We start from the raw sequence: 258,193 nt of genomic DNA on the forward strand, positions 1-258,193 counted from the left end.
GAAGAGAAGGAGCAGCAGCAGCAGGAGGATGAACAGAGGGAGCAGCATGAGGGGGAGGAGGGGGAGGATGAAGAGAGGGAGCAGCAGCTGGAGGAGAAGGAGGGGGAGGAGGAAGAGATGAAGCATGATGACGAGAATGAGGAGAAGCAGCATCAGGTGATGAAGAGGATCAGGAGGTGAAGCAGAAGGCGGGGGATGAAGAGCAGGAGTAGCAGAAGGAGGATGATCAGAAGCAGCAGCAGGGTAATGAAGATGATCAGGAGAAGCAGCAGCAGTCAGAGGATGAAGCAAAGGAGCTGCTGGATGATGATGAGGAGGAGAATTATATAAACATATTTGCTGTAAGCTCCAAATCTCTTTAAACAGCCTGCTGATAGCAAGCTTACATTGTGTGAAGACATCACTTTAGACCCACCAACTGAGATGGCCGCAGCATCTATCTGATGGATGAGTTTGTCCCAGATATTGTCTTTTGTCCTAGTCCTGACCAAAGCTGTGGTTGTCTCCAGTGGGTCCAGAGGTAAAGCGTGGAACTTGTTTTGCTGGCTGGGGAGGAGCGAGGAGGCGGCGGTCGCTTGGCTCCCGCGTTTTGCGACAGGCCAGGCGGTGCGAGCTGTGAGGGCCGCGCGATGCCGCTTGCGGCTTTAATTGTTATTGATGCTGTAGTATCTAACTGTTCAGCTGTTGAGGCCAGGAGAGGGACGGCAAGAAAGGCTCCTCCTTCACTGAGAGCTGACTTGCTTTCAGTGAAGGAGGAGCCTTTTTCTCTGTGTCCTGCAGCCTCCCTTGTCTTACCTGCTTCAGCTCTGGGTCTCTCTTCTTTTGGAGCCTTTTTTTACTTTTCTTTTTGAAACTTCCAAAAGTGAATTATGGATCTGCTGAGCTGGTCTCTCAATACAATTGATTAATGTTTAACCCTATAGGAAGACATGGTAAGGGGGACCCTCCTGTCCAGACAGGACATTTTTCTTCAGATACATAAAGGATTACTAGCTTTCAAGGTTGGCAGAAAAATCAGCCGCCCACCAGACCTGAACAATCTGTTGCATCTGAAATCAGGCTCCTCATTGGCCTTCAGAGGCCTGATCTACTCAACTCTCCCTGGATGAAATGTAAACATGACGCTCTGCCCCCCTCCCTTCCCTGAGGACATCTGAGAACCTTCTACATATGTGGCTGGTTTGATGAACATTATACTACATCGTACTATCATGGACAATGGACCCAGGAAATGTACTCACAGACTAACTTGGACACACAAGCAGAAACACTGAAGCTCAGATATAATATATGCTCTCCTCATCCCCTCCATCATTCCTCCTGCTAGATGTGGAGGTTGTGTGCATTCTCCAACTGAATCCTGCAAAGAATAAACTGGGACATGTTTTTTTCCTCCCTTTACCAATTGTGATCCATTTTCTTTCGGGTTTTTTTCTCCCTAACTGTAAGGCCAGTGCCTTTAATGGCAGCAAGGCCTCTGAATTTTTTATGATCAGTCTATGCAATCCTTTACTAGCTCAGTGATTAACCTTCACACTGATATTTGCACTGTAATGTTATTAGAATAAACAAATAAATTACATCTTACGTCAATGTCTGTAGTGTGCAGAGGGGAGACTGGAGAAACCCACAGAGCTCCTTCATTCTAGGGTCCAGATTGGTTTGGACCAGGTTCAGTTCTGTCAGGATGGATGGATTAGACTCCAGAGCTGAGCCCAGAGAAGCCCAGCCAATCTCTGACAAATTGCTGTTCCACAACCTGAATAAAGAATCAAAGATTTGTGATGAATTCAACATGATGCAGATTAAAACTTTCCATTAAAACATTCCAGCACAATGTCGCCGGTGACCTGGTGGACCTTAAGTGGGGGTAATAATTGAGAATGCATAAAATTCCACCGGCAAAATTTTTAGCAGCAGGTGGAGCCATTGCACGCAGCTCCAAGCTGACACCAAAAGTTCAAAGCCCCATAGCTCTGGAACTGTTATAGCTAGAGGTCTGAAATTTTCTGCATGTGTGTTTGACATGATGTAGAACAAATATAATACAGTAAAACCTGCTTTTTCTCAAGAATGTCTTTATTACTGCTGTTCAAAAAGACCTATCATTTCCAAGAATAAAACAAAAACAACTTTGAGTCATGTTTGAAGTGATGCAGGTTGGTCTGTGTTGTACTCACCTAAGTTTAATTTATTTATTCAGAAACTAGAGGCTGTTAGCTTTCAAATAATGTATTGCACATGTAATTTGGGCTTACAGTACCCAGTAGTTATTTGCTTTTTCATTTCAGTATGCAAAATAGGTGAGGATTACCCAAAATGAGGTGGATGTTATGAGGTTAATGATTCTTCAAATGTTTTTTTTTTTTTTTTTTTTTTTTTGCTGAGAAAAAAATACTATTTTTGGTCCTTTTCTCGCTGTGTTGGTAGAGAGAACATAAAATCCTGACTGGGTCTAGTTTGGTTCTAGATTCTAACTTCAGACAGGATGATATAGACTGAAGTCAACAGAAGTCCTTCATCAGCAGCTGAATCCTTTTAGAGCTCTGCTATTCACAGCAAAGCTGCAAACAGAATCAACATGGACATTTCCTCCCTAATAAAGGGAGAATAGACAGGGAACGTCTGCTTCTCACAATCTGATCCATCAATGTCTCCAGCCTCCTGTCTTCATCCATGTCTCTATCAGTGTTTTTCTACAAACTAACTGGGCTCCAACTGGACAGATTCTCTTCCTGGTTTTCCCTGTTTTGTTGCAGCTCTTATGTCATGTCCTTATCAATATGGAGAGAAGAAATGAGCCAGTTTGGAGAAAGAAAGGAGTAGAAAGTTCAGATATTTGGCTTAAAATGTAGGAAGGAAAAAGGATTCTGAAAAATAAACACTGAAGTAAATAATAATTAAATGAGTCAGAAACGAAAAGCTGCTTAAGTTCAGTAATAAGTATTTGTGACTCCAAGTGACTCTGACAGCTGACAGATTGTCCTTGTCTTTTCTTCGTTTTTATATCTTCTTATTTTATTCTAGTTATTCTAACATGTTTGTCATTCTGGTTCTACTCTAGAGGAACCAAATGTCATTCTGGATGGAAAGATGTGATTTAGAAATGAGAAATAAAGCCATCTTATCTTGTCTCCTCATCTGAATCTTTCCCAAATCAAACTGAAACATTTCCATCTCCATTACTTAACATAATTTGATGGTTTTCATAGCTTTTGTCCATCAGTTTAAAACATTTGGAAAATAAAGTTCAATATTTAGAACATCTGGAACAGGGAAATAATAAATTTACAAGGTAAAAGGTCTGAGAAATGTTATTCTGACATTTGGACAGCAGCTGTTTTTAAAGAAAATATATAAAAATAAAATGATGAATTAAAATCAGTATTAAAGTATCAGTGAATTATTTGGTTTGAATAAACAGAGAAAACCCACCTCAGTGTCTTCACTTTGCATTTTGAACTCTTCAGTACCTCACACACATGCTTTATTTCAGAGTCTCCAAAGATTTCCCTGTGTCCACCGATTGTCTCTATTTCCACTTCAGTCAGATGAGGGTTGGACTTCAGAGCTGAGGCCAAAACTTCACATTCCAACCTATAGAGCTCACAGCCACCAAGCCTGTTATTAGAGGAGAAATAAAGTCAGTTCTAATTAAATCAGACAATCTGGATGATAAACACATACTAAAACATGATGAGCTAACAGTGATGTCATCATCTGCTCTCCACATCAATGTACTGTGTTTGACACCACAGATAATCTCTTCAGTCTCTTCAGGTCCTGGTTCAGCTGCAGTCCTGCTGTGTCTCTGCTTTGGTTAGAAGCTCCATTGAACCACAGTAATGGAGAAAAACAGAGAAGCTAAGCAACAGGTTCAAACAGCTCAGGCTTCATGTTCACATAAGAACACAGAAGGTTTTAGCAGCAGCCATCTTAGCTGCCTGTTAGCAAACCTCCCATTTTCTTCATGCTGAGCTCTAACTGCTGTCTGCTGCAGGAACAATATGGATCCACAGAAGATCTTCATCAAGACCAACATTATTTCCATGGAAGAGGAAGGAATGATTTAATCCATCCATCCATCCATCCATTTTCTTTACACACTTGTCCCAAAGTGGGGTCGCGAGGGGTGCTGGTGCCTATCTCCAGCAGTCAATGGGCGAGAGGCAGGGTACACCCTGGACAGGTTGCCAGTCTATCGCAGGGCAACACAGAGGCACACAGGACAAACAACCATTCATGCAGAATGATTTAATCAATGAAGCTAATATCCTAACATTAGCATGTTGGATATTGAGGATCAAAAATCAACCAAGCAGCATCCAAGATTTTCTATTCATCTATTTTCTCTTTAACCTTCAGCATCTTTTCGGATCATGGTTCCTCTCTGTCTTTAACAGCCAATGGCTGAGAGGCAGGATCCACTCTGGACAGGAGAATTCATCTGTGCAAGAAATGATTGGATTAAAGCACATTTTGAAGTCCTTCTAGTAAAACAACAGAAGTGACTAAATCTATTTAGATGTCTATGTTAGGATATGGCTATCTTCTGGATAGGACCAGAATCAAAGCAGTTTCATTTGTAACCAGCCCTCCAACATCCAGATGACCTCCTGACTGAACAGTCAACTGGCTCTCCTTCCTAGGAAACCTTGGACATTCATCTGCAGTCAGATACTGCAGATCTTCTATCAGTCTGAAGGAAATTTAAGTTTTCTCTGCAGCATCTGATGGAGCGGCAGCGTCAGACTCAAAGGAGCTGATGCAACTGATGAAGAGGCTGACTGAGCTGGATGAAGGACACTACTGGTGATTCTAGAGAGAAGAATGAACTGCTCAGAGGTCTGACTCAGGTCAGACTCCAGTCACTCATTTCATGACTTTATTCATGAACCTGATGGAGGTGACAGAGCCTGAACTGGCCTATGATTTCACATCTTCTACAGGTCAGATGTTCCCGGTCCCCTCTTTGAGATTTGCCGTGGCGGCTGGAAGACAGTTTTTGTGTACGTAATTCAAACTGTAGGCACCAGAATAATAAAATCTAACATATTTTGCCAACAGGTCTCAACATTTTAAGTTAATTTAGGCATTAATAAACTGTTTCAGAGGAATGATCATTGTGATCTGCATCAAAAGCGATGTGTCTGTCTCACTGCCAGCTCCTAGATCAGCTTCTTTGATTGGCGCGTCGAGCAGCAAAATTTCAATTTTTCCATCTCAAGCAGCAGCTGCAATGCTTAAACGCTCCCGACGCGGAGCTCCGGCTGCTCAAAACACGCTGCGGGACCTTTTGCTGTGACTTGACATGCGTCAACCATTGACTTTGCATGGAAACTAGCTGCTCCTGTTGCCTCTGCTGCTTTTGGTGAGAACGCAGCATAACTTTTGGACCTCCATGGTCAGTGGTGGTTAAAACCGTTATTAGGTGAAATCAGATCTCCGCAACCAGCTTCAGGGGGAACACCTCGCTGCATGCTTGAGGATCTCAATTAATGGACCCAGTCATGGAGACTTTAATTATGTCAGATCTCTGAAGCTTTTTTTAAAAAGCCCAGAAAAATTTAATGCTCAGCACCTGGGTGCAGATTATGTGAATAGTTTCTAAATATAGCCTGTCCAAAAATGTTTGTTCATTCGATTGTATTGTTTAAAAGATTGCTTCTTCGAGTTAGTGAGTGAGTGAGTTTTTGTATTGTTTTATTCCATCTATACACCCATCCATCCAACCAACTGGTTGGGCAAACTCCCATGCACCCTCCAGAATCCTGCTGAGGGTATAGAGCTGATCCAGTGTTCCAAGGCAAGGACGAAAACCACACTGCTCCTCCTGAATCCGAGATTCGACTATCTGACATACCCTCCTTTCCAGAACCCCGGCATAGACCTTACCAGGGAGGCTTAATAGTGTGATTACTCTGTAGTTGGAACACACCCTCTGGTCCCTGTTTTTAAATAGATGGACCACAACCCCAGTCTGCCAATCCGGGGGAACTACCCCTGATGTCCACGCAATGTTGCAGAGCCGCGTTAGTCAACAGCCCCAAAAAATCCGGAGCCCAAAGATACTCAGGGCGAATCTCATCCACCCCTGGAGCCCTGCCTTCGAGGAGCTTTTTAACCACCTCAGTAACTTCCGCAACAGAGATGGGAGGACCCAAACCAGGAGCCCCCAGGCTCTGCTTAATCAATGGAAGATGTGTTGGTGGGATTAAAGAGGTCTTCGAAGTACTTCGCCAACCGACATATGAAGTCCTGAGTCAAGGTCAGCAGCACACCACTCCCACTATAAATAGTGTCGGTACTGCACTGCTTCCCCCTCCATAGAAGCCGGATCATGGACCAGAATCGATTCAAAGCCGTATGGAAGTCTTTCTCCATGACCTCTCCGAACTCTTCCCACGCCCAAGTTTTTGTCTCAGCGACCAGCCGAGCCACCTGCTGCTTTGACTGCCGGTACATTTCAGCTGCTTCTGGAGTCCCACAGGTCAATAGAGCCCGATAGGACTCCTTCTTCAGCTTGACATGTTCCTTCGCTGCTGGTGTCCACCAGCGTGTTTGAGGGTTGCCGCCGCAACTGACAACCTTGCAGCCACAGCTCCGACTAACCGCCTCAAAAATAGAGGCATGGAACATGGTCCGCTCAGACTCAATGTCCCCCACCTCAATGGGAACGTGTTCAAAGCTCTGCCGGAGATGGGAGTTAAGGCTCCTTCTCACAGGGGACTCTGCCAGATGTTCCCAACAGACCCTCACAATACTTTTGGGCCTACCAGGTCTGACCGGCATCCTCCCCCACCATCGGAGCCAACTAACCACCAGGTTATGGTTGGTGGAGAGCTCTGTCCCTCTCTTCACCAAGTGTCCAAGACATGCTGCCGCAGGTCAGATGAAACAACAACAAAGTCGATCATTAAACTATGGCCGAGGGTGTCCTGGTGCCAAGAGCACATTTGGACACCCTTATGCCTAAACATGGTGTTCTTTATGGACAATCCATGACGAGCACAGAAGTCCAATAACAGAACACCACTCGTGTTTAGGTCAGGTGGGCCATTCTTTCCAAACAAGCCTCACCAGATGTCACTGTCATTGCCCACATGAGCATTGAAGTCCCCCAGAATAACAAGGGAGTCCCCAGGAAGGGCACTCTCCAGTACACCTTCTAAAGACTCCAAAAAGTGTGGGTAATCTGAACTTCTGTTTGGCGAATAAGCACAAACAACAGTCAGAACCTGTCCCCCTACACGTATGAGGTGGGACGCAGCCCTCTCGTTCACCGAGGTGAACCTCAACGTACAGGCACCATGATGAGGGGCAACAAGAATACTGAGTCCTGCTTGGTGCCTCTCACCAGGGGGAACTCCAGAGTGGAAGAATGTCCGGCCCCTCTCAAGGAGACTGGTTCCAAGCCAGAGCAATGCATCGAGGTAAGTCCAACTATCAAAACAACAAAACCCTAAAACAGAGGCTAGTGCATCCTAAAGATAAACCCCCCAGACCGAATATGAGCTGTGTGGTATATGCTGTTCAGTGCAGCAAGGAATGCTCTGATTTTTATGTTGGAGAAACCAAACAACCTCTTCACAAACGCATGGCCCAACACAAAAGAGCGACCTCCTCTGGACAAGACTGCAGTACATCTACACCTTGTGGACAAAGGACATTCTTTTGAGGACCAGAATGTTCACATTTTGCATAAAGAAGATAGGTGATTTGAGAGGGGCGTGAAGGAAGCCATCTATGTTAAAGGTACACTATGCAACCGGTGTTGATTTTCCAGTGAGGCTCCCCCCAGAGGGCGAAAGTAAAAGTGCACTCTCGTAAATATGCACAATCTGTTCTCCTGGTTTCTCCGTCAAGCCAGGCGCGGTTGTTTTGAGCTTAGCAGACAGGCGAACGCAACGAATGACTAAGCATCTGACGCGCCGCAAATGCGCTGCTGCTCGAGATGGAAAAATTGAACTTTTGCTGCTCGACGCACCGCGTCAACCAATCAGAGAAGCTGATCTGGGAGCTGGCAGGGAGAGAGACACAGCGCTGATGATCACTCCTCTTAAACAGTTTATTGACGCCTAAATTAACTTAAAATGCAGAAATCTGCCAGCAGAATATGTTCGCTTTTATTATCCTGCTGCCTGCAGTTTGGATTATTTAGATGAAAAACACCTACCAGCTGCCGTGGTGAACCGCGAGGAGGCGACCTGGCCAGAGGCTGCCGATGAATGGATTCCTACTGTCGGCGCACCGCTGGTATGTGGGGGTCTGAGCGGCTCCGACAGAAAAAATATTGTTAGGCAGGAGGATAATCTGAATGAACTGACTGCACTGATTACGTTTTCAGGTGTATTTTCTCACTTAAAAACATATTAAAACTACTTTATTCCCACTGATCACAGCAAATATAGCTGCAAGGCAGAGAAAGGATAGTGAAGCTCCGCCCAACGCGCGTCAGACACACTTTTGCACCGCGCAGCCAGAGCAGCAAAGCTGCTTCAGCCGCGCGTCAGAACTAACTGGTACAAGCAGTAAAAATGAAGCAGCAGACGTGATTTTGCTGCGTCCGGTGTGAAAGCAGCACTGCACAAAGATCCCCACTGTGCTAGCAACGAGCATGCTTTTAACTGGGGGGTGTAGCAGTTCTCGCCGTAAAGCAAGACCGACTCTCGCGAGACTTCTGAGCCTGTGGGTGCGGGTCGGTGCTCCTGCAATTGCAAGTGCGGTATTTCCCCCACAGACCACCAGGGCGGCCGAAAATACCTTTGTTCAACCTGAAATGACTCATTTAATCATCCAAAACGTTATGGAACACATTAATTAACTGAAAAATGTTGCATAGTGTGCCTTTAAGAGAGAAAAACAACTTTAAACAGAGGTGGTGGACTCAGATTCCAGCTTCTAAACACCTACAATTCAGTTCATCCCTTCCAGGTATCATCACAACCCCCACTTCATCACAAAGGAAGAAAGTACCACCTCTCTTCAGCCAGGTGAACCATCCCTCCTTTAATGACCAACAATCATAGACAGGTTTCAGATATTACAGGCCAACAATGGAACCAAACGACTCGCTCGTTGGGTTTCAATTTGCATGTTTCCAAGCAATACAAGGCCTTGTCTATATAAAGCCTCAAACTCACTGCAGGACCCAGACATTTCAATTGAGAAAGCTTCCTGGAGTGGAAGCAAAACACCTTCAAACCTTGGAAACCAAGTCAAGTGGATCGTTTTTTCTAAACCTTTACCGAATGACTATGACCTGGATGACTTAGAATCTTCATTAGCTTATCTATAGTTGGAACTTTTCAACTTCGCTCACTAACTCAGGCTCCTTCCCCACCAGAGAGGTGACATTCCATGTCCCAAGAGCCAGCTTCTTCAGCCGAGGATCAGAACGCCAGTGTTTTTTATAAAATTTAAATTACTTCTGATATGCCTTTGTAAGTTCTTATTTATCAAAGTATGTTTATATAAAACAATTTACATCCGTGGCCTCAAATATGCACTTAAGTGGGATACACCATGCTTAAAAATGTGCACACATGAAAACCCCCAAGGGTCAGATACTCTGCCACCACAGAGTCCTAAAATCCTGTGGGAAACACTGAATAATTATCAGTTCCTAACTTCTCCTCTCTCCACAGCCCCACAGACATGTCCAACATTGGAGATGAGAAGCTGCAGAGCAGTGAGATCAGCAGAGAGTGCAGCCTTGTTCCCTCCTTTAACTCAATCAAGGTTACTGATGTCAAACCTGTGATGGTTCCTAACAAGCTTCTCCTGTAAGGCTGGAAGAGGGAAGGATGTGATGATGATGAGGAGGATGAAGACCATCTAATCTGGGAGGATGAGTGCAAAAAAATCCCAGCAGGTAGGGCTGGAAGACTAAAGTACCAGTGGAGGAGAAAATCTTACTGATTTTATTTCCAGACCAGTCTGAAAGTCTCACTGGGAAAACTAGCAGTAGTTCTGTCAAAGCTTTAAACTCAGTTTCCCAGTGAGTCATTGCTGTGCCAACTCTCACCTTAATAAGGTCCTAAAGAAAATGGAGCTGTGTAGTGTTATAATGCATAAAGCTGTGTGCTATGTGCATGTGATCATAGCCACCTTTTCTAAAGTATACTGTGATTTGTGGACTTGCTTTTGGGGAGGTTGTAGTTGATTTACGAGCAGCATTACCCCTGCTGCACTTTGGTCAACAGCTACAACTACTTAAATTATGACTGAACCTCAACTGAAATCCTTATCTTGATTCTCCCCCCCTTAGTGCAGTCTCAGCTGTTGTATGAGAGAAAACCCTGAATAAATTGCGAGGATGATGCTGAGACCGGCAGAGTGGGTTGGAGATCTGTAGCTGGCAGTCTCTTCCTACTCTCCTTGTGATTAAAACTAAATTACTGTAAATTCCGGACTATAGAGCGCACCTGATTACAAGCCGCACGCACTAATTTTAGAAAGAAAATAAATTTTGTACTTTTATAAGCCACACCGGATTTTAATCCGCAGGTTGTCTCCAACGTTGTATGAGATATTTACAAATAAAGATAAAGATATTACACGTGAGCATTTTTTAATGTTTCATTTAATCCGTATGATAAAACAATCAAATACGGTACATTTTATGAATGCTTTTTTTTTCAAACTACCTGTAACACATTTAAATATACATATGTGTCGGTAACACGCAAATAACGCTGCATATACTTTTAATTGAACAATGCACAGAACATTGCAGCCGACCAGGAAAAGTCATTAATCACTTTCTTCTTCTTCCTGCGCACTTAAACCCTCAACGTCCTCTTCCTCGGTGTCTGAATGGAACAGCTTCAGGATGCTGTCACTGACTTCAGTTTCATCCTTGTCCCTCTCACTTGAGCACTCGTGGTCCTCTTCATCCCGCAGCACCATGAAAAAAAACATGTATCAGCCGCACTGTATTATAGGCCGCAGTGTTCAAACAGCGCGAAAAAAGTAGCGGCTTATAGTCCGGAATTTATGGTAATTGTCTCTGTGCCTTTTTCTTTCCCTGTATGAATGTATGATGTTTTAGGTGCTTAGACCTGAAATTAAATTGGTCCTTCGAGCCGGATCCCAACCTACCTGATGATACCTGAGGACGTGGGTGAAATCCAGGAAGACTACAGCCACAGCAGGACTGATAGGTCCTAACAGACTATGAAGGTAAATATGTGCCAAAATGAACGAACTTGTGAATTTAATGTGAAAACTTGAGAATGCAATGTGAGAATTTGTACCACAAAAATCTGAACTTGTATGCCAAAATGTTCTGCTGTAAAGGAAAACCGCACACACACAAACTGAATTTGAAGTTGCACTAAAAGAAATATCAGGCAAGACCATGTAAAAAATTACACTTGTCAGTCCAATCTTCACCTGAAGAGGATTTTCACTCAAATCTGATTTAAATGTGAATGCACAAAAAAACTATTTACTGGTGTGTTCATATAGTTTTACACAAATAAAATTACAGCTGACAAATGATTATTGATAGTTTATTTGTAATTATTATTTTTTTGCATATGTTAATCTTGCATTACAACCTCAATTTAGCCATTACAGCTTCTTGAATCTGCTGCTTCAAGAACACAAACGCGCTCTCGCGAGACACAGCACGTTGACACCGCGCTTTGACTTTTGTCACATTCCTTGCGAGATATTTGTGCCAAAACGAACTTGTGTTTGAAGATGTGAGAGCAAATGTGTGTGTAGGGGGTGGGGGGGTGTTCTATAGGCCAACCAATCACAGGCTGCGTACTTGGGAGGACGCCTTTGGAGCACTTCCTGGCTTCTTTTTTTTTTTTTTTAGTAGTTGAAGAAAAAGAAGAAGAAAGTCGGATTTTCTTGAAGTTACGGACAACCGAAAGCAGCAGCAGCGCCGGCAGTAGAGCGGAGAACACCTTTAAATGTAAGTACGGTAGTTTGTTTTTGCTTTTTTTAAATGAACATCTATTAAAATACTTGACGGTAACAGAGCCACCGGGATGTGTAGGACCAGCTAAAGCTAAAGCTTAAAGCTAACCTGTTGATACGTGATGTTCATCAACAATTAAAAGCCTTCATACAAATGTCACTATTTTTTATTTTAACCTACATCTTACTGTACTGATAGCCGTATCCCTCTCTAATCAGATCTATTTATTCTCAAACAGTTTATTACAAAGTATTAGAACTTTTAAAGCTTAATGCAGCTGAAGAAATAACATTAGTCCAGCTGTACTGGGCTGTTAATACTGCAAACGTTTTGTTTTAATACTCAATAATGTATAGTTAATTTACAGTACAGTATAATAAGGTTTAAAGTATAATTCGCTTGAAGAACAATACCAGTGTAATTATACAGAACAGTCATTTAGCCTGTTGACTTAACAGAAATATGCTTTACATGTCATTTTGTTCCAGGGAGCAGACAGAGGAGTGGATAAAATGACCACTTCATCATCGGGGCCAAAGATACTGCTGCAGTCGGATGGAGGGAAGAGTTGAGGCAGAATTCCATCTACATGTTGCATTTCTATGTAAAAGTCACACAAGTTAAAATAAGTCCTGTTCAAACACCAACGTACAAATATATAATAATTTGATCACATCAAATGATGCCCAGATGCCACTTTTTGTAAATCTCATATTTGTGATAGAAGTGATCCTTGTGTGGGACAACTTAAAAAAAAAAAGTATGTTCAGGTTTGGATAATGTACACACATACATATATATATATATATATGTGTGTGTGTGTGTGTGTGTGTAGGGAAATTACATCTTACATTTATTATATTCATGTTAATTTTGAGTAAGCTTAAAAAAGTAATCTCCAGGTTACCATTCCAAAGTCTTTTTCTGTAGAATTTCATTAATCCATCCAAATCATGAAACCTTCCTTTTTTGTAGCTTTAAAGAAACACTACAGAAAACAGGGGGTCAGTGGGAAGCCTACTGCTGCCACCTGGTCCTGGTTTGTCCTCATGGATGAGGTATTAGGACAGAGGCCCCCTAATGCCCCACCTGTTTTAATTGCCTCCATCCCTGAGGACACAGCAGGGCCAGGTGCTACAGAGGCTGAGCAGCACCAGGTTGACAATGAGGAAGAGAATGAGGATGAGAGGCCAGGAGAGAGGAGGGAAAGGAGCAAGAGAAGAAGGAGAGACGAGTTGGTGGATTTAATCAGGGAGGATATCAGATGGCAGAGGGAAGCGGGATAGGATGGACAGATTATTTCATTTATTGGAGAGGATGGTGGACAGACATTATTATTTTTGGTGTTTTTTTTTTTAACAAGTTCAGGTTATGTGTTGCTGTTATTAAATTAAATTATTAAATTGTTTATAAAAGTTATTGTTGTCGGTGTGTTCTTAAAGTCTTTTATCTGTTTCATCACTTCTTTATAATTTAAGTAAACTTAGAACAACTTCTCAGTGACATCAGTTTATTTTTAGAGAAGCAAGTATTTACAATAAACTATTAAAAACATTTTTAAGTATTGAAATTAGCCTTTAAAATTAACTACTACAACTATTTACAGAAGATATACAGTAAATATTACTAGAGAACATATATATATATATATATATATATACAATTGTGACTGAGCAGGAGTCCCTGGTGGTGCTGCTGGACTGGATGCGATGCCACACAGATGACCTTGGAGTCTTCTGACTGTGAGTGGGACATCATCTGGGGGGTGGGGGGTGCCTCTCTCCACTGTTCACCACATCATCCATCAGGGTTTGCAGGGCTGACCCAATCGACAGCTGCCCCAATTGACGGCTGCCATGTTACTAAAAAAGTTTAAAATGACGAAGAAAATAATGACTTTACTAAAACTGTTTTCATTACCCTGAAATAACAGCTAAAATGTGATTAAAATGTGCTAAAATGTGACAATCTAAATGTAATGGTGGTCGGGTAGACCCTCCTCCAGGGGCAGACACCTTGGCAGACAGCTGGTCCCTCCATGGAGCACCACTGACTGCCTCCAACACGTTCTCCCCTCCTCATCCTCTGGGGCCGTGATATCACCAGCTCCCAGGCAGATGTTGTGCATGTCAGCACATGCCGTTTTGACCTGTAGAAAAAAATAGACAAAAATATTTATTTTTATTCAGTCATCTATCTTTATTACATGATTTATTAGAAATTAAAATTTACTTAATCTAGATCCACTATTTAACTTATTTTTTCGTTTTTATATTTTTATTTTTTTCCTGTATTATGTTTATATATATATATATATATATATATATATATATATATATATATACAGTAATCGCAAATAAAATCAGGCAGTAAGGGGATAACAATTTAGACAAAAAATGATTTATTTCTCAACAGTTTGGCTTCTCAACAAAACATTAGTAATGGTGAAAGTAGTTATTCAAGTCAGTTATTTACAGGGTTTGTACACATTTAAGTATTCAATTCAAATTACTAAAGTTACAAACAAATAAATTACAAACTTAAAAATAAATATAAAATTTGATATTCAAACATATTCATCAATCTGCTGACAAGCGTTTATTTAATAACTGGTATATTCTGATCATTAGCAGGCCCCTGTGGGTTAGAATAGCAGGTAGATCTTACCTCTCCACTGCGCTCTGCCAGCCTGAGAAAAATCCGTCGCAGGTTTTGCTGCCGCCGAAGCCGTCAAAGCGACTCTCCTCCTCCAATAACAAGAAAAAAAAAAAAAAATTCCATATATATTTCTTTGTTTTTGTTGTTTCTTTCCGTATTTCTCGAACTGTCGGATTTTGTTTGGCGCTGTTTTTGGGGTAAACGTGATGACGTCGTGTCGTAACCAGGAAGTGCACCAGGAAGTACGCAGCCTGCGAATTGAGACGCAGCCTGTGATTGGTTGGCCTATAGAACACCCCCCCCCCCCCTTCCCCCCCACATTTGCTCTCACATCTTCAAACACAAGTTCGTTTTGGCACAAATATCTCGCAAGAAATGTGACAAAAGTCAAAGCGCGGTGTCAACGTGCTGTGTCTCGCGAGAGCGCGTTTGTGTTCTTGAAGCAGCAGATTCAAGAAGCTGTAATGGCTAAATTGAGGTTGTAATGCAAGATTAACATATGCAAAAAAATAATAATTACAAATAAACTATCAATAATCATTTGTCAGCTGTAATTTTATTTGTGTAAAACTATATGAACACACCAGTAAATAGTTTTTTTGTGCATTCAAATTTAAATCAGATTTGAGTGAAAATCCTCTTCAGGTGAAGATTGGACTGACAAGTGTAATTTTTTTTTACATGTTCTTGCCTGATATTTCTTTTAGTGCAACTTCAAATTCAGTTTGTGTGTGTGCGGTTTTTCTTTACAGCAGAACATTTTGGCATACAAGTTCAGATTTTTGTGGTACAAATTCTCACATTGCATTCTCAAGTTTTCACATTAAATTCACAAGTTCGTTCATTTTGGCACATATTTACCTTCATACTAATATCCTAACAGTAGTATGTTAGATGTTAGGATCAAAAATCAACCAAGAAGCATCAAAGATTTTCTATTCATCTATTTTCTCTTTAACCTTCAGCATATTTTCGGATCATGGTTCCTCTCTGTCTTTAACAGCCAATGGCTGAGAGGAGGACAATAGAGCTGAATCAGCATCACACAATGAAGACATCTGGACTCACCGAGCCTTTTTGCAGTTACTCAAAGCTGGAAACAGTCTCCAACGTCCATTCTCTGTTGTGTTGTACTTCTCCAGGTCTAACTCATCCATGACCTCCCATGACATCTGCAGTATGTTGGCCAGAGCTGAGCACAGGATCTCTGGGACATACTTCTCTGATTTCAGGAAGTCCTGGATCTTCCGATAATCTAAGAGGTCCCCCATTTCCTGATGACAGTGGAAGATGTTGATGGTTTTAACAACAGATAATCTACCATTGTTAATCTTCTTCAGATTGTTGATGACTCTCTGGATGGTTTCTGGACTGTTCTCGATCTGACCCAGCAGGCCTCCTAAGAGGCTGTGGTTGGAATCCACAGACAGGCCATGAAGGAAGCGAGCAAACAGGTCCAGGTGGCCATTTTTATTCCTGAGGGATTTCTCCATGACTTTCTTCATAAAGTCCTCTAGAGATGTTTCTGTGTATTTTTCTCCCAGGAAGTTCTCCACCACCTCTGTGTTCCTGTTGGTGAAGCAGTGGAGCAAGTAGAGTGCAGCCAAAAACTCCTGGAAGCTCAGATGAACAAAGCAGTAGACTGAGGTGTTGTCCATCTTTTTCTCCTCTTTAAAGATCTCAGTGAACACTCCTGAGAACCACGAAGCCTTTTTGATGTTGATGCCACACTTTTCCAGGTCTGACTGATAGAAGATCACTTTTACTTCCAGCAGCCCTTCAAAGGCCAGTTTTCCCAGAGACTGAACCATCTTGATGTTCTCTGGAGTCCATTGGAACTCTGTCTTATGTCCATCATATTTGATCATTTTCTGTTTGATCTGAAGCTGCAGGAAGTGGATGTATATCCCAGTCAGGGTCGTTGGCAGCTCTCCTCCATCTCTGGTCTCCAAGAAACCCTCCAGAACATCAGCAATGATCCAGCAGAAGTCGGGAATGTGACACATAATGAAGAGACTTTTTAATCTTTTAATGTGGGAGATGGACCTGTTGGCCAGCTCCTCATCTCTGAATCTCTTCCTGAAGTATTCCTCCTTCTGTGGGTCATTGAAACCTCTGACCTCTGTCACCATCCCAACGCACTCAGAAGGGATCTGATTGGCTGCTGCAGGACGTGTGGTTATCCAGAGGAGAGCAGAGGGAAGCAGTTTTCCCCTGATAAGGTTAGTCAGCAGAACATCCACTGAGGTGGACTCTGCAACATCAGTCAGGATCTTATTGCGATGGAAGTCCAAAGAAAGTTGACTCTCATCCAGACCATCAAAGATGAACAGAACCTGGAAGTGATCAAAGCTGCAGATTCCTTTTCAGTAAAGAAGTGATGAACAAGTTCCACCAAACTGAACTTTTCCTCTTTCAGAACATTCAGCTCTCTGAATGTGAATGGAAATATGAACTGGATGTTCTGGTTGGTTCTGCCTTCAGCCCAGTCCAGAGTGAACTTCTGTGTTAAAACTGTTTTCCCAATGCCAGCCACGCCCATCGTCATCACGGTTCTGATCCGATCCCTTCCTCCAGGTGGATTGAAGATGTCTTCTGGTCTGATTGTTTTTCCTGGTCTGTTTTGTTCACAGATTGATGCTTCAATCCTTCTGACCTCATGTTCTTCATTGACCGCTCTAGTCTTTCCCTCTGTGATGTGGAGCTCTGTGTAGACGTCATCCAGAAAGGTTTTCTCTTCAGCTTTAGCAATGCCTCCAGAAATCCATTCAAACTTCTCTTTAAGAGAAACTTTAAGGTCATGTTGACATTGACCATCAACATCTGAATGAAGAAACAAAGAAATGAGATGAAACATTTCAGCCAAACAAAGAATAAAACATGTTTCTGATATTCTGTGATGGAAACATTTATTATTTACAGAAAACTAATATTTTTTTATACCAAGAAATCTAAGCTAGGAGGTCATTGCATCATCCAAGCAGGAAATCCTAAAACTTGCAACAAACAAAATCTAAAAATGTCTAAATTCTTGTATCCCAGTTTTCCTGCACATTATACCTACACCCTAATCAGTGGTGAACTGGGCAGAGCTGCAGGAACTGCTTGGAGCCGCCTAGCCACTCAGTTATGGCATTATGCTAATCATTAAAATCAGATGCATCCTAGTATTTGTTTATAATAATCTGCATCAATGGTCCTAGTTGATCCTTTTTTTATTTATTTATTTATTTTTTACAGTGTCCTGTCTGGCATTGTGGCAATAAGAATAATTGTCTTGATGCCAAAAGGAGCCCAACTGATTTTACTTTCACAAGTGTAGCAGTATGGCAATTGCCATACTGCTCCACTTGTTTCATGCATATAAATTGATTTATTATAATTATGCAGGGAGTTTTACAGTTTATATGGACACTGCAATGTAAGTAAAACAGAAAAACAGAAGAAGGAAAAAAAAGAAAAAAAGAAGAAAAGATGAAAGAAAGAGGAGATAGGAAGGAGACAATGACAAAACATTTTCAGTCTGCTTCATCACCTGTAACGAGAGGTAAAAAGAACAGCACAACCAAAAGACATGGTACGAGATATACAATAAAGCAACACCTTGAAACTATCGCTAAAGTAATATTAAGTCTGACATGTACTCTGTGTTACCTGAAGATATGAATGTGGGGTTTCTCTTTGGAAGTGAATCTCTAAGTACCTGAAGCCTAGCACCTGTAGTTGTTTGTGAGGGTGAACTTGTGCATGTAAAGTTTTAACCATAGAAAAAATGCTCAATAGTGGTTGTGGAGAGCCCCACCCCACCAAGACCGATGCCAACAGCGCGCAATGAACACACCGCGCACAGAATCAACCCAAGAGCAGAAAAGCCGCCCAGCGCAAAAACCGCAAGAGAGCAGACCGCAGCCATCGCTAACCCCCCCCCCCATCAGCCCGAGGGGCAGCACAAAGCCAGAGCGGAGCGAACCATGCCGCTCCCCCACCGTACGAAGCCAAAGCAGCAGAGCCACGTCCGCCGCTACCCCAAACCCCCCTCAATAATATCGACTATCGGTTGACCCAATAAGTGAACCTAAAATCCGGATGTGGGGGGAGGGCAGCGGCAACACCCCACCAACCCATCTTATTCCTGCTTCAAGCCCGGCCCCCCACCCCGCACACGGACCGGACCACCCCCAGCAAGAGCCCCCCCCAGGACCGGGGCCCACCCATCCCGCGCAGGCCACCCAACCAGAAACGCCCCCCAAGAAAAAACAAAACAAAAAACACTTCAACCAGGCACTTCATGCCCCTCCTTCTAACCTTTTTTGGGGAGAGCAGAGGTGACAGCCCTGCCACCGGCAGGCCACCTAGGCCCCGCAGCCGGCCCCAGCCAAAACCACGGACCAGGTGGCTCGTTCTTCCTCCATTCCCCAGACTCCGGGCGGCAGCCGGAGAACAGGGGTGTAAGAAGACCCAGATCCTCCCTGCGCCTGCTCGAATGTGGTGTTGTTGCGTGTTGCTCTCAGATGTAATTAAAACTGGGAGTACCAAGAGGGGGTGTCCGGCACAGTCCACCCCCCCTCCAGGAGATAGACGGTGCCAGCACACCCCCCCCTTCGACAACCCTGAACCCTCAGTGTCTAGATGCGAGAGGGGATGGAGGAGGCCGACCGTGGTGAGGCCCATAAAATAAGCCCTCCCCAGGTGGCCCTGACCCCCACCCCCAAAAATGCCCTACATAGATGTGTGTTGTGAAAATGATGTAGATGGAAGTGTCTTAAAGCAAAATAAAATTGGGGTGGGGGACGTCATCAGAAGGTGTGGCCCTCCAGTAACGACCCCCTCCCCAAAAACCTACATGTGTGGCAGAGTGATGGAGCAGGCAGAGGGAGGATTTCAGGGATGGGGAGCAAAGGACTGGGGTGCTTGCTGCACTCCCAGGGAGCCAGCTCCCCCGCTGACTCCAATAGGCACCGAGAGCCCCTCCAGAGAGGGGGGCCCCACCAGTTTCACCACCGTAGCCCGGGGGCACGGGACCGGCAGCAGGACCCACCAGCCAGCCGGGCACGGAGCCAAAAAATAAATAAATAAATAACAAAATAAATAAAAATAAATAAAAAATGAATACAATAAATAATAATTAAAATAAATAAATAAATGAAAGGAAAAAAAAAAAATAATAATTATAAAAAGAAAAAAAAATAATAATCATAAATAAATAAATAAGGGGGGGACAACCCCAGCCGGCCAGCCCACGCGCAATACGCAGAGCCCCCACCCCGGACGAAGCCCCACCAGGGGGCAGCATGGACCAGGAACAAGACAGGGAGCCAGACCCGAAGCCGTTCCAAGATCTTCTTCCCACTATCACCCCCCCTCCGCCCACCCCCTCCAGAGATCTAATCCCTCCACTACAATAACAATCAAGCTACTCACCACACAAGCGACAGAAGACATCCAGGCCGAGATCATTCCTACTCCCCCTCCCTCCCCTTCCCCCACTTACAGAGTGCAAACCCGTGAGGGGGTAAGCATTTGCCATAGGTGTTAATGTCCATGCCCCCCCCAGCCCAACAGGCCCCGAGACACCCCGGCACACGAGAGGCCGTGGCAGCAGGGGCAGACAGCCGGGCGTACACCGGCCCAGACCCCAAGCAGCACTCCCCACAGAACCCGAACCCCCAAAACCCCACCGGGGTCCCTGCCCAAGGGCAACACGCCCCAGGGATCCCAGACCCCAGGACCCAACCCAGACCCACCCAGCAATAAGGCCGGGCAATGCCCAAAAACCACCGGCGCCGGCACCAGCACCCCTACCCCGACACCGGCCCCCGAACGACTCCCCCCCGACACCGGTCCCACAACACGAATCCGAAGAAGAAGAAAGCCACACAACACAGTAAAGCGCAAATCCCGAGCCCCACTCGAAGCTCCGATTCCCCTGCTCACACCCCCCCACACACAAAAAAAACTCCCCCTCCCAGCCCACAACAAGCCAGTGTCCAACACCCACAGCCACACCGCAAGGACCCCTCCACCCAGATGCTCCTCCCCAGAAAAGTCAACATGCCTGCCCTCCAGGAGACAAGCAAGCCCGCCGAACAGGAATCCCTCCGACAGCGCACCGCCGGCATGCGGGGGCCCGAGCGGCCCCAACAGAAACAACACCGGAAGGCTGATATGGACAAACCGACGGCACCAACCAAGACCCCAGGCGGATTCTCCCACCCAAAAACACTACGAAACCACTCCGCCCCCACCGACCACAGCAAACACAGCTGCAAGGCAAAACAAAGGATAGAGCAGCCCCGCCCGGCGCACGCCAGAGAGCCAGAGCAGCAAGGCCGCCCCAGCTGCCAGAAGCCGGCACAAGCAGCAAAAAGAAAGCAGCAGACGCGACCCCGCCGCGAAAGCAGCATGACCCAACCCGCTCCGGCCTTGCACCGCCCACGGGCCGCCGAGAGGAGGATGGCCGCGCTGGCCACGGCCTGCCCCCCCCGCTGCCAAACACCGAGCAACCCTCCACTCCCAAACCGCGCACCCGCCCCAACAGAGCGAAGCCACACCCCCGACCCGGGGGCACTCCAAAGGGACCCCCCGACGCCCTCAACCAGCCCACAACAGACACACACGAACCCCGGCCACAGGCGCGACCACCCATGCACCCCTCCGGACGACAAAAGTTTTTTAATTGTGATTTAAAGAAGGTGATAGTTTCAGCACTTTTACAGTTTTTGGGAGTTTGCTCATATTCCTGGATAGGTATATGGTAATAGAAGTAAAAGCTGCTTCTGCTGATTAATTCATTAATGAACACACTAACAGAGGTATTTTAAAGTCTATTCTCTGAGATATGGGAGTCAGTGGAAACACTTTAGAACTGGGCTGATGTTCTCCACTTTCTTAGTTCTATTGAGGATGCAAGCGGCAGCGTCTGGATCAGCTGCTGCTGTATGACAGAAACAACATATTCTTAGAATGATTCCATGTTGTAAATCCTGTAATCAGTGATCTGTTGTCAGGGTTCAACAGAGACAATAGAAGGAAGCTCTGATTGGAGATGTTCAGTCTTACCTGCTGCACAGCTGCTGTTATTGGCCATCAGCTGTCCAGCTCTGGTTCCATCTCTTTCTCCACGCTGAAGTTTGCTGCTCTTCCTCCGTCTGTGGAGACATTTCTTCATCACTGAAATAGTTCACTACCAACAGGGTGGGTCTGTCCTACTAAAACTGAGGATGTTCATGGAGGTCCATCACAAACACAGGATCAGAAGTTGGGTCAGAACCATCTCTTTGCTGTCTAACTAGTTTCTGTCTCTCACTGATCCAAACTGGGATGAATATTGATTCTTCTCTTTTCAAATCAGATGGACACAACACCCAAAACTCCAAAAAGAGGAAATCCATCATCAGGCAGAGGGATACCTGATGCAGTAGGGAGTCCTTTGACTGCTAGGCACAGACCATCCTCAGATGACAGGAGTCCAAATTGTCCCTCCAAGAAATCATGTGCAAGATTTGAAATGGAAAAATAAAATGCTTAACTTTTGACTTAGTGTTGGATCATAGCACTGCAACGTCTTCAAAGGTTACGCTTTTTATTTTTCAATATATTTATTTTTTTTTATAGAGCAACCTTTTACCTGGTTTTGTTTGCAGACAAATGAAGGATGAACAACAAAACATAAGGAAACCGACCAAAACCACATAAGCAAAAGGAATATTATATAATAGATTCTACGAACCATCAGACCATGATATTGTTCAGTTAATCACCCAGTTACACTTTGAAGGAATCTTCTTCTTCTATAGTGACTATTTTTGTTGCTAGTGCCTAAACCCGTATTCTATCATTACTTACAGAACTTTCTTCAGGTAATCCTGCAGCTTCTCCCCTGAATCTTGGAGGTTGTTGTTCTCCAGGTCAACCTCTCTCAGACAGCAGGACTCAGAGCTAAGAACTGATAACAGAACTTGACAAGTTCTCTTTGAGAGGTTACAGGATCTAAGTCTGAGAAACAAGTTAAAGAAGAAAAAACAGATGTTATTTGGATAAAAAAAACTTTTCTCCATCCACAAACAGTCAGGATGATCAAAGTTTGTTTTGATAAAAATTTAAACTCTATATTGGGTCAGTAATTACTTTATGTTCCACTGAACCCTGTAAGAACCTTTTCTTAGGGAATTTACCTTTTATATCCAGCACTGATAACTGTTATAATAAAGGTGATTAGGCACTAAAAATGTATGAACCTGAGAGTTTCCAGTTTGCAGTTTGGACTCTTCAGTCCAGAAGACAGCAGCTCCACTCCAGAATCCTGCAGCTTGTTGTTACTCAGATCCATCTCTCTTACAGTAGAGGACTGGCTGCTGAGAACTGAGGCCAGAACTTCACAGCTTCTCTCTGAGAGGTTACAGTCATTCAGTCTGAGGAGACAGAGAGAGAAATGAAGAACTACGATTGAATAAAACAAACACAAAAATGTATATTAAACTGAACGGATGAATCAGTTGTATAAAATAAAGAAAAACTAAGAAACTTTTAGGATAATTATCATTGAATTATCACACCCTGGTATGGGCTGCCTGTTGTGCATCAGAAGTTATGTTTTAATCTAATTAGGACAACTGCTGTGTGGATATACAGTTATAATCTTCATTTTGTACGTGGCAAAGATTTGGAAATGGAATGAGAGCGGTGTCCTATTTTCATAAGGCTGGAGCCATGGATGTCTAATCATCTGCTAATGTGTCTCATGTAAAATATCATGATGTTGCAGACTGGAGATGTATAAAATGCCTTTTAAACTGTTAATCAGGGCCACTTCCTAAGAGGTGAGCCCAGAGGTGAGCAGCTGCCATTCTGCATATTTTAAGCCATTTCTATGATCTGAGTAAGATTACATTTTATATCAAATTCCGTTGTTCTGTCTCCTGGTTATTTCATACATAAAAGTTATGAAGTGTTATTTAAAGTTTGTCCCAAGTGATCTCTTTATCTATAACACAACTCTGAAGCAAAGCAATACATTTCAAAACCCTGAGGCAGATCAGTGTGTGAAGGAGACACCAGGTAATTACTGGACCTTACTGGAAGAGGTGTCACATCACACAAAATATGTAAATCATCACCTACATACACATGATAACCATGGGCAGATGATCAATATTTAATAAGGTATTTTTTTTATAGAGCAACCTTTTACCTGGATTTGTTTGCAGACACATAAAGGGGTTAAAACAAAATATAAGCTAAGTGACAGAAAACAGACAAGAAAAAGAATGATTATATAATAGACTCTAAGAACCATCAGACCATGATATTGTTCAGTTAATCACAGTTACACTTTGAAGGAATCATCTTCTTCTATAGTGACTATGTTTGTTCCTAGTGCTAAGCCCATATTCTATCAGTACTTACAGAACTTTATCTGAAGCTTTGACCACTGGCAGCAGTGGGAGAAGAGCCTTCTCTGGAGCAGAGGATTTCTTCAGGTAATTACGCAACTTCTCCCCTGAATCTTGGAGGTTGTTGTTCTCCAGGTCAACCTCTCTCAGACAGCAGGACTCAGAGCTAAGAACTGATAACAGAACTTCACAAGTTCTCTCTGAGAGGCTACAGGATCTAAGTCTGAGAAACAAAATAAAGAAGAAAAAACTGATGTTATTTGGATAAAACACCTTTCCTCCATCCACAAACAGTCAAGATGATCAAAGTTTGTTTTGATGAAAATTTAAACTCTATATTGGGTCAGTAATTACTGTATGTTCCACTGAACCCTGACAGAACTTTTTCTTAGGGAATTTACCTTTAATATCCAGCACTGATTACTGTTATAATAAAGGTGATTAGGCACTAAAAATGTATAAAGCAATATTTGAAACATGTTTAAAAATGAATGTATGAAAGTGGGATAAGCTGTGAAACATTGTGTTCTTCTAAGCTTGTTTGAAGTCAAGTGCAAAATAACAACCTAGCCATAATTCTCCTCTGTTGTTGGAAGCTCTTGGTCTGTCTACGTTTAGACATGATGAAGTCATGACTTTGTAGGTTAACTCTAAAACTCAGAATTTAATAGAAGCACATCTGTGGGTGTCTTTTATTTAGCTCTCAAATAGATTGCTTTCCTGTTTGTCATCACATTTCATGGCATGGAAGGAAAATGACTGCCTTCCCTGCCACTATAGGGTGCTACTGCTGCTTTTAGTGAGACGTATCATGTTCACTTCCTGTTTGGACTACAGAACAGTGTTGTTGTTGTTCAGACTATCTGCTTCTGAATTAAGTTCTTTTTTCTGTGATATCTCTGTATCTAATTACTTCTAATTGTCCAGAACCACTTTAAAACATAGCGCCTTTTGTTGAACTTCTCCAGTGAGCACTTTTCATAGTTTCACATGGTTTTATTTCTGTTAGTAAGGAGTAGCTAGCCTAGGCTGGCACTAGCTTAGCATCGCTATGGCTTCTCTCCCTCCCTCCCTTGACTCTTCCAACTCTTACTTCTTCCTCTCCTCTCTCCTGCTCTCTATGTCAGATATTCAGTTATTCCTATGCCTCCTTTAGTGATAATGGTATGTGTAATAAGCTGGTGAAGGTTCTCAGTCTTCCAGGTCATTGTCATTCCAATTGGTATGTGTAATAAGTGTAGCATTGTTTAGCTTTAGAGGCAAGGGTATCAGAGTTAGAATCCAGGCCTCAGGCTGTTGTACATCCAGAAGTCAAAGGGAAACTAAACTGTTCAGAATTTACTCTTTATGGTACGCCAGCATTTATAACATGTAGGCGAATCACTGCCCCCCAGACATCCGCAGGTATATTTTTTATATTTATATATTTTAAAAACAAAGCAGCACGTGTAGGACGTCATCCACGCATCCGGACTCGAGTCGTAACAGGAAGCCCTGGCCACAGGCGGCTACGCTCTAGTCCTTCTATTCATTCGGCTAGCTTCTATTCAATTCCATTTCGGGAGCAAGATCATCTGAAGTAGTAGCACTAGACATCTTTCAGGCATGTGAGTAAAACTAGCAGCAGTTCAGTGGACAGGATGAATAAATGGTAGCCGGAGTGAATATAATATAAATATAGAAAATATAACCACGGATGTCTGGGGTACAGTGATTCGCCTACATGTTATAAATGCTGGCGTACCATAAAGAATGAATGATGAACAGTTTAGTTTGTGCTTTAAAGTCGTTTGCCCATAGGAAGATGTTACTTGGATATAACCTAACCGACAACGGCGCCAAATGACACAAAACTTATATGGGTGAGTAGAACATGATGTAATAAAGTAAAATCAAGGGCCCAATTAAAAAAAATCGAAGTTCCCCTTTAAAGTAGGCCCCCCACATGGCTTTCGTCCAAAGTACATGAGCAGCCAGGCGATTGGGTAACCATACTCCGAAAGCATAGTCGTGGATCTCTGCCCACTGGTCACCATCCAACCCATTCACGTTTCTAACTGATTTCCCCCACTCAGTGACACACCCACTGAGAAGCCCACTCTGGTAATTGGCAGCTCCATAGTCAGAAACGTGGCATTAGAGACACCAGGGACCATAGTCAAATGTTTGCCGGGGGCCAGAACAGGCGACATCAAATCCTACCTGAAACAGCTGGCTAAGGATAAGGTTAAATACATTAAGATTGCTATTCATGCTTGCGGTAATGACACCCGGTTTTGCCGATCGGAGGTCACTAAAATTAGTGTTGCTTCGGAGTGTAAGTTTGCCAAAACAATGTTGGACTCCGTAATTTTCTCTGCTCCCCTCTCTGATCTGACCAGTGATGACATGTTTAGCCACATGTCGTCAATCAACCGCTGGTTGTCTAGGAGGTGTCCTGAAAACAAGGTGGGCTACATTAATAATTGCCAATCCTTTTGGGGAAAGCCTGGTCTTATTGGGAGAGACGGCATACATCCCACTTTGGATGCTGCAGCTCTTCTTTCTAGGAATCTGGCCACATTTATTAGTCCTCAAAAACCCTGACCACCCAGGGTGCAGACCAGGAAGCAGAGTCATAGTTTAACACACATCTCTGTAGCTTCTATACTGTTACCCACTCTTTACTCAAGGAGGAGTGTAGCAAAAATTTTTCAGTCTGACTTACTTATTAATCCATAGGCAGTTAATACTTACAACTCTTTTAAACATTTAACCTTTAGTTTCCGTCAACCAAAGTGCAAAGCAAGAAAACCTCTTATTTTTGTAACTTTGTATCGTCCAAAAGTACTTACTCTGAATTTTTAGTTCCTATCTGATTTGGTATTAAATACTGACAGGGTCATCATAGTGGGGGATTTTAACATTCATGCTGACATTCAAGGTGATAGCTTAAGAGCAAACTTTAATAATATCTTAGGCGCTATTGGCTTTTTTCAAAATGTGAGTAGTCTCACACATTCTCATCTTCATACTTTGGATCTTATGCTGACATGTGGCATAGAATGTGAGGTAATAACGATATTTCCTCACAACCCTGCCCTCTCTGACCACTTTTTAATAACCTTCAGGATTACTTTAACAGAGTTATCCTCCCCCAAAAGAAGGTTTCAACTTAGCAGATCATTATCTGATAGTGCAGTTATAAATTTTCAAGAATCTGTTTTACTTTCTCTCTCTTTTGTTTCACTGAGCAGTGCTGCAGAGTGCAAAAGCTTAGTTAATTCCCTTTGACAGGTTCATGATTGCATTGATGGGGTTGCTAGTTCTCTGTGTACTGCCTTAGAAAATGCAGCCCCTCATCAATAGAGGAAATAAAGAATAATCCTAGATACCTTTTTAATACAGTTGCCAATCTCACCCAGAGCCATGGCTCTGTTGAACCGTCCATTCCACCTGCTCTTAGTAGTAAAGATTTTATGGGAATCTTTATAAATAAGATTGAAATTATTAAATATAAGAGCATTAGCACTCCTCTATCTACTATTGGTTTACCTCTGGAAGGTGAGGAAGCGTCTGAGGTAGTAATGGAGTCTGAACCGGATTTAGACTTCTTTGATCAAGTTGATCTTTCAGAGTTAGCAAAACTATTGTCTTCATCTAACTTGTATGTTAGATCCTGTTCCAACCAGGTTATTTAAGGAGGTATTCACTTTGATCTCCTCCTTCATTTTAGATGTGATTAATCTATCTCTGTTGCAGAGATATGTACCAACGGCTTTTAGGGTTGCGGTAATTAAACCTTTGCTTAAGAAACCGTCTCTTGACCCAGATCACATGGTCAATTATAGACCTATATCCAATCATCCTTTCTTATCTAAAATTCTTGAGAAAGTAGTTGCCAAACAAGTGTGCAATCACTTACACCATAATGTACTTTTTGAAAAGTTTCATTCTTGCTTTACAGCTCCTCATAGCAATGAAACAGCTCTGGTGAAGGTTGCTAATGATTTTTTCATGGACTCAAATAATGGACTTGTATTTTTGCTTGTCCTGTTATATCTCAGTGCTGCATTTGATACAATTATACATAACATTCTTAAGAAAGACTTGAATATTTTGTTGGAATTAAAGGAACAGCTCTAGAGTGGTTTAAATCTCATCTAATCTATTTCAATTTGTTCACGTTAATGACAAATCTTCCTCATGCTGAAAGCTTACCTGTGGAATACCACAGGGATCAGTGCTAGGACCAATTCTCTTTATTATATATATGTTCCCGATCGGTAGAGTTATTAGACAGCATGGGATTAATTTTCACTGTTATGCTGATGATACAACAGCTATATCTGTCTATAAATCCAGATGAAAGTAACCCATTACATAGATTACAGGCATGTCTTGAAAACGAAAAAACCTGGAGACTCTTAACTTTCTGCTTTTGAATGCAGACAAAACAAAAGTTATAGTCTTTGGACCAGTCTCTTTGAAAAATAAGCTGATTGGTCTGTCACTTCATTTGGATGGGATTAAACTGATTTCAGCTAAAAAATCTTGGTGTTGTTTTTGATCAGGACCTGTCATTTAAATCCCATATCAAAGAGGTTTCTAGAAATTCCTTCTTTCAACTGTGGAATACTGCAGAAATTAGAAATATCCTGTCCAGGGGTGATGCTGAGAAACTAGTCTATGCTTTTCTTACTTCAAGGCTGGACTATTGTAATTCTTTACTATCAGGAAGTCCACAAACTGCAGTAAAAAGCCTTCAGTTGATCCAAAATACTGCAGCTAGAGTTCTGATGAAAATTAAAAAGACAGATCATATCTCTCCTATACTAGCTTCTCTTCATTGGCTTCCTGTTAAATCCAGAATAGAATTTAAAATCCTCCTTCTCACATATAAAGCCTTAAATGGCCAAGCTCCATCTTATATCAGAGATCTGATTGTTCCTTATGTTCCTAACAGAGCACTTCGCTCTAAATCTGCAGGTTTACTAGTGGTTCCTAGAATTTCTAAGTAGAATGGGAGGCAGATATTTTAGTTATCAGGCTCCTCTCCTGTGGAACCAACTACCAGTTTTAGTCAGTGAGGCAGACACCCTGTCTACTTTTAAGGCTAGGCTTAAAACTTTCCTTTTTGATGTAGCTTATAGTTAGAGTGGCTCAGGTTATCCTGAGCTATCTCTATAGTTATGCTGCTATAGGCTTAGACTTCTGGAGGACATAGGGACCCCTTTTTCAACATTCTGCTTCATTCTATCTGTATTCTCCCACTCTGCAGAATCTGTTAGTTCAATCTCTAACGTTCTGCTCTCTCTGCTTTTTCTCATAATAGCTTTGCCTCGTCTGTTCCTGTTTAGCTTTGACACCATCCTGGAGAGAAATATCAGCTGTGCTGCTGCCATCAACAACCTTGTTTGTAGATGTTAAAGATCGGCCTCTTTTCCAGTGTAGCCCTGTTTCTCTGACTGTGGCTGGCTGGATGTGCTCTCTTCATCCTCTGACATGGGAGTTGACTTGGAGCTTGTCTGCCTGGCTGGGTGTTTCCTGGACAGGGCCGCCTTTTACAGTTGCTTTTGTCTTTGAACCCAAGTAGGCCTCGGCAGAGGGCCGCTCACACTGACCCTGGTTCTGCTTGAGGTTTCTTCCTGTTAAAAGAGAGTTTTTCCTCTCCACTGTCGCTACAAGCATGCTTAGTGTGAGGGATTGCATTCGAGTCAATGAGTTGATGCAATCAACTGGTTTACCTTATATAAAATACTTTAAATTAATTTGATTGTATGATCTAGGAAACTGTAAAGTGTCTTGAGATAATATGTGTTGTGAATTGGCGCTATACAAATAAACTTAATTGAATTGAAGGTGTTTAGATTAACTGGATCTTACAAGTAGCCATTTGGATCCCAGCAGGTCTTTAACCAGGACCAACGATGTTTTTGACTTGACATTGTTTTAGGAGAGGAATTCAGTCAAATGCAGAGCTAAATTACTCATTTCTATTATAAGATCTAAATATAAACATCAAGTTCAGCTTCAGTCCACCTTTCCCTTCATCTAAAAGTGAACTAGCAGAGTTTAGTGATGACTGGGAGTCCAATATGTTTTGGGGTAATCTTTAAAAGTCTCAGTAATTATTGCTCCAAGGCTCACTAAGTTAATAAAATAAGCATTCAGCATACATTGTGTTATAAAACAAGGCTTCAAGTGTGTTCTGGATTCATGTTCAGACCTGAGAGATTCCAGTTTGCAGTTTGGACTCTTCAGTCCAGAAGACAGCAGCTCCACTCCAGAATCCTGCAGCTTGTTGTTACTCAGATCCATTTCTCTAAGATTGGAGGACTGGGAGCTGAGAACTGAGGCCAGAGCTTCACAGCTTCTCTCTGAGAGGTTACAGTCATTCAGTCTGGGGAGATAGAGAGAGCAATGAAGAACTGTGATCGAATAAAATAAAATAAAAAGTTACATATTAAACAGTACAGATGAAACAGAAATGTCTATGTTGTGTGGCTGTTTTAAACTTGAAATTTTCCTTCAATCTATATAGACGGAACTGCAATATGGAATGGTTTACTGGTGCAAGGCCTCTGCAGCAGCCATTTAAAATCTGCTCTGAAAAGCTGTTTGTCTTTTGCTGAGAAGCAAAGTATTTTCTTGAAGGGTCATTTTAATTTTTCTCCTAAAAAAAGAAATGGTGGTGGATCAGTAGAGTGATTCTTAACAAGCCAGGTGTGAAGATTCATAATGTTGACTAGCCATAGAAATTCATAAAAGTTACTAATATGTGAAGGCTGCATAATCAGTGGAAGGATAGCAGCTTTGGCTCTGCTGGAGAACATCACTAATGGAAGAATGAGGACAGAGTCTATGCTCTGAGATACCCTGTTAATTTAATTTAAACTGATTGGATCCTACAGGTAGTATTTAGATCTCAGCAGATTTTCTTCAGAATGGGCAATGTTTTCATTCAGCCTGGCATTGTTTTGGATGAATATTTGAGTGAAACGCACAGCTATGTAACGTATTTCTCTTTAAAAAATCAGGAAGTAAGACTAAGCTGTGGTTCAGTTCACATTTCCTTCATCTGAAGCTGCATTAGCAGAGTTTACTGATGGATGGGAGGGTTGTGTTTGGTGTAACTGTTTAAAGTAAAAATCTTCCGGTGCTCACTAAATTTATCACATAAAAATTCAACATAAATGTATTTAAAAAAGAATGATATCAGACCTGAGAGATTCCAGTTTGCAGTTTGGACTCTTCAGTCCAGAAGACAGCAGCTCCACTCCAGAATCCTGCAGCTTGTTGTTACTCAGATCCATTTCTCTAAGATTGGAGGACTGGGAGCTGAGAACTGAGGCCAGAGCTTCACAGCTTCTCTCTGAGAGGTTACAGTCATTCAGTCTGGGGAGATAGAGAGAGCAATGAAGAACTGTGATCGAATAAAATAAAATAAAAAGTTACATATTAAACAGTACAGATGAAACAGAAATGTCTATGTTGTGTGACTTTTTTAAACTTGAAATTTTCCTTCAATCTATATAGACGGAACTGCAATATGGAATGGTTTACTGGTGCAAGGCCTCTGCAGCAGCCATTTAAAATCTGCTCTGAAAAGCTGTTTGTCTTTTGCTGAGAAGCAAAGTATTTTCTTGAAGGGTCATTTTAATTTTTCTCCTAAAAAAAGAAATGGTGGTGGATCAGTAGAGTGATTCTTAACAAGCCAGGTGTGAAGATTCATAATGTTGACTAGCCATAGAAATTCATAAAAGTTACTAATATGTGAAGGCTGCATAATCAGTGGAAGGATAGCAGCTTTGGCTCTGCTGGAGAACATCACTAATGGAAGAATGAGGACAGAGTCTATGCTCTGAGATACCCTGTTAATTTAATTTAAACTGATTGGATCCTACAGGTAGTATTTAGATCTCAGCAGATTTTCTTCAGAATGGGCAATGTTTTCATTCAGCCTGGCATTGTTTTGGATGAATATTTGAGTGAAACGCACAGCTATGTAACGTATTTCTCTTTAAAAAATCAGGAAGTAAGACTAAGCTGTGGTTCAGTTCACATTTCCTTCATCTGAAGCTGCATTAGCAGAGTTTACTGATGGATGGGAGGGTTGTGTTTGGTGTAACTGTTTAAAGTAAAAATCTTCCGGTGCTCACTAAATTTATCACATAAAAATTCAACATAAATGTATTTAAAAAAGAATGATATCAGACCTGAGAGATTCCAGTTTGCAGTTTGGACTCTTCAGTCCAGAAGACAGCAGCTCCACTCCAGAATCCTGCAGCTTGTTGTTACTCAGATCCATTTCTCTAAGATTGGAGGACTGGGAGCTGAGAACTGAGGCCAGAGCTTCACAGCTTCTCTCTGAGAGGTTACAGTCATTCAGTCTGGGGAGATAGAGAGAGCAATGAAGAACTGTGATCGAATAAAATAAAATAAAAAGTTACATATTAAACAGTACAGATGAAACAGAAATGTCTATGTTGTGTGACTTTTTTAAACTTGAAATTTTCCTTCAATCTATATAGACGGAACTGCAATATGGAATGCTTTACTGGTGCAAGGCCTCTGCAGCAGCCATTTAAAATCTGCTCTGAAAAGCTGTTTGTCTTTTGCTGAGAAGCAAAGTATTTTCTTGAAGGGTCATTTTAATTTTCTCCTAAAAAAAGAAATGGTGGAGGATCAGTAGAGTGATTCTTAACAAGCCAGGTGTGAAGATTCATAATGTTGACTAGCCATAGAAATTCATAAAAGTTACTAATATGTGAAGGCTGCATAATCAGTGGAAGGATAGCAGCTTTGGCTCTGCTGGAGAACATCACTAATGGAAGAATGAGGACAGAGTCTATGCTCTGAGATACCCTGTTAATTTAATTTAAACTGATTGGATCCTACAGGTAGTATTTAGATCTCAGCAGATTTTCTTCAGAATGGGCAATGTTTTCATTCAGCCTGGCATTGTTTTGGATGAACATTTGAGTGAAACGCACAGCTATGTAACGTATTTCTCTTTAAAAAATCAGGAAGTAAGACTAAGCTGTGGTTCAGTTCACGTTTCCTTCATCTGAAGCTGCATTAGCAGAGTTTACTGATGGATGGGAGGGTTGTGTTTGGTGTAACTTTTTAAAGTAAAAATCTTCCGGTGCTCACTAAATTTATCACATAAAAATTCAACATAAATGTATTTAAAAAAAGAATGATATCAGACCTGAGAGATTCCAGTTTGCAGTTTGGACTCTTCAGTCCAGAAGACAGCAGCTCCACTCCAGAATCCTGCAGCTTGTTGTTACTCAGATCCATTTCTCTAAGATTGGAGGACTGGGAGCTGAGAACTGAGGCCAGAACTTCACAGCTTCTCTCTGAGAGGTTACAGTCATTCAGTCTGGGGAGACATGACGAAAAAATCTTTTTCAGCTGCCCTTAAAAGTCAAACCAATGCCATACATGCCAAAGCCCCAAATAAGTACATGGCTTTAACATATATTTCTGTATATTCTGTATTCTGTGTGTCTGTAATGTGGTTAAACTCTGAATATATGTTTTAATCTGCTCAGACTGAGCTGTAAATATTTTTATTTTATTTTGTATGTATTTAGTTGTATGTTTTTTATTTAAGATGAAAAGCATAAATTCATAAAAATTAAATGCTCAAATTAAAATATTAAGTAAAGCAGTCTTTATTTAATTTCTTGTAAGTTCCACTTTTGGACAGTCATCAATACTTTTGACTGATAGGGGGACCTATGGTACGATAAACTGCCCAAAGGGGAACACAAATCAAAAAAGTTTGGGAAACACTGATCTATAGGACCTACTCTAATTTCTAGGGTTGGAATATACAGTAATCTTATTGCTGTAATCGTGATAGTACTGAGATAATAAAGATTTTACATAATGAGTAGTGCCAATGTTAGAGCTATACATAGTCATATCATGTCATATCATGCCTAAATGGCAAATCAAAATACTGAGAAATAGTAATGAACCCCAACCTACATTAAATCCAAGGTTTGATGCAGAAACATTCATGTTTAAACTGGGATACGTAACTGCAAGTCAGCATCAGACAGAATAAATCTGTAACTTTTCTGAAATTGGCCACGTCTTTTCCTTTTAACTCGTTCAAGGAGCAAGACCATAGCTTCTTATCCTTACTCGCACTGCTTCCTAGCTGACCATTGCTTCTTATTCTTACTCGCACTGCTTTCTAGCTGACCATTGCTTCTTATTCTTACTCGCACTGCTTTCTAGCTGACCATTGCTTCTTATTCTTACTCGCACTGCTTTCTAGCTGACCATTGCTTCTTATTCTTACTCGCACTGCTTTCTAGCTGACCATTGCTTCTTATTCTTACTCGCACTGCCTTCTAGCTGACCATTGCTTCTTATTCTTACTCGCACTGCCTTCTAGCTGACCATTGCTTCTTATTCTTACTCGCACTGCCTTCTAGCTGACCATTGCTTCTTATTCTTACTCGCACTGCCTTCTAGCTGACCATTGCTTCTTATTCTTACTCGCACTGCTTTCTAGCTGACCATTGCTTCTTATTCTTACTCGCACTGCCTTCTAGCTGACCATTGCTTCTTATTCTTACTCGCACTGCTTTCTAGCTGACCATTGCTTCTTATTCTTACTCGCACTGCTTTCTAGCTGACCATTGCTTCTTATTCTTACTCGCACTGCCTTCTAGCTGACCATTGCTTCTTATTCTTACTCGCACTGCTTTCTAGCTGACCATTGCTTCTTATTCTTACTTGCACTGCCTTCTAGCTGACCATTGCTTCTTATTCTTACTCGCACTGCCTTCTAGCTGACCATTGCTTCTTATTCTTACTCGCACTGCTTTCTAGCTGACCATTGCTTCTTATTCTTACTCGCACTGCTTTCTAGCTGACCATTGCTTCTTATTCTTACTTGCACTGCTTTCTAGCTGACCATTGCTTATCCTTACTCGCACTGCTTTCTTGCTACACACCAAAGCAGAAGTCGGTACCAGACAAACATCACACACCCCTTCCTCCACATGCTGCTGTATGTGTGGTTAATACCAACTGTTGGGGTGGGTTTAAATTAAAATACACTAATTGTCTTTCCCTCCTCATATGCTACTGTCTTAAGTGGCCTGGCCTAGCTTAGCATCGCTATGGCTTCTCCCTCTCCCTCGACTCTTTTTCCAACTCTTCCTTCTTCCTCTCCTCTCTCCTGCTCTCTATGTCAGATATTCAGTTATTCCTATGCCTCCTTCAGAGATAATGGTATGTGTAATAAGCTGGTGAAGGTTCTCAGTCATCCAGGTCATAGTCATTTCAATTGCTATGTGTAATAAGGGTAGTATTTTTGCAGCTTCGGGGGCAAGGATGTCAGAGTTAGAATCCCGGCTTCGGGCAATTGAACATCCAGGAGTAGAATCTTGTTGTACCCAGAGCCAACAAGACCATGGAAACCCCCATGTAGTGTCCTCCAAATTTACCTAAGCAGCCAGGTGATTGGGTAACGGTACGCAAACAGTGTAGTCATGGATCTCTAACCACAGATCACCACAAAACCATCAATATTTCTGACTGATTTTCCCTGCTCAGTGAAGCACTCACTGAATAGCCCACTCTGGTCATTTGTAGCTACAGAGTCAGAAACGTGGCATTCGGATCAGGAACCATACAATAGGGACCATAGTCAAATGTTTGCAGGGAGCCAGAACGGGAGACATAAAATCCTACCTGAAACTGCTGGCTAAGGATAAAGTTAAATACAGTAAGACTGTTATTCACACTGTTGTAATGACACACAGTTCTGCCAATTGGAGGTCACTTAAATTAGTGTTGCTTCCGTGTGTAACTTTGCCAAAACAATGTTGGACTCTACTACTATCATTTTCTCCCTGATCTGACCAGTAATGACATGTTTAGCTGCATGTCGTCATTCAACCAGTGGTTGTCTAGATGGTGTCCTGATAGCAACGTGGGCTACATTAATAATTGGCAATCCTTTTGCTGAAAACCTGGTCTGATTTAGAGAGATGACATCCATCCCACTTTGGATGGAGCAGCTCTTCTTTCTAGGAACCTGGTCAAATTTATTAGTCCTCAAAAATCCTGAAAACCCAGGGTGCAGACCAGGAAGCAGAGTCAACAAACAACAAACCTCTTTGCAGCTTCTCTACTGTTACCCACTCATTACTCTATCCAGGCAGAGTCTTGCCCATGACCAAAATCAAATTAATTACAAAAGAATCTCAAATTAGTAAATAAAATCTAAATAAAAGTATCTCCAATTCTGGAAAAAGTAAAAATAATTAAATGTGGTTTATTTAACATACAATGCCTTTATTATAAAAGTTGGTTAGTTAATGACTTGATTTGTGATAATCATATTTATGTTGCCTTACACAAACGAGGCAATTCTCTCTAGTTATTTAAATTTTCACATATCCAGAAATTCTTGAAAAGGAGGAGGAGTAGAAACTGTATTTCTGTCTGACTTACAGATTATTCCAAAGGCAGTTAATAATTACAACTCTTTTGAACATTTAACCGTCAGTTTCCTTCATCCAAATTGCAAAGCCACAAAACCTCTTCTTTGTGTAACTTTGTATCGTCCACCAGGTTCTTACTCTGAATTTTAGATGAGTTTTCAGAATTCCTATCTAATTTAGTGTTGAATACTGACAGGGTCATCATAGTGTGGAACCACTATGCTTACCTCAAACATCCACGCTGACATTGAAGGTGATAGCTTAGTGTGGCCTTTAGTGCTATTGACTTTGTTCAAAATGTGAATAGACCCACACATACTCTTCTTAATACTTTGGACCTTGAACTTGTGGTATTGAATGTAAAGAAATAACAGTATTTCCTCACAACCCGTTCCTTTCTGACCATGTTTTCAACACCTTCAGGATTACTTTAACAGGGTTCTCCTCCCCCAAAAGAAGGTTTCACTTTAGCAGATCAATGTTGTATAATGCAGTTATACATTTTTAAGCATCTATTTCCCCTTCTCTCTCCTTTGTGTCATTGAGCAGTGCTGCAAGGTCAGATGTTTAGTTTATTCCCCCTCACAGGTTTATGATTTTGGCCATGTGGTTGCTAGAGTTCTCTGTGCACTGCTTTACATAATGCAGCCCCTTTGAAATAAAACATTTTTTTAAATAGAAAGCTGGCTCCCCAGGTTAATGCAAAGCTGTGCACTCTGAAGAAAAATGCTAGGAAACTGGAGAGAAAATGGTACTGTACATGCCTATGGGGATCCTACCTAGTCTGGAAAATTGTTTCTTACTGTATAAGAGGACCCTTCGTAAAGCAAGAGGATATCCTAGATATACTTTAATACAGTTGTCAAACTCACCCAGAGCCATAGCTCTGTTGAATCGTCCACCACTCTGCTCTTGGCATTAATGATTTTAAGGCATTCTTTATAAATAAGATTGATTCTATTAAAAATAAGATTATTAGGACCCCTATAACTATGATTGGTTTATCTTTGAAAGGTGAGGCAGCACCTGAGATAGGCATAGAGTTTGAACTAGGTTGAGACTGCTTTGATCTATTTGAACTTTCAGAGTTATCAAAACTATTGTCTACATTTAAAGCCGGACGTACACGTTACGATTTTTTTCCCTTTTCAGGGCGATTTTTCAGTCGTGCAAAAATTTTCTATCGGGCCGATCTTCAGCCTGATCCTCGTTGGCATTGTGTAGTGTACATGGGGTAATAAGGGGAAATCAGCCTCTCATGACCACCTCCAGATCAGGAATCATGGGCAAATTGCTTAGTGGGCATTCAGAAACAAGGATTCTTCTTTTTCTTCTTCATCTCAGATGTAAACACAGAAGCATGTGGGTGTGGGTGAAATGGAGTTCTTTCTGTAAAATTGACAGACCGTAGTAGCCACGTTTGCTCAGCCACATCTTTGTCCTAATACTTGGTTGCCTTTTCTTTTTAGGGCTTTCAGTACAAAATTACACAAATTGCAGAGACAGCACGGTTAACTCTAATGAGCTTTATATTCCCCTTCTATATGTTCGGCTTCAAGATAGATGAGTCCGTGTAGCTCCATCTCACTGCGGAGCTGAGTCCGGTAGGTAGATCAGGTCGATCACATCAGAGCATCGGTCTGAACATGCATAGTGAGCTGTGAACTCACACTGCATGAAGAAACAGCAGGTTTGCAACAATTGACAAAAATCTCATCCGTCAGGATGGAGATGTGGTCGGAGAGTCCGAGGTGGGGGTGGGGGAAGGCCCTGTACGCGTCTCTCATGTTGGTGTAAACATGGTCAAGCGTATTGTTTCCACGTGTTGGTAAAACCTCGGCAAAGTGTCCGTCAGTTTTACGTGGTTAAAGTCACCCGCCACCACGTAAAACGCCGCCGGGTGCTTGTTCTGGAGCGAGCTGATGTGTTCATAAAGCTCCTCCAGTGCGTTGTTAGCGTTAGCATCCGGTGCTATGTAAACAGCAGTGACGAACACAGCCGTGAACTCCCGCGGCAGATAGTGTGGCCGACACTTTACAGTCACATATTCCGCCGCTTCAGAGCAGTGGCTGTTTTCCAACACGCAGTTTGTACACCAACCTTTGTTTACGTAGACACACAAGCCGCCCCCCCACGCTTTCCCGGATCGCTGGTCAGAGGCGTGCACAGACATTTTGGGGGGCAGGTGCTCAGGGGGGGGGGGAGGGCACTTTTTAGCGCACGTGTAACACTTAATTATAAAAAAAAATAAACGCATGTTGAATGAAATTTGACTTTTATTTGTAACATTCTCTAAACGTGAGTTTTCAATGGAAAAAAGTCACATCACCAACAGAACAGACTAAAGCATACTTCTTTCATCTGGCTCATCTCCCTGTTCTCCCTCACCCATCTGTTCTCCCTCATCCATCTGCTCTCCCTCACCCATCTGCTCTCCCTCATCCTGGTCTTTTTCTGTCTCTGTGTCTTCCCTGAACTCTTCTTCATCTCCTGTCCTGTTATATGTTGATGGTATAGAGCTTCCCTGCTGTGACTGGCTACAATATATTAATAATAACCATCATGACAATAATAATAATAATAATGATAATAATAATAATAATAATAGCTTTAACAAATATGCCACATTAGTTTAAATAATGGGCTATTAGGGCATCATGACTGGAAGTCTTGTCACGTGGATATGACTTAGCCTACAAAATAATAGCTATTTTAATACCTGCTGCACAAACCACTTAAAAATAAAATGTGAACAGCTTTTAAGATTTTTCAATATGATTAACCCTCCTTTCTTGGTATTGTGCTGCAATTACTAAATCAATATACAATTAAGACAATAAAGAGACCAAAATGTGTTAATTTATGTTGCCTAACAAAACCTATACAACAGAAAACGTTTGTCTTAACACATAGATTTGTACAGAAGAGGATTAGGGCCACTGAAAAAAAAAAAAGTTAACTGATTTTTAAATTTTATTTCAGTTTAACATGGGAAAAATGTCAGAATTCTGACTTTTTTATTGTCAGAATTCTGAGATTAAAGTCAGAATACTGAGCAAAAAGTCAGAATTCTCAGCAAAAACTCAGAATTATGAGAAAAAAGTTAGAATTATGAGATTAAAGTCAGCATTCTGACTTTTTTCCCATACTAAACTGAAATAAAATTTAAAAATCAGTTAACTTATTATTTTTTTTCAGTGGCCCTAATCCTCTTCCGTAGATTTGCAATTGCAAACTCTACCAAAATTATTTGTAGCCTATGTGGTCGTCCTCACATTATCTGTCATTGACTTGGGCTACAGTGTAAAACTTTCAGAATCAGAATCAGGTTTATTGCCATTGTTAGTGAAGGAGTTCACAAACTAGGAATTTTTTATGGTACAATCGTGCAACATGAAACATATAATATGGAATAGGTAAATAAAATTATAAAAATATCTAAAAACTGTGGGTATACGTCATGCAATAAAATAGACTAATGTATACACTTAAGATAAAAAAATATGGATACAAAATATAAAAAGTAAAATAGCATCTTACAAGGAGACAACTAGTTTATCTGGTGACCAGTCGGCAAAATGCTTGTTTGGTGCTGCTGAATGAGACATTTTAATGCACAACAAAATGATTCTGCTTGATCTGTATATTACCTGGCTAATGGGGCACGGGAGAAGCAGCCTGTCAGCGACCGTTCCTGCTATCTGAAAACTGCTATGATGCTGCGCATCTGGCATGCCCTGTGGGCGACCGAGTGAGTTCACGTGACAAAGGAAGAGAGAGAGGCTGGTCGTTTGTGCGCAAGTAGGTCGGTCATTTCGGGGCATTGTTTCAGTCGTTTTTAATGGCTCAGGTTTTCAAAAGATCATTTCAAAACCGACCTCAGTAAAATCTTATTAATTTTAATAATAATAATAAAAAAAAAAAAACGAGTTTCAAAAGGGCATTTTCTTTGATAGAGGGCAAACTTCCTAGTGCTTTAGCACCACCTAGTGTCTATGTGTGCACGCCCCTGTCGCTGGTTGCGGTCCGCTCGGAAGAGAAGCCGGCCGGCAAGATGGAAGGCTGAGTCCGGCATGTTATTGTTTAGCCAGGTTTCCGTGAGACAGATCACCGCACAGTTCCTCATCTCCTCAGAAACACTCATCCTCAGCCGCAGAAGGTCCAGCTTGTTGTCCAGAGAGCGGACATTAGACAGGAAAACAGATGGAATCGGGGGTCTGTTAGCATTAGCCTTTAGCCTGGCCAGCAGTCCCCCGCACTTCCCCCTCTTCTACCTCGGCTCGCACCTCCTCCTCCGGCTCTTTGTTTGGGGAGATCTGCTCCCCTACGCCGGTGTCCTGAGGAGCCGTAGTTTGCAGAGAGCAGTTTGGAGATTGTTGTCAATACGAGTAGATCTTGTGGCCAAACTGTCCTTTATCAGAAAAAGTTCAGTTCTGCTATAACTCACACGCTTGAGGTGCGTGAAGTTAATTGGATTTTCGCTGAGGGCGTGAGAAGTCGCTGCACTACTGCGCGCCGCCATGAGACGATGTATATATGTATATATATATATATATATATATATTTTTTTTTTTTTTTTTTTTTTTTTTTTTCCCTATTTATATAGTTATTAGACTATTATGATGATGATACCCAGCTGTATTTGTCTATAAATCCAGATGAAGTTAACCTTTATATAAATTACAGGCATGTCTTGAAGAGAAAAAAACCTGGATGACTCTTAACTTTCTGCTACTGAATAAAGACAAAACAGAAGTTATAATCTTTGAACCAGAGTCTTTGAAAAAGAAACTGATTAATCAGTCACTTCATTTGAATGAGATTAAATTGATCTCAGATAATGAAGTAAAAAATGTTGGTGTTATTTTTGATCAGCAACTGTCATTTAAATCCCATATCAAAGACATTTCTGGAATTTACTTCTTTCATCTATTACAATTCTTTAATATCAAGTAGCAAGTCAACAAATTGTAGTTAAAAGCCTTCAGCTGATCCAAAATGCTGCAGCGAGAGTTCTGATGAAAATTAAGAAGAGAAATCATATGTCTCCTATCCTGGCTTCTCTTCATTGGCTTCCTGTTGAACCAGAATAGAATTTAAAATCCTCTTTCTCACATATAAAGGCTTAAATGGCCAAGCTTGGTCTGATATCAGAGATCTGATTGTTCCTAATTTTCCTAATAGAGCACTTCTCTCTTAAGCTGCAGGTTTACCAGTGGTTCCTATAATTTTTAAAAGAAGAATGAGAGGCAGATCTTTAACTTATCAGTCTCCTTACCTTTGGAACCAACTACCAGTTTTAGTCCGTGAGGCAGACACCCTGTCTACTGTTAAGGCTAGGCTTAAAACTTTCCTTTTTGATAAAGCTTATAGTTAGAGTGGCTCAGGTTATCCTGAGCTATCTATATAGTTATGGTACTATAGGCTTAGACTGCTGGAGGACCTAGGGACCCCTTTTTTTATCCTATCTCTATTCTCCCATTCTGCAGCATTTGTTAGTTAACTCTCAAATGTTTTGGTCTCTCTGCTTTTTTTCATAGTATCTACATCTAGTCTGGTCATGTTTGGATGTGAAAAAATCCTGGAGAGAAATATCAGCTTTGCTGCTGCCATCAACACCTATGTTGACAGATGATGGAGCTTGGCCTCTCTTTCACTGTAGTCTTGTTTCACTTGTTAAAAGTTTTTTTCTCCAATGTCGCTACAATCATGCTTGATGTGAGTGAGTCGACGCAATCGACTGGATTTCCTTAGAAAACTTTGGATCAATTCGACTTGATGATCTAGTTGAATTGTAAAGTGCATTGAGATGACATGTTGTGAATTGGTGCGATGTAAATAAAGAGAATTGAAGTGAATTTCCAACAGTTCTTTATATTCGATGGCTCACTAATTTAAATTGCAAGATATTTCACCAATGAATAACAATAATGTGTCATTTATTATTTTCTTCTGTATTTTTTGAAATATTGATTCTCCATACTGCATTAACAGTATGCAGTAATACACACTGTAATACATTCTTTAATACACTCTATTGTATCACAATAGCAACCATTTAGACCATAAGGCTTTATACTGAAAAATAAATAAATTTAAAAAAAGCCTCTTCCTTCTTTCAGGGCCGAACACTTTAAAAATAATTAGTCTCTCATCAACCATCAGCCTGAGACCAGAAATATTTCATGGGTGCTGCACACCTGCCCATTGCTCTATGAGAAGCTGGTTAGAAAATGGGGGGACACATTTTTTGTGATTAGGTAATAAATATTATAACAGTTAGCAAGGGGGAAATTTATTTAGTTACTGGAGAAACAGGGAGTTGGTTTACTATATTAGAGTAAAACAAGAACTTCAATGTGCAAAGTTAACAAATTTGGATTATATTTATGCTGGGCTCCAAAAAACCCAGTTTTCCTCTATAGTAAGCTGGATAGAACAAGCAAGCTAATGTAATAATCAACTGTTTTTAAAAGTAACTAAAAGTAACCGTATTGATAAACAGGACATTGTGTCACAGTCTTGGTTTTCCATTTGTTGTCCTCTGCTGCCCTCTTGTGTCCTCTTTCCCTAGCTCTGTTTTCTGCTCTTTCCTCACCTGTTTTCAATCCTCTCGTTAGCCCTCTCTTTGTCTCTGTCCCCTTTAAAAGCCTCCCTCTTCAGTTCCTGTTTGCTGGATCCTCGTCTAACGTCTGTCTGCTTACCTCGTCTCTCCCTGAGTTTGGTTTTCCCCTAATGTCTCCTTGGTTGTGGTTCGTTTGTTATTTCTGTTGGATTTTTTGATTCCTGCCTCAGTTCCTGTGAACCTCATTAAACCCACCTAAATTCACCTCTGCCTATTTGCCTCTGCATTTGGGTCCTCGATCAAACACCAAATCCTGACACATTGTCTCTTGCCAAGAAATGATGATGTGACAATATTCTGGGACTTTAAACTTCAGCACACTGCGTCCCATTTCAAAGTGAAAAGCATGACCACATAGCAAAGGTTCATAAATAGTGGATTTTTATGTCTTCTTTCACCCGTCTCCTTATTCATTACTATTTGAATTTTATGAATGTTTTTTTTGCAGTTACGTCGCCATGGTAAATCCAATCGCTTATCAAAGTAATAGCTGCTGGGACCAAGCCGGACATTTTGATACATATATTGTGTTGGTGCGTCCTATGGTACGGGCCTTATTAAATTAGACGGAAGAAGAATAAACTTAATAAATAAATAAAGAGTCAGTTTTTCAGCAACAATAATAGGTTCCTCCATGCATTACTTGGGGCATAGAATCACATTACTTTGCAATGCTTCTGTGAGCTGCATATTTGACTGCTTCTTGCATTGCAATGGCAGACACCAATAATCCAATCATACTTCATGTAGAGTATTGGGAATTCCTTTGAGCTCACTTAGCTGAGGGCCTCTATTATAGTATGTCCATCATTATTCTCATCTAGGCATATCTCACTTCTGGCCCAACAGCAAGCACCTTGGAGGTTGTTTTTTTTTTTTTTAGAACATTTGGAAAACTGATTTTATGCTGTTCAGGTTCTTAGATTCAATAACCTAAACACACAACCAATTTACATCTTTACAAACAGGATTTAAATGGAAAGATATCAGGCTCAGAAGGAAATAATTCAAAATCAAACACATTTGCTGAATTAGTGTGTCATTAATGTCAGTGTGACAATCATGATTAAATTTGTTAGTGATGAATAAGTAACAGAAAATCTCCGGATTCACAATACACATTACATTTTATATAGAAGTTCAGCTCTATATCAGCACAGAAATATAAAACTGTCAGTACTTACAGAACTTTGTTTGAAGCTTTGACCACTGGCAGCAGCCTGAGAAGAGTCTCATCTGAAGCAGAGTATTTCTTCAGGTCAAACACATCCAGATCTTCTCCTGATGTCACTAAGATGAAGACCAGAGCTGACCACTGAGCAGGAGACAGTTTATCTGTGGAGAGACTTCCTGATCTCAGAGACTGTTGGATCTCCTGGACCAGAGAACGATCATTCAGTTCATTCAGACAGTGGAACAGGTTGATGCTTTTCTCTGCAGATAGATTCTCATTGATCTTCTCCTTGATGTGCTGAACTGTTTCCTGATTGGTCAGTGAGCTACTTCCTGTCTTTGTCATCAGACCTTGTAGGAGTCTCTGATTGGTCTGCAGTGAAAGACCCAGGAGGAAGCGGAGGAACAGGTCCAGATGTCCATTTGGACTCTGTAAGGCCTTGTCCACAGCACTGTGATGGAGGTATTTTAGATTTGGGTTGTTAAATATTAATTTAATTAATTTAGACCAAATAGAAATGTGTTGTTGTTCTTTCATTAGATTGACTCCATCCTTGATGAAGGTCAGATGGACATGAAGAGCAGCCAGAAACTCCTGAACACTCAGATGGACGAAGCAGAACACCTTTTCTTGGTTCTGGTACAGCCCTCTCTCCTCTTTAAAGATCTGTGTGAACACTCCTGAGTAAACTGAGGCTGCTCTGATATCGATGCCACACTCTGTCAGGTCTGATTCATAGAAGATCAGGTTTCCTTTCTGCAGCTGATCAAAAGCCAGTTTTCCCAGAGACTCGATCATCTTCCTGCTCTCTGGACTCCAGTGTGGATCCGTCTCAGCTCCTCCATCATACTTGATCTTCTTCACTTTGGTCTGAACCACCAGGAAGTGGATGTACATCTCTGTCAGGGTGTTGGGCAGCTCTCCTTCCTCTCTGGTCTCCAACACTCCCTCCAGAACCGTAGCAGTGATCCAGCAGAAGACTGGAACGTGGCACATTATCTGAATGCTTCTAGATCTATTGATGTGGGAGATGATCCTGCTGGCCTTCTCCTCATCTGTTAATCTCTTCTTGAAGTACTCCTCCTTCTGTGGGTCACTGAACCCTCTGACCTCTGTCACCATGCCAACACAGTCAGGAGGGATCTGATTGGCTGCTGCAGGTCGTGTCGTTATCCAGAGGAGAGCAGAGGGAAGCAGTTTCCCCCTGATGAGGTTTATCAGCAGAACATCCACTGAGGTGGACTCTGTAACATCAGTCAGGATCTCCTTGTTGTGGAAGTCCAGAGGAAGTCGACTCTCATCCAGACCATCAAAGATGAACAGAACCTGTAAGTCCTCAAAGCTGCTGATTCCTTTGGTTTCAGTGAAGAAGTGATGAACAAGTTCCACCAAGCTGAACTTTTTGTCTTTCAACACATTCAGCTCTCTGAAGGTGAATGGAAATATGAACTGGATGTTCTGGTGGGCTTTGCCTTCAGCCCAGTCCAGAGTGAACTTCTGTGTTAAGACTGTTTTCCCAATGCCAGCCACTCCCTTTGTCATCATTGTTCTGATTGGCTGATCTCCTCCAGGAGGAACTTTAAAGATGTCTTCTTGTCTGATTGTTGTTTCTGGTCTGTGTGGATTCCTGAATGCTGTTTCAATCTGTCTGACCTCATGTTCATCATTGATCCCCCCAGTCCCTCCTTCTGCGATGTAGAGCTCTGTGTAGATCTGGTTCAGAAGGGTTGGACTTCCTGCTTTAGCGATCCCCTCAAACACAGACTGGAACCTCTTCTTCAGACTGGATTTAAGGTTATGTTGACAAACTGAGGAAAAATGCTCTGAAATATGAAACAGTATAATTAGCACTAAAACTATTTCTACCAATAAATCATCTGTTCTCTCTTGTCTCATGATTGGAATAAATTTATTATTTATCCATCGAATTAAATTTTTATAGAAATCCTCTTACTGCTCTGCAGATCTTCAGCCAGCTCCTCCTGCTTCATCCTCCTCAGGAAGTTCAGGGTGATCTTCACCAAGGCCTCTCTGCTGCTCCTCTGCTCTTCATCCTCACATTCAAACACATCCTCATCCTCCCACTGACTCTTTAATTTATCTGGGTCATCTGAACTCAGAACCTTCTGGATTTTCTTCAGCTCCTTCTTCACAAATCTAACAAGGTTTTCCTCTAGCAGCTGAACAGACAAATGAATTAAGAACACATTAGACTGAGATCATTGAGCCAAATATCAGATCCATGTTAGACAGTCCTCTGGTCTACAAAGTGCAGCACTGAGATAACTGTGAACAGAACCCATGGGTAAGTAGTTGTAGTACATGTACAGACCATAAATATGGAGTCCAGTTGGGTTTGATGCTGCTGGGCAGATGGAACACCGGGAAGCTCTGAGTTCTGTTGATCGACTCTGTGGAGGAACCAGGAAGCATTAACTCTGACCCTCTCGTGTCCTGCTCGGAAACTATATGTCCTTTCCCTTTTCTCAGAAACAACTGCCCAAAGCAAAGAGGCTCCTACCTGATTAGAGTTTGAGTTTCTGATAATCAGAATAGCATTATGCAGAAGGGAATATTTTGAAATTAAATTCAATATGATTGGCATAAGATTTTGTTAGGTTTATTATTTTATACATCATGTGTATTGCTACTTTGTTAGCCAGATTAAAGACAAAGAAGGCCTTCCTTCACATTGTGGATGTCAATGTGTGTAAGGAAGTTATGTAAATAGGACAGCCTTCTTGTCTTTTAAAGATAAAAAGGATATGGGCACATCTTGGAGCCGGTCTGATAAAGGGAAGCTATCTGTAATTCTTGGGCATAGAGGCAAAATGCATACAGGTGAGGGTATGGATGGTGTGATAGTTTCTGATACGGAAAGCTAAACATCCACATGATGCAACACATAGACTCATGAGGTATAAGAAGCAGGAGATGACGTTGTTGGGGGCTCAATCTTTGCCGGACTCTTGCGGACATGAATTTGGGGCCCACAGCTGTGCAAGCTCCAAGTATTTTCTCTGTCCTGTAACGACCTGATCTGGAATAAACTCTGTTACTTTTTTACTCCTGTTTTTATAGTCCTTTTTATATGGTTTTACCCAGTTTGAGTTAAAAGTAGTAAATAACTTGCTCCCAGGAAAAGAACCGGAAGGGAAGTCCCAAGCTGCAACTGCCTTCAAGGGGACATAACTTCCTTATTTAACAACTTCATAAAAATAATTTAATTAGTAACGTCAAAGATAGAACATATATGGTAAAACACTAAAATCATGAACAGATATCAGTAATATTCTATTTTATTTAAAATGTTTCTAAAATCTTTCAGTTTCATTAAGCTGCACAGCTCCACCTCCTGTTGAAGTTTGTTAAATAAATATCTTCTTGAACTTTACTGAAGGGTCAGTCAATCTAATCCTAGTCTATTTTTGCTCTATTTGAGAGCAGCTGCTTTTTTCAATGACAAACAGGAAGCTGGAGACATTTATTAGGCCAATAACTGGTTAGTTCATGAAAATGCTGATTAGTCCTTGTTGCTATAAGCTTAGACTGCTGGAGGACATAGGGACCCCTTTTTCATTATTCTGCTTCCTTCTATCACTATTCTGCTGGTTTGCAGAATTTGTCATTTCAATCTGTAACTCCTCTCTCTGCTTTTTTTCATCATAGTAGCTTCCTATCAGCTGTGCTGCCATCTACACCTCTGTTTATAAATGTTTGGGCTCTGCCTATTTTTCAGTGTGTTCCTGTTTCTCTGACTGTAACTGGCTGGATGTGGTCTCTGTCCTCTGATGTGGGGGTTGGCTCCGAGCTTGTCTGCCTTGCTGTGCGTTTCCTGGACAGCCACCTTTGTAGCTGATTGACAAATTCCCTTTGTATCTCTGCTTATTTCTCCTTGATCCCCAGTCAGCCTCACCAGAGGGCCGCTCACACTGAGCCTGGTTGTGCTGGAGGTTTCTTCCTGTTAAAAGGGAGTTTTTCCTCTCTACTGTCACTACAAGCATGCTTGGTGCATCGACTCATTGCCTTCGAGTCAATGAGTTGATGCAACTGGTTTTCCTTAGATAGAAAACTTTGAATCTATTTGACTCTATGATATGAAACCTTGGTGTGAACCTTGGTGTGCCTTGAGGTAATGTGTGTTGTGAATTGGCACTATTTAAATAAACTGAATTACAAAATATTGATAAAGGCAAGTTAATCAGAAAGAAGAAAGTCCAGGTAAGATTAGAGGTTGACATCCTAAGATAAATCTGTTTGCTTCATGATAAACATGGTCCAAGATATGCAGAGAGCTAACAGGAGGAGTTATGGACAGAAATAACTTTGATGTTCAGGAATTTCTTTACTTTAAATGAAAAACAGTTTTAATATCTATGAAAAAATATCCCAGTTTTAATCTGAGACCTTAGATTCAGATCCAAGCAAAAATTAATACATTTTCAAAATAAACAACACTTAATTATTTCCACAGGTTAATTATTTTGTCTTGGCTCCATATCTTCACCACCGTTAAAAACTTGCCTTCAAAATTCGTACATTGCTATTTATTCACTATGTCAATTATAACGGATGGAGAATAACAAAAATCTCAAATTTAGGAAGAAAACAATACAACAGAGTCTGAACTGAGAACAACTTATTCTGTTTTTCATTATTTCTGTAAAATATTTCACCTCAATTATGACCTCTGTTGGACCAACAGGTGAAAACAGAGACTTAGAAACATCTCCAACAATGCTTAGCCTGAACTCATTGGAGACTGAATTAGTTAATTAGCAAAAACAAACAGTTTCATTAAAAGGAATGATAAATATCACATAAAAACATTCCGAATCCAATCAGTTTAGTTTTAGACAGTTAAACATTCAGACAGAGCTCACCTCTTTGCAGCTGAAGGTAGGTCTGATTTAAAATCGATAAGGTGACCCATTGACTTGTCACTCTTTAAGGAAATACAGCTGGGTTCTGGTTTGAGGTTCTGTTGGATCCTGAAGGAAAAACCCTGAATTCAATCTTAGTCTAATAATGCATTTAAAGGTAACCTGAATTATGACCCCTGCTGGACCAACAGGTGAAAACAGAGACTTAGAAACACCTCCAACAATGCTTACCCTGAACTCACCGGAGACTGAATTAGTGCAAAAACATCCAGCAAAAACAAAGTTTCATTAAAAGGAATGAAAAATATCACATAAAAACATTTCAAATCCAATCAGTTTAGTTTCAGACAGTTAAACATTTAGACAGAGCTCACCTCTTTGCAGCTGAAGGTAGGTCTGATTTAAAATTGATAAGGTGACCCATTGACTTGTCACTCTTTAAGGAAATACAGCTGGGTTCTGGTTTGAGGTTCTGTTGGATCCTGAAGGAAAAACCCTGAATTCAATCTTAGTCTAATAATGTATTTAAACTTAACCTCGGAGCTCGAGGAGAGCATTCGCTATATTATTATTAAATATAGGAGCAAAACATGCGGAAATTAATACTTTATTCAATATGACATTTAAAAATTCCCCATCAGCATCCAGCATATGTTGAGTTTTTGCCCAAATATTTTCTTTTTGTTGTAGATTTTTGTAACAGGGATAACTAGGATCATATAAAATTGGCTTGTATGAACTATGTTTGTTCTCTACTTCCAAACTCAGCATCTCTTCATCCATGAGATGCTGAGGAATGCCTGCGATAAGAAGTTTCTTTTGAAGTTGTCGGATGCAGAAGTTTTGACTGGATTTGATTAAACTTTTAAAATAAATATTTTGATTGAGATTTGAAATCTGTTTACTGGTCTGTTGAAGTACCAATAGTTTGCATCCAATAATCAAATTAAACGGTCTTAGTTTTTGGGAATATATTAGAATTATGCTCTAATTTTTAGTTACCGATCCATCATTACCATATTTTAATTTCACAAACTGAATCTTCTCAACATTCTTTTTCCTGTTTGATGCAATTGCAATTACAGATCTTGATCTGGCCAGATGGCAGCAAAAAATTACTCGGCTCTTTATTTTGAAGGTGACAGACGGAGAAAACGTATGTGGACTGTGACGTGCAGAGGAGTAGCGGTGGATGTGGAACAGTTCTCATTAAATAACATGACAGACAAGTACTCTGCACAATGTACGTGAGTGGGGCGGAGTGGAGCACTGATACAGTGTGGGAAATCTGGTGGTCTGAACTGCTGATGGAGAAACAAGTTCATTTATCTTCTTGTTGTTTGTTTAACTTGTTCTATTCTTAAACTGTTGATCCAACTGTAATGATCTTGGCATTGATATCTGGTCTGATTACTCATTTCAATCACTTGTGTTTCTGCGCCTAGTTCTCATTACCTCTCATCTGATCCACCTGCTTAAATCTCTACTTTAACCGCCTTCAGATCTGTCATTAGTGCTAGATTATTCGGGCCTGTAGTGAGACTTCACTAGCATACCTGTATTTTTGATTCTGATCCTGGACCTCTGAGCTTGCCTTAGTTTGGATGATTTAGTTTCCATCTAATAGTTGAATCAGCATCATGACATGACTACATGTGCATCACCTTAAGCTCTGCAGAAGCACCAACTCTGGTTCACTAATGTGACACAAGGTGATCCAGAAAGATTCAACTGGATGGAAGAACAACTAATTTTAGCTCCAATATCATCTTACAAGTTCATTTCATATCATCACAAAACAATCTTTTGATTATTTCCATTATTTAGCCTCCATCACTCACTGCTTCACATTTGAACACAGACATGTGAGAGAAAGAGTTGTGTTCACATTAATATGTTGGAATGAAGTTAGTTTAAACTAATTAGTGGAACATTTAGAAACAGCTCACCTGTTTGCTGATGAAGGTTGATCTGATTTAAAATTAATGATGACATCCTTTGAATGGTTGCCCTTTAAAGACACACAGCTGGGTTCTGGTCCAGGTTCTGTTTGTTTCCTGTGAATAAATATAAATTGTTGATGTTCATGCTGAGCTCTGACATGGAGAAGAGTCCTGGACAGTTAGAGATGGCGATCTGACCTCTGAGCTTTGCTCTGGTCCTCATGTTCTCCACACAGAGTGGTTGTAGAGGGAGGGACTCTGTCCTCTCTGTCCTCAACCTGATCCATGCTGCTCACTTCACATCAGCTCACAGACCTGGAGCTGCAGCTAAGAAAACACAGGATGAAGATACATTTACATTCAGTGATTCATGCCTGCAGGATACAGTCGCTGTTTTCAATTCAATTCAGATAATATATAGTATATTCCAAACACATGTAACCACAAGGCAGTTTACAGAGACAATTCAATCAGATCTCTCTCTATTACAGAAATAAAGTTGTGATACTAAACTATAACTAAGATTAGAAACAAGGAGAAGAGGTTACTGGATGCTTGAAATGAAGAGATTGGTAAAATGATTAACGTGTTTGCAGTTTGATTAAGAGTAAAGTGAAGGACCAGAGTGCGAAATACGGGGGAGGTCCGGAGGGGGTTCGACCCTCCCGATTAACCCATGAGCCCCCCTGAAAGCCTCAGAAGCAAAATTTAAGGGGGGTCTTAAATTGTGTCAAAAAAATTTTAATAAAATGTTCTGGCTCCTTAGGGAGCCATTGCTCATATTTGCATATTGTTTCTAAGTTATATACTATAAGCTTTCTTATGTATAATCTTTGATATAGTCTTATTTTGAAAGCACCGGAAGTTGAGCAGTTGGTGTCTTCCTGTTTAATGAGTAAACGCTGCATAGCTAAATCTGTTCTCTATGTGCTGCGTTTTTGGCCAGTACAGCATGTAATTTGATGTGTATTTCGTTTATTTACATATAGTACTGTTTCATGTTGTGTTTGGAGGTTTATTGCAAGAAAGGTCACCGAGAAGAGAAGTTTAAAAAGACGCTAGCATACGCGCTAACTAGCCATTAGCATACGCGCTAACTAACCGTTAGCGATACCGCTAGCTAGCAGCTAAATGTTAACATGTTGTTTGTGTCATTATGTGTTTCTGTACATATTCAGGGAATATGTTGAGTTTATTATTTGGGAGAATTGTGCCTGTTTATTTGGAATTGTGCCTGTTTACACAAAGACTTATGCACATTATTTCTTTGTTGCAGTTTTACCATTCAGTCATCCATTCATACCAGCCAATAAATCCAAAGAAAAGGCTTACAGTGTGGTTATTGGAAATTATGGTAATCTACCTGTTAAGCTAAGAGTGAGGGCAGGACATAAATTATTTTTTTGTCGCTAATGGTCACTAAAATGTTCTTAAGCTCAACATGTCCAGTATTAAAATTCAAAACCTTTATTCACAAACATGCTGTTTTTTGCGAAGTGGAGCCAGCCAATCCTGTTCGCGTATGCAAATTAGCCATGTGCTTTTCCGCAGCACAGGGGCAATGCGGAACAGATTGCGTGAAGACAGCAGGTCTTCACTCCTGTTTATGGACCATAACAGACCTCCTCTGGACAAATTGGACCCATTTCCATTCGTCAGAAACTGAATTAAAGCAGGACATGTGCGTGCATGAAAGAGAGAGACGGACAGACAGACAGTCTTTGTGCCTGTGTGTGTTTTCATAGACTGACTGTCTATTCAGGCTCTTGCCCACTCAGATTCACAAAAAACTTCATCCATCAAGCTGTCAGGAAGCTGACCCCCCCCTAAAAAAAAAAAATCACTCCGGACAAACTGTCTCCTGCACTACTATTATTACTATATTTCTTTTGCACTGTTACTGTTACAAATGTATATCTTACATAATTGGTAATAATAATAATATTTTTTCTGCTGCCATTACCATCTGCCTTTTTTCACTAGCATAAGTATTGCATATTTTATATTATTGTACATTTTATATTTTATAGTGAATTGAATGTTTAAATTTTAGTATTAGGAACTGATCTTATCTGTTGTGCCTGTGCACTTTATCGGTTTCACTGTTGGTGAATGAGAAATGAACGTCCTCTCTAGTCCTTGTGTGTCTGGTGAATCTGAAGAATTGACATTAAAGCTGACTTTGACTTTGAAATGTTATAGGCCTACTGCATATTGAGAAAATTTAGATTGGTATTGCGCAACAATCGCGAGATGGGGACCCCCCCAAATATTGACAGGTATTTCGCACACTGCGAAGGACCTTTAGAATAACTGTATAAATGAAGATATTATCCAGTCAAACTTCTTCCTGCGGAACATCTAAGCCTGCTGTCTAGATGTTCTGAGCCTTAAAACTATACAGGTGGATTATATGTTCAATTAAAGCTTGAAACAGTTTTTTAAATAAAAAAAAAACAAAAAAAACAATATAACAACCATCCATTTGTTTTCCGTCACGCTTATCCCTGCTGGGGTTGCGAGGGGTACTGGTGATCAATAGTGAGAGGTGGGGTACATCCTGGGCAGGTCGCCAGGGCAACACAGAGACAAGCAGGACAACCATTCACTCTCACACCTAAGGATTATAGCAGACATCCCAAGTCTCCTGGAAGGTCCGGGAGACTCCCTGATATCGATAGTTGTTCACCAATGTCCGCGAGTCAGATAAAAATCCACTCCCGTCTGAGACGGGAGTGGATTTTCACTCCTGTCCCGTCCCACTCCCACGGAAAAAAATTGTGTCCCGTCCAGATCCTGGTGTTATGCCCAAAAGTGCATGCCTGCCGAAATATGCATCCCCAGTCGCGGGAGCGCGCCTCGCTCTGTTGAACTGCATATCGACGAGGAAAACGGATTAAAATATGTTCAATGGAGCTTAGGTTCTTCTATTAATGATATAAAAACGTTTAAAAATACCTCTTGTGGGAAAAAAAGTTGTGGTTATTTGGCAGATTCATTTACAAAAGTACGGATTTTTTGAACAACATTAAATCCAAAGATTTTGACCATGGTACGGCTGATTTATTTGTTGTGGTCTCTTGCTATTTACACACAACACTAAACCGTGATAGCCGACGTGAGTTTTGAGTTTGCAAAGCTTTCTCTAAAGTGGAAAATCAAACGCGCATCTACACAGCACAGCGTTCACAGACCAGTGAGATGTGTTCGCTGCGCGTCAGAAAGCTATGGTGCATTCAGGAGCATTGGAACATTTTAAACTTACAAGAATGAGGCATAAAACAGAACTGTATTTTACTGAACTGTATTGTATTTTTTGTTTGTTTGTTTGTTTATGCACATCTGCTAGCTTTTTATTCTAAAAAATCTATAATATTACAGCAGCAATTTATCAAAGTTTTTCAAAATCCTGTTTAAAAGCTCCAAATGGGGCTTCAGATCATATGAAGCGACAATTGCACTGTCATTGTTTTACAGGGCAGAATTTGCATTTGCTGATCCTTGTACTTACTTACTGACGAATAATCAGGAATACAGACGTACAAGTGTCAACTCCTCTGAGATAGCAGGGGATGCAGTTTTTGGCAAGGACCTGCCACAAAATGCATCCCCCTTGTTTTTAACCTAAGAATTGTCCTACACACATGAAATTCATACTGGTACCTCAGCACACACGTGGAAGCATGTAGTAATTGTTACATCAGCTACAAGTCTATATTTCTGTAAAAAAGCAGGGGATGATTTATCAATATCGTAGTTACAGGTTAAGAAAAAGCTCAAACCACCCAGTGTTGACAACAAGTGACATGGTATGACGTTCCAAATAGAGCTAGGGTTTTTAAAGAAGTGTTTCAGCCAGTTTATTTTGTAAAGCAAGAAGGCAGTACAATAATTTGAGCATCATGTGTGGATTAGAACTACTGCGATCTGTATCTGTCCACGCTCTGTTTAACAAGCGTTGTAGGGGACTGGTTGTCAGAGAGCGCGCTGATTGGATTAGTTTGAAAAATAAGGGGGTTCAAAAGTTTGGGGTCACCCAAAACAATTTTGTGTTTTCCTGAAAAGTCACACTTATTCACCACCATACCTTGTGAAATGAATAGAAAGTAGTCAAGACAAGATTAGAAATAATGATTTGTATTTGAAATAAGAGTTTTTTACATCAAACTTTGCTTTCTCCAAAGAATCCTCCATATGCAGCAATTCCAGCATTGCAGACCTTTGGCATTCTAACTGTTAATTTGTTTAGGTAATCTGGAGAAATTGCGCCCCAAGCTTCCAGAAGCAGCTCCCACAGTTGGATTGGTTGGATGGGCACTTCTTGCGTAACATACGGTCAAGCTGCTCCCAAAACAGCTCAATGGGGTTCGGATCTGGTGACTGCGCTGGCCACTCCATTACCGATAGAATACCAGCTGCCTGCTTCTGCTCTAAATGGTTCTTACACAATTTGGAGGTGTGTTTAGGGTCATTGTCCTGTTGTAGGCTGAAATTGGCTCCAATCAAGCGCTGTCCACTGGGTATGGCATGGCGTTGCAAAATGGAGTGATAGCCTTCCTTATTCAGAATCCCTTTTACCCTGTACAAATCTCCCACCTTACCAGCAACAAAGCAAACCCAGACCATCACATTACCTCCACCATGCTTAACAGATGGTGTCAGGCATTCTTCCAGCATCTTTTCATTTGTTCTGCGTCTCACAAACGTTCTTCTTTGTGATCCAAACACCTCAAACTTGGATTCATCCGTCCACAACACTTTTTTCCAGTCTTCCTCTGTCCAATGTCTGTGTTCTTTTGCCCATCTTAATCTTTTTCTTTTATTGGCCAGTCTCAGATATGGCTTTTTCTTTGCCACTCTGCCCTGAAGCCCAGAATCCTGCAGCCACCTCTTCACTGTAGATGTTGATACTGGTGTTTTGCGGGTACTATGTAATGAAGATGCCAGTTGGGGACCTGTGAGGCGTCTGTTTTTTCAAACTAGAGACTCTAATGTACTTATCTTCTTGCACACTTGTGCAACGCGGCCTCCCACTTCTTTTTCTACTCTGGTTAGAGCCTCTTTGTGCTGTCCTCTGAAGGGAGCAGTACACACCGTTGTAGGAAATCTTTAATTTCTTAGCAATTTCTCGCATGGCATAGCCTTCATTTCTAAGAACAAGAATAGACTGTCAAGTTTCAGATGAAAGTTCTCTTTTTCTGGGCATTTTGAGCGTTTAATTGACTCCACAAATGTGATGCTCCAGAAACTCAATCTGCTCAAAGGAAGGTCAGTTTTGTAGCTTCTGTAACGAGCTAAACTGTTTTCAGATGTGTGAACATGATTGCACAAGAGTTTTCTAATAATCAATTAGCCTTCTGAGCCAAAGAGCAAACACATTGTACCATTAGAACACTGGAGTGATAGTTGCTGGAAAGGGGCCTCTATACACCTATGCAGATATTGCACCAAAAACCAGACATTTGCAGCTAGAATAGTTATTTACCAGATTAGCAATGTATAGAGTGTATTTCTTTAAAGTTAAGACTAGTTTAAAGTTATCTTCATTGAAAAGTACAGTGCTTTTCCTTAAAAAATGACATTTCAGTGTGACCCCAAACTTTTGAACAGTAGTGTTGATGAGCGAATTAACAGTCGTGATTTTGGACTGTGAGAAGAAGCCAGAGTACCCGGAGAGAACCCATGCATGCTCAGGGAGAACATGCAGCTCCATGCAGAAAGACCCTGGGCCAGGAATTAAATCCAGAACCTTCTTGCTGCAAGGTAACAGTGTTGCCCACTGCACCACTGTGCAGCCTTGATATAACAGCCATTAATTTCATTTCAATTTATAAAGGTAGAGACTGCTGTTCAATTGACATCAAAGGAGAAAATGAAAGTTAGATTTAAAGACCTGAAAACAAAGCCATTCGTTTAGTGAGTAACAAACATCAGCTGTTCCTCATGAAGACTGTTTCAGACAATAATCTGATAATCCTTGGAGATTTTCCTTCATAAAGAGAAAAACGAAAAATTTGTTTTGGAAAAAAAATAGCATTTTGTAAAAACCAATCAGAGCAGAAACAGACTGATACATCATGGAGGCTCAAATCAACTTTAATTATAAAAATAAAAGAAACTCACTGTGTATTTATGCAAAGCAGATAACAGAAGAAACATGACATGGAGGCAGCATTGAAGTAGATACGGAGAGGGACAGTAACCATGACAACATACCCACTGTTTTCCTCATGGACAGACAGGGAGGGGTTCTGACCCGGGGCAACAGAAACTAAAAAAAAAAAAAAAAAAAAAATTATATCAATTTATATTTCAGTTGTCGTTCAATGTTCCTACAAAACAATATTTTTTCTGACGCATTTATTATACAGTACCATCTAAACACTGTCCTCTCTAATTAAGCAGGACCTTGTCCATACTATTCTTATCTAATTAATTTAAACTTATTGGTTTTCATTGTGCTGTAAAAGGCACCTAATAAGTTTTCTTTATTCCGTTTATTTTCCTGATCACTCTCCAAACTTCAGATAGTTTAGTCTCTCCCATTATTACTATACTGCCTCCAATGAGTCATTTTAGCTCTCTAATAGTTCTCCTGAAAACAGTGTGTGCTCTTATTTTGTTAAACTCAGCATGAACAATAACAGACACCATTTTAGATTTATACATGTTCACATCAGAATTTTGGTATTAAAAGCTTGATTAATTTTTATATTGGGTCCTTACAAAGCAGGTCCCATCTCTATTTTATTTTACTACCTAAGAAAATATTTTCATGTATCCATTGTAATACCCTTGCAGACCAGTAGGAGGCCCCGGTTCACTAATTTCGCTTCACGTGGTCTTCACATTACCGTAAAGTGGGCACCCCTCTTTTGAAAATCCTGGATCTGCCTATGAATTGTGTGGGTAAAGAAAGGGAATATTCTCAGGGTTAGGATTAGGATTAATTTGGTGATAATCTACTGATCCTACTAGCAGGTAGTAGGCACAATCTGAAGCCTTTCTATGGCATTAACAACCGCTAATAATGGCCATTTAATGGGAGGATAACATCCATACTCAGTTCTTTCTGTTGCAGAAATCCTTCCCACAGCTTATTCTATGGAGCTAAAGATAAAAAAAACAATGTATTTGTTTACCTTTTAGTAGATTCTCCGGAGGTTTTCTATTCTGCGTCACTGAGGAGAAAAGCGAAACAAACTTTAGCGGAAGGAAGGAAGTGGGGGAGGGGGGACGTTAGTTAACAGCAGCAGGAGCAAATAAGCTGTTCCTCTCAGCGTCAAACCAACATAACTCACATTTCATGTGATTTTCGCTGATAACATGCAGGTTATCAGAATCAGAATCAGAATCAGAATCAAGTTTATTGCCAAGTAGGTTTGCACTTACAAGGAATTTGACTTGGTGCTGTTGGTGCAGACAAAAAAACAAAACAAAATAGCAAAATAAGATAGAATATATATAATATATATATATATATATATATATATATATATATATATATATACACAGAAGCTATATACAAACAGTAGACTGTGCGTTAATGTAACGCAGAAATCCTGAATGGGGGAGAGAAACATTGTCCAGTGTCACGGGCGGGTCTTGGCCTTGTTGATAAGGCCGATAGCAGATGGGAAAAAACTGTTTTTGTGACGTGAGGTTCTGGTCCTGATGGACCGCAGCCTCCTGCCAGAGGGTAATGGCTGAAATAGTCTGTGACTGGGGTGCTCTGCTACAGCCACTTTGTCTAAAAGCTGAAGTTTTCTATTTAACTACTTCTACTTTATACTTTTTAACTACTTTATTTACAGCCTATATTCTTTAAAAAAAACTGCCTTTTAAAATTTTACTTAGAATAAAATCCACATGTTTCAGTCACAGGGATTTACTGTGGTGTTTAAAAACAAAACAATTAACAGGATAAGAGATTCTTTTTGTTGTTCGAAATGAGGAAAATCCTTGATTACACATAAATGCATTAATCAGTTCCTGTGGCTGATACAGACGGTGTGATGGGGGGGCTGCGCACCCAACTTTTGGAGACCATAATAAATATTTGCTACATATTTTGCTGTACTAAAGTCGTAGGGAAGCAGTTCTTCCAACTGTTGCATTTCCAAATTCTCCCAAGTGGTGTCTGACTTTACACGAGTGAATAAAGTGAATATGATGGGTTGTTTATCAAGGGGGCGGGATTTTTTGGGTTGAAGGTTCGTAAGCCAGTTTGGTTGTGGATGGTATGTTGGCAGCATCTAAATTGGTGACTGATAAAGTCTGATATATACTCAGAAACCAGGTCATCTGTCTGTGTGCTGCAGTGAATGGAAATGTTTCCCTGCCACAGACACTCTGCTGCACCTCCCCAAAATTGTAGCTGACCGCAGACAGGAGGCCTCTGTTTGGTCAAATCTACATCCACTGTACACTATCCGCATTTCCTGTTTTGTACCTTACCGGCTTGTTTTGTTTCTATGACTGCCATTGTGGAAAACAACTTGTGAAGATGGACCAGCTAGAAGAGTGAGGTGCGCGAGAACATTGGGACCCTTTTTCCGCCTGGATCCTCGCTCTTTTTGGCCCTCTTGTTCCTCCATTGTCGCACAAATCTGCCCCCACTTCCTCACTGCCTCGGCCGTATCTCGACCCAAAATTGGCCATAAATCAAAAATACCTGTGACAAGCTCACTGCGACACACTGATGCGGGGAATAAAACCAGCCCTTTAGAAATTACACTATCAAGGAACACTATGGACAGCGGAAACATGCAAGAGTAGGAGAGTTTAGTGTCGGAGGTTGTGGATTAGTCTCCTCCGTCATACATTTTTCATTCAGAGGAGGAAAGCGGGGATGACGATTTTGTAGAAGAGGACGCCAGGGTGGCAGAAGCTCGGTTTGGTGTAGAAGGTTTACAGCCGTTCATGTTTGAGCCCTTGCCTCGCAACGCTGCCAGTTCTGTTAGCTCTACGCCTGCCGAAGACACAGACGTCCATCCCCGTGAACACTGGGACGCAACTCCATGGGAAAGGAAATTATTCTTATTTCTGATTTCAACCGTTGAGTATATTAGCTGCGACATATGAATCAAGATGCTATGACCGAAAAAATTAGATTGACAGATGACCGTTGATATATGATTGGATGAATTTAGGTGTACAAGCTGATGTATAACTAACTGGCCTGCATAAGATAACAAAAAAAAAAACAGACAGGATTTTTTTTTAAATAGAAATTTTCTAAATTTTGGGACAAAATGGTCTGATAAAGAGTACATTTATATATATCTTTAAGCCAGAATGATTTGTCATTTAAGTATGATTTCCCTACAACTTTAAGATTAACAGCCAGTAGCTGTCACCTACAATGTACTAACTATGCTGTTAAACCCGAGAGATTTTGGCTCAAAAATGCTTTTTCAGTAAAAAATTATGTAATCAGGCTAATTCCATTTATGTTCATTCAATAAAAACATTCATTAAAAAAAACTTAAGATGAATAGTTTGGGTTCTGTGAGAGAGTAAAGAAAGTATTTTATCATTTAGCTTGGTGTTTCCCCACCTTTTTTAACTTGTCTACCCCTTTGGTATTGAATATTGTCCAAAAAAGGAGTATAAAATAACTGATTATAAAATAAAGACTATTACTATATATTTTAATTTAAACATTCAGTTCTTATCATTGTATCCTTAACATCTCAAATAAACATTTAGTAAGGAATGAAAATAAATAACAAATAAAAGCCTATTATAAACCTTCATTTGTAAAACTGGAGCTCCTCTGAGTAATTCCCTTATAATCATATTTAAACTTGATGAATTGGAAAGAAAAATTATAGTCAGACTGACTTAATTAGTTTTACTTTGTTTTCTTCATAGCATCTGAGCTGCTTTGCTGAGCTCTGATAGCTCAGTGTAAAAAAGAGCTGGTCCCAGACTGTCCCTCTGCTTGGTTTGGATGTGTGTTAAAGTTGAACTCAAACATATTATGAAAACATAGTTTTTGGTTGATAAAAACAGATCCCATCCCTATTTTATTTTACTACCTAAGAAAATATTTTCATGTACCCCTTGCAATACCCCTGCAGACCAGTAGTGGTTCACTAATTTCGCTTCACGTGATCTTCACATTACAGTAAAGTGCGCACCCCCCTTTTGAAAATCCTGGATAGGCCTATGAATTAAAGAGAGGGAATATTCTTAGGGTTAGAATTAGGATTAATTTGGTGGTAATCTACTGATCCTATTAGCAGGTGGAAGGCACAATCTGAAGCCATTCTATGGTATTAACAACCGCTAATAATGGCCATTTAATGGGGTGATAACATCCATACTCAGTTCTTTCTGTTGAAGAAGACCTTCCCACAGCTTATTCTATGGAGCTAAAGATAAAAACAATGTATTTCTTTACCTTTTAGTAGATTCTACGGAGGTTTTCTATTCTGCGTCACTCTGAGGAAGTGAAACAAATTTTAGCAGAAGGAAGGAAGTGGGGGAGGGGGGACGTTAGTTTACAGAAGCAGGAGCAAGCAAGCTGTTTCTCTCAGCATCAAACTAACATAACTCACATTTCATGTGATTTTGTAGCCATGCTGAAGAGATACTGTGTTTTTAGTGAAATGCTAGTGCATCAAATAAATAAAGTGCAGAGGTCGAGATAAGTTAAAAAGGGTTTTAGGGATGATGAAGCTTTACTGTTCTGGTTATGTATTTTCCTTTGACATGAAATGCATCCAATTTATGAATCTTATCATAAGTGGCATTACAAGTGATTTTCATGGCTGAATATTTTCTGAAACAGATTAAAATAAAACTACTTTTAAACTTTTACAGTTGATTTAAGTATATCACATCGATATTTCTGGTCTATTTATCCCTTTAATACCCCACCCATGCTTTTTAAAGTGGAATTAAGCATTGAAGTCTGTTTTTCCCGCTAAACTGATGCACTATTACCCCTGCTATTATGTAAATAAAAATGCCTAATTATAAGATTCAATAGGGTTCCGAAATTTTCTATAACTAAAATAAAATCAAATCAATTCAATTCAGTTTATTTATATAGCGCCAATCCACAACACGTCATCTCAAGGCACTTTACAGTTCAACCAGATCAAACAGTCAAATTGATACAAAGTTTTCTATCTAAGGAAAACCAGTTGATTGCATTGACTCATTGACTCAAATGCAATCCCTTACACTAAGCATGCTTGTAGCGACAGTGGAGATGAAAAACTCCCTTTTAACAGGAAGCAACCTCCAGCAGAACCAGGCTCAGTGTGAGCGACCATCTGCTGAGGGCGACTGGGGTTCAAGGAGACAAAAGCAGAGATACAAAAAGCAGCTCCACAGGCGGCCCTGTCAGGAAACACCCAGCCAGGCAGACGAGCACCGAGCCAGCTCCCATGTAAGAGGATCAAGAGAGCACATCTAGCCAGTCACAGGCAGAGAAACAGGACTACACTGGAAAACAGGCTGATCTCCAGCATTTATAAACAAGGGTGTTGATGGAAGCAGCACAGCTGATATTTCTCTCCAGGATAGAGATTAAACTAACAAATTGTGCAGAGTGGGAGAATAGAGTCAGAATGAAGCAGAATGATGCAATGGGGGTCCCTATGTCCTCCAAAAGTCTAAGCCTTTAGCAGCATAACTATAGAGATAGCTCAGGATAACCTGAGCCACTAACTATAAGCTTTATCGAAAAGGAAAGTTTTAAGCCTAGCCTTAAAAGTAGACAGGGTGTCTGCCTCATGGACTAAAACTGGTAGTTGGTTCCACAGGAGAGGAGCCTGATAACTAAAAGATCTGCCTCTTATTCTATTTTTAGATATTCTAGGAACCACTAGTAAACCTGCAGATTGAGAGCGAAGTGCTCTGTTAGGAACATAAGGAACAATCAGATCTCTGATATAAGATGGAGCTTGGCCATTTAAGGCTTTATATGTGAGAAGGAGGATTTTTAATTCTATTCTGGATTTAACAGGAAGCCAATGAAGAGAAGCCAGGATAGGAGAGATATGATCTCTCTTTTTCATTTTCATCGCTGCAGCATTTTGGATCAGCTGAAGGCTTTTAATTACAGGTTGTGGACTTCCTGATAGTAAAGAATTACAATAGTCCAGCCTTGAAGTAACAAATGCATGGACAGCATAAACCCTGGACAGAATATTTCTTTTTTTTTTTTTCAATATTCCTCAGATGAAAGAAGGAAATTGTAGAAACCTCTTTGATATGGGATTTAAATGACAGGTCCTGATCAAAAACACCAATGTTTTTTTTTTCTCTGAAATCAGTTTAATCCCATCCAAATGAAGGGACTGGCTAATCAGCTTATTTCTCAAATACTCTGGTCCAAAGACTATAACTTCTGTTTCTTTATAGTTATTTGAACCTATACTGAACTGTTTAGTGGCAAGACAGAGGCCTTAATTACTTTTTGGTAACCATTAATTGCTCCTACATGCATTATTATTATGCCATCAGCTGTATTCTAGCATAAATTTAAAGGAGATGGTTCTAAACCGTGCCTTCAGAGGATAGCTCAGGGATAACACTTCTAATTAAACAAGACAATGGGCCAGATTTATCAAAGGTTTGCGTGTATAAAAACGTGAGCTATTTCACTGCACACGCTAAAAAATGTACAAACTGATCTATCAACAGCGTGCTAAAAGGATTTGGTCTTTAAAATGTGCTAAATAGCGCCTCTTATCCATTTAGTACTTTTTCTGCAATGAATATGAAATATGGGGCGTTTACACGCAAAAGTGCGTCTTGTGGGAGGAGAACATGTAAATATATTAATTTAGCACTCACAAAGTGATTTATTAAACCTGAAAGCAATTTTGCTAACGGTATCTGACTCTATATTTAACACGTTTCAAAAGAAGGTGCAAATGGTCTGTATGCGTAATTGCGCACACATGGCAGCGGTTATTGTCGCAAGAAGGAGACATGGAAATAAAGCAAGGAGACGCAGAGAACGAATTTTTTCACTAGTGTGAATATTTTTGCAATGAACGAGGAAACGATCATCAAAACATATCGTTTATCTAGCATTGCCATTTTGGAGCTGTTGGGGGAACTCCGAATGGATTTGGAGCCAGCCACAAGGAGGACCCACGCAATACCAGATATCACTAAACTCCTTGCAACATTGCACTTTTTTGCATCTGGGATCTCCCAATCTCGTTTTTCAGAAGTGCTGTCCGACGTTCTAAATGCCATGTCGCCCTGGCGCCCTAACAGAGAACCCCGACACCCTGCGCCTGTGGAGTAACATGCCAATGCAGTCATCTTATCCACAGTCACTTCTTGTGAGCCATTTAGTATGTGCATTTTTCTACAGGCCAATACAAAACACCTGTTTGTTTTTGTTTTTTTTGTTTTTTTCTTACTGCGGTGAAGTAGAAATTCAGCCACATACCACCTTAGGGAATAAAGGTTACCAAAGTTTATATATATATATATATTTAAATATATATATATTTCTTTTTTTGGAGGGGGTGGGGGTGTCACTGTAAGATTAAAATTTCTTAATGCACTAGTTTGCACAAACTACAAACTACTTTGCCGCAAACCACAAAACGCACAAAACCATCATTTAAATAGGGAGTCTCCAACAGTTTTGCACCTGCCACCAGTTACGCAATCGCTCTTGTTAAATCACCCGCAAACCACGGTTCAGCCCCTCGCGCAAAATTCCAGTTTGCGAGCGCAAATTACTGCACGCAAAATTGGATCTTGATAAATCCGGCCCAATGTAATTTTTACTCACTTCATATTTATGGTTTTTACACAGATTCTTCATTCTTAGGATTATTTTCTGTTTTCATATATGTGCTTGTTAAAACCTAATAATATCTGCCTGTTACTTGTTGATTTTTTCCCCAAAGAAGTTTATGTAAGTAGGATACATCTTCCTTCTGCATAAAAAGAAATGTCTTCTACAATATGTCATTCAGTTGCCTAAACTGAACTTTTTCAAGCATGGCCATGACCTGGATGAGTGAAAATCTCCACAGATAAATGTTTACAGATTGTTAAGGCAGGTTGTTATATTGAAAATGGTCTTCTTGTAGATCTTCTAAAGTCCTTTCTGATGGTGTAGTTGATCACTAAAACTTTAGATGTTGAGGAAAGCTTTGTGTCTCACCTAAAAGCAACCAGACTTTCAAAGCAGCTCTTTGTTCCAGTGATCAGGCTCCATTTAACCTGAAGCTGCTTAAGGTTGTGAGAACAGGGAGGGACTATGAACTATTCAACACCTCAGGTCACCTGAATGTGGTTTATGAACATTTTTTATATTTTTTTTTATGCAGTGAGCTGTGAAAATAACATGAATAAGAAGTAATACAAAAAACATTTTATACAAAATAAATACATTTTAAAATAAAGTGTTTTTAGTGGTAATTTGAGGTTTTATGGTGCTGTAGGCATTGGTTACAGTATTTTATCACTAATCTCAGATTAATCCTCTATTATTAATTAAGCAGCTGCATTGGTCCAAAAGAAGCTTCAATAAAATTTTTGCTACAGCTGCCTAACATCAGTGATAATAAATACCTTTATCATAACTAAAACTAGCTGGATATAGATGAAGGAATTCTGCATGTGTCATTTTAACATTGATGAAATGATCCAATCCTCAATCTATTATTGCATCATCTATTGGTGCTTTTATTGGTTTTATTAAACCATTACGTCCTTTAGAGCAGCTTCTTCTCAGATTCTCTCCTGGGTCTTAGTCCATATTTACTAAAGATGTTCTCATATTTCAAAAGCTCTTCCTGTATCTAATTTCTCCACACATACATCAAATAAAATAAAATATTTAAATCGGTCTTAAAGGCTAAAATGTACTTAGGCTCAAAGAATCGTTAATGAGCATAATCATGTTTTAGAACATTATTTTTATAGAGTATTATATGTTAAGTATCTCACAGTATAACAAATGTGAAGAGGCGCTTTATTTATGTTTAAGGATAAAAAAGTGTTAAACTATGAATGTGGAACATTCCTGCCCACGGCTTATTCTATGGAGATAAAAATGAAAAATGTATATATTTCTTTGCTTTTAGTAAATTTTCTAGTCTTCGTAACTCTGATGAGTAAACTTCAGCGGCAGGAAGGAAGTGGGGGAGGGGTTTTTTTAACCGCCGCAGCATGACACAACCTGTTCCACTCAGCATCAAACGGACATAACTCACATTTCAAATGATTTTGTAGCCACATTGACAAGATACAGCATTTTCAACTAAATGTTAGTGCTAAGAATAAATAAAGTGCAGAGGACGAGATAAGTTGAAAGAATTTTCAGGGGTGATGAGGCTTTACAGGTCTGGTGAAATGCATTTCATTTATTTATCTAATCATAAGTAAAGTGGAATTACAAATGATTTTCATGACTTTGAATAATTTCTGAAACAGATTAAAGTAAAGCTAGTTTTTATAATGCTGCTATTTTCTTGCCATAAAATTGAAATTCTCCTTTAATTGTATATTAAAGACTGCATGTTAAAAGTTAGAGTTCATTTAAGAAAACTGCATAGAGATTTCTGGTCTATTTATCCCTTTAATACCCTTTCCATGCCTTTTTAAGTTGGATATAAGTATTGAGATTGGCCTATTATATGTTTTCCCTGCCAAACTGATCAGGCTAATACCAATACCATAAGAAGTAATAGGGTCAAGAAATTTGTCTTAAACCTAAGATAAATGTTTATCTTCAGTTATTTGAACCTATAGTGAAATGTTTAGTGGCAAGAAATAGGCCTTCATTACTGTCTGGCAACCAAAACTGACTCTTACATGCCATTATTATGCTATTAGCTATATTCTTGCTTCAATTTAAAGGAGATGGTTTAAAAACTGTGCCTTAGGATGATAGCTGATGGATAACATTTATTACTAATAAGACTAAGTAATCTTTATTCTCTGCTACATTTATTTTTTAACAGAGATTCTTCACTTTTAGGATTATTTTCTGTTTTTCTGTGTGTGCTTGTTAAACCCTAATAATATCTGCCTGTTAGGTGTTAATGTTATCTAAATAGGACAGCTCTTATAGATGTAAGAGCTGTAAGTAATAAGTAATCATCTTCATTTTGTACTTTTAAGAGTAGGCTTAAAACTTCCCTGTTGAATAAAGTTTATAGTTAGACTGTCTCAACACTATCACAATAAATTATTAAACTGCTCTATAGCACCCTCTGGTGATACATAGAAATTATGGCAGGCCACATTGTCTCACCACAAAATGGACGCCAACAATCACCAAGCCTACTAAACAAGTTGACAACACATTTAACTTAGAACATTTTATTTAAAACAATTACCTTCAAATTAGTGTTTTAGAGAAGAAACAGAGCATTAGCTCCCCCTACTGGCTTAGATCTATAGAGTAAGACTGAATTTAGGTAGTATGGAATAAGCAACATATATAAAACAAGAACAGTGGGTTTATGAGCCCAACCAAGCTACATAACTGTACGTTTTATCAGAATATTTAAGTTAGCTTTTTAGAAACATTTTATGTTATTTTTCAGAGGAAAACCAGACTGAATGACTTGACAAAGCATGGAGCTGAACAGACTGTGGCAAGTTTATGGTTTCCCATCAGTTTTATAGCTCACCAGTAGAGAGCGCTAAAAACCACTCATGTCATGATTACTATAGCACATATTTTTGCAGGGAATTCAATACAAAAACATTACTGGTTTCTTCTACCCGTTACATATGTAAATATAGGAGCTACACCTTGATCTGTGATTCTAGAAATGTGTGAACTAGAAGCAGAACCAGGTCCTGTATGTGTTACAAAACACAACATTTTCAACTTTATCTGCATATGTATGAAACACACAAAGTCTGCAGAGATTGATCCAGATCATCCTCCTTCCCCGTGGCTACCTCTTAGTAAACTCAGGCTGGATCCAACACAGTGTGAGCATGTGTCTACTGAGGAGGAACACTTCCACCTCAGAAGCTTCACTGTCACAATGGACACAAGATGGAGGCAGAAACAGGAGAACATGCAGCTGACCAGGAGCAGCATCAGCTCCACAGACCAACAATGACATCCTCTTATTTTAGAGAAGTAGGTTTAGTGAGAGGAGAAACCTCTGCAGAGAGTCTCACCATGAGGATTCTCAGAGGGAGACAAACTGCAGCCATGAGAAGAGGGGCAGACATGGAGCTGGAGGCAGCTACAGAGGACTATATGGGAACTATAGGCCTTGTGGCCTCCTCATCCACCCAGACGCTCCCTGGTTTGGTTCATCACCTCATGCTTTCATTTCTCATCCATCTGCACAGCCAGTATCTGGACTGTTTGAGATAAAGAGCCCCAATGTTCAGTGTTCTGTGGACTGCAGGTCCCTTCAAATGCAGCATGGCTCTCTGTCTGTGCCTGAAAGTCCCGCCTACTATTGGCAGGTACAGGGTCAGCTGCTTTTAACTGGCCTTCAATGGTGGGACCTTGTTATTGAGTCCAGCAAGACATTCTGGTTCAGAGGATCTATGTGGATCCAAAGATAACCATCAGAGAGAAGGTGGATCAGTTTAACATTTACAGGCCAAATTACCTGTCTGTCTCCAGAATAACTTCATGTCTGTTCTTTGAACTTCTGGTTTTAAGGCAGCAGTTCAGCTTTCAGCATGTTTGTCACACAGCAGGCTTGATTTTATTTCCCCTCTTCATCAAATTAGTCATTAAAGGTGCAGTAGGAGATCTTTTCTGACAAATTTTTTAGCACATGGCTGGACAATGATAATGAACTAAATCAGATTAAGTATCATGAGCCGATTATCAGTGGATCCAAATCTAAATTCTAATCCGTAATAAATGCTTTCTTTCTGCCGTCTCTCTGCAGCAGAGCTGGAAGCAGAGAGTTCTGGATGAATGAAGGTGAAAGCAAACATCTGATCTTCTCCAGCATCACATGAGACACTCTGAAGGAACCTTTTCTGACCTTTAGACAGAAACAGAAACAGCTCTGATCTAAAAGTCATGTGTCAGAGCAGAGAGGCTGCAGCCAATCAGCTTTCAGCTTCAGCAGATGTTGGTTCCACCCCGAGGAGGGAGGAACATCAGGCTGTGATTCCAGGAAGAGGAGAGCTCTGAAAGTAACACTGGAAGTTTAACCGTCTGCACAACAGTTTTCTGATCTAAACTGACTGAGAGGCAAAAACCTGCAGTGCTTCACGCACAGGACCAGAAACAGAACCAGGAGCAGGACCAATGCCAGGAGCAGGAACACTAAACAGTGATAAAACCAAACTCCTCCTTGTTGCCACTAAATCCACCCTATCCAAAATCAAAAGTTTCTCACTACCCATTGACAACTCCTTAGTCTCCCCCTCCCCTCAGGTCAAGAGTCTGGGTGTCATCCTCGACTCCTCCCTCTCCTTTCAGTCTCACATAAATAAAATTACCAGGTCTCCGTTCCTCCCTCACCACTCATACTGCCTCTGTCCTTATCCACAGCCTCATCACCTCCCGTCTTGTTTATTGTAATTCTCTTCTTTTCGGCCTCCCTCATAAATCTCTCCATAAACTTCAACTTCTTCAGAACTCAGCTGCTCGTGTCATCACCAGAACCCCCTCCTTCCATCATATTTCCCTTTCCTTTACCAACTCTACTGGCTCCCAGTTCAATTCAGAATTCAATTTAAAATCCTTCTCTATACTTTCAAAGCCATCCATAACCTTGCTCCTCCATATCTGTCAGACCTCCTTCACATTGCCACCTCCTCCCGCTCCCTTAGATCCTCCTCCTCCATCCACCTCACTGTACCCCCAGCTCGACTTGTCACTGGGGAGCAGAGCCTTCAGCCGCTCTGCTCCCCAGCTCTGGAACTCACTTCCTCCCGACCGCCGCAGTATTGACTCTCTCCCCTTATTCAAAGCCAGACTCAAAACCCATCTGTTCCAGCTCGCTTATCTGTGAATATACTGCTCTTTTCCCGATCCATAACTGTTCTGATGTACCTGTATCTGTATTTTTTCATTTTCATCTTTCTTTTTATTTTCTGTAAAGTGACCTTGAGTGTCCAGAAAGGCGCTGTTAAATAAAATATATTATTATTATTATCATTATTATTATTATTAACCAGGACCAGAACCAGGACCACAGCCAGGAGCAGGACCAGGACCAGAACCAGAACCAGAACCAGGACGAGAACAAGAGCCAGTACTAGTACCAGAACCAGAACAAGAACCAGTTCCAGAACCAGGACCAGAACTGGGACCAGGAGACAGAACCAGGACCAACACAAGAACCAGCACCATGACCAGAACCAGAAATAAGATCAAGACCAGAACCAGAAAAGAAACAGCACCAGGACCAGGCCAGGACAAGGACCAGGACAGGAACCAGGACCTGTTCCAGAATCAGGACCAGGCCCAGGAAATGAACCAGTACTAGAACCAGGGCCAGAACCAAGACTAGGGCCAGAACCAGGACCAGGAGACAGAACCAGGACCAGAACCAGAACCAGGACGAGAACAAGAGCCAGTACTAGTACCAGAACCAGAACAAGAACCAGTTCCAGAACCAGGACCAGAACTGGGACCAGGAGACAGAACCAGGACCAACACAAGAACCAGCACCATGACCAGAACCAGAAATAAGATCAAGATAAGGACCAGAACCAGAAAAGAAACAGCACCAGGACCAGGCCAGGACAAGGACCAGGACAGGAACCAGGACCTGTTCCAGAATCAGGACCAGGCCCAGGAAATGAACCAGTACTAGAACCAGGGCCAGAACCAAGACTAGGGCCAGAACCAGGACCAGGAGACAGAACCAGGACCAGAACCAGAGAAAGAACCAGGACTAGGACCAGAACCAGAACCGGGAACAAGACCAAGACCAGGACCCGAACCAGTAATAGTACCAGAACCAGTACTGGAATCAGGGCCAGGACCAAAACCAGGACCAGAAACAGGACCAGAACCACAAACAGGACCAAAGCCGGGACCAGAACCAGGACCAGAAATTGGACCAGAACCAAAACCAGGGCCAGGAAAAGAACCAGGACCAGAGCAAGCACCAGAACCAGAGCCAGGACAAGGACAAGTACCAGGGCAAGAGCCAGGACCAGAACCAGAACCATGAACAGAACCAGTACTACTAGTACCAGAACCAGTACTAGTACCAGGGCGAGGACCAAGACCAGGACCAGAATCAGGACCAGGACAAGAACCAGAGCCAGTACTAATACCAGAACCAGAACTAGTACCAGGGCCTGGATCAGAACCAGGGCCAGGACTAGAACCAGGACCAGAGCCAGGACAAGGACAAGAACCAGGTCCAGGACCAGAACCAGAACCAGGAATGGAACCAGGACCAGAATGAGAACCAGAACGAGGACCAGAACCAGAACAAGAAATAGGACCAGAACCAGAAGCAGGACCACAACCATGAACAGGACCAAGACCAGAAACAGGACAAGGAGACAGAATCAGCACCTGGCGACAGATTCAAGACCAGAACCAGAGAAATAGGAATAGAACACAGACCAGGACCAGATTCAGGACAAGGACCAGGACCGGAACCAGGACCAGAACCAGGATTGGAACCAGAACCAGGACCAAAACCAGGACCAGAAACAGGACCAGAACCACAAACAGGACCAAAGCCGGGACCAGAACCAGGACCAGAAATTGGACCAGAACCAAAACCAGGGCCAGGACAAGAACCAGGACCAGAGCAAGCACCAGAACCAGAGCCAGGACAAGGACAAGTACCAGGGCAAGAGCCAGGACCAGAACCAGAACCATGAACAGAACCAATACTACTAGTACCAGAACCAGTACTAGTACCAGGGCGAGGACCAAGACCAGGACCAGAATCAGTACCAGGACAAGAACCAGAGCCAGTACTAATACCAGAACCAGAACTAGTACCAGGGCCTGGACCAGAACCAGGGCCAGGACCAGAGCCAGGACAAGGACAAGGACCAGGTCCAGGACCAGAACCAGAACCAGGAATGGAACCAGGACCAGAACCAGGAACAGAACCAGGACCAGAATGAGAACCAGAACAAGGACCAGAACCAGAACAAGAAATAGGACCAGAACCAGAAGCAGGACCACAACCATGAACAGAACCAGTACTAGTACCAGAACCAGTACTAGTACCAGGGCCAGGACCAAGACCAGAAACAGGACAAGGAGACAGAATCAGCACCTGGCGACAGATTCAAGACCAGAACCAGAGAAATAGGAATAGAACCAAGACCAGGACCAGATTCAGGACAAGGACCAGGACCGGAACCAGGACCAGAACCAGGATTGGAATCAGGACCAGAACCAGGAACAGAACCAGGACCAGAATGAGAACCAGAACAAGGACCAGAACCAGAACAAGAAATAGGACCAGAACCAGAAGCAGGACCACAACCATGAACAGAACCAGTACTAGTACCAGAACCAGTACTAGTACCAGGGCCAGGACCAAGACCAGAAACAGGACCAGGAGACAGAATCAGCACCTGGCGACAGAATCAAGACCAGAACCAGAGCCAGGAGCAGGACCAGGAAAAGAACCAGTACTAGTGTTAGGGTTTATTATTTATACATCATGTGCACTGTTAATTTGTTTGTCAGATTAGACAGAGCAGAAGGCCTTCCTTCACATTGTGGATATCACGGTGTGTGCGGAGGTCATCTAATCAAGACAGCCTTTGTGTCTCTAAGAGTACAAAGGATATGGGCACATCTTGGAGCCGGTCTGATAGGAGAGCTGCTGTATCTGTAACCCTGAGACAGAGAGGCAACCTGCATGGAGTTCAAGACATGGATGGCGTGTCAGTTTCTGATACGGACAGCTAAGCATCCACATGATGTGACACAGACTCAGAAGGTATAAGAAGCAGGTGATGACGTTGTTCGGGGCTCAAACTTTGCCGGACGCTTGCGGACGTGATTTTTGAGACCACAGCTGTGCATAGCTCTAAGCATTTTTCTCTGTCCTGTAACGACCTGATCTAGAATAAACTCTGTTACTTTTTTACTCCTGTTTTTATAGTCCTTTTTTATATGGTTTTAACGAGTTTGAGTTAAGAGTAGTAAATAACTTGCTCCCAGGAAAAGAACCGTGTGAGGAGGCCCCGGGGCGTTACAGCCTTTACTTTGAAGGGGACAAATCCTTCTCACTTTAACAAATTGGTGTTTCCGCCCGTGACCTGGAAGCAGGACAACAGAGCCACCGACGGAAAAAGCTCCACAGCCTGCGGCCGAAACAACTGATAAGGTGAGGAGATTCCTTATTACAAAATATCTCCAGTGTTTTTACTGTTAAAACACTTTGGCTGTGTTGTGATTTTCTGAAGTGAGCTGAAGCTTTTTATGCAAAAGAGGACAGAGAAATTGCTCAGAGTGATTTTAGTTTTTGTTTTTGCGGTTTTTGTTTTGTTGTATTTGTTGGTTTTTAGTTTTTTTTTACATTGCGAACGTGTACACATAAAAAAAAAAAAAAAAAAAAAAGAAAAAAAGGAGAGAGAGAGAGAGAAAGAAAGTCGTGCGTTCTGCTGTGGGTAGCGGTTGAAAGTCCGACTGAAGGCGACTGCGCAAACGTCTTCAAGAACTATACTGCTCACTAGGATAAGTTGGTTGGAAAGCCCAACGGTTTCTGCATGCAGAAAGGGACGGTGATTTTATTCCCGGTCTGCCTGCAGACACGAAAGATGCACCTCTGAAAACAGACGCACAGACAGAAACCAGTCACATAGCCGGCTAGAGTTTGCCAGTATACCTCCCATAAGGACATTTACGAAAAACCGAGACTGGAAATAAGCGAGCGGGTCAGGTTGAAACGGACCTTTGAGGTATTTTCTCTTTCCTTCTCTTCTCTTATAAAAGGAAAAGAGAGAGATGATAAAATGCTATTCCTCATAAAACTAGAAGAGACTGATGCCCGGATTAGGTAACTTGTTTGTCTAATCCTCAAAGTTGGTGGAGTGAACTAGGCGGAACTATATCTAAATCTTTTCTTTTCTCTAAATTTCCTTTCTTTTTTTTCCTTTTCACTGACGGACGTATTTCTTTGACGGACGCACTTCCTTAGCAGAGAAGCGGCTCACTGTAGTTTATAGGTAAAAAGTTTAAAGCACCGAGGGATCTCACGTAAGACGTCGAGGTCTGATTTTACACACTGTGTGAACGGAAGGTGTGAAAGATGGATGCATGTGGACTAGAAAATTGAATCCAGAAATACCTCGTTAAAAGCGAGTCTGGATAAAGGGAGAAATATGATCATGGCGAGTTATCCATTGAAGGATGCAGAACACCACATTAGAAAATTTGATGAATGGGTTGAAAAAATGAGAGAAGATGGAGTGTTTGGGGAATTAGAGGGGCCCCCTCCAAACACTTCACAACGTGGTTTTTATTTGGATACACTAAAAAATAGATTGTCACAAGCTCGTGAAAAAATGGCTGGTGCTGGTGTGTTCGGACGAGACAAACACCAGAAGGTAGAAACAAAACTTTTGGATCTGATTAGACAAACCCAGTTCAATTTTAGTAACTATTTTTCTGACAAGGACCATGAACAGGAACAGGTGGAGCAAAACGGGGCTCAGGGAGGTGAGCAGGCACTCGACACTTCAGAGGGTAAGAAAAACCTTTCATGAGTACATCTAATATTGCAGAAACAGAGCCTATTATGGACCCCAGTCCACACCAAGGTGTCAGAGAAATGTTTCGTAAGGCTGGTGATGCAATGATTCCATCAAACCCATGTGTGCAGATGCCTGTTATGGAGTTGCGTGACGGTCAGATAAATTGTGAAATAAGGCCTACAGAGGAAGAATTGGGACAAGAGGTACGAAAGGAGTTTCAGATGCAAGATTTAATAGAGGAGGCGGTAAATAAAGCATTTCAGCGAATGTCAACAATTGATAGCATGGGCACAGAACATGAAGGGCACAGTCTAGGGGCAGCTGACAGTCTGAGAGGGAGAGATGAGCAGAGGAAGCCACATACGGATAGCAATGAGGAAGATATGATACAAAGGGAAAGGAAAGCTTAAAATATAAGAGGTTGATATATTTACAATTTACGATGTCTTGAAATGAACATTTTAAAGGTAAGAAGATCAATTAGTACATTTTCAGTGCTGTAAACCCCGGCCCAACATTGAGCTCCAGAAGGTGGATCACACAGAGCAGCCGTTCACTTAGAGGCAGGAGAGAAAAGAAAAAGAAGACACAGAGAGACTGAGTGCGCACAGGGCCGATCACAGCAAAGGCAGGGCCCAGGAGTCTAGAAGCAGTTTTTACCTTAAAGACATCTACCAATTACTACACTAGAATGGTATTGTAATCTGCATTTAGAGTGACTGATTCAGGAGCTTATATTTGAAAATGTTAGACCACACAAGCTAAGTTTGTCAAACTGTAGCAAAGTGAATATAAATTAAACACTGATCACTGAGGATACTCTAAGGTGGATTAAATGGATCTTTAATCAGTCAACTGTTCAAAATAGAGTGGGTTACATCAAATAGATAAATTAGGAAGGTTGAGTTCGGTGGATAAAAAGAAGAGAGGCAGACAGCAGTAGATGAAATGGAGGGTGAGTTTGATAGAGAAGGGGAGAAATGGGCAAAGAAGATCGAAGTGCGGGTTCAGTAAGAATTAGAGATAGGAAGTCAATGCAGCAATACTAGGGAGGCCGGGATCCCACTATTTGTTTAGTTATGGAGGTAGTTATTGAGAAATTTCCAGCAGGAGTGATAGTTATTTTGATTGAGGGCAGCAACTGCCCTTTTATCGTTGATACGGGGGCCAGATACAGCACCCTGAATCTTTATGTGCCCCCTGCCAAAAAACTACACGGGTAATGGGATTTTCAGGAGAAAAACAAAACATACCACTTTTTCAGAACCCCTTAGAGGTGTTCTCATATTTGAAAATTCAAACATGTCATTTTTGGGGGACGCTTAGAATTAAAAATCATTGGGTGTGAAAACTTATTTTGGTGTCTAACGTGAGCAAACAAATCTTAGGTTTCCATAAATGTGCACATAGAGTTTAACAAGGATCCTAAAATGAGGCTGAAAAGCACTGGTGCAGAGGTCTTAAGACCGGACTGGTGAAAAGATTATGATTTTTGTTTAAATTGGGAAAAAAAAAATCCTCTAAGAAGATAAATCTAAATTGATACTGATGGATTAAACAAACTTTATGTGGCCAATGTCTGTCTGTCTGTCCTAAATGTGGAATGCATGTGAGGTAGAATGTGTGTGGTGAAGTTGGAAATGATTAAGAACATTTTTTGATGTGACATTAACATGATTTGCATTTTTACAGGATTGAGAAGGAGCACTGGGGGCATAACAGAAGGGCAATCGTATCAAACATGTTGCTCAGGGGCTCCACCTATGAGAGGCCGTGACAAGACCAGAGCAGGTTGCTGTTGTACGGTGTGAGGTAATTTTTGGGTGTGGAGTGCAGCTGAGATACTGTAGATTAATAGATTATAGATTAGAAAAATAATTAAATATTTAAGTAATTATCCAGAAAGAAGCAGAATGGGTGTTTTTACTTTTTGGGAAACTAAAATCTCAGACGAGGGCATTACATGATTTTAATTTAAAGGTAGTTTCATTTTCAATCATTAGAATTGCATTAGAGATTGATTAGTTTCATTTTTCTCTCATTAGGATTTTATTAGTGATTGATTAGGGACAGGATAAATCACACTTCGAGCTGGAACTGGACACAGCATATGGCCAAGATACCCGCAGGAGCTCAGCAGATTAGCGGGGTCAACTTTTATAAACAAGGCTGAAGAGTTAAGAACAATTTCGGTGTGACCTGACCCTGGGTTTTTTCAGCCTTCAGTTTTTATCCATGAGTATTTTATCTGTGTATAATGCCGCTTGGAAACTGCCTAAGCACAAACTGATTAATTTGCATCTCTAATCATTACTAACACTAACACTTTTCACTGTTCATCTGGGCCTTACCTTCTTTGCATGACTTGTTAAATTCCGCTAACTTTACAAATTTCTGTGAATGAAGTGATTAACTATTGACTAATTGATGTACTTTTTGATTGCTTTTTCCTGGTAACAAACCAGAGGGGTCATTTACTTTTTCCCTGCTTGTAGAGAGTGACAGTGCGGCTGTCAGGGAGCAGGCATGATTATTCAGAGGCCCATTTAAGGAGGATCAGGAGATCGTTTTGCTTAAACATGTTCCTTTTTTATTTTTTAGGCTGTGTTTGTAACAATCCTTAAATGTTAACAGTTTTCTTCCAGGACAGGCTGACAAATGTCTCATCCTTCTTTGTGTTTTTGTTTAAGATGTGCATTAACCCTTATTTTCCCAACAGCTGCAGAAGTTCTGGCATGTGAAATGGACAACTTGGCTGAGAGTGACTACAGCAAGAGAGAGAGAGGGGTTCAGATAGTTATAAATATTTTGATAGGAGGATTTGAATAGGTTCGAACTGACTGGACTGACTTGGTTAGTAACTGGACTGGATCGGAACATGGATCAGGACATGAGAGAGATGGTGTGAGAACGCAGCATGCCAGAGACAGGGTGTAGAGATTGTGGCTGCATGTTTTGTTCCCGGCTGAAGGCCATTCTGGTGAGCTCTGGGTTTGTTTTAATTCCTCTCTGGTTCTGATATGACCTATGAGGTACAGATGGATGTGGTGGTTTGAAGCTCACAGACTTTTGTTGGGGTGGAACATTAAGAGCAGTCATGCTGACAGAGGCATTTAACGAATGACAAGATGAACCAACAACTATTTGGAGAAGTCGGAGGCACCACTGGGGTTTTTGTTGTCCTACATGTTTGTCGTTGTTTGTGTCTGTATGTTTGTTTGTTTTCTGTTTTCTGTTTGTTTACTAACATCTTAGCCTTTATGAAAAAAAAAAAAGACGTGGCACGCATGTTAAATTTTTTTGAATAGTTTTGACTACACTACGGATGGGAATGTTTCAAAATGAACAATGGATCTTTTTTGTTTGGAGAGACATTGGACACTTTCTTTCTTGAGTCGCAGGATGGATTAACCTACAAGGGGCACAGAGACAAACTTTGCTCCTAAACTACAGAAAGAGGGATGGTTTGCAGCTGCTGAGATGCGAACATTAAGGAAATGACTGGATGCCCACTGCTTTGGACGAGAAAAGAACACTGGCAGTGATGGGTTGATGGAGGTCATGGGATCATCAGACAAGACGGATGAAAAAAAAAAAAGTTAAGTGAACTGACACACCAGATTTCTTATTCACAATGAAAAACTATGCTAAATTTTCTCTATATCATCAGGGGGTGGGGTATTCTTACATAGAGGAATAAAAAAGAGGATTTAGAGATGTTTTACTATGTGATAAATTAGACTGGGTTTTTTGATAAATAGTTTGGTCAGTTATTAATTAGCAGTATGTTAAAGGGACAACAAGTTGAAACTTTAACTTTTGGGAATGGTAAAGTTGCATCAACAGAATGCAATTTAGGGGAAATTATAACATTTCAGGAGCAAATGTTTAAAGCAAATGATGGTTTCAATAACGATGAAGACTTATAGTGTTAATGAGCTTATGGCGATTCAATATCAGGCCCAGGGACTAAAACTTCACCATTTATTTTTTTTTATTTTTTATTTTATTTTATTTGTTTTGATTGATTTATTTGTTTTTTGTTTTGGTTTTTGTTTTTTTTTTACTGCGAGCAGAGTTATAAATAGCATTTGAGGGGCTATATACAATTTGGGGGATGGGTAACCATACTTTTAATGCATGAAGCAATAAGAACACCTGACTTTACTTCACTACAGCTGCAATTAATACTTTAGAGGGGATGCACACTTTAGTGTTTAGTTTATTTGAGATAACACATATAAGAAGAGATTATGTTTCCTGCACATTTTTTGGATCTGGTCAGGGGTCCAGATATGACAACTATTGACTGGTTCTGGGGATGTTGGAACAGATTTTCTTTTTTCTTGTTTTTATTTTGTTCTTTGTTCTTTGTTTTTGTTTTGTTTTTTTTTCTCATCGGAGCACTGCTTTTTGGAGAATATTTTAAATGGACTATAGCTGGACACTTTGCATAGAGGGGGTGCAGTCGAATTCAACACCTTCAGGAACTGTGTACTGCTGAGTTTTGGGAACGCAGCAGCGAGTCAGAGTACAATCCTGTGCTCTGAGCAGATGAACATTTCAATATGACATTTCCTCTTGAAGGGAGGAACACCTTTGACGCACTGTTTCCTTCTACCTCTATGTGATACTGCTGATGACACAGGTAAAGACTTATCCTTCAGGGGGTGTGGGGACACATGGCCCCAAGACTCTTATGGTTCAAAGCTGCTGTGGTAGCAGAGGGAAACCTGATGGACTTGTCCGAACATCGAACTTTTTTTGCATGTTTGAGAGGATCACTGCTCCAAGAAACACTTTTTCTTCCAAACCAGTAGCGGGATGGCTCCTGACCAGTTTCCCACGTATAGATCCACTCACATAGACACACACACATACTGTCACGTAACAACACGCCCACACACGGTTAACGACTGGAAGAACACACAAGGGTCCACATGGGAATGAGGTTTTCTCTCATGCACTAACATTCACGGATACAAGGTCTGGTGGGGGAGTTTTTAATAGGGGGAATCTGCGCCAAGCTGGGTTTTTTCCTTAGAGATTAAAGAACTTCTAATAATTTTCTGGGGAGGGTGTAGCAGTAAACTAAAATGCAGTTACAAGTTGAGACGAGACTAAAACTTAATATGCTATGATGTAGAAATGGTTTTAAAATTCATTTATTTAATCCATGAATTGAGTGTTACAATGTGTAAAAAAGGGTTAAATGTTTTCTAAATATTTACAGGTTCCTTGAATTAGATTATATTAGTTGCAGTGATTTTGAGCTTATATGAACAAAAAATGATGAGCTGAAACATCCATAGGATGTTCAGGCTGAATACATACTGGTATAAATAACTTTCAACTGCCAGGCATTGAAAGCTAGGTTATGTTTAATGTTTAATGTTTTTGGGGATTTCTTTTTATTTATTTTTATTTTTTGTTTTTTTGAATAGACACTGAAATAATCTGCTGAAAAAACACAGAGTCCATGGAAAATTAATTTAAATGTAGGTTAATGGTGATTTAAGGGATAAAGGGAAAGTAATTGTGGATAAGAATATCTGGTTGTGACTTAGATTTTGAGTGAATAAAGATTTGCTCATTAAAGACACTGCTTATCGTGATAAGAACACTGACTGCACTCTCTGTGTGTCAAAGGATCCCGGAGGAAATGGATTGATGAACTGTGATGAGAACAGTCCATGAGAACCACCACATGGATTCAGCATCTATCGGCCGCTGGACTGCATGGCGAACAAAGTGGCCGTGGAGGAGGCCATACGAGACTCTGATTGATTAATTTGATTGATGTGTGATAGAGACACTGAAAGAATTCATCATCATCAGTGATATTCATAATTTGTTTTTAACTCGGACCAGGATAATTCTTGATTTAACCTAATTGTGATGTATATGTTTTGATTTATTTTGATTTGGTTTTGATGAAAATCATGGAGATATTTTGCTCCAGACCCACCAAGATCACGTTTTATGCCACTTTTTTCTTTGATGTAGAAAGACTCTGAACCTTACAGATTCTTTAAGTAGTTGGTAATGATAATTATCAGATTCAAAACGGGGTTTTCTTGCTCAAATTGGCCGAGAGTGGGATTTCCCCGGGGTCACCCCGGTTTTTACTACCTTTTAGAGAGGGTAGCGTTTTCCGGTGGAGAACGGCCCAACCTGTCCTGTGATGTCCCCTACTGTGACTGACTGATTGGTAAAGTTGGATAGATGGTTTATCCATGAGGAGCGGTCACATTTAGGAGGCCTCCAGGTGGGAGTGAGAGTAGATGAATTTGGCCTTATTAGATTTATAGGCTTAGGTTATCTAGGCTAAGGTAACTTAAAATAATGTGCGCATAGGAAACTAAAACAGCTTTCCTTTAATTAGATGACACCCAAATTGTAGTTAAATGCTGAAACTGTGGTCTTGAGTGAGAACATTTGGTCTGTGAAGCTTTGATTGTGATTACTTTTGATCCCTAATTAATGATACTTGACTAATTATAGATGCTCTCTGGGTCACCCGGTCCTTCGAAGATGTGCCGCTTCCTGTGTTTTTTAAGTTACGTGTAAAAACGGTAACTTATCAGGGGGAGTTGTTAGGGTTTATTATTTATGCATCATGTGCACTGTTAATTTGTTAGTCAGATTAGACAGAGCAGAAGGCCTTCCTTCACATTGTGGATATCACGGTGTGTGCGGAGGTCATCTAATCAAGACAGCCTTTGTGTCTCTAAGAGTACAAAGGATATGGGCACATCTTGGAGCCGGACTGATAGGAGAGCTGCTGTATCTGTAACCCTGAGACAGAGAGGCAACCTGCATGGAGTTCAAGACATGGATGGCGTGTCAGTTTCTGATACGGACAGCTAAGCATCCACATGATGTGACACAGACTCAGAAGGTATAAGAAGCAGGTGATGACGTTGTTCGGGGCTCAAACTTTGCCGGACGCTTGCGGACGTGATTTTTGAGACCACAGCTGTGCATAGCTCTAAGCATTTTTCTCTGTCCTGTAACGACCTGATCTAGAATAAACTAGGTTACTTTTTTACTCCTGTTTTTATAGTCCTTTTTTATATGGTTTTAACGAGTTTGAGTTAAGAGTAGTAAATAACTTGCTCCCAGGAAAAGAACCGTGTGAGGAGGCCCCGGGGCGTTACAGCCTTTACTTTGAAGGGGACAAATCCTTCTCACTTTAACACTAGTAACAGAACTACCGTATTTTCACGACTATAAGGCGCACTTAAATGTCTTTTTTTCCCCTCAAAATGTGCAGTGCGCACTTTGGTGCGGTGCGCCCTATGTGTGTTGTAACTGCGACTTTTGAGACCACCTCATTGAGGAGATGATGAAAGAGTGGCTGAATGTAAGGAGACCAGGTGTTTTTTTTCCACTCATCACCATCACCATTAATCTGTGACTCCATGCGTGCCCATCTCACAGCTGATGTGAAAAACATGGGGAAACAAATTAACGCTGTGCTCGCTGTTCAACCGCTCAACATCGGTGTGAACTGGACCCAGCAGGTGCAGCAGAAGCAGCGAGTTTACATGCAAAGTCAATGGTTGACGCGCGTATAGGTGCAGCAAAAGGTCCCGCAGCGCGTTTTGAGCCGCAGGCGCAGCACGTCGGGAGCGTTTAAGCATCTGACACACCGCCAACGTGCTGCTGCAGCTCGAGATGGAAAAATTGAAGTTTTGCTGCTGGACGCGCCGCATCAACCAATCAGAGAAGCTGATCTGGGAGCTGACAGCGAGACAGACACAGCGCTCTGATGACATATGATATTAAGGCAAATGAAAAAGGCTGGATGGATGAGGAGATGATGAAAGCGTGGCTGAGGGAGGTGTATGTGAGGAGACCAGGTGTTTTTTTCCACGCATCACCATCGCTGTTAATCTGTGACTCCATGCGTGCCCATCTCACAGCTGATGTGAAAAAAAAGGTGAATCAATGAACGCTGTGCTCGCCGTTATCCCGGGGGGTCTGACAAAGGAACTTCAACCGCCCGACATCGGTGTGAAGCGGCCCTTCAAAGTAAGGCTGCGAGCGGCGTGGGAGCGATGGATGACAGACAGAGACCACAGTTTCAGGATAAGTGGAAGGCAGCGCCGGGCAAGTTACGCCACCGTTTGCAGATGGATTGTTGATGCTTGGACAAACGTGTCTGCTGGCTCTGTTGTTCAAGCTTTTGCAAAAGCCGGCATTATTTCTGAGGAGCCGCGATGCACGGAAAGTGACTCTGACAGCGAAGAAGGGGAAATTGGCATGTCTGATTTAGCGCAGCTGTTTAATTCAGAAACAGAGGATGATGACTTTGATGGGTTTGATTAATACTTTGTAATAAATACATGAATAAAGCACAATCATACTCAGTTTTGCTCCTGCTCTATTTTTCTACTTGAAAACTTAATTCAACAGCAGCCTCTGGCCGGGTCTCCTCCTCTTCACCGCGGTGACTGGCAGGTGTTTTTTCATGTAAATAATCTAAATCTTGCAGCTATATTTGCTGTGATCAGTGGGAATAAAGTAGTTTTAATATGTTTTTAAGTGAGAAAGTCCACCTGAAAACTTCATAATTGCAGTCAGTTCATCCAGATTATCTATTTCTGTCGGAGGCGCTCAGACCCCCACATACCAGCGGTGCGCTGACAGCAGAAATCCCTTCAACAGCAGCCTCTAGGCTGGGCAGCCTCCAGGTTCACCGCGGCGGCTGGCAGGTGTTTTTCATCTAAATAATTTTAGCTGCAGGCACCAGGATACCGGTAATAAAAGCGAACATATTCCGTCGGCAGGTTTCAGGATTTTAAGTTAATTTAGGAGTGACCACAGCGCTGTGTCATCTGCGATGTGTTTTTCTCACGGCCAGCTGCCAGGTTTGATTAATACTTTGTAATAAATACATGAATAAAGCACAGTCATACTCAGTTTTGCCCCCGCTGTATTTTTAAATACGCAGTAGAGCTATTTAAAGGTAGTAGAGGACATGTACCTGTATATATAAAACACGCCCTATAGTCCGGTGCGCCTTATGTGTGCGTTAAATACAGAAATGTGACACATAACTGAGAGTGCGCCTTTTAGTACGGTGCGCCTTATGGTCGTGAAAATACGGTAGTACTAGTACCAGGGCCAGGACCAGAACCAGGACCAGGAGACAGAACCAGGACCAGAAAAAGAGAAAGTAGCAGGACAAGAACCAGAACTGGAACCAGGATCAGGACCAGAACCGGGACAAGGATCAGGACAAGGACCAAAACAGGAACAAGAACAAGGACCAGAACCAGGACTAGGACCAGAACCAGTACCAAAACCAGAACCGGGATCAAGACCAGGAACAGACCCAGTAATAGTACCAGAACAAGTACTAAAATCAGGGCCAGGACCAGAGCCAGGACCAAAACCAGTTCCAGAACCAGGAACAGGAGCAGAACCACAAACAGGACCAAAGCCGGGATCAGAACCAGAGCCAGGAGAAGGACCAGGACCAGAAATTGGACCAGAACCAAAACCAGGGCCAGGACAAGAAGGAGACAGAATCAGGACCTGGAGACAAAATCAAGACCAGAACAAGAGCCAGGAGCAGGACCAGGACAAGAGATGGGACCAGGAACAGAACCAGTACTAGAACCAGGGCAAGAACCAAGACCAGGACCAGAACCAGGACCAGGAGACAGAACCAGGACCAGAACCAGAGAAAGGAGCAGGAGAAGAAACATAACCAGAACCGGAACAAAGATCAGGACCAGAGCCAGAACCAGGACAAAGACCAAAACCAGAACCAGAACAAGGACCAGGACCAGTACTATGACCAGAACCAGAAATAGGACCAGAACCTGTAACAGGAAAGAACCAGGACCAGAACAAGCACCAAAACCAGAACCAGGACCGGGATCTACAGTAGACCAAGGCCAGACCAAGACCAAGACCAAGAACAGAACCAGTACTAGTATCAGGACCAGGACAGGGAGGAGAGCCATGACCAGAGCCAGGATCAAAACCAGGACCAGAACCACAACCGGGACCAGAGCCAGGACCAGAACCAGGGCCAGAACAAAAACCATGAACAGAACCAGTACTACTAGTACCAGAACCAGTACTAGTACCAGGGCGTGGACCAAGACAAGGACCGGGAACTAGAGCTAGGAGTGGGATCAGAGCAAGGAGCAGGACCAGGACCAAAACCAGAACCAATACTAGTATCAGGGCCAGGACCAAGGCCAGGACCAGGAACAGGACCTGAGCCAGGATCAGGACCAGGACTAATTCCAGGAGCAGGACCAGGACAAGAACCATAACCAGTACAAGGACGAGAACCAGAACAAGAACCAGGGCCAGGAGCAGGACCAGAACCAGGACCAGAGCCAGAACCAGGACCAGAGCCAGTAGCAGGACCAGAACCAGGTCCAGAATCAGGACCAGGACCATACCCAGGACGAGACTCAGGACCAGTACTAGTATCAGGGCCAGGACCAGAGCCAGGACCAAAACCAGGACCAGAACCAGGAGCAGAACCACAAACAGGACCAAAGCCGGGATCAGAACCAGAGCCAGGAGAAGGACCAGGACCAGAAATTGGACCAGAACCAAAACCAGGGCCAGGACAAGAACCAGGACCAGAGCAAGGACCAGAACCAGAGCCAGGACAAGGACCAGGGCAAGAACCAGAACCATGAACAGAACCAGTACTGCTAGTACCAGAACCAGTACTAGTACCAGGGTGAGGACCAAGAACAGGACCAGAATCAGGACCAGAACCAGAGCCAGAACTAGAACCAGTTCCTGGACCAGAACCGGGACCAGGAGACAGAACCAGGACCAGGAAAAGAACCTTTACCATGACCAGAACCAGAAATAAGATCAGGAAAAGAACCAGGAACGAAACAGGACCAGAAACAGGACCAGAACCAGGACAAGGACCAGGACCAGAAAAAGGACCAGAACCAGGAAAAGAAATAGGACTAGAATCAGGACCAGGACCAGATTCAGGACAAAGACCAGGACCGGAACCAGAACCAGGACCAGAACCAGGACAAGAAATAGGACCAGAACCAGAAGAAACACCAGAATCATTAACAGAACCAGTACCAGAACCTGTACTAGTACCAGGACCAAGACCAGAGACAGGACCAGGAGACAGAATCACGACCTGGAAACAGAACCAGGACCAAAACCAGAGCCAGGAGCAGGAACAGGAAAAGAACCAGTACTAGTAACAGAACCAGAATCAAAGAAAGGAGCAGGACAAAAGCCAGAACCGGAACCTGGATCAGGACCAGAACCGGGACCAGAAGCAGGACAAGGACCAGGACAAGGACCAAAAGAGGAACCAGAACAAGGACCAGAACCAGTACCCGGAAACAACCTGGACCAGAACTGGCACCAGAACCAGGACCAGTATCTAGACCAAGGCAAAGACCAAGACCAGGAACAAGAACAGAACCAGTACAAGTACCAGAACCAGTACTAGTATCAGGGCCAGGACCAGGAGTAGAGCCATGACCAGAGCCAGCACCAAAACCAGGACCAAAACCAGGACCAGAACCACAACCGGGACCAGGGGTAGGAACAGAACCAGAGCCAGGACAAGGACCAGGCCCAGAGCTAGGACCAGAACCAGGACCAAGACCAGAACCAAAACCAGGACCAGGACAAGAACCAGAGCAAGGACCAGAGCCAGGACAAGGACAATGACCAGGGCAACAGCCAGGACCAGAACCATTAACAGAACCAGTACTGTTAGTACCAGAACCAGTACTAGTACCAGGGCGAGGACCAAGACCAGGACCAGGAGACAGAGCCTGGAGCAGGACCAGAGCAATGAGCAGGACCAGGACAAGAACCAGAACCAGTCCTAGTATCAGGACAAGGACCATGACCAGGACCAAAACCAGAACCAGAAACAGGACCAGAGACAGGATCATGACCAGAGCCAGAACCAGAACCAGGACCAATTCCAGGAGCAGGACCAGAACCAGAACAAGAACCAGAGTGAGGAGCAGTAGCAGGACCAGAACCAGGACCAGAACCAGAACTAGAACCAGGACCAGAGCCAGTAGCAGCTGAGCTATCTCTATAGTTATGCTGCTATAGGCTTAGACTTTTGGAGGACATAGGGACCCCCATTTCATCATTCTGCTTCATTCTCTCTCTGTTCTCCTATTCTGCAGAATCTGTTAGTTCAATCTCTAACCTTCTGCTCTCTCTGCTTTTCCTCAGAGTAGCTTTGCCTCGTCTGTTCCTGTTTGGCTGTGACGTCATCCTGGAAAGAAACATCAGCTGTGCTGCTTCTATCAACACCCTTGTTTATAGATGTTGGAGATCGGCCTGTTTTCCAGTGTGGTCCTGTTTCTCTGACCGTGACTGAGTGGATGTGCTTTCTTCGTCCTCTGGCATGGGAGCTGCCTTGGAGCTCGTCTGCCTGGCTGTGTGTTTCCTGGACGGGGCCGCCTTTTACAGCTGCTTTTTGTATCTCTGCTTCTGTCTCCTTGAACCCCAGTCGGCCTCGGCAGATGGCCGCTCACACTGAGCCTGGTTCTGCTGGAGGTTTCTTCCTGTTAAAAGGGAGTTTTTCCTCTCCACTGTCGCTACAAGCATGCTTAGTGTGGGGGATTGTATTTGAGTCAATGAGTCAATGCAATCAACTGGTTTTCCTTAGATAGAAAACTTTGTATCAATTTGATCTGGTTGAACTGTAAAGTGCCTTGAGATGACATGTGTTGTGAATTTGGCGCTATATAAATAAACTGAATTGAATTGAATTGAATAGCAGGACCAGAACCAAGACCAGAACCAGGTCCAGAATAAGCACCAGGGCCAGAACCATTACGAGTACTAGGACCAGAACTGGAACCAGTACTAGTACCAGGAGACAGAACCAGGACCAAGACAAGAACCAGTACCATGACCGGAACCAGAAATAATATCAGGATCAGGAACAGAGCCAGTAAAGAAACAGGACTAGAACCAGAATCAAGACTAAGACCAGGACCAGAACAAGGAAAGAAACAGAACCAGGAACAGAACCAGTACCCCAACCAGAACCAGAAAGAGCACCAGGAACTGAACCAAGACAAGAACAAGGACCAGGAACCCCAACCAGTACCACAACCAATACAAGTATCAGGGCCAGGACCCGAACCAGGACACAGAAAAAGGACCAGAACCAGTAATAGTACCAGAACCAGCACTAATATCAGGGCCAGGACCAGAACCAGAGCCAGGAGAAGGGACAGAACCAGGAAAAGAACCAAGACCAGGACCACTACCAGAACCAGAAAAAGTACCAAGACCAGAACCAGGACCATAAACAGATCTAGGACCAGGACCAAAACCAGGAATAGGACAAGGACCAGGACCACAGCCAGGACCAGAGCCAGAACTAGGACCAGAACCAAGACAAGGACTAAAACCAGAACAAGGACCAGGACCAGAATCAGTACCATGACCAGAACCAGAAATAGGACCAGAATCAGAGACAGGAGCAGGACCAGAACCAGTAGCAGGACTAGGACCAGACCCAGGAAGAGAATCAGAACCAGAAGCAGTACTAGTACCAGAACCAGTACTAGTACCAGGACCAGAACCGGGACCAGGAAAGAAACAGGGCCAGAACCAGAATCAAGACCAGGACTATAACCAGGAATAGAACCAGCACTAGTATCAGGATCAGAATCGGGACCAGAGCCAGGACCAGGCCCCGGACCAGAACCAGGATCAAAACCAGTACTAGTACCAGAACCAATAATAGTATCAGGGCCAGGACACGAACCAGGACACAGAACTAGGACCAGAGCCAGTACTAGTACCAGAACCAGCACTGATATCAGGGCCAGGACCAGTAGCAGAACCAGGAACAGGACCAGGGACAGGACCAGGAAAAGAAACAAGACCAGGACCACTACCAGAACCAGAACCATAAACAGATCTAGGACCAGGACCAAAACCAGGAATAGGACAAGGACCAGGACCACAACCAGGACCACAACCAAAACCAAGACCATAACCAGAAATTGGACCACGGCCAGGAACAGGACCAGAGCCAGAACCAGGAACAGGACCTGAGCCAGGATCAGGACCAGGACAAATTCCAGGAGCAGGACCAGAACAAGAACCATAACCAGTACCAGGACCAGGACGAGAACCAGAAAAAAAACCAGAGCCAGGAGCAGGACCAGAACCACGACCAGAGCCAGAACCAGAACCAGATCCAGTAGCAGGACCAGAACCAGGTCCAGAATCAGCACCAGGACCAGGACGAGAATCAAGACCAGAACCAGTACTAGTACCAGAACAAGCACTAATATCAGGGCCAGGACCAGAACCAGGAAAAGGACCAGGGACAGAACCAGGAAAAAAAACCAAGACCAGGACCACTACCAGAACCATAAAAAGGACCAAGACCAGAACCAGAATCAAAACCAGGACCATAAACATATCTAGGACCAGGACCTAAACCAGGAATAGGACAAGGACCAGGACTACAACCAAAACCAAGACCATAACCAGAAATTGGACCAGGACACGAACCAGATCCAGAACCAGGAACTGAACCAGGACAAGGACCAGGACCAAAGCCAGAACCAGGACCTAAACTAAGACCAGAACAAGGACCAGAGCCTGGATCAGAACCAGGACACGAAATAGGACCAGAAGCAGGACCACAACCATGAACAGAACCAGTACTAGTACCAGGGCCAGGACAAGGACCATGACCAGGACCAAAACCAGAACCAGAAACAGGACCAGAGCCAGGATCATGACCAGAGCCAGAACCAGGACCAATTCCAGGAGCAGGACCAGAACCAGAACAAGAACCAGAGTGAGGAGCAGTAGCAGGACCAGAACCAGGACCAGAACCAGAACTAGAACCAGGACCAGAGCTAGTAGCAGGACCAGAACCAAGACCAGAACCAGGTCCAGAATAAGCACCAGGGCCAGAACCATTACGAGTACTAGGACCAGAACTGGAACCAGTACTAGTACCAGGAGACAGAACCAGGACCAGGACAAGAACCAGTACCATGACCGGAACCAGAAATAATATCAGGATCAGGAACAGAGCCAGTAAAGAAACAGGACTAGAACCAGAATCAAGACTAAGACCAGGACCAGAACAAGGAAAGAAACAGAACCAGGACCAGAACCAGTACCCCAACCAGAACCAGAAATAGCACCAGGAACTGAACCAAGACAAGAACAAGGACCAGGAACCCCAACCAGTACCACAAACAATACAAGTATCAGGGCCAGGACCCGAACCAGGACACAGAAAAAGGACCAGAACCAGTAATAGTACCAGAACCAGCACTAATATCAGGGCCAGGACCAGAACCAGAGCCAGGAGAAGGGACAGAACCAGGAAAAGAACCAAGACCAGGACCACTACCAGAACCAGAAAAAGTACCAAGACCAGAACCAGGACCATAAACAGATCTAGGACCAGGACCAAAACCAGGAATAGGACAAGGACCAGGACCACAGCCAGGACCAGAGCCAGAACTAGGACCAGAACCAAGACAAGGACTAAAACCAGAACAAGGACCAGGACCAGAATCAGTACCATGACCAGAACCAGAAATAGGACCAGAATCAGTGCCAGTACCAGGAAAGAACCAGCACCAAAACCATAACTGGGATGGGGATCTAGACCAAGACCAAGACCAGGAACTAGAACAGAATCAGTACTAGTACTAGAACCAGTACTAGTATCAGGACCAGGAGCACAGCCAGGACCAGAGCCAGGACCAAAACCAGGACCAGAACCACAACCGGGACCAGAGCCAGGACCAGAACCATTAACAGAACCAGTACTGCTAGTACCAGAACCAGTACTAGTACCAGGGCAAGGACAAAGACCAGGACCAGGAGACAGAACAAGGAGCAGGAACAGGGCAAGGAGCAGGACCAGGACAAGAACCAGAACCAGTACTAGTGTCAGGGCAAGGACCAGGACCAGAGCTAGGATCAGGACCACGACCAGGACCAAAACCAGAACCAGGAACAGGACCAGAGCGAGGATTAGGACCAGAGCCAGAACCTGGACCAGGACAAGAACCAGTACCAGGCCCAGGACGAGAACCAGAACAAGAACCAGAGACAGGAGCAGGACCAGAACCAGTAGCAGGACTAGGACCAGACCCAGGAAGAGAATCAGAACCAGAAGCAGTACTAGTACCAGAACCAGTACTAGTACCAGGACCAGAACCGGGACCAGGAAAGAAACAGGGCCAGAACCAGAATCAAGACCAGGACTATAACCAGGAATAGAACCAGCACTAGTATCAGGATCAGAATCGGGACCAGAGCCAGGACCAGGCCCCGGACCAGAACCAGGATCAAAACCAGTACTAGTACCAGAACCAATAATAGTATCAGGGCCAGGACACGAACCAGGACACAGAACTAGGACCAGAGCCAGTACTAGTACCAGAACCAGCACTGATATCAGGGCCAGGACCAGTAGCAGAACCAGGAACAGGACCAGGGACAGGACCAGGAAAAGAAACAAGACCAGGACCACTACCAGAACCAGAACCATAAACAGATCTAGGACCAGGACCAAAACCAGGAATAGGACAAGGACCAGGACCACAACCAGGACCACAACCAAAACCAAGACCATAACCAGAAATTGGACCACGGCCAGGAACAGGACCAGAGCCAGAACCAGGAACAGGACCTGAGCCAGGATCAGGACCAGGACAAATTCCAGGAGCAGGACCAGAACAAGAACCATAACCAGTACCAGGACCAGGACGAGAACCAGAAAAAAAACCAGAGCCAGGAGCAGGACCAGAACCACGACCAGAGCCAGAACCAGAACCAGTAGCAGGACCAGAACCAGGTCCAGAATCAGCACCAGGACCAGGACGAGAATCAAGACCAGAACCAGTACTAGTACCAGAACAAGCACTAATATCAGGGCCAGGACCAGAACCAGGAAAAGGACCAGGGACAGAACCAGGAAAAAAAACCAAGACCAGGACCACTACCAGAACCATAAAAAGGACCAAGACCAGAACCAGAATCAAAACCAGGACCATAAACAGATCTAGGACCAGGACCTAAACCAGGAATAGGACAAGGACCAGGACTACAACCAAAACCAAGACCATAACCAGAAATTGGACCAGGACACGAACCAGATCCAGAACCAGGAACTGAACCAGGACAAGGACCAGGACCAAAGCCAGAACCAGGACCTAAACTAAGACCAGAACAAGGACCAGAGCCTGGATCAGAACCAGGACACGAAATAGGACCAGAAGCAGGACCACAACCATGAACAGAACCAGTACTAGTACCAGGGCCAGGACAAGGACCATGACCAGGACCAAAACCAGAACCAGAAACAGGACCAGAGCCAGGATCATGACCAGAGCCAGAACCAGGACCAATTCCAGGAGCAGGACCAGAACCAGAACAAGAACCAGAGTGAGGAGCAGTAGCAGGACCAGAACCAGGACCAGAACCAGAACTAGAACCAGGACCAGAGCTAGTAGCAGGACCAGAACCAAGACCAGAACCAGGTCCAGAATAAGCACCAGGGCCAGAACCATTACGAGTACTAGGACCAGAACTGGAACCAGTACTAGTACCAGGAGACAGAACCAGGACCAGGACAAGAACCAGTACCATGACCGGAACCAGAAATAATATCAGGATCAGGAACAGAGCCAGTAAAGAAACAGGACTAGAACCAGAATCAAGACTAAGACCAGGACCAGAACAAGGAAAGAAACAGAACCAGGACCAGAACCAGTACCCCAACCAGAACCAGAAAGAGCACCAGGAACTGAACCAAGACAAGAACAAGGACCAGGAACCCCAACCAGTACCACAACCAATACAAGTATCAGGGCCAGGACCCGAACCAGGACACAGAAAAAGGACCAGAACCAGTAATAGTACCAGAACCAGCACTAATATCAGGGCCAGGACCAGAACCAGAGCCAGGAGAAGGGACAGAACCAGGAAAAGAACCAAGACCAGGACCACTACCAGAACCAGAAAAAGTACCAAGACCAGAACCAGGACCATAAACAGATCTAGGACCAGGACCAAAACCAGGAATAGGACAAGGACCAGGACCACAGCCAGGACCAGAGCCAGAACTAGGACCAGAACCAAGACAAGGACTAAAACCAGAACAAGGACCAGGACCAGAATCAGTACCATGACCAGAACCAGAAATAGGACCAGAATCAGTGCCAGTACCAGGAAAGAACCAGCACCAAAACCATAACTGGGATGGGGATCTAGACCAAGACCAGGAACTAGAACAGAATCAGTACTAGTACTAGAACCAGTACTAGTATCAGGACCAGGAGCACAGCCAGGACCAGAGCCAGGACCAAAACCAGGACCAGAACCACAACCGGGACCAGAGCCAGGACCAGAACCATTAACAGAACCAGTACTGCTAGTACCAGAACCAGTACTAGTACCAGGGCAAGGACAAAGACCAGGACCAGGAGACAGAACAAGGAGCAGGAACAGGGCAAGGAGCAGGACCAGGACAAGAACCAGAACCAGTACTAGTGTCAGGGCAAGGACCAGGACCAGAGCTAGGATCAGGACCACGACCAGGACCAAAACCAGAACCAGGAACAGGACCAGAGCGAGGATTAGGACCAGAGCCAGAACCTGGACCAGGACAAGAACCAGTACCAGGCCCAGGACGAGAACCAGAACAAGAACCAGAGACAGGAGCAGGACCAGAACCAGTAGCAGGACTAGGACCAGACCCAGGAAGAGAATCAGGACCAGAACCAGAAGCAGTACTAGTACCAGAACCAGTACTAGTACCAGGACCAGAACCGGGACCAGGAAAGAAACAGGGCCAGAACCAGAATCAAGACCAGGACTATAACCAGGAATAGAACCAGTACTAGTATCAGAACCAGGATCAGAATCGGGACCAGAGCCAGGACCAGGCCCCGGACCAGAACCAGGTTCAAAACCAGTACTAGTACCAGAACCAATAATAGTATCAGGGCCAGGACACGAACCAGGACACAGAACTAGGACCAGAGCCAGTACTAGTACCAGAACCAGCACTGATATCAGGGCCAGGACCAGTAGCAGAACCAGGAACAGGACCAGGGACAGGACCAGGAAAAGAAACAAGACCAGGACCACTACCAGAACCAGAACCATAAACAGATCTAGGACCAGGACCAAAACCAGGAATAGGACAAGGACCAGGACCACAACCAGGACCACAACCAAAACCAAGACCATAACCAGAAATTGGACCACGGCCAGGAACAGGACCAGAGCCAGAACCAGGAACAGGACCTGAGCCAGGATCAGGACCAGGACAAATTCCAGGAGCAGGACCAGAACAAGAACCATAACCAGTACCAGGACCAGGACGAGAACCAGAAAAAAAACCAGAGCCAGGAGCAGGACCAGAACCACGACCAGAGCCAGAACCAGGACCAGATCCAGTAGCAGGACCAGAACCAGGTCCAGAATCAGCACCAGGACCAGGACGAGAATCAAGACCAGAACCAGTACTAGTACCAGAACAAGCACTAATATCAGCGCCAGGACCAGGACCAGAACCAGGAACAGGACCAGGGACAGAACCAGGAAAAAAAACCAAGACCAGGACCACTACCAGAACCATAAAAAGGACCAAGACCAGAACCAGAATCCGAACCAGAACCATAAACATATCTAGGACCAGGACCAAAACCAGGAATAGGACAAGGACCAGGACCACAACCAGGACCACAACCAAAACCAAGACCATAACCAGAAATTGGACCACGGCCAGGAACAGGACCAGAGCCAGAACCAGGAACAGGACCTGAGCCAGGATCAGGACCAGGACAAATTACAGGAGCAGGACCAGAACAAGAACCATAACCAGTACCAGGACCAGGACGAGAACCAGAAAAAAACCCAGAGCCAGGAGCAGGACCAGAACCACGACCTCCTCTACATGGATGACATCAAGCTGTATGCCAGGAGTGAGCGAGACATCGACTCACTGCTCCACACTACCAGGATCTACAGCAACGACCTTGCGATGTCATTCGGACTGGACAATTGCGGTCGCATGGTCTCAAAGAGAGGAAGATGATCAGAACCGAGGGGGTTGAACTACCAGAAGGCCACATTACAGATGTTCAGGACAGCTACAAATACCTTGGGGTGCCACAGGCTAACTGAAACCACGAGGAGATAGCAAGAAAGGCTGCCACAGCTAAATACCTACAAAGAGTAAAGCAGGTCCTGAAAAGTCAGCTGAATGGGAAAAACAAGATCCAAGCCATCAACACATATGCCCTATCAGTCATCAGATACCCCACTGGTATAATAAACTGGCCAAAAGAGGAGATAGAGACTACTGACATCAAGACAAGAAAGCTCCTCACAATGCATGGAGAATTCCACCCCAAATCCAGCACACTGAGACTGTATACCATGCGTAGCGAGGGAGGCCGAGGGCTAGTGAGTGTCAAGACCACTGTCCAGGATGAAACAACTAAGATCCAGGAATACATCAGGAAGATGGCCCCCAAAGACAAATGGCTTGGCGAATACCTCAGACAGGAGAAAACCGAAAGTGAGGACAATAAAGGGGAAGGAGAACCAACATGGAGGGACAAGCCGCTGCACGGTGTATACCACAGACAAATAGAAGAAGTGGCTGATGTCAAAAAATCCTACCAGTGGCTGGAAAAGGCTGGACTGAAGGACAGCACAGAGGCACTAATCATGGCAGCACAAGAACAGGCACTCAGTACAAGATCAATAGAGGCCAGGGTCTACCACACCAGGCAGGACCCCCGATGCAGACTGTGCAAAGATGCCTCTGAAACAATACAGCACATAACAGCAGGGTGTAAAATGCAGGCAGGAAGTGCATACATGGAACACCACAACCAGGTAGCTGTCATAGTGTACAGGAACATCTGCCATGAGTATGGGCTGGAAGTCCCAAGGTCAAAATGGAAGACACCTCCTAAGGTAGTTGAGAATGACCGAGCTAAGATCCTATGGGACTTCAAGATCCAGACTGACAAACAGGTGATGGCTAAACAACCAGACAACGTGTTGATCGACAAACAGCAGAAGAAGGCAGTAGTAATAGATGTGGCAATCCCAAGCGACAGCAACATCAAGAAGAAAGAACACGAGAAGCTTGAGAAGTACCAAGGGCTGAAAGAGGAGCTAGAAAAGATGTGGAAAGTAAGAGCAGCAGTGGTGTCAGTGGTAAATGGAGCACTGGGGGCTGTGACCCAAAAACTGGGAGAGTGGCTACAGCAGATTCCAGGTAAAACATCAGAGGTCTCTGTCCAAAAGAGCACAATCCTAGGAACAGCTAAGATACTGCGCAGAACCCTCAAACTCCCAAGCCTCTGGTAGACGACCCGAGCTTGAGGATGACACATACCACCCCACGATGGGGTGAGAAAACTCTTTTTTTTTTTCTTTATATATTTGTTTACTTGTCAGGTTTAGGTCTGAACTGCTCCCTCTCCCAAGAACGTATCAAGTGTCCTCTAGGTCCATCGTGTGTCATGCCCCTTTCTGCTGGCTGGTACTTGGGCTCACCGGTGCACTGGTGGTACTCGGTGCTTATTCCTGACGGCTCCTTCTGGTCGGGGCTCCCGACCTCGGGTGCCCAGAGCTTGCGGACTCGCTCCCGCGGTTTCTAGGGGCTCTGGCATTTTGGTGGCTGGGGATTTTCCTCAGGCCGTCTCTCCTCCTCAGTGTTGGGCACGTCACTTTGAAAAAGTAATTAGTTATAGTTACATAGTTCCTTCTCCCAAAAAGTAACTGTGGTACTCCACAATAAAAGTAACTAGTTACCAGTAAAAGTAACTATTACATTACTTTTGTGTTTCTCGCCCCCTTAACCCTCACCACCCGGCCCCCACCTTCTTGCCGTGTGTTTCAAAAGCCAGCTGAATAGAGTAGATGACAAAGACAAGTCCCAGCAGAGAGTTTTGCATTTATTGCAACTCAATGTAAAGACATCGGGGGGACACTATCTGCTGGGCCTATAAACCCCGTTGGATAGCGTATCTATCTATCGATCTTTCCATCTATCTATCTTTCCATCCATCCATACATCCATCCGTCTATCCATAGATCCATCCATCTATCCATCTATCCATCCATCCATACATACATCCATCCATCCATACATACATACATACATACATCTATCCATCCATCCATCCATTCATCCATCCATCCATCCATCCATTCATCCATACATCTATCCATCCATCCATCCATCCATCCATCCATCCATCCATCCATCCATCCATCCATCCAACTTTACATCTATCTATCCATCCATCCATCCATCTATCCAACTTTACATCCATCCATCCATCCATCCATCCATCCATCTATCCAACTTTACATCCATCCATCCATCCATCCATCCATCCATCCATCCATCCATCCATCCATCCATCCATCCATCCATCCCAATTTCTCCCTTTCTCCATATAGGCTAACATTTGATCCTTCACGCTCAGTATTTGATGGGGAAACGCAGTTCGATGTAACACTGGTATTTCCATCTGGAAAACGCTGTTTTGCTGCTGGATCCTCCTCACTCTCCATCTCTCTGTGTGTGCTGTACATTAACACCCGCCAGCAGAAACACCCACCTACCCAACTGAAGGACAGAATCTCACTATACATCAGCAAATCTCATCCTCCCCTCTCTCATGACAAGGCGCGCATGAGTCCTATCATGAAAAAAAGGTTAATTGTGCGACCTGAATAACGTGCAGTAACGGCAATTGTAACTGCATTATAGTTACTGTCAAAGTAATTAGATAGATTACTAATTTCTAAAAAAAAAAAGGTACTTTCAATGCCCCTACTCCAATCACTGCTCCTCCTCCCTTGGTGTGGGGTCGGATTTTTACAGTTAGCCCCTCCTTGGCACCTTTGCTCTTGGGGTCCCTTTGGGCATCTGTGGCTTTGGGTCCCCCAGTGCTAGCCTCGGTGCTCTTTAGGAGCGCACCTTTGGCTGCTTACAATCATTACTGATCATTTTTCCTTTGGATAAACTTTACATGCACAAGTGCACTCTCACAAACCACTACAGGTGCTCGGCTCCAGGTACTTAGAGATTCACTTCCATACAGAAAGCCCATATTCTTATCTTCAGCCTCCACAGTATACATGTCAGATTAAATAATACTATATACTTATACTTTAGCGATAGTATTGCATCACTTATACTTTATCCGTTGGTTGTGCAGGTTGGTTGTACATGTATTATCGTTATCTCCCTTTTATATCCTCTCTCTCTCTCTTTTTGGCATAAAGACAATTATTGTTATTGCCACATTGCTAGACAGGACACTTTCTGAAAAATTCTTTTTAAATCATTTCCAGTTCCTCTTTAGGTCTTTTTCCTTTTCCAGATCCAATAAACAGCAGACGTTAAATTCTAATCAGCTTTAGTAGCTAAATTTCTTAGCTGGGTTGGGAGTTTAATGTGATCATTTTAGTCGGGAAAAATTATTTAACTGCAAAGTGAAATGAAAACCCAGATGACGTCTGAACTAGTGTTTCAATCAGTTTATATCTGATGTTCCAGGAATTAAAATCACATTTCCACTTAAATACAGAGACTGTAAAGAGACACAGAGAACACTTCTGAACAGAGAACTAATTGACAGGATCAACATTTATTATTTCAAATATTGGGATATGATAAAGTATAATACTTTATTACAAAGAAGCTTTTTAAATCACAATTTCATACAATAAAACAGTCGATAAAACAGATACAAATTGGTTAAAAACTCAAAATGTGAGCTTTTAATGTTTCTATTAAAACTGGTAAATTTATTTTCAAAATAAGACTCAGAAAACTAGCAGCAAATCATTTTATAGACTCAGATATTTCCATAATCTGCACTTCAGCAACAGATAGTCTGGAATGATTCTCCTTCTAGAAACAGTCTCATAAGAAGTCGTATTGGGAACTGATCTGGCTGATTAAAACATAGCAGAAACCCAGACCTTCACAGCCCACAGATCCTGAGGAGGCAGCCTGTTTATCTGTGACTAATGAACAAAACTGTCCAGATAAGAGGAAGAAAAACTACATTAGAGACACAAAGAAGAAACAGGACAGAAAAGATTGAAGAGAGAAATGTTCAAACTTCCTCTGATGGTGAGATTAAGAGCCAGGATCAAACATTTACTAGAAGAGATGGAAAGAACCAGAACAGAACCAGCTCCAGCAGGAGCAGCCTTGGTATAGCACTGGAAGCTCATTGGTGGAAAAACCCTAAATGAAGGTTTGAGTGGAAACAGAACCAAACCTTTGGATCCTGGAATAATCCCAGCTTCTTTCTTTAAGGACTGGAAGAGGACGAAGTTTACAAGGAATCTTTTCCAGGAGTTTAAGAAAGAAACCGACTAAGTGTGAAAATGTTTCTGAGTGAAAGAGACAGACATGGAGAGACTAAACAGTCTGTTGACTAGGAGAGAGTTGCTCTGACTGGAGGAGACTCTTTAGACTCAACACAGAAACACTAAGGAATCAGAACGGATGCAGAATCCAGGATAAAGAGGTTCAGTGAATGTGGTGTTGAAGGTGAAGAGGTGGATCAGTGAGTCAGATGAGACTCTGTAGAAGGACAGAATGCCAGCAGGATGGTCCACATACACTGCTACTCTGTTAGAGACAGAGGAGGAGGAGGAGGAGGAAGATGGTTTCTCCTTATTGTGCCAGACAGAGAAAGCTTTACCATCAGAGCAGCTCAGACTCCAGGAATGATCATTGTATCCAAACACACCGTCTCCACTGTTTCCTTTCCTCCTAATTCTTCTGTAACTCACTGATATATAAACTTCTCCTCTCCACTCAACCTCCCAGTAACAGCGACCAGTCAGACCATCACCACACAGCAGCTGAGGCCAGTAATCAAATCTGTCTGGATGATCAGGATACGACTGAAGCTCCTCCACATATGTCACATTCCTGTTGTCTTCAGACAGTTTCAATTTTCTGCTCACTGTATTTGTGTCGATTGTGAGCTGACAGGAATCTGATGGAGAGAACAAACACAATCCAGCTGCAATTATTGATCATTTATTGACACTTTGATGATGACTCCTGAACAGAGGTTTCAAGTAATGAAGTACAAATACTTCTAACACTTTTTAGGTATCTTTACCAGAGGTCACGGATTAGTGGAGCGCAGTCCAGATCCGGACCCACCTGCTGGCTAATCTGGACCCAACCTAATTTAAAGCATTTATAAATCACTCCATGTTGTCCGGTTACCCTGAAATACCACATCCTCCATCTCTGCCCAGCAGCATCTCCGTCCAGACTGCCTGTGCAAAGCAAAGCTTACAGCGTTCGCTGTTCCCCCCGTATTTCTGCGCTCCGACTCATCCTCGGAGCTTTAACACTAAATATTTAATTCGTAGGAGCAAAACATGCAGAAATTAACACTTTATTTAATATGACATATTAAAAAAAATCCCCATCAGCATCCAGCAGATGTGCAGTTTCTGGTGGAGATGAGAAATCTGCTTCCTGGTCTGTTGAAATACCAATATTTTGCATTTAATAATTTAAATAAATGGTGTTAGATTTTTGAAATGTATAAGAATTATGCTCTAATTTGTAGTTAATGATCTGTTGTTACTATATTTTAATTTGACAAACCAGATCTTCTCACCATTCTTTTTCCTGTTTGGTGTGATTGAAATAGTGGATCTTTACATGGCCGGACCGGAGCAGAGCCTAAACATTTTGAGTATGTTTGGCTCAACCTGCTGCTGGGAAGTAGGATTCTCCACCATGAACAGAATCAAAAATAAATAAATAAATAAATAAGGATCAAAATGAGCAACATGATATGTGCTTTGGGAATAGCTTTGTCACCATTCAAACCCAGGTTTAAAGCCTTGCAGGGTAGCCTAAAGCCCACTGCTCTCATTAAGACAGAAAAAAGAAAGAGAAAAAAAGGTGAATGTCAGTTCAGTGGTTTTTAAAATCTGTGAATCAAGAAATTGTCTATATAACAAACTGAAAGATTGGAAAAAATTTCTTTTTTTTAAGATTTAGTTAAAAATTCAATGTATAACATGAATGCATAAACACCTAATTTCAGTGTTAAATTCTGTTTAAAGAAACAGATCATTAAAAAGGTCTCTGGACCTTTAGTGGTTGAGGATTTTCTTTATTCTGACCCTGCTGATTTTTAAATAGTTACCCCTGGTTTAATGTTTATAAACATTTATTTCAAATCATGTGAGCCATCCAATGAAGATCATTGGCGCCATCCACATCTAGTGAAAACTAGTGTAATTGGATGAGTCATATAATGCAAACACTCATTGGTTAGCTAAAGAAAATCAACAGAAGCAAGCAGATGTTCTTCAAACTGCAAATGCGAATTGTCTATGCCATGCTACAATGTCGGAATCATTAAAAGATGTTGGTCCTATCCCAAAGAATTTTTGTAATTGTCGAAAAATTGAGCTTTCAATTCATATAGTGGCATCTGGTTGTTTTTTTTTAAAGGATACCGTTATACTTTAAGTACGTTTTGGAGCACATACTTTTTTACTTTTACTTGAGAAAAGAGGTCAAGTTGATAATTCAACTTTTACCAGAGTGTTTTTAAATTGCAGTATTTATACTTCTACTTAAGTAACAAATGTGTGTACTTTTGACACCACACCTCCTGAATGAATAATGGACAGTTTGAAGATGGTTGAATGTAAGCTGCTTTGATTTCATGAAACCAATGAAAAACACACTTACACTTCCTCAGACCTGGTTTCAACCATCGGACTCCATCAGGCTCCCTGAAAGGAGGAGGGGGGGTCAGACCATCAGTGTCTTTCAGCAGGAAAACATGGACATTGTAATCAGTACTCAAGTTAAGCAGGGTTGAAGGGGGATGGTATGCCCCTTAAAAAAAAACCCTTCTTAAATTACCATCCCTCTATACCATCCCCTGTGACATTCTATCACCGAATGTAAAAAAATTCTACTATAAATTAACAGTCATGGCAAAAATATAAACCTTTCAATATTTGGCAGGTTTTTGGGGTTACGAGTAGCCTGAGCAAAATAAACTCAGAGAAGTGTCCTACCATGACAATGAAGCTGATCCCAGTGGGAAATTTGTCCTCTGCATTAGTACCTACCTCTGTAGGGACAGTGATAGCCATGCTAACTATGTATGGGCAGTGATATCCAGACCTGTGGAGTGACTGACTGCAGTTCTACTGTAAGGTGCCTTGGTCAAGGTCAATGACTGGCGTACCTGACATGTAACAACCATACCATGCATATTGCTTTTAGGTTAATAGATAATATTCATTAGGCTTTATGCCTAAAAAGGAAAAAAATCCACCATCCCACTTCTTTTTTTTATTTTTACAAATAGACTGATTGTAATAGATCAGATCAGATTCCACTCTGACATGCTGCTGGAAGAACTAGATCTGCGTCATTTGGACTCTGTGACCTGCTGCACACGTTGTCTGAGCCATTGTGGGAGAAACAAAACTGATAGATCAGAATCAGACAACATGATGCAGCCTGTACTGTCTGTCAGCTGCTAACAATGAGCTATGCTGTATAAAGCTAGCTGATGACTGAGGAACCTTGGCTCATGTCTGTCAGCCAAGCTGCAGTCAGCCAGGCCTCTGGACCCAATTCTCCTCATTTCCTACTGTGGATATTAAAGAGTTCAAATCAACCAAGGTGGATTTTCCTGTCTCAGTACTGAAGGTTCTGCCACAGCAGACATTACTTGGTTCTGTTCTTCACTCAGAATCCAACTGTACAACATTTGGACCCGTCCATTTGAAGGGAGCGTCTCTAAAGTCCCGTCCTCTAGCCGTCATGTTTTAACCCAGTTTGAACTCATTTTTTTAAATCTCATCTTTTTAATCAGGCAGGAGGAGGACACTATCCAGTCTGACTCTTCATCTCCAGTTTGAAGAGCTCTCACATATTGCCTGAGGTGGAATATAGACAGCTGTGTTATTTACTGATGGAAATGTTCTGAGACAGAAGGATGGTCAGAGCAAGTAAACTGATGGACAGATGCTCCAGATGTGCTGAATCAGAATGGGAAAGTGTTCAGATGTCCGCACCATCAAAACATCTGTTATTAGATATGACACACACTCCAGCACCTGCTGATGTCCCTGCCTTTGCTGCTCTGTCCACTGATTGCGGGTAAAATATCTGGACCGTATCAATGTGAGGTCCAGAACCACTGGGGTTCTCCATGTCTCAGAGAAGCAGACAAGGTTCAGATCTCTGATGTTCTGCTGGAACTTTACTCTGGACACAGATGATCCAGTTTGATGTCCAAAAACTGGGGAACCAGCAACCATCATCCACTGGAAACTGGATGATCGTGTGTTTGTTCACTCATTCTGGTTCTGACTCCAGATGGTTCTCCTGTGTTTGCTGTGTCATTATTTATGTCCTCCTGCTTTGTTCTTTGAAGGGAGGCATATCTCTGGAGGCCATCTGGAGTCTACAGACTTTTCAAGAATCGGTGAGTAGATAGTTCTAGAAGGGCCAAAATAGTTTATGTTCTGGACATAGTTAGAACTAAAGTGAAAAGTGAATTTAAAGAGGAATTCCATCAAAGCCCCGTCGGGTCAGAGGGACCTGGACAGCACTTGATAATGGTCACCATGATTTTAATTGAGATAATGAAACAGATGATGAACTAACTGCTGTCTGTTCAGCTGAGAAACTCAGAAGGCTTTACCAGAACATAATCAACGTAGCATTTAAAAGATTTACCGTATTTTCACGACCATAAGGCGCACCGTACTAAAAGGCGCAGTCTCAGTTATGTGTCCCATTTCTGTATTTAACACACACATAAGGCGCACCAGACTATAGGGCGCGTTTTTTATATACAGGTACATGTCCTCTACTACCTTTAAATACCTCTACTGCGTATTTAAAAATACAGCGGGGGCAAAACTGAGTATGATTGTGCTTTATTCATGTATTTATTACAAAGTATTAATCAAACCTGGCAGCTGGCCGTGAGACAGACACATCGCAGATGACACAGCGCTGTGATCACTCCTAAATTAACTTAAAATCCTGAAACCTGCCGACGGAATATGTTCGCTTTTATTACCGGTATCCTGGTGCCTGCAGTTTAAATTATTTAGATGAAAAACACCTGCCAGCCACTGCATGAACCCGGAGGCTGCCCAGCCTAGAGGCTGCTGTTGAAGGGATTTACTGTCGGCGCACCGCTGGTATGTGGGGGTCTGAGCGGCTCCGACAGAAATAGATAATCTGGATGAACTGACTGCAATTATGAAGTTTTCAGGTGGACTTTCTCACTTAAAAACATATTAAAACTACTTTATTACCACTGATCAGAGCAAATATAGCTGCAAGATTTAGATTATTTAGATGAAAAAACACCTGCCAGCCGCCGCGGTGAAGAGGAGGAGACCCGCCCAGAGGCTGCTGATGAATTAAGTTTTCAGGTAGAAAAATAAAAGGGAGCAAAACTGAGTATGATTGTGCTTTATTCATGTATTTATTACAAAGTATTAATCAAACCCATCAAAGTCATCATCCTCTGTTTCTGAATTAAACAGCTGCGCTAAATCAGACATGCCAGTTTCCCCTTCTTCGCTGTCAGTCACTTTCCGTGCAGCGCGGCTCCTCAGAAATAATGCCGGCTTTTGCAAAAGCTTGAACAACAGAGCCAGCAGACACGTTAGTCCAAGCATCTACAATCCATCCGCAAACGGTGGCGTAACTTGCCCGGCGCTGCCTTCCACTTATCCTGAAACTGTGGTCTCCGTCTGTCATCCATCGCTCCCACGCCGCTCGCAGCCTTACTTTGAACCCCCGGGATAACGGTGAGCACAGCGTTCATTTGATTCACCTTTTTTTCACATCGGCTGTGAGATGGGCACGCATGGAGTTACATATTAACAGCGATGGTGAGGGGTGGAAAAAAAACACCTGGTCTCCTTACATTCAGCCACTCTTTCATCATCTCCTCAATGAGGTGGTCTCAAAAGTCGCAGTTACAACACACATAGGGCGCACCGCACCAAAGGGCGCACCGCACATTTTGAGGGGAAAAAAAGACGTATAAGTGCGCCTTATAGTCATGAAAATACGGTAGATTTGTGAAACAAAGAATACTGTTCCTCTTTAGAACCAAGAAGAACCAGGTTGATGAATCCTAACCTGAATACTGTCCAGTCCAAACCAGACAGAAACTTCTCCCCTGAATCTTGGAGGTTGTTGTTCTGCAGGTAAACCTCTCTCAGACAGCAGGACTTGGACCTCAGAACTGATGAGAGAACTTCACAACTTCTCCCTGAGAGGTTACAGGATCTAAGTCTGAGAGACAAAATGAAACAAGTCAAAGAGGAAGAAATTGATTTTATTTGGACAGAAAAACTGTCTCAATCCATGAACAGTCAGAATTATCATGGTTTGCTCTGATAATAACAGAAACCCTAAATTGGGTCAGTATTTTTGTTCCACTGTTCTGATCCTGCAGGACCCCTTGTGGCTGATTCGGGCATTTACCTTTTATTTCCAGCACTGGTTACTGATATGGGGCAACTGAGGACCTGGTAAGGCGCTTAGTTTTTAAACCCTCACTTTTTATTAACTCTTCTCTGCCCTCCTCCACAGGTACACTGCTGCCTTTAGCTTTGGAGATGATTGTGCTAAACAATTCAACACTTCCACATCCATCCACCAATGCTTACCATACACCATTGATTTCACTGACTTTCACACTTCATGGTCGAAAGTTGGATTTGTGTTGAATACATTTTTATTTCAGAACTTTTAGACGAAGAGTGTCTCCCTTTTCTGAACTGGGTAAGAACCATTAAATATAGAATACACATATGTGTATATATATATATATATATATATATATATATATATATATATATATATATATATATATATATACACACACACATATATACACACAAGACCAGGTCATAGTTCATTCTGAACTTTTTCAGTTCAGTTGAATTTGAATTGAATTGAGAAAGCTTCCTGGAGAGGTGGCGAAACGTCTTCAAATCTTGGAAACCAAGTCCAGTGGATATTTTTGGAATATTTTACGGAATTTTAGCCCAGTCTTTATTTACCGAACTAAATTTTTGTCTCGTCTTTATTAGTCCACAAAAATTATTTCTGATTTACTCTTTTATTAGTGGGGATTTTCATCTCGTCTCGTCTAGTTTTCGTTCGGTGAAAAATGTGCGTTGACGAAAATATTTTTGTTTAGTTTTCGTTAACGAAATTAACACTAACATACACAGAGGCCATGTATTTATTTAAAGTAGACTTTATTGTTCTTTTTATTTCTGTGTTTTACTCTGTGGTAGGAAGGCTAATCACCAGCTATTAAAGGTTGAGATGATTTTAAGGAGCTTAGGTTAGCCAACCCCATTAGTTCCAGAAAACTACAATGGGGTTTTACATTAGACACAAGAAATATGGTCATTCAGGTTCCTTATGGACCTTTGGATCTGGTCAAGAATGCCAGGTGATTGCACATGCACGTGGTGCTAATAACATACTATTGGTTCGGTCTGGAGGGACACTAAAGCAGTCTTGTATACACTGAAACAACTGTTATGGAGAGCATTTTCATCTTGACTGTACCTGTAGGCTTTATGACAATCCAACAAAATGGATCTTGAGGTAACTGAGAAATATGAGTAGGTACAGTATCCTGTGCTCACTAATCAGTTTCCTTATGCTGCCTGTGGAAGACATGAGCACAGCTGCACTACTGTAGGCATACTTGATGGTGGCACAACTGATGCCACATAAAGAGACATAAAATTACAGATAGTGGAATGTGGAGACATCCAGAACTCAAGCTCCAATGGCTCAAAGCAGCTATGATAACAAAGGGATCAGTTGACCCCTAGATAATGATCAACTTTTCAAAAATGGCTCTGAACGCCCACAAGGTTACCCCACTGGATTACCAGGTGTCCTACATTGACTGCAAACCATTTGGGGCATGATGATTGTGACACTGCATGGTTTGGTTTCTCTATTTTCAAGGTGCTATACAGATGTAGCATTACTCACTTAGTTTAGAACAGAAACATTATGGATGTCTTCAGGAGGAATATAAGGCATTATTCATTCAATTTACAGACACGGTCAAAACCTGTAATACTTTTTATGGGATGGCTGTTTTAGGTTCTATTCCAGCGTTGTTTGGGCAATGCTCTGAACTCCAAGTGTTTATCAGTCTGAGTATTGATGGATCAAAGTGTCAAGTATAGAGGGGAGTGGTGGCAGCCCAGTGCTCCCCAAAGGGATGGGTTTAAATGCAGAGAGTTCATTTATTTGCTCTGTACTAGTGACAGTGTAATGACAATAAGTTGAAAAACAAAAGATTAGATAGACTAATAGGAGGAATGCTTACTAAGTTTATCACATAAACATTCAACATAAATGTAGTAAAAAAGGAAATGAAAAGAAATTAAAAAAAGAATGATATGAATGAGTGATGAGACCTGAGAGTTTCCAATTTGCAGTTTGGACTCTTCAGTCCAGAAGACAGCAGCTCCACTCCAGAATCCTGCAGCTTGTTGTTACTTAGATCCATCTCTCTCAGATTAGAGGACTGGGAGCTGAGAACTGAGGCCAGAGCTTTACAGCTTCTCTCTGAGAGGTTACAGTCAATCAGTCTGAAGAGACAGAGATAGAAATGAAAAAAACAAATTCACCAGCTCTTGAAGCTTAACAGTAGAATTCCCAAGGCCGTCTTTTTTACATTTCTGAGGTTTTAAAGTGAATTAACTTTATTTATATCAATCATATGTTGGTCATGTAACCTGACTTTTCCCATTTCTTTTCTTTTTTTTATTTACACGTTGTTTTTTAAATAAAATAAAAAATCCTGAAAAATAAATAAGGTTAATTTTACCTCGAACCCCCGAATTGACGGCTCTATTAGTTTCATAGTAAATTCTTCCTGCAGTTGATGCATGTTCAGTACTGTTGCCCAGCAACCAACATTCTACCCAGAACACCCTGGAATCTTTGACTAATACAAAAAATGGCTTTCAAAAGAAATCTAACTGAGAAACAGGCTTTTGAAATGATTCAGAATATTCATGATAGCGATTTGGGTGGAGATGGAGAGACCGATGATGATGACTGGTCGGTAGGCAGTGGCTTTGACTCTGACAGCAAGTCTGAGGATAATCAACCACACCCGGACAAAAGCAGATGTGTCAGTGACCCATCAGACAATAGGGAAACTTTTGTTAAAGCTTTGGATAAAGTGATTATAATATGATAAACTGTTATAGTGAAATCATAGTGACAAAGAGTAGTACAACTAATAAACTTTATCTATACAGTATCTCCACAATCAGCTGAGGGTGACTTCGCTCAGCCCCCAGTCAACCCCTCCTCCTCTCAGCAGATCGACAGGAGAGGGCAAAGGATGGCACAGTGTGGACCACGGTGAGCAATGGATAAAATAGAGGGAGACGTCTGAGATTTTATAATAAAGAGCTTAGGACTGGACACGTCCGTATTTCAACATTTGTGCTGATAAATGAGGTCTGGGTAGGGTTTGTAGAACACAGCATCTCCTGCTACAAACCTGGAGCTGACATCACTGTGGATGAACAGCTCCTTCCCACCAAGGCCTGATGCAGCTTTCTGCAATACATGACACATATACCAGATAAGTTTGGCATCCAAATGTGGCTTGTAACGGATGTCAACGCTAAACATATGTTTAATGGTGTGCTTTATCTTGACAGGGGTGAAACACGGTGAACAGGTAAGTGGCTGTGTGACAGCCTGGTGCTGAAATTATTGGGAAGAAAAATAACGACTGATAACTTTTTCACATTTTTCTCTCACACGCCAAAATCCCAAGGAAAATAGTTGAAATTATTTGGTATGTGGTTTTCATCTCCAGCTTGGTCCTCCCTTGAGGATTCTTTCTTAGATGTCCCAAAGAATTCTGCATTTCTGAACCAAGATCTCTGCAGTTTCTCCAGGCATCTATTGGAACCACTTTTCCATTGTGGGGGTTTCTACCCCAGTGCTCAGGTGGCCACGGGTACTAAGTTGTCTTCACCATCCTGGCTCTTACTAGTTCCTCCCTGGGGCCATATCTCATCTTCTTTTTTCGTGATATTTCCATAATATGGGATGGCCACATCGATCACTACTGCAGTCCTCTGCTGTTTATCAATGATCAACATGTGTAGTTGGTTGGCCACGACCATTTTGTCTGTCTGCATCTGGAAGTCTCACAGGATCTTAGCTTTGTCATTCTCCAGAAATAAGCTGTAATATTAAGGTGTTTTAACATTTCCTACTTTAAAGCTTATAAATATAACTTAATTTCTGTCTGTATTTCTAGCGAAGACAAACATAATCCATGATATACAACAATAAAAGAAACAAATAATTGAAAAGTTGTTCCACTTTGACAAGATAAATCATTTTGTGCTAATATTAAAAATCTTATTCAAAACTATTAGAGAAATGTCAGTCTGTAAATGTTTTGACTTGTTGTAATTCTTACAAAAGATACTTTCATAATACAGAAAGTGAAAACATAAGTTTAATCAAAATAATAGTGATACTTTCTGGTTTTAGCACTTGGTATAGAAAACCTTATTCCATCAGTACTTACAGAATTGTTTTTGAAGCTTTGACCACTGGCAGCAGCCTGAGAAGAGCCTCCTCTGAAGCAGAGTATTTCTTCAGGTCAAATGAATTGAGATCATCTCCTGATGTCACTAAGATGAAGGCCAGAGCTGAATACTGAGCAGGAGACAGTTTATCTGTGGAGAGACTTCCTGATCTCAGAGACTGCTGGATCTCCTGGACCAGTGAGCGATCATTCAGTTCATTCAAACATTGGAACAGGTTGATGCTTTTCTCTGCAGACAGGTTCTTATTGATCTTCTTCTTGATGTACTGAACTGTTTCCTGATTGGTCAGTGAGCTACTTCCTGTCTTTGTCATCAGACCTTGTAGGAGAGTCTGATTGGTCTGCACTGAAAGACCCAGGAGGAAGCGGAGGAACAAGTCCAGGTGTCCATTTGGACTCTGTAAGGCCTTGTCGACAGCTCTCTGATGGAGACTTCTTAGGTTCACCTTCTTAGATAATTTAGGCATATCAGAATTTTTTTGTTGTTCTTTCATTAGATTGACTCCATCCTTGATGAAGGTCAGATGAACATGAAGAGCAGCCAGAAACTCCTGAACACTCAGATGGACGAAGCAGAACACCTTGTCCTGGTTCTGGTACAGCCCTCTCTCCTCTTTAAAGATCTCTGTGAACACTCCTGAGTAAACTGAGGCAGCTCTGATATCAATGCCACACTCTTTCAGGTCTGATTCATAGAAAATCAAGTTTCCTTTCTGCAGCTGATCAAAAGCCAGTTTTCCCAGACACTCAATCATCTTCCTGCTCTCTGGACTCCAGTGTGGATCTGTCTCAGCTCCTCCATCATACTTGATCTTCTTCGCTTTGGTCTGAACCACCAGGAAGTGGATGTACATCTCAGTCAGGGTGTTGGGCAGCTCTCCTCCCTCTCTGGTCTCCAACACAGCCTCCAGAACCGTAGCAGTGATCCAGCAGAAGACTGGAACATGGCACATTATCTGGATGCTTCTAGATCTATTGATGTGGGAGATGATCCTGCTGGCCTGCTCCTCATCTCTGAACCTCTTCCTGAAGTACTCCTCCTTCTGTGGGTCATTGAACCCTCTGACCTCTGTCACCATGCCAACACAGTCAGGAGGGATCTGATTGGCTGCTGCAGGTCTTGTGGTTATCCAGAGGAGAGCAGAGGGAAGCAGTTTCCCCCTGATAAGGTTTGTCAGCAGAACATCCAATGAAGTGGCCTCTGTAATATCAGTCAGGATCTCCTTGTTGTGGAAGTCCAGAGGAAGTCGACTCTCATCCAGACCATCAAAGATTAACAGAACCTGGAAGTGATCAAAGCTGCAGATTCTTTTGGTTTCAGTAAAGAAGTGATGAACAAGTTCCACCAAGCTGAACTTTTTGTCTTTCAGCACATTCAGCTCTCTGAAGGTGAATGGAAATATGAACTGGATGTTCTGGTGGGCTTTGCCTTCAGCCCAGTCCAGAGTGAACTTCTGTGTTAAGACTGTTTTCCCAATGCCAGCCACTCCCTTTGTCATCATTGTTCTGATTGGTTGATCTCTTCCAGGTGGGACTTTAAAGATGTCTTCTTGTCTGATTGTTGTTTCTGGTCTGTGTGGTTTCCTGGATGCTGTTTCAATCTGTCTGACCTCATGTTCATCATTGACCCCCCCAGTCCCTCCCTCTGTGATGTAGAGCTCTGTGTAGATCTGGTTCAGAAGGGTTGGACTTCCTGCTTTAGCGATCCCCTCAAACACAGACTGGAACCTCTTCTTCAGACTGGATTTAAGTTTAGGTTGACTAAATGAGGCAAAAAGCTCTGAAAGATAAAAGGAAATCTTCAGTACTGAAACTATTCCTATCAATGGACCATCTATTCCTCCTACTCTTCTGACTGGAATAAATTGACGATTTATCCATCAGCTTAAATCTGTATAGAAATCCTCTTACTGCTCTGCAGACGTTCAGCCAGCTTCTCCTGCTTCATTCTCCACAGGAAGTTTAGGGTGATCTTCACCAAAGCTTCCCTGCTGCTCCTCTTCTGTTCTTCATCCTCGCCTTCCAACACCTCCTCATCCTCCCACACAATCTTTGAGCCTTCTGGATCAGCTGGACTCAGAATCTTCTGGATTTTCTTCAGCTCATTTTTCACAAAACTAACAATGTTTTCTTCTAGCAGCTGAACAGAATAATATATTAAGGACACATCAGACTGAGATAATGGAGACAAACTCATCCAATTTGGACAGAATGATTGTTCTTTGGTGTACAAAGTACAGCATGGAGATGACTTTCAACAGAACCTATTGAGAAATAGTTGTAGTACATGTACAAACCATAAATATGGAGTCCAGCTGGGTTTGATGCTGCTGGGCAGATGGACCACTGGGAAGCACAGAGTTCTGCTGGTCCACTCTGTGGAGGAACCAGGAAGCATTAACTCACATTCTGTAAAACAACAAACAGGCAAAGACCAAGGTACTTGTGGTGTCCTGCTCTTAAAGCTACAAAATGGGAAGGACTGTCACCTGAGAGGAAGCTCCTACCTGAGCAGAGTTTGAGATGCCATGTAACTTTATAAAAAAAAATGGCTGAACCCTTAGACCTCTACAGTTTCAATTGTTTCATTTGCTGAGAAATTTGAAACTGAACATCCAGAAGTATATGAAGCTGATTGTTCACCAGAGATTCAGTTGTGGACATTTCGATTTCTTCAAATCATTATATTGTATTACTGAATGTACCGTATTTTCACGACCATAAGGCGCACCGTACTAAAAGGCGCAGTCTCAGTTATGTGTCCCATTTCTGTATTTAACACACACATAAGGCGCACCGGACTATAGGGCGTGTTTTATATATACAGGTACATGTCCTCTACTACCTTTAAATACCTCTACTGCGTATTTAAAAATACAGCGGGTGCAAAACTGAGTATGACTGTGCTTTATTCATGTATTTATTACAAAGTATTAATCAAACCTGGGAGCTGGCCGTGAGACAGACACATCGCAGATGACACAGAGCGCTGTGATAACCCCTAAATTAACTTAAAATCCTGAAACCTGCCGACAGAATATGTTCGCTTTTATTACCAGTATCCTGGTGCCTGCAGTTAAAATTATTTAGATGAAAAACACCTGCCAGCCGCCGCGGTGAACCCGGAGGCTACCCAGCCTAGAGGCTGCTGTTGAAGGGATGTCGGTGCACCGCTGGTATGTGGGGGTCTGAGCGCCTCCGACAGTTTATTCCCACTGATCACAGCAAATATAGCTGCAAGATTTAGATTATTTAGATGAAAAAACACCTGCCAGCCACCGCGGTGAAGAGGAGGAGACCCGCCCAGAGGCTGCTGTTGAATTAAGTTTTCAAGTAGAAAAATAGAGCGGGAGCAAAACTGACTATGATTGTGCTTTATTCATGTATTTATTACAAAGTATTAATCAAACCCATCAAAGTCATCATCCTCTGTTTCTGAATTAAACAGCTGCGCTAAATCAGACATGCCAATTTCCCCTTCTTCGCTGTCAGAGTCACTTTCCGTGCAGCGCGGCTCCTCAGAAATAATGCCGGCTTTTGCGAAAGCTTGAACAACAGAGCCAGCAGACACGTTAGTCCATCTACAATCCATCCGCAAACGGTGGCGTAACTTGCCCGGCGCTGCCTTCCACTTATCCTGAAACTGTGGTCTCAGTCTGTCATCCATCGCTCCCACGCCGCTCGCAGCCTTACTTTGAACGGCCGCTTCACACCGATGTCGAGCGGTTGAAGTTCCTTTGTCAGACCCCCCGGGATAACGGCGAGCACAGCGTTCATTTGATTCACCGTTTTTTTCACATCGGCTGTGAGATGGGCACGCAGCGATGGTGATGCGTGGAAAAAAACCACCTTGTCTCCTCACATACACCTCCCTCAGCCACGCTCTTATCATCTCATCATCCATCCAGCCTTTTTCATTTGCGTTCATATGTCATCAGAGCGCTGTGTCTGTCTCGCTGTCAGCTCCCAGATCAGCTTCTCTGATTGGTTGATGCGGCACGTCCAGCAGCAAAACTTCAATTTTTCCATCTCGAGCAGCAGCAGCGCGTTGGCGCCAGATGCTTAAACGCTCCTGACGCGCTGCGCCTGCTGCTCAAAACACGCTGCGGGACCTTTTGCTGCGCCTATACGCGCGTCAACCATTGACTTTGCATGTAAACTCGCTGCTTCTGCTGCACCTGCTGGGTCCGGTTCACACCGATGTCGAGCGGTTGAACAGCGAGCACAGGGTTAATTTGTTTCCCCATGTTTTTCACATCAGCTGTGAGATGGGCACGCATGGAGTCACAGATTAACAGCGATGGTGATGAGTGGAAAAAAAACACCTGCTCTCCTTACATTCAGCCACTCTTTCATCATCTCCTCATTGAGGTGGTCTCAAAAGTCGCAGTTACAACACACATAGGGCGCACCGCACCAAAGGGCGCACCGCACATTTTGAGGGAAAAAAAAGACGTTTAAGTGCGCCTTATAGTCGTGAAAATATGGTACATTAGTTTGGTAGATGTTCATTTGTTAGATTATTGAAGTCATTTGTTCAAACATTTGTTGTGTTTTTATTATGGTTTCAGGTTATTTCTACATTATTATTATTATTATTATTATTATTATTCCATCTAACCAAAATAATCTCACTGTGACACTGCATGTCATTGTGCAGAAAGATGTATCTTAAACAAAACTGTGTTGCAGTCTGTTAGAAAACCTCCCCTAACCCTACTGATTAATCAGTAAATCTAATCCTAGTCTGTGATCAGATGCTGTAGCTCCACTGTTTCAATGACTGACAGGAAACTGGAGACAATTATTCAACCAATAACTGATTAGTTCCTGAAAATATTCCAGAGCAGCACCCTGTGTGAGAACAATAAAGGCAAGTTAATCCGACAGAGCTAAGTCCAAATGAAGGTTAGAGCTTTACATCCTGTGATTAATCTATTTGCTTCATGATAAACATGGTCCAACATCTGCAGAGAACCAGGAGGAGGATTCATGGACAGAAATAATGTTGGTGTTCAGTAAGGAGGTGACTGGAACAATACATCAGTTTACTTTAAATGAATGAATAAATAGGAATTTATTTCAGACAATTTGAATTATTGAATCAACCAAATACACACAAAAAGAGACTAGTTAACCAAACCAAACACCAATTTCCAAACTAACAAAATGCACCTGAACATAAATAGAAACAAAACATTCCCCCAAATAAACCTCTTGGTATATGAATGGAAAACAAGTTTGATTTCTATCCTTGGAAAAAGAAAACTTCATATTTTAGTTTTAGTTTCAAGCAAAAGTAAATTAATTAAAAAGAAAATTGAATGCATGTAAGAGATGTTTAGATATTTTTCCACATGTGAGATATTTTGTTTTTGCTTCCTATATTCATCACCAGTAAAAACCTGCCTTAAACATTTGCATTTGCGTATTTTTATCCAATTACAGTGTCACAGTAAAACCTTCAAGTTAAAAGTGATCGAATGAAAGGGTTGGATGTTGATTTGGTCATTTATCTCAGAATATTTTCCTCTTCAATTCTTTCTCTTAATATAATCTCTTAATAATAACATATGAATTCAAACTGAGAAAGAAAAAACATCGTAAGCACAAATTCAGCAACAAAATGATCCACTAGACTCTGAACTGGCAAAAAGTTTTTCTGTCACTGATTATTTCTGTGAAAGTCAGATTCAGGAGTTTGTCCTGCAACCGAAGGGTTGTCAGTTCAAGCCCAAACTCTGCCTTTTAGTGTCATTGTATGCTTGGACAAGACCATTCACCCACATTGCCTACATCTGGTGGTCACATGACGCAATTTTACAGCGGCTGTGGCTGCAATGTAGCTAACAACTAGTAGAGTGTTTGTGTGTGTGTGTGAATGGGTGAATGACTGGATGTAGTGCAAAGTGCCTTATTAAAGTCTCCTGAGTAAAAAAAATGTGCTATATAAGCACAGGCAGGTTAAGATGTTTCAACTGAATTATGGCTTTAGCTGAATTCAGCCTGACTCCTGCTGCACAAACAGGTGAACCAAAGACACAAACAAACAGCTTCATTAGTAGGAATAAAATATGGAATAAAACTTTAAAAATGAGTCAGTTAAGTTTCATCCGGTTACAGTGTTTAGCAAAGCTCACCTCTTTGCAGCTGAAGGTTGGTCTGATTTAAAATCAATATAGAGACCTTTTGATATGTTGCTTTTTAAAGACACACGGCTGGGTTCTGGTTTGAGGTTCTGTCGCATCCTGAAGAAAAAAATACCTCAATTCATTCTCAGTCTAATAATGTATTTAAAGTTAAACAGTGAAGCCCATAACTCTAAAATGCCCCACAGTGTGTCTAATTCACTGTAAACCGTACATCAATGAAAGATTAGTAATTAGCCCTGATGATAATTAATAAGGGATGAGCTTTGGGTTTCTAGTCTTAAACTGATGATTAAAGACCTTTAGAGCAGCAGCCTTATTCTCAGCTGATCATTTCTGAGCTTTGTATTGCAATACAGTCCATGGTGGTGAATTCAAGGACCTTTCATAGTAATCCACATTAAATTTCCCACAAAGATTCCTTTTGTTATCATCAAACTTTCTCCCAGCAGCAGGTCAACGATCTTGTAATTCTGATGACATGTAGCGGCTTCTGAAGGAGACTGTGGAGCAGTTTGCTAATGATCAGACTGATGATCATTTTGAATGAAAACAGATGAACTTTAGAAGCTGCTGATTTCACTGATGTTTGCAGATAACAGTGAGAGATCATGTTTTCCATCAGATTTAGTTTGATGATTTAGTTTCCATCTAATAGTTGAATCAGCATCATGACTTTCCTACATGTGCATCACCTTAAGCTCTGCAGAAGCACCAACTCTGGTTCACTAATGTGACACAAGGTGATCCAGAAAGATTCAACTGGATGGACGAACAACTGATTTTATCTCCGATATCATCTCAAAAGATCATTTCATATCATCACAAAACAATCTTTTGATTATTTCCATTATTTAGCCTCACTGCACAGCATCACTCACTGCTTCACATTTGAACAGACATGTGAGAGAAAAAGTTGTGTTCACATTAATATGTTGGAATGAAGTTAGTTTAAGCTAATTAGTGGAACATAGAAACAGCTCACCTGATTGATGATGAAGGTTGATCTGATTTAAAGTCAAAAATAGCTAACTTTGAATTATTGCTCTTTAATGACACACAGCTGGGTTTGTGTCCAGGTTCTGGTTCTGCAGGGTTTCTGTGAATAAAAATGGTTTGTTGATGTTCATGCTGAGCTCTGACATGGAGAAGAGTCCTGGACAGTTAGAGATGGTGATCTGACCTTTGAGCTTTGCTCTGGTCCTCATGTTCTCCACACAGAGTGGTTTTAGAGGGAGGGACTCTGTCCTCTCTGTCCTCACACTGATCCATGATGCTCACTTAATATTAGCTCACACACATGGACCTGCAGCCAAGAACACACAGGATGAAGCTACATTTACATTCACTGATTCCCACCTATAGCTGCACCTAATGCTAAATTGGAAAAAAAGTGTTCAAGAGCTCAGTTTTTAAACATAAAGTAAAGGTTGGTGTTAAAGGAATGCATGGATTCCAGTTTGACTGGAAAGTCTGACTGAAGGAGCTGCATAATCCCAGAATGTAGGTCTAGATGAGTCAGACTGTTTCATACTGCTGCTGAAAGATTTAACTGGTTAAATGCTGCCTCTTCCAAACATCAAACTATAAAATTTGATAATTTTTTACATCTCAGTTAAAGCTGAAACAAACTGAACCACTTTGAAAAGGGAGTTTAACTAAATGTAACCTAATTTGACTTTGAAAGGATAAAAGAAGCATCAGTAAGCTGTTGTGTCTGACTTTAAAAAGGTAGGATGAAAGTTTAATTAAAAACAAAGAATTATTTAATTTAATGAATAACATAACTGAACATCAACTCTTCATCATGTTGATCAGATATTTTATAATCTTCTACATCTTCCTTTAAACATAAAACTTATCCAACTTTGAGCTGAAATCAGAAGTTTTTTTAAAGTCAAAGTTTAACTATGAAGAAAAATAAACTTACAGTTTGCTCAAACTTCCCAAAGTGCTGAAGAGACTTGACAGGTGAACCTGAGGCTGAGCTGCTTTCTGGAAGGAGTCAGAGCTTCACCTGTAATGGAGGCGGAGCCTGAAGGGAATCTCTTATGTTGCTCAGAAATATGAAGGATACCCAGAAAAACCTGTTTGCAGGAACTGAAAACAGGCTGCTTGTTGTGAGACGTGTCTGACTTTAGATGGTGATTTAATTGTCTCTCTAAGGAAAACTGTTTTAAAAGAGAGGAGGCAGAAGAGTTTCAGATGAAAGGAACATGTTTCTGAAGTTGATGTTAGAAGCTCTGCCATAGGAATGTTGGATGCAGTTTGAAATCCAGAGCCTTCTTGCTGCAAGGCAGCAGTGTTACCCACTGTTCCACTGAGCAGCAGTTCTGCTGTAATATTCCAGCTACATTAAAATCCCTGGTTAGCTTAATTGATCATGTAAATCCCAGTGAACCCAATAATTTGTGTAAATATGATGGCTGTTGGTCTGATTCTGGTTAAAAGAAAGACTGATCAGTTTTATTGGTAAGTTTGGTGCTGCTGGGTTGTCGATGTTTTTAGAGAGAAGTTCTGTTCCTGTTATTGATGTCTTTCAGTGGTAGAACTGGAGTTGGGTGAGTTTCTTCAATGTCGTCACCAATACAATGCATATATCAACATGATCAGCTGGATGAGAAATAAAGAACTAATTCATGGTTTCCTTCAACTTTATTTCTAATTAATTTTCTATTGAAGTTATCCTAAAAACATCTACTGTCACTGCAGTACTAAAACACACTTGTAATATCTGAAATGTTTTCTATAAAGTAATTTAAACCAGTGACATACTGAGAAATAATTTTGATGGGATGTTTCTTTGTTTCAGGTGAATTCACATGTTTTCTGGTTTTGAGGATTAAATCTCTCTAAACCATCAGCTCCCCCTAAACCTCCCACTGTGAGGAATCAACCAACACAGCCCCGTCCTTCAGCACCTCCACCTGCAGCACCTTCACCATGTATTCAGTCTCAGATCAGGAGCAGCTCCATTACTTCCTCAGCTCCACCTGTTCAACACATCCACTAGTTCCGGACACCAGCTCCACTCCATCTGTCAGCTCAGTCTGACCAACATTTTATGAACAAACACTGAGGACCATTAGACTGTCAGAACAGTTCATCATATTCTGAAATTAATTAGTTATACATTTAAGGCCTCTTCCTGTTTGATCAGATGTTAACATGATGTCATTAATCATCTTCAAATACATCTAGTTTCCTCTGGATTATTTTCTTCTTTCAGTTGAGGCCCTGAAATGTAGCAGGAAGCTGCAAACCTGTGTCGTGGGAAAAATTATTCAACTATTCATCCTAGTTAAATAAACGGAGATTGATGGATTTCACTCAGTCGGCACATTTATTCATATCTTTGCAAAGAGAGAACAGTTCATCATACAGCCCTTATGGCACAGCATTCTGCCCTGTTCTGCTATAGCAGCGTTCGTTCCTCCTTACTTACAACAATGGAAAGCAGTCAGAGTCAAAACAAATTAGACAATTTGGTTAAACAGTAACATGTTATGAATAAACCTTGAGAAAGAATATGATTTGTTATGGGAAGACACTATGTCTGGTCCACAAACACCACCCTGCAGAGAATGGTGTGGCCTTGAAAGTGAAACAGACTGAGTGAAAACTTTTATAGTGAGTAAATAGGATAAATTAATATATAATAGAAGAGAGATAAAAAAAAAAACAGTCCACCCTTTCGATTATAAACGGATATTATCCTTGTGTAATCTATATTTTAAATAAAGGAAAATTTATGAATATGAAAAACTAAGAAACTAAAATTGTGAATTTATGTATAGAAAGCTAAAAACTACAAAACTAAAATTGTGAGTATATGTAAAACGAGTTAAAATAAGAAACTTAAATTAAAAACAATAAGAAAATATATATATATAACATGCACAACTGCATTAAGTCAGTGGACAATGTTAAATTCAATTCAAATCAGTTTATTTATATAGCGCCAAATTCACAACACATGTCATCTCAAGGCACTTTACAGTTCAACCAGATCAAACAGTCAAATTGATACAAAGTTTTCTAATCTAAGGAAAACCAGTTGATTTTATTGACTCATTGACTCAAATACAATCCCTCACACTAAGCATGCTTGTAGCGACAGTGGAGAGGAAAACCTCCCTTTTAACAGGAAGAAACCTCCAGCAGAACCAGGCTCAGTGTGAGTGGCCATCTGCCAAGGCCGACTGGGGTTCAAGGAGACAGAAGCAGAGACACAAAAAGCAGCTATTAAAGGCAGTCCCGTCCAGGAAACACACAACCAGGCAGACAAGCTCTGAGCCAGCTCCCATGCAAGAGGACGAAGAGAGCACATCCACTCAGCCACGGTCAGAGAAACAGGACCACACTGAAAAACAGGCCGATCTCCAGCATGTATAAACAAGGGTGTTGATGGAAGCAGCACAGCTGATATTTCTTTCCAGGATGGCATCACAGCCAAACAGGAACAGACGAGGCAAAGCTACTCTGAGGAAAAGCAGAGAGAGCAGAACTTTGGAGATTGAACTAACAGATTCTGCAGAATAGGATAATGGAGAGAGAATGAAGCAGAATGATGAAATGGGGGTCCCTATGTCCTCCAGAAGTCTAAGCCTATAGCAGCATAACAATAGAGATAGCTCAGGATAACCTGAGCCACTCTAACTATAAGCTTTATCAAAAAGGAAAGTTTTAAGCTTAGCCTTAAAAGTAGACAGGGTGTCTGCCTCACGGACTAAAACTGGTAGTTGGTTCCACAGGAGAGGAGCCTGATAACTAAAAGATCTGCCTCCCATTCTATTTTTAGAAATTCTAGGAACCACTAGTAAACCTGCAGATTGAGAGCGAAGTGCTCTGTTAGGAACATAAGGAACAATCAGATCTCTGATATAAGATGGAGCTTGGCCATTTAAGGCTTTATATGTGAGAAGGAGGATTTTAAATTCTATTCTGGATTTAACAGGAAGCCAATGAAGAGAAGCCAGGATAGGAGAGATGTGATCTCTCTTTTTAATTTTCATCAGAACTCTGGCTGCAGCATTTTGGATCAGCTGAAGGCTTTTAACTGCAGTTTGTGGACTTCCTGATAGTAAAGAATTACAATAGTCCAGCCTTGAAGTAACAAATGCATGGACTAGTTTCTCAGCATCACCCCTGGACAGGAGAATTCTAATTTTTGCAATGTTCCTCAGATGAAAGAAGGAAATTCTAGAAACCTCTTTGATATGGGATTTAAATGACAGGTCCTGATCAAAAACAACACCAAGATTTTTTACTTTATTATCTGAAATCAGTTTAATCCCATCAAAATGAAGGGACTGGCTAATCAGTTTATTTTTCAGAGACTCTGGTCCAAAGACTATAACTTCTGTTTTGTCTGCATTCAGAAGGAGAAAGTTAAGAGTCATCCAGGTTTTCATGTCTTCAAGACATGCCTGTAATCTATGTAATGGGTTAGCTTCATCTGGATTTATAGACAGATATAGCTGGGTATCATCAGCATAACAGTGAAAATTAATCCCATGCTGTCTAATAATTCTACCAATTGGGAGCATGTATAAAGTAAAGAGAATTGGTCCTAGCACTGATCCCTGTGGTACTCCACAGGTAACCTTTGAGCATGTTGAAGATCTGTCATTAACATGAACAAACTGAATTCGATCAGATAGATAAGATTTAAACAAGTCTAGTGCTGTTCCTTTAATTCCAACAAAATATTCAAGTCTTTCTAATAGAATATTATGATCAACTGTATCAAATGCAGCACTGAGATCCAACAGGACGAGCACAGATACAAGTCCATTATCTGAGGCCATGAGAATATCATTAGTGACTTTCACCAGAGCTGTTTCAGTGCTATGATGAGCTCTAAAGCCAGACTGAAACTCTTTAAAAAGTTCATTATGGTGCAAGTGATCACAAACTTGTTTGGCAACTACTTTCTCAAGAAATTTAGATAAGAAAGAAAGATTGGATATAGGTCTATAATTAACCAAGTCATCTGGGTCAAGAGACGGTTTCTTAAGCAGAGGTTTAATTACATATATAAACTAGAAACTGTCCTTATTTTACAGTTTAACCTTAATTAGGCAAGGCAAGGCAAATTTATTTGTATAGCACAATTCAGTACAAAGACAATGCAAAGTGCTTTACATGATTAAAATACAGGAAGATAAAACAGAATCAAAGCAAGTAGGAAAAAAAAATAGATAAAAAAATAAAATAAAATAAAAATTGCAGAAACAAAAAAAGAATATTAAAAACAGTTGGAAGTTTTTGTTAGATTACATTTATTTATTTGTTGTTGTTTTTTTTGTTTATGGAGAAGAGGACTTTGTTTGAGCTAATTTTCCAGTATTTGATTTTTAATTATCTTTAAAGCTCTTAGCATTTGATCAAAAATTTCTCCTTCGGCAGTTGACAATTCCCCAGAACCTTGCCTTTTGTTCTACTACCATAGAACTGCAAAACCTTTCCCATTATCTACAGGTAATTTAACTCTGCCCGATATGCAATTTAACTCTGCCCGATACACACCAATCCTACCTTCTGGTGGCACCTACAACCTTCCTCTCACTCTTAGAGAGGCAAGGTCTTTTGGTTCACAGGCGGAAAAAAACAGAATTGCCTTTCGTGTCCCTGAAAGAAAAATAATCTTTTATTTTATATGTATATTCTTTAGTATTGTACTAATTTTAGTGCATTAAAATGATTAACCTATTAATCTTTAATTTAGCTATTTTTTTTTCTAGATTACATTTATTTATTTGATTTTATGGAAAAGAAGAGGACTTTGTTTGAGCTAATATTCCAGTATTTGATTTCTAATAATCTTTAAAGCTGTTAACAATCTGTTGTTTTGTAATTTAGTTTTTGAAATTTAATCTAAACTGTGGCGACAAAAGATTCCTCTCACCGTCTCAAGAAAGAAATGGTTGGTTTTGATCCTCCTGCTGACCTCCAGGGACCTCGATGCCAGAAGTCCTCACTCCCTCAACCTTCTAACGGGGTAGTGAGGCTGGAAGACTGCTTCCTCCAGGTGGTACCTGACACTTCTGACAATCGCTGTCCTCAGACCAACCGCCATCATCTTTATACAAACCACTGGGTTTAAAAGGATTTACAGGTTCTATTCAGTTGACCTGGGATTTTTTATGTACCTGGAATATTACAGCAGAGCAAAATCAACCTGCCTCCAACATTCTACTGGCAAAACAATCTTCAGAAACATGTTCCTCAAATCAGAACTTCCTCTGTCTCCTCTCTTTAAAACAATTTTATTGCTCCTTAGTGGGACAATTAAATCACCATCTAAAGACAAAGTCCAACACATCTCACAACAACCAGCCTGTTGGATCAGATCCCGCTAACAGGTTTTTTAGGGTTTGCTTCATAGTTTCTGAGCAACAGAAGAGATAAATTTAGAATAGAAAGAACAAACTGTTGCCGTCCCTTCTACTTGTCTCTCTTTAGGAGCCGCCTCCATCACAGGTGAAGCTGTGACTTAGCCTAGGGCTCACCTATAAAGTCACTTTAACACTTTGGAAAGTTTGAAAAACCTGTAAGTCTATTTTTCTTCATGGTTAAACTTTGACTTTAATGTGTTTAAAAACTTCTTATTTAAGCTCAAAGTTTCATCAGTTTTATGTTTAAAGGAACATTTTGAAGATTATTAAATATCTGAAATCAGTCAGCATGATGAAGAGCTGATGTATAGATATTTTTTTCACTTAAACTAAATTATTCTTTGTTTTTAATGAAACTGTCATCCTACCTGTTAAAGTCAAACACAACAGCTTCCTGATGCTTCTTTTATCATTTCAAAGTCAAATTAGCTTAAATTTGAACTTCCTTTTTAAAGAGGTTAAGTTTGTTTCAGCTTTAACTGAAATGTGAAAATATCACATTTTATAGGTTTTAGGTTGGAAAATGCAGATTTTAACTAGTTTAAATGTTTTGCTGCAGCAGGAAACTGTTCTAGACCTACATTCTGGGATTCTATAGCTCATTCAGTCAGACTTTTCAGTCAGACTGGAATCACTGAATTCCATAAGCGTCGTTAGACCTATTTAAGGGTGGCTTCAGTCATCCTTTCTTTGGCATTAGCCACCCTATAATTATTTTGCGATTTAAAAAAAATATATATATTTTTTCTGTATTTTTCATATTTACCCAAAACAAATGCAGTAAAGCACCGAATAAAAGCCATAAAGAAGACAAGTTAATCTGAACAATAGTAGTTCCTGTTACCTTATTGTGTAATACAATTATTAATATTAGGCTTAGTTATTCATATGCCTCATTGGCTCCGCGTCCGGCGTCACGTCACGTGGTAGGCTACGCAAGCACCAGTTGGACCTAGCAGGCGCGGTGCAGTGCAGCAGTCAGAGCCGTCTAATAAGAGAGTTGCGCAATCTCCATAGACCTCATGGACCAATCTTTCCACAGCAATGGCAGCTCTCATACAGCCTCACGGAGCATTTTACATGTGAATCCCCATTGACTTTAGTTCCATTAGAAGTTCACTTAGTTCTAGGAGGTGGCCGTAGAACACATAAAATGCGGTAAAGGTAATTCCTTTGTAGGCTACTTAACCTTTGTTTGGTATGTAATGGTCCTGTGTTAGTCTTGAGCAAACAGAAAGTTGCTGTTTAGAGATATTTAACCTACGTGAATCACATCACCAACCGACTTCCTGGTCCTCCAATAACGCAACTCTGTTTTCTCTATGGCTCTGGCAGCAGTAACAGCGCGTCATTTGAAGCTCTTCATAGTCATCAAGCTTGATAAGCTGTAGGAAAGTTATGGTTTCGTGCAGATACACAAGGTGAGTTTGCTATTTGATGTCAGCGTTCACATTTGCTTAACTTTACCTGTGCCACATTGAGCTACGGGAAGTGAGGAAATGTTGTAGCTTGTCTAATTCAACAGTAGAAATTACGTTACTACCATGGTGAACAAACTCAGCGGTCTGGGAAAACACGATGTTGCAGCCTATTAGCATTAGTTTTGTCAGTGGAGTATAAACTGTCTGTGTGTTCGTTGGCTAGATGGACATACGAAGATTTTTCAAGAAAGTAGAAAGTCAGGAGCGAGAGGACACAGCGGAGGAGGAGGAGGAGGAGGAGGAGAGAGGAGGAGGAGGAGAAGATGAGGTCAGTCTAAACAACGATGTATTTTGCCCACACAGCATTGTGCAACTCATTGCTCGAGTAAATACGTTGCAGCTGTTGCCTAGTTTAAGAACGTTGTGGTCGCATAGTGAACATTTGCTTTTTTGTTTGTTTTAAGAAGCATAGTAGTTTATTAAATCGATTTCAGCGTCTCAGTGCCGAAAGTCATGCATATCAGCATGATGACATGATTAGAACGTGTATAACATGCCCCCTTTGAACGTCAAGTTAAAGGTCGAAATTCAAGTAGTCCATAGGCCTATGCATTAGCAATCATCAGTCCCAACCATTGAGAGTATCTCACTGGTCCCAACACATCAAACATAGCACAAGCACAACCCAACAGGCAAATGATGATGACCCATGTGCAATGTTTTGTACTCATCTCAGAAGTTTTCCTCTTAGAGAGTGTCCGTTATTTTGGCCAACTTTAAATGTGGAAATTGGCCTATGACAACAAAATATGAACTTAAACATTATATTAGAACATTATTTCATTGAACAGCCATATAACATAACCTACTTACTTTACTTCCCTATGCTGTAGTTTTGGAAAATGGCATACATTATGATATGATCAGATATAAAATTAACTTCAGGGTTTAACCAAGGTTTTTGTTTTTGGACTCCCTGAAGGGTGAGACAGAAAGACAGACTGTGGACGAGAGTGAGGAAGGGAGTGCAGGTGCAGAGGAGGGCGAACAAATAAATCTACAGGGAGACATGGAGGGATCTGAGAAAGAGGCAGAAAGTGAACAAGCAGGCCACCATGAGGAAGAAAATGACCAAGAAGCTGCTGCTCCCCTTTCTGATTTAGGTGACAAAGATTCAGGTCCCAGACAGGTGAAGCTGAATAGCTATCCACAGGACAGCTTTGGTGCACAGAAAAGGGCATTTAACCACAGCTGGTTTGCTAAGTACCATTGGTTAGAGTATTCCGTTAGCCGGAATGCTGCTTTCTGCTTCCCATGTAGAGTGTTTGGCAAAAACATTGAACATGATGCTTTGGTTAGCAGTGGTTGCAGACATTGGAAAAAAGCTTTGGCTGTCTTCAACAAGCATGCCTTGGCACAGTCCCATAAGGACAGTGTTGTTGCATGGAGGGGGTACCAGGCAACTACCCGGCAGGGAGATGTGGTGCAGCTGATGATGTCTGGTGAGGCAACTGAGATAGCAGTGAGAAGGGACTACCTGAAGCGAGTTGTTGCTGTCACCTCAATGCTAGGGGCCCAGGGACTACCCTTTTCCTGGTCATGATGAAAGTGTTGACAGCACAAACAGAGGCAACTTTGCAGCTTGTATGGAGCTTCTTAGGAAGTTTGATCCATTCTTGCAAAGCCATAATCCCCCATCAAATGCCACATACATCTCACCAGGCTCTCAGAATGAGATGGTGGAGTGCTGTGCTCAGGAAGTGACAAGTGTCATTGTGTCTGAGATCACACGCTCTAAAATGTATGCCATCATGGCGGATGAAGCAAGAGATGGACGGTCAGAGCAGCTGGCTATTTGTGTCAGATATGTGTCAGAGGGGCAGGTGAAGGAGCATTTCCTGGCACTTACAGAGCTCATGTCATTTAATGCAAAGTCTATTGCAGACAAGCTACAAGAGCAGCTCCAAGCCAATGGCATTGCAGATGTTAAGTGTGTGGCACAAACCTATGACGGTGCTGCTGTGATGAGTGGACCCACGGGAGGTGTGCAGGCCCCATTTAGAGTACTTCATCCTGAAGCCATCTATATACACTGCTATGCACATGAGCTTAATCTAGTGTTGTGCTATACCTGCAGGGCTGTTCCTGAGGCTCTGGAGCTGTTTGATTTGCTGGAGTCTCTGTACTCTTTTTTTCACCATCTCCCTTGTACATCACCACACATTCAAACATGCTCAGCTGAAGCTGGGTTTGGCAGTGGAACTAGCTTGAGACCTTACCTGCCATATTTGAGTGCCGGTCAGCCACCAGGTCGCCCATGGCCACCGGTATCAAATCAAAGCTAGCAAGGTTCTCGACTATCTATGCTTTGCTGATGTTTCAGATGCTTCTTTCCATCACTGAAGGTCTCCACAAACTCCTTCAGATGGAGACATTAGGCCTGGCTGAAGCATTGATGGGAAAAGATGCTGTGCGCGACACACTTAAAGGTAAACGCACTGATGCATTTGCGACAGAAATGTTCGAGAGAACCAAGGCTCTGTGCCTCACACGACATTCCAGAACCACATGCCAAGAAAAGGCAGAAACAGAGGAATATGGCAGATTTTGTGTGTGACACAACTGTTGGTTTGCGCACTGAATTGGTGAACTCTGAGGTCTTAAAAAGAGAGATGCTTTCCCCCTGTTTGGATAGGATGGTTGGTGAACTTGAACAAAGGTTTGCCAGTGTAGATGCAGGACTCCTTAAAGGAATACAGGCATGCAGCCATAAATCTGACAACTTCTTGAATGAAGTGAATTTGAAAGGGCTTGCTGGGCACTATAACATTGACTTGAAAGCAGAGGAGGTCCTTGTTGCCAAAAACTTTCTTGCTCGCAAAGCAGATGCTGGATATACAGGTGCTGGTCATAAAATTAGAATATCATGAAAAAGTAGATTGATTTCAGTAATTCCATTTAAAAAAGTGAAACTTGTATATTATATTCATACATTACATACAAACTCATATATTTCAGATGTTTATTTTGTTTAATTTTGATGATTACAAATGACAACAAATGAAAATCTCAAATTCATCATATCAGAAAATTAGAATATTACTGAAGACCAATAAAAACAAAGGATTTATAGAAATGTTGGCCAACTGAAAAGTATGAACATGAAAAGTATGAGCATGTACAGCACTCAGTATTTAGTTGGGCCTCCTTTGGCCTGTATTACTGCAGCAATGCGGCGTGGCATGGAGTCGATCAGTCTGTGGCACTGCTCAGGTGTTATGATAGCCCAGGTTGCTCTAATAGTGGCTTTTAGCTCTTCTGAATTGTTGGGTCTGGTGTATTGCATCTTCTTCTTCACAATACCCCATAGATTTTCTATGGGGTTAAGGTCAGGAGAGTTTGCTGGCCAATTAAGAACAGGGATACCATGGTCCTTCAACCAGGTACTGGTAGCTTTGGCACTGTGTGCAGGTGCCAAGTCCTGTTGGAAAATGAAATCTGCATCTCCAAAAAGTTGGTCAGCTGCAGGAAGCATGAAGTGCTCTAAAACTTCCTGGTATGTGGCTGCGTTGACCCTGGACCTCAGAAAACACAATGGACCAACACCAGCAGATGACATGGCACCCCAAACCATCACTGACTGTGGAAACTTTACACTGGACTTCAAGTGCCTCTCTTCTTTTCCTCCAGACTCTGGGACCTTGATTTCCAAAGGAAATGCAAAATTTACTTTCATCAGAGAACATGACTTTGGAGCACTCACCAGCAGTCCAGTCCTGTTTCTCTTTAGCCCAGGCAAGACGCTTCTGACGCTGTCTGTGGTTCAAGAGTGGCTTGACACAAGGAATGCGACAGCAGAAACCCATGTCTTTCATACGTCTGTGTGTGGTGGTTCTTGAAGCACTCACTCCAGCTGCAGTCCACTCTTTGTGAATCTCCCCCACATTTTTGAATGGGTTTTGTTTCACAATCCTCTCCAGGGTGTGGTTATCTCTCTTGCTTGTACACTTTTTTCGACCACATCTTTTCCTTCCCTTCGCCTCTCTATTAATGTGCTTGGACACTGAGCTCTGTGAACAGCCAGCCTCTTTAGCGATGACCTTTTGTGTCTTGCCCTCCTTGTGCAAGGTGTCGATGGTCGTCTTTTGGACAACTGTCAAGTCAGCAGTCTTCCCCATGATTGTGTAGCCTATAGAACTAGACTGAAAGACCATTTAAAGGCTTTTGCAGGTGGTTTGAGTTAATTAGCTGATTAGAGTGTGGCACCAGGGGCCATCAATTTTGAACCTTTTCACAATATTCTAATTTTCTGATATGATGAATTTGAGATTTTCATTTGTTGTCATTTGTAATCATCAAAATTAAACAAAATAAACATCTGAAATATATGAGTTTGTATGTAATGTATGAATATAATATACAAGTTTCACTTTTTTAAATGGAATTACTGAAATCAATCTACTTTTTCATGATATTCTAATTTTATGACCAGCACCTGTACACCCCAAGACATGCTGGCTGTACATAATCTTTTCAGCGTAGACATGTTCCCCTCGCTGAAAGAAGTCCTACAGGTAGCTCTGACTGTGCCTGTAAGTAGCTGCTCATGCGAAAGGTCATTTAGTGCTCTGCGTAGACTGCACACTTGGCTGCGAAAAACAATGGGGCAAAAAAGGCTTCATAACCTTGCAGTCATGGCCATTGAAAATGGCATTGTCAGTCACCTCAATGACGGCAAAGTAATTGACCGTTTTGCCACTATGAAGCAGAGAAGACACTTGTTGATTCCTCCTCCTACAAAGTAAGAAGAAAGTTAAGCTTAAGTTGAAGAAGGTTTAGTTCAAGCTCAAGTGTACTTTATTGTCAAATCTATGTTACAAAGGTTAGTACAGAAGTTTGAAATTGTGTTTGACCAGTCTCCAATTTGTGCAGTTAAAGTAAACATATAGGACATTGGTAATAATCTCTCTCACACAAACACATGCTCACAGGGTGCAATAAAGAGACTAACATATAAATACACAAACACACACACACACACGCACACGCACGCACATACAGAGCATATCAGTGGTCATATAGGTTATTGTCAGTATTGTAGATGCAATATGTAAGGTGCAAAAGGTAAAGTTCAAGAGGCATGGTGATTGAAATGTTCATGCAATGTTCATCAGTGTCTTTGAAATGGTCATGTAGCTTTCTCTAGTGTTTGAGTCTGATGGCTTGTAGAAAGAGGATGTTTCCCAGTCTGTTAGTGCGGCACTGTGTGCTATGGTATGCTTCCTTGGTTTGACTTTAGTTCTAATTTGTACGTTTAATATACTGTTGATTTGTGTTTTAATCAATACATTGTACTTAATAATACTTCCTTTATTTGCATTAAAACTTTGTCAGATTAATGTGAAAAACTCTCAAGGATATCCTTCTTTGCGATGCTGCTATTGTCTGTCGTCTACTGTCCATTTATGCAACTTGTATTTTGGATTTATATATCTATAAGACAATGCTGGATTTATTGTTAAGTTCCTCACATAGGCCTATATGTGTTTCTCCCTGTGCCAGGTGTAGACAAAGAAAAGCCAAAGTCCAGGGCACACACACAAACCATGCACACACACAGAAACAGGGTTATTGCAAAGCAGACATGGGGTGTGGAGGGGCCCCTGACAGGTTGTGGGTGGAGGGGGAAATGGGGAAAGGTGAAAGAGGGGCAGGGGAGTTCACCATCCTGATGGCCGGGTTGAGGGTTTATGAAGATGTTGGAGAGTCTGGTGGTTAGACTACTGTCTTCTGTAGAAGGTTTCCATGATAATGAAGTGTTTCCCAGGTATGATGCTCTTAAAATAATGAATTCTTAGACAACGCCTTAGCAGGTGCACTGAAAAAATTTCGGCGCGCTGCGCGCGCAATATCTTCTGGGGGCTGAGCCACCCTTGTCTCTTAAACCTAGAGACGCCCCTGCTGCATTCCTTCAAAATCAACCTTCACTTTATGTTTACAAACTGCTTCAATCACTTTGGTGTCGTAATTTAAAGGGGAACGCCAGTTTCTTTACATTGGCCCCTTGATTTTACTTTATTACATCATGTTCTACTCACCCATATTAATTTTGTGTCATTTGGAGCCGTTCCTAAGATATTCTCTTAGGTTATATCCAAGTAACATCTTCCTATGGGCAACGACTTGAAGGCACAAACTGAACTGTTCGTAATTTATACTTTATGGTACGCCAGCATTCAGAACATTTGGGTGAATCACTGTCCTCCAGACATCCGCGGTTATATTTTTTATTTTTATATTTTTTAAAAGCGAAGTGGCATGTGTATGACGTCATCCGCGCGCGCCGGCTACCGTTCATTCATCCTGTCGGCTTAACTGCTGCTAGTTTTACTCACATGCCTGGAAGATGTCTAGTGCTACTACCACAGATGATCTCACTCTCCAAATGGAATTGAAAGATTCAGATTAACTAGAATGAATAGAAGGGGTAGAGCGTAGCCACCTGACATCATACACACACGCTTTGTTTTAAAAAAATATAAATATAAAAAATATAACCGCGCATGTCTGGGGGACAGTGATTCGCCTGCATGTTATGAATGCTGGTGTACCATAAAGAATAAATTATGAACAGTTTAGTTTGTGCCTTCAAGTCGTTGCCCATAGGAAGACACTACTTGGATATAACAAAACCAAATATCTTCTGAACAGCTCCAAATAACACAAAACTCATATGGGTGAGTAGAACATGATGTAATAACGTAAAATCAAGAGGCCAACGTAAAAAAAAAAAAAAGTGGTGTTCCCCTTTCAAATGGGAATCAGGGAATGTAAATGTATCTTCATGTTGTATGTTCTTGGCTGCAGGTCCATGTGTGTAAGCTGATATAAAGTGAGCAGCATGGATCAGTTTGAAGACAGAGAGGACAGAGTCCCTCCCTTTAAAACCAATATGTGTGGAGAACGTGAGGACCAGAGCAAAGCTCAGAGGTCAGATCACCATCTCTACAGTAACTCTCCAGGACTCTTCTTCTTGTCAGAGCTCAGCATGAACATCACCAAACCATCTTTATCCACAAGAAACAAACAGAACCTGGACCAGAACCCAGCTGTGTGTCCTTAAGGACCAACATGTCAAAGGGTTACCCTATTGATTTTAAAGCAGACCTACCTCCAGCAACAAACAGGTGAGCTGTTTCTAAATGTTCCACTAATTAGGTTAAACTAATTCATTCCCACATATTAATGTGAACACAACTCTTTCTCTCACATGTCTGTGTTCACATGTGAAGCAGTGAGTGATAGAGGCTAAATAATGGAAATAATAATAAAGGATTGTTTTATTGTGATGATGTGAAATGATCTTGTTAGATGATATTGGAGCTAAAATCAGTCGTTCTTCCATCCAGTTGAATCTTTCTGGATCACCTTGTGTCTCATTAGTGAACCAGAGTTGGTTCTTCTGCAGAGCTTACACTGTAAAAAAAAAACTGTTGTTTTCACGGTAAAACGCCGGCAGCTGTGGTTGCCGAAAAACCACCGTAAAAATAAAAACTGGCCCCAGAACATTTTCTTTTCTATGGCAAAATACTGGCAGCCGTAATTGCCGATAAAACCCTGTAAAAATAAGAATACGGCACCAGAACATTTGTGCCTTTACGGTAAAATACCAGCAGTTGCAGTTGCCGAAAATGCCCATAAAAATAAAAATACGGCACCGAAACATTTTCTCCTTTTAAGGCACAAATCTGGGAGCTGTGGTTGCCAGCTAGATCTGTAAAATAACAGTGGCATGACATTATTTTGTGTTTTGTTTACAGTAAAACAGCAGCAGCTCTGGATGCAAGAAAGCCAGTGTAGATCTACAGCAATTAAACATTTAGATACTGTTACCATATGACTTGTCAAATATAGAAAAAAAACAACCTTCATTTTAATAGAGTTAACACCATGAAATAGTCCTTCACAATTATATCAAATCAATTAAACTGCAACTTTATCATATGCATGTAAAAAAAAATCTTAACTACACACAGTATTTGGCAAACCTTTCACTTAACTGCTGCTGTCATACTACACACCCAAAGTAGGGTTTTTAGTCATTCTGCTCTGTAAGCTTAACAGACCAAGCATGAATTGATATTTTAAATTCCAAAATTGTCGAGTTATTTTGGGGTTTGTCTGCCTGAACTCGACCAGGCTTGGCACAGAGGACGCAGGAAACAACTCAGATCAACTTAGTCATTTCTTTTATTTGACTTTTGTTATTTTCTGTTGAATCATAAGCAGGTTGATAACCTCAACAAAGAAAAGAAAAACAAACAGATATTAGTTCCACCATGAACCATAGTCACGCATGCAAACATGTATAGTTCTCTTTATTAGACTTAGTATAATATAGATTAAATTAAATTAAACATTCTCTCATTTATTTTCTCTCATTTTCTCATCTAATTTCTTAAATTAAACATTTTGATCAGTATCATAAATCTCATTTCATGATTTACTAGAACATAAGTGGGAAAATGAAGTAAAATACATACCAGTAGCGTCTCTGTGCTCCACTGACTCAACCACACCCAGGGCAAACAAACAAAAGGCCCATCAGGTGCTCAACCAAGGCTAATCGACCTAGAGCTTCTTGCTCTCTACTCTCTCTCTGAACACCATGTGAACACTTAGGCTCTCTACTGCCCTCTGAAACACTCCATGCACAAAGTAGACATCATCACATCCCAGAGTGAAAAATATTAAAAGAAAAACATGAAAATTAAACAGCATAAAGCACATAACCCAACACCTCCCACTTGAGCTCCTGGTTAATGAACCCAAGGAGGTCACACTATTGTCTCTTAATGTTGCTCCTCAATAGGAAGCAGAACCACCAGGCGTCTGACATCCCTGTGAACGATGGTGTAGGGGATTCTGGATGAGAGTTTTTCTGTGTTTTTTCTTTGCTTGTGCAGTGTCCCTCCTTTACTCATTGGAACAGGGTAGCTTGGAAAAGTCCTCACGTTCACATCCCTCACGACTCCTCTTTGGTCAGGATTTACACCGACAACTCTGCCAAGCTTGTATCGGCCTCTTAAAGCGTTTTGATCCGCCAGCCACACAACATCTCCCACTGTGACATTCCTCTGCTTTGTGTGCCATTTGCTTCTGATGAACAGGTTGGGACCAGCCAGCTCACACCACTTTCTCCAGAACCTGCTGACTTCTTGCTGGATACTTTGGAGCTTGTTTACACTTTCCTTGGCATGGGCAGCAACTTCTCCAGCTGACTTCTTAGGCCACTCCTCCGCTGGCCACTTCAAAAACTCTGGCCCGTTTTGCCACACAGATCCTTCCTTCAGATCTCTTGCTGTGCTTCCTCTAGTCATTATATCGGCAATGTTCAGTTCCCCAGGAATCCACCACCAGTCTTCAATAGGTCCAACTCTTTGGATCTCACCCACACGGTTTGCAAAGAAGGTCTGGTAACCATAGTTGTCCTTTTGAATGGCGCCCAAGACTGTTTGGCTGTCCACTAGATGGAACCACTTCTCCACGTTCAGTCTCCCATGTCTCTCAAAATACTTCCTGAGCCTGGCTGCAAAAACGGCTACACAGATCTCGGCCTTTCGCTTCTCCCTTTTGATCCAGCCAGGTCAGCTTGGCCTTTGCTTCCACAAAGCGGACGTCAACTCCTCTCTCTGTATCCCACCTCAGATACATCACTGCTCCATAGGTCTTATCACTCTCATCTGAGAAGGTTATTCCCCATGGTTTCCCTCTCCAGTCAGCTGGTGTGATTCTTATGTGGAATTTAGTACGACCAAGCTCTACATATTCTTCAAATATCTTAATGGCTTCTTCTCTCAGACCTTCTGAAAGCGGTTTATCCCAGGTCTCTCGAGTCATCTTTCTACCTCCAGCCTCTTGGAAGGCCTTCCTTACAATGATTGCTCCCTTCTGTTTGACTGGTGTGACTAGCCCAATTGGGTCATAAAGCCCAGCTACCTGACTAAGCAGCTCTCTCCTGCTCAGTGGATCAGGTGTTTCCAGTCTCACATTCTCCTTGTTAAGATGCTCACCCAGTCTAACCTTTCTTTTCCTGTTGGAAAAGTTGATTGATGTCATCATGTAAAGCATGTCCTCTTCCGCCTGATACCCAGTGATGTTATGAGATGAGCCGAGGCTTCGAGGCGTGTGTCGAGTAATGGAGGGGGCGTTTCCCCGATGCGCGCGTCGAGGCGTGATTCATTTAGAGGCGGGGCCAAAATTGATGACGTGCGAGGCCTCGCTACCGTGATACCACGTGACCGCTTCGGTATGTGGTTCGGGAAGAGCAATAATTTTGACAGGCATCTAAACAGCCTCAGTGTTCAGTCAAGATGTGGGAGATTGTAGGAGAGTTGCTGGATAAAATTTGGATAGATTCTAAGAATAAATTGGTTGTTTTTCCAACCAATCTAGTTGCTTAAAGCTAATTTGGTTTGAATAAACAATGTAATGATTAAAATTTGAGCAAACCACCAGACAAAGCCAGTCTTAACACGTCAGTGTTAAGAAGTATTTTCTCCCAGATCAGACTATCTACATGAGTGGCGTCCTCTGTAAAGGACAGACTCTCACGCTAGAGGTTGATGGTTCAAGACCTGTCTCTCTCTTTTGAAAGTTTTGATTAAACTTAATTATTTTGGCTGATGAGACTAATTTGCATTGTTTTGCCCGAGTAAAAATATAGATTGGGAAAATTAGGTCGGTTTAGTCAAAAGATTGGTTGAACACAACTTCCAACCTGATTAAAACCAAAAAACATGGAAAAACTATCATGTTTGAATAAAAATGGCTAACACCTTTCATTTTGTTCATCATTGCCCAATTTGCACAAACACTTTCACTGTCTGCTTGAGTTTATTTCAATAAAATGGCAGAAAAACTGTGCACCTCAAATGATGGTGAGAAATTTTAGACTTAAAAAAACTTACAAATGATTTTATTATACACACCAACCATTAACAATTTTAAGGGAACTTAAAAAGAGAAAAAAAGAAAAACAATTGAAAAAAAAAAATCACAGATTTTATTACAAACTGTAGTTCTGCTGTCCACCAGTAGGTGGTGACATGTTCACATGAAGCCTCATGAACTGTGGGGATCGTTGAAGCAATTTGGCCAAACGGTTCAATGCCTCATGAGGCTTCATCTCACCATCACTACCCAACACCCAGGGCCTTGTTGTCTTCAGCCCTCATCTGGTTTGGAAGGATGATTGTTGCTGCTTTTTGTGGTGCTGCCTCCAGCTCTTGTGGGATTCCCCCTGCAGCAACCTGCCTCCCACTTTGGCCTGACCACACCCAAGGCTTGAGAAAGAAGCCTCCTGCCTTCAAGATGTCCTCCACTCCTTGTGTGATTTTGATCAGTTCCTCCAGACTGTTGTGGAATGTTAGGATGTCATCCACATAGCTATCTTCTTCCAGAATCCTGCACTCCTCCTTCAGGTGAGCAAAGATGGATAGTCTTGCCGTCTCACGCATAGCAAGCTGTGCTATGCACCCCGCTGGTCTGTCCCCTATGTTGACCCGTGTGATGACATATTCTTTTACATCTTCCTCTGGCTTGTCCCTCCAGAGAAATCTGTGTAGATGCATTTCACGTTCCTCCAGCCACACTAAATTATACATCTTTTTGATGTCACCAAGGGCTGCATACACACCTCTTCTGAACCTTAGCAGGACAGCTCTAATTGGGTTTAGAACATCTGGCCCCTTTAAAAGAAGGTCATTCATGCTCACGCCTTTGAATTTTTGGCTACTATTCCACACCAATCGCACTGGGGTTGTGACTGAGTGAGGGTTAGGTGCCACCAAGTGGCTTACGTACCACACCGGCCCCTTCCAGTTTCCTCTCATCTCCTCAGTGAGTTCCATGGCAGCATGACGTTCAACCATCTCATGTATTTGCGCTGTGTATGCAGTTTTCCATTCAGGCTCTCTCTCCAATTGCCTTTCTGTTCTTAAAAATGTGGCTTCCACTGCACTCCTGTTGTTGGGGAGAGAGGCAGGGTCTTCAACCCATGGATACCTTGCATCCCAGTGTGGTGAGTTCACGTGAGTATCTTCCTTCTTGATGTACGTGAGACCTTTTTTAATGATCTCCAGTTCTTTTTCCTCTGCCAGGGTCATTTCTATCCCTCCCGGTTGGCAATTTACACATCTGCATCCCCCACATCTCGGTTCACAGGCTGCCCCAATACTCTTCCATCTCCACCATTCAAGAAACTCACTGTTAGTGGCTCTTGTAAAATTTACATTAGCCTGATGCTCCTTTTTTAGGAGGGAATCCTCTGCTTCAGATGTGTCTCTGAGAATCTCCTCATATTTGACAGCAGCTGTTCTCATGGACAGGGCGAAGTGGGTTCTTGACCATTGGGCTGCCACTTCTGCATCTTCAAAAAGATCAGGATGTGCTCCTCCCACTGTCTTCCCAAGTGGACTCTCCCACAAGACGAGGTCCCCAACCACTCTCTTCCTTTGAGGAGCAAGCCTTCCCTCTCTGTGGCTGATAAAAAGCTCGACATCTTTTGGTCTTCTTAGCTCCTCCAGCTCAACCTCTGGGAAGAATTCTTTTAACCTCTCAGGTTCTATTACTTTGTGCACCTTGGCAATATCATCCAGCCCATAGCAGACCATTTCATGTGCTCTTTCCTTGCCTTTGGGTGTCTTGATCCTGACTCTGAGAAGGTACCTCTTTGTGTTCACTCTCATAGTCATCCCACCAACACCATACAAAACCAAGGTTACATCTTCTCTTCATAACCTCAGCCTGTCAGCAGCCTTATGGGTAATGTAGTTTGTGTCAGATGCAAGATCCACCAGTGTTCCCACCTTCTGTCCTGCATTAGCGGTGACCTCCATCAGCATCAAAATAACAGGAAGCTCACAGAGCCCATTTCTCATTAAAAGCTCTGACTGTTTTTTGTTTGTGTTAGCTGACCGGGCAATACTGTTGGTGAATGCATTTCTGCATCTCTCTGCCATTTCAGGGGTAAGTTCAGACAGAAATCTTTCTTGTTCTTCAGTCAGCTTGCTTTTCCCCACACTGCTTTTCCTGCTGGTTTCAATGCTAACTTTGCTGTTGCTCCCAACTGGACAGAGGAGACAATGGTGATCAGAGGTTCCATCTTTGTTACAGTCTTTATTTCTGCACAGGTAGGTGTCCTTGCAGGAATTACTGACATCATGCAATCCGAGGCATTTCTTGCATGCACCTAGCTTCTTTACGGCCACCTTTTTCTCCTGAAGTTTCAATCCTCTAAACTTCTTACAGAAGAAGATCTTGTCATGATGCCTCCAGTCATCACACACTGCACACACTTCCCCCATTTCTTTCTTTGCCATCTTGGTAGAAGCATAACTTTTCTCAGGTTTCCTTCCTGGGCAGTAGTCTGGTATCTCTCTCTTCTGCACAGTTTTGAGCTGCTCAAGTCTCTCCAGGACGCCTTCCTGCTTTTTTAGGAACTTCAGGAGCAGATCAGATCAGTGGTTCTCTGGGGTGATATTATTGCTTGACTCTAGCATGAAGATCAACCAGTCTCTTTTCACAAAATCAGGTAATTTACTCTCTATTGTCCTAATGACCAATGGGTTCCTCATTGCACCGGAGCTCACTAGCTCTGTCAGATCTGCTAGGGCTTTTTCCACAGTCTGAATTACTTCAATGACTTTCCTTGGTTGATTTCCCTTCACAGGAGCCATTTTCTCTAATTCTTCTAGGATTTCTAGGACAATTGTTGCCTTATTGCCGAACCTATTCTCCATGACTCTGAAGATCTCATCAGCAGTAGTGTAGGTTGACAGTCTGAGATCCTTCATTATTTTGTCTTCAACGCTGCTGAGAAGTTGAATTTTCTTGACCTCTGGCGACCCAGATGGCTCTCCTTGTCTCTGAAGATTCTCCCTATCATTTCTCCATCTGAAATAATCTCTGTTGTTTCCACTGAAAGTAGGAAGAGCTGTCGGTTTAATCCTCACTGTAGGTGCTGCTTGTATTGGACCTCCAGCCACCACATTTGCAGGTTGCGCAGCACTTGCTTCCTCTGTGATTTCATCTTGACCATACTTTGACCACAGGTTCTTCTGGATGATTCCACACACCTCATTAAACCTTGTTTCAGCCTCACCAACAGTCTTTTCTATATCACTTTCCAGCTGCTCTTCAAGGCCCGCCTCTTCTTCTTTTGTTGCCTCAGCCAGCAATCCAATCCTGTATTCATCGTTCGCTTCAAATATATTTCTTAGACAGACTGAAAGCTTATTGAATTCCTCCCGTAGCTCTTCTTCTACCATGCCATCTGCTCCTTTACTTATAAAGTTGGCTTGTCTGGTGAAGCTGTTTTGCAGTGGTCCTCTCTCTTTTGAACTGTTTGACCGTCTTCTCCAGAACATCTTCTGCCATTTTAGACTTTGTTGACACTCAAAGCTTGCACCCTTGCGTCTACAGCTTTACACTGGACCCGTTTATCTTTTTGTCCAGGCTGCCCGACTGGTTATCAACTGTCGAATTATTTTGGGGTTTGTCTGCCTGAACTCCACCAGGCTTGGCACAGAGGACGCAGGAAACAACTCAGATCAACTTAGTCATTTCTTTTATTTGACTTTTGTCATTTTCTGTTGAATCATAAGCAGGTTGATAACCTCAACAAAGAAAAGAAAAACAGATATTAATTCCACCATGAACCATAGTCACGCATGCAAACATGTATAGTTCTCTATATTAGACTTAGTATAATATAGATTAAATTAAACATTCTTTCTCTCACTTATTTTCTCTCATTTTCTCATCTAATTTCTTAAATTAAACATTCTGATCAGTATCGTCAATCTCATTTCATGATTTACTAGAACATAAGTGGGAAAATGAAGTAAAATACATACCAGTAGCGTCTCTGTGCTCCACTGACTCAACCACACCCAGGGCAAACAAACAAAAGGCCCATCAGGTGCTCAACCAAGGCTTATCGACCTAGAGCTTCTTGCTCTCTACTCTCTCTCTGAACACCATGTGAACACTTAGGCTCTCTACTGCCCTCTGAAACACTCCATGCACAAAGTAGACATCATCACATCCCAGACTGAAAAATATTAAAAGAAAAACATAAAAAATAAACAGCATAAAGCACATAACCCAACAAAAATGTACCACAAAAATATCATCCTCAGACTTTTAAATGTAAAATGCATTTTATTTTAACATATTTTAGGCAGTCAACCATAAGATGTCTAATTTTCATCTGACATTTAACACACAATTGCCTCAATAACAGCAAGAAAAGAATAACCTGTGAAATCCTAACGTACTTTGCTTAAACCTATTTGTAGTACTAAACTACTAATAGCTAATGAAAAAAAGTAGCTTAGTTTGTGAACATCAAATGCAATTTTTGACCAATTCTAGAAGCAAAATGTTAACAATATACCTGCATATCTTTTTCACATCAAATACAAAAGTGCCCAATGGAAAGCAGAATTTTTACATGTTGCACCATAAATCTCAATATTCACTGCCTCCACAACATAGGGAAATTTAAACACAGGAAATTCCTGGAACTGTGAGGTTTACATTTTTCAAACAAAGAACAGTCGAACTGTACTCTCAACACTGAGCCAGGTATTTTATCAAGTAACATTTAAAGCTAACATTCAGAAAAATATAACTCTGGATATACAATATCTATGGTGTATCATACACATCTTCATGACATCATACCAAGAAATCCTGGATAGGTCTAGATCCACTCATGGTCTGCAATGTCTGTAATAAGAGTAAGGACTCTGGGGTTGACAGCAAGCAGTTTTTTCTTCTTGCTCTCGACCTTGGTGCCTCTCTCAGGGTTTATGGAAAAGAAACACCTTTATAAGAAAAAAAGAGAGTAAAAGAAAAAGACAACAATATTAAAATCCGAGACAGGTGTCAAATGACTATTTTACATTGGTATAGTAAAACAAACATCTACCGTTGGATGAACTCCAGTGTTGATCGCAGTTCCACTGGGTAGTGTATGTTGAAGCAGTAGTAGCTGCCAAATATCAGGCAGATGGCGGAGGTGAAGGTTGTAATGTGGTCGTTGACAATCTTTTGGTCGATGCTCAGCATGAATGTCTCAGCAGCAAAGCAGTTTGATCCTAAAAATAAGCAACATAATTAAAAAAACTTTACTAATGGAGGCTTTAATGTCAGCCACATACATGCATACGTACAGAAAAAAACAAATAAAACTCTCAGAGACACATTAGAGCACCTTCCCCATGCACCTTTTATTTATCATTACTTTTGTAAATTTCATCTTATTTCACTGAAAGCTGATATTTTTCCCATCTTTAATTGGAGGGTATGAATAATTTAACCACAACTGTATATGCATATATAAATGCATATATATATATATATATATATATATATATATATATATATATATATATATATATATATATATATATATATATATATATATATATATATATATATATATATATATATATATATATATATATATATATATATATACATACAGTCGTCATCCAATTTATTCAGAGCCTCAAATTAAAGATTGATTCTCCACATATGGTACAGGAATACATGTGTAATGCAAAGCACACCAAACTAATAACCAGTCAATATAGCTGCAAAGTAAAAAAAAAAAAAAAAAAAAAAAAAAAAAAAAACGGGAGTCCAAAGGAAAGACTGGATGGGAGAAAAAAAAAAAAAAAAAGCAGGCGCGATGGATATTAGCGGGCTTTTTTCAAAGTCTAGGTTGGCTAACATATATATTCTAGACATAAGTTAAAGCTCTTATTCTTTGCTATCTTATATATACTGTAGTTAGGCTATATATCATTAATTAGTACAACTATTGAAATTACTAGCGATTACCTCAATTCTCTCCCCTTCCTCCAGATCTTGGAGGTGCCCCAAAGTCCACAGCTGTTCAGGGCTTAGTCCGTCTTCTGTCCGTAGAGGATGGTTATTCCAGCCTTCCATAAAGGTTTCAAGGTCCACCTTCAGTCGTGCAACAAAGATGTAGTGTACACCAAATAGCTGAAGAGCATCAGAAGTGTCAAGTACACCATCCTCCTTGAGAGAATGTAGAGTATGATAGTACATGCTGGTCACTGCAACCCAGACATCTTTCCACAGTCGTTCAATTCTGTAATTATTCATATGATTAAAATACTTTTGTAGCTTTGCATTCCCAACTGTAAAGTCAGTTTATTTTTAGAAGAAAAAAAACACAAAAGTCTGACCTTTGATTATAAACACTCTTCCCAGAGATGAAGCTTGCTCTTCCTTTTCCCTGTTTGGCAAACATAAAACATGCAATGTCCACGTTCTCAACACCCTGATCTGCTCGAACTCTAAAATTAAAATGACATGTTAGTCAATTTACTCAGATTTACTGCAGCTTGAAAATATTGACTGCAGTATCAAATTATATAAATCAAGGAAAAATACCTTGATGGTAACCCATAAAGCTGGGTTGAATGAATGAATGAATGAATGAATAAATATTTATTTTATTTATTTCAGACAACATTTATTTTATTTATTTCAGACAATAATAATAATAGTAACAAATTAACAATTAAAATAAATAAATCAAATTAACAAATGAAATAAATAAATCAAAGGAACAAATAATAATAAATAAAACAATTCCAATTTCAGAAATGATCAAATAATAACAATAATTAAATCAATTTCAGAAATACTAACAAATGTGTATCACATAAAACGTGATTGGTAAACATTAATTTAAATTTCTTGTTCCGATTCGATTTAAATAATTTGAACATAAATAGAAATGCACTAAACAATGTTTACCATTAACAAGCATTATATTTACAATAATGTCTGTCATTGATTATTTCTTAATGTAAATTGTCTGAAAAGGGGTATGAAGAAGTAGAACTTATTTTTCATACCCCTTCTCCCTCTAGTTGCACTGAAAGTAACCTAAAAGTACCTTCCTGTTTAACATCTATGTTTTGTTGTTTTGTTTTTTTTTTATTTATTTATTTTATTTTTTTTCACACCCACATACATACATATACATACCCATTTACATACCAATATTTACATCTACACACATATGCACGCACACACGCCTACCTACACACACACATCTGGTCTAAATCCACATTCACACCCACGTTCCACAGCACTCTGAGTACTGAGATCCATCCTCTTCAACAACTGTTGACATAACTCTAAATTGATATCAGCTACAAGTTGATCCAAATTATCACCTGTACAAAAGATATTAGTATCATCTGCAAGCAAAACAAATTTTGGTATTGTAGAAACTTTACAGATGTCATTAATATAAAGAATAAACAATTTTGGCCCCAGTACTGACCCCTGGGGGACACCACAAACAATGTCCAAGCGTGATGACTGGCAGTCACCCATTTGCACAAATTGTTGCCTGTTACTTACATAACTTTTCATCCAGTGGAGGACTACTCCCCGGATGCCATAACGATCCAATTTCTTCTTTTCTTTATTGTATCAAAAGCTTTTTTGAGATCAATAAATACACCAACTGCAGATTTCTTGTTATCTAAAGCGCAGGTGACTTCTTTTATCAATTCGATGACAGCCATTGCTGTAGATCTTTGTGACCTAAATCCATATTGACTTTCGGAAAGCAGTTTATGTTTATTAATGAAAGTATCTAATCTACCCATGAATAATTTCTCCAAAATTTTGGAGAACTGTGGAAGTAAAGAAACAGGCAATAATTTGTGAAATGATGTCTGTCCCCAGATTTATAGAGTGGAATAACTTTAGCCATTTTCATCTTTTCTGAAAATTTACCCGATTGAAATGACAAATTACAGATGTAAGTCAGAGGCTGAATGATTTCCTCAATTACCTTCTTAATTATTGACATATCAATGCCATCACAGTCAGTTGACCTTTTGCTTTTACATTTATTGACAATATCTATAATTTCCTTTTCTCCCACTGCAGTAAGAAAAATTGAGTGGGGATTTCTGCTGATTAATCTTTCATTCAGAGCTCCAGTTGTTGAAGGATCTGGGATTTGTTCTGCAAGTGATGGACCCACACTCACAAAAAATGTATTAAAATTATGAGCAATATCATTACTGTCCTCAAAATTTTCATCATTATTTATAAAAAAAACTGCGGAAAACTAATTTTTCCTGAATTTTTCTTGATAATATTATTTAATACATTCCAAATCCCTTTAATGTTTTTCTTATTTCTATCTAATAATATACTGTAATAATCCTGTTTAGCTATTCGTAGAATAGCAGTTAATTTATTCTTGTATTTCTTATATTTATTCTCTACCTCCAAGGATCTATACCTTATGAAATCTCTATAAAGTTTGTTCTTTTTTTGCAGGCATTTTGCAGACCCTTTGTGATCCATGGAGCTCCAAAGTATTTATTTTTAGGAGTAAACGGTTTTAATGGACAGCTCTTATCATATATTACTTTAAAACTATTCAGAAAATTTTCATAAGCCATATCGACATTATCTTCATACAAAACCGACTCCCAGTTATGTTTCAATAAGTCCTCTTTGAAAGCTGTGAGTGATTCCTCAGTTCTTACTCTTCTAAACTGTGGATTACTTTTATCGTTATTTTTTACATAGAAATTGTCGCTGACAACAAAGACTGGGAGATGATCACTAATATGCTGAATTATTAATCCACTTATGGTATCATTATCCAAGATATTAGTAAATATGTTATCTATTAATGTAGCACTGTTGAGTGTGATCCTGCTGGGTCTAGTGATTCTGGGAAAAAAGCTCAAACTGTACATGGTATTAATGAACTCTTCAGTAGGTTTATGATTGTTTGGGTAAAGTAGATCAATATTAAAGTCCCCACAGATGAAAAGGATCTTCTGAGATGTAACTGTGAATGTTTGCTCAAACCAATCTCTAAATATTTCCATATTGGAACCAGGAGCTCTATACATGCAACTAACAAAGATATTTTTTGACTTTTCCATAAATATTTCAACAGTTATACACTCAAATACATCTTTAGTCACTCCGGTCATGTTTTCTAATATTTTATACTTTAGGTTTTTGTCAACATACACAGCTACTCCTCCTCCAGGTTTCCCTTCTCTATTGATATAATTAAACTCATAACCCTCCAGCTCAAAGTCAGCCCCCTTCTCATGACTGATCCAGGTTTCAGAGATGGCTATGATGCTGAATGGCTGTTTAAACTGGCTCAGACAATCTTTGATACCGTTGAAGTTTGCATATAAACTTCTGCTGTTGAAGTGTATGATTGAAAGCTTATTATCTACCTGAACCGCCGTGTTGAATTGATCCGTTGTATAGTAGCAGCAGTTATCAACAATATCATTGAAGAAGTTGTTTTCTGGATCCATATCCTCTTCCATGTCCTGACTTTTGTAATCTGTATAGATGAATGTTTTCAGTTCCAGGTTATCAGCACTAACAGTTGTAGCTGTTCTTGTTGTGTCCATCAGTGAAGAAGAAAGAGTTCCTGTGACTTGTGATATGATGAAAGTGAGTCGTGTGTGATATCACCTGTGCTCAAACGATCCTCAGATAGTTCAGTCGTACTTATCCAATTCCGTGATGTACCGAACGACCAGAACCTTCGCCTCCTCCGGTGGTCCGTTCAGCTTGATGAAGACCTTACAGTTGGTGGTCCACGTGGACTGGATCTTCTTTTGCTTCCTCAAGAACCAAGCTTTTCTTGCAATCTCCCCATTTCTTTTTGTCAGGTGCTCATTAATGAACACATCTGACCCCTTTAGCAACCTGTTTGTCGTTGTTACCTCGTCTCTGTAGCGGTTGGCAGGCTTCCACGGAGTCACAGTCCACCTTTATCCTCCGTGGACTCTGTCCGCACAGGGCCCTGCCACCGCGCCAGCATAGGAGCGGGGCTTGACACGCAGTCCGGTGATGATCACATCGTTCATCCTCGTGTACTGCTCCAAATCAGCTACGCGGTTCTCCAGAACGGCGATCCGCTTGTCCTTCTCCTCATTGAGTAATCTCAAAGCCTTCACCTCTTCCACCAAGTCCAGGATGGACTTTTGCTGGATTCGGATGGCCGAGGTCTCTCCAGAAAGAAAATCCAACGCCTTCCTTATCTCCTCAAAATCTTCCACGGATGGATTCTTCTTGGGGCCCATGACAGTTGACAACAGGACGTTACCTCTAAGTCCAGAGGCTCTTTGAAAGAATGAAAATGCTGTTTTTGCTCTGTTGCCTGTTGCTGCATCCAAATACAAAATCTGCAAGAGAACAACATCACAAATTCTGATATTTTTTAAATTGTTTTACATCTTGCCTTGTAGTCAATCCATGTTTTTTACTAAATGAAATTGTTTTAGCTTATGAAAAAAAATTATAAGGGCTGTGCAGTAGTTCGGTGGTTAGGTTACTGCCTCAGCATCCTTTGGATGCAAGTCTTTCAAAAAATTCCTGTTCATTTTATGTCGGTTTTAACACATGTAAAGGCAAAATGCTACCATCAAAACAGATCAGTTTAGGACATTGTGGTTTACAGTCCTACTTTTATACTTACAGAATGATACATTTTATGGTGAAAAATTACCTTTCTAGAGTAGCCATCGAATCCACCAAAGATCACAATGTTATATCTGTTTCAGAAGAGAGAAAATAATTTCCTTAGTATTTACTACAGCTATATTTTTCTTAAGCTCAGTTTTGTGTGTGTATATCTATTTATTTAAAAACGAGGGGGGAAATGTCTATACCAATATTTTGTCATGATTTACATTGCTTATTTTGAGAATATGAATTGACCATTAATATTATTCTCAGTATGCAGGACATGGTTTATTGCGCTGTGCTCAATGTATTCAGTGGAATGCATAGCTGTTGCCCCGTAAAAGTTACTGATTAATATATCTATTAAACACAGGTTTTGAAAAAACATTTCTTCAAATCAAATCTGTAATATGTGATGGATAAGTTAATGGGCTTCCTTACATATATAACTTTTTACACATTGGTATTACAATCTGATCTAGAGTGTCTTGTAATACAATTATGATATCACTGTGATCAGACTGGACTGCGTTATTAAACCTATCTTTTTTATTGTTATTGTGTTGGTACTGTTTTATTTTATATATTAAGAAATGATTTTTTTCCCCCCTTGAGATGACATGTGTTGTGAACTGATTCACTTAAATTAATTTTAATCCTTCACTTTTGGTTTACTTGAAAAATGACATTTGTTACCTAATTAATTTGTGGTTGGTGTCGATGTGGAGCAGAGAGAGCGGACCTCGCACAGAATAGTTTATTCACATAATGCACCCAAGTCCAGTCATACGTGAGAAGATGCCTGCCGCATCAACTCTGTGCATAGAAGCCATCATCCTGCACCATTGAACACGGAGACCCATGGAGACCAAATGTCCTTGAACCATGCGGTAGCCAGCATTTGGCATCTGATGTTTGATAGTTGAAATCACTTGGTCAAGCTTCTGATCAGTCATTGTTGTTGGGATCTGGAGGCTTGTCCACTTTCTCCACTAGACGGTGCCTGAGATCTTCCTCCTGAGGGCATGAGCTCACCTCTAAACACCTGTTTCCTGTCTCCTCATCAAGAAGACCTATTTAAGGAGGAGGAGGCTGACACTTCCCTGCCAGAGTGTTTGCCAGTAATGGTTAGCAAAACCTGAGCCAGCCTGCCTGATCTAAATTTAGTGAACCTGTCTGACCCTGTTTCTCTCTGCCTCACAGATCCTGACTTTCCTGGAAACCAGAAACTCTGGAGATATAAATATCTGCCTGGAATCTGCCTGCCTGCACTCAGTCTCAGTCTCTGCCTCTGCCCTCAGCCCTCTGCCTGCCGACTAGCCTCTGGACTCACAAGTTTCCCCCCTGCTGATCTGAATCCTCTCTGAGCAGGTATTTGTCCCTGTCATCAGTAAACTGCAACTTTCCTGGATCTATTCTAACTGCTCTGTCCTCCTCAGTGGTTTTCCTCCCGACACCAGTCCGAAGAACCCAGAACCGTGCATCATCTTTCATTGTAATCATTGTAAATAAATCATTTAACTTTTCCCCTGTCTTAAGAGTGGTTTCTGCATGTGGGTTAGACGCCTTGAACCCAACATGACAATTGAACTGTATGATCCTCTCACAGTTAAGTTAAATTCTTGCATCCTGCGATAAATAGTCCTCCTTGAAACTCCAAGGCATTTAGCAATGCATTCAACTGGTAGGTGTGTGTCTAACAGTCTCTCCAGCGTTTCTTTCCCCAGTACAATTCTTGGACGAGAGGAAACTGGACTTAATTCTGTTTCATAATCCACTCGTCTCATTGCATTTGCATTCATTTCCGACTGATCTAGATCATAAAGGTGCTGGAGGGCTTCTAAAATAGCTGACACCCCGCCAATTTCCTCAGAGAAAGAGGTAAACATGATTAACTTATGACGAGTGAGAAACTGTAAATAATCTAAATTGAGTGGCTGCTGGTTTAAAGCAGACTGCAGTCTTGTGAGAAGTCTTTCCATGAGCTGATGTCTTAGTGTATCCTAATGGTCAGAGAAAGAACTAATATAAGTAAATGGAGTTTTGATAAAGCAGAATGAATTGAATTTTAATATGAGGTGCCCCCAGGGACATAAATCAGAATTAACTTGCATATACACATATTAAATTATACTCTTCCATATAATATACTGAAAACCTCACACAAACACTAGTAAAAAGCTCTCACATAAACTAGTGAAAACATTGACCTGTTATATAATCTACTCAAAAGCTCTCATACAAAGTAGTGAGAACTGTTCATATAAACTGGTGAAAAGCTTTACCTTTCATACACACTACTAGAAAGCTTTCATATACACTATTAGAACGCTCTCATATACACTTTTAGAAAGCTCTCATATACACTACTAGAATGCTCTCATATACACTATTAGAACGCTCTCATATACACTATTAGAAAGCTCTCATATACACTATTAGAACGCTCTCATATACACTATTAGAAAGCTCTCATATACACTATTAGAACGCTCTCATATACACTATTAGAACGCTCTCATATACACTATTAGAAAGCTCTCATATACACTATTAGAAAGCTCTCATATACACTATTAGAACGCTCTCATATACACTATTAGAAAGCTCTCATATACACTATTAGAACGCTCTCATATACACTATTAGAAAGCTCTCATATACACTATTAGAACGCTCTCATATACACTATTAGAACGCTCTCATACACACTATTAGAAAGCTAAAATATATGGTCCCCCTCCTTTAATTTAGGCAAACATTGCTCAAATATCACCGAATCCAGATGGTTTGTTGTTGATGAAGAGAGGAATAAACACAGTTTAAGATTTGCAGCTAAATTAATTTGTTTCTATATTATGGAACTGCTATCAGGCACTTCCCATCATCTTATATCAGTAATAAAAAATTATAAATACAAATTTGGTATTTGGTGACTTGACTTTTATTTCTGTCAGGCTGAAGTGAAAAAACTTGGAAAGAGACTGATTCTCTTGGCGTTTAAAATAACACAAAACAGCATAAGAAAACCGCATTTATTTTTTTTATTTTACAATTTTGTAAACAACAGCGGCTGATTAAACTAAATGTCTCAACCTTGTATAATTTTACGACTTTTTATTTAACCAAGAAATGATCCGAAAGGCCTGGGAAATGATCAGATCCGCTTATGTGGCTGCAATGCGCGGCGCGCTCCCGACTAAGGTGGAACAGATTTTCACATGGGAACAGAATTTCGCACAACACCGGAAAAGGATCTCTGTTGAAGCAAAAACATAAAAAATAAAGTCGAGTAATGCCCATGCTTCTGTGAGTTGTTTAGCGGATAGCTGAGCATGAATCAATAATTTTATTTGATACAATTTCGGCCGGAGATAGCACAAAATGTACGGAGCTAGCCAGAATGACCTCCGTTTAAAACAACTTCCGGTGTAATGACGGTCCTTCCTGTTTCACTGAAACACCTTCCGTTTCAACTGAAACACCTTCCGTTTCAACTGAAATCCGCTAATAGCTTTTCAGTAGTGTGTATGAGAGCTTTCTAGTAGCGTGTATGAGAGCATTCTAATAGTGTTTATGAGAGCGTTCTAATAGTGTATATGAGAGCGTTCTAGTAGTGTATATGAGAGATTTCTAATAGTGTATATGAGAGCTTTCTAATAGTGTATATGAGAGCGTTCTAATAGTGTTTATGAGAGCTTTCTAATAGTGTATATGAGAGCATTCTAATAGTGTATATGAGAGCGTTCTAATAGTGTTTATGAGAGCGTTCTAATAGTGTATATGTGAGCGTTCTAGTAGTGTATATGAGAGTGTTCTAGTAGTGTATATGAGAGCGTTCTAATAGTGTATATGAGAGCGTTCTAGTAGTGTATATGAGAGCGTTCTAGTAGTGTATATGAGAGCGTTCTAATAGTGTATATGAGAGCGTTCTAGTAGTGTACATGAGAGCTTTCTAATAGTGTATATGAGAGCGTTCTAGTAGTGTATATGAGAGCGTTCTAATAGTGTATATGAGAGCTTTCTAATAGTGTATATGAGAGCGTTCTAGTAGTGTATATGAGAGCGTTCTAATAGTGTATATGAGAGCGTTCTAATAGTGTATATGAGAGCGTTCTAGTAGTGTATATGAGAGCTTTTTAATAGTGTATATGAAAGCTTTCTAGTAGTGTGTATGAAAGGTAAAGCTTTTCACCAGTTTATATGAACAGTTCTCACTACTTTGTATGAGAGCTTTTGAGTAGATTATATAAGAGGTCAATGTTTTCACTAGTTTATGTGAGAGCTTTTTACTAGTGTTTGTGTGAGGTTTTTTAGTATATCATATGGAAGAGTGTAATTTAATATGTGTATATGCAAGTTAATTCTGATTTATGTCTCTGGGGGCACCTCATATTTTAATGCCATGAAACATACAAATAAATCCAGAAACTGATAACAGCCTCATGAGGAAAATCAGATCTATTAAAGCTATAGAAAATATTTTAAACATATGTAAATGTGACTGTGATGTAGACAACATTGTTGAACTGCAGTGAGTTGCCCATCCAAGGTACAATGGTTTAGTCTGTTATAAAGCATTAGCATAGTGGCTTGAGAAATTAATGCTAATGCAAAATGGCAAGCATATGCATACAGTTAATATTGTAAGGGTATAAATTCAAATACTTTATTTACTTAATTTACCTTACCTTATTATTATTTAAAACTTTCGCCCAGGAATGCCGCCAATCCTACTCTCAGGCAGTTTTTCATTTAACCGGATGTAGTATTTGGAACGAATGCTTTCATTGGATGAAAAGAAGCTGAGCATGATAAGCTGATGGTATGGTTCATTTACATACATTGCTGAAGTTGCGAGTGCAGAGAGTCGAGCAAGCGGAGAAACAGCCGAGTGCGCAGCTGGTGTTGAGCGCGGAGAGAGCAGGTCGAGCGCGAGCACAGACGGATTCGAGCACGCGCAGAGATGAAACTGAGCGGGAGAACAGTGTGTTGAGAGGGTTTTTCAGAGTTGAGCACGCGCCAGACCGGTTTTGCGCCCGCGTTTGTTGTCTTACTGTGTGCTCAGATTGGTTCCTGCGCGCTCAAACCGATGGCACAAATATCTCTCCATACGACTCGGGGTTCTCCACTGCTCCGCTATCCACGCAGATCTGTGTTGCGCAGATTTGATGAGCTCCTGGGCCCCTCCGTGGATGTTGGCTGGATCCATCATCCCACTTCTGATACCAATGTAACGCCGGTGAGTGTTACAAAAAATCAGGCTTAGTTGACAGTTTATCAACAGTCTTTATTTATTCTTCAACAACTCCGCTAGGGATGCAGCACAACACTTCAGTAAACACAACAGCCTTATCACTCAGGGTGAAACTCACATGCTCTCAACACACACCCCGAAAACAGAATGAACTGAGGCAAATACGAACAATAAACAACATGAGCAACATTCAAACAGAATAACAAGGAAATAAACAAGCAAACAAACCAAAACAGTGCCCCATAATGCACCTATTCGTCCAGCCGCTACAGTACTTTGTTTCCCCCTAGAGGTTTAAAAGTGAACTGCCTTATCTCAGTTTGCCTGAGGAGAAAGGTGAGGCCTGTTTGTTCTTCCCAGACATCAGGTGACTGATAGAGAAGAAAGGATGCGTTCATGTACAGACATGCTGCTGGATTTGCAGTTTCCTCTGCTGGTTTTCATACTGTATGAAAAACTAACTGTAAATTATTTTCTAAAAGTTACTGCAGTATAGGTCCTTCTCAAAATATTAGCATATTGTGATAAAATCATTATTTTTCATAAAGAAATTATAAAAATTGAACATTCATATATTTTAGATCCATTGCACACTAACTGAAATACACTGCTCTAAAAAATTGAAGGAACACTTTGAAAACACATCAGATCCCAATGGGGGAAGAATCATGCTGTTTATTTATACTGATATGGACTGGGTCGTGTGTTAGGAACAAAAGGATGCCACATCATTTGATAGAAATGAAAATTATTAACTGATAGAGGGCTGAATTCAAAGACAACCCAAAAATAACAGTGAAAAAATTATGCGGCAGGATAATCCATTATGCTGAAATTTCATTGCAGCAACTGAAAATGGCATTCAGTAATTTGTATGGCCCCCAAGTGTGTGTATGCATGCCTGACATTGTCGGGGAATCCTTCTAATAAGACGACGGATGGCGTCCTGGGGATCATCTCCCAGATATGGACCAGGACATTACTGAGCTCCTCGACAGTCAGATGGATCGAAACACAATGCCCCAGAGGTGTTCTCTTGGATTTAGGTCAGGCAAGCGTGGGGGCCAATCAATGATATAATTTCCTTCATCGTCCAGGAAGTGCCTGCATACGCTTACCACATGAGGCCGGATATTGTCATGCACCCGGAGGAACCCAGGACCCATTGCACCAGCATGGGGTCTGACAATGGGTGCAAGGATTTTATCCCGATACCTAATGGCAGTCACGGTGCCGTTTTATAGCCTGTATAGGTCTGTGTGTCCCTCCATGGATATGCCTTCCCAGAGCATCACTGACCCAACACTAAACTAGTCATGCTGAACGATGTTACAGGCAACATGACGTTCTCCACGGCTTCTCCAGATCCTTTCCCGTCTGTCAGATGTGCTCAGGGTGAACCTGCTCTCATCTGTGAATAGCACAGGGTGCCAATGGCGACTTGCCAATTCCAGTGTTCTGTGGCAAATACCAATCGAGCTCAGTGCCGGGCAGTGAGCACAGGGCCCACTAGAGGACGTCTGGCCCTCAGGCCACCCTCGTGAAGTCTGTTTCTAATTGTTTGGTCTGAGACATTCACACCAGTAGCCTGATGGAGGTCATTTTGTAGGGCCCTGGCCTCCTTGCACTAAGGAGCAGACACCGGTCCTGCTGATGGGTTGTAGACCTTCTATGGCCCTGTCGAGCTCTCCTGGAGTAACTGCCTGTCTCCTGGAATCTCCTCCATGCTCTTGAGATTGTGCTGGGAGGCACAGCAAACCATCTGGCAATGGCATGTATTGATGTGCAATCCTGGAGGAGTTGGACTGCCTGTGCAACCTCTGTAGGGTCCAGGTAGCGCCTCATGCTAACAGTAGTGGCAGTGACCCTAACCAAATGCAAAACTGGTGAAAAGGAGTCAGAAAACATGAGAAGGGGAAAAACTTTTAGTGGCCTCCACCTGTAAAACCATTCCTGTTTTGATGGTCGTCTCGTTGTTGCCCCTCTAGTGCACCTGTTGTTAATTTCATTAATACCAAAACAGCTGAAACTGATTAACAACCTCTTTTGCTACTTACCTGACCAAATCAATATCCCAGAAGTTTAATTAACATGATGCTATACTCTGATTACAAAGTGTTCCTTTAATTTTTTGAGTAGTATATTTTAGGTCTTTTTATGTCTTAATATAGATGATTTTGGCATACAGCTCAGGAAAATCCAAATTTCTATCTTACAAAATTAGCATATCATGAAGAAGGTCTCAGGACGAGTTATACATCTAATCATTTGAATCAACAAATTGACTCAAAACACCTGCAAAAGATTCCTGAGGCCTTTAAAACTCCCAGCCTGGTTCATCACCCAAAACCCCAATCATGGGTAAGACTGCTGATGTGACAAGCAAGAGCAGTGTTGTATAGTAACAAAGTAAAAATACTTCACTACTGTACTTAAGTATATTTTGGAGTACTTTATACTTTTCAAGAGTATACATTTTTTTTGAGAACTTTCACTTTTACTTCACAACATTTACAAACTTAATTGCATACTTTTACTCTGATACATTTTCGATGTCTGGTTTAGTTACTAAGTAAAAAAAAAAAAAAAAAAAAAAACGAGCGAGAGAAACGCTACTTACTAGAAAGTCGGGTCTTGCCTGGGCTTGTTCATTAACACCAATAGGAAACGCCTGTTTCGCAAAGCCAGTCTCGCAAGTAGCAGCAGCCAGCCAGCCACATGGAGGAGGAGATGACGACAGCGTAGGACTCGACTACAGGGGAACCACCACTTGGTGAAGAGAAACCAAGGCCTTATTTAAACAAAATTTTTATGTCTGAAGTGTCTGCTATGCCTGCCCAAAGACGTGGACATTTTGTCTGACAAAAACTCCCCGTCCAACTTAAAGAAGCACATCGAGGTAAGTTTTATGAAATGGTTACAGTCCCCCTGTTTCAGTAACAATAGATTGGTAACTAGGCACTTTTGTGAAATCTTGAGCATAACGTTATCTGTATAAATGAACTTTGTCTGGCATTGTTTTCAGTTCCACACGTGGTGTATTTAGCTTAAGCTAAATTTTGATTGTAGCAGGATTTGAAGATGAACAGAAGATTTTACAATTTCAAGTGATAATGGGGTTATGTGCAAGGATGACCACAAGGGGTGGTTAAGATTTGGAGGGGAAGAAAAAAGTCAAGGGCAAAAGTGTGTTTAACAAGTGTTTAAGATTTAGTTAATAGGCCTGAAGTGCATCTTTTTTTCTCTGGTGTGATGTACACTCAATTTCAGCACTGCCTTTTTTTACGTTTTAAGGTAGTTTTAAAAAAAAATGTCTTCCTCTTCAGATGCCAAATAAGCTGCAGTTCCCTCCTATTTATTTTTCTTTTGTAAAATGGCCTGTTATGTGTGCGCCTTTTGTTTGTGAAGTACAGTAATTTTTTTTCTTCATGTTGGCCACATTTACAAAAGGGCCTTCAAACTGGACTCCCTCTTCAGATGCCAGATAAGATTCAGTTTTTTCTTTTTTGTAATGATGTCTAAATTTACACTTGGTTGTGTATATTATTTTAAGTGAATTTAACCTTCAAAGTTTACCAAAATGTAAAACAAATGTAATTCAAACTGCGCTTACTTTTTACTTATATTTTTCAGCCACTTATATTTTTCACTTTAAGACTTTTACTCAAGTAACATTTCAATCAGTGAATTGGACTTTTACCAAAGTCATATTTTGGAGAGGTACTTATACTTTTACTTGACTCCGATATTTCAGTACTTTATACAACACTGAGAATGAGGGCATGATACAGAAAGATGTTTCTGAAAAAATAGGCTGTTCCTAGTGTGCTGTATCAAGGCACCTCAGTGGGAAGTCTGAAGGAAGGAAAAAGTGTTGTCATGAGTCGGTGTTTGTATGGAGGACCCAAACGCAGAGACCAGTAGGCAGAGGTGAATTAAAGTGGTTTTATTAAAGTTCACAGATCCAGGAGCAGGAATCAGAGTCCAAAAGTAAACAGCAAACGAACCTGAACCAAGGAGGCATCAGTGGTAAATCCAAACTAGGAGCCAGGGAGAGATGAGGTACACAGACAGAAGTTAGACAGGATGTTTGACGAGGATCCAGCAAACAGGAACTGAACAGGGAGGGCTTTTAAAGGAGACAGAGACAGAGAGAGAGCTGACGAGGAAATTGGCAGCAGGTGCTTGGCAGGACAGAGAAACAGAGGAAGGGAGGACACAAGAGGGCAGCAGAGGACAACAAATGGATAACAGGAACAATCAGGCCAGGACCATGACAAGTGTGGCAGAAAATGCTGCACAATGAGAAGAGTTGACCGGACCCTGAGGAAGATTGTGAAGGGCAGATTCCAGACCTTCGGGACCTGGGGAAGCAGTGGACTGAGTCTGGAGTAGAAACATCCAGAGCTACCGTGTACAGACATGTACAGTATATGGGCTACAGGTGCCGCATTCCCCAGGTCAAGGCACTTTTGAACCAGAAACAGCCGCAAAGGCACCTGACCTGGGCTACAGAGAAGCAGCACTGGACTGGACAAGCAATTTTTTTTATGTAAAGGAAATCAAACTGCCATTCTGAAGGGAGACTGGGAAGAACGTAATTACAAAATGCCGGAAGTCCAATGTCAACTACCCACAGTCGGTGATGGTCTGGAGTGCCATGTCAGCTGCTGGTGTTGGTCCACTGTGTTTTATCAAGGGAAGGGTAAATGCAGCTAGCTATCAGGGGATTTTGCAGCACTTTATGTATCAATCTGCTGAAAAGCTTAATGGAGATGAAGATTAAACTATTCAGCACAACCTGGCACCTGCTCACAGTGCCAAGACCACTGGTAAATGGTTTACTGACAATGGTATCATAACACCTCAGCAGTTCCACAGGCTAATTGCCATGCCACACTGCACTGAAGCAGTCATTTCTGCAAAAGGATTCCGGACCAAGTATTGAGTGCATAACTTAACATAGTTATTTGAAGGTTGACTTTTTTGTATTAAGAAAACTTTTATTTTATTGGTCGGATGAACTATGCTAATTTTGTGAGATAGGAATTTTGGGTTTTCATGAGCTGTATGCCAAAATCATCCGTATTTGTCATGATCTGGCCTGTTTGCTCTCCCTTAATTAGTCATTGCTTTCACCTGTCGTTTTTCCCTCCCTGCCTCATTATAATTTATTCCTCTCACCTGTTTCCTCTAGTTTATATTCATTTTGGCCTGAGCATTCAGTGCCAGATCATTGCTTGTCTTTTTGTTAGTCTGTTCTGTTCAGTTTTATTTGGTTCATGTCCTGGATCCTAGCAGCCAGTGGAAGGAGGGTTTTAGTGTTTGTCTCGTCTCCTGATCGTCCACTGTTCCTCCCCCATGGAGTCCTATGGGTTTTTGGCTCATTATGAGGGGAGGTTCAGTTTTTATCAAAGTAAGCCTGGCTCCAGGGTGGAGACCAGTTTAAAGTCCTGCTTCAAGTTCCGGTTCCTACGTCCTGTCTCGGCTACCCTCTTCCACTGTGCCTGCCTGTTCTGCACCTGATCCTGTCTGCTCCTGTGCGTGACCACCTGGTCATGCTTCTGGTCCCAGTCAGACTCTGGGCCCTCCTGGAAGCCTGTGGATGCCTGGAAGTCTGGATCCTGCCACCTGTTTCTGTTCCTGCCTGATCTGGATCCTGCCTGTTTCTATTTGTTCCTGTCTGTTCTTGATCAATCACCAGAATCAGCTTCCAGCATGACCTCTGGGACTGCAGCACTGGGGACACTCGTGGTCTGGACTGTTAAACCAGGTAAGTGACCAACCCAGATAATCAAATATCAGTTTATCGTGGTCACTTACCTGTGTTTTCTCCCCTAGAGTGTCTGAGATTGGGCGGTGCCCCGCCCTCCCGCCTGCAGTGTCCGCGAGCCACAGCTCCACTTTAGTTTTGTTTTATTTAATAAACGTTTGAACTGTCCTACTGACTGTCTCGCCTTGAATACTGGGTCCATCTGTCCTCGGTTCATTACAGAATGATCTGGCCAAAAAAGGGACCCAAAATATATGAATGTTCAAGTTTTATCATTACATTATGAAAGATAATGAACTTTATCACAATATGCTAATATTTTGAGAAGGACCTGTACATCTCTGGCAGATTGTTTTTGGCCAAATCCGCTCATTAAAATTACTTTTTAATCTGAAAAAATTCACATGAAGAGAAAAGAGTGGAAATAGATGGAGTTGGTCAGTCTGTAGACTACTGGTCAGCGAGACTGTATGCTGAGCTTTATTGGGAGATCCAGTAGACTGTGTGAGCTAATACTAGAGCTTCACTCAGCGACCTGGAAGATCAAAGTCCAGTTGAATAACACAAGTTGAGAATACCTGTCCATGATGAGCAAGAATGAAGCGACAGTGGAGAGGAAAAACTCCCCGTCGGGAAGATACCTCTGGCAGAACCAGGCTCAACATGGCAGTCTTCTGCTGGACTGGTTGAGATGAGACAGCGAACACAGTAGAGTGTGGGAGGAAAGACACTGATGAAGCTTACCTGCCATGGTGGAGGAGGGAATGAAGGTGGGTTGAAACGGTGTCATCTGAATGAAGTCACACACATCATCCATCACCTGCGCACAGAAGCAGACAAGACCGGATAGGAGGCTTTTTAAGATGAACTTTGGATGCCGATTGGGTTTAGTGGAGACGTGGTTCAAAGCTGATTTGCTGAATCAGTTGAACTTCTGCCTAGGCTCCATTTTTCCTTCTGTCTGACACAAAATCTAAGCCAACTTTGCTTTTTTAAATAAACTAAGATTTACACTATTTCTGTAGATTTTTTCCTGAAAAGCCTCCATCTGAAAGTAATGGAAGAGAATTTTATTGACTGATTATTTCAGTTCCACTTTCAGCTTAGTTTCTGTATCAGTTAATAGCTCCATGGTTCCCAGTACCAGACTGGGAGCTGGAACTGGACACTTGTCCCTGTGTAGCAACATGGAGTCCTGGGGCCTCATGCATAGAAAAATGTGCAGGTTTCACGATCAAAGTTACGGCCTAGGCCAGGCTAAAAGACATTAGATTGACTTTGTTTGATCATCAATAGATCAAGAATAACAACATCTGAAATGTTGCATCAACTATAAAATAAAAATATTTTTGTTTCCTTAACAGGAACCAAATTTTTGCTATCATACCTGATAACTGTGGATTATTCTGGATTTCTTTTGTTGGTTAATTTTAGGCGATAATTCATTATAAAACCCTCTGGGATTAACATAATAAATCTAAATCCCTTTACTGATTTAAGGTTTTAGATTTTTTCATCCTTTTAAATGTTTCAGATCATCAAACTAAACTGAATCTCAAAGATAATCTGATTAAAAACAAAAGCTGTTTTCACAAGATGATTTAATTCATTAAAGGAACAAAGCTCTCAATACCAACCATATCTGGGCCTGATTATGTTGGGATCTGGAGTTGTTCCACCTTTTCCCCAGCAGAGTGCGCCGTGGGTTCTCTGGGCTGGAGCTCACTAGCACACCTGGAGCTCGTCAGCCCATTAGAGGACCCTCTACTTAAGCAGATGCCAGACCTTTCTTTGATGCCACAGTGTTAGCTAAGTTTGGTTAGCGAACCTGAGCCTCCTTGTCTTTAAATTTTGTCCCCTAGAGAAAACCGTATTCTAACCAGCCTTTGTCTTGTCGCTCCTAGGAAAACCTGTCTCTCGTGTGAAGCTCTGGGAGAGCTTAACCTGAATCTGCCTGCCTGCCCTAGAGAGCCAAACCTGAAGATCTCACTTTGGAATCCACCTGCTACTCTCAGAAGGAGAGCTAACCCCTCAATCCTAGGTCTGATCCAACAGTCAGAAGTAAGACGCTGCACCTGCTGAGCACTCTGTCAAACCAACAGTTTCTGGACCCAACCGGTTCCCCCCCTCTGAGAAGAAAGCCTGAAACTCTCCAAGGTATAATCTGCAATAATCAGAAAACTAAACAACGCTTCCTATCCACCTGGTTAACCAAACTGTCATCTCTGCAGACGCCTGAGAATCCAGCCCGGACCTGTTTCCTGAACGCAGTCTAATTTTGTGCAAACATTTAATAAACTCTGTTAAACTTTTCATCTGTCTCCTGGTAGTGTTCTGCATGTGGGTTTGATTCAGAACCAATCATTACAGATTACCTGCTGATCTGCAGAATCAAGGACAAACTCTGAGCCTTTTCACTAAAATAGCTAAAAAAACTGTTTTTTTTTTTTTGTTGTTTTTTTTTAACAGTGTCCTGTCTGGCAAGGTGGCAATAAGAATAATTGTCTTGATGCCAAAAGGAGCCCAACAGATTTTACTTTCACAAGTGTAGCGGTATCGCAATTGCCATACCGCTCCACTTGTTTCATGTATATAAATTGCTTTATTATAATTATGCAGGGAGTTTTACAGTTCATATGGACACTGCAATGTAAGTAGAGCAGAAAAACAGAAGAAGAAGAAGGAAAAAGAAAAAAAAAAAAACAGGACAAAAGATGAAAGAAAGAGGAGATAGGAAGGAGACAATGACAAAACATTTTCAGTCTGCTTCAACACCTGTAATGAGATGGAAAAAAAAAAAAAAAAAGAACAGCACAACCAAAAGACATGGTACGAGATATAGAATAAAGCAAACACCTTGAAACTATCGCTAAAGTAATATTATTAAGTCTGACATGTACTCTGTGTTACCTGAAGATATGAATGTGGGGTTTCTGTTTGGAAGTGAATCTCTAAGTACCTGAAGCCTAGCACCTGTAGTTGTTTGTGAGGGTGAACTTGTGCATGTAAAGTTTTAACCATAGAAAAAATGCTCAATAGTGGTTGTGGAGAGCCGGAGAGGCACACCCCCCAGAGCACTGAGTCCAGCGCAGGGAGACCCAAAGCCCCAGGCGCCCAAGGGGACCCCAGAAGCGAAGGCACCAAGGCGGGGCCAGCCCCGGAAACCAGACCCCCACCAAGGCAGGAGGAGAGACAGCCACGAAGACGCCCCCCAGCCACCGCCATGCCGGCGCCCCGGGGAGCCGCGGGGACGAGTCCGCGGGCCCCGCCGGCAGCCAGCCACCCCGAAGTAGGGCCGGGCACCGAACACCAGCCCCCCCACGGCGCCGACCAAAACGCCCCAGCCCCACAGAGCACTGAAACACGCCCCGCCCCCCGGCACCAAGCCCCGGCGACCGGCCGCAACACCCACCGCGACCGCACCACCCAGGAAAAACACTCAGGCGCATCCGCCGCGGGACCCCCCCAAAACGCCCCCCCCGGCCAAAAGCGCAGCCCCACCCCACCAAGACCGATGCCAACAGCGCGCAGCGAAACACACCGCGCACAGAATCAGCCCGAGAGCAGAAAAGCCGCCCGGCGCAAAACCGCAAGAAGAGCAGACCGCAGCCGGCGCAACCACCCCCCCCAACAGCCCGAGGGGCAGCACAAAGCCAGAGCGGAGCGAACCGCGCCGCCCCTCCACCGGACAAAGCCAAAGCAGCTCAGCCACGTCCGCCGCCCCCCCCCCGCCGCCCGCACCAGGGCCTGACACGCGGCCAGAGCAGCTCCGCCGCCCCGGCCCCCCAACACGCGCCGGCCATAGCCACTCCAGGCCCCCACCCGCCCCGCAGCCCCACCCACCGCGATCAGCGGGAACAGAGCAGCCCCGCCATGCCTCCAGGAGGGAAAACCCACCCGAATACCCAGCCAGCCCGCCCAGACCGCCCCCCCAACACCACCCCCGGCGGAAGCCGCCCGGACCCCCACACACCAGCGGCGCGCCGCCAGCAGGACCCCCACCCAGCAGGCCCGCCCGCCCCCTGAGAAAACAGACATGCCAAACCCCCCCCACAAAAAAAAAAAAAAAAAAAAAGGAGCCCTCACAATGCGACAGCGGACACCAGACACCGACCCGCCCGCAACCGCTCCCCCCCACCGAGGAAGAGAAAAAAAAAAAGAAAAAAAAAAAAAAAAAAAAAGAAAAAAAATAACCATAAACAAATAGGTTAATAAATTAATTAATTAATAATTACAATTAAAATAAATAGGCAAGAGGAGAAGTGCGAGCGGAAAAACCGGAGCCCAAAACAGGACCCAAGACCCGCACCCCACCATGCCGTGCAGCTCCCCCCCGAACCGATACCACAGAACCGGCATAGGAAAGAAACACCGCCCAGGAACCGGCATCGTAGCGAAGGCACCGGCACCGACCCCGAAAATCCCCGAACAACACCCAGCCCCACCCCGAAGCGGATCCAGTCCCAGGCCCCAGGGATCCGAGGCCCCAAGGGCACCCGATCCCCAGACGGGAGCCCCAGCAAAGCCCCGGCCGGCCGGGGCCAGCGGAGAGGCCGCCAAGAATGAGCCAGCAGTCCCCGGGCATCCACCCCCAGCTCCACCAGTGCACCGGTGAGCCCCGACGCCAGCCAGCGGAGGGAGAGCAGGACGGGGGGAATGGGCTCCGCACTTAGCGGAGACTTGAGATGTATTTGGGAGAGGGTGCGGTTGAGACCCCAACCTGGGAAAAAAAAAAAAAAAAACATCTCAATCATGCCTTCCCTCCCTAGTGCCCCCACTCGTACCACAGGAAAAACAAAAACAAAAATTGAATAAAATAATAATAATAAATAAAGAAAATAACAACGCGGACACACATTCACACATAACACTCACATCCAATAATACCAGGACCAAAAACCCGGTGACACCGGTGGTCGGTCCCGGGACTATCGGATGACCCCATAAGTGAACCTAAAATCCGGATGTGAGGGGAGGGGAGCGGCGACACCGCCACACCAACCCATCTCTTTCCTGCTTCAAGCCCGGCCCCCCACCCCGCACACGGACCGGACCACCCCCAGCAAGAGCTCCCCCCGGGACCGGGGCCCACCCATCCCGCGCCGGCCACCCAACCAGAACCGCCCCCCCCCCCGGATAGAAAAAAAAAAAAAAAAAACTTCAACCAGGCACTTCATGCCCCTCCATCCAACCTTCTTTGGGGAGAGCAGAGGTGACAGCCCCGCCACCGGCAGGCCACCTAGGCCCCGCAGCCAGCCCCAGCCAAAACCACGGACCAGGTGGCCTGCTCTTCCTCCAGCTCCTCCAGGCCCCAGACTCCAGGCGGCAGCCAGAGAACAGGGGTGTGAGAAGACCCCGATCCTCACTGCTCCCGCTCGAATGTGGTGTTGTTGCGTGTTGCTCTCAGATGCAATTAAAACTGGGAGTACCAAGAGGGGGTGTCCGGCACACTCCACCCCCCCTCCAGGAGATAGACGGTGCCAGCACACCCCCCCCTTCGACAACCCTCAACCCTCAATGTCTAGATGCGAGAGGGGATGGAGGAGGCCGACCGTGGTGAGGCCCATAAAATAAGCCCCCCCCCGGTGGCCCTGACCCCCACCCCCCGAAAATGCCCTACATAGATGTGTGTTGTGAAAATGATGTAGATGGAAGTGTCTAAAATGCAAAATAAAATTGGTGTGGGGGACGTCATCAGAAGGTGTGGCCCTCCAGTAACGACCCCCTCCCCAAAAACCTACATGTGTGGCAGAGTGATGGAGCAGGCAGAGGGAGGATTTCGGGGATGGGGAGCAAAGGACTGGGGTGCTTGCTGCACTCCCAGGGAGCCAGCTCCCCCGCTGACCCCAATAGGCAACCCCGTTCCCCGAGATCCACCAGTTTCACCACCATAGCCCGGGGGCACGGGACTGGCAGCAGGACCCACCAGCCAGCCGGGCACGGAGCCGACACCACCACCCTCCCCCCGTCCTGTCCATCCAAAAAAAAAAAAAAAAATTTAAATAAATAACTAAAAAATAAATAAATTAAATAAATAAAAAAATAAAAAACATAAAAGGGAGAAAAGAAAAAAATAATAATAATAAATAAATAAATGAATAAGCTGTTTTAAATTCAGAATATTTTCCGTAACAACAACCAAACTACTCAGTAGTTTGATATCTGTTAAATATCTGACACGAGCTAAAGCCTCTGTAGCACCTAGTTTGATGCAGTCAGATCTATGGTGTTCTACATTTGTTCTAACTTAACAAGCATCAACAGAATATTTCCACTGACATCTACTGCAGGGCTGAAAACTGCTGACAGGATGCATTTGTGTGAATTTAGTCCCATGTGATCCAGAAATCAGTGAGAAGTCATGAGGAGCAGCTCCTTGAAGGAGCTCCTTGAGTGTTCAAAGTGTTAGAAGTCAAGGGATGGATGGAGGGACATGTCAATGAAAGATGATCCAGCCTCTGTGGGCCTGAGTGAAAACAACAGAGACTTCATGGACATAGTGGACATCAGCAGCTTCCCAGTCCACTGTGGACCTAAAGATGAGGTAAAAGCCGCTCTCCAGCAGCCGTAGCAGGCTGGGGAGGGGCCGAGGACAGAGATGGCAAAAGTACTCACTTTCCGTACTTGAGTAAAAGTACAGATACTTGTGTTAAAAAATACTATGGTAAAAGTGGAAGTACTGATTAAACTTCTTTACTCAAGTAAAAGTAACAAAGTACAGGCTTGTAAATTTACTTAAAGTATAAAAGTAAAAGTAGAAACCACTTTTTTCATGCCGTTGCCTACGTTTTAAATGGATGTCTGCCAATAGGACTAGATCTCCGTTGTGTTCATTTTCAATCATCTCGTCGTCCATGCTACTATGCTAATGTGACCTATGTGGTTCTGGTGGCTTCCCTTAGGGTGGCAATGGATGACAGGAGCTCAAGCTGGCATCAGTGGTTCTCTTTAATTCACCATCTGTATTTCACACATGGGCATCGAGGTAAAGTCAGTCTCTAGCATAAACATGCTCCTCAACAGTGATCCTTATGGCTCTGAGGATCACCCATAATACAGTAATCAAAATAAAATCATTGAAAATTACAGTGATCGCATAGTGGATTTAGTTTACACTAAAGGAACAACCAGCGAGTATCATTTTTTTTTAAAGAAAGTAAAGCAATTAACTAAAATGCTCTGAAAAATAAAATAAAATGCTGACATTTTATTTACTGCATGCCATTTTTATATTTTAGTTTACATAAACTTGTATCTTGAAATAATCCAAAAACATAAATGAACCATATCTTCATATAAAACTGTTAAAATAAAACTCGGCCTTATATTAACCATCTGCTACAAGATTTAGTAAAACATACCTGTATTTCACACATGGGCATCGAGGTAAAGTCAGTCTCTAGCATAAACATGCTCCTGCAAGGAGGAGCCACAATGTTAACGTGGGAAATCCCCACCACACTTTCTCACGAGCTAAACATTTCTAAAACGCAACAAAAACAATATAATAGCAAAACAGTGTGACCTACATAAAACATATTCAATAATATGCAAAAACGAAAACCATAAACATATTTTATATATAATATTTCTTTATAACATTGCAGAGACACGTTACCTCAACAGTGATCCTTATGGCTCTGAGGATTACCCATAATACCCTGCTCTTTCTAGGGTGAATGTTATACTTATATTAAACCAGCAGATGGTGCATTTTAGCAGGATTTAACCTGAACCATTTTAACTATGTTACATACACCCCCGTAAATTCTGCTAAAATCGGGTTGTATCAAATACACACAGCACTAAAACAAAAGTGCAATAAAAAAAAATAAACATAAAGAGCACATAGTAGTCACATCAGTTCAAAACTTCCCCTAAGGAATAATGTTAGCAAAAGTGTGGCCAATACTCCTACCAACACAGACCCAAAAGATGCCATTTACACCTTTTGAGAAACAACCATTGCTCTACAAAGCAGTCACTGAGCAAAAAAAAAACAACCCAAAAATAAACTTTGAAACAATACACATCTACCCTGCAAACATGGTCTTCACAAAGGAAAAGAGAGAGTCCACAGTCGACATTGAATCATCCACAACCTGTTCATTCATTTCACATATAAGTCTGGCTGGAGGCTTAACAGGCCTACCCGATCTAGTGCATAGCCTAGATGGCTGAGTGCAAATAACATCAGTTGCAGGCAAGTCCAGTTTCATGTCAGAACTATGTTCAACTGGAATATCATGCTGAATGAGGTCAGATTGGACAGCTGGAGTTGTATGGTTGGAACCCGGTTCAGGAGGGTTTGACAGTGCAACAGATTCAGGGAGATCAGGTTCAGGTAAATCCTTGGTCTCAACACTTGAGGCAGGAAACACAATGTCCACTGAAGAACCTCGCACTGGAATGTCAGAAGCACAGTCAGGTTGATTTACAACTTCATCCATACAACTATTGTCCTCCATCTGCAAAAGCCAGTTCACAGTCTTAGTTTCATTGTCCTGTACTTCATCAGGCACAACGGGGTCACTTCCTGCTGTGGAAGGGCAAGGGGAATGGTCCGCATCATCAGGAATGGCAGCAGCAGTAAGAAAGTTGACAGGAAGAAGATTTCTGTGAAGGACCTTTGTCTTTAATGTGACAGGATCTCTGATGCAACACACATTTATATCAGGCTTCACAGACACCACTTCATATACTGTTGATTCCCATTTGTCTGAAATTTTCCTCTTCCCTCGCTCACCACGATTAGCAACCAAAACTCCGTCACCCACAACGAGAGGAGAACCTTTAGCTTTGCGGTTGTAGTACATTGCTTGTTGGGCTTGTCCCGATGAACTGTTTTGTTGAGCAATGCGGGCAGCCACAGAGAGGTCATGTTTGAGGCGGGAGACAAACTCATGATGGTCTACAACTGGGCCATTTGACAGAGCATGCTGGAAAACCACGTCAATGGGCAGGCGCGGGACCCTGCCGAACATAAGGAAAAACGGAGCAAATCCAGTTGTTTCATGCTCAGTGCAATTGTAGCAGAACGTTAGCATTCTGAGCATCTGAGGCCATCTTGCCTTGGACTGGGGAGGGAGTGCTCTGATCATGTTACCTAAGGTTCTATTGTAACGTTCAACAATGCCATTCCCCATCGGGTGGTACGGTGTGGTGTGAGACTTTTGTATGCCAGCCATGTCCAGCAGTTCTTTGATGAGAAGATTTTCAAAATTAGCTCCTTGGTCTGAATGAATTTATTTAGGGAAGCCATATATGCAAAAGAAGTCCTCCCACAGACGACAAGCAACTTGTTTGGCTGACTGATTTTTGCATGGAAACGCATGTGCCATCTTGGAAAAGTGGTCTGTTACAACTAAGACATCCACTGAGCATTTATCTGAGAGTTCAGCCGTCCAAAAGTCAATACAGACCAGTTCCATCGGCTCAGAGGGGTGAATACTTTCAAGGGGAGCTCTGTCATTAGGTTCTGGAGTTTTACCAACTACTCATCGAAAACAGCACTTCACATGGTTAATGACACTTCCATCCCAACCAAAAGAATCTCTGTCTGGCAAGAAGAGTGTGCGGGGTTGGCCCTGATGACCACTGAAAAAAAGCACCCCCTTGGGGGGACTTTGGCTTTTAAAGTGTCAGGACAATAAACTTTTGGGTTTTGCCATGTTTTATTTGTTTGTCCTTCTTAACTCTGTATAACAGGGCCCTCTTTTAAAGACAAACTTAGGCCCCAAAGTCTCAGCAGATTTAAAACACCAGGGGCTCACTTTTCACTTTTACGTCTGGGGGTCTCCTGTGACTTTTTTAAAAATAGAAAAAATCTGCCCAACACACCCCTCCTGACCTTGCAAAAAGCAATTCACTCTTTTGGGATCAAGGCAATTGATCAATGTCACTGAGTTGCAAGACACTGACAGTGGCTCTCTCTGACTGAAACCTCCAACTCATTCCTCAAAACGCGACACATCTTTGTGTTAAAGTCTGGGGATCGGGGAGGGCACCTCAGCAGTTCATCTTGGGACTCAACAACCAGCACAGTTGTTTTTTCAAAAGAAAACATCTTGGGCCGTTCTGTCCCCAAAATAAAAACCCTTTACCTATTAAGTATGCGGGATAGGGTTCAGTTACATGCAGGCCATGCACAGAACAAAAGGGTTCTCTACTCAAGGCATCTGCGACAACATTTCTGCTGCCAGAACATAGTTTAGATCAAAACATAGGCAGCGACCTGGAAAACCCCTCGTTGTTCACATGCATCTAACCTTGGGTTGGTTATATGTATGTTAACGGGGGTTTTGTCCGCCAACGTAAATGACGTCCTTTTAGCCTGGCTAAAATTGTCGCATATTGCCCATTTAAAGCAAGAAATTCCAAGCGATGGCCGGAAGTTTAGCTGCGACGTTGAAAGGGCCTACTGCAAAAGCCACTGGTCTAGCCACACTTCCTTTAGGGGGAACTGTGACAAAACAGCTCCAATTTCCATCAAAAGAGGGATCAACCGCAAGGATAATGGGGCATTAAAAACCAAATGAGCCAAGGAACATACTTACAAACATTTTTTAAATTTTTTAAATGCTTCCTTTTCCCTCGCATCCCGCAGAAATGGGACAGTTTAAACCCACCCTTTTTTAAATTTTGGGGTTTGTTGCCTCGACCTTTTTGTTTGTCCACCAGGGTCAGCTCAAGGGGAAAGAGCTTTTGGCTTTGACAGAGGGGACTTCCCAATAAAGTATATAAAAAAGAACCATCCCAAGAAATTACTAATTTTTCTGGCACATGGTGTCTCACCCTTTGGGCCCCTGAGATCATTTCCTTTCCTCACTGAAGCCGAACTTTACTAGGATCATGCTTACAAAACCGTCCTCACTTATACATGACCCAAAAATTTTTACTGACCCACAAGGAAGTGACATTTTTTTTGGAGACATTTTCAAGTATTTGCAGCCAGACGGGGAGAAAACCTCTGGGTGGTTGAATTAATTCACGTAGCATTCTTCATTCTTTTTTCTCTTTTCGACATTATCTTCTTTGGACAGTATTGTGTCTTTCAAACCTAGCATTCTTAAGTGTCCAAGGAATTTTACTTCCCACAGTTCGTATTTGTTTTCGTCTCCATTGAAAACTAACCTTTCCCATTTTCCTCCTGTCGATTTGGCGCGCCTGGGCCCATAACCTGTCGCATTTTCTTGACTTTGTTCTTCTCCTTCCATTTCGATTAGTAGGATGTTTTCTTCATCCACGGATCAATAAAGATGACTAAGGTTTCCTTTGAATTAAAGTGTATTTATTTTTCTTCATGTAAAGTAGATTTTCAATAACTGATAACAGCAGCCATAGTACACCGTGCAGCGTTAGCTTAACAACAACGGAAGTAAAGCACACACAAAAAGGTTCATTTCCTGTAGCGTCCTTTCACAATAAAGTGCTTGATATGACACACATATATCACACACAAGTGAAAACGTTACATGGCCACATAATGGCTAGGAAGAACAATAATAAAATAACAAAAATATATATATATATATTCACATGAGAACACAACTTAACAGACACCAATAACGATTGTATGACAATTAATCTTTGGTGTAAATTACAGTCTTTGTGGATGTGGTTGTAGTTATTAGTTGGCTAATAACAATAATCTGAGTGGTGTTGTATTTTCATTATTAGCCTAACGTTAGCTGGCTAATAACAAGAAGCTGCGAAGTGAGACCTAACGTTAGTAAGTTAGCAGCTAACGTTACAGTTTAGCTAGCTGCTAACGTTACCCAGCAACTTTACATCAGTGGAAGAGGCAGAATTTAACATGATTTCCAATCGATTTGGTCTGTCAACACATCTTACATTATGTTACAGGAATTTGCTGGGTTTATTAAAAGGAAGATGCCAGACTTTTGCTACGACATAATAGTATTACAAGACTGTTGTTGACTCAAAGCTTTTCTAAGTTTGTATTAGTTTCATTTGGACAACTTAAAGATGGTGTTTTGCCAAACATTTTCAACTTTCCAGCTCATCTTCAAAGGGCATGTGTATCATTGAAATTTAATCACATATTGATATACCAATCTTATACACCGTGAATTGTTGTTGGTCACTTTTGTTTTTGTTTCTGCAGGTTATATAATGTGTAAGCAGGAGGAGAAGATGTTCCATCCCCGTTTGCTGACATTCCTGCGCTAGTACATGACCACAGCTACCTTCCTGTCCGCTTTGATGGCCTTGTGGACAACGGTCTCTTGTACATTACACAGAAGCTCAATAAAACCGTCCTTTTCAAAGGGCATTAGCCAAGCTATGTTTTTTGGGTCATTTTTTAAATCTCTGTCTTCCATGTGTATACCATCACAGTAGTGTAGGTGGGGATTTCAACATGCTACATCTATATATACTTGTGAAGGGGACTATTGCACCAATTTTAATAGCAAATAAATGTCACTTTTATAATGGTTTAAAAATAGGAACTTTTGTGTAATTACCCCTGATATATAATCCAAATAGTCTACATGAAACTTCAAAGTGTTACCTTTAATTTGAAACCTGGATTATGCTTCTACACCAAGAGGTTGCCACACAATAAGCCTTTTTTGTCAGTATTTCATATTTTATTATAACAATAATATTCATATTATAAAAGTATGTATGTAAATATAAATAAATTAGGACTGTGAAATAATTAATCACACCCAAATAAAAGTGTTTATATATATATATATATATATATAGAGATAAATATGTGTGTATATATATAGATAAATATGTATATATATATATAGATAAATATGTATATATATATATATATATATATATAGATAAATATGTATATATATATATAGATAAATATGTATATATATATATATATATATATATATATACATATACACTCATCGGCCACTTTATTAGGTACCCCATGCTAGTAACGTGTTGGACCCCCTTTTGCCTTCAGAACTGCCTCAATTCTTCGTGGCATAGATTCAACAAGGTGCTGGAAGCATTCCTCAGGGAGTTTGGTCCATATTGACATGATGGCATCACACAGTTGCCGCAGATTTGTCAGCTGCACATCCATGATGTTCCACCACATCCCAAAGATGCTCTATTGGATTGAGATCTGGTGACTGTGGAGGCCATTTGAGTACAGTGAACTCATTGTCATGTTCAAGAAACCAGTCTGAGATGATTCCAGCTTTATGACATGGCGCATTATCCTGCTGAAAGTAGCCATCAGAAGTTGGGTACATTGTGGTCATAAAGGGATGGACATGGTCAGCAACAATACTCAGGTAGGCTGTGGCGTTGCAACGATGCTCAATTGGTACCAAGGGGCCCAAAGCGTGCCAAGAAAATATTCCCCACACCATGACACCACCACCACCAGCCTGAACCGTTGATACAAGGCAGGATGGATCCATGCTTTCATGTTGTAGACGCCAAATTCTGACCCTACCATCCGAATGTCGCAGCAGAAATCGAGACTCATCAGACCAGGCTACATTTTTCCAATCTTCTATTGTCCAATTTCGATGAGCTTGTACAAATTGTAGCCTCAGTTTCCTGTTCTTAGCAAAGGAGTGGCACCCGGTGTGGTCTTCTGCTGCTGTAGCCCATCTGCCTCAAAGTTCGACGTACTGTGCGTTCAGAGATGCTCTTCTGCCCACCTTGGTTGTAACGGGTGGTTATTTGAGTCACTGTTGCCCTTCTATCAGCTCGAACCAGTCTGGCCATTCTCCTCTGACCTCTGGCATCAACAAGGCATTTCCGCCCACAGAACTGCCGCTCACTGGATGTTTTTTCTTTTTCGGACCATTCTCTGTAAACCCTAGAGATCGTTGTGCGTGAAAATCCCAGTAGATCAGCAGTTTCTGAAATACTCAGACCAGCCCTTCTGGCACCAACAATCATGCCACGTTCAAAGTCACTCAAATCACCTTTCTTCCCCATATTGATGCTCGGTTTGAACTGCAGGAGATTGTCTTGACCATATCTACATGCCTAAATGCACTGAGTTGCCGCCATGTGATTGGCTGCTTAGAAATTAAATGTTAACGAGCAGTTGGACAGGTGTACCTAACAAAGTGGCCGGTGAGTGTATATATATATATATATATATATATATATATATATATATATATATATATATATATATATATATATATATATATAGATGTTTTTATTTATATATATGCATATTTATATATATATACATATTTATATATATATATATATATATACATATTTATATATATACATATTTATATATATATATATATATATATATATATATATATATATATATATATATAGGTATCTATATCTATATAGATAGCTATAGATATATCTATATATCATGTTGCCATTCAGTACACTGAGTTTTAATAGCATATATTGATTTAACATAAATACCTTGTGCATGTGTATATTTATTGCACCTGTATTTTCTATTCAATGTTCTTTTCATATGAAATTCCATGGTTATAATTATTCATAAGTGTGCAGTGTCATAACTACACGTCTGACTTTTGTTTAACAAACCAAACAGTTAGACAATTGAGGAAGTTATGGTTATTTAAGTACATGCGCCTTTAAAACACAATGTTACGAATGAGCGAGCTGCCTGTGGCAAGATGGCCGCCACGTGCGGACGTCGACCCTCATTGGCCAGCAGCGCGGACGAGACATCTAGCCTTTATTATGGATATCTATGGTAGGCTCTGCATATTCCAGCTTAGCCTGGGTGCCATTCCGAACTTAGTCCCGCCCACAAGGTTTGAAGTCGGGAAGTTCGGTCTGGCATTGCTCAACAGTAGCGCGAGTATGATCGCCCACTCTCTGGTGATCCAATCAAATTGTCAGGGCGGGCTTTATACGATGATGGACAGATGATCAACAGTAACGTAATCAACCACGTCACCAAACCGCGCTTAGGTGATAACAACAATGGCTGCCGCTGGAGAGTTGAGTAGATTCTGCTATTAGGTCTGTTTTAGAAGATATCGACAGCAAATTAATTTTAAAAGAGGAACAGAGAAACGTGATCAAGGCTCATCTTCTTATTCTAGGCGTGCAACTGCACGCTTTGATTTTTGTTGACAACAACTATGCGTCGCTTAACATACGTCACGCACTCCGTTGCTCTTATTGGTTGTAGGTCTATCCAATTGAGTGCAGAGGCATTTTTTTTCCTGGTTTGTTCAAAACACGCCCCATAATCACAGCTCTATGGAGCAGCATCAGACTCATATTCTGACTAGAACTGAGTCGGACTACGTCAGGCTAATTCCAGCTGCCATCACCATTTGACCTACAACACTGACTATAATGTAGCCCAGATGCAACTAAAGACCTTCCTGAGCTCTTTGTTCAAGTTTTAAAAACCAGACAAAGCTTTCATAAATCCTAAAGGGTGTTTGAAATATTCTGCTGTTAGATTGGAATAATCCAATCCAGGTTTAAGTGTCTGAGTGCTGTAGTTTTTAAAGTAGAGCAGATTAAAGACACTTAAAGGGGAACACTGCCCTTGATTTTACGTTATTACATCATGTTCTATGCACCCATATGAGTTTTGTGTCATTTTGAGCTGTTCTGAAGATGTTCGGTTCTGTTATATCCAAGAAACGTCTTCCTATAGGCATCACAGACATCCCAAGTCTCCTGGAAGTTCTATGACTCTCGCTGATATAGAGAGTTGTTCACCGATGCCCGCGAGTCGGATAAACTATCCCGGATTTTAGACTCTGCGAGGTGGTGTTTTTTAATGCGAGTCAGAGCGGGCAGGAAATACAATAATTCATGCATCATGTGGAATTAGAACTACTTCAATTGCGCAGACAACAACAGAGATCGGGGTGTGAGGAGGTTGCTGGTGAAACATCTGCAGCGTATCTGTCCGAAGCGATGCTCTGTTCAGTGATCGTTCAAGGCGTTCCAGGTTGTCAGCATGAAATAAAAAACAGGGCAAGGTATGGAAGTAAATATGTGCCATCAGAATTTGAATAAAAAATACCTCTGAAATTTGAATGTTGTATATTAGTGCTTACTTTTTCAGTATAAAAATAAATTCAGAATATATTTTTAACCTAAAAAAAATTCAATGTCATTATTTGTACATTAAAAAAAAATTCAGTGTAATTTTTTTTACATGGTTGCAATTTTCAGTTATTAAAAAAATTCACATTCCTGTTTCAAAGTGATCAAATTTTCAATATACATATTTTTCACTGTTTAAATTTTCAGTGTTAAAAAATTCAGCATATAAAAAATTCAACTTTTCAAAATTCAAATGCAATATTTTCGTTGTCCTCCAATTCAACTTGCTCAAATTCACTGTCTCAAATTCAGCGTCTAAAAATTCGCTGTAAAAATGGCCAAGGTTACTTCAGGTCACAGACATTAGCAATGGATGTCCGATTCCAACATCCACCTAATCACGTGACACAACCGTCATATTGAAGAAGTACCAGTATCACCCAGGCTGGCGACCATGGAGGCGAACTCAAACCCAACGGTGAGTTTAATGCTTTCATATTTCTGTAGTATATTTTATTTTGCACATGAAGTTTGATACATTATCTTAAAGCCTGATTTAAAACACTGGTTTGGGCCGTTGTTAATCTTACACCGTGTAGTGCCGGCATATTACTTCTCGCTACCTCCGAGCTCCCCCCCCCCCCCCCCCCCCCCCCACCCGACCCAATTTCCCCCGTTTTATTTCGAAAAGAAATACCATTTCAGGAGATGCTACCGCTAATGTAGTAACCTAATATGGCTGCCTTGTGTGCTTCAAATAGGGGCTGTGAACAGTTCCAACCCCACTCTGATCAGCTACTGTATTGTTAGCTCGGAGGTAGCGAGAAGTAATATGCCGGCACTACACGGTGTAAGATCAACAACGGCCCAAACCAGTGTTTTAAATCAGGCTTTAAGATAATGTATCAAACTTCATGCGCAAAATAAAATATACTACAGAAATATGAAAGCATTAAACTCACCGTTGGGTTTGAGTTCGGCTCCATGGTCGCCAGCCTGGGTGATACTGGTACTTCTTCAATATCACGGTTGTGTCACGTGATTAGGTGGATGTTGGAATCGGACATCCGTTGCTAATGTCTGTGACCTGAAGTAACCTTGGCCATTTTTACAGCGAATTTTTAGACGCTGAATTTGAGACAGTGAATTTGAGCAAGTTGAATTGGAGGACAACGAAAATATTGCATTTGAATTTTGAAAAGTTAAATTTTTTATATGCTGAATTTTTTTAACACTGAAAATTTAAACTGTGAAAAATATGTATATTGAAAATTTTATCACTTTGAAACAGGAATGTGAATTTTTTTAATAACTGAAAATTGCAACCATGTAAAAAAAATTACACTGAATTTTTTTTTAATGTACAAATAATGACATTGAATTTTTTTTAGGTTAAAAATATATTCTGAATTTATTTTAATACTGAAAAAGTAAGCACTAATATACAACATTCAAATTTCAGAGGTATTTTTTATTCAAATTCTGATGGCACATATTTACTTCCATAGCAAGGGATATATTAAGAGAGTTGCATGAAGTGAAATTTCTTTTCAATTAGGTTCAATAAAAATTCTATGTCTTATGAGGTCAATATACATTTAAAATTTAGGAATTTTACATATTTTTGATTTAATTTAAGCTAAAACTACCATTTTCTATAAAATTTGAATTAGAACTCAAGAAAAACTGTTAAATTTATCTGTAAAAATTAGAGCATTTTTAATGTGTTGTGAAAAAAAAAACATTTAGCAGACAAAAACTGGGATCCTGTCTCAATACCACTGAAGCCATCACCTTATATTTTTTGAATAATTAGTGAAACAGAATTTGTATCAGAAACCATGTCTGTTCCAGAGTATATCATCGTGTGGGGCGACAGTGGCGTTGGATGCAGGAGTTTGCCCTGAAATCGAAGGGTTTACGGCTCAAGCCCCAACTACGACTTCCAGTGTTGTTGTGTCCTTGGGCAAGACACTTCACCTGCATTGTCTACTGATGGTGGTCAGAGGGCCCGGTGGCGCCAGTGTACGGCAGCCCCGCTTCTGCCAGTGAGCCCCAGGGTAGCTGTGGCTACATTGTAGCTTGCCACCATCAGTGTATGGGTGAATGAATGTAGTGTAAAGTGCTTTGGTCAAGTCTCCTGAGTTGAATAAAGGCACTATATAAGTACCTGCCATTTACCATCATTAGAATTTCTTTTAAGTATTATGTCTTCAGTACAGGGGCCATAACAGGGGCCAGAACATGATCTACAGGGGCACTGGCCCCCGTTGGTCCCCGTCTGGAACCGGCCATGCAGAGGAATGCTGACACGGTGGCGAGGTGCACTGTATGCTGAAGTCCCATGAAAAACAGAAAGCTCAACTGATGATCAACGCTACAAGATTGAAAGTATTGAAAATAAAAGACCAATCCTGTTCTGTTTAGTGTTTACGAAATTACTGTTAGCTAATAAACAGTTGTTGAAAAGTTCCTGGCCTTAAGTGTGTTGGTATGGGGCACAGCGCGGGTATGTGTTCCCCAGGGTGTGTGTTTGATTGGGGGACAAAGTCAGTGTGAACACGTCACTATTAAAGCTGCAGTCTGTAACATTGAGAAGAGAGCAGACTTCGACTGAAAATTTGAAGAAAAACAGGTTTCACTCCACTCCCCCACCCTCTCTGCTTCACTCATGCCCCACCTCCAAGCTCCACCCCTCTCACAGCATCTGCACGGCTACCGCATGCGACCAGAAGCAACTAGCGTACGCGGCATGGAGTGTGAACCGGTAAGAGCGATAACACTCACCTCCAAGCAGCTAGATATAAGATGCTGGTTATACCGAAGTTTGCCGTGTAAGCAGTTGTCGGCAGGGGCAGTAAGGGCAGTTTCTCTTTCGCTGGTGGCTGTCGCTCCACCATGACTTCCACGCGCGTCCTCCTGACTGCGGCAGCGGCAGGTTAAGCGGTGAGAGGAGGGGGCGGGATTCAGCGTGTGTGAGCTGTGATTGACACTCCATCAGACGCTCCTCTGGCTGTGATTGGTTGTTTTGACTCGTCCAGAATTATTCTTTCCAGATTGAAATACAGGCAGTATGCAGGACCAATTGAAGCAGTTTTTTTCACAGGTTACATATCACATGTACTGCTGTCTGGGCATAGGGACAGTTTTAGCCAATATGACAAAAAAGTGATTTTTAAAAACTTACAGACTTCAGCTTTAAGTAGAATTTTCTCCGTGGTATGGGTCTCTGTATAAGTGGCGTCAATTCTAAAACTCAGACTCGCACACTACAGGTTGATGGTTCATGGCCTGTCTTTGACTTTTGAGAGTTGCTATTAAACTTGATGAGACTAATTTGCATTGTTTTGCCCGAATAAAAATATAGATTGGGTAAATTAGGTCGGTTTAGCCAAAAGATTGGTTGAACCACAGTCACCATAACAACTGATGGTTTTCTTAAAGCTGGACTAGAATTATCAACTTTGTGCCTTCAACTCTAAAACCCAGAGGTAGGTACTGACTAAACTCTGCTCCTGGAACTACAGCATCAAATATGAAAATATAATCTAAGGAGGCTTTCCTTTATAACAAAGAAGAACTTTAATAAAATTAACAATTCAGCGAGAAATCAGTGGAATGTCTTTGGGTTTTAAAAGAGAAAAGATAAATATGAACTAACATGACTAGAACTGGTATAATATTCATAGTATTGATTAGCACTAAATGCTAAAAACAAAATTAAAGCATCAAGCTAAACTTACACATAACTTCTCCAAGTCAGTGTAAAATACTTTACCAAATCTTTACGTCTGATAGTCCCTCTATGTTCAATGAGCTCATTCTGCTCCTCCAGAACAGATCTGATCACCCATTCAATGTGCAACAAGTTAACACTAATTATTAGTGTTTATGTTCAAATAAAAATCCTGTTTGTAGAATATAAAGAGGATAAAAGTTACAAAAAGTGCAAATAAATCCACATCATGGATTCTCTGAGATGATGAATATTTGGTCCAGGCAGGTTGGGTCAGAGAGGATCAGCATAAAGGAGTCTCTTCTAAGAGTCCACAGATGTCCTGGATCAGCAGCTCAAAAAATGTGAGAAAGATATCAAGGGTGTGAATATTTTCTCCTGCACTGAATAAATCATGTTTCACAGAAGCACATCAGCTCTTAGACCTTCTGTTCGATGCTTCTACCTTCTGCCAAAGTAGCCTTCATCATCCTCATCATCCTCGTCGATCAATGAGATATCAGCCAGAGAGGCGACCAGGTTGGTCTGCCTCCTGACACCAAGAACTCCTGCCTCCTCAGCGTATGAGTGAAGCTGAAGGGATGGAGGGAAAAGATGGGAAACATTTCAGGGAAAAAAGAAGAAAAGTTTCTTAGTAATACGCATGCATACAACCATGATGAGGTTAAATGAGAATGAAATTAAGGTTTCAGAAATCTATTTAACTCTAAATACTGCTATAGGTCAACAAAACCAAATGTTGACATAAAAACTAAAAATAATAAAAGAGCTCTATGACAGCACCAAGAAACAAGAACTCCTTTATTTCTAAAGCACTTCACCATATTTATTACCAAGTGCTTTAAGGTTGGAAGCTCATTTCAATCAGAAGCTGCAACTGAATATCAGCAAAGAAGAATTAGCAGCAATGTTGAAAGCAACCATCAGACTGAGAGGCAGCAATATAAAGAGAGGCTTAACATTAAAGGAATGAGCAGTGGACTCAGTGCAACACTTGCTAAAGGATTATATATTGCAAAGAACGGTGCAGAGCCGACATGGATAAACGGCCTAACATGATGAGAGCCGCATCTTTGACCTGCTGCACCGCCATGTTTAAAGAAAAACAATCGCTTATTCCTAAAGACAGCTTCCATTTAGAGAAAAGTTCACATGAAAATATTCATTTATATGAAATTAAATTCAATAAAGTTTGGTAAACAAAAATTATTACTACACCGTTTACATTTGATCACTGCTGCACTTTATAGAATGGAAATTCCATGAAAGTTGTACAAAAGGAAATTTCGTTTTCTGTACACTGTGTTTATACAAAATGACAAAAGTTTTCTAAGTCTAAGAATCAAGAAGAACAAAACTTTTGCATTAATTTGCAGTTTCATTAGGGGAATTAAACGAGCCCTGAGGAGAATTAAGACGTCAATATCTGAGAACGATCAAATATGTTATATAATGATGATTAAACTTAGTGAGCATCAAAGATCCTTTTATTAGATTTGTGAGGCACCGAGATGAAAAGCATGAGGAGTCACAGGAATTAATACAAATGCCATCCATCTTCCTACCGGTGGGACGTGCCCGGAACACCTCACCAGGGGGGCGTACAGGAGGCATCCTAACCAGATGCCCGAACCACCTCAACTGGCTACTCTCGACGTGGAGGAGCAGCGGCTCTACTCCGAGTCCCTCCCGGATGACATTAATACAAATGTTTTTTTTTTCAACCTAAAAAAGAAACTTTAAAAAATACATGGGTTCAAGTCATAAAAGAGGCCAACCAAAAAGAGAAAATTTAACTCAAGCCAACCGTGCCCAAACTAACTGGCTGCATAAACAAACATAACTGACCAAACAAAGAAATGACACACAAGGGTATGTATATACACTGGTTGACCAGACCATTAACACAATAGGGGTAATTCAAACTAAAAAAAAAAATTACAAACATTGGCAGTACAGTTAGGTTTGGCAAAAAAAAACAACTCATCTATAGCCTAGAAAAATGAAAACACACCAACCTCAAACAAATCCTAAGTGAAAAATGCAAAAAATTAGAAAAAGAAATTTTAAATTCCCCCTTTAAACTGCAGCTGATGGAACAGTCCAATTTCCCTCTCCTGCATTTAGCCAGATCTATCTTTCAGAGGTTGGCAACGTAACCAAAACCTTCTGGCCAGGAACAAAACTCCTGTGGCGGGCTTTTCTGTCAAACCAAGCCTTTTGGCGTTCAGCTTCAATTAGAGTCTGAGCCAGTTCACTCATCTGCTGTAATTTATCCCTCATTTGGACAACATAGGAGATAATATTAACATCTTTACCTTGATCTCCTTCCCAAGAGTCCCTTAGCAGGGTCAGAGGGCCCCCCACCTCGTGACCCTAAAGGAGCTCAAATGGAGAGAATCCAGTGGATGCCTGAGGAACTTCCCTGTAGGCGAAAAGGCGGTATGGCAGCCATTGGTCCCAATCAGACCCTGTGTCATAAACAAACTTACTGAGCATTTCTTTCAGAGTTTGGTTAAAGCGCTCCATCAGTCCATCGGTCTGGGGGTGATATGGGGTCTTCCGCATGCCCCTGATGCCCAACAGCTTATAAACCTGTTTCAACAGTGTTGACATAAAGTTAGAGCACTGATCAGTCAAAACCTCCTGTGGGAATCCAACCCTTGAAAAAAGTTGAATCAATGAAGAAGCCACAGATTTTGCTTTGACGGTCTTTAATGGAAAGACTTTGGGATATCTTGTAGCATAGTCTTTAACAACCAACATAGAGAGATTCCCAGCTTTTCCACAGGACCAACTATGTCCATGTCCAGACGTTTAAATGGTGTGCCAATAATTGGAAGAGGATGCAGTGGTGCTTTACCTGGCAGTCTAATTGAAGTCTTCTCACACAGAGGGCAACTTCTGCAAAATTGAGCAACATCTGAGCATAACCCAGGCCAAAAAAAATGTCTCAAAGTGTCCCAAAGTAAGCACCATTTCACGAGCCACTTTAGGGACCACTAACTGCTTAACTTGGCCATGTTGGTGGTATAAAATGCCATCCTTCAGAATGTCCTGCTCTTTTTTTGTGTCAGATCCTGCAACAGAATCCTTCTCCTTAGCCCTCAAAAGGAGGTCAGACAAGGTTTGATCATCCTGCTGCATTCGCCTAATATTCATGGGTATTTGAAATCCCAAAGTATTATCAGGAACAACCTCAGCTGATGTCTTTTCAACTGCATGTTGAAATTTTTCACTCCTCCTTTGCCTGCGTGGCTTCAGAGACTTCCCAGGTCCCGTCTCTAGCTCAACCTCAAAGAAAGGTAAAACACCAAGTGTTGCATTATGTTCCTCCTGCTTCTTAGATTGGGCCATTGTTACAGCCACATTGCAGCTTTGCACTTCCTTTAATTAATCATAGATAACTGGCAGATCCTCCCCCAGAACTACAGGGTAGGGTAGGTTATCAGCTACCCCAACCTTTAACAGATAGGAAGACCCCTGCACCTCAATAAACAGGTCAGCAGTGGGGTATGATCTTTCATCCCCATGTACACAGCAAACAGCTATAGTTTCAGAACATATATAGTCATTTTGGTGCATATTCCCTGTGTACCAGAGTCTGTTTACTGCCAGTATCTATTAAAGCATCTACTTCATGTCTGTAAATCTTGACCATGGTGATTTTATTTGAATGTTGTCTCTCAGGTTTAATATCCACATTCTGGTGAGGCACAAACACATTTGAGATAACTTGCTTTGATTCTTGGGACATGCAGGCTTGGTGTGCCCTTCCTCTCCACAGAGGTAACACACAGGTGGTCTTTTACCTGGCTTGAAGGTGTTTGAATGCTGATGTTCCCTTGAAAAAGGCTTACCCACACCTGCTGCTGACCTCTGCTGTTGCTGATAGGGCTGTGACCGACGAGAGTCTCTAGCTGCCTTGCATGTGCTGTTGCTCCATGGCTGGCACCTCTTCCATGCAGCTATAAATACATCTGCTAGGGTGGCAGCCTCTGCAGCAGAATTTGGATTATGCTCCTTGATCCAGACCTAAAGCTCGGGACACAACATTCTCAAGAATTGTTCCATAAAAATCACTTCAGCAATTTCTTTTACAGTTTTGTCTCTGGGCTGAATCCATTTTTCATACAGTTCTATGAGCCTTGCATATAGTTCTTTAGGTGTCTCATCAAACAGCGACAAGCAGCTGCAATTCTCTCAAACGTTGTGAGAAAATGTCCAATGTCATCTTCAACAGCAATTATATCCAATTTAGGATGATGAACATACAGTATACAGACTGACCTGTTGTATTGGAGGCTGTGCCAAAGTCCTCAGGTAGAGATGTTGCTTGAGTCTGGGAACCATTAGGAATTTCAACAGGCTCTGCATGAGTTGATGTGGTTTCAGGGACTGGGGTTGTTCTGGCCTGCACTTCCAGTTGGAGAAGCTGAAGTTGGTGTTTTAAGCCTTTAAACTGCTTGTCTTGCTGCATGGATTCTTCTTTCTGCTGTCTTGTCCGAGCCTCCTGCTGTGCAATGAAGGCCTAAAGAATTCCAGCAATGTCCTGCAGAGTTGGTTGCCTTGAATCTTCACCCTCAGTGTCAGCCATGAGTGCAGGTCCTTCCTCCATCACCTTGTCCCTCTCCAATTCCTGCAAACCTCCTTGGTTTCTGGTAGTGATGTTATGAGATGAGCCCAGGCTTCGAGGCGTGTGTCGAGTAATGGAGGGGGCGTTTCCCTGAAGCGCGTGTCGAGGCATGATTCATTTAGAGGAGGGGCCAAAGTAAAGATGTCCAAGGCCTCGCTACCGTGAAACCACATGACAGCTTCGGGAAGTGGTTCAGAAAGCGCAAGAATTTTGACAGGAATCTAAACAGCCTCAGTGTTCAGTCAAGATGTGGGAGTTTGGAGGAGAGCTGCTGTAAGCTGGATAGAGTTTGGATAGATTCTATGAATAGATTGGTTGGAAAAACAACCAAACTAGTTGCTTAAAGCTAATTTGGTTAGAATAAACAATGTAATGATCAAAATTGGAGCAAACCACCAGACAAAGCCAGTGTTAACACGTCCGTGATAAGGAGTATTTTCTCCTAACCATTGTTACCTAGATAAATGGTGTCATCTGTAAGAGACAGGCTCTCACTCTAGAGGTTGATGGTTCAAGGCCTGTCTTTGACTTTTAAAGGTTGTGATTAAACTTAATTATTTTGGCTGATGAGACTAATTTGCTTTGTTTTGCCCGAGTAAAAATAGATTGGGTAAATTAATGTTTGAATAAAAATGACTAACACCTTTCATTTTGTTCATCATTACCCAATTTGCACAAACACTTTCACTATCTGCTTGAGTTTATTTCACTAAAATGGCAGAAAAACTGTGCACCTTAAATTATTGTTCTAAGAAATTTTACAACTTACAAAAGATGTTATTATACTCACCAACCATTAACAATTTCAAGGGAACTTAAAAGGGGAAATAAAGAAAAACGATTGCAAAAAATCACAGATTTTATTACAAACTGTAGTTCTACTACTACTTTCGCATAAAGCCTCATGAACTGTGGGGATCGTTGAAGTTATTTGGCCAAACGGTTCAAAGCCTCATGAGGCTTCATCTCACCATCACTAGTTTCTGGTTTGTTTCCTTTCCTTGACCGCCCACTACTCTGCATGGCTCAAAAAACATATTTTGTTGGGGTAACTTCAAAAATTGAAAATGGATTAAAGAGGGGAAAAAAATAAAGACCTGCCTCCTCAGCTGAAGGATCCCACATCTGACACCACGTGTGAGGGACCAAGATGAAAAGCATGAGGAGTCAGTCACAGGAATTAATACAAATAGGTTTTTTTTTAATTATTATTATTTTTAACCCAAAAAAGAAACTTACAAAAAATACATGGGTTCAAATCATAAAAGAGGCCAACCAAAAAGAGAAAATTTAACTCAAGCCAACCGTGCCCAAACTAACTGGCTGCATAAACAAACATAATCGACCCAACAAAGAAATGACACACAAGGGTATATATACACACTGGCTGATCAGACCATTAACACAATAGGGCTAATTCAAACTAAACAAACAACCACAAATTACAAACATTGGCAGTACAGTTAGGTTTGGCAAAAAAAAACTAATCTATATCTTAGAAAAATTAAAACACACCGACCGCAAACAAATCCTAAGTGAAAAATGCAAAAAATTAGAAAAGGAAAATTCAAATTCCCCCCTTTAAGCTGCAGCTGATGGAACAGTCCAATTTCCCCCTTCTGCATTTAGCAGATCTGAACCCTGGCTGCCATCTTTTGTCTGGCCAAGCTCCTAGGCACCATAGGCAAGAAGCAGATTAGTGACAAAACAGTAAGAAATATGAATGAGTGCAAACAAATACAGTGAACTAAATGTGCGCGCTTACAAATAGAACACCTGCATTTGAACTTAGTGATGGTGAGATGAAGCATCATGAGGCATTGAACCGTTTGGCCAAATTGCTTCAACGATCCCCACAGTTCATGAGGCTTCATGTGAGCATGTCACCACCTACTGGTGGAGTGCAGAACTACAGTTTGTAATAAAATCTGTGATTATTATTTTTTTTTTTTTAAGTTCCCTTGAAATTATTAATGGTTGGTGTGTATGATAAAATCTTTTGTACGTTTTTTTAAGTATAACATTTCTTAGAACAATAATTTAAGGTGCACCGTTTTTCTGCCATTTTAGTGAAATAAACTCAAGCAGACAATGACAGTGTTTGTGCAAATTGGGTAATGATGAACAAACTGAAAGGTTGGAAGTTGTGTTCAACCAATCTTTTGGCTGCACTGACCTAATTTACCCAATCTATATTTTTTACTCGTGCAAAACAAAGCAAATTAGTCCCATCAGCCAAAAATAATTAAGTTTAATCGAAATTTTCAAAAGTCAAAGACTGATATTGAACCATCAACCTCCGGAGTGGGAGCCTGACTTTTACAGCTGATGCCACCTATGTAGATAATCTGACACAGGAGAAAATACTACTTAAGACTGACGTGTTAACATGGGCTTTGTCCGGTGGTTTGCTCAAATTTTGTTAATTATTGTTTATTCTAACCAAATTAGCAACTAGATTGGTTGGAAAAACAACCAATCTATTCGTAGAATCTATCCAAACTGTATCCAGCTGAGAGCAGCTCTCCTCCAAACTCCCACATCTTGACTGAACACTGAGGCTGTTTAGATGCCTTTCAAAATTCTTGCGCATTCTGAACCACTTCCCGAAGCGGTCACATGGTATCACGGTAACGAGGCTTCGGACATCATCAATTTTGGCCCCTCCTCTAAATGAATCACGCCTCGACACGCGCTTCGGGGAAACGCCCCCTCCATTACTCAACACACGCCTCGAAGCCTCGGCTCATCTCATAACATCACTACAGTGAACTAAATGTGCGCGCTTACAAATAGAACACCTGCATTTGAACTTAGTGATGGTGAGATGAAGCATCATGAGGCCTTGAACCGTTTGGCCAAATTGCTTCAACGATCCCCACAGTTCATGAGGCTCCATGTGAGCATGTCACCACCTACTGGTGGAAAGCACAATCTTTTGTAATTTTTTAAAGTGTAAAATTTCTTAGAACAATCATTAAAGGTGCACAGTTTTTCTGCCATTTTAGTGAAATAAACTCAAGCAGACAGTGAAAGTGTTTGTGCAAATTGGGCAATGATGAGCAAAATGAAAGGTGTTAGTCATTTTTATTCAAACATGATAGTTTTTCCATGTCTTTTGGTTTTAATCAGGTTGGAAGTTGTGTTCAACCAAACTTTTGGCTAAACCGACCTAATTTACCCAATCTATATTTTTACTCGGGCAAAACAATGCAACTTAGTCTCATCAGCCAAAATAATTAAGTTTAATCGCAACTTTCAAAAGTCAAATACAGGTATTGAAACATTAACCTCTTGTTGGGAGCTGGAGAAATTCCACCTTTCTCCAGCAGAGTCCGCCGTGGATCCTCTGAGGGAGCCTCCTGCACAGCTGCAGCTCATCAAGATCATCAGAGGATCCACTACTTAAGCTGTCTTCAGACCTTGCCTCAACGCCGCAGTGTTGATCCAGTTGGTCAGCGCTTAAGCCTAGATCCTCAGTGAAACTCTATGACTTTGAATCCAGCCTGGATTCTAACTATTGTCTCTGTCTTCCAGGAAACCTGTGTCTCCTCTGTGAAAGCTCAGGAAGAGCTAACCTGCCGAGCCGACCCTCAGAGCCAAACCTGAAGAATCTCAAAGAACCTCCAAGCAGCTCTGGACTAGAGCTGGAAAACCCAAAGCCAAGGTCTGTTCATTCTAGACGTGAGACGCTGAAGCAGCAAGCGGACTCTGCTGATCAACTCTTCTCCAGATCCAACAGTGACTCTCCCAAAGCTAACCTCAAGAACCCTCAAGGTACTATCAGTAGACTTCTGGAAATCAAACCTCTGTTGGCAACGCTAACTGAACTGTCTCTCACGCAGACTCCGGTGAACCAGTATCCAGGCCCCGAACCTGAACCAGTACATTCTGTGTGCTTGTGCATAAATAAACTTGTTAAACTTTCATCCCTGTGTCCGTCAGTGGTGTTCTGCATTCTTGGGTCGCTTTTAGTGAACCCATCATGACACCTCTAGAGTGAGAACCTGTCTCCTACAGATGACGCCACCTATGTAGATAATCACAGCAGGGAGGAAAATACTACTTGATACTGACGTGTTCACACTGACTTTGTCCGGTGGTTTGCTCAGATTTTGATCATTAAATTGTTTATTCTAACGCCTCATTTAAACGTTATGCCTCCAACCTAGGCTTTGAGAGGGATTTCTCCTCAGAGAAATGTATGCAAATTCAAAAGCACGCATCAAAGAGAACAAGCGCTTACATTAAAAAAAGGGGAACTGAATCTAACCGACTAGATTGGTTGGAAAACAATCTATTCTTAGAATCTATCCAAACTCTATCCAGCTGACAGCAGCTCTCCTCCAAACTCCTGCATCTTGACTGAACACTGAGGCTGTTTAAATGCCTTTCAAAATTATTGCGCTTCCTGAACCACTTCCCGAAGCGTTCACCAATCCAATGGATATTTATCTAAGCATCAAAGTGGTTTTAGGAGAGGGAGGAACACTATGGACCCTGCAATATGTTTACAGCATGAGGGAATGAAAGCTAAAGTTCATAAAGAAAGTGTTTTGGCGTTCTTTCTAGATACAGAAAAGGCTCATGATATGATGTGGAAAGAAGGATTAATGATTAAACTGAGGAAAATAGAATCTATAACTGGTTAGATCACTTTTAACAGAGCAGGTAATACAGGGAAGAGTTGGTGAGATTATTCAGGGAAATATGGTTTAGAAAATGGGATTCCAAGGAAGAATAATAAGTCCTTTATTATTTTCAGTTATGATAAATGATGCATTTAAAGAAGCAGAGAATGAAATGGGCTGTTCTCTTTATGCTCTTTAGAAAACCTTTAAGTTTAAACTGGATTAAAAACAGAATAATCTAAATAATGTGATAGTGTCTGATAGTATAGCAGCTTTATTAAGGATTGAATTAAATCATTGAAAAAGTAAAGATTTTATTGATGGTATTTATCATCCTCTGAACAAACTACATGTAAAGAAAATAACAGTAGAATTTGTTTGGGTTCAGCTCATGTTGGAGAGGAGGGAAACAAAGAGGTTGATCTTTGAGCTAAAAAGGAACTAAAATATAAAAATGTTGATTAGAAAATCCTTTAGTCAAGGTTGAATGTAAAAAAAAAAATAATGTTAGAAATATGTCAGGAAAACTGGGACATAAGTGATAAAGGGGGAAACTGATATAAAATTCAGAAAAATGTGGAGATAAAAGGAAAGCAGGAAGAAACAGGAGAATAGAATCAATAATTTCATGATGCAGAATTGGTCAAACAGGTTTGAATAGTTCACTTCATTTATTATTAAATATATATTTCCAATGTAAATGAATTAAAAGATCAAATGTTATTCATAAACACTAAATTATTACAGAAAAAAAATAGCTTGTTTGGTTTTTGCTGTAAATCTGCTGTTGACCCTCCAGTCCAGCAGGTGGCGGTAATGCGCCTTTATAGTTGGTCTGCCAGCTGCTATAAAGAGAAGAACAACAGGCCTCGAAGCGACCAGACTGGACATAACAGCAGCTAGCAGCATTAGTTTAGCTTGTGTGTGGAGTCATTGTAGAGAGGCTGATAATCTGGGAGTGTTTGCAGTGAGAATGTCTTCAGTCCAGCTTCAAGGAGAGTTTATCACCGAGCAGTTAACTCCTGCTGAAGAAACATTCACGGAGTTTAAAGGGAGTTTGGTCAATTCGGAGGAAAAGATGGACGATCAACATCTACTGCTGGATTTCACCAGGATCCCCCAGATCATCTTACACCGGATAGGTAGGAAACACCTGATAGAAACGATTCCCTGATGATGCACACTGTGGATTTTAGCCTCATCTGATTGGAAAACTGCTTAGAGGAGATCAACGTGCTAAGCTAAAGCTAACTTCCGGTTGATAGTGGGAGTCCACGTCACGGAGCAAAGGCTAAAGTGTGCATGATGTCTGGTCATTGCAGCTTTTCAGGCTAAAACTCTACTGTTCCATGTTGTTTGTGATGCTTAGATTCCAACATGGAGGCTGTTCTGATCCCTGATTCCTCAGATATCTATAGAATTGTTAGATGGTTTACCTGCTGCTGGACAATGGAGTCACAGTCTGCACATGGAGGAGGGAGAATTGGATTAAAGCTCCATCCATAGGCTGGAAAAAGCCTTTAAGCAGGGTTTGCTTACTAAAACTATAGCTGCTAAACTGTTAGTTTGGGAAATAATAATAAATGACTTTGGTAACTCTGGTTTAGGAAAAGCAGCCCAGCTAATAGCTACAGTCACACCACAACCACATCAGTCAGAGATCGTCATTTAAACATCAGAAAATCATCATTGCTGTTTATAAAACATTGCTATTGAATTAGAGATTTAATTGAGGTCTCACCCTCCAGTATTCTAGCTTTAGCTGAGATGAAAAACTGTGCTTCTAGATTAAATAGTTTCCAAAAAGAAATGCTGCAGTTTTACCACATTAAGCATCCAGAATCACAGCCATGTTAATAATGTTTGTAAGAAAGCAAACTATCTGTACATTTGCAGGGCTGCCAACTTTTCACCAAACCATAGAAAGAGATTTTTAAATAGTGTGAACAGGCAACCCTTGTCAGGGTTAGATTGAAAGGCTTAGATTACAGCTGCAGCTAAAGGTTGGAGGTTTTCAGAGGATTTAACTGAAACAAAGGTTCACACTGCAGGCCTGGATGCTCAATTCAGATTTTTTGTGAAATCTATTTTTTTTTTTTACGTTGCAGTTCACATTTCCAAATAAATGCGACTTGTATTTGATCTCCTGTGTGAACTGCAGTCATGCAGTGTCCCGCATGCTCTGCAGAGGACGCAGTGACTTCACAGACATGTTTTCAAGATGGTTAAAGGAGAAGTTCGGTTTTTAACACTTTTAGCCCATTTTCTGTAGTGTCCAGGATGAAATCGAATGATCGACACCAAAATTTTGACAATTGGTCCTGTCTCTGCTTTTTGGCTCATTTAGAATCCACCCCTGGCTGCTTCAGAATGGCTTCAATAGAGCATGTCCGATAATGTCCTTAAAACAACCTTAAACGTTCTTTTTTTTTTAAATATGCTACTCACCGGGTCGTCAGCGCTGTTCAATGACGTTCCAAAAAAAGTTTCGTGAAGAAAAAACGTTCCTGTCTTGTTTTATTTAGCATTTTGTAAATCCCATTGAGTTCTGTTGGAATAGTCAATATTCCGCTGCCACCGGAAACGGAAATGGGGCCTGTTTACACAGTTGTAGTCTTTTCGCTTCACTCTGTGTACTCCGACGTCGAGGTGCTAACGTCTCTGTTAAACACTTTAAAAAACTCTGAAAATGGAATACGAAAGGTGGATTCTTGATTCTCGACGTGATTCTAAATGAGCCAAAAAGCAGAGACAGGACCAATTGTCAAAATTTTGGTGTCGATCATTCGATTTCATCCTGGACACTACAGAAAATGGGCTAAAAGTGTTAAAAACCGAAATTCTCCTTTAAACATAAATATTGCTCTCTGCATCATCGTCTGCCATTGTTTTTGTTTTTTAGCTGCTACTTCATAGCAGGACCCAGAATAGTGACGTTTGTCGGTTATTAATGGTGTCCAGGTCAGATTAATGCAACCTGGCCGTTCAGACACAGGGCGCATATATCGGATTCAGGACCACATAGCCAAGCAGCCTGGGTCACATTTGAAAAACTGGGATCTGTGTTGTTCAGACTATCATGAAAAGATCAGATCCAGGTCACATATGGACCAAAAAAATGGACTTGGGTCACTTCAGCTGCAGTGGGAACGTAGCCATAGTAGCAAAATGTGGAAGCACAGTAAATGTTATTGAATAACAATAGGTGATCTGTAGTTATGTGGAAGATCTTTCAAACAATATACATTATTTTCTATATTCTGGTGATTTTCTGAGAACTGAAGTAAAGGAGTATGGGCCCTACTTCATCTTCAAGATATAGTAAACTAAGATGCTGGTGAAGATTCTCAGTCATCCAGGTCGTCCCATCCCATCCAAATGAAGTGACCGATTAATCAGCTTCTTTTTCAAAGACTATAACTTCTGTTTTGTCTGCATCCAGGAGAAGAAAGTTAAGAGTCATCCAGGTGTTTATGTCTTCAAGACATGCCTGTAATCTATATAATGGATTAGCTTCAGCTGGATTCATAGACATATATAGCTGGGTATCATCAGCATTACTGTGGAAATTAATCCCATGCTGTCTAATAACTCTAAAAATTGTGAGCATATATATATAGTAAAGAGAATTGATCCTAGCACTGACCCCTGTGTCACACAGACAGTAGTTTTGCTAACTCTGAAAGTTCAACTCGATCAAAGCAGTCTAAACCAAGTTCAGATTCTATGGCTACCTCAGATGCTGACACACCTTCCAGAGATAAACCAATTGTAGATAGAGGAGTGTTAATTATCTTAGTTTTAGTATGATTATTCTTATTTATAAAGAATCACATAAAATCATTACTGCTAAGAGCAGGTGGAATGGGTGGTTCAACAGAGCTATGGCTCTGAGTGGGTTTGGCAACTGCTTTGTATTTTTAATGTTTTTCATTTTCAAAGGGGCTGCATTGTCTAAGGCATTATGCAGAGAACTAAGCCCATCATCAATATCATCAATCTGTGAGGGGGAATAAACTAAGCTTTTGCACTCTGCAGCATCTGATAATGATCTGCTAAAGTGAAACCTTCCTTTGTTGGAGGAGGACTCTGCTAAAATAATCCTGAAGGTTATTAAAAAGTGGTCAGAGAGGACAGGGTTGTGAGGAAATGCTGTTAGTTCCTTACATTCTACGTCATATGTAAGCGCAGGATTTTTTTTCAATATTTAGCTCAGTGCATAGGTGGGCTAGTTCCAAAATATGAACTGGATATGAAGCTGAAATGTGTGTTAGTACTAAGATTGTGTTAAAAACTTGGACTGGGTTTTTATCAGCATGGTGTTTTTATAAATAAATAACCGGAATGGAGTTGAGTTTTAAAGTCCGTCATTGTTTAGCATGGAAATATGGAATATGGAGTGTGCGCGTGTGAAAACATCGAGATGTTGGAGTCTCATGCTCAATGGGTGAGAGTTGACAACCCTGTAGACTCAATAAACATACACACGCTTTGGGCAATTTATTATTTATTTAGGCTTAGTGGTTAAATATGCACTTGTAAAAAAGAAAAAGCTCTAAATGAAGTAAACTGTAATACTAGTTTTCACATTTTCACCTGGGCTGTTCCATACCAACGTTTAGGACTTAAGAGAAAGCTTGTTAACTAAAATCAAAGTTGCTAAACTGTTACATTACAATAACTTAGCAACTATGGTTTTGGGAAAGCACCCCAGCTAATTTTTACAATAGCACCACAACAACCTCAGCCAAAGCCCGTAATTTGAAAGTAAGATTTGATTTTAAAATCATTTGTTATTAATAAAACATTGCTACTGAATTGTGGTCTCAGCCTTGATGGCGCGCACAAGATAGCTTTAGCAACGGACATAGCAGGGCTTTAGCCGCGATGCACTGTGCTACATGATGAAATAGTTTCAAAAAGAAATACTGCAGTTTTAATGTGTTCAAGCATCCAGAATTACAACCATGTTAATAACATTTGTAAGCAGGATTTTAGCTGGGAATATTTCACTTCATAGCGTTAAGTGACAATTGTCCTTCCTGGTAGGGAACAATAGGCATGGCACGGCTAATTTGGGCTATAATCCCTGCTGGTCTTGGAATTGTTAATTATTAGAGTTGGAAAAATTAAATTCTTTCAAACACAAAAAATAGTAACTAGTACATATTGAGAAAACAATAAGAAAAAAAACAACAGTTCTAATTTGATTTCCTAGTAATTCTTACTGTTAGAGCATAAAAAGAAAAATAAAATGTTTGTGTGCATTTATGTATCTATAACAAATGGATGACATCATACTTGCCATTCAAAACACTCAGTAGTGGTCGGCTCAGTCACCCCAGATAAAATAATTTAAAGGAATAGTACACCCAAAACATGATTAGCCTTCATTTTCTACTCACCCCCATGCTGAACAACACTCTGGAGTACTTTTTTGATATCTCAAATGCATCTGGAGATCTGGGAGGCTTCTTGCTGTCTGCTGACATTCAAATAATGGAGGTCTATGGTGACCGAGACAGAAAGGTCCATAAAAGTCCACAAAAAACGTGTCAATATTCCTCCATACTGCTCGTCCAATGTATTCCAAGTGTCCTGAGTGGGTAGCATCCAGAATTTACTCGAAACGAAGTCATTTAGAATGTTTTTAGAGCATAAACAGTAGTGTATAGGATTTCCTGAAAGCGCGCACACGCGCGCTCACGACGCTACGGAAGCCGGCAGACCAAACCAGCGCATTCAGCTCGGCAAAGAACTCATGCTCTTCCTCAACACTGAAGTCCTCAGATATTTTTCTTTCGTTGTTTCTTTCTTTGCACCGGTAAACAGCACATTTCTTCTTCTATGCTTGCATTATTGGAAGATCAGACGCTGAATGCGCACTTTCATCTGGTTTGATCTGCCGGCTTCCGTAGCGTCGTGAGCGCGCGTGTGCGCGCTTTCAGGAAATCCTATACACTACTGTTTATGCTCTAAAAACATTCTAAATGACTTCGTTTCGAGTAAATTCTGGATGCTACCCACTCAGGACACTTGGAATACATTGGACGAGCAGTATGGAGGAATATTGACACGTTTTTTGTGGACTTTTATGGACCTTTCTGTCTCGGGCACCATAGATCTCCATTATTTGAATGTCAGCAGACAGCAAGAAGCCTCCCAGATCTCCAGATGCATTTGAGATATCAAAAAATTACTCCAGAGTGTTGTTCAGCATAGGGGTGAGTAGAAAATGAAGGCTAATCATGTTTTGGGTGTACTATTCCTTTAAGTTCCCTCAAATATTAGGCTAAAAGTTAGCTATAGATATGGCGTAACTTCATATGGCAGTAAAACATCAATGATTTCATTATTTGGAAAACTGAGATTGGGTTTGTGTTCTGGAAAAATGAAAATGTTCATTTTAAGCATAATCTCAAGCTTTAAAGATAAAAGTGGGGGTCCAAACCTGTGATTGTGGTGTCAGAGCTGAAGTGCATGCTGGGAGATGATGTTCCAGTCTGTTTATATGTAATTAGATCAACACAAGGATTATTAAAGAGAAGTCTTTCTGCTATGTTTGTCTTTCAGACCACCTTCAGGATCATGTTGGAAAAGAGCAGGATTTATCTGACCAGCAGCTCTGTGGACGTGAGAAGAATTCCAGTTTGGACCAAAAGGAACCAGAACCTCTGCAGATAAAAGAAGAGCAGCAAGAACCAGAACATCCCTGGACAGAAGAGGAAATCATGGAGCTCCCCATTAGCGAGCACAAACAGCAGCTTGTTCTGCAGGAGGAGATGGAAAATACAGGAGTGAAACCGTCCCTATGTTTGACATGTGGAGACATGAGAACACACAGAGGTCAGAAGATTTATAAATGTCTGTCCTGTGGAAAACGCTTCACCTCCAAGTCTGTCCTTAGTACTCACATCAGAATTCACACAGATAAAAGGCTTTTCTCCTGTACCATTTGTAACAAGAAATTTACTCGAAAGAATAGTTTGACCAATCACATGAGAATTCACACAGGTGAGAAACCTTTTGAATGTCTGTCCTGTGGAAGAGGCTTTACCTCCAAGTCTTATCTTAATAATCACATGAGAATTCACACAGGTGAGAAGCCTTTTGTTTGTCTATCTTGTGGAAAACGCTTCACCTCTAAGTCTGGTCTTAATACTCACATGAGAATTCACACAGGTGTGAAGCCTTTTTCCTGTACGATTTGTAACAAGAAATTTACTCGAAAGAATAGTTTAACTTCTCACATGAGAATTCACACAGGTGAGAAACCTTTTGAATGTCTGTCCTGCGGAAGAGACTTAAAGTCCAAGTCTTATCTTAATACTCACATCAGAATTCACACAGGTGTGAAGCCTTTTGAATGTCTGTCCTGTGGAAAACGCTTCACTCAGAAATCTCATCTTAATACACACATGAGAATTCACACAGGTGAGAAGCCTTTTTCCTGTACGATTTGTCACAAGAAGTTTACTGTAAAAAGTAGTTTGACCAATCACAAGAGGATTCACGCAGGTGAGAAACCCTTTGAATGTCTGTCCTGTGGAAAACGCTTTACTGGGAAATCTCATCTTAATAGACACATGAGAATTCACACAGGTGAGAAGCCCTTTGAATGTATGTCCTGTGGAAAACGCTTTACTGTGAAATCTCATCTTAATAGACACATGAGAATCCACACAGGTGAGAAACCTTTTGAATGTCTGTCCAGTGGAAAACGCTTCACCTCTAAGTCTGATCTTAATAAACACATTCAAATTCACAGGAGAAATACCTTTTGAATGTCTGTCGTTTGGAAAAAGCTTCACCAACAAATCTAATCTTTATACACACCTCAGAATTCACACAGAAGAGAAGCCTTTTTCCTGTCCGATTTGTGGCAAAAGATTTACTCTAAAAAGTATTTTGATTGGACAAATAATTCACATAGGTGAAACCTGTTCTCCTGAAGGATTTTTGACAAAGGTTTTAAAAGAGAAGGTAATGGGCTCTATGCACAGCTCCACTACTTCCTGAATATAACCCATTTAGGCCTAAAACGCCTGGAAAAAACACCTTAAAAACCTATGGCCGATTTTAAAAAATACCCCTAAAACCTGAAGTTTTTCTGTAAATTCAGCAACTGTGTCAACGCCTAGTAAATTATTGATATCTCAGCTTCTGTAGCAGATAGAAATCAAAATATATTTTATCTTTGAAATTCTTCCAAAAAAAAAAGTGAAAAGCAGTAATCAAAAAAAAAAAAAATTCAACCTTTTATTTTTTCCATATGTGATCATGTCTTCATTGAGAATGTGCAATATAAAACGTTTTTAAAATAAAGAACAAACATTACATAAATAACTATCTGATGATTACTTATTAACAGTATTATTATGCATAATAATGCATATGTCTGTGTTATAAATTGCATACAACTTACCTCCAGATGGCCACAAATCTGTCCCGGGACATATTTTGGGGGAACTGCGTCCTGAAGAGAGGTTTACTCTGTCGCCAATAATCTCTTCGTACTGGCAACACAAGAAGTCCCATGCCCATACACAGCCCAATAAATGTCTTCATCTCCGTCACAGTCACGGGTGACCACTTTGCCATCTTTGCTCTTGTTGGAGTTTGGTTTGTTTGGTCACTGTACCTATTCGTCTCGGTAACAAGATGCATCCAAAGTTCTTCATTAAAAATATGCTCAAATGCCTGCAGCGGTGTGGCGTCTGCAGGCAAATCAACTTTCACTCCAGGTGTGCGGTTGAAAACACTCCGTGCATTGCGGTGGTAGTTCGATTGGTTCAGCGCGTTCAAAGTCATCATTTTCATCTATACCGTCATCAAAGCCGACACACTCCTTAAAATCATTGCCTTCCGACAACTCTTCTCTGTCAAACTCCTCCATGTTTGCTTGAAAAAAACTTCTTTCTTCTTGCTTGACTTATATGCTCTCCCGGCGTCAATGGTAGAATTACGCAACAGCGCCCCCGGCTTGAATGGTAGAAATGCGGTAATGCTTTCCCGGCCTAAATGGGTTAAGGCAGCTCCTTTGTTTCCTGTCTTCCTGTCAGGTGTGTCTGGCCAGTTACTTAGGTCATACACACCTGGATTAATCAGTGCATCCAATCATGAAAGACAGGAAACAAAGGAGCTGCCTTAAATTCAGGAAGTAGTGGAGATGTGCATAGAGCCTATTTGAGTATTCAGAGTACATTTGTTCATGCATGATGTAGAATGATTTAGATAAAAAAGAAAAAAATAGTTTCACATAAGTCACAGCAGTAGATGCCACAGGAATGAACAGTATAAGCGTTTTCCATGTTTGAATGGGGATAAAATATCTATTTTATATATCTAGAAACTCCACTGCATTACATAAGAAACTGATGGGTCAAAGTCTGTTTTGAGAAAGCCATTAATCTCCAGCTGTCGTTATATAGAAACTAGAACAGATAAGGTGTATTATTGTAAACCTGGTAAATATTCAGGTTCTGGGTGAACATGTGGATGTGAACATTTGACAGTTAATTATTTTGGGTCCTGAGAAAATGAAGATTTAAATGGCCAAAAAAGTTTGCCTTAAGAAGAAAAAGAGGTTTCCATTTATGATGTCTTAATTTCTCTGTACTGAAGGGAATAAACATAATAAAGTGCAACAACAGCATCCTGGTTACAGATGAAGCAAGTTAGCATCCATACAACAAGCTAATGAGAAGTTATAGATGATGGATTATATTCTGCTGTGGATGTTTTTAATGATTGTAATCTCTTCTAAATTGATGAACGAGCAGCAATAAAAACCTCATGGATTGTAAAAATGTGTTTCTTTATCTGGTTTCATATAAATTAGAAACAATCTTTTTCCATGTTTTCTCTGATATTTTCAGCCAAACTAAAGCTGTAAAATAAATAGTTTAATGGCATTCACCTTCTGTCTTCTCCAGTCTTTCCTGTTGCTCCTCCATCAGCATTAATCTTTTTGCTTTTTAGAGCCTGAGTGTTTTCAAATCTGGCCATTGGATAAATCCTCCTTTGCTTGTTGGAGAACTTAGATCAGGAAATAATGTAGGTACGTATTCTGGCCCAGTTGGTTTGGCACCTGATAAAACAAGTGGTTCAGTTGCTATAACTGTGTGAGTCCAGAGCCGCTACAACCAAGCAACTAGGTGAGAGTTATTCTGCAAAGCTGACTGAGTACTTTGTTAGACCTGGGAACATTTGTTGAAGCTGTACTTTCTAGTACAGAAGAGGTCATGTTTAGAATATTATTTTATTTTGTTTATATATTTTAAAGAGAGCTATAATTTTTTTATATTGTTACTGCTTGTTACAGGTATTAACAGGTATTTAGGTATAATAAAGCTGTTGATGAACCTTTGAGAAGCCTGTCTGAATCCGTCTGGAGGCTGAGCAAAGTGTCCTCTTTATGGAAATCTAAATATGCTCACCCTAATATATAAACCTATTCTAAAAGAATTAGTTCTGTAGTTCCCATTTTTAAGCCAACTGATGTTTGCAGGAGCTGTTTTGAACTAGACTACAGAGGGACGGCAGCAGTTTATGGATCATGTTACTTCATGTTTTTGAACTTTATTAGGGAGATTCACTGAGCCTCCTGATGGGTTTTTAGGCACAAGACGCTACAATTTAAAATAAACTTTGGTTTAACTGCCATGTCTGCTTAAAAAGATAAAAAGAAACAAAAGAATTCAGTTTTCTGGTATCTGGTGGGTCTTGGATCCTATTATATTACTGGCACTATGTCTACCCTGCTGTTTCAATGGGAAAAGGAACCATTCTATTTTTTCTATTTTTGGAAGAGATCGTGTCTGCAGGTGGTTGAGGGACAACGCCTGGGTCAACTGCTCTGTTCAAAAACCTGGGACGCGTCCTCAGAAGGCCAGATTCGAAGGACGATTACGTCATAGTGCGGCGCCGAGGTCTGGTTGGATTACAAGACTAGTCGTTATGCGGCCTTAAAATGCGTCCTCCTTTTTGCCCGATTGAAGGACGGGTCCGATGTATCCTTGGTTTACCCAGGATTCATTGCGAGACCAAGCAAGCCGACTGCTCCGTGATCAGAGGAAGGGTTACTTGGCGCCGAACAGTGGTGAAAATTGGAAGTTCAGTTTAATATAATCCAGTCTGTGAATAGTTCCGTCTGAAATAAATGAAAATAGTTGTTTTAATGGTTATTGAGTCAGATATGTGGCGGTAATGTTTGATTTATCTAAAGGTTTTAATCTGTTTCTGTGTAAATGGGTTTGGCTATAATTTAAGGACAGATTCTAATATATCTGCAGAGTGGGAACTATAAATCTGATAGGAGTTAAATTTTTTATTGCTGTTTTGCACAATATGCTTAACTAAGTATTTTTTGTTGTTAGATATTAGAGATTTTGCAGATATATTTTAATACATACATTGTTTAGATTTACTTATATCTTTCTACCCCTTTTATAGAATAGAAAATCCCTTCCCACAATGGGCAGATTTACAGCAGCAGAAAGATTATTGAAAATGGTCACACAAATGAGGACCTTAGAAAAATGTATAAGAATAACATAATAGGGAAGAGTTAAAATATAAACAATAAAATACTGTAAAGTGTTTTAACAATATAAAACTGGAGAATTAATAACCAATATGCAGCTATGGACATTTTTACAGTAATGGATATTTGAAAATAGCAGCAACATCAGAGATGTGCAGAATGACAGCAGCAGGTTATTTAACTGACTAAGGTTTCTATCATTACATTTGATTTTATTTGTTCCTGCTCCCGGTGGTTGGAACATTTATTCCATTCTGGATTCTTGTTAATGTAGTCTCTGCTCACTTTATAATAAAAAAGAAAAAAATAAACAAAAATTTTTGAAAACTTCAGTTTTTTATTCTTTTCCTGCTTTGTGTGTTAATTTCACGGTTGCTAAGCAACAGAGCTTACTGTGGTAAAACCCGCTGAAGGGTAGACCTGTTTGAATTCACAGCCTAAACTCTTCCGGTCTCCTTATTTTCACGGACTTGGAAGGATCCAGTCTAGGTAGACCGCGTCCTTGGAGGATGCAGCCCAGGTTTTGGAACAGAGCCAACATTCTCATTAGATGAGAAGTCCTTGAAATATGGGTCCTCCTCAACACAGTCCAGTGTCTCAGAGACGAGCTCCTCTGAGTCCCTTTCACTGTCAAATAGCTGTTTAGAAACTTCTTAGACAGTACATTTTTTCAAAAACATTTTCAAAAAGAGCGTGAATATTGCAGTCCACTCAGAGCACAATGAGGAATGATTCAGATAGAGGACTACTGAGCAAGCTTTTATATTTGCTCCTCTCTGATTTTGCATGAACTACCAATGTCCTTGCAGGAATTTCCCGCCCTCCACAGAGCAGGAGAAGTCAGATCTACTTTGGCAGGTGTGAGTTCAGAAGGTCACTCAGACACACACTCCTTCATGCCCATGGTGCAGAAGTATAGAGGTTTCCATGGAAACACAACAACATATATCAACTCTAATGGATCTCCTGCACCTGCAGGTGTGGTCATGTTAGGTCACACACATATGAAGCAAAAAAGAAAGTTAACTATTTGTTTTTTAATAATAAACATTGAATGGGATCAAACTGACACAAAGAAGACAGGTGTAGGAGCCAATTATCCTTTGGTGTTTGTCGCCACCAGGGGGCGTATTTAATTTTGAGTTCTGAGTGTTTAATGAGGGGATGGGTTATTTAAGGTCAACCATCAATTCTGTTCAGGTGTTGTTAATAGGCTGAGGCAAACTGTTTTCTACTGTGCTTGGTTTGGATATATGGTGAATTTATGTGGATCTTGAAGGAAACGGTAAGACAATGGACTTTGTGCTGAAAATAAATGACTTTGTTTTATGTCAAACGGAAGATCGGCATTCTAAATCTTAATTGAGCGCACGTCAAACCAATGCCTTCCAACAACAACCACCAGTAGCCTAATACTCCAAAAATGATATCCATGCTTTGAGAACCAAACATCTTCAATTTGCTTTTCCACCTTAATATAAAGAGATTCATTTTCAAAGTTTAAATATTGTAGAAAAACCTGTTGTCATTACAGACGTCATTAAGCGGCAGACACACACATCAATGATGCTGGTCAAACTGGGACTACAGGCTCAGCAGCAGCAGCCAAGCTCTATAGATCTCTGCTAATGAGCTGATTCTGGAGTCAGGTATGTTGAATCAAAGATGCATCTAAAAGTTTTAGGACAGCAGCCCTGGAGGACTGGAGTTAGAGAGCAGCGCTCTGATGGACGTCAGTTCCTGCTTGGTTCCTCATGATTCAATCAACTCTTCCCAACAGAAACACGTCCACCATAGAAAGATTCCTTCAATCAAACTACAGACATGATTCCTCATTCAATAAATGTCAGAGGATGTCAAGTTTTCATTCTTTAACTCTTGAAATGATTGAATGTTAGCTCCAATCTGTGCTCTCCTCTCTACCTATTAGGAATACCTACTTCCTGAGCCTTTGACTCCACCAATCACATTCCTTTGTTCTGCAGAGACCTCTACAGAAGGAGTTTGTGGTTAAAGCTTGTATCTCCATCTCTGCAGAATGACTCTAACTTCTTTATTAGACCTTCTTGATACAAACTCTTAGTTCTAGTTTGAATCTGAGCTCCTTTTTCTGTCAAATATTCTAATAAACGTTAATTCTAATCAATCATTTTCTATGTTCTATCAGGTTGCAGCTGCTCATTGTCACCAGCAGATGGCGCAGTGGATCCAGCTCCAGATGCTGGACTGTAAGAACCTGCAGCAGGTGGAGCAGCTGGATGATGACTCCTGCCTCATGGACCTCCAACAGAACCTGAACAGGTGTATGGAGAGGATCATGGTGGATTCAAACCAACAACCTCCAGATAACCAGCCATATTCCAGGCTGAGCCGCTCACACTGACCATTTGATGACTGAATGTGTCTCTTCTCCAGGAAAAAGGTCCAAACCATCATCCTTTAGAACCCAGAGGTCCAATCAGAGCTCTACAGCTGGTTCTGAGGCTGATCTCACTGCTCCACAGCTTCTAGTTAGGTTGGATCTTCTGCTCTGGATTCTCTCCACCAGCAGATCGTCAGACCAGAACATGTTCACCTTCAGAACCAGAAAGAACTGATTCTAAACAGATTCTGCTTCACAATCAGAACCAGAACTTGGTTCTTAATTCATCTATACGTCTTTGGACTCAGATGTTAGAAATTATCCAAATTTAAAAGTCAAAAATTCTACTTTTAACAATTAGTCTCTAAAAAAGAACAAAAGTATTTAGATTAGATCCAATATATAGAGTTTAAAGGCAGGTGGAGGAGGTTCTGGTCTCAGCCTAGGAAGGTCCAACACTGCCAGCAGTTCTGGTTCTGATCCAGTTGGATTTTCTCTGATAAGTCATGAAATACATAATATCTTTGCAAATATATTTATTCATGAACTAATAGAACATTTATCTTCACCTGGTGGGAAAACAGAAAGACATTTTGTAGGATTTTAAAAACCAGGAAACAACAATAACATTAAAATCAATTAGTTAAAGTTAGTAAAAAAAAAGTTTAATGTGAAACACAATGCAGAACTAATTATATTCACATATTTTATTATATTTGCATCAACAGCAACATTCCTGATTCCAGGAAATAATCATCATAATGACTCCATGCAGCTTGATTTTCAGGGTTTTATTAGATTTTTATGTTAAGTTTCCAACAATATCTGAGTGAGGTGCGGCACAGCAGCATAAATACACATGAAGAAGAATCAGAACCAACAGGTTCTATTCAGAAAGCTGCAGCGACCCAAACAAACGTCACATGGTCCAAAGAGCTGCAACAGTTTAAAGTTCCTATAGAACCGCTGCAGAGCAACAACAGATTTACACTGAGTTCATCAAACGCCTCAGAACCTGATAGACAGGAAGAAGCATCCAGAACCACTGGGTCAGGGTTCATCCAGAACCACTGGGTCAGGGTTCATCCAGAACCACTGGGTCAGGGTTCATCCAGAACCACTGGGTCAGGGTTCCAGCCCAACACTCTGAATATGAGTCTGAATCCAGCAGATTGGAGCTCCTACCTCCTGTTCCTACCTCCTGTTCCTACCTCCTGCTCCTACCTCCTGCTCCTACCTCCTGTTCCTACCTCCTGCTCCTACCTCCTGTTCCTACCTCCTGTTCCTACCTCCTGCTCCTACCTCCTGCTCCTACCTCCTGTTCCTACCTCCTGCTCCTACCTCCTGTTCCTACCTCCTGTTCCTACCTCCTGTTCCTACCTCCTGTTCCTACCTCCTGCTCCTACCTCCTGTTCCTACCTCCTGTTCCTACCTCCTGCTCCTACCTCCTGTTCCTACCTCCTGCTCCTACCTCCTGCTCCTACCTCCTGTTCCTACCTCCTGCTCCTACCTCCTGCTCCTACCTCCTGTTCCTACCTCCTGCTCCTACCTCCTGCTCCTACCTCCTGCTCCTACCTCCTGCTCCTACCTCCTGTTCCTACCTCCTGCTCCTACCTCCTGTTCCTACCTCCTGCTCCTACCTCCTGCTCCTACCTCCTGTTCCTACCTCCTGCTCCTACCTCCTGCTCCTACCTCCTGTTCCTACCTCCTGCTCCTACCTCCTGCTCCTACCTCCTGTTCCTACCTCCTGCTCCTACCTCCTGCTCCTACCTCCTGCTCCTACCTCCTGCTCCTACCTCCTGTTCCTACCTCCTGCTCCTACCTCCTGCTCCTACCTCCTGTTCCTACCTCCTGCTCCTACCTCCTGTTCCTACCTCCTGTTCCTACCTCCTGCTCCTACCTCCTGCTCCTACCTCCTGTTCCTACCTCCTGCTCCTACCTCCTGTTCCTACCTCCTGCTCCTACCTCCTGCTCCTACCTCCTGTTCCTACCTCCTGCTCCTACCTCCTGTTCCTACCTCCTGCTCCTACCTCCTGTTCCTACCTCCTGCTCCTACCTCCTGCTCCTACCTCCTGTTCCTACCTCCTGCTCCTACCTCCTGTTCCTACCTCCTGTTCCTACCTCCTGTTCCTACCTCCTGTTCCTACCTCCTGCTCCTACCTCCTGTTCCTACCTCCTGTTCCTACCTCCTGCTCCTACCTCCTGTTCCTACCTCCTGCTCCTACCTCCTGTTCCTACCTCCTGTTCCTACCTCCTGCTCCTACCTCCTGTTCCTACCTCCTGCTCCTACCTCCTGTTCCTACCTCCTGCTCCTACCTCCTGTTCCTACCTCCTGCTCCTACCTCCTGTTCCTACCTCCTGCTCCTACCTCCTGTTCCTACCTCCTGCTCCTACCTCCTGTTCCTACCTCCTGTTCCTACCTCCTGCTCCTACCTCCTGCTCCTACCTCCTGTTCCTACCTCCTGCTCCTACCTCCTGCTCCTACCTCCTGTTCCTACCTCCTGCTCCTACCTCCTGCTCCTACCTCCTGCTCCTACCTCCTGTTCCTACCTCCTGCTCCTTCATCTTTAATGGGGTCAACAGTAAGGACACTACTGTGGATAGGAAAGGAACTCTGGACTGCTGAGCTGAATCTGGACCGCCTTCAGACTGATAGACGTCATTACAGGATAGAAACACACAGAAACCCATAGTGCTGCTGCCTCAGCTCTGCTTCAGGAAGTTGATGATATAAACTTTGGATTTGAAGGATTAGAAAAGATGGAGGACAGAAACAGTGAGAAACCTCAGTGACTGCAGCTGGACCTCGTTATTAGGAGAAAAGCAGGAAGAATTGATGACTTTGTTTTAAATCTATATTTCATCTTTATTTTAACATCTTCCTCTCATGAACACCATTCACATCAGAAGTGGGTCTGCTCCTTTTCAGTTCACTGGCCAATAACCAGAGAGGGAGGAGCAGGAGGAGGTGACATCTTTCACTGACTTCCTTCATTCATCCATCCTCTGACCTTCACATTGACTCAGCTCTGTTTCTATCAGCCATATATGGTCAGAGTGTCTGCTGCCTCTAAACTGGGCTGCTGTGTTTCAAACAACCAGCAGATCCAGTGAGGTTAATGGTGCAGACCCATTACAAGAGCACTGGAACAGCAGTGAAAATACCTGCGGTAAAATACCAACAGTCTGAAATTCAAAAGAAGAAACACCAGAAACTGACAGAGAAAAAATACAAACATCTAAAGGTCAGGATCCAAATGACAGGAAAACATTTAATGTGGAGGAAGAATGAAACATCCCACTGAGGACAACAGCTGATGGAGAGAAACGATTCACTGGAGGAGAAAGAGACTAGACTTGTTAGACTAGAATATAGAATATTAATTGTAGTATAGAATAGAAGAATAGAATAGAAAATGCCTTTATTGTGCCAAAATTGTACATTAATTTTCAAAATTAAGAATCAGAAAAATGGCATAAAATTCAGTTTTATTCTCCAATATTTCCATCCTCTGCAGTTCAGCCACAGATAGTCTGGAATGATTCTTCTTTAAGGAACTGTCTCATCAGAAGTCATATTGGGAACTGATCTGGCTGATTAAAACATAGCAGATGCTAACAGTGAAGAACTGAACAACCAGCTGGGCAGTTCAAACAGCGTCATCATTTTCCATCACTAATTAGTTCCAGAAACCCAGAACTTCACAGCCCACAGATCCTGAGGAGGCAGCCTGTTTATCTGGGACTAATGAACAAAACTGTTCAGATCAGACCAAGAAAAACTACATTAGAGACACAAAGAAGAAACAGGACAGAAAAGCTTGGAGATAGAAATGTTCAATCTTCCTCTGACGGTGAGATTAAGAGCCAGGATCAAACATTTACTGGAAGAGACGGAAAGAACCAGAACAGAACCAGAACAGAACCAGCTCCAGCAGCATTGGTATAGCACTGAAGGCTCATTGGTGGAAAAACCCTAAATGAAGGTTTGAGTGGAAACAGAACCAAACCTTTGGATCCTGGAATAATCCCAGCTTCCATCTTTAAAGGACTGGAAGAGGACGAAGTTTACAAGGAATCTTTTCCAGGAGTTTCAGAAAGAAACCGACTGAATGTGAAAATGTTTCTGAGTGAAAGAGACAGACATGGAGAGACCAAACTATCTGTTCTACTGTGGGAGAGTTTCTCTGACAGGAGGAGACTATTTAGACTCAACACAGAAACACTGAGAAACCAGGAAAGATGAAACAAACAACAGCAGCTGAGGTTCAGGGTAGAATCTGGACGGTTCCAGGAGGTTCTTCATCAAACAGGAAGCTCCAGGTTTTAGAACTAGAACCACCAGAACATCCTGACCCAACCTGTGGCCTGCCTCCTCTGAGCCCAGACTGCCCCCTGCTGGTGTTCTGATGGATGAGGAAGATGAAGAAGATGTTCTGATGAAAAATGATTTATTGATAAACAGCAAAGCTTTAGATGTGATCAGGATATCTATCCTGGTTCTGATCCAGTTACTGATGGAGGAGATGCTGTCTCAGCATTTAATGATCCTCAGGATGTTGTCCAAACTCTTCCTCACCTGTCCAGGTATCTTGGCTCCGCCCACTCACTGCTGTCTGCATGTTGTTCTGGTTCTTTCTGATGAGACCCGTTTAACCCTCTTCTAGATATCTCTGCTGATTCAGTTTGGGTTATTTTAATTCATTTCAGCCTTAAAGTACTTTAAACTACACAACCTGTACTATTTATCAGTAACTTTTAAAACAGAATTACTTTGTTTTTTATTATAATCATAAATTGATTTCAGAAGAACATAGAAAAGGGGACATGGTGGGGAACTGAAAGTTTCATTTAAACAAGACTGAATTAATTTAAAATCTCATTATTTTATGTAAATATGCTCGTGTTTTATGGCAGAGGAGGTCAAACATACAATCTACTGGATTATTTGTGTTTAGATAAAGAGCCTTTATCTCCAAATTGTCTTGTGCCTAAAAACCCATCAGGAGGCTCAGTGAATCTCCCTAATAAAGTTCAAAAACATGAAGTAACATGATCCATAAACTGCTGCCGTCCCTCTGTAGTCTAGTTCAAAACAGCTCCTGCAAACATCAGTTGGCTTAAAAATGGGAACTACAGAACTAATTCTTTTAGAATAGGTATATATATTAGGGTGAGCATATTTAGATTTCCATAAAGAGGACACTTTGCCTCCAGACGGATTCAGACAGGCTTCTCAAAGGTTCACCAACAGCTTTATTATACCTAAATGCAGTGCTGTAGTCTACATTATTGTAGTGGGTATACTGTGCTTAGAAATAAGCACGCCAGTAAGTGCAATGTAATTGACCTTTTTTTTATTTTCAAGCATATTTAACATTGCTTAATTTCTCTGTTGCTTACATTTGAATCAATGAACAACAAACTGTACTATAGTTGGCTTTGTATTGAAAATACGTAGAATCTATAAAACAGTACAACAAAACATGCTTATGTATCAAGTACTACATGTAAGTACAGAAGTACTATGCAGGTTAAAACTGTGTCTATAAAATGTTCCAGACATGTTTGTTTTGAGGCTCCTTATGTTTCACTTGTCTTCTTGTTTCTGTTGCAGAGCGGCGGTTTCTTAACCATGTTGTCACATTCTTCCTAGGTTCAAGAAGATTAACAGGAGGCCCATTATACTGATCATCATGAGATGACTTATATTTGACAGAGAAGATCTTTTATCTGTACAGATATTGTTCATTAAGCTGAATCCTCTTTCACACTCAGCTGTGCTACATGGAATGGTTTGCATGCAAGTGATCAGTGGTTTAAGGTTTTCAGGCTCCCTGCTCTATCCTTTCTCTGCCCTGCAGCTATATTTGCTGTGATCAGTGGGAATAAAGTAGTTTTAATATGTTTTAAGTGGGAAAGTCCACCTGAAAACTTCATCAGTGCAGTCAGTTCATCCAGATTACCATCCTGCCTTGCAATATTATTTCTGTTGGAGCCGCTCAGACCCCCCATACCGGCGGTGCGCTGTCAGTAGGAATCCCATTCAACAGCAGCCTCTGGCCGGTCGCCACCTCGCAGTTCGCCACGGCGGATGGAAGCGGTTTTCATGAACGTAATCCAAACTGCAGGCGACAGGATAATAAAAGCAAACACGCTTTGTCGGCAGATTTCAGCCTTTTTAGTTAATTTAGGTGTTAATAAACTGTTTTAGAGGAGCGATCACAGCGCTCTGTGTCCTCAGCGATGTGTCTGTCTCACGGCCAGCTCCCAGATCAGCGTCTCTGATTGGTTGATGCGGCGCGTCAAACAGCAAAAGTTCAATTTTTCCATCTCAAGCAGCAGCATGTTTGTGGCGCGAGTGTCAACCATTGACTTTGCATATAAACTCGCTGCGCCTGCTGCGTCCGGTGTGAACGGAGTATTATTGGGCACTTTTAAGTGGTGATATGGTTATCACATAGACTACACCACTGCCTAAATGGTACAAAAATAACCTTTGTAGTAAAACGAAATCTGTAACAACCAGTAACAAAATTATAGCTCTTTTAAAATACATAAAGTCAAATAATATTCTAAATATGACCTCTTCTGTACTAGAAAGTACAGCTTCAACAAATGTTCCCAGGTCTAACAAAGTACTCAGTCAGCTTTGCAGAATAACTCTCACCTCTCAGAGCTTTTTCAGGTTTTTCAGTGTCCATGTGAGCTTTGAGATCTCCAGCACCTTTATTAGACACTGAAGCTAATGAGCCAGCTTTGCACACGGTGCACTCAGCCTCCCACTGGACTAAAAATGTTTGCTGGAGTTCATCTGTGAAGCTGAACTTTCGTTTTGGCATTTTGTAATGATTTTTAATTAATAAAAACATCAGATTTGGTTCCCTTCAGGCTGCATTGTGAACACAGCCATAGTTAGATCCTTCATTCCTCTAGTTGCTTGGTTGTAGCGGCTCTGGACACACACAGTTATAGCAACTGAAACACTTGTTTTATCAGGTGCCAAACCAACTGGACCAGAATACGTACCTACATTATTTCCTAATCTAAGTTCTCCAACAAGCAAAGGAGGATTTATCCAATGGCCAGATTTGAACTCAGGCTCTAAAAAGCAAACAGATTAATGCTGACGGAGGAGCAACAGGAAAGACTGGAGAAGACAGAAGGTGAATGCCATTAAACTATTTATTTTACAGCTTTAGTTTGGCTGAAAATATCAGAGAAAACATGGAAAAACATTGTTTCTAATTTATATGAAACCATATAAAGAAACACATTTTTACAATCCATGAGGTTTTTATTGCTGCTCGTTCATCAATTATAAGTGATTACAATAATTAGAAACATCCACAGCTGAATATAATCCATAAAATCAGTTGTATAAAATAGGTGATAGTTACTTTCAATCATAGCAGGTAAATAGAACATCTACAGAATCAAGAACAAAACTATTATAAAATTATACTTTCAAAAAATCTTTAAAAAGCAGAAACTTCACACTTCTAGAGGAGAGTCAGATTTCTTTAATACATTATTAAGACAAAGGCTTTTTACCGAGTTAAAGCAGGTTCAAACTGATCAGTAAAAATAACATCAACATCATCAATCTAGTTTATCTTTTTAAACAAACATGTTTCATCATTTAAGGACTTCAATTTACCTGAACTACAGACTCCAGCCTCTAAACTGAGTTCTTTGATGTCCCGTAGTTTAACCCCATAATCCCAGCACCCCCTTTCAAGGTGGCTGGAGCTACTTTGCAACATGAATTAGCTTGTAGCTGACTAACTCTGAGACTGACACACACTTCTATATGTCCCAAATCTTCATCTGAGACTCCTCTATAGGTGATCTACACTACCGTTCAAAAGTTAAGGGTCACATTGAAATGTCCTTATTTTTTAAGGAAAAGCACTGTACTTTTCAGTGAAGATAACTTTAAACTAGTCTTAACTTTAAAGATATACACTCTATACATTGCTAATGTGGTAAATAACTATTCTAGCTGCCATTGTCTGGTTTTTGGTGCAATATCTACATAGGTGTATAGAGGCCCATTTCCAGCAACTATCACTCCAGTGATCTAATGGTACAATGTGTTTGCTCTTTGGCTCAGAAGGCTAATTGATGATTAGAAAACCCTTGTGCAATCATGTTCACACATCTGAAAACAGTTTAGCTCGTTACAGAAGCTACAAAACTGACCTTCCTTTGAGCAGATTGAGTTTCTGGAGCATCACTTTTGTGGCGTTAATTAAATGCTAAAATGGCCAGAAAAAGAGAACTTTCATCTGAAACTTGACAGTCTATTTTTGTTCTTAGAAATGAAGGCTATTCCATGCTAGAAATTGCTAAGAAATTGAAGATTTTCTACAACGGTGTGTACTGCTCCCTTCAGAGGACAGCACAAACAGGCTCTAACCAGAGTAGAAAAAGAAGTGGGAGGCCGCGTTGCACAACTGAGCATGAAGATAAGTACATTAGAGTCTCTAGTTTGAGAAACAGACGCCTAACAGGTCCCCAACTGGCATCTTCATTAAATAGTACCTGCAAAACACCAGTGTAAACATTTACAGTGAAGAGGCGGCTGCAGGATTCTGGGCTTCAGGGCAGAGTGGTAAAGAAAAAGCCATATCTGAGACTGGCCAATAAAAGAAAAAGATTAAGTTGGGAAAAAGAACACAGACATTGGACAGAGGAAGACTGGAAAAAAGTGTTGTGGACGGATGAATCCAAGTTTGAGGTGTTTGGATCACAAAGAAGAACGTTTGTGAGACGTTGAACAAATTAAAAGATGCTGGAAGAATGCCTGACACCATCTGTTAAGCATGGTGGAGGTAATGTGATGGTCTGGGGTTGCTTTGGTGCTGGTAAGGTGGGAGATTTGTACAGGGTAAAAGGGATTCTGAATAAGGAAGGCTATGACTCAATTTTGCAACACCATGCCATACCCAGTGGACAGCGCTTGATTGGAGCCAATTTCATCCTACTACAGGACAATGACCCTAAACACACCTCCAAATTGTGCAAGAACTATTTAGAGCAGAAGCAGGCAGCTGGTATTCTATGGGTAATGGAGTGGCCAGCGCAGTCACCAGATCCGAACCCCATTGAGCTGTTGTGGGAGCAGCTTGACCGTATGGTACGCAAGAAGTGCCCATCCAACCAACCCAACTGTGGGAGCTGCTTCTGGAAGCGTGGGGTGCAATTTCTCTAGATTACCTCAACAGATTAACAGCTAGAAGGCCAAAGGTCTGCGATGCTGGAATTGCTGCAAATGGAGGATTCTTTGAAGAAAGCACAATTTGATGTAAAAAGAATCTTATTTCAAATACAAATCATTATTTCTAACCTTGTCAATGTCTTGACTCTATTTTCTATTCATTTCACAATGTATGGTGGTGAATAAGTGTGACTTTTCAGGAAAACACAAAATTGTTTGGGTGACCCCAAACTTTTGAACGGTAGTGTACTTCATTCTAATATCCATTGAGCATAGCTCTAACACTGTGGCTAAAACAGTTGGAGTGTTGGTGGGCCTGGTTTCTGCAGCTGACCTCTTAAAAAAAAACGTCCCAAAAAAAGATCAGCAAAACTGAGCAAAGCACATTAAATCTATCCTATCTTTGCTTTTTTTTCATCAGAATTAAAGTTTGTTTCTTGAATATCCTCAACCAATAGCAGTCTTTCAGCTAAAAGTTTCTAAGTCTCAAAAATAAAACGTCTGAGTTTTTTTTTTTGTTGTTGAATAAATTCATTCAGAAGAAATCGTGCCACATCATACCAAAATGGCACAGCAGGGGTCCTTCTGGATTGTTTTTCAATTTAAACATCTATAACTTCTCAATTGCTTGTTCTATGGACAGCAAACTTGCTTCATCTGTAACCAAGATGTTGTTGTTCCACTTTATTATGTTTGATCACTTCATTCCAAAAAAAGTAAGAAGCTGTGAATTTAAGCATCTATTTTTTGCTAAGGCGACATTCTTTTTTTTTTTTTACAGCCATTTAAATCTAATTTATTCAGGCCCAAAATAATTAACTTTTAAATGTTCACATCCACATATTCACCCAGGATGTGAATATTTACCAGGTTTACATTATAACACCTTATATGTTCTATTTTCTATGTAAACATAGCTGTTAATTAATGGCTTCATCAAAAAAGCCATTAATTAACAGTGTTCAAAAAACACCATTAACCTGTGAGTTTCTCATGCAATGGCGTGAAGCAGTTTATAGATGAAGAAATTATCACCAGTCAAACATGCAAAACGCTTCTGCTCTTCATTCCTGTGGTGTCTACCTGCTGTAACTGTAGAGGGGTGAAAAGCCAGTTTTAGTGGATAAAACAAAGAAGTTGGAAAACAGGCACCCCAACATTATTTTTTCGTTTTGTGTCTTTGATTTTTTATTTTATTAGATTATATGGTGTTATTCATTTAGTCCATGTAGTTCCGGCCGCGGCCGCTAGGGGGCGCTGACGCGTTGGCGGCATGAAAAAGATTGAACACACAAGAAGAATAAATCTTCCGGTTGAAGGTAAAGAAGCTCAACATGTGTGTTTCGTCTTTCTCATACCACAGGTCAGTATAAATATGGTTTTATGTACCAATATTAGTACTCTTGAAGAGTTGAAAAGGATCTTAAATTGAATCTCAACTAATGAGTCATGTAGTTCATTTTGTGATGGTTTTTGTGTACAAAACGGGACTAGTTCAGAATGCTAGTTAGAGCCAATGTTAGCTAACTTCACATATGCTAGAGCTAGCTGAAAGGACTGGAGTTAATCTGAACCTATGTTTTGCACTTTTTGAAGGAGTCCACACTCAAAGGAAATAATTTCGGTTTTTTATTTTATTTAATGCTTTTTTATGGGTTTGTTATAAAATACCAGATAAGCCATATATTTAGAATATATGTGAAGCTGAAGGCTGAAGCACATTAAAGGAATATTGTGTCTTTTCCAGTTTTATATTGAGAGTGGAATTTATGTGAGATGTAAAATACTATTGTTAAAAGCTAAGATGCTTAAATGTTAAAATATATTTTATTTATGCTGATTAAAAATGGTAAAAGCTATTAAAATAGTTAAAAAACCATTTAATGTACATTTCTACTTTGATAGTAAAATACAAAAAAGGACATTGGATTTAAAGCACTAACTACAAAGTTCATATGGTTAGACAGAGAAGCCATTTGTAAATAAATTTTGTCATTTGACATAGTTCATAATGCTAAATGGAGTATGTTAAAAGTTGATTGTTTGGTTTAAAAGGTATATTACAGCCATTTCTTATGTAATGAAGCTAATGGTCCTCTACTGAAGAATGTTGTAATGAAGTGTTTGGAACACACAAGAAGAATAAATCTTCTGGTTGAAGGTAAAGAAGCTCAACATGTGTGTTTCGTCTTTCTCATACCACAGCACCACACGTTGAGGGAAGATCATCGCACACATTACCCTCAGCCATCCGAGGTTGCAGGGTAACATAACTTATGTGAAATCAGTGTTTCTTTTTATATAAATCATTACAGATCATGCATGAATAATTGTCATCTGAATACTCAAATTACTTTCTCATTTAAAACCTTTGTCACAAATCATTCAGGAGAACAGCTTCTCACCTGTGTGAATTCTAATATGTCTATCAAGTTGAGATTTCTGAATGAAGCTTTTTCCACAGGACAGACATTCAAAAGGCTTCTCGCCTGTGTGAATTCTCATGTGAGAAGTCAAACTACTTTTATCAGTAAAATTCTTGTCACATCTCGTACAGGAAAAAGGTTTCTCACCTGTGTGAGTTCTACTGTGTCTAGTCAAATTAAATTCATGAGTAAAACTTTTTCCACAAACCATGCAGGAAAAAGGTTTCTCACCAGTGTGAATTCTGATGTGTTTATCAAGATCAGACTTAGAGGTGAAGCTTTTTCCACAGGATAGACATTCAAAAGGCTTCTCACCTGTGTGAATTCTGATATGGCGAGTCAAACTACTCTTTTCAGTAAAATTATTGTTACAAATGGTACAGGAAAAAGGCTTTTCACCAGTGTGAATTCTCATGTGACGATTCAAACTACTCTTTTCAGTAAAATTCTTTTTACAAATGGCACAGGAAAAAGGCTTCTCACCTGTGTGAATTCTCATGTGAGAAGCCAAACTACCCTTTTCAGTAAATTTTTTTTTACAAACCGTACAAGAAAAAGGATCCTCAAATGTGTGAATTCTCATGTGAGAAGTCAAATTACTCCTTTTAGTAAACTTGTTGTTACAGATGGGACAGGAGAAAGGTTTCTCACCTGTGTGACTTCTCATGTGAGAAGTCAAACTACCCTTTTCAGTAAAATTCTTTTTACAAATGGTACAGGAGAAAGGTTTCTCACCTGTGTGAATTTTGATGTGAGAAGTCAAATTACCCTTTTCAGTGAAAGTCTTGTTGCAAATGGTACAGGAGAAAGGTTTCTCACCTGTGTGAATTCTCATGTGAGAAGTCAAATTACCCTTTTCAGTGAAATTCTTTTTACAAATGGTACAGGAAAAAGGTTTCTCACCTGTGTGAATTCTCATGTGAGAAGTCAAATTACCCTTTTCAGTGAAATTCTTTTTACAAATGGTACAGGAGAAAGGTTTCTCACCTGTGTGAATTCTCATGTGAGAAGTCAAACTACCCTTTTCAGTGAAATTCTTTTTACAAATGGGACAGGAAAAAGGTTTCTCACCTGTGTGAATTCTTATGTGAGAAGTCAAACTAGCCTTTTCAGTAAAATCCTTTTTACAAATGGTACAGGAGAAAGGTTTCTCACCTGTGTGAATTTTGATGTGAGAAGTCAAATTACCCTTTTCAGTGAAAGTCTTGCTGCAAATGGTACAGGAGAAAGGCTTCTTACCTGTGTGAATTCTCATGTGTTTAGTCAAATGACTTTTAAAATTAAAACTTTTGCCACAAATCATACAAGAAAAAGGTTTCTCATTTGTGTGAATTCTGAAGTCTTTATCAAGATCTGAATTAGAGGTGAAGGTTTTTCCACAGGACAGACATTCAAAAGACTTCTCACCTGTGTGAATTCTGATATTATCCATTAAATGTTCTTTTTCTATAAAGTTTTCTCCCAATGTTAAGCATGGGAAAGGTTTCTCTCCTATATCTTCAGACTCCTGCTTCAGAACAAGCTGCTCCTTATGCTCACTTTTGGGGAGTTTCATGGTTTTCTCTTTTGTCCAGGAATGTTCTGGTTCCTTCTGCTCTTCTTTTATCTGCAAGGCGTCTGGTTCCTCTTGCTTCAAACTGGAATTCCTCTCCTGTTCACAGAGCTGCTGGTCAGAGAAATCCTCCTCTTTTCCAACATAATCCTGAAGGTGGTCTGGAAAGAAACAGCAGAAAGACTTTCTATTGGTGGTTAAACGAAGGACACTTCACGTTACTCATCCTTGCGTTGATCTAACTACATATAAACAGATTGAAACTACACCTCCCAGCATACACTGCAGCTCTGACATTACAATCAGAGGTTACAACAACTGGTTGATTATCCATCATCTGGTAAGGTTTTGACCTCCACTTTTATCATCAAAGCTTTAAAATCAGATTCCCTGCAGAATCTTAACCATTAACCACTCAAACAATGTTAAAACTGTTTTTCCTTTGTTTTGTTTTTTGCTCTACTATCTAGGATTATTATTTTTTCTTTTTACTTCATTGATCTCACACTGGAGAAATGCACCTCTACGTTTAATCCATCCCCTTGGGGAGCAGTGGACTACCACTATGCAATTGGTGGTTAAGGGTCTTGCTCAGAGACCCAGAGTGGAGGCTGTGGGGATGGAACTGGGTATTGGCAACATTCTCAGACCAGTGGAGTTACCAGCTCCACTGTGACCCTATTGATAAGCCCCAAACAAGGGTATGCACACACATTTATCACAGAAAGCCAAAATAAAAGGGAGAAGCACTTCAGAAAGCCAGAGCTCCATTCCATTCTGGTCTAATCCAGCTCTTTATCTAGCATTCTGTCTTTGCTGACCGCAGTGCAGAGCTAGACTGCAAACAGACATAATGCACATCTTCTTAAGACACAATATGGGTAATGCAAAACATCTTAAGAAAAACAGGGTTAACATAGATGACAATATTTTGATCACATTATTCTGCAGAAGAAATTTTGATTTCAATCACAAAACACAAGTTCAATCTTTTCCCCCACGGTTTATTTCTACTTCACTCTGAAGCCTACGTAGAGTAAAAATTAATCCACACAACATTCCTGTGACAAACTATTTGTTATTCTCATGAAAAAGATTCATGTAGCTGAAGCTTACTTAAGAATCTGCTTTTGTTACTTTGCATCTTTTTTTTATAAAAAATAAAATCTTTTTTTAAATCTAATGATACACAGACTTTACAAACATTATCTATATTCTTTTGATTGAATGTAGTTTTTATTTCCACTGTAGTTTTATGTTGTGTTTAGTTTTTATTCAGGTGTATTTCTAGTTAACAGAGACAGAGTCCATTTGATTTTTATTTCTCATTTTATTTTGTTAACCAGTTCCAGTGTTAAGTGTTCTGTTGAAAATAAAGTGTGTTTATCTTTGGCAGGAAATCGCATGAATTATTATGTCATTTCCATTAAATCAGTGTAAAAAGGCCTTTAAAAAATATTATCGTTTATCGCAATAGTTTTTGAGACAATTAATCGTTTAGCAAAATTTGTTGTTGTGACAGGCCTACCAACACGGCTATTCTATCCATCTATAGTTCACACAAGCAGAGCACTTATGAAGCATCAGATGTAAAGGAGGGGGGAATGTCTGTGGAATGGAAGGCCTTCGGCTTGGTCCGGCTTCTGTCCAGTGCGTCCGTCCAACAGCAACTAAAAGAGATTTGGATCAATCCAACGCAATAATAAGGCAATTTGCAAGGGGGTTCATTTTATAATTTACGGTAGCACGCGGGACATCTCCCTTTCAGCTACGGTGGTTAGCTTATAGCCGCGGCCTGTAGCACTTCTGCAGCGCGGCTCCGTCTCTCAGGCGGCGTTCACGATCCGGCAGCTTCTAGTGGCTTCTTTCAGCGAACATGATGTGTGCCATTACTGTATTTAACACACACATAAGGCGCACCGGATTATAGGGCGCGGGTTTTATATATTGGTACATATCCTCTACTACGTTTAAATACCTCTACTGCGTATTTAAAAATAGAACGGGAGCAAAACTAAGTATGTTTGTGTTTTATTCAAGTATTTATTACAAAGTATTAATCAAACCCATCAAAGTCATCATCCTCTGTTTCTGAATTAAACAGCTGCGCTAAATCAGACATGCTAATTTCCCCTTCTTCAGAGTCACTTTCCGTGCCGGGCGGCTCCTCGGAAATGATGCCGGCTTTTGGGAAAGCTCAAACAACAGAGCCAGCAGACACGTTAGCCCAAGCATCAACAATCCATCAGCAAACTGTGGCGTAACTTGCCCGGCTCTGCCTTCCACTTTTCATGAAACTGTGGTCTCCGTCGGCCATCCATCGCTCCCAAGCCGCTCGCAGCCTTACATTGAACGGCCGGTTCACACCGATGTCGAGCGGTTGAAGTTCCTTTGTCAGACCTCCCAGATTAACAGCATGCACAGCATTCATTTGTTTCACCATGTTTTTCCCATTGGCTGTGAGATGGGGACGCATGGAGTCACAGATTAACAGCGATGGTGATGAGTGGAAAAAACCACCTGGTCTCCTCACATACACCTGCCTCAGCCACGCTTTCATCATCTCCTCATCCATCCGACCCTTTTTCATTTGCCTTAATAACGACTCCAGCTGGAAAAGTCTCTTTAGGCAAAGTCTTTCTCTTAAAAATCACCATAGTTTCTGTCCATTTGCGTGGCAACCAAGCACAACAGTAAATTACGCCTTTTCATACCCCGTTGTGTGTATCGCTACCATGCTGGTCCCCTTCTTCTCCACCGTGTGATTCACCGGGATGTCAAAAGTGAGCGGCACCTCGTCCATGTGGAAGCTCGCCAGCTTTTCATTATAATCCGCCGGACGTTGCTAAGCTACTGTAGTCCTGGTCCGGATGGAAAAATTGCACTCATAGGCATGTCTCTTTGCCATTTTCAGGGTTGTTATGACAACAATGTTCTGCATAAAGCACATACCTGCTATTTTATACACAATCCACGCCCACACTTCCCCCTTTAACATTCTCATGGTGGTCTCAACAACGTCCGCAGTAACAACACACATAGGGCGCACCGCACTATAGGCCATACATTTTGAGGGAAAAAAGACGTTTATATGCGCCTTATAGTCGTGAAAATACGGTATTTTTTTATGTAGAATATCATCTAAATGCCATTTGTATGGCTTTTCAATGAGAAACATGAAATGAAACGGAAAGCTTCCGCATTTACTGAATTTTATTACAGTACCATGCGCAGTGCGCAGACAAAACTCTGGTAGCCTACGTAACTTATGTGCTGTGCAACAGCTCTGCTGCGCCGCTGGTGCATTTTTTTTAACAAGTTTGAAAATAAAGATTTTAACAAATGTTTAATCATAACCAACATGCAGGAGACCAGTCTATAAAACTGCATTCCACATGTCAGCTCTGGAAGGGACAACAGTCTCCTTTTCTTCATCCTCCTCCTAGGGCTGGGTACCGAACTTCGGTTCTTTTATGGTACCGACCGAAATGCTTCGGTTCTACAGAGTATCGAAACATGCCTCGTCTTTCGGTACCAAGTTTTGGTGATTGGCTGTAACACTTAACGTCATTGCGCCATCCAGGAAAAATACACAGGTGGTCACACCTACAGCCAGGGTTCATGTGTATCTGTTGTGAACTGGTTGTGAGCGTTGTGGAACCCCTTTAAAATGCCCCCCAGGTCAAAAGTGCGGCTTCACTTTATTAACACTGATGCCAATAGTGCTGAAAAATGCTGCTTTCAAGCTGGACGCAGCAGGAGCAGCAAAATCGCATCTGCTGCTTCCTTTTTTGCTGCTTGTACCAGCTTCTGACGCGCGGCTGAAGCAGCTTTGCTGCTCTGGCTGCGCGGTCGAAAAGTGTCTCTGACGTGCGTTGGGCGGAGCTACTCTATCCTTTATTTGCCTTGCAGCTATATTTGCTGTGATCAGTGGGAATAAAGTAGTTTTATTATGTTTTTAAGTGGGAAAATCCACCTGAAAACTTAATCAGTGCAGTCAGTTCATCCTGCCTTCCAATATTTCTGTCGGAGCCGCTCAGACCCCCACATACCAGCGGTGCGCTGTCAGTAGGATCCCATTCAACAGGCTTGTTTGTCAGACATGGTAATTTTTCTAAAGGAAAACTGCTAAGGAAAAAGGTCCTCACAATGTAACAGTGAATATTAGACACTGAATTTTTTTTTTTTATGTAAGAGGAAAAATGTAAATGGAAAAATCAGAGCTTAAAATAAAACTCAAGATTTGTACTTTTTTATGTTGTGTAATTTTCTTTTTCTTCGAATTGATATTATAAAACTGGTGTTGAAAACAGCATTGTTCAGGAACCGGTATCGAAGTGAAGGTATCAGTATTGGTACCGGAACCGAACATTTTTGAACAATACCCAGCCCTACCTTCTCCCCCCTCCTCGCTGTGTGCATCATTGGTACCCACACCTTTTACCTCCAAGATGTACACAGAATTTTAAAATTATTTTTGAGCATTTACATTCATAAAATAGCCAAAAATAAACACTATAAGCAGATTTCTTTATTACTATTGTTGGATTGCCAAAATGGACCTAAAATCAGTTGGATGAGCCATCTGAAACCATCCCCCAGTTCTTTTCCACAAAGAAGAACAAAGGGGTTTCCGGAAACACACAGTACCGGCCCATTGTGGGAGAGGCCACCTCAAACAGATCAAGCAGCTGATACTCCAACAGGAAGTGCCTCCACGTCGCTCATGGCACAGACCAATCAGCCGATACTCCAACATGAAGTGCCCCCATGTCACACATGGCACAGACCAATCAGCCGATACTCCAACAGGAAGGTCTCTCTCATTCAGTCACATCCCCTTCTCACAAACCGGTACATTGTTCGTTAATATGTTTTGCTAAATGACTTCTGCTGCTATTTGTTAATACATTTTTAATAATTTACCAATTTTAAGCTTGATGTATTAATTTTATATGATTAATTGCCTGTTATCATCATACCTGCTGCTAATGGACATCAGTGAATGTATTAATATCTGGCATATTTTGGACAATCTCAGAAGCCAGTAAATGGACTCTTATGGTTTTATTCCTTTGTTTTCTATTTTGTTTTATTCTTTATTTTTGATTTCGTTAAACTAGTCATTTAATCTACCTCATGTTTATTTTTCTTGTAGCGTGTAGTGTTTTGCATAGATGTTAGATTTTCTGTAATCCTGAATTATTAGAAAAAAGACATCATTGGTTAACTTGTAGTGGTTCTGGTCGTTCATATAACGGAGGGTTTATCACTCAGGTTGGATCCACCCCTTTTGGTAATAGTGCGAATAAACAGAGATAAGAGGTTTTTTATTGATAATTAATAGCTCTGCTAGCCACTTGACCTGGGCCAACAGATTGGTGGAGACCTGGATTTTAACAGCCGGTCCAGGAACCCTCCAGAGATGAATCTGCAGCCCGGCAAGTAGAAAATTCAAAGCTACAATTATCCAACGAAGAATACTAAATTGATTTTACCTTCGATTTTGAATAGGTTAAATAATTAGCTATAACTCCAGTTCTAGTAAATCATCTATTCATTAACTGCAGGACATTATTTTGCACAACACTATAAATACAAAATATTTAAACAGCATTTATATAGAAATGATTCTGTCCCAAGCCTTTTGATCACTATATGTGGTTGATTACTATATCCGTGACCACTATAAGCAGATTCCACTGTAGTTGCAAAAATCAAAGCAGAGTCCAACTTTTCATACAGTGCTTGTAATCACTCGGCAGGTCATATTTTAGATCACACGCTCTACACTTGTCTTACGGCACCCCTTTAGTAAACGAGGCGGCCATGGTTTGTGGTCTTTTCTTGTGCTTGTCTTTGCTTGTGCTACTGACGCTGCAATCCCAGAGCTGCGATAGCTACTCCCATTCTGTGGGGTGCCTTTGTTGGAGATGCTGAAACAAGTTAGTTGTGCTGCTAGTCTTGGTTTTGATAACTGTAGTCTGCTCCAGCTCTGCCTTGTCAAAGCCGAATAATTTCTAACTAATGGATGAAACAGGAGTCCCTTTTCTCTGTACCAACTCTTCAGATTGAGCAGCGGCCATGGCGTGAGTAAACAGAGCAGGATGCTGTCAGGCGGATGGAGGAAAGAGGAAGAGAAGCAAACGTGCAAGTAAAAAATGCAAAAGAAGAGGCTTCCTCAATTTTACAATTTAGAAACATTTCAACTCACGGCCTTTATGAAAACATGAAATAAACGAATTTGATTTATCACCCAGTCCTACTTGGAATAATATAAGCCAGGACAAAGCCTTGTTAATATATGCAACTGCATATATTAACAAGGCTTTGTCTTGGCCAACAATAAGAACTGAGGATATAAGGGCATTGCAGAGTTATTCTTTGTTTTTGCATGGCTGCTGTAATGTAATGGAAGAGCTGGAGTATGTGCAAGAGCTTGACATGCCCGTAAATATGAGAGCAATCCTTGCTAAGCTGCCATATAAGTTACAAGAGCATTGGAGAAATAAAGCTTATGATATAATGGAGACAACCGGACACCGGGCAGGATTTAGTAATATGGTTGCATTCATTGAGCGACATGTTAAGATTTTGTCAGATCCTTTTTTGGGAGAATTACAAGATTACGGGTTCAGTACATCATCCATTAGTCGTCAACGGCAACCTGGGATTAAGACCAAGGGGAATGTAGTGGCTAGCACTGTGACAACTGTAAATGCTTCAGGAGAGGTTGATCAGCAACATGCTGCAGCTAGAGGAAGTGATTGCTGTTGTGCTTGTTGTTCAGAAGCCCACCCACTAGAAGAATGCAAACAATTTAAAAGAAAACTTCACAAGGACAAAGTTTTTCTGCTGAGAAGAAAAGGATTATGTTTTGGCTGTCTGCAGCGGGGCCACCTCAGCAGGAACTGTGAAGCACGATTAACTTGTGAAATTTGTAATTAAAGGCATCCAACTGTGCTACATATAAGAAGAGAAACAAGTTTTCCTGAGTCTGAAACAGAAATATCGGAATCCTCCTCAATTGTGAATGCAACTTGTGGCCATACAGGGGCCGGTAAGGATCGTGGAATGCTATCAGTGCTCCCTGTAAAGGTTAAAGCAATAAAAAGACAATGCACCATCCAAATGCCTTCTTGGATCCAGGTAGCACTGGAACATTTTGCTCTGAAAGGCTAATGCATCAACTGAACCTTACTGAAAAGCGAACACAAGTGCTTCTTCGAACAATGGGCCAATCTAAAATAAGTCCAGCATTTTCTCTGTGTGATCTTGAGGTGGCTGGTCTTGAGAGCAATACATTTTATCCTCTGCCAGAAGTTATCACACAGAGACAAATGCCTGTGACCAAAAATGATATGATAACATCAGAAGATTTACTAAAATGGTCATATCTGTCAAGCATTAAAATGCCATCTATAAATTCTGAGGTTGATCTGTTGATTGGTACCAATGCTCCAAGGTTATTAGAACCTTGGGAAGTCATTAACAGTAAAGGTAATGGCCCATATGCTGTCAGAACTGTACTTGGCTGGGTAGTCAATGGGCCCTTGGATAGCAGTGGTGTTCAAGAAGATCCATCTGTAACAGTGAACAGAATTTCAGTGAACAAGCTGGAGGAACTGCTCAAGAGCCAGTACAATCATGATTTCTGTGAAGGATCAACTGATAAACAAGAAATGTCTAGAGAAGACCAAAAGTTTCTCAATATTATGGAAACATCTGCAGCAATACAGGATGGAAAGTATTGCTTGAACCTGCCATTTAAAAGAATGGGTGTCTGTCTACCAAACAATTTTGCAGTAGCCAAACAAAGAATACGAAGTCTCAGGAAAAGATTCATGTTCAATCAGAACTTTCACCAGGAGTATGTGGAGTATATGAACAACATAATTTCATGCAGGTATGCAGAACGTGTACCTGAGCATCTTTTGCATTGTGACAATGGAAGAATTTGGTACATTCCCCACCATGGGGTTTACCATCCAAAAAAGAGAACTTTACGAGTGGTGTTTGACTGTGCTGCGGTGTTTAAAGGAGTGTCCTTGAATAGTGAGTTGCTGCCAGGCCCCAACCTCACTAACACTCTGTTGGGGGTCCTTCCGAGGTTTAGAGAAGAGTCCATAGCTATAATGGGAGACATTAAAGCTATGTTTCATCAAGTACAGGTGCCAGAAGGAGATCGAGACTTCCTCCGATTTTTCTGGTGGCCAGATGGGGACATTCCACAGGAACCAGTGCCTTATAGAATGAAGGTCCATCTATTTGGAGCCGTCTCGTCCCCCAGCTGTGCAGCCTTTGCTTTAAGAAGAACTGCCCAAGACAATCAGAATGAATTTCCACCAGAGGTCATAGAAACTGTAAGACAGAACTTTTATGTTGAGGATTGCCTGAAAAGTGCAGCCACAGAAGAGGAAGCTATCCATTTGATAAAAGATCTTGTTGCTCTGTGTGAAAAAGGAGGCTTCACATTGGAAAAATGGATAAGCAACAGTCGTGTTGTTCTGCAGGCCATCTCAGAAGAGCAGAGGGCTAAAGATTTGAAAATGTTGGATCTGGATATCGATAAGCTTCCAATGGAAAGAGCTTTGGGTCTGCAGTGGTGTGTGGAGACTGATGCCTTCCAGTTAAGATGAAGCTGAACCAGCAAGCCCTGACCAGACGGGGAATGTTATCCGTGAATAGTTCTGTATATGACCCTTTGGGTTTCCTGGCACCAGTAACATTGCAGGCAAAACTTATGCAGCAGGAACTGTGCAGAAGAAGCTGTGGCTGGGATGATGCACTCCCACAAGATATTTTGCACAAATGGAAAAAATGGCTGGAGGAGCTTGAGCTACTATCCACATTTAGTGTTGACCGCTGCATAAAACCTGTGGGGTTTGGAGCCATAAAGCATGCACAATTGCACAATTTTTCAGATGCTAGTGAAACTGGATATGGAACTGTTGTGTATATTCGTATGATAAATTATGAAAACATCATTCATGTTGCTTTCCTTATGGGGAAGGCCAGAGTAACACCACTAAAAGTTATCACCGTTCCCAGGCTTGAACTGTCAGCTGCTGTCTTAGCTGTGAAGGTGGATGCCATGGTCAAAGCAGGGCTGAATATGCAACTGGATAAATCAATGTTCTGGACTGATAGCACATCTGTGTTGAGATACATTAATAATGAAGACAGATGCTTTCACACATTTGTTGCTAATAGAATTGCAACCATCAGAAATTTGTCTGAACCTACTCAGTGGAATCATGTCAGTACAAAAGAAAATTCTGCTGATTATGTGTCTCGTGGAATGAAAGTTTCAGACTTCCTGAAAACCAGGACGTGGCTGGATGGACCACAATTTTTGTGGAAAGATGAAGAAAAGTGGCCCAAAGGGGTGATTGATGTAGAATTAGATGTCAGAGACAAAGAAATTAAGAAGGAGACTGCAGTTAACATCATTGGCCTCGACACTCCTGCACCTACTGACCAGCTTATTTCACATCTTTCTGACTGGAGAAGACTTAAAATAGCAGTGGCTTGGTACCTAAGGCTGAAGTGTGTCTTAAAGGAGAAATGTAGAAGGAGAAAACAGCTGGACCCTTTAATAGACAAGAATGCGTTTGTGCATCAGATGAACACAAGAAGGCGCCAAAGCACAACTAATCACTCAAAAGGTCGAAGTTTGTCATTGGCAGAGCTTCAAAATGCAGAGATCTTCATCATTTTGTACTGTCAGCAGCAGAAATTCCAACATGAGATTGAAGCCTTGTCACACAACTCTAAAGTGAGCCGTATGAGCCCTATCTATGTATTGGATCCTGTTTTGGAAGATAAAGTTTTAAGAGTTGGAGGCCGGCTTCATAGAAGTGCAATGCCAGACGAAGAAAAACATCCAATAATTCTGGCCAAAGAACAAAACATCTCTAAGTTAATCCTTAGACATTTTCATCAGGTTCTTGGACATGCACGACAGGGCACATACACTGTCGGCTGTAAGAAAAAGGTTCTGGATTACAAAGGGAAATTCTGCTGTGAGAAAGGTTATTGGTGAGTGCAGCATCTGCAGGCGATATAACAGTCGACCTTTAATGCAAAAAATGGCTGACTTGCCCATTGCAAGGATTCTCCCAGACAATCCTCCATTTTTTAATACAGGGATTGATTATTTTGGGCCTTTTGAAGTTAAAAGAGGAAGAACATGTTGCAAGAGATATGGTGTGTTGTTTACTTGCCTGGCAAGTCGAGCCATCCATTTGGAGGTTGCAGCTACACTTGATACAGATTCTTGCATCAATGCATTGAGAAGATTTATCAGCAGAAGAGGACAAGTTAAACAGTTATGGTCTGATAACGGAACAAACTTTGTTGGTGCTGAGAGAGAACTGAAAGAAGCTCTTGTTAATCTAAATCAGGACACAATAAAGTCCTTTTTGGCACAGGTGGAAATAAATTGGATTTTTAATCCACCTGCTGCTTCACATTTTGGTGGTGTTTGGGAGTGAATGATTCATCTGGTGAGAAAGGTACTTAACTCAGTGCTATAATTCTGGCCAAAGAACAAAACATCTCCAAGTTAATCCTTAGACATTTTCATCAGGTTCTTGGACATGCACGACAGGGCACATACACTGTCGGCTGTAAGAAAAAGGTTCTGGATTACAAAGGGAAATTCTGCTGTGAGAAAGGTTATTGGTGAGTGCAGCATCTGCAGGCGATATAACAGTCGACCTTTAATGCAAAAAATGGCTGACTTGCCCATTGCAAGGATTCTCCCAGACAATCCTCCATTTTTTAATACAGGGATTGATTATTTTGGGCCTTTTGAAGTTAAAAGAGGAAGAACATGTTGCAAGAGATATGGTGTGTTGTTTACTTGCCTGGCAAGTCGAGCCATCCATTTGGAGGTTGCAGCTACACTTGATACAGATTCTTGCATCAATGCATTGAGAAGATTTATCAGCAGAAGAGGACAAGTTAAACAGTTATGGTCTGATAACGAAACAAACTTTGTTGGTGCTGAGAGAGAACTGAAAGAAGCTCTTGTTAATCTAAATCAGGACACAATAAAGTCCTTTTTGGCACAGGTGGAAATAAATTGGATTTTTAATCCACCTGCTGCTTCACATTTTGGTGGTGTTTGGGAGTGAATGATTCATCTGGTGAGAAAGGTACTTAACTCAGTGCTGCGTCAGCAAATTCTTGATGACGAAGGGCTAAGTACAGTGTTCTGTGAAGCAGAAGCCATCTTGAATGATCGCCCTATTACAACCCTCTCAGATGATCCAAATGATTTGGAGCCACTTACCCCAAATCATCTGCTCTTGCTCCGAGGAAAGCCTTCACTTCCCCCTGGAACATTTAAGCCGCAAGATAAGTATGGAAGAAGAAGGTGGAGACAGGTACAATACCTGGCTCATCTGTTTTGGAAGAGATGGGTTCGAGAATACTTACCCTTGCTTCAAGAAAGACAGAAATGGAACGAAAAGCGGAGAAACCTTGCTGCTGGAGATATTGTGGTCATAATGGATCCTTCTGCGCCCCGAGGATCCTGGCCTCTTGGAAAGATTCTGGAATTGTTTCCAGATAGTCGTGGTTTCGTGAGATCAGTGAAATTGAAAACTAAGACCAATATTATTGAGAGACCAATTTCCAAACTTTGCATGGTGTATGGTGTCTAAATTAATGTTGCATTTGTATCACATATTGCCTCCTGTATTATTATTGTTTGAGAATTGGCATATTTGTTTATTATGCCAATTTTTTATTTATTTATTTATTATTTTTTGTTTTGTTTGTGATCACTAGATGGGGCTGTCAGCTCCAGTATATAAATGATGAGATGACAGGTAATTGACAGGTGTTGAATCCGGAAGGGCATACAAGTTTTTGACCGCTGTGGCGGAGTCGTTGTTATCCCTGTGGCCGTGCATTGTGGAATAAATGATTTTCATGCACAAAATGATTCATCTGGCTAGAACAACTTATGTACTGCAAGAAGATCGTTTGAATCACGTTTACATGCGATCTACAGGTACGTTAGCCGCTAGGCGCGTCATAACAAGCAGCAACGGATCAATGCAAAATAGTGCAGTGTGAAACTGGCTATTATAGGAAAGATTTCTGTTCAATCTCCTGCTTCAGAACAAGCTGCTCTTCCTGCTCACCTATGGGGAGCTCCATGGTTTCCTCTTTTTTCCAGGGATGTTCTGGTTCTTTCTTCTCTTCTTTTATCTGCAGAGGTTCTGGTTCCTCTTGGTCCAAACTGGATTTCCTCTCCTGTCCACAGAGCTGCTGGTCAGAGAAATCCTCCTCTTTTCCAACATAATCCTGCAGGCGGTCTGGAAAGACAGACACAGCAAAAAGACGTTCTATTGGTGGGTAAATAAAGGACACCTCACATAAAAGCACCAAACTCTGTCCTTCAGTTTGAGGAATGAGTGGATCCTGTAAAGCCGGGGTGCCCAACCAGTCGATCGCGATCTACCAGTTGATCGTGGGCGGAGTTTCAGTCGATCACGAGAAGTTTTACAATGTAGACCTATTTATGGCTATGACAAAAAAATAAATCAATTAATTAAAAAAAACACTAATCAAATCACTGATCCCGAGAGGACAATGTGTGTTTCCATAATAATAGAATGAAATATAAAAAGTATGGAGCGAACCTTTTTTTATGCATGGTGATTGCTGGGCATGGTTTGCCGCGGTTGCTAGGTTGTTTCCAGGGACTCTAAAGCGCGAAGAGGAATCTGAAGAGATAATGAGATAATGACATCTATCACCACTGATGGGGCTCCATCTATGGTTGGGCGCACTGCTGGATTCGTTGCTCTGTTCAAGCCGTCTGAAATGATTTTTGGAGCTACCGCTGCATCATTCATCAACAGCAGCTGTGCGGCAGTATTTTAAATATGAAGCATGTCATGCCATGAAGATCGCTTGCTCTGTTCGGGCCGGGAGTTTACAGAGGCGTTTATTCCGTGCCCAGCTGGAGGAGGCAGGTGCAGACCACACTGATCTGCTGCTGCACACCGACGTCAGGTGGCTGAGCCGTGGCGGATTCTTTGAAAGATTTTTGGAACTTTTGCCGAAATTAAAGAGTTCCTGAAACAGTCAACAACCAATTCTGCTGTTTGTTACATCTTCACATCCACATAGTTTGTACTTAGTATTTTTCTCTTTCTGTTTTCCTGTTGAATTTTAAACCATTGGACAGTTTATCTGCCAATGCCCAGTGAAGTTTATCATTCTGAAATAGCGGACTTCCCTTCTCCTTCTTCCTGCTTTGAAGTCATCTTAGACTTAGGTTTTATTTGTCATTTTGTTTACAAAGTGTAAAACAAAGAGGAAATTTAGTTTTGGAACAGCTCTCTGGACAATTTCATCTTTTTTTTAAAGTGCAGCCTGTAAAATTAGTAAACTACATATATATATAAACAGTGATATAAACATATGACTGTAAATTTACAGTTCAATTTTTTATTTTTTTTTCATCTCTACTGGACTGTGTGTGGATCAATTGGTTTATTTAGATTATTTGACCGCACAGCCTTTGTCTGGAGATCTTGACTGCTCTTTTCTATAGTTTTGGTGAGTCTTGTGAGTGAGTGAGTGAGTGAGTGAGTGAGTGAGTGAGTGAGTGAGTGAGTGAGTGAGTGAGTGAGTGAGTGAGTGAGTGAGTGAGTGAGTGAGTGAGTGAGTGAGTGAGTGAGTGAGTGATATGTTGTGAAGTTCTTATGAGATTGTTATGTTTTTGCAACCTATTTTTTGACACATTTGATAATTTCCCCGTTTATTGGACTTACTGTTTATTCTCCACATGTGCAAATCATAAACAAATTCTGCCCATCCCTTGTGTTTGGCTTGGTAAATCTCGGCATGCCATCTACTTCAAAAGTAGATCAGGGATTAGGAAAATTGGCATAATTGTATGCTATGCGCACAGTGTAAATATGGCTATCATATGGCAGTCTTCTGTACAGTGATGCAGGTCATACATTAAAAAATGTTCATTAAATTTTTTTCTCTCAGACATTGGAGAGGTGCATTTAAATGTTATAGAGCTAAACATGTTAAATTGGTGACCTGTTATGTTGTTATTATTGTCTTGTTGCTGCATTTATTTTGTCAGGGAAAACTAATCCTGAGTCAGTTAAAAGTCAGGGAATTCTGAAATGATGTAAGACTGTGGAAACCCTGTATAAAATAACTATGTATAATGATTCTCTAGAAAAGTCACATTATATTAATAGTATTATCTTGTATAAACAAACCGTGACTCTAAAATAAAAGTTATTCATTTCTGACATTTACTTCTTTCTTGTGATTTATCTTAAGTTTTTAACCTGTCAAGTTTTTTTTTTATTTTTAACATTACAATTTATTTAAGTTTAAAGCAAACTTTAGTTTGAAAAGAATGTGCAGGAAGGATTGAAAAGCATGTTAACACGGTAATGTAGGCATGAGTTCATTATCTGACGCATGCATATACACACCAGGAACCTGGAAACTTAAAAAATACCGAATAACAAAAAACATTTAAAAAACAAACATGTTTCATTGATATATATATATACAAAAATAAATATTAGGAACTATATTTATCAAACATTATACTGGGCAAGTAAAAATTGTTTCTGGGCAAATGAAATGTGAAAGCCACTTGCCCAAAGGCCATGAAGTAGTATTTCGTGCGCACGAAATACTACTTCATGGCCAAAAGTTAAAATTTTTTTTGACTATGTCATCAGAGGGGCTCCGTAGATATTAAGTCAATTGATCACAATTCCTGGATGCTATTGAGGAAAAATGTTAATATTTTCGTCTAAAAATTAATCAAACATAATTCAAGGTTTATCACATTAGCTACTGAGCTAATATATTTTCACAGGAATTAATTACAATATAGATTTAGAGATTTTTTTAAAATAATTTCCCTTACAGATTCGCCTCTTTGAACTGTTACTTTAGAGCTCACATATAAAGCCTTAAATGGTCAAACTCCATCTCATATCAGATCATTCCTTATGTTCCTAACAGAGCACTTCACCCTTAATCTGAACATTTACTAGTAATTCCTAGAATTTCTTGAAGAAGAAAGGGATCAGGATCTTTTAGTTATCAGGCTCCTCTGCTGTGGAACCAACTACAAGTGTTAGTCGGTGAGGCAGAAAAGCTTACAGTTGGAATGCCTTATGTTATCCAGAGCTATCTCTATAGTTATGCTGCTATAGGCTTAGACTGCTGGAGGACATAGAAACCCCTTTTCAGATCACTACCGCGCCATCGGCAGCCATCCTTCTGTTAACAGCTAGCTTGTTAGCCATCTGGACCAGAAACCTTTTCTGACAGCTTCAAAATATGAATTTTAATACACAATCCTATTTCTTCTAATACAACCACAGTTGCCGCAATCCGGAAATCTGCCACTATGCTGGAGAACTTTAAGGCCTGCAGTTCCTAACAACATAATTTTATTCATCTTTTGAGAACAAACTTCTCACCAGTAGTTATGTCATTTCCTGTTTCATGTGATGCTGTCGCTTGACAAACTACAACCTGAGAGTAACACTGCAGCCACAGAAACTCTGGGGGGCCAAAAATGTGCCATTATATAAAAAAAGGATGATGGTATGTATATTTTTCCCTCTCTGAGTGTCTGTCCAGCTACTGAGGAGCAACAGGAGAAGAGTGGTTTTCTTCTCAGCATGAAAACACCAGAGCTGGGTATTTTCAGCTCATGTGGGAGGAAGCAGCTGTACTACAACTGTGTGAAAGTGCTGAATTTTCACTCTCTGGCTGGAGTGAAGGAGTCAAAATGGTGTGAGGTATTTGCCTCAGACGTTACCCCTAAAGGCAGGTGGAGGGTCCTGTATAAACCCCATGTTGAGAAAAGGATGGCGGACCTTCAATGGAGGATTATACATGGAGCAATAGCCACGAACAGACACAGAGCTCGCCTGGATCCAGGCACTGGGGAGGGCTGTCTGTTCTGCACTCACAGGGAAACGTTAGATCACTTAGTGGTGGGTTGTCCTCGGCTAGTTGATCTTTTTAAAGTTTGAAAGGATGGGTGGAAGCTTTGGGGGAGGTTTTCTCTCTTCCTCTGTTTGTTTTTGGACCCAGATACACAGTGAGGAGAAAACTGAAATTAGTTTTAATTAATTTTTTGTTTGGGGTGGCTAAACTAGCCATTTGGAGAACCAGGAAGAATCAGATGCTGGGTAAGGGTTGGACAGATGTGGTGCAGAGCCTGAAAGGTCTGGTTGCAGCTCATCTTAGAGTGGAGCATGCTTTCTACAATCTTTTAAATTTTGAAAATTTTATAAATTTTAAGTATGTATGCTTCATTTATAAAGCGCTACATGGACTAGCCCCACCTCCTGTGTCTACTCTGTTCAAACACAAGACTTCAAGGGGCCTGAGAAGCAGGGCCTCCTCCAGAGGAGACTGTGAGGTTCCTCACAGAAGAACAACTTTTGGTCAGAACACTCTCTCTATGAGAGCCACTAACATCTGGAACAGTCTTCCTCTGCACATACAGGAGAGCCCTACACTGATCAGCTTTAGAGCTCAACTCAAACTACAGATGAAAACAAACCAGTCATGTAACTAGGGTTGTCAAAAGTATCGATACTCCAAAAAGTATCGATACTAAAACGTTGTATCCGGATACGATACTCATTTTTAAAAGTATCGATACTACCGCTGCCGCGCGCGGCCGTATGCTGTCGGTCAGGAGATGTGGGACCTTCCTATCGGTGACGTAATCAAAATGGCCGACTTTGATGTGGGCGGAGTTACAGACTGAAGCGAGAAGCTACATGCAGCAGTGTGTATGTGAGGGCACAATAACAGAAGAGAGCATGGCCAGTGCTGCTGCAGGAGGGCCAAAACAACCAGTTTTGGTCGACAATGATAAAGGCAAGAGTGCTGTTTGGAGGTATTTTGCCTTCGAGCCTGACACGGAAGGGAAACCGAAAGACGTTGATAGGCCAGTCTGCAAACACTGTTTCAAGTCAGTGGCGACCAAGTCCAGCAGTATGACAAACTTGGCGAAACATCTGAAGGACCGACACCCTGGCCTTTACACTGAATTTCGACAGGTTAGTGTGTTTCTTTTCAAACTTACCTATTACTAATGCTATCGTAGCCGGTAGCCCGCATTAATGTTAGCGTGTGATTGTTAGCCGCAGCTAGGTACATTGCTAGCTGCGGCTAATAATAACGCGCTAACATTAATGCGGGTCAATAATAGGGTGGCCAGTCCGGATTTTCATTGCACTGTCCGACGTGTATATGTCCTCCTTTACCCACAGATTCCATATACTCCATCAGCGCACCGCTCCGCTCACGTACGTCGTGCGGAGTACTTGTCTGTCATGTAAATCAATCAGTCTCTGTCCACGTACGTCTTTTCCGTCCCTTACCATAAAAACATACGGAACTGAGCTCTTTTTTTGCTCCGCTCCCGTCAGTCCAGATTAAGACCAGCAATTGCAATCGCACCAAACAGGAAAAAGAATGTAGAGAAGACCCGGTTTGTCAAATTAAATTATAGTAAAAACAGATCATAGTTCATACAAACTATGTTTGATCCTAGCTATTCCTGTTACAAAAATCCGCAACAGAAAGAAAATATTTGGGCAGAAACTGAACATCTGCTGGATGATAATGGAGATTTTTTTTTTATATGTCATATTAAATTAAACGTTCACAGGGTTTATACAGGAATGTAGAACTCTTAATTTAATGCTAATAGAAATAATTTTAATGCCATCAACAAGTATCATGTACACAAGTTATTAGTTTACGTGAAAATAAGGAGCTGTAAGTAGAGCAGGGAATATTAGCCCGAACCCGACGGGACCCGAGAGGTCCCGCCGGGTTCGGGCGGGTTCGGGCTGTACTTTTTATTATTTCATTCGGGCCGGGCCGGGCTCGGGCTTTAAACCGTTATATCCGCGGCAAATAAATGATCATGTGATAACGTTCGATCTATACGCGATGAATGCAAAATGGATGTTACAGAAGTGAAACGGAGATTAGCCCTTAATGCGCACAATTGAAAAATGTCGGGCTGCAAACGGGTCGGGCTCTACGAAGCTGTCAATCATAACGGGCCGGGCCGGGCACGGGCCTGGTTCTTTCGGACTCGGGTCGGTTTCGGGCTGACTTTCAAGGCCCGTTTCATGCTCTAGCTGTAAGCACGTTTCCATGACTCAAGTTTGTAGATAGATAGATGGATAGATATCTATATAGCTAGATAGATAGATAACACAGTGAAATCATCTTTACTCTGGACAGGCTGCAGCCATGTCACAAATTCCTCTTTTCCAGCCACTTTTTGAAATTTGCATCGTCCTATTCTCTAGGTCTTTCTCCGCCTTGAGCTTCTTTTCCAAACAACTGCTTTATGATCAATTGCAGCAGTTCTGCTCAAATTAATCGTGTCAAAAAATTGTCATTTTTTAAACACCACAATGTATTAAATAAATCCAAATGCTGGGAACCAATTCTTTTTTTACATCTCTTTAATATTTTGTTCTATTCAGCTATACAAGCATCATCTTTAAACTACTAAGAATTGTACTATAAATGTGACTTTACCAGATTCTTATGTACACCTTAATAATTTATTAATATGCCGCACAATGTCTTCCTTTTTGATGCTATAGAAATGGCCACCCTATTCATTAATGTAAATTGTACGTTAATGATCATAAACAACTTAAATAAATAAATCAGAGACGTAGTATGTCCATATTACGTTAATAGACACTGTCAGTATATATAAGCATAGAGTTAATACATTTACATAAATGTTGGTGACTGAAAAGTGTCATTTTCTCTCTTGAAGTCACAGAATGAAGCAGAGAGAAGTAGACCTGCGTCCACGCCGTCCAAACACCATCAGACACAGCCGACTCTAACATCTATGTTTGACCAACAACGCCAATATGATGCCAAGTCCCCTGAAGCTATAAAACTAAACAGAGCTGTGGCGGAGTACATATGTATGGACCAGGTTCCTATTTACACTGTGGAGAAACCTGGGTTCAAACAACTTATTAAGCAGCTAAACCCAAGGTATGCTCTTCCCTCCCGGAATCACTTTCTGTACAGTGAAATCCCAGAGCTGTACAACACAACAAAACAAACAGTCTTGCAGCAGCTTCAGGGGAATCCGTACTTCTCCTGTACCACTGACCTTTGGACCAGCAGGGCGGCATCCTCTTTCATGGCTGTAACCCTGCAATTTATTACAGAGTCCTGGGACATGCAGAGCTGGTGTCTGGGATGTGTTGGGCTACATTCAGAGCATACAGGAGACAGCTTAAGGGAGGCTTTAGAGGAGATAGTACAGGAATCATGGAAGCTGGACACAACTAAAATGGCAGCCATCACTACAGATAATGCTTCAAATAACAAGAAAGCATTTCAGCAGCATTTTACATGGGTCCCATGCTTTGGTCACAACCTGCACTTAGCCATAAACAAGGGTCTGGATATTGATAGTGTGTCAGGAGCATTATCCAGGTTGAGAAAAACAGTGGCAGCTTTCACAAGGTCACCAAAGATGACCCGGCAGCTAAAGAAAAAACAAAAAGACTTGAAGCTGCCAGAACACAGACTCATCCATGATGAGCCAACACGCTGGGACTCACCTTTTAAAATGGTGGATAGGTTTACTGAACAGCAGCAAGCAGTAAGTGCAGTTTTAGCAGAGGACAGAAAGAAGTGGTATCTTATGCCAAAAGATTCAGACATCACCATTCTTGAGACTGTAAAAGAGGTGCTGAGCCCATTGAGCTCTTTTACTGATGCTCTTAGTGGGGAGAAGCATACCACTCTATCCTCTGTCCTACCCTTAACCTGGAAGATATATTCCACATTAACAATTGAGGACACAAGCAGACACTTAGAACGTCAGCTGAAGCAAAAAATTGGAGATGACCTGAAACACAGATATGAGGACAGAAATCTTCAGCTGGTATTGAACACAGCTACCTTTCTTGATCCTCGCTTCAAGGACAGTTTTACTACATTAAAAGAGGAAGTAAAACAGCATCTTATTGGGGATAATATGCAAAGTCTGCACACTTGGAGAGTCCCAAGTTTGGGAACTTCTCCTCCATCTGCAACCCAGCCTACGAAGAAATCCAAAACAGATCTGAAGGGACTTTTATCAAACATTCAGGGGGAGAGAAAGAAACAACATGGAGATGATACACCAACAGCATCCACAGATGAGGATCCAGAATCCAGGCTCAGGAATGAGTTGACATTATATGAAACCATGCCTGAGCAGAGTGCAGAGGAGGACCCCCTAAATTGGTGGAAAACACATGAGAGCACCTTACCTCATCTTGCCCATGCTGCCAAGAAATACCTATGTATAGCTGCTTCAAGTTGTGCCTCAGAGCGTGTGTTTAGTACATCTGGGCTCATTTGCAGCCCAAGAAGGTCAAGACTTACTGAGGAAATCATTGACATGCTGGTATTTGTCTGCAAACAGCTAAGCAAATTCAGGCCAGTGCTACCACCAGTGGCACCTAAACAGTTTTTTTTTCATCTAGAGTGCAGAATAGCGGTAAATGCACTTTCTACACTGTCTGATTGTATAATTCTGTGCACTTTTCGTTTTCAGACTTTTTTTGTAACGGGCAGCTGCTGAGAATACAGCATTTATTTTTGTTTAATTGGTTTGGCTAGTTTGTTCTGTTTAGCCAAGGAAGGAAAACTTAAGTTCATTTTGTTATTTTTTTTATATAGCTTGCTTAATATTGTGCACAGCAGACTACCTCAAAATATTGTTCTTATTGTTTATTGTATTTATTTTTTGTATTTTATTTATTAATAAAAATATTTCTGTTGAATTTTGAGGTATTTTTTTCCCCTTGTGGTATCGAAAATGGTATCGAGTATCGAGTATTTTCCTGAGTATCGGTATCGAGTTGAAAATTTTAGTATCGTGACAACCCTACATGTAACCACTAAACTCTTAACATTTCCTTGTGATGCTTGTATTGTATGTTATGTTCTTTCTTGTGCATCTGCCTGCCTAGGGTCTACGGATGAAAACTAGCTTTGTAGCTATAATCCGGCATATTTACATTTGTTTTTATACTGATGTTCATTAATGTGCATTGTCCCTATTCAAATAAATAAATAAATGGATATAATGACACCAAGGAAAATGTCAGGCTATTTGAAACTTTGAACTCCAGTATTGATGCTTATGTTAAAAAATTTAACAATATCAAAATAATTCTAGGAGATTTCAACACATCCCTGTTAATGGTGAGGTTGACCGATGGCCTAGCAAGCATAGAATAAATTCTCAGATTGTTGACTTTATGAATGAGCGAGGTTTAATAGATATTTGGAGGGTAAATAATCCAAACTTGAAAGACTTTACATGGAAATATAAAGCTAACTCACAACACTCAAGAATCGACTTTTGGTTAATATCTGACTCCTTAGAACATTCTAATTGCAAAGCTGAGATTATTTAAGCTCCCCTTACTGATCATAAAGACATTTTATTAAAGGTTTGTATTTCCCCTGATAGAACTACAAAAAGGGACCCTGCATACTGAAAGAAGAATACCTCCCTTCTTAACGACAAATTTGTTTAACAATAAAAATAAAATTGCACAACTCTTAAACTTGAAAACAACTATGGACGTTACTGGGAGCTTTTAAAATATGAATTAAGAAAGATCTTAAGTAAAGCTGGGCCAAGTAGAATAAATATAGCATAAAGGAGGAAACCCACTGGGTCTCTGATTTCATTGTCTTCTACTCTTCCTGAAAATTTATCCGAACAACAAAGAGCCAAGTTACAAAGTCTTCAGACTAAAATTGATCAAATTTACATTAATAAAGTAAAAGGATTATTTGTACATTCACGGGCCAAATGGTTAGAAGAGGAAGAACAAAACTCTGGCTATTTCTTCAAACTTGAAAAGCAAAGGCAAATAAAAAATGGTATCACTAAACTTAATTCCAATGGCACAATAATTGATGACCCCAAAATGATTGCTGATTTATGTGAAACCTTTTATAAATCGTTATATCAATCTAGACATTCTCCAGAGGAACTTAAACACTTCTTTAACTCCTTAAGTGGCATAGAAACAATTGGCGATCAAAACCAAACACTATGTGATTCTCCAATAACACCTGGTGAAATTAAAGAAGCTATTAATAGTCTTAAATCTAATAAATCCCCTGGAACAGATGGGCTTACATCAGAACATTACAAGATGTCCTCAGAAGAACTCACAACATTTTTCTTCATTTTACTCTAATCCCAAAACCTCAAAAGGCTCCTTTAATTTTCAATAATTGGCGTCCTATTTCTTTACTTAACAGTGATTACAAAATATTAGCCAGCTGCTTGGCAGAAAATATTAAAACAGTCCTTAGTAGTATTATAGAGGAATCTCAGAACGGCTGTATGGCTGGAAGGCATATTATTGATAATATAAGATTGGTTCTTGGTATCTCAGACTATTCAGAAATGGTTTCAGCGAACAGCTTTATTTTATGCTTAGATTTTCAAAACGTCTTTGACTCCATAGAACATGAGTTCATCTTCAAAGCTCTCAGCTTATTTGGCTTTAGAGAGAATTTTCAACAATCAATCTGCACTTTTTATACTGATGGAAATAGTTCAATAAAATGACCCCATGAAACTACCAGAAGATTCAATATAGAACGTGGGATTCATCAGGGATGCCCTGTATCACCCTTTTTGTTTCTTCTCCCTATGCTAATTCTAGCTACTTTTATTAAAAATAATGATCTTAAAAGCATCCAAGTTGCAGGGAAAACTATACTGCTGCTATTTACTGTAGTTTCTGGTCTTAAACATAACTTCTCTAAATGGGAACTTCTCCCAATCAATAGCTGTAGTGAATTATCTCTGCCAGGAATTCCTGTGAAAAGTTAAATATCTTGGGGTAATAATAGTGAAAGAGCAGACAGCAAGAGTTAAAGCTACAGTGTGTAACTTTTAGCGACATCTAGCGGTCAGACTGCAGCAACATGAACGTCTCCCCCCCACCGCTTCTCCCCCCCCAACAGTACGGCGAGCGTTACGGGACAAAATGTCTTCCACGACGTCCGCATCACCTACCTTCTCAAGTGATGAGGTTTGTTTACATAGATAATTTTACAGATAGTATTTCATTAGTCTGTGTAGGGTATAGATTTCATGTAGACTTAAGATAATAAATATACCCGTTATTTTTTCTACATTGTTGTGACGTTTTGGCGATCTCGCAATCACTAGTTTGTTGGCTCTGCGCTGCCGTAGCACAAAGATGTCTGTCTCCATGGCTGTGAGACCCGCTCCTATGTAATTAAACATAACGAATTCTAAGGCAACACAAATATTAAGGTTAAGAGGCTGAGCTCGTAGATGATGATAAAATAACATAGTTATGTATAATATATTACATTTCTGACTGTATATCTCTGTAACTATTACACACTGTAGCTTTAACAAAAACTTTGATCCATTATACCCTCCTGCCAACAAAGATTTAATCGATGGTTACAGAGAGACCTGACTATCACTGGTCGGGTCCTGCTGGCCAAAACTGAAGGTCTTTCTCCACTCGTCTATGCCAGTTCAGCCCTTAATGTCCCAAATAGCCGCTGCATTGAAATTGATCGAATAATCTTTGATTTTATTTTGGGGAAAGAGACTCATCTAATTAAGAAAAATGTTATGATCAATAAACTAAGTTTAGGTGGTTTCAACGTTCTGGACTTTAATACCATAAATTCAAAGTTAGGTGGATTCAAAAATATTAGAAAACTCCTAATCCAATGTGGCATTGTATTCCTACCCAAGTCTTTAAATCCTTGGGTGGCCCAGACTTTTTATTAAGATGTAATTACAAAATAGAAAAGCTCCCTGTCCAGTTATCTAGCTTCCATAAACAACTACCAAAATATATGTTTCATCAACCAAAATAACCAAATATATGTTTCATCAACCAAAATAACCAAATATATGTTTCAAGCATAAATCCCTGTTTCATAAGAACTGGGTGGATAATTACATTATATTTGTAAAACAATTATTTATTGAGAATAGTCAATTGTTTAATAATGCTGAATTTCTTTATAAATATAATTTCCCTGTGACAGCTAAAGAAGTTGCGGTTGCTTTCAGCGCTATTCAAGCAAGTTTGAAATTTCTTATATCAACCTCAGGTAGAGCCCATGTCCAATATCCCCGATTTCCAGAGTTATTTATTGGTAATTCAGATCTGGTACTATCTGGAAATAAACAAATTGGAGAAATCATGCAGAGGAATACTATTAGCAAACCTGCATCAATCTTCTTTTGGAATAATCTTTATTCAGATATTGATTGGGAACACATGGTTGTTACCTAGAAATGTTTTCTTTCAAATAAAGTAAGAGAGGTTAAAATTCTACACAGGTGTTTCCCTGTTAATTAAAAAATGAATAAATATTTTCGAAATATTGATCCTCACTGCTCCTTTTGTCAAGTCGAACAGGAAACATTAACACACCTATTGTGGGAACGTTCTTTCAGTAAAATGTTTTGGTGTGACTTCAACATTTTCTTTAGTCGGTAATAGGCTCTATGCACAGCTCCACTACTTCCTGAATTTAAGGCAGCTCCTTTGTTTCCTGTCTTTCATGATTGGATGCACTGATTAATCCAGGTGTGTATGACCTAAGTAACTGGCCAGACACACCTGGATTAATCAGTTCGTCCAGTAATGAAAGACAGGAAACAAAGGAGCTGCCTTAAATTCAGGAAGTAGTGGAGCTGTGCATAGAGCCCATTATTAAATATACGTATTCCTTTAAATGTCAAACATGTTTTTTTAGTATTTCCAATAACAGTATGCCTGGGAAAGAATATCTTTGAAACTTTTTTATTCTCTTGGCGAAGTTCCACATAGATGCCTGCAAATCTGCTAAAAACAAACCCAACCTCACTGTTTTTAGAGCTTATGTAAGATGTTTGCAATAGGGCTTGGTCGTCGTGACGTAGGCACTTCGCGTCGCCGCCATGTTGAATGCGTCTTTTACCGCGGCTCAGACTACTGCCTATGACTACCGGGTACTGTACTCCCTCTCAGCCGTGATTTAATTTGATTAATTTCACCTTAACTTGATTTCAACCATGGTAAACCGTTGCTGTATTGTGGGCTGTAACAGCGCAACACATGATCGCCATGGAAACATAGAAAATGGGTTAACTTTCCACCGCTTTCCTGAATGGACGCGTAACCATGGAGACCAAGCGTCAGAGATAAAGAGTCGTCGGCTTGCTTGGATCGCGGCTGTAAGACGACCGAACATAACTTTCCACAGTATTCCTATGTCATTGAGAGTGTGTTCCCTGCATTTTCATTCTGGTAAGTTAAAGATGCACGGTTTTATTTTATAGCCTACTTTGTTTCTTTCCTTCAAAGTTGGGATCTTTTACGGGAAAATAATAAAAACGGCAGCGGGAAAAGGCTCAAATACGTGAGAAACCCGGAGGGTTGGCAGTTAACGTTACTAACTACATCTTTGAAACACATAGCAGCTAGTTAAAAGTACATTACATGCGTGAGTGGTTGTTAGCATTAGCGGTTGCTAAACTAGCAGGTTCCAGAGCCCGTCTGATCACAGCTTACCTTCGTACGGATTACTGTGTTCCCACTGTTTGATGGCTTTATGATCTGCAGCTCCTGAACCCATCCATTCATGAACTGCACATGAGACTCCAGGGACTTGTAGCTTCAGAACTGTTTTGAAGTATAGGCGCTCGCTCATCGGTGCTCCACTCATTGTTTGGAACTTTATATGGATCCAAATGATTAATAATGCTGATTTTGTCACCATACCGGTCCCTGGCTTCTCTATTTAATGTGTCCCGGTAAATTCCAGATCCTTTTCGGGATTTTAACATCTTTTTTCTCTCTACTTCTACGTCTCTTCTTTCAACAACAACGTTGTGTCAGAGCTATGTTTACGTTTGCGTAGCCGTCAATATGACCGCGACGTCCCACAATGCAACGTGGATCCCGAGCCCTATAGTATATTCTATACTTGTAAATAAAGTTTAATAAAACAAAAAAATATATATACTGTACAGTCTCTAATAAGGGTGCACTTGAAATGTTGGAGGCGCTTTCTCCGATCGCATTGTACCAGAGGAGTGAACAAGAGGTTTAACCAGAAGAAGAAAGGGTTTAACCGTAGTAAATATCTGTTGAACGTTGACGTAAAACGGTTTTTTACCACAACAACGTGAACCCATAATCTTAGCTTTAGCTTAGCATCTTGATCTCCTCTAAGCATTTTTCCAATCAGATGAGGCTAAAATCCACAGTGTGCATCATCAGGGAATCGTTTCTATCAGGTGTTTCCTACCTATCCGGTGTAAGATGATCTGGGGGATCCTGGTGAAATCCAGCAGTAGATGTTGATCGTCCATCTTTTCCTCCGAATTGACCAAACTCCCTTTAAACTCCGTGAATGTTTCTTCAGCAGGAGTTAACTGCTCGGTGATAAACTCTCCTTGAAGCTGGACTGAAGACATTCTCACTGCAAACACTCCCAGATTATCAGCCTCTCTACAATGACTCCACACACAAGCTAAGCTAATGCTGCTAATGCTACCCGATCCCTACCAGCAGCTCATTGCGCATGCGCAGCGACATCTACATCCGGGTCACCCTTTATTTTAATTTGTAAAAAAAATACCTAAATTCTTCTTTTCCCTGCATATAACGGATAGCGCACTAAACAAAAATGTGTTGAAGGTTAATAATGTATTCCATGTGAAAATAAACCATTAAAATCGTTTCTGGTTTGTCGCTTGTTTCTTTTGTTTGTCTTTTTTTTTTTTTTTTTTTTCAAAAAAAAAAAAAATATACAAACAAACAAACAAAAAAACACTTTATTTAACCACTGTAACATAACATGAAGTACCAGTAGAGAACTGCATACACATCATTCACAGAAAGCGAATATCTCAATACAGAAAGAGACCAGAGATAAAAGGAGAAGCAACATGATAAAAATTATCTAATAGTAATAATAACAACAACAATAATAATAAAGGTGCTACATTATATTATAAATAGATTCAAAGACAGAGCATTAAATAAGCAGATTAAATTTACTCACAAAAGAAAGAAAATTACCAGCACTTTTGGTTCTTACAAATTTGAAAGATGTAGCATAAGATTTTGTCTCATTTTTCCGATGGGATATAAATGGTTTACATTTGAAGAAACAATATTTCTGTAAATAAGATTAATTGAAATTTTCCTTGGTAATTTGCCAGTGGAGACAAATATGTAAATCATTTTATATTGAATTTCTTCCATCATTGGAGGTACCGGGTATCAAAGCATACAGAAATCTTCGAGAAAATATTCTCTCTTTATATCGGTTGTAGATAAGCAATATGTCAAACAACTCCTCAGAAATGTATTGTTACATCGTGTGCTGAAAAAAAATTAACAATGCCAATAAATAATTGTTTGAGTTTCAGGGAAACTATTATATCTTGTCTAACCATAGCCTGAAGAGGTGAAAGGAAATGCTTTTGAGATCAGATTATATTTTCTCTGAGTACAAGGGATTTGATACTTTTCAAAAAAATCCGGAATAAGTAACAGGTTACCTCTGTTGCCAATGAAATGGAAAGAGATTCCTTTTTTATACCATTCGTCAATAAATATTAGTTTCCATTTAAGAAGAACCTGTTTATGAAAGTCAGATGATTTAAATGGTAATTTATTTATCTCAAAATCACATTGGAAACATTGAATTCCCCCTATTTTTAAAAACTAATCTGGGTATATTAGGCCAAACTGGAAGATTATTAGTAATATAGATTTCAACCATTTAAGTTTTAATACAGCATTCATAATCTCATTCATAATTTCCTCCACCATCTTCATAAGTTTTAATACTGTCATCTTTGCTTATGTAATGATTATTATTGATTAAGAATTGATTCACATTTTGACGTTATACACCCGCCACTTCGCTTTTAAAAGATATAAATATAAAAAATATAACAGCGGATGTCTGAGGGACAGTTTTTCACCTACATGTTATGAATGCTGGCGTACCATAAATGATAAATTATGAACAGTTTGGTTTGTGCCTTCAAGTCGTTGCCCATAGGAAGACGTTACTTGGATATAACCTAACGTAATATCTTCAGAACGGCTCCAAATGGGACAAAACTCATATGGGTGAGTAGAACATGATGTCACAACGTAAAATCAAGGGGCCAATGTGGAAAAAAAAACAGCGTTTCCCTTTAACATCATTTTCTTTACAGCAGTATCCAGCTCTTTCATTTTAAGTTTGGCATCGCAGATAGGTTTAGAGGATGAGCCAATCTGTGGAATTAAAGAGGATATATTGATATAGAGATGGTTAAAATCTATTTAAGAGTAATTAGCCGAAAAACGTTTAGAATAAAAGGTAAAAACTTCCTTCTCTAATAATTTAGGATATTTACATTCGTCTCAATTTATCATAAGAAATTCAATACAATTATAAGTTTGTCTGCTGCACAAGACCTAATAAAAGCACCTTGTACTTTATTCAAATAAAGCTGATCTAACTTAGTTTGCAAATCCTTAAACTTATTTATTTCTTCAGGACCAAAATTAGGTTTAATGCAACATTGGTAGATTTCGTTCAAAATATCACTTTCAAAATTCTTGTGTTTAGAATTTAGGTTTTTGCTGAACTAAATGCTAAATTAACTTATTTTAGACTTCAGAAATTCCCATTTGTTGATCTCACCTACACTTGAGTCATCATTTCGATTTCATTTATTAATTTTTTCAGGACTCGGAACGTTGGACCTGAAGACAGGTGAGACAAAAAGATCAGAACTGGGGAAGGGAAGTTCAGAGGTCAGGGAGCAGAAACGAATCAGGACCAGGCAGTCAGAGTAACAAACTGGATGCGCTAGACAACTTTCACCTATCGCAGAAATAACCTTTGTTTTATCTTCCAACATTATTGTGTTTTGATTTTCATTTTTATACCCATAGATGTTAGATAAAATAATAAAACAGATTGTCTGTATTCACCACAGCTGTCAGCCAGTGAACTTCACTATCAGTTCACTGTGTGATAACTTCTCTTTGAAAATTATTGAAAAACACAGCAACTCCTCCGAATCGGCTGGTGCCATGGCTGAATAGTATCCTATCATCCAAATATATCTATATATTCATTGACTTTTCCAGAATGAAGTGTCCACATCTGAAGAACGAGTCACTTGTAGAAACAAGCAATGTGACTTTTTCGCTTTTAACAAGTTCTTTCAAGCCCCTAACATTAAATGAACCCAAATAAGTTTTAGAATTAAACATGAACTCAAATAATTTTTTAAAAAATTCAAAATCTGAAAAATCTCCAACTAGAAAAGTCCAATGGGGACCCCGGAAAAAAGCCTGTTTTCCAGCTTTCTTTGCAATCAGCGGTCACAGGCGACGTCGCCCCTCCAGGTCTTCCTTTGGTAACATCTCTGCAAAGCTGATACCTTCTTCTCTGCAGATTGCTACTCCTTTGCTGCACCTCCAGAGTTCTTCTTTTTTTCTTCTCTGGGAGAATATGATCAATATGTTCCTGGTTCTGTTGTGTTGTTTTTTTCGCAATCTGTGGACAACATCCATGGTATCCCCAATCGTCGTATCTAGCTCTGGGAGAATCTTTTTTCATTAGTTGAACCATTTTTGATTTTATATCTTTATCTTGTTTCTCCTTCACTCCTTTAACTCGAAGGCACCAGCTCAAGCTGTAACGCTCTTGCTCTCTCAATTTATCTTTTAATTCTCTGGGATCAGTTCTCTGTTTGCTGTTTCTAACTTTGAAATATTGATTTTGGATTTCTTCATTTCTTCAGCATTGAACGGCCCTTGCCAAACTACCAAACATGGCACGGCTCTGTCTTTATTGTTCTTTGATATCTTCGAGCCGTGTCTCTACTCTCTACTCCAAATTCATAATAGCTTTAATTATGGCATTAATAGATACCTGCATATCTCCATCTTCCTTAACTGACTTCTCTTTTTTCTCTGTTGATCTTCATCTTTGAAGGACTTATAGGAGTTGAGCCATCTCGGTCCCATTTCTTATGTTTAAAGAATTAAATAGTTTGATCATGCTCCATCTCTTTTGCCAGTTGAGACAACTTTACTGTTGTTTTGGAGGGTCCAGCTTGCAGGTTTGGAGGTTTTAGTAACTTTTTAGCATCTATTATTTGTAAGTAAGAAATATGCGGTTTCTAGCGGAGCTCAGTCTGTTTGCAGCTGCTCATCTTGGTACGGCCCCATCTTCCATGAAGGTAACAGCAGGGTGTTTGGGGCTCGGGGAGGAGTGGCTGGTTGGTTCAGATTGTAAACCCACTTCAAGTCTGCAGTAGTCTGGGTTTTCTGCTTTTGGCCTGAGATTGACTTCAGGCTTTTCCAGATCCCTCTAATGTTGTTCTTCTGCAGGTGATCCTCTATTTTCTTCTTATTGTAGCTGTTCTTTCCATCCCTGATTTTCTTACTTAGTTCTTCCTGCACAGCTGTTAGCTCCTCCTTGATCTAAAGGATCTCATATTTTCTTTCAGAAGTGTCTTAATCTCAGGGTTGATCCATGGTTTGTTGTTGGAGAAGTGATGAATCTTTCTGATAGGCACAGTGTTGTCCACACAGAAGTTAATGTAATCGGTGATGCAGTCTGTGATACTGTTGATGTCCTGTTGATTGGGAGCACAGAGCTCTTCCCACACAGTATTGGAGAAACAGTTTCTCAGAGCTTCTTCTGTTCCCACAGACCTTATCATCACTGTGTGGATCTCAGCTGGTTCTCTGAACAGGGGTTTTTACACAGGCTGAAGATGAACCAGATCTTGGTTAGAGTTACCCAGGGGAGGGAGAGGTGATGAGCTGTATGCCTCCTCAGTGTTGGCATCAGTAGATCCAGTGTTTAACTGTCTCTGGTCTATTATTTAACATATTGTATGAATGTGGGAAGGGTGGAGGATAGGCAGACATGGTTGAAAAAATTCCAGTGGTTTTGTTTTAAATTTTTCGGTATGTTATGTGAACAATGTTAATTGTGAATGGTTCAAAATAAAATGTAACTTTAAATCAGGTTAAAGGAATCAGTGATCGAGTTTTAGTGTAAAGAGGAAAATTTTCCTCATTATATTGGTGGGTGATGGGTGGGTGGGTGATTGGATGGATGGATCGATGGATGGATGGATACTTTATTAATATTAATTTTACCTGCTCGATAGCAAAGGTAAAACCATATAAAAATCACAAAATTAGATTGAAAATAAATTAATAAATAATGATGATATAAAAACCCTCAGTCCTTCAAGAGGCATTAAAAAGAATCCATCCAGGCAGAAGTTTAGTTTGCCCTGATTCTTGTTAATCGTTATATTCATTCAAATACTATAATTCAGACAGCAGGCCTGATATCTAATTAGGAATTCACCATTTGTCCAAAATTAATAGTCTCTTTCATCTGAATTATTTCTCATATAGGAATAAAAGGGAATGAGGTGGCTGACAAATGTGCAAAACAAGCTACGAAAAACAGTCAGATTGATATAATAGAATCATTTAGTAAAGGTGAAACCAATTACACACAGATTTTTGTTCACTTTAAATTTTTGTGCTGAAGTTTATTTAGGTTTTTATTTAAATGCTTGTTTACAGATCCAGCTCTGTTGACATCATCAGCTCCACCTTTTTCTCCATCTACAGCTGTAGCTGTAAAATGCATCCATTAGCTCCAGCTACCAACTCCTTGTGTCAGGTCAACTGATCAACATGTTACAGACAGACAGACACCTAGCCTGTTTTCATCACTGTTTTTAGTATCAGAATAATTAAAGATTTTGGCCATGTTAGGATGCGTTTTGATGTATAACTTTAGACCCTTTAGGACAGGAGCTTTCCACCTCAGTTCTAGGGTTACACTGAGCCAGACTCTTGCTGATGACAAAATTTGTTCCTTAGGTTAGGTTTATTCTTTATAAATCATGTGCATTGTTATTCTGTTAGCCAGATTAGACAGAGTAGAAGGCCTTCCTTCACATGGTGGATGTCACTGTGTGTATGGAGGTCATCTAATCAGCACAGCCTTCATGTCTTTAAAAATACACAGGATATGGGCACATCTTGGAGCCGGTCTGATAGAGGAGAGCTATCTGGCAAGATGCATTAGGTTCAGGGCATGGATGGCATGTCAGTTTCTGATACGGACAGCTAAGCATCCACCTGATGCAACACATGCACTCATGAGGTATAAGAAGGAGGAGATGACCTTGTTTAGGGCTCAATCTTTGCTTAATCTTTGCCGGACGCTCTCTGACATTTTTTGAGATCACAGCTGTGCCGACTCCAAGCAATTTCTCTGTCCTGTAACAACCTGACCTGGAATAAACTCTGTTACTTTTTTACTCCTGTTTTTATAGTCCTTTTTATATGGTTTTACCCAGTTTAAGTTAAGAGTAGTAAATAACTTGCTCCCAGGAAAAGAAGCGGAGGGGAAGTTCAGAGTCGCAGCCACCTTCAGGGGGATATAACTTCCTTATTTAACAGACTTCTCCAGATTAAAAAAGAAGGTGGTTGGTGCATCAATGTCCTGTAGTCTGGTGAAGTGTGCTCGGACTAAAGCTCCTTTAGCTCTCTCCTGCAGGAAAGAATAAAGGTCCCGTTATTTTTAATCGTAAAATATCATTTTGCTGATCCCTTTTAAGGCATTTTCCAAGTCTCTTACACTGCAAAAAATAGAAATCTCAATAAGTTATTTTTTCTTAAAATAAGTGTGTTTTTCCTTGATTTGAGGAGGTAAGTAAGACACTTTGCCAATGGAACAAGACAATTTCCTTTTAAAATAAGAAAAAACTATTTTATCGTCTTATTTCAAGTAAATATTATCTAACTATCTTATTTTAAGAGTATAAATACTCATTCCATTGGCAAATCATCTTATTTACCTGCTCAAATTAAGGCTAAATATACTTAATTTAAGCCATTTTTTACTTATTTCTGGATTGTTTTTGCAGTGTATCTGGTCCTCTAACTCCTGCCAGTTATCTTAATTTTTGTAGTGACACTAGCTGTATATTCCTGACAAAAAACCCTAATCTGAGCTTTTCCTACCTCCCACTGAGTCAGAGAAAGAAAATTATGTTTCTGGGATCTCCAGTAGGCCCAAAACAATTGAATATTTTCACAAAAATTAAGATCTTTTAATAATTTAACATTAAAACACCAAAAAGATTTTTGTTTTCCAGTGGGAGAGAGAAACAGCTCCATTAAGACTAGATGATGGTCGGTAAAAACTACTGGGAAGCAGGTAGATAAAACCTGTCCTGCACTTACTCTCCCATCTGATATTTTGACCCAAGTGTACTGCCTATCAGAAGGGTGTTTCATCCTCCACACATCAACCAAATCTGTTTTTGTTAATACTTGAGACAGAAACAAGGAGGACTGAACATGTGGTTCCTCTCCGGTCCTATCTAATGTAAAATCAGTGCAGGAGTTCCAGTCACCACCCAATACAATAAACTCTCCTGTACCAATATTATTTAGTTCTTCCTTCAGTATTTTAAAGGTTTTTTTTCCCGCTCAGAGCCTTGGTTTGGTTCATAGAGATTAATGAAAATTAAGCTGAAACCCTCTACTTCAGCATACACTCTTCTTTTGATGCCTCAGAGAAGTTCCCCAACTCAGGTGTTTTGAAGGACAACAGAAATCCATGTGCTTCCTCCTGCTCCACCACTGCAGCACAGATGGACAGCTCAGGAAATCCTTCTGCATGCCTCTAATGCTCTCCTGAAAGAACTGGGAAGTCCATTCATCACCTCCTCCACCAGTTTGTCCATGAGGCACAAAGATTTATTTCCAACGTCTTGACACAGTCTGGCAGCACTTTTCAACTGACCCGCTGACCTCAGTCCTCCCAGCAGCTGTAAGGATCCTCTGAACGCTGTCAGAGCCTACAACCCTACTCTGAATGGCCAGGTTATAAAACAAAGGTTCTTCCTCCACCGACCCATATAACTGAGAGAAATCTCTCTTACTTTTTTAAACTGTTCTCGTCATGTAGAACCGACTGGTAAAAACTGGAAGTCTGTGTTACCTCCATACCGTCCAGCTCCAAGAGAAAAAAATGCTTATCATAAGCCAGGTTCTTCACTCTACGCATCAACAAGGAAGCCGTTTCAGTCCAGGGCTGCTGTGTCCTGTAAATAAAACGCTGTGCCGTCTGAAGCCGAAACGCAGTTATGCGACTCCTCAGGTCAATCAGTCCCTGACCTCCTCCAGACACAGGTAAAAACAGTACGGCGGATTTAATCCAATGATATCCATTCCAAAAAAAATCCACCAGTTTCTTCTGTATTTCTTTAATGACTTTTTCTGGAGGAACTATGACCATGGCATGGTGCCAGAGCATAGATGCGGCCAGACAGTTGGCGACCAAAGTCCTCCCCCTGTAGGACAACTGGGGCAGAGAGAGAGAGAAGTGAAGATAAGAGGAAGAGAAATGAAGAAAAGAGAATAGGAAGAGAAAAGGAAGTGAATAGAAGAGGAAGAGAAGAGAAAGACAAGTGAAGAGGAAGAGAAGTAAGGGGGGGTTGTTGTTTTGGCCTTTGAGACCCTGAGGCTTTAGGCTTCCCTGTTTTGCTGTTTTTTTGTGACCCCTGCAAATTGTGAATAAATTACATTTTTCTACTGACATAATCTTATAGTTTACTTACTTTGTGTTACACCCACTGCCAGAATTTACACTTAGTGGTCTTAAGGGTGGGGGTTGTAACATTCTCTTTCAAAAAGCAAGTTGCTTTCTTTTTAAAAACTAGTTGTATCCTTTTAAAAATAAGTTGTCTTTAAAAGCAAGTTGTGTTCTTTTGTTTTCTGTCAATTTCTTTTTTCTTTTGTTTCAAAACAACTTTTTGGATATGGGTTAAAAAATAAAAACATCAGATTTGCTTCCCTTCAGGCTGCATTGTGAACATAGCCATAGTTAGATCCTTCATTCCTCTAGTTGCTTGGTTGTAGCGGCTCTGGACACACACAGTTATAGCAACTGAAACACTTGTTTTATCAGGTGCCAAACCAACTGGGCCAGAATACGTACCTACATTATTTCCTAATCTAAGTTCTCCAACAAGCAAAGGAGGATTTATCCAAAGGCCAGATTTGAACTCAGGCTCTAAAAAGCAAAAAGATTAATGCTGATGGAGGAGCAACAGGAAAGACTGGAGAAGACAGAAGGTGAATGCCATTAAACTATTTATTTTACAGCTTTAGTTTTCCTCAAAATATCAGAAAACATGGAAAAAGATTGTTTCTAATTTATATGAAACCAGATAAAGAAACACATTTTTACAATCCAGGAGGTTTTTATTGCTGCTTGTTCATCAATTTAGAAGTGATTACAATAATTAAAAACATCCACAGCAGAATATAATCCATAAAATCAGTTGTATAAAATAGATGATAGTTACTTTCAATCATAGCAGGTAAATAGAACATCTACAGAATCAAGAACAAAACTATTAGAATTAGTTCAAAGGAAAATCATACTTTCAAAAATCTTTAAAAAGCAGAAACTTCACACTTCTAGAGGAGAGTCAGATTTCTTTAATACATTATTAAGACAAAGGCTTTTTACCGAGTTAAAGCAGGTTCAAACTGATCAGTAAAAATATCATCATCATCATCAATCCTGTTTATCTTTTTAAACAAACATGTTTCATCATTTAAGGACTTCAATTTACCTGAACTACAGACTCCAGCCTCTAAACTGAGTTCTTTGATGTCCCGTAGTTTAACCCCATAATCCCAGCACCCCCTTTCAAGGTGGCTGGAGCTACTTTGCAACATTAATTAGCTTGTAGCTGACCAACTCTGAGACTGACACACACTTATACATGTCCCAAATCTTCATCTGAGACTCCTCTATAGATGATCTACTTCATTCTAATATCCGTTGACCATAGCTCTAACACTGTGCCAAAAACAGTTGGAGTGTTGGTGGGCCTGGTTTCAACAACACACATAGCAGGGCTGATTGATGCATTGCTAATGAAAGCCAACAAGACACTGAATTAGTTAAACTCTGATCATTTGCAGCTGATCTCTTAGAAAATCCTCCAAAAACATCAGCAAAACTGAGCAATGCAAATTAATTCTGTCCTACCTTTGTCCACCAATGTCCAACTCATTGGTAGAATATCCAACATCCTATTCATTGACAGGAACAAACAAGTTCAAGTAAGCTTGAAACTTTAAAAAGTTTACCAAAATTCATTGAATTTCTGATAACTATAGTATTATTTTGGAGGGTTTTTGTCTTTGGGACAATACTGTCCTTCAGTAATGGGTTCACGAGGCGTCATAAATAGGGCTGGGTATTGTTCAAAAATTTTCGGTTCCGGTACCAATACCGATACCTTCACTTAAATACCGGTTCCTGAACGATACTTTTTTCGATACCAGTTTTATAATATCAATTCGAAGAAAAAGAAAATTACACAACATAAAAAAGTACAAATCTTGAGTTTTATTTTAAGCTCTGATTTTTCCATTTACATTTTTCCTCTTATATAAAAAAATCAGTGTCTAATATTCACTGTTACATTGTGAGGACCTTTTTACTTAGCAGTTTTCCTTTAGAAAAATGACCATGTCTGACAAACAAGCCCGTTGAATGGGATCCTACTGACAGCGCACCGCTGGTATGTGGGGGTCTGAGCAGCTCCCACAGAAATATTGGAAGGCAGGATGAACTGACTGCACTGATTTAGTTTTCAGGTGGATTTTCCCACTTAAAAACATGATAAAACTACTTTATTCCCACTGATCACAGCAAATATAGCTGCAGGGCAAATAAAGGATAGAGTAGCTCCGCCCAACGCGCGTCAGAGCCACTTTTCGACCGCGCAACTAGAGCAGCAAAGCTTCTTCAGCCGCGCGTCAGAAGCTGGTACAAGCAGCAAAAGGAAGCAGCAGACGTGATTTTGCTGCTCCTGGTGCGTCCAGTTTGAAAGCAGCATGATTCACTCCGCTCTGGCTTTGCTCTGCCCACGGGCTGCTGAGAGGAGGATGGTCGCGCTGGCTGCGGTCCGCTCTTCTTGCAGTCAAACACCGAGCAACTTTCTGCTCTTAAATTGTTTCCGTGCACAATGTATTGCATTGCGCACTATTGGCATCAGTCTTTATAAAGTGAAGCCACACTTTTGACCTGGGGGGCATTTTAAAGGGGTTCCACGACGCTCGCAACCAGTTCACAACAGACACACATGAACCCTGGCTGTAGGCGTGACCACCTGTGTATTTTTCCTGGATGACGCAATCACGTTAAGTGTTACAGCCAATCACCGAAACTTTGTACCGAAAGACGAGGCATGTTTTCGATACTCTGTAGAACCGAAGCATTTCGGTCGGTACCATAAACGAACCGAAGTTCGGTACCCAGCCCTAGTCATAAAGCGTTTCGACACATTTGCAAACTGTATTGATATTGTGTAAATACTGTATTACTGAATACTGACACCTTTGACATACTGGCAGAATCTTTGACAGACTAAGCCAACACTAATTTGATTACCTATAATATGATTTAGGCCTGTTTGCTGTAATGTACCATATTTTCACGACCATAAGGCGCACCGTACTAAAAGGCGCAGTCTCAGTTATGTGTGTCATTACTGTATTTAACACACATAAGGCGCACCGGATTATAGGGCGCGGGTTTTATATACCGGTACATATCCTCTACTTAGTTTAAATACCTCTACTGCATATTTAAAAATAGAGCGGGAGCAAAACTGAGTATGAATGTGCTTTATTCATGTATTTATTACAAGTATTAATCAAACCTGGGAGCTGGCCGTGAGACAGACACATCGCTGATGACACAGAGCGCTGTGATCACTCCTCTGAAACAGTTTATTGACGCATAAATTAACTTAAAATGCAGAAATTTTTTTTCCAACATAACTGAGGAGTATGTGAATTTGGGGAAAATTAAGATTTACAGCTTATTCAAGAACAATCAGGTAAGATATTTAATGTTCATAAAATTTAATGTTAAAGATTAACAACATTGAATTAGTAATCACTAGTTTCAACCTGGACTTACTAGGAATCTTCAGCAATAATAATTTATAGTAAGGGTTAGGGTATCTATTTAGAACTCTTATTTTCTTATTCTTTCAAAATATTCTAGATACCATTTTTATTTGTGTGTATTTGAAAGAATTTTATTCAAACTGTGACAGTTAACAATTCCAAGACCAGGGGTCTGTTTAAAGAAGCAGGTTCACTGAAAACTCAAAAGTGGGATTTTCAGTTTTATTTTATCCCTACTGACCGCCAGAGGCGGTGCTTAAAGCACGAATGATCACTCTTGCGCATGCACAGGTCGAGAATCTTATGCCAACATAGTAACGTGTGACCCCCGGTGACACCAGTGAGCCTGTATAGTCAGGTGACAGCGACAGCTCAGTCCCTTTTCATCTTCTCGCATGCAGGTTGAACAGGTGGTAAGACACTGTTACTTGTCGCTGGTAGCCGTGAGACTTAGGTCGGAACTGCGAGGCTCATCTCGCCCTCCAGAGGCTGTCCAAGCTCTTCACTATACATCTTGGTTTCTATGTCTGGTAAGTTTTCTCTCTTATCGACGGCAAACGGACGCGTTCTCACCGCAACTCCCCACAAATTCGACCAGCCCCTGAATATTTACCAGGTTTACAATATAAAACCTTATCTGTTTCAATTTCTATGTAAACAGAGCTGTTAATTATTGGATTTCTCAAAACTTTGCCGAAAAAAGACCATTAAGCTGTGTTTCTCATGTAATGAGGTGAAGCAGTGTATAGATGGACATTTTATCACCAGTCAAACATGGAAAACACGGCTACTGTTCCTTCCTGTGGCATCTAACTGCTGTGACTTATGTGGAACAATTTTTTTTTATATATATTTATATATATATAAATAATTCCAGATCCTGCATGTATAAATGTTATCTGAATAATCAAATTACCTTCTCATTTAAAACCTTTGTAAAAAAAAAAAAAAAACACTCAGGAGAACAGCTTCTCACCTGAGTGAGTTCTCATGTGTCTAGTCAAATGACCTATTTGAGTAAAATTCTTGTTACAAATAGTACAGGAAAAAGGTTTCTCACCAGTGTGAATTCTCATGTGAGAAATCAAACTACTTTTTACAGTAAAGTTCTTGTTACAAATCGTACAAGAAAAAGGTTTCTCACCAGTGTGTATTCGCATGTGAGAAGTCAAACTACCTTTTTCAGTAAAATTCTTGTTACAAATCGTACAAGAAAAAGGCTTCTCACCATTGTGAATTCTCATGTGAGTAGTCAAACTACCCTTTTCGGTGAAATTTGTGTTACAAATGGTACAGGAAAAAGGCTTCTCCCCAGTGTGAATTCTGATGTGTTTAGTCAAACTACTTTTGTCAGTAAAATTCTTGTTACAAATAGTACAGGAAAAAGGCTTCTCACCTGAATGAATTCTGGTGTGTGTATCAAGATAATACTTCTGAGTGAAGCTTTTTCCACAGGATAGACACTCAAAAGGCTTTTCACCTGTGTGAATTCTCATGTGATAGGTCAAATGAGTTTTTACGGAAAAATTCTTGTTACAAATCGTACAGGAAAAAGGCTTCTCACCAGTGTGAATTCTCATGTGAGAAGTCAAACTAATTTTTTCTGTAAATTTCTTGCTACAAATCGTACAGGAAAATGGTTTCTCACCTGAATGAATCCTGCTGTGTGTATCAAGATTATATTTCTGAGTGAAGCTTTTTCCACAGAACAGACATTCAAAAGGCTTCTCACCTGTGTGAATTCTCATATGAGTAGTTAAATTACTTTTTTCAGTAAAATTCTTGTTACAAACAATACAAGAAAAAGGCTTCTCACCTGTGTGAATTCTGATGTGTTTATCAAGACTAGATTTCTTTCTGAACATTTTTCCACAGGAAAGACATTCATAAATCTTCTGACCTGTGTGACTTCTCATGTGAACCATTAAATGTTCTTTTTTCATAAAGTGTTCTCCACATGTCAAACATGGGAAAGAATTCTCTCCTGTATCGTCAGTCTCCTGCTTCAGATCAAGCTGCTCTTCATGCTCACTTATGGGGAGCTCCATGGTTTCCTCTTTTGTCCAGGGATGTTCTGTTTCTTGCTGCTCTTCTTTTATCTGCAGAGCTTCTGGTTCCTCTTGGTCCAAACTGGATTTCCTCTCCTGTCCACAGAGCTGCTGGTCAGAAAAATCTTCCTCTTTCCCAACATAATCCTGCAGGCGGTCTAGAAAGACAAACAACAGAAAGACTTTCTATTAGACTTAGACTTAGACTTAGACTTCTTTATTTGTCATTTTGTATGCACAGGGTGCATACAGAACGAAATTGCGTTACATACAGCTTATGAACGTTGCATTGATATTTCACAATGGCACGAGTTATAGAAAAATACAAAAAGTGCAGCAGTGGTCAAAGTGTGAACAGTGCAGAGGATAAGAGACAGTGTGCAAGTTGCAGTGGTTCAGTGCAAAATGGCATTTGTGCAAAAAATGCGTTATTGAAAAATACAATGAGATGAACAATTTAATTGAAGGTTAAAGAAAGGGCACTTCACTTTAATCATCCTTTTGTTGATCCAACTACATACAAAGAGACTGAAACTATATTTCCCAGTATGCCCTGCAGCTCTTACACCACAATCACAGGTTACAAAATACTGGTCATTGCTCTGCCATCTCGCAAGGTTAGGACCTCAACCTTTATCGTTAAAGCTTTAAAATGTACCTCAAGAGATTACCTGCGGAATTCTTAACCATTAAGGAAATGTTTTTCCAAAGGACAGACATTTATCAATCTTCTGACCTGTGTGAGTTCTCATATGAACCATCAAATGTTCTTTTTTCAGAAAGTTTTCTCCACATGTCAAACATGGGAAAGGTTTCTCTCCTGTATCTTCAAGCTGCTCTTCCTGCTCACTTATGGGGAGCTCCATGGTTTCCTCTTTTGTCCAGGGATGTTCTGGCTTCTGCTGCTCTTCTTTTATCTGCAGAGTTTCCGGTTCCTCTTTGACCAAACTGGACATCCTCTTCTGTTTACAGAAATCCTCCTCTTTTCCAACATAATCCTGCAGGCAGCCTGGAAAGACAAACACATCAGAATGACTTTCTATTTTAGGTTAAATCAAGGGTACTTCACTTTAATCATCTTTTTGTTGATTCAACTATATATAAAAAGACTAAAACTATATCTCCCAGCATGCCCTGCAGCTCTGATATCGCAATCACAGGTTATAAAAAACTGGTTAATGCTCGGCCATCTGGCAAGGTTAGGACCTCAACCTTTATCATGAAAGCTTTAAAATGTGCCTCAAGGGATTAACTGCAGATTCTTAACCATTAAGGAAATGTTTAAACGAGTTTTCAGAATTTTTTATTTTTTTTTTTTGCTGAATTGTACAGGTTCTACTGCGCCATATGCCCAGAGACTGCTGGAGAAAGGCACTAGCTCTACTGTAACCCTACAGTAAACCCCCAAACTAGGAAATGCACACACATTTATCCCAGAAGGCGAAGAGAAAAGTAAGGTTCACTCCAGAAAGCCAGAGCGTCATCGCATTCTGGTCCGATCCAACTCTATCTTTCTTTGCTGACTTCAGTGCAGAGCTATATTGTGAACCTTCTCTGACTCCAACTCCTTAGACACAATAAGTAGAGAAAGATGGTGAAAAGACATAATGCTGGGTAATGCAATATGGGTAATGCAAAACGTCTTTAGAAAATGTGGTCTGTTTAATATAAGATCTCTTTCCTCTAAAAGTCTGCTAGTTAATTACGTGATTTGTGATAATCACATTGACTGATGTTGCCTTACAGAAACCTGGCTGCAACAAGAGAATTATGTAAGCATAAATGAGGCAACTCCTTCAAGCTATTTAAATTTTCACATACTAAAAAGTTCAGGGCGAGGAGGTGGAGTAGCAAAAAGCTTTGAGTCTGACTTACTGATTACCCCAAAGGCAGTTAATATCTACAACTCTTTTGAACATTTAACCCTTAATTTCCCTCATCCAAATTGCAAAGCAAGAAAACCTCTTCTTTTTGTAACTTTGTATCGTCCACCGGGTCCTTAATATGAATTTTTAGATGAGTTTTCAGAGTTCCTTTCTGATTTGGTATTAAATACTGACAGGGTCATCATAGTGGGAGATTTTAACATCAATGCTGACATTGAAGGTGATAGCTTAAGAGCAGCCTTTAATGCTATCTTTGACGCTGTTGGCTTTGTTAAAAATGTGAATAATCCCACACATTCTCATCTTCATACTTTGGATCTTGTGCTGACATACGGCATAGAATGTGAAGAAATAACAGTATTTCCTCACAACCCTGTCCTCTCTGACCACTTTTTAATAACCTTCAGGATTACTTTATCAGAGTTCTCCTCCCACAAAAGGAGGTTTCACTGTAGCAGATCATTTTCTGATAGTGCAGTTATAAATTTTAAAGAATCTGTTTCACTTTCTTTCTCCTCTGTGTCACTGAGCAGTGCTGCAGAGTGCAAAAGCTTAGTTTATTCCCCTACACAGGTTGATGATTTTGTTGATGGGGTAGCTAGTTCTCTGCGAACTGCCTCAGACAATGCAGCTCCTTTGAAAATAAAAACCGTTAAAAATAGAAACCTGGCGCCTTGGTTTAATGCAGAGCTTCACACTTTGAAGCAAAATGCTAGGAAACTGGAGAGAAAATATCGCTCCACAGACCTACGGGAATCCTACTTAGTCTGGAAAAATAGTTTACTACTGTATTAAAGGACCCTTTGTAAAGCAAGAGCAGCATACTTCTCCTCATTAATAGAATATTAATGAGGAGAATAAGAATAATCCTAGATTTATTTTTAATACAGTTGCCAAACTCACCCAGAGCCATAGCTCTGTTGAACCGTCCATTCCACCTGCTCTTAGCAGCAATGATTTTATGGGATTCTTTATAAATAAGATTGATCTTATTAAAAATAAGATCATTATCACTCCTCTATCTGTGATTGGTTTGTCTCTGGAAGGTGAGGCAGCATCTGATGTAGTCATGGAATCTGAGCCAGGTTTAGACTGCTTTGATCCAGTTGAACTTTCAGCATTAGCAAAACTATTGTCTTCATCTAAGCCTTCCACTTGTATGTTAGATCCAGTTCCAACCAGGTTATTTAAGGAGGTATTCCCTTTGATCTCCTCCTCCATTTTAGATGTGATTAATATATCTCTGTTACAGGGATATTTACCGTATTTTCACGACTATAAGGCGCACTTAAACGTCTTTTTTTTCCCTCAAAATGTGCGGTGCGCCCTTTGGTGCGGTGCGCCTTATGTGTGTTGTAACTGCGACTTTTGAGACCACCTCATTGAGGAGATGATGAAAGAGTGGCTGAATGTAAGGAGGCCAGGTGTTTTTTTTCCACTCATCACCATCGCTGTTAATATTTAACTCCATGCGTGCCCATCTCACAGCTGATGTGAAAAACATGGGGAAACAAATTAACGCTGTGCTCGCTGTTCAACCGCTCGACATCGGTGTGAACCGGACCCAGCAGGTGCAGCAGAAGCAGCGAGTTTACATGCAAAGTCAATGGTTGACGCGCGTATAGGTGCAGCAAAAGGTCCCGCAGCACGTTTCGAGCAGAAGGAGCGTTTAAGCATCTGCCAACGCGCTGCTGCTGCTCGAGATGGAAAAATTGAAGTTTTGCTGCTGGACGCACCGCATCAACCAATCAGAGAAGCTGATCTGGGAGCTGACAGCGAGACAGACACAGCGCTCTGATGACATATGATATTAACGCAAATGAAACGGGCTGGATGGATGAGGAGATGATGAAATCGTGGCTGAGGGAGGTGTATGTGAGGAGAACAGGTGTTTTTTTCCACGCATCACCATCGCTGATAATCTGTGACTCCATGCGTGCCCATCTCACAATCAAATGGATGCTGTGCTCACCGTTATCCCGGGAGGTCTGACAAAGGAACTTCAACCACTCGACATCGGTGTGAAGCGGCCGTTCAAAGTAAGGCTGCGAGCGGCGTGGGAGCGATGGATGACAGACGGAGACGACAAATTCAGGATAAGTGGAAGGCAGCGCCGGGCAAGTTACGCCACCGTTTGCGGATGGATTGTAGATGCTTGGACTAACGTGTCTGCTGGCTCTGTTGTTCAAGCTTTCGCAAAAGCCGGCATTATTTCTGAGGAGCCGCGCTGCACGGAAAGTGACTCTGACAGCGAAGAATGGGAAATTGGCATGTCTGATTTAGCGCAGCTGTTTAATTCAGAAACAGAGGATGATGACTTCGATGGGTTTGATTAATACTTTGTAATAAATACATTAATAAAGCACAATCATACTCAGTTTTGCTCCCAGTCTATTTTTCTACCTGAAAACTTAATTCAACAGCAGCCTCTGGGCCGGGTATCCTCCTCTTCAGCGCGGCGGCTGGCAGGTGTTTTTTCATCTAAATAATCTAAATCTTGCAGCTATATTTGCTGTGATCAGTGGGAATAAAGTAGTTTTAATATGTTTTTAAGTGAGAAAGTCCACCTGAAAACTTCATAATTGCAGTCAGTTCATCCAGATTATCTATTTCTGTCGGAGGCGCTCAGACCCCCACATACCAGCGGTGCAGCGACAGTAGAAATCCCTTCAACAGCAGCCTCTGGGCCGGGTCTCCTCCTCTTCACCGCGGCTGCTGGCAGGTGTTTTTCATCTAAATAATTTAAACTGCAGGCACCAGGATTCCGGTAATAAAAGCGAACAAATTCCGTCGGCAGGTTTCAGGATTTTAAGTTAATTTAGGAGTGATCACAGCGCTGTGTCATCTGCGATGTGTCTGTCTCACGGCCAGCACCCAGGTTTGATTAATACTTTGTAATAAATACATGAATAAAGCACAGTCATACTCAGTTTTGCC

General features: G+C 41.0%; 4 protein-coding genes and 3 long non-coding RNA genes across 8 annotated transcripts; 2 read left to right on the forward strand and 5 right to left on the reverse strand.

Annotated features, from left to right (window-relative positions):
• Positions 1-13,608: 13,608 nt before the first annotated feature.
• Positions 13,609-14,804, reverse strand: LOC119775331. The gene is made up of 3 exons (XR_005279632.1): positions 14,603-14,804; positions 13,951-14,084; positions 13,609-13,797 (listed from the first exon to the last, which is right to left on the reverse strand). It is a non-coding gene; the product is annotated as an uncharacterized LOC119775331 (long non-coding RNA).
• An 826-nt stretch (positions 14,805-15,630) lies between these two features.
• On the reverse strand, positions 15,631-117,582 carry LOC119775312. Its single transcript, XM_038273244.1, is given in 18 exon segments — positions 15,631-16,955; positions 16,958-17,416; positions 21,653-21,741; positions 22,439-22,588; positions 22,831-23,004; positions 23,999-24,208; positions 30,194-30,367; positions 31,189-31,362; positions 32,184-32,357; positions 33,179-33,352; positions 44,253-46,065; positions 46,197-46,422; positions 46,575-46,653; positions 49,126-49,233; positions 49,500-49,607; positions 51,075-51,182; positions 51,267-51,389; positions 117,494-117,582. Coding segments are annotated over 17 exon segments (5,607 nt in total). The 5' UTR covers positions 51,356-51,389; positions 117,494-117,582; the 3' UTR covers positions 15,631-15,657.
• Positions 74,256-75,481, forward strand: LOC119775333. The gene is made up of 2 exons (XR_005279634.1): positions 74,256-74,688; positions 74,825-75,481. It is a non-coding gene; the product is annotated as an uncharacterized LOC119775333 (long non-coding RNA).
• LOC119775313 (NACHT, LRR and PYD domains-containing protein 4E-like) lies at positions 98,708-116,687 on the reverse strand. Its single transcript, XM_038273245.1, has 9 exons — positions 116,549-116,687; positions 115,555-115,662; positions 111,712-111,790; positions 111,326-111,554; positions 109,394-111,194; positions 107,244-107,417; positions 104,923-105,078; positions 101,482-101,525; positions 98,708-99,748 (listed from the first exon to the last, which is right to left on the reverse strand). The coding sequence occupies exons 2-9, from the start codon at positions 115,659-115,661 to the stop codon at positions 99,219-99,221; spliced, it is 3,120 nt and encodes a 1,039-aa protein (XP_038129173.1). The 5' UTR covers position 115,662; positions 116,549-116,687; the 3' UTR covers positions 98,708-99,218.
• Positions 117,583-192,897: 75,315 nt separating the features above from the next.
• Positions 192,898-193,963, forward strand: LOC119775326 (gastrula zinc finger protein XlCGF8.2DB-like). Its single transcript, XM_038273268.1, has one exon. The coding sequence runs from the start codon at positions 193,036-193,038 to the stop codon at positions 193,819-193,821; it is 786 nt and encodes a 261-aa protein (XP_038129196.1). The 5' UTR covers positions 192,898-193,035; the 3' UTR covers positions 193,822-193,963.
• Positions 193,964-202,956: 8,993 nt separating this feature from the next.
• Positions 202,957-205,210, reverse strand: LOC119775335. The gene is made up of 2 exons (XR_005279636.1): positions 204,524-205,210; positions 202,957-204,350 (listed from the first exon to the last, which is right to left on the reverse strand). It is a non-coding gene; the product is annotated as an uncharacterized LOC119775335 (long non-coding RNA).
• Positions 205,211-209,665: 4,455 nt separating this feature from the next.
• On the reverse strand, positions 209,666-239,608 carry LOC119775315 (gastrula zinc finger protein XlCGF57.1-like). Of its 2 annotated transcripts, none has more exons than XM_038273249.1 (3): positions 239,561-239,608; positions 211,441-213,306; positions 209,666-210,259 (listed from the first exon to the last, which is right to left on the reverse strand). In XM_038273249.1, exon 2 carries the CDS (start codon positions 213,146-213,148, stop codon positions 211,553-211,555), a length of 1,596 nt encoding a protein of 531 aa, XP_038129177.1. In that variant the 5' UTR covers positions 213,149-213,306; positions 239,561-239,608; the 3' UTR covers positions 209,666-210,259; positions 211,441-211,552. The 2 variants fall into 2 exon arrangements, with proteins under 2 accessions (XP_038129177.1, XP_038129176.1); XM_038273248.1 differs by lacking the exon at positions 239,561-239,608 and adding an exon at positions 225,304-225,354.
• Positions 239,609-258,193: the final 18,585 nt, after the last annotated feature.

The sequence above is a fragment of the Cyprinodon tularosa genome, unplaced genomic scaffold (genome assembly GCF_016077235.1).
Source record: "Cyprinodon tularosa strain WSP-4 unplaced genomic scaffold, ASM1607723v1 ctg867, whole genome shotgun sequence".
NCBI classification, from domain to species: domain Eukaryota; kingdom Metazoa; phylum Chordata; class Actinopteri; order Cyprinodontiformes; family Cyprinodontidae; genus Cyprinodon; species Cyprinodon tularosa.

What these genes read in the sequence shown, in the direction of transcription:
- LOC119775326 (XM_038273268.1), top strand. Translation starts at nt 193,036, where the DNA reads ATGAGAATTCACACAGGTGAGAAACCTTTTGAATGTCTGTCCTGTGGA.
- LOC119775313 (XM_038273245.1), bottom strand. Translation starts at nt 115,661, where the DNA reads ATGCGACAGAACCTCAAACCAGAACCCAGCCGTGTGTCTTTAAAAAGC. An exon ending in CAACCTTCAGCTGCAAAGAG is followed by an intron (nt 111,791 to 115,554) that starts GTGAGCTTTGCT and finishes GTTCCTCCACAG; the next exon opens with AGTGGACCAGCAGAACTCTG. An exon ending in GAAACCAGGTCTGAGGAAGT is followed by an intron (nt 99,749 to 101,481) that starts GTAAGTGTGTTT and finishes TCTCTCCATCAG; the next exon opens with ATTCCTGTCAGCTCACAATC.